Source organism: Camelus dromedarius, chromosome 8 (genome assembly GCF_036321535.1).
Source record: "Camelus dromedarius isolate mCamDro1 chromosome 8, mCamDro1.pat, whole genome shotgun sequence".
In the NCBI taxonomy this organism is placed as follows: domain Eukaryota; kingdom Metazoa; phylum Chordata; class Mammalia; order Artiodactyla; family Camelidae; genus Camelus; species Camelus dromedarius.
The window spans coordinates 65,913,586-66,166,807 of NC_087443.1; the positions used below are offsets into that span (position 1 = coordinate 65,913,586).

The following is a 253,222-nucleotide window of genomic DNA, read 5'->3' on the forward strand; positions in this document are numbered from 1 at the left end:
CGTTAACATTGCTGGAGTATTTCCCTACATCACTTGAATCAAAATCTTTTAAGGGATGGGTCACTGTTAATTTCAAAGTTCCCCAAGGTGATTCTGACCCTCAGTGAGGATTAGAACCCCTGCTTTAACTCAGTGTAACTGTCCTTTAAAAATTATTTTTAATTTAAGATGGCAATTTGTTTAATAGACGTTGGAAAGAGTGTCTTTAAAACTGAGCGATAAAATTTCTTTGTTTTTCTGCATAAGTAGTTTGGAAAACCTTGTTATTGAAACATTGGTCTTTTCCCCAGTTGAGAGCTTTGTTGTTTTTTTATTGTGCTTTTTAAATTGCTTTATTGAGATGATTCACACACCATAAAATTCACCCATTAAAATTGTGTAATTGAGTACTTTATATTATTTTCACAAAATTGTGCAGCCATCTCTACAGTCTAATTTTAGAACATTTCAGTTAACCCCCAAAGTAACAGTACCCATTAGCAGTCTCTACATCTCCCTCTCCCCTCATCATTCCCCTGGCAACCACAGATCTACTTTATGTCTCATACTATGGATTTGCCTATTCTGGACATTGCATATAAATGGAATCTTATAATATGGGATCTTTTGTGAGTGACTTCCTTTATTTAGCATATTTTCAAGGTTCATTTATGTTGTGGCACATACCAGCACTTGGTTCCTTTTTATTGCTGAAAAATACCCCGTTGTATGAATCTACAGTTGATCCTTGAACATGTGTTTGAACTACACAGGTCCACTTATACTTGGATTTTTTTCAGTATAGTACCTGTATTGTCATTTTATAGATCTTTAAGTATGGGGATAAAGTTTGTGTTCATACTATGTGGAGTCAAAAGAACTAGTGTTTTGAGTCTTGATTCTATCCAGACTCTTTCACCTTCCTGCCCTTGGGTGAGTCACTTCTCAGTTCCTTCGCTTTTGAGGCAGAAATGGCAACACGTGAATAGTCACCTTCGAGGGGAGATCAGCACCCTCAAACCCTGTGTTCAAGAGTCAGCTGTAGACCGTGGTTTGTTTATCCATTCATTAGATAAACATTTGGGTTGTTGCCACCTTTTGTCTGTTACAAATAATGCTGCTATGAACATTCATGAACAAGTTTGTGTGTGGATATATTCTCATTTTTCTGGGTATTTACCTCAGATTGGGTCATATGTTTAACATTTTGAAGAACTGCCACACTTTTCCAAAGAAGCTGCACAATTTTACATTTCTACCAGTAATATATGAAGGTTATGATTTTTCCACATCCTCATTAACACTTACTCTTTTTATTACAGTCATTCTTGAGAATGAAGTATCTTGTGGTTTTAATTTGCATTTTCCTGATGACTCATGACGTTGAACATCTTTTTATGTGCTTATTGGTCATTTATGTATCTTTGGCGAGATGTCTCTTCATATCTTTTGCCCATGTTGAAATTCTTTTATTTGTGTTCTATTTATAGAATCATAGTTTGTATTGTAGAATACAAACAAGAGAAGTTGTAAGAGTCCTTTATATATTCTGGATACAAAAAGTCCCCTGTCAGGTATGTGACTTGCAAATACTTTCTCCCAGCCTGTGAATTGTCTTTGTACTCCCATAATGGTATCTTTTGAAGCATAACATTAAAAAAAATAAACACATGTCCAAATTTCCTCCTAAGGATGCCAGTCATGTCAGATTAGGGTCCACTCTCCAGCCTCATTTTAACTTGATCACTTTTTTAAAGGTCCCATCTCCAAATACAGTAGTGGTATTCGGAGGTACTGGGGTTAGAGCTTAAACATACGCATTTGGGAGGAGTGCAGTTCAGCCCATGGCAATTACCATGGTGCATTTGTCACCCAACATGGGTACATTTAGTTTATTAACTGAACTTCGGATTTTATTCAGATTTTGCCAAATTTCCACTAATGCCTTTTTAATTAGCTCCCACAGAGGATATTACATTACATTTGTGTCTCCTCTGGTCTGTGACAGTTTCTTAGTCTGTTTTTCATACCTTGATGGTTTTGAGGGCTGCTTTTCAGATGTCTTACACTTTCCCTCAGTTTGGGCTTGTCTGATTTTTTTTTCCCTCATGGTTAGACTGGAGTTAAATAATACCATGGGGGTGAAGAGTCCTCATCACATCATATCAGCAGTGCCTGTTATTAACATGCTTTATCACTGGTGATATTTACCTTGGTCACCTGCCCAAGATTGTTTGCCAGGTTTTTTTTCATTGTATAATTTTTCCCCCTTTGATACTGTTCTTTGAAAAAACTTAAGTGTAGCTCACACTGGGTTGGATATTCCTGTGTCTTTGGAAATCTGCCTTGTTCTAGTAGGTCTCTTTTATAGATTCCTTGGGATTTTCTACATAAACAATCATGTTGTATGCAAAAAGAGGCAGTTTTATTTCTTCCTTTTCAATGTGTATACTTTTTATTTCTTTTTCTTGCTGACTTTTTCCCCTCATGGGTTATAGTTACAACAAGTTTGGTTTCTTGGGAACCTCCATTGGTAGAAGCCAGAAATCTCTAAAGAGATACTTTTAAAATGAAGAAAAAGTATTGTGACTTTAAATTGAATTAAAAGTGTACATTCACTTTGAGTTTTCATTTGACTAGCTTAATCTATAGAGTTTAGATATTCAACGTATTGTTTGTAGTTCTACCATATAACTGATCTTCCCTCACAAAGAATTTGGTGTAAGAAGTATTCTAAGACCCCATTCAAAGGGTTATTTTATAAGCACAGTATCTTTCTAACATTCCTAAAATATTTCTTAAGCATCTCCCCAAGAATGTTCATTATGAGTCACTACCAGTATATGAAGGTTGAAATGGTTGGTGTATAGTTATGATCTGTAGCTTTGCCCTGATATGACCAACCCTCCATAAGAATTTGGCAAGGAATGTTATAAGCATAGCATCATTCTAGAACTTCCTAATAATGTTCTTAAACATCTCCCCAAAGATACCAGTATAATGAAACTGCAGTGAATTTATAACAGTAAACACCTAAAGAATGAAACAAATATAAAGCCTATATTCTTTGCTATACCTCAGTCAAATTACTAATTTTAATGAAAATGGAAAGTGTGAAAATCCTGGATGTGCTTGGCCAACCCAGAAATTAAGAGGAAGGACAGAAACTCACTGAAGGAATTAGCCATTGATTCATAAGAAAAATCTTTTTAAATAGTGTTTCTCTGTGCTGGATAGACTTGTCCTGATTTTTCCTGACCTTGAGAATTTGTTAATACTGTTAAAAGTATTAGTATATTTGAAGTGTGTATATATGACATGTATATATTAGAAGATTTGAAGAATATACATATTTTTTAACTCATTTTACCAGCCGGGCTGCCACTATTAACATTTTGGGGCATTTCCTTCAAATCTTCATACAAAGTTTTATGGTTACATTTACACTAGGTATATAATTTTATATCCTGAATTTTCACTTAGTAATGCAATATAAAATACTCCTCTGTTTAATCTCTTCAGAAGCAAAATTTTAATAGTGACAAAATTCTGTCAGAAGGAAGTAGGCTAATTTACTTAAATATCTCCTATTTGATGCTTAGATTGTTTACTTTTGACTATAATGCCAGCAAACAAACCCCTAAACCGAGCACTTTTGCACAATACTCTGGAAATTTAGGATTATCTTCCCAAAATAGAAAGCTTCCTGTGTAATTTTTGCACTTTTTAAAAAATGTAAAAAGTACCAGTATAGTGATACTGGAATGATTAGCATAAGTGGGTTAAGCATTTGTTTACTCAAAATCTGTGAAAAAATACTAACTTAGAGAAATCCAATTAATGGAAAGTTTTCCATGTTTAATGGTGTAACATATAGAAGTATAGAAAAGTTGAAAGATGAGTTTTGGAGGATTTCTGTCTTTCCTTTTTTAAAGTACTTAAGCAATAGCAGCCCTGTTTTGAAAACATTCGGTTAATTTTTTTAATAAACTTTTTGCTTTGAAATACTTATAGATACAAAAAAATTACAGAGAGTTCTCATATTACCCACTCTAAGTTTCTCTCATTTATAACATGTTACATATTAGTGTGAAACATTTGCCAAATTCAATGAATAAAGAAAAAGGTTGATAAATTATTACTATTAACTAAAGTCCATACTTTATATTTTCTTAGGTTTTACCTAATGTTCTTTTTTCTGACCCAGTGTACCATACCACATTTAATCATCATATCTCTTTAAACTTCTCTTGGTTGTGATAGTTTCTCAGACTTTTCTTGTTTTTGATGACCTTGACAGTTTTGAGTATTGGTTAGATTTTTTTTGTAGAATGTATCTCAGGATTTGTCTGATAGTTTTCTCATAATTAGAGTTTGTGGGTTTTGAGAGGAAGTCCACAGAGGCAAAATGCCATTCTCATCACATTGTATCAGGGATGTCAGCCCATTATACATGTTACATGATGTACCATCTATCTAATATAACATGACTTCACGTGATGGTGACCTCCTCTCGCTTATCTATAACCTCCCATCCCAACAGTGAGAAACCTGGCTTCCATGGTCTCCCATCCATTTGCCTGTTGTTCAGCTCTAGTAGCATGCATGGCAAAATGAGCATTAACCCATACCCTTGGTTCAAAGCAACTTTATCAACTAGAGTTAATGCTTATGTGCAGTTCCTTTTGCTTTTAGTTTTACAGACTCCACTCAATTTCACTTAATTAGGTTAGCACCTTTCTCTCCCCCGCCTGCTCCCCACAGCCACCTCCTAACGTTTGGTTAATTCTCAGAGTTTCTCTCGTAACAACTCTATATAGAGGACTAACACTTTCATTAGGCTTTCCACAAAGGAAGAATACCAGTGTTAAGGAAAAGAACAATATTAAGATTTCACTGTCACCCTGCCAGTGGTCATATACAGGGAGCAGTGTCATGCTGCTGGGATGCTTGCCACAGAGGTGCAGAAAGTATGTACTGTCTTAAGGATTTCCTATGGTAGAAACTGTGTTCATTCTTTATCTTTCTTCATCTTTTACTCAGGCGTATCTCCTTATTATGGAACACTAATAAATAATACAAGTTTTCATATTTACACTGAGTCTGATGTGTTAAGGAGGGGAAGAGCAAATGGAAAGCATGTGCATTAATGCAGTTAGTATTGGTGACAGCAGAGAGGTAACGTGCTACTACCTAGAAACTAGGAGGGTCTTTCTTATTTGAGAATTTTTCCTATTCTATTTTTAAGTTACATGTTAATTAGGCAGAAATTATCCTTTACTTTTATGTGAAGATTAAACAATAGTGATACCCTTCTCCCCAATGTTTCATACTTTTAGGAGAAACAGTAGCTCTTCCTTTTTTCTGAGAAAAATAGAATCTATTTCAGTTGTCTGCTGTCTAAAAGTGTGTTATAGACTCCATTTTGGTCATGTTAAGTAGTTCTTGATAAAGTGGGTCAATGCAGTTATATTTCTAGAAGGGATCTTAGTTTGGCAGGAGCTCAGATTTTGTAAAGCATTTCCTTTTCTTAAATAGGGCTCCCCCCTCAACACTCTCTAAACTAAAAACATCAGGACCTTTTATGTAGGATATATTTAGATCCAGAGATAAAAGATTTTTAAGTTTAATACTTTAATTTTGTAGATGAGGAAATTTGAAGCCCAGGTAAGTGACCCAAAAGATGTAAGCACACAGCTGAATAACCAACAGAGCCAGAACCAAATACTGCCTAGGCTTTCCTGCCTAGGTAGAGCAGACTTTCCATTGTATTAGCTCTTTTTTTCCTCCTGTCATCTGTGAAAATAGGGGAGATGTACTGTATTTGTGCAGTGTTAATTGGTCATTCACAGTTACACCGAGTAACATTTCAAGGGGGTATCACCACCATCTTTAGTTTTCTTTATGTTTTTCCTCCCCACCCTTCTACCATTTTCTTTAGCCCTCACCTATTTAGGTACACTCTGATCACTTGTCTCATTGGATGTCCTAGGGGACTGGATTACTCCTGGCTGCCAGTCTTTTGCATGAAAGATGCCAGCTCCATAAATCTGCCACTATGTGGCACTCAGTCTCCCCTTTCTAGAGACAGAGTCTCCTGGATGTAAGAGCCTTTGTGACAGCCAGTAACTGCACAGACAAGGATATGAGGCAGCATGGAGATTAGGTTTGCAAGGAGAATGTGGATATATTTACTCTCTCAAGTCATCAGTTGGTAAAAAGTCTGTTGCAAAGAGACCTATTTGTATGTTATCTTTTATGGATTCAGACCAGTGCCTGGCATGTTGGTTATCTAATACATAAACATTCAAGTACACAGTGATACCAAGTCCTGCTTTAGCCTCATAAGTTAAGCCTGAAGTTTTTTGTTCATTAAAAATGATGGTTATAAAGACCGGTAACATGGAAGTACATACAGACAACTGAACTTGAAGGACATGGGTGTAAGGCCAAATCATTTGGAACTAAGGTCACAGAGGCAGTTAATGTGAACATAATAAAGAGCCATGTCACTTCTAAGGCAGAAGCTTCTGCTAGCAAAGGTTTTTCAAACAGGAATCTATCATACCACTTCAGAATTAGAAATGATGACTGCAGAGGCTGATAAAGTTGAGGCTTGCTTCAACTTTGTGCAGCTGTTTTTCCTCCCAATACTGTAAATCCCAAGTTACTTCATTTATTTCTAGATCCACTAGAGGGGGCTCTTGACCCATGCTAACCTCTCCATTTCTTCCGTCTAGTTTTCAAACTTGTTTCCTCTCTAATTCCTTATTAGAGTTCCAGGAGCAGTGAGGTCAAGGTGTGATATTCTTCAGATTTCCCTGTTGCAGGAGTTTATGAGCTAAGTGTTAATTGCTTGCGGCTCAGTCAAAAATTGGATGCTTTTAACCAAGGTGCTTTTAACAGGTTGGATTGCTATTTAGAAAGCTATGCAGCAGCTGTTTAATGGGATCTTGATAACGACACGGCAGCCCTTTCTTGCAACAGCCTACTTGTTCCTTCTCAGAGTAATTTTTTCTGCCTGTGACTTCTGAATCCTTACGTGGACCCAGAAGATACTGCCTTCATTTTCCCTGTTTCCAGTTTCGGACTCTAACCTAGCATCCCTCAATAGAAACAGCTTCACTTACTACGTTGCTTCTCCGTTTGCCATTTCAACGTCATCTCCCCAACACGACCCTGAGTCAGAATTAGGGTCTCTTACATCCTCTCACAGAGTGATGACAACACTTGCTGATTTGTTTTCTTATTAGAAATGTTATTACCCCTGTAGCCTTGAAGAAAGCGCTACGATCCTCATTAGGATTTTCCTGGAAGTCCAGTTTCTGTACTGTGTAAGAATAAAGCGTTCATCCTCTTGGTGAGCAGGTATGTGGAAGCGTGTGTGTGTGTGTGCCTGTGGACACGCACTGCCCTGCCTTCTGTTCCTCAGCTGGGGCCACATAGTGGCCTAAATCTCGTCCTCCCTAATGCTGTATCTGTGACACTGATGTGAACACTGGCATCGAGATGGCCTTTTGATGTACTGGGGTTTGAGGTACAGCAGAGAAATAAGCAACATGGTGTCTCAGTTCTGAGATGAGAGTGTCTGTCTTTCATCTCAGGTGTGAAATTAAAGCTCTGGAATCTCCAAGAAAGAGAAACTACTGAAGCTGCCTGCCAAAGAGTTCTTCCCAGTGCCCCTTTGTACTCTTCTTTTTCTTGTGGACACATTCCTGGGGTGTCTGTCTAAACTCTGCCCTTGGCTGGGTAGAAGGAAGAAACTTTGATTTTGAATGGTCATTTTTGATCCCTTGGGGCAGAAGCATGAGAATTAGTCTTTCAGAGATAGCTTCTTGGCAGTGCTTTGATTTACACAGGTTAACCTTGTGTAAGTGAGTTAATGGTAAATAATTGCCTACTAAATACCAGACAGACCCTTTTATCATCCTACTTAAGGGCAACAACTTTGACGTGGGTGGTGGTAACCAGTGTGCAGAAAAGGAATTTGAGCTTCCGTGAGGGTGAAGTAACTTGCTGAAAGCTGCTTTTAACCAGAATGCCTACAGTCTGGTGGACCCAACATCCCCCCAAAAAAACCATCTCCAAAGATTCTGTTCAGCCATGAAAGGTTTAAAGGGAAATGAGGGAATAATCTCAGTTAATCATTGAGATAGGTGGTCAGAGTTGTGGTCATTGCCATCCCCCAGTGCCTGTAGGCTTGACCTAATCAAGTGTTGAGCCTGCTCTTCTATGACTCAGGGAGGCCTGGGAGACAAACTTTTCTATAAACAAGAGGCAGGGTTTGGAGGAAGAGGGGCACAGGGTCCTGCTTCCTTTCACTTCCACCTGCCCTGTAACACCACAGGCCATCTGTGACACTCCAGGCTAGTTCCCCATTCTGACTTCCCCCACAGACTTTTTGTCATGGCCATGGTTCTCTGACCAGGTTCTCCCCTTAGAGAAGAGGGTGTGAAGGCTAGAGAGAAGCTCTGTGGGGACCACTCTGTCCCACCCTAGGGATGCACCTATGGCTACAAGTTTGGTGAGAAGTGTATGATACCCCATATACTAGAGGGCTTCTAATTGAACCTACATGACCCAAGGCTTTGCCTCATCGTCAAGTTCACTTGGAGTGGTTGTTGAAGGTGCAGTTTCTCCAGACTTTTGCCCCAGAGATTGTAAATCAGCAGGTCTGGGGCAGGGCCCAGGAAGGCCACAGATAATGTCTACTAACCAGGGAAACCTATAGGCCTCAGAGAGTGGGCTCAGGCCTCTTGAAAACTTTGAACAAAGAATGATCTGTGAACCTGGGAGAGAGCCTTTCTGAGAAGTCTGTGCGAAGGAAAGCACCAGGCTTTTTTGCTTATGCTTTTACCAGAGAGGAAAGTGAAATTTTCATCTGAACTGAGGTAAACAGTGAGTGGCAGCTGGATGCAGTGGGGTGGGTGGGAGGGTGGTCCCGGCAATGGGCAGAACTTTAGACAGAAAGACCTCCAAGCCAGAGGGTTAGGATTACAAAGATGAGCAAACCATAGCTGCCTCCGTCTTGGCCAGTCACAGAAACGCACTCCCTTACCCATTTTAATTGGGGACTTTAAGCTAATTCCTGTCTTTAGGAAAGAGTGGCTTTAAACTTAGCAGCTTGGTTCATGGGGCTTCTCAGTAGAAGGGACCTGGAGGCTCCCAGCTGAGGGTTCGTGCCTGCCAGCAGTTCTAAGGGTAAGATTCGGGGGTAATCACAGCCCTGGTGTTACAGTGTACACAGCTCTCCCTGCCGCCCTGATAGCTTCCTTGCACACCTGTGGTTTCTAGGGAGCTTTAGTTGAAGCCCAAGAGCCAGGATCCAAGATGAGTGTGACCATCTCAGGGTCTCCTCTCGCCCAGCCAGTGAGTGAGTCTGGCCACCAGGAAAACCCCTAATGCCTGGTGCCCATCAGCTGGAATCCCCACCTGGATCAACTCTGACCACTGATCTGCCCCAGGCCTTGCTCTGGTGGAAGCCTCAGGTTTGCACAGTCTGTCCCTGGCCTCACTATGACACAGCTTCCTTCCAGACGCTTCCCACCCTCCCGCTGCCCTCATCCCTGGACCTGAGGAGAGGTCCTTACAGCTGGCCATTTTCCATACCTGCTCCACCTCCTCCCCAAACCTTTTATATTCCTAAGGCTTCTGGAACTTTCAGCCTCAATCTCAACACCTGAAGTTTTCCTCTTACCTCCTGATGACTTCCCCTGAGGTCTCTCATCCTTGAGACCTTTTCGATGAAGACCACATTTTCTCATCTACCTCTTCTCTCAGGCTTAGGAGGCGAGCCCAGTGAACTCCTGACTCTCCGTTGCCACCTTGTGTCACCACTATCGTCCAGCAATCACTCTGTAGCTGCATCCACCCCTTCTCCTACTCCCCCCCCCCCGCGTCACACATCACCACCAGTGTCCTAGGCATCACCGTCTCTCAGGACACAGGTGCACTTGGCCTTGAGCTCAGCCTTCCTTTCCATCCCAGGCCCATCATCATCCACAGCAGCTTCATTCTTTCCAGTGTCCACCCTCAGGGGTCCTCCCACCCCAATCCTGGCTTCTTCCTAAAAACCTGAGGTCTCTGGTGAAGCATCATTTTTGAAAAGTTGAAAACATGATTCTCATACACAATATAGTGGGGATGTGTTAAGAGATTTATATATCTCATTAATGAGGCAAGCAGCAGGATGACAAAAGCTCTATAGGTCAATAAAACCATCATCTTTGGGGTTCTTTTTCTAGCCACGAGAATCATTTCCAACTTCTCAATCCTCTGTTTCTTTGTAAGTTAGCATCTAATTTGCAGTCTGCGTTCTAATCAGTAGAACATAGTGTGCAAGACAAAATGACCCTCGGAGTCAGATGTGCAGTAGTGTGATTTGAAAGTATTCAGTAGGCTAGTTAACCTTATTTCCAAGAACTGGATACATTTTCTAAACGTCCGAAGCTTCTCGGACCACCCACTCCAGCCCTCAGACCCTGAGGAAAGTAGCTCACGGACTCGCAGGGTTGGAAGGGGGAGGCCCAGTGAAGAGCAGCGGGTCAAGGCCGGTTGAGTAGATGTGGGGTTTGATGGGAAGGAAGGAAATGTGGAGCAGTATGAGGTCCGGGACCCGCACCACGGGGAATAGAAGGACAGATGTGGATTTTGCTGGGTTTATTTAGCAAGCATTTAGTGAGGACCTGGGATATAAAAACCTATGAGTTAGTTGCTATGATGAACCCATTTTACAGATGAGGAAACTGAAGCTTGGATTAGGAACAGGCCCAGAGTCAACAAATTAATCACTGGTGAAGCCCACAGTTAATCCAGGCCTGGGCCTCCTGAGCTAGTAGTGTGTGGGAGGTCACTGGGTGGGAGGTGGAGGTGGCTTCCTCTGTGTGTCCACGTGTACACTTGCAAGTACCCAGGATGGGAGGTAGGAGGTCGGCAGTGACTTCCTCCGGCAGCAGGTGCAGAGCCTGGGCCTGGTGCAATATCCCATGTCTGAACAAAGCCAACTGCAGGGCCCTCATTCCTGTCCCTCTTCAGCACCAGCCGCCTAATACCCCAGAGAAGGAGCTCCGAGGACGGGGCCACAGGGATGATGGCAACTGGCGGTGCCACTGACAGAGCTTCAGCCCTGTTCCCAGGCAGGATGGGTCTTTGCCTTCCTGCGCACTGGCAGGAGGAGGAGAGGAGGCAGCCGGGGCTCCGGGTCTGTAATCGGATCGGAGGCTGTGATGGTGACAGCTGCGGCAGGGGCCTGAGGAAGGGGCTTGGGCAGGTGGAGAAAAGCTGGGCCTGGGGTTTGTGCTCATTTATCATCCCGGACGCAGCTCTCCTGGGGCACTGGGACCCTCACTCCTGCATCTACCCAGAGTCCCTACTGCCACCAAAGCAGCCTGGCCAGGTGTGTTGTCTCACACATGGGGAGGCCCCAGGGAAGCATCCTCCATCGACAGAGGCGGTACATGTAGACTCTGGAAAAAAAGGGTTTTGAATCCCAGCCCTGGCACTTGCTAGTTGTATGGTCTCAGGTAGGTTTGTTAACCTGTTTCCATTTCCTCTCCAGTAAAATGGAAATACTATGTGAAACTATCTGAAAAGCTGGTTCTAGAATTAAATGAGAACAGAGTGCTTTTGCACACAGTGGTTACTCCTTAAGTATTAGGTTTAATTTTTTTTTTCAACAAGCAGGTATTTACTGAGCGCCTGTTATGTGCCAGGCACTGTTCTAGAACACCCCCTCCCTTAGTTATAATTTTTTTATGCCAGTTGGCATCTAAGTTATGTTTGTAATATTGGGGGCCAAGATTAGCTTTGAGAAAATCTTGAAAGAAATGCATGCTTACATGTATGCAATTCAGGGGCGTGTGTACTCACTTTAGAAAGGACTCAACAGCCAGCTGCTCTATTTTCTGGTATGTTCAAGATGGAAAGTTAACTTACAGTGATCTAGTGCCAGGTAACAAACGACACTAAAACTCAGCAGATTAAAACAACCAGCATTTTATTATATCTCATGGTTTTGTCGGTCAGGAATTCAGGCAGGGCTGAGCTAGGTGATGCTTTGCTCCACGTGGCATCAATGGTAGTCACCTGAGTGGGATTCAGCTGGCAGATTGGCTCACCTGGAGGGCCCAAGGGAGTGTCTTTCTTGTATCTGGTATGATGTTAAAGAAAACTAGCCGTGGAAGTCCCAGAGCATCACTCCCACATCATTCATTTTTCAAGCAAGTCACGAAGCCCAGCCTAGCCCCAAGGTAAGAAGAATTGGGCCCCTTTTCATGGGAGGAATAGCCAAGATATTACAGCCATCTCTAACCTACTGCAGTTACCCTCAAGTAGGGGCTTATAAAATGTTTATTTCTTTGTGTAGAACTTTTCTAGTGGTATCTTGGGGGAGTAGGAAGGGTCCTGGGCCGGCCACCCGGAAACCTGGTTTTGAGTCCAGTCCACCATCACTTTGAGCCACTGTTTCACTCCAGGCTTTAGATCTGATGCTGGGAACACAAGAGTCAGCAAGAGTATTCCCGGGTTCTAGACCTCACCTGCACACACCTACTGTGAGTGACCTCGGGCAAGTCCTGTCCCTTTTTGGCACCCCACTTTCCCACCCAGTGGAATGAGAAGGAGGTTGGACTTGCCCACTGACTCTTTCCCCAGGATCACCCCCACCCCAACCAGGACTAACTGGCATTACTGGGGAAACTGAGAGGCCTGCTGGCTTCACGCTGACCTTCCAGAGCTGTCTATGTGCCTCTCACCTTTAGCAAAGTCACAGGAAAACAGCTTTACAGAGCTCAACAGGGAGCAGGTGGCTGTCTAGTCACAGCAGGAGTCCTTTAAATGGCCACCTCTCCCAAGCTCAAGAACAGGAAGGGGTGCACAACAGCGGGGAATTCCTGGCTCCTCAGAAATGCTGTGGCTAAAGTGCGCCCACCTGCTTTCCAGCCCCCACGTGGGAGGGGCTGGGATCTGCACCCCTGGCTCAGCCAGGGTGGAAGGGAGAAAGGCCCAGCCTGTGCACCCCTCCACTCACTGGTTCTAGAGGGATCTCCTTCCTGAAGAGGTTCCCAGGGCAGGCAAGCAGTCCAGAGGAGGGGTCTCTAAGAACCCCAGTGGACTGCCGGGGTCCTGGCCTCCACACCAGACCCTTCAGGACCACCCTGGAGCCGGGATGCTCTGAGGCCTCCAGGGCCTGGATATCCATGGGCCGAGCTATGTGGGGAGAGAGGAAGGCAGCAGGGCTCTGGCCACCGGCAGAGGAGGTGAGGGAGGGTGGGCAAGAAGTGTTCTGGCTGGGGTCCAGGGCTGTGGGATTTACAATCATCCTGGGGCCTATAAATGCTTGGAGTAGCTTTTTTATTTTGAGGCCATGAGTAATTGAGCCAACTGTGTGCTGTATCCCACAGCCGGCCCTGTCTCCTCCCACTCACAAACACACAAATCTACTTCCACCTGTTACACACACACACCTGCACACACATCATTCGGAGAGACAGGAGGAGAAAGACCTTGTATGGAGGGTTTGTCCTTGGTGCTAGGCGTGTGCCAAGTGCTTTTCATCTGCTCTCTTACTTAATTTGGACAACTCTTTAAGCCGGGCCTCACTTATCCACGTTTTGCAGAAAAGTGAACTGGCTGAGCCAAGGAGAGGTAAGGTGACTTGCCCGAGAATCCACAGCTAATAAGTAGCAGAGAAAGGACTTGAGACCTTTCCCCTCCCCACCAGCCCAAGCCCTTCCCAGGCTCAGTCTAAGGCTGCTCAGTCCAAGACCTTGCCTGAAATCATCTCTTTCTGGTATGAATGGGGAAACCGAACTTAAAAATGACCATATATCATAAAAGGAAATATCGATAAGTTCAACTGCATTTAAAAAAAAAAACAACCCAAAAACTCTACGTGGCCAAAAAACACACCATAAGCAAAGACGAAGACAAATGACGAGCTAGGAGGAAAATTGCTCCAGATATTATGGCAAAAGGTTAATCTCTATAATATATAAAAAGTTACTAGTCGTTTATAAGAAAAGGCCAAAACCTAATTTTAAAATGGGCAAAGATGAAGACTATTCACAAAAGAGGAAATATAAATGGATCTTAAGCATATGAAAAGATGCTCAACCTCACTTATAAAAAAAAATACAAATTTAAGAAATACTGATATTTATGTCCAACAAATGACTCAATTCCAATAGACAAAGAAATCCTATAATATAATCAGACAGATAACCCAATTTTAATATTAAAAATGGGCAAAACACTTCAACAGGCACTTCACAGAAGTCAAGACACATTGAAACATCTTCAGAGACTGTAAATAAAAATCACTTAAAGAGTTACCACTACACACCCACCAGTATGGCTAAAATGAGAACGACTCACAATACCAAGTGTTGGTAAGGATGAAGAGGAACTGAGATCCTCATATATTGCTGATGGCAGTGGAGCTGGCATCACCGCTCTGGAAAAATGCTTGATGGTCTAATATAACTAAAACAGAAACCATCCAGTGATTAGTAATTTTACTTATAACTGATACACCCCTCAGAAACAAATAAATATTACCAAAGAGTTCCCTCATGCTCCTTTGTAGTCTGTCCTCCAAACCTGGATAACAGGAAACCACTAATCTACTTTTTGCCACTATAAATTATATTTGCCTTTTCTAGATTTTTAAGTAGACTGAATCATGCTTTATGTATTCATTGAAGCCTGGTTTCTTTTGATCAGCACAACGTTTCTGAGATTCATCTTTGTCATTGTCATGTGTTCCTTTTTATTGATAAGTAATATTCCATTGTGTGGACATACCAAAATTTATTTACTATTCATGGATATTTGGATTTTTTCCACTTTTTGAATATCATGAATAAAGCTGCTATGAGCATTTATGTACTAATCTTTGGGCAGATATATTTTAAATTCTTCTGGAGAAATTTAATTTCTCTAGGTGAGCAATTGCTGAATTGTATGGATTATAAGCTAAGTATGTTTTTAACTTTTGTTTGTTTTTCTCTTTCAACTTTATAGAGATATAACTGACATACAGTACTGTATAACTTTAAGGAATATAGCATAATGATTTGACTTATATATCATGAAATGATTATCACAATAAGTTCAATGAACACCCATCATCTCATATAGATACTCAAAGAAATAGAAAAATATATTTTTCCTTGTGATGAAAATTCTTAGGATTTATTCTCTTAACAACTTTCATATATAACATACAACAGTGTTAATTTTATTTTCCATGTTGTACATTACATCCCTAGTGGTTAGTTATCTTATAACTGGGAGTTTGTACCTTTTGACTGCCTTCATCCAAATCACTCTCTCTTTACCCTCCTTCTTAGGTAACAACAAATCTGATCTCTTCTTCTGTGAGCTTGTTTGCATGTTTGTTTTTGAAGTATAATTGACCTACAACACTATGCCAATTCCTGTTAGACAACATAGTGATCTGCTATTTCTATCCATTTCAAAATGATCACCACAGTAAGTCTAGTTATGATCTGTCACCATACAAAGATATTATACAGTTATTGCATATATTCCTCACACTGTATATTTCAAACTCATATGTCATAGATTAATTGCCCATATAAGTATGGGTTCCTTTCTGGGCTCTCTATTCTGTTCCATTGATCCATGTATCTATATTTGTGCTAGTACCATACTGTTTTGATTACTGTAGCTTCATAGGATGGTTTGAAATCAGAGAGTCTGATACTTCTAGCTTTGTTCTTCTTAAGATTATTTTGGCTATTCAGGGTCTTTTTTGTTTCCATACACATGTTATAATTATTTATTCTAGTTCTGTGAAAAATACCATTGGTATTTTGATAGGGATTACATTGATTCTGTAGATTGCCTTGGGTAGTACGGTCATTTTAACAATATTAGTTCTTCCATTCTATTAACGTGGTATATCTTTCCATCTGTTTGTATTGTTTTCAATTTCTTTCATCAGAGTCTTATCATTTTCTGAGTACAGGTCTTTAATCTTCTTAGATTTATTCCTAAGTATTTTATTCTTTTTGATGTGATTATAAATGGAATTGTTTTCTGATTTTTTCTTTCTGATAGTTCATTTTACTATGTAGAAATGTAATAGATTTCTGTATATTTTGTATCTTGAAACTTTACCAAATTTCAGTGATAAGTTCTAGTAGTTTTTTGGTGGCATCTTTAGGATTTTCTATGTATACACGTCATCTGCAAACAGTGACAGTTTTAATTCCTCCTTTCCAATTTGGATTCTTTTTATTTTTTCTCTTGTCTGATTGCTGTGTCTAGGACTTCCAATACTATGTTGAATAAAAGTGGCAAGGGTAGGCATCCTTGTTCCTAATCTTGGAGGAAATGCTTTCAGCTTTTCACCTTTGAGTATGATGTTAGCTATAGGCTTTTCATATATGGCCTTTATTATGTTAAGGTATGTTCCCTCTACCCACTTTGTGGTGAGTTTTTATCATAAATGCACATTGAATTTAGTCAAAAGCTTTTTCTGCATCTATTGAGATGATCATATAATTTTTATTCTTCAGTTTGTTAATGTGGTGTATCACATTGTTTGATTTGTGGATAGTGAATCATCCTTGAATCCCTGGGATAAATTTTATTGATTCTTTAAAAGTAGTAGCTTTGGTTTAATTGATTTTTATCCATTTGTCCAGTTTTTATTTCTTTGATTTCTGTTCTTTATTATTTCCTTCCTTCTATTTATTTACCTTGAATTTAATTTGCTCCTTTTTTAGTAGGTTCTTAAGATGGAAGCTGAGATAATTGATATCAGATTTTTCTTCCTTTCCTAATATAAGCATTTAAAGCTATAAATATCCCTCTATGTACCACTTTCACTGCATCCCACAAATTTTAATATGTGGTCCTTTTATTTTCATTCCGTTCCAAATACATTCTAATTTCCCTTGTTATTTCTACTTTGACCTGTGGATTATTTAGAAGTATGTTGTTTAATTTCCAAATATTTTGTTTATTTTTAATATTTTCATAACACATGAATATATTACCTATTCAAAAGTCAAATTTAAATAAATTTAAAATAATGACTCTCAAGTTGGGAGTGAGAAGCTACCCACAGACTGAACTTTCCATCTTCCCCTCACTGCTCTTTCTCTTGTGTGCTCACCTCCATCCATCTACCTGCCTAGACCAGAATACTTCTGCATCATTAGCTTCTCCCTCATTCTTCATACTCAAATAACTACCGTGGCTTGTGACTTCTATTTCCTGAGTTTTGTGAAATATGCCCACCTCCTTTGCTATTCTCTCAGTAGAAGACACCATTGACTCTGGTTTGCACACATGCAACAGCATCCTAATGGCTTCCCCCCAAAATTCTTCTTAGTTACAAAGGAGAAAAGAGTGACTGTACAGGAGATAAGCATGGCAGATGCCATCTTAACTAAGTGGTCAAAATGAATCAGTGCTAAGGGGACAAACTGAAACCATGCATCACTTGTTAAGATGCAATGAGAAAAATGCAACCTAAACATATCATTTAAAATTTTTTGTCAGACAATCCTATTATTTTAATTTAATCTGTATTATAATTTCCTTTTTATTGTTTGATTTTATTAGCTTTCTTAGGGTTAGATTTCTTCATGTGCTTAAAATTTTTGATTTTTCAGGCTCATTTTGAGTAGTCCATGGAGATGTTCAGTGTGCTTTGAAGCAAGAATTAATGTTTTTCATATTTTGTCTATTACTCTTTTGTGCTAGGAGCAGCAGTAGTGCCTCAAAGTATGAACTTACAGACCACTCTTTAAAGCCCAACATTCTGTCTATACTCTGGTGCAATAGAAAGAACAAGGCTCTCAGCAGGCCAGAGCCCTACTTTTGAATCCTGGCTCTGCTGTCTGATCTTGTTCATGTTTCTGCACTTTGAGACCCAGTTCTCTCATCCAACAAATGGACATAATAACACCTACCTTGCAGAGTTTTTTGTGAGGATTAAGTGATAGTGGCTGGCCGAGCTTCCCAGATGTCGTTGACTTTGTAGTTGAAACTATGATTTACTCTTCCATAGAACATGAATGAAATAGAGCAATTTGATATTCTGCCAACAGGTGCAAAGGAGGCTGCTGGACTTTTAAAAACAAAAGGACTCCTTATATGTGACTTTACATTAAGGGAGGGGTCCCTTAATTTGCACTGAGTGGTCCTTTATTCCAATTTCTCTCTGTGTGTTCTCAGAGGAAGTAAGTAGAACACAAAGACATCAGAATGTGTGTCATTTCTGGAGCCAGAAAGTGAAAAATCCAATTGCCGGAATAATCTCTCTGGTACTGATCAGTTTCTGGCACTCTGGTAACTTGCAGAAATTAACTAGGCAGGACCTATGTCTTTCTCAGGAATAGAGTCAAAGAGTCCTGTCGTTCAGCTCCAAACTGCCAGTAGTAATAACAGGCTGGAGGATATTGGAGATTTAGGTATGGGAAGTGGGAAGCTAGAGCTAGTTTTGTGAAGAAATGCCACAGACAGGGCCTGGTGAGGATCTGAGGCTGTCTTCCTTTGGCATTTTTAAAAATTAAATTCCTGATTCTTGATAGCATTTTTCTGGAGCCCTTCCAAACCCAGGACCCAGCATGGGGGATTTGTCTCCACTTCCCAGATGTTCCAAGTTTCTTTTTGTGGGTCCCCTTTCCCCTGGTGGTGCTCATTAGATCCCCTCCAGCCTGGCACCCTAATTCCTGAAGTCATGGCCAGCCATACACAGATTTTCACTTGAATTACTGACTCTCCCTTCTTTTCAGGGTCTGACTCATGGCCAGTACATCCTTCATGAGGACGCCAGAGAGGGAAATTAAGGTAAGAGAGAAAGAACTGAAAAAGGTATGTGACTATATTCAAGGCACCTTCATATTTGGAAATTCATTTAAGTCATTGAAACCTTATAAAGTAAGGAGGACATAATACTTATTTTTACTTTATTAATGAGGTTCAGGGAGCTGGTGATAAACCCTGGTCACTTTTAATCACAAAACTTTTGAAATTATAGAAAAAATAATTATTTTGCTACATTAAAAGAAATGGTTAAAATTGTTGTTTTATTAGTCAAAATCAGCCTAAAAGAATTATTTGCATTCTAGTTTTTTCTTTCACTTACTATTACTGTAAATGATAATGACAACAAAATATCATTTACCAAACACACATTCATAATAGGCACTATGCTAAATATCTTACCCATTTTGTCTTATTTAGTCATCACAACAAGCCCATGTAGTAGATATTAATAGCCCCATTTTCCGGGTGAGGCCAAAAGGAACTTAACTTGTCCATCCCTTAGCATTCTCACATAATTATTTTCCTAAGTCCCCACATAATGTTCATGATTGTTGTTGGTAATTGCTACATGCTAATAATGTTTCCTAATTCACTTAGTTCTTTTTCCCTTGTTAAGTATGATGGTAAAAAGACCTGGGGGGCATTATTCATGTATTTATTGAGCAAATATTTAATTAGCTTCTCCTGTATTGTCAGGGTCCATGTTAGATCCAGGGGGTACAAAGGAAAGACAGAAATGTTTGCCTTCACGCAACAGCTCACAGCTTCCTGCGGAATGTAGCCAGCAAGAGGCAATTACAAGGCAGGGTGGTGATGGGGGAAGTGCTGGTTGCTGTGGGAGCACAGCGCAGGGGGCAAGTGAGAAGAACAGCTGCCAGTTAAGGTCAAGTCACTTCAAGAAGACTAGCGGGAGTTCAGGCGGGGAGGGTATAGGTCAGTGTAAAGTACATGCCTAGTTTGCACGAGGCCCTGGGTTCAATCCCCAGTACCTCCATTAAAAATAAATAAATAAATAAACCTAATTACCCTCTCCCCAAAAAAACAAAACAAAAAAAGAAGACTAGTGTGAGTTGAATGGCCACCAAGTTACCATCTGCCAAACCATTATGGCCACCAGACACGAGCCATCCATGCCCCTTTGATAGAACTTGGAAATTCAGGGATATCGTGGGTTCAGATACTGTAGGATTTGGAGCCCCCAAACTATTTTCATTCCGTGGTAATATGATCAAAGTCTTGTTCGCCATTCCTTCAGCCAAAGGGGCCTAAAACAGCAGTGTTCATGCCTCCTCTGTCCTTGTGGCGGTGATGTTGATGATGACAACAGTGCTGGTGCTGGTGCTGGTGCTGGTGCTGGTTTTGACAGCTTTCAATAACTGAGAATCTATGTGCTCACTTTATAAATGTTATTTCATTGATCTTCACAGTACTCCTATAGGTAGGACCTTTTTTAGGTCAGAAACTAAACCAGAGAGGTAAGGTAACTGCTTAAGCTCAGCTTCCTAATAAACAGAAGGAACCAATTTTCTAACCACGAGAGTTATACCATTCAGATTGTTAAGAGCAGTGAGAATGTGCTGGTTTTACCCTAAAGGTGCTAGTTGTGGGTTGTTGTGTTTAGATTATATACACCCTGCTACTTTTAATAAAGTGCTTGAGGTAGCTTACAATAAAAGCATTACAACATCACTTAAAAATAGATACTATTGAGTAGGAATTAAAGCCAATGTGCTAACTGTTGCTGTGATTGCTCAGACAGGCTGTGAGCTTCCTGGTAGCCATGGTGAAAATGGAAGTATTGTAAGTTGCAAAGCTATTATTGTGGAGATACAGTGCATGTTTTTCCTTGCACTAATTTAGAAAAGTAATTTTTTTATGATGGCACTAAGTTATGTAAAGAATAATATCCTCAATAATTTTTTTTTTGAAAAACCAGATGATTCCCTTTGGCTGTGTTTTTCTACATAGCGTCTACAGAAATCAAAGGCAGAAATGCTCATTTGGGTTTCCCGAAGAGAAGACTCTAAGACTGAGATTTGTGTACAGGAGGAGTGTGCTCAGGAACAACATCTGTGAGGAGTGAGAGAAGCAGGATTGTACTGAGGGGAAGTTAAACTTCAGTGTGCTTGCCACAGAGGCCTCATCCTTCTGATCCTATAGGAAACTCTGGAATTTGTGTGGCCTTTCAGAGACGCTCCACACTAAGTCAAGGGGGCCAGGACTTTACTCCTGCATCCTTCATTTGTTGAATATGGGGTTCTCCAGGGCAGGACACTTCTTTTAGTTAAGGGAAATTTCCAGAAAGGGAATCAATTGTGAGCCATCAGAAGGCAACATCTTGGCAGGTTAGGGAATGCATGACTTGGTCCTGAAAGGGAGATGTGGGTGGTGTACATAGCAACCATCACAGCCCACCCCTTGTCTCTCTCAGTTCCACTTGCTTTGTATAACAAACTTATCCCATCATGGAACAGCTCCTCCAAGTTTCTAGTGGTTTCTCTGGGGTAAAAATTTACAAGAGGAATGTTGGTGAGACAAAGTACAGACCCTGCTGCTGGAATTGGTCTTAAAGCTGAAACCAATACACATCATCTATGGTAGGTAGAATAATGTCCCCACAAAAGATGATTTGCCTGCAGTGATTGTTCTTTTTGAGAGATGGTGCTGTGTCAGGGACTCAGGTTTGGGCTCTGTTGTTGTCAGGTGGGATATTCAGCAACACGGTAGCTAGATCAGCCTTAATGATTAGGAGCCTGTGCTATTGAGTTCGTAAATGACTTCCATTCATGGCACTCTAGATATTTCATTGAAACACTCTTTGAGATAGTACCAGGGTGGCTGATGACAGAGGCTGACTGATACTAACTGGCTAAGTAATTCTGGGTACCTGGATGTTTAGTGCCTCTTCCATGTGAATGCTTTCTGGTGAGCACTTACATGTGACACAATGATCTCTACACTTTATGCCCACTTCCATAGCTCCACCCATCTGCCTCTACCCTATACTTCCTTGTGCCTGATATTCCGATCCTCCTCTTTTCAGGACCCTGTCAAATCAGCCAAGTCACTCCCCACTGCCCCTGAATCTATGCATATTCTTCTCCTGGGCTACTTCTGTTTCTACACAAAGTGGATGACCAAGTATACCACTCAAAGCTCTCCCCATTGGGAGGATTTCCTCTCAGCCCTCTTATAGTGCTACACCAGAGTGGAGCTGCATGGACAGCAGTTCATTTTTAGCTGCATGTGCCAAATGACCCATCTCTGAGGCCTTTTCCTCCTGTCAGCTGGTCATAAAAAACTCCCTTGTGAACATAGAAATGAGCTGAGGGAGAGGCACTGGTAGAGCAGTGATGGATGACGAGGGATCTCAGCCACCTGCTGGTGTGGCTTACTTGTGTGCTCTGGTGTTGCTCATGCCCAAACCTGACATCCTGCTTCCATCGTGCAATGGATTGCTGGTGGAGCTACCTGAGCTTATGACTTAGTAGGTCTAAGATAGTCCAGGTCATGATGGGCGGCTATGGTAGGGACCATTTCTACAATGGCTCCCCCAACAAATGTCCTAAATCCTCAGAACTTGTGAATATGATGAGCAATCCTTGCTGTGATTGTTATGTTATCTGGCACATTTAACCTTAAGATAAGAAGATTAGCCAGGCGGGCCTGATCTAATCACACAAGCCTTTCAAAGTGGCAAGCTTTCTCTGGCTGGTAGCAAAATAGGAAGTCAAGTCAGAGATTTGAAGTGGGAGAAGAATCATTATTATTATTGTTATTATTTACCATTTCTTTTATGGATGTGTAGCTGATTTACAATGTGCAGCAAAGTGATTCAGTTATACATATGCATATGTATATTTTCTTTCTTTTTTTTGAAAATCTTTTATATATATATATTTAAATCTTTCAATGTGACTTTTTGTTTTAGTAAGGCTTTATTTTTTAGAGCAGTTTCAGGTTCACAACAAAATTGAGCAGAAAATACAGAGTTTGCACATAGCCCTCCCCGCCCACGCATATATACTCCCCTACCCTCAACATCCCTCATCAGTGTGGCATATTTGATACAATCCATGAACCAACATGGATACATTATTATCAACCAAAGTCCATAGTTTACGTTAGGGTTTACTCTTGATGTTGTACATTCTATGGGTTTTGACAAATGCATAATGACATATAGCCACCACTATACTATCATCCAGAATAATTTCATCTCCCTGAAAATCCCTTGTGCTCCATCTATTCATTCCTCCCTCCCTCCCTCTCCCCAAAGCCCTGGAAACCTTTTTAGACTGGCTTCTTTCATTTAGTAATATGTCTTTTAATTTTCTTCCATGTCTTTCATGGCTTGATAGCTCATTTCTTTTTTTCTTTTCATTGCACATATACATACATATATTTTCAGTTTCTTTTCCATTACAGCTCATTACAAGAAATTGAATAGAATTCCCTGTGCTGCACAGTAAGTAGGTCCTTGTTGTTTATCTATTTTATATATAGTAGTGTGTATCTGTTAATCCATCTCTCCCTCCCCTTTCCTTCCTCACTCTGGTAACCACAGTTTGTTTTCTATATCTGTGATCTATATCTGGTTTGTATCCTTTCCTTTTTTTTTTTTAACACCTTTATTGTAGTATGATTCCTGTACAGTAAACTACACATATTTCAGATGTACAATTTGATGAATTTTGGTAGATGTATACACCAATGAAACCACTACCACAATCAAGATAGCTAACATTTCTGTCACTCCCCAAGAGGTGCAATTTTTGAATTCCCAATTTACCCCTTCCCACCCGCTTTAACCCCTGACAACCATAAATCTGTTCTCTATGTCTGTGAGTCTGTTTCTGTTTTGTAGGTAAGTTCATTTCACATGTAAGTGATATATGGCATTTTTCTTTCTTCTTCTGGTTTACTTCACTTAGAATGATGATCTCCAGTTCCATCCATGTTGCTGCAAATGGCATTATTTTATTTTTTATGGCTGAGTAGTATTCCATGGTATATATATACCACATCTTCTTTATCCAGTCATCCGTCGATGGACATTTAGGTTGTTTCCATGTCTTGGCTATTGTAAATAGTGCTGCTGTGAACATTGGGGTGCGTGTGTCTTTTCGAATTATAGTTTTCTCCAGATATACACCCAGGAGTGGGATTGCTGGATCATATGGGAACCCTATATTTAGTTTTTTAAGGAACCTCCATACTGTCAACTGTAGTGGCTGCACCAATTTACATTCCCAACAACAGTATAGGAGGGTTCCTTTTTTTTTTTTTTTTGTATTTTTTTTTTTTATTGAAGAATAGTCAGTTTACAATGTTGTGTCAATTTCTGGTGTACAGCACAATGCTTCAGTCATACATGAATATACATATATTTGTTTTCATATTCTTTTTCACCATAAGCTACTACAAGGAATCGAATATAGTTCCCTGTGCTATACAGTATAAACTTGTTTCTCTATTTTAGGAGGGTTCCTTTTTGAAGTGGGAGAATAATTAGGTGTACTATTACTGGCTTGAGGATTATGGGGACCATGTTAGAAGGAATGCAGAAGCCTTAAGGAGCTGAGAAAGACCCTCAGTTGACAGCCAACAAGAGCAGTCCTACAACCACAAGGAACTGAATTTGGCCAACAACCTGAATGAGGTTGGAAGCAGATTCTTACCTACAGCCTCCAGATAAGTGTTCAGCCTGGTCAACACCTGGATTTGGCCTTGTGACGTGCTAAGCTGTTACCTTTGAGGTAATTTGTTACACATCAATAGAAATATAATACAGCGTTCCTGGCCACATAGACACTTGATATTCCATGATCAGCAACATCAGAGAGTCTGTCTCTACCAGGCCACAGCTATTTTTCATGTGTATATAATTCTCTGCTGTACATGTCATGGCTTGTTCTAGAACTCAGGTGTATACACTGTGATTCTTCTACTGGGACTTGTTGTGAATTCTACACAGCATCTTCTCCTCCCAAAAACCCTTCTAGCACCACAGAGTCTTCTGTGTCACGTGGCCCAAGCATCAGGGTGACTGGCACCACTGCAGAATCCATTCCTAGTTGGTGCCTCAGTCAAAGCTGGCAGGCTTCTGAGTCACTTGACAGATGGGTCAAGCAGTATCCCAAGTGTGAAATAAATATGCTGCCTCCCGAACCCAAAGAGGTCAAGCAAGTGTTGTGTTTCCTTTCTGGTGGTGGATGATGCAAGATGCAATAATCTGTCTGTTTGGAGGCAATGTCCTGGAAGGCCCCAGACCACTGGATCCTTATTAATTCACTAATGTGGCAGATCCCTGAATCTTTATAAGTTTAAATATCTTAACATATTTCTTGCTCATCTTCTATTATTAATGTGATACTATCAAAATAGAGGACTATTGTGATATCCCGTAGAATGTCCAGCTTGTCCAAGTCCCTTTGGACTACTTTATGACAGATGATGGGAGAATTAACAAAGTTCTGAGGGCAAGACCACTGATGTACACTGCTGACTGCCCATGTGAATGTAAACTACTTTTAATAGGCTACAGTGGGCTTAGTCCAGCACATCAAAAGTGCAACTATTAAAGGAGAAATTAATGAGTTTAAAAAGTGGAAAGACAGCAGAAATAGTAAACATTCCAAATGCTGGTTCTTTGAAAAAGCTACAAAATACATAAATGTCTAGTTAACCTAATAAAGACAAAAGAGCAAAGCAAAATAAACAACAACAAAAAAATGACAACAATATAACCATAAAAAAGAGGAAAATTTTTAAAATGAGTTCGTTTTGCACAACTCTTTGTGAAAAGACTTGAAGATATAGATGAAATCCATAATTTCGTAGAAAATATAATTTATCAAAATTGTCCACAATAAAGATAGAAAAGTTAAACAATACGATTCCCATAAAATAGCAGGTTTGTATTATTACTGGCTTCAGGATACTTTTTTTTATACTCTTAAAAAAATTTGCAGACACCCAAGAGCTTTTGTTTATGTGGGTGATGTTTATTACTATTATCATATTAGATATTAAAAATGAGAACATTGAAATAATATTTAAGAAACAAGCCCATTATGTGTTAACACAAATAACACTACTTTATGAAAAACAACTATATTTTCCACAAAAAAATTTAGTGAGAATAATGGTATTATTTTACATTTTTGCAAATCTCTTTACTGTTTGGCTTAACAAAGACAGCTGGATCCTCATGTTTGCTTCTGCATTTAATCTCTTCCTATATGTTTGGTTTGAAGAATATAAAGAAAATTTAACCTCACGCAAATATTTAGTTGTAAAATAAGATTTTGCAGTCACCCTGAAAGGCTTATAGGGATCCCTGGGTGTCCTCAGTCCACTTATTTGAGAAGCAGTTCCACAGAAGAAACAGAAAGTTATCAAAGATCTATCCCCCCACAACAGACACACATACATGAAGTATTTAACTTACGTGATTTTTTCCAATCCTTCAGAGACCAGATAATCCTAACGTTAGAGCATAGAAAAAGAAAGAAAACTTCCAAACTCTTCTTCTGAAGTAAATTTAACATTGATACCAAAATGCAATAAACACACAAAAGGAAAATGTATAGATAATTTTTACCTATAAAGAATCATACCTACTGTATAGTACTGGGAACTGTATTCAACATCTTACAGTAACCTATAATGAAAAAGAATATGAAAACAAATATATGTATATACATGTATGACTGAAACATTACACTGTACACCAAAAATTGACACGACATTGTAAACTGACTATACTTCAATAAAAAAGAATCCAAATTAAAAAAAAAGATTTAGGCAAAAATCCCAAATAAAGTGTTAGCAAACAGATATTCTAAGAGAACATTAAAAACAATACACCATGATTAAGTGGGATTTATTCCAGGAACAAAAGGATGGTTTGATATTATTCATTAATATAATTCAGCATAATAATAAATTTGTGAAAAAAATGAGTATGTATATAGATATTGCAAATCTTTGACAAAAGTAAATATCCATTTATGAGCAGAACATTAAATAAAAACAGGAATTAATGAATTAATTTTAACATAATAAATATATATGTATATTATATAATAAATGTGTATATGGGGAATTTATAACTCATTCCTAAAGTCAGCATCTTATTTAATGGATAAATACATGAGGTCAGGAACAAGGCAAGGATGCCTGTTATGCCCACTATTATTTAACAGGATATTGGAGATAGATAGATTATATATACTTTTTTATTAAGGCATAGTTGATTTACAGTATTATATAAGTTTCACGCATACAACATAGTGATTCAAAATTTTTAAAGGTTATACTCCATTTATGGTTCTTGTAAAATATTGGCTGTATTCTCTATGCTGTATAACGTATCCTGTAGCTTATTTATTTTATATGTAGTAGTTTGTACCCCTTATTTTCCTATCCCAATCTTGTCACTCCCCTGCTCCCCTCTCTCCACTTGTAACCACTAGTCTGTTCTCTATATCTGTGAGTCTCTTTCTTTTTTGTTATATTTACTAGTTTGTTTTATTTTTTATTTTTATTTTATTTTTTAGACTCCACGTATAAATGATATCATATAGTATTTGTCTTTCTCTGACTTATTTTACTGAGCATAATATCCTCCCAAGGCCATCCATGTTGTTGCTGACATTGAAGATATTAATCAGTGCAACCAGACAAGGGAAAACTATTAGAGGCATAAGAATTGAAAATGAAAAAATAAAACTGTCTCTATTTGTAGACAAGATGATAGTATAGTTGGAAAACTCAAAAGTTTTAATGATAAAACTAACACAACCAAATGACTCTGTGAGATATACATATAAATGCACAACTTTAGATGGCAAAATATTACATAAATACGCAAATATATTTATATTTATGTAAATAATAACCAGTTACAGGAGATAAGGAAAGAGAAACCCCTATTGACTATAGAAACAAAAAAAGCATAAAATATTAAAGAATAAACTAACAATAACCACGTGTGAACTATGTGGAAATTCTAACATAATCTGTTAGGGACTTTTTAACCTAATATTGTGGCACTAGGAATCTAGAAAATGAGTTACACGGTCATAAACAAGAAAACAGAGTTCATAACAGGCAGTTTATTTGGCTCAAAAGTAGCCACCGATGTGAGTAAGTACGAATCCCTAGGTCGTTACAAGCCCAGGCATCAGGAGGGCGGTGTCCAGCCTCAGGAGGGGTGCACTTTCTGCCTTGGCTGGTTGTCCATCTGGCTCCAGGTCTCTTGTGCCTCTGGGCTACGAGACTGGCAGCTGGTGTCAATGTGGTGATTTTCTTGGCTCAGTCCTCTCTTCTGGTATCACTTTTTCTGTAATAAAAGTTCTGCTTTGATCTGCTGGAGTGTCAAGTGTCTTATATGCTACCACTAAAATCATCAAAACCTCTCTGAGGAAAACTTTAAAATGCTCCCAAAAGACATACAAGGAAACTTGAACAAAGCAAGTGTTCTTTGACAGGAGCACTCAACATCATAAAGATCCAATTCTCCTCAAGTTAATATATAATTTCAATATGATCCTAACAAAAATACCACATATTTTTCTAGGTGAGGTGACTCTGGAAATCATGTAGAAAAATAAACATGCAAGAACAGATTTAAGGGGGGAGGGTATAGCTCAGTGGCAGAGTGCGTGCCTAGCAAGCACGAGGTCTGGGTTCGATCCCAAATACCTCCATTAAAACATAAATAAAAACTCTATTACCTCCTACCCCCAAATAAAATAATAATAAACAAACACATTTTTTTTTAAAAGAATAGATTTAAAAACCTCCCAAAAGAGTGGTGGGAAGAGACTAGGCTTGTTGAATAATAAATGATCTCATAAAAGATCTATAATTAAAATTGATAAATTAATACACATTCTATTAGAATAAAACAGAAAGTTCAGGAATAGACCTAAGTTCATAAGGAAATTTAGCATATGATAAAGCTAATATCTCAACTCACTGAGGAAAAGCTGTGTTCTTTCAGTAAGTGATGTTGGAGCAACTGGATGGCCATTTCGAGAAGGATAAAATTGGACCTATGCTTTATGCTGTACACCAGAATAAACTCCATGGACCAGAGGTCTAAGTGTAAAAAAATAAAATCATACAAATACTAGAAGAAAACAGAATTTAAAAGATAACCTTAGTGTGGGGGAACTTTTCTAACTCTGTCTCAAAACTCAGATACAGCAACAGCAAAAGAAGATTGATAAATTTCTGTCCATAAAAATAAAGCAACACTAGCAGGGCAAAGACTATAATGAAATCAAAAGACAATAACCCAGGAGGAAATATTTGACACCTAGATCAGAGATAAAGATATAATTTCCCTAACATATGAAGAGGACTTAAAACTGAGGGGGAAAAGAGACTGAAAATCCCATATTAAAAAGAGGCAAAAGAGACAGTTTGTCAAAAAGTAGATGATGTTCCTTAAATAAATTTTATGAAAGAAAGGGAAATAAAATGTGTATATCACACACACACAGTTGAAAGAGAAAGGAGGGGGCATGGAGGGAAAGAGAGAAGAAAAGAGGGGAGGAGAAGGGGAGAGAGAAAGAAGAGGGAAAGGAGAGAGGAGAAAGCAGGGTATGTTCTTTACAAAAGAAATCAACCAATAAAGGTAGAAGGATTGATTTAATTAGAAAACCTTCATTTATAACAGGTTCTGGCAAGGATCTTCAGTGGATGCTAAAACTATTGGGTGAATGACTATTGGTGAAGACACTTATAGCCTCAAAGTTTCAGTCCAAAGATGAGTTCTCATTACAATGGGAAAGAGACACTTTCTCCTTTAACCAGTGGAGACAACTTAGTAATGGAACAAGCCAGCAAAATGGGCCTTCTCATGCGAGGAATGGAAAATACACAACATCACACATGTAGTCTTCTTGCTAAAAAGTCTTAACCTAAATCTAGCAATGAGAAAATGATAAGATAAATTCAGAATATAGAATATGAATTCTACAAATCAATTCAGCTGGACTCTTTAAAAATGTCAATGTCAAGAATGCCAAAAAAAAAAAGGTGTGGAAACTCCCAGGATAAAGCAGACTAAGGAGAAAAACAAACAAATACAATGCATAGTCAGGGAGGGTATATATAGCTCAAATGGTAGAGCGCATGCTTAGTAAGTGTGATTGTCCTAGGTTCAATCCCCGGTACCTCCTCCAAAAAAATGAATATATGCAATTTAAAAAAAACCCTAATTATCTCCCCCTGCCAAAAAAAAAAAAAAATCACAAAAGACAACGCATAAAATTTGGTTGAATCTTGTATTTAGACCAAAAAGCAAGCATAAAAGACATTATTTAGACAGTTGGAAAAACTTGTATATGAACCAAAAATTATGTATTATTGTATCAACATATACATTATATTTCTTGGTTGTCTTAATGATACTGTGGTTAAAAAGTAGAATATCCTTGTTCTTTGTGAATATTTGTTATTGAGGAGTAGACTGTCATGGTATCTACCACTTATTTTTAACCAGCTCAGCAACAACAAAATATTAGTTATCTAAATCCTTAAAGCTTTTTAAGATTACTTACTTATTTTTATTTTGGGGGAGAAGTAATTCGACTTTTATTTATTTATCTTTGATGGAGGTACTGGGGATTGAACCCAGGACATTGTGCGTGCTAGGCATACACTCTGCCCCTGAGCTATTCCCTCCCCCTGAATCCTTAAAGCTTAATAGGAAACATTTAAAACACTATTGCTTTAGTAATGATCTTCATGGCACACCCTTAGGCACCTAAATCTTAACCGTCAGAGGTCTGAGGTGAAGGTTGTAGGGACACTCAGTAATTACAAAAATCATCCTGGATGAAATTGTTCTTCAGGGTATGAACACCCAGCAATGGAGAGTTTGTAACCTGTCCAAGATTATGGACAGAAAGAAAAGACTAAAACATGAAGAAAGAATATATCTTATTATCTATGTTGTAGACTGTGTGAGGTTTTTTTCTTTTACTCTCTAAGGAAATTTTTCATTCAAATATAACACATGTATACAGAAAGAGACACAAATCATAAGTGGAGAGCTTGTTGAATTTCTATGTGAATACATCCATGAATCCACCATCCAGATCAGGACACACAACATCCAACAGCTCAGAAGCCTCTCTGGGACTAAGAATTAAAACTCAACTTGAGGATCACTCAACGGATGTTTTTTGCCCCCTATTTACTTGGAATATTTATTTAATTTTTTTCAACAGATTATTTTTTTAGAACCTTCCTCTGTGTCAGACACCCCGCAATGCATGCTGCATTCTACATCATCATGTCCTTCATTTTCAGTGTGCGGCTCCTGTGTTAACATCCTTGGTTAAAGAACAGACGTTGGTCAGGCTTTTGTGGTCCAGCATCCATCCATTCCTGGCACCCTCAGATTTTCCACTAGGGGAGTCACAGGCTCTCCAATTTTCTTTTCTTGTAGGGAGAGGGTTGGATGGTTTTTAGCGGGGAAGGTGGGTGTTTTTTTGTTTTTCGGAGAGGGTCTAATTCATAGGGAATCAGCTGTAGACTTATTTGAGAGTCAATCCTGGGTTTTAAAACATTCAGCAGTGTGGCTATATCCTTCACCTCGGATTAGTCAGGATGGTTGTGGCCGGCTCAAAAGATTTTTGAAGACATCTGAGGTTGGCAGTCTATAGGAAACTGGCTGTGCTAGATGGATAATGGTATCTTTTGTTTGGAGCTCTATCCAGTAATCTTGCCATTTCATATACCCTTAATCTACATTGATATTACTACCCTCATCTTTGAGATTGTTTTTCCCTCCCCACTGCGTCTTAGGGGAATAAAAGTACTATAGACTGAACGTTTTTGTTGGATGTTGTTGTTTTTTTTTTTTAATGGAGGTACTGGGGATTGAACCCAGGACCTCCCGAATGCTAAGCATGTGCTCTACCACTGGGCTCTACCCCTCCCGTCTTCTCCAAATTTCAATATACCTGCTTCATGTGGAGCTGATGTGGCATCTGGCACCAAGGGTGAGCTGTAGATTAGTTCATGAATAGGCACAGGCACCCGGCAGAGCCAAAGAAAAGTAACAAGGATTTTGTTAGGATGACTGGGAGAGGCACCCATTTGCCACTTAGGATGGGTCACTCCAGCCTCAGAATTTCCAAGGGGTTGGCTGAGGTCTCCACTGAGACTTTGTCACAGCCTAACTTAACTTCCTGCCCAACCCTGCTCCCTTCTCTTCCCTTCCACATGCATTGGTCCCACGAGCAGCCCCTAAGAAACCATCTCTGTCTCAGAGCCTGCTTCCCAGGGAACCTTGGCAGGCATGGTGCCAAGCATTTCCATAAATTATTCATTCCACAGATGAGTTGTGAAGGCATACTATGTGCCAAACACGCAGCGTTGTGACTCTCTCAACCTATGAACCTCATTTTAGAGGTGAGGAAATTGAGGCACACAGACATTAGGTAACTTACCCGAGGTCACATAGCTACTAAGTGACAAGAGTCTGATATTAAAGGCCATGTCCCTACTGATACCGCTGTGAACAAGCCAATAGCAGAACTCAGAACTACTCCAGACTTCCAGATCTTCATAGCCAGCGTTCTTGTGCTGAATCAAAGAAACACACACTCTGCTGTTGGCAGATCTCCTTGCTTGAGGATGCAAGGGCTATGAGGGGAGGCACGCCCAGTCCCTCCAGCCCAGGCATTCCTGATAGAGTCAGGAGAGCAAGGCATGACCCAAGAAAAATTAAACCACGAAACAGCCAAAAAAGGATCACATTATCAAATACAAAACACTCACAGTTTACCAGGGAGGACATGATTATCCGTCAAGTGAGATGTGCAGACTAGCAATATGCTCTCCAAGAAGGGAGGCATTCCTGGGCTAGAGGGTGCTCCTGGGGTGGCAGTGGGCTCAGTCAGGCAGGGCGCAGAGGGAAAAGGGCAGACAAGAAGGGGCACGGGGTGGGGAGAGGTGAGGGGGTAATGTGTGTGGTGTTTTCCAGGGAAAGGATTAGACCAGCCTGGCCAGACTTAAGGGTGAAAGGAGCTGAGCCTGGAGGCTGGACCAGGAGGAGGCTGTGAAAGTTTCTGGGTGTCTGAGTCCTTCCTTCTTGGACCATGATTCTTGTCTCCTGGCTCCTCCCCTGCCTCCTCTTCTCACTGGCTTCAAACACCTTGCCTTCCTTGGTGCCTTGGGATTGGATTCAGCTCAAGCCCTCACAGGTTGGGGGGGTCCCCCTGAGTCCTCTCTGGCTGTGCACCCCTTCACCTGCTTTCCTGGGCTCTCGGACCAAGGGAACAAAACCCCTCAGCTCCTCCCTCTCCCCCAGTCCCGTTGCTCCTTGTGTTACTTTCCTCGGGCTGCTGTAACAAAGCACCAGAAGCTAGGTCACTTAAAACAACGGTTTATCCTGCCACAGTTCTGGAGGCCAGAAGTCAGCAATCCGGGTGTGAGCAGGGCCATCTGAGCCTCTGGGGAGAATCCTCCCTTGCGTCTCCCAGCTTCTGGTGGTGGCTGCCAATCTTTGGTGTTCTGAGACTTGCAGCTGCATCATGCCAATCTCTGCCTCTGTCGTCACACGGCGCTCTCCCTGTGTAATCCTTGTCTAAATTTCCCTCTTCTTGTAAGACACCAGTCATACTGGAGTAGGGCCCACTCTAATGACTGCATCTTAACTTGATTACGTCCACAAAAATCCTATTTCCAAATAAGGTCACATTCACAGGTGCCTGGGGTTAGGGCTTCAACAGATCTTTTCAGGGAACACAATTCAACCCACAACACTCCTTTAGACATTCTAAACATGCGTATTTACCCTTCCTTGGGGAAAGGAGAGGAGAGTGAAGCAGACATATGTTAAAACCCTACCCCTCCCCAATCCTAGCAGGCCTTCTTTGGGATTCTTTAAATCATCAGAACTCAAGTTCCTGGGGGAAACATTCCAAGGAACAGGCAGTCCCCCAGAAATCTCCATCCCCAACGAACTGTCACCTCCCCAAGCCAGACCCAAACACACCTTTCACTTTTCACCCCTACACTCTCTAGGGAATCCTGCTTTCAACTGGATTCCAGTTTTCTGAGCTGCCTGCTGTTGTGCTACCAAGCAGGTCATCATTCCAGCCACTTGGACTGAGAGGTGACTCTGGGCCAGCCTTGTGTTCAGTCTCACAAACTAGCAAACTGAGGGCAGAGAGCTCACAAAGCAAGTCCAAGTTCATGAGGCTGGCAGGGCAGAACCGTGACCCCAACTCAGGTCTGTGAGTCTCTTATCCAGTGTTTTCTGACAACACGCTCTTTTCCCTGTTTACCTCCCAGACGGTTCTTACAGTTACATCTTTTCACTCTGGGACTTTTACACGCAGAAGGTGACAGACATCCCGACTCAGAGCCCCTTCCCTTTTCCAAGAGAAGTCTACGTATTATGATTACTGACTCTCCAATGGGAAGTCCTGTAATCACAATATTAAAAACAGCTAACAACAGCTTGCTGAGCCTTAATCATATGCCAGGTGACACTGATTGAAGTGCTTTACATATATTTTTTTAATCAGCTTTCTTGAGGTATAAATGACTTACTTTGTAACACAATACCAGACAGCTCAAAAAACTTGAATTCAGTAAGAACAGCATGCCCAAGAGTGGAGGGGGTGAAAAATTATATGATATTTCGAATGTATCATGGTGATTTGATCAATATACATATATATACATTGTGAAAGAGTTCCCCTATCCGGTAAATGAACACACCATTACCTCACATAGTTATCTTTTGTGTATGTGTGAGATCATGTAAACTCTACTCTCAGCAAATGTCAATTATACAACACAGTATTGTCAACTATGGTCACCATGCTTTACACTGGATCCACAGAACTACTCATCTTCAAGCTGAAAGTTTGTACCTTTTACCAACTTCCTAAGTGCCAATAACCTTATGATGGTGGCACTGTTATTCCCATGTTTCAGATGGGAACACTGAGGTTCCGAGAGATAAAGTAGCCTAACGTCATGCAGCCAACAGATCACGGGGCTGTGTTACTAATCCAGCTATTCTGCCTCCAGACTATGCTGAGAGGGAGCTGGGCAGGGCGTCCTTCATTGGGTGGCCCTGGGAGGACCAAAGTACCATCAGGGAGTGGCACTGGTCTATCCACCCCAGGCCAGCTGCATGGGTGCCCACTTAGTGAGGTCAGCACATCACAGGCTCTCACTTTTCCTGGCGTCACGCTGGCATGCAAAGGCCTCTGGTGTTGCCTTCCATAATGGTCACCTGACCCCTGAGCTGGTGGGCAAACAGCCCGAGATGTTTATTCCCTCATGACCAACTGGCCTGACAGACAGACAGCCCTGGTGATAAGAGAAGACGGAGGAGGCGACTGGGGGGAGGGGCCGGAAAAAGGAATCCCCTGCCTCCAAGAAGTGCTGTTTTGCTTGGCCAGGGCTGAGTCACACTACCGGCCTCTGAATGACAGTGACATTCCCCAGGGATTAAAAAGCAGTATAGGAGCTGGGTCTCCACGGGGGTGCCGAGCCCTATGGAACTTAAATCATGCAATTAGCCACCAGCTGACATTTCTCCCACATTCATTTCGTGCCTCCATCACTTCCCATCCCCCCACCAAGAAAATTCAGCTGTAACTTGTTTTATAACTCCCTGCCCGCCCGTATTGTACCCTGCTGCGTTGCTTGCTGTTGGTAATAGCAAAGAAGATAAAGCCATTTTCTGGCTCCTTCAACGCACAGCTCAAAATTTCCCTTTTCTAGAAGCCAGGCCAAGGTAACCCTGCCCTACCCTACTCTGAGCCTGCTAGGATTCTAACTCAATCCACAGTTGGTTTGTGGCCAGGGACTGAGCAAGGGTGGAAGGGCAGAGCTCAAGTCACCTGGGCTTGGGGCACTAATGCTTTTGGCGGAGGCAAAGATGTTGGTGTCACTCCTGTTTTGGGATAACTGCTTTTCTGTTCAGGAACACTGGATACACCTAATGGTCCAGAACCCAGATTTTCTTACTCCCAACCAACTGTTATTTTGATTATAGCACAACCCCTGTGCGGGTCACAGGGGCCTGGCTGATAGATCGACGACCAGAGAGATGGAGGCTAAGCCTTTTCCTGCAGCCAATGAGGGAAGTTCTCTGTGAGCTGTTAGGCAGAAAAGAACCTCGTGGGTCATGTCCTCACTTTTCCTCAGCTAAAGTTCCCTGACTGTCTCCTTCAAATTCAGATGTGCATCCAGTACCATGAGTAACCATATTATTTTTAAACAGCATCCTTCAGCCACTGCCTCTTCCGGGTTTTCAGAGGCAATGCTTTGTGAAGCTAGCAGAGGATTTTATTCTAAAATTATTTTAAAACACCTGCAGGGATTCCATGGAGTTCAAGTAAAAGATTAGGCTGTAGCTGTGAGAGAGGAGACAACAAACAGGAAAAGCTCACCTCAGGGGGATGGAAAAGAGAAGCCAGGTCTTGTAGAGAAAAGGGAAAACAAAGGATGAGGTACTGGAGGCAGAAGAGAGGGTCAAACCAGCCAGTGCTTACTAGAGGAACTTCTGGTCTCTAAAGCCCCATTGCACCAGGAAACACCAAGCCGTCATGTGGAGCAGTTAAAAGCTTTATCCTAGAAGTAATACAGACTAGGGTTAGATTTGCAGTTCCTCCACTTACTAGGTGGTGAGTGGCTGAACATCTTTCAGCCTTAGTTTTCTTATCTGTAAAATGGGCATAAACACTACCACCTAATAAGATGGTAGTAAGGATTAAATGAGAAATATTATGTTCTCAAGATAGCTTGGTATAGAGTAATACTCAAGAAATGATAACTGTTATTATTAACACCTAGATAACAGTTGATATGTTATGGCTAATGTCAATAGGTTGCTTAATACTTACCCATGATTGTCAAATGAGTAGATTGTAACCATATCAACATGACTGCCGGCAACTTAATGTGTTAATTATTTAATTGTCTCTATTGAGGTCATTAAGGATGAAAAAAAGGCCACTCTGGACAATACATTGTCCAGCATGTTTCTCTTTCATTTTTCCAGATGAATTTTTGCTTTAAAAATAGAATACTGTTTTTGTGCTAAGTGTTGTTAAGAATTACTACTTGAAGAAAGAAATAATTATTTTATTGTTAGTTAATAAAAAATAACACATGTTCATAGGAAAATAATTTCAAACACTACATATACCTCAATAAAATTGTATTTCAAATATTCAAACAACAGAAAAGGTCATAAAAGAAAAAGTTTCCTGCCCCATCTCAATTTCCAGGGTGTAATCAGTGTTAATATTTAATTACTTATATAATATTCCAGAAATGTTTTATACTTTTTGGTTTTATACAAATTTAATCATACTGCAATATTGTTGAGGAACTTGCATTTTCTCCTTAGTAACACGTCTTGGAAATCTCTCTTTAGCCCATCTACCCCTTCTTTTTCAGGGCTACATTGTATTCCTTTGTGCGAAGTGACCATCCTTTTTGTAACCAGTTCCCCTTTGCTTAGCATTCTGGTTGCTGCCAGGTTTTGCTACTATGAACAATGCCACAATATACTTCCTTGCACGTGGAGCTCTGGTTGTTGCTACCAATAATCCCATAGGATAAATTCCTAGCAGGGTAACTGCTGAGTCAGTTTCCTTTGTTGCAACTGTATTAGACAGTGCCAACCCACTTCCAAAGAGGTTGCAGTGGCTACCACTTTCACCCACAGTATATGAGAAAGTCTGTGTCCTGCAGTTTCACCAGCTCTGGGTATTATAAAACTTTACAGTCTACTAAGGAAACAGTTATTTCAAAATTACGGTAATAATATACACGTGTGGAATAGCAGTACAAATGAAATGATCTCATCTGCAGAGATGAATGCTCATAATCACCTAGAACGGAGGGCAGGGAGTTGCATGGAGGCAGTCCAGGGTCTGACCTTTGGCTTCAGTGTTTATTATCTGTGTCACCTTAGACAGGTTCATCAAGCTCCTCTGTCTGCAAAATGGTGATATTAAATGAAATAAGGCATGAGAAACCTCCTAGAACCACTGTCTGGAACTCAGTAAACATTTATTAATATTACAAAATAAACCAGAGTCCCTGGCAAGTTTGAGAATGACTCTAGTAGTAACAGAGACTTGCGTTCTGTTTCCCACTGCTTCCTACTGCTGCTAGGCTGCTTAATTTCTTTGAATTTTCTTGTTTATAAGATGTCAATCTGGATCCCATCTATTAATTTACTGATCTGGATAGATATGAGTGGCAGAGTTGAAACACAATGCAGGTGGCATTTTATACTCACTGGAAGATGCAAGCAGCATTACAGCAAAAGAAGACAGGTGGCATCTCAGGTCTACGTCTGTCACTGAGGAAGTGGAGAGGTTTGGGATCAGATCGACCTAATTGCAGTCTTGTTTCTGCCCCTTAAAACCCAGGTGACCTGGAGCAAGTTCTTGTAGCTACCTGAGCCTCAGTTTCCTCAATTCTAAAACACGGATAACAGTAGCTATCTCAGGGATTATTGTGAGTACAAAGTGTGTAATAATCTATGAAAGCATTTAGCAGCTGACTTCTGTGAAATGTTCAATATAGTCAGAGACAAGCAAAAGCCTCACTGCCTGATCGTAGTTTACTGGTATGTCAGGAGGGACAGGATGCTTCTGAAGAGTGGAACAGAGATGTTACCAGCCCTCCCCCTACCCTAGATATCCTCCTCATTTGTCAAGCCAGGTGACCTCCACAGCCTTTCCCTCACTTCAGTAACTGTGAAGCACACCCTGGTGTGAGGGCTCAGGGCAGGCAAAAGCAAGACTGCTATGCTTTCTTAAATGGCTGCAACGCCAGCCAGGGATCTTTCTCATTCTTCCTGGAAAAGAATGAAAAGATATTAAGTTAATAAGTATTTTTCATGGCAACTGCTTAGTATACTTAATGTTTGACTTGCAAAATGGAAAGGCTTGCTCACTATTATCGTGGACAACATTTTGAGGGGATGTGAGGTAGGACTTGAACTAGCTTTAGGTTTTTTGCTTCAGTGTTCCCCTCTCCCTTCAATTCAAATCTGTTTTTCTATAACAACTAAATTGCAAATGTTAAGCTATAATCATGGAAATGGGGTTTCTGAAAAACATCTTGTGAATTACTAATGTTTACTAATGTTTTTCAACTTGGGGGTGGGGAATTTCAACTTACAGAAAGGATGAAAGAAACGCCCAATGAATACCCAAGATGTACCCACTGTTATTATTTTGTCACATAAGCTAATGCATTATTTTTGAGATATAGAGAGCTACATTTGTACGATATGAATTTCCCTCCCTCCCTCCCTTCCTTCTTTCCTTTCTTCCTTTGTTTTTTGCCAGTAAAAATATTATGTGGATGGATTAAGTTGTATCAATAGTGTGACTTCCAGGTACTCAGCTTCCTGGAGTTTGAGACCCCTTGTTCTATTTGGCTACAGGGTTGGAATATAAGGAATCATGTTTGTGATAACTGCCAGATTGAATACCTCCAGCACCAAATGTGCAAGATACATTATCTCTAATCCTAACAGTGACTGTGCAAATCAGGGTCTCATCATTGCCAGTTTACATATTTGGTAACTGACACTCAGAGAGATTATTGAGTCACTCAACCTCTCTGGTAAAAACTGATCTGTCTTTTTGACTACAAAGCTTTTTTCACAAACATTTTCTGGGATTCTCAGGGGAAATTTTAATGCAAGCATATGGGAAGTTCTAATTTTAGTTTCTGGGAGAGTTGCAATGTTAATTTCAGGTAATTTCCCTCAACCAAAGAGATAGGAGGGCAGTGGAAGGTGGAGTTTTATGGAAACCATAGTTAAGACTTTAGTAATAGAAACTAAAGATGATGAACTAACCACTAACAGAGCCCAAGAAGACGGGTACAGACTCTTAGAAGCTATATGTAGTCGGACAAATTACCCTGACTCGCCTCCTTAATTGTGAAATGAGGAAACAATCTATACCTCTTTACCTGGGTTCTTTTGTGAGGCTCATTTTGCAAATACAAGAAACTGACGTATCGTTTTATCTGTAAGAGGAAGGAGGGAGAGAAAAGGAGGAAGGCAGAGAGTGGACAGGACATTTTATCTGCAGGAGAGGGTGGGGAGGGGAAAGATTTAGGTAAGGATGACAAATCCAGGGGGGCTCACTTTCCTGGGACTGGTGGGCAAGTTGACAGAAACTCACAGTCCAGGGGGAGAAGAAAGCATCATTCAGGGAGTTCAATTAGTTGCCGGGTCCTGGAGAACCCATCTCCAGAACTGCCCTCCGCGCGGCTGCGGGAGGAGCATGGGTTGGCTTGAGACCCTCAGCAAACTTCTCTCCAGGCCGTGGAGCACCCGTGTGCTCTGGCTTCCAAGGCACCCAAGGGACGCTTTTCCTCGCTTCCTGGGGCTGCCCCTGCCACGATTTAGAAAGCCGTGCGCCGGTGCGAATCTTCTGGTAACCACTCTCTGGGGTCTCTGCCCAGCTTCTAGATGTTTCGGCGGCATCAGGCGCCTCCCCAGACCTCTGCCCGCGCGCCAGGACTTCACACCGCACCTTGCGGGAAGGGAAGGCTCCTCAGTGCAGGATGCCCTCCTCCATAGCTGCGATCCGGTGTGTGCAGGTGAACTGGCGCACACTGGCTCCGGGCAACCAACACAGCTTCAGAGGCGGTGATCTAGGCGGTGCGTTGTCCTTTTTATCCTTTACATTTCCACTGAGATTTGCCAATAAATAACAAGAATAAAACGTGCGCATGGTTTTGTCTTTGCACTCGCGGGATCGTGGCAGGTCTTTTAGAGAAGAGAGGAAATAAATGAAGAGAAACCACGGCAGCGCTACCCGTTGCGTCTGGGGACCCCTGAAATCAGGATCTGGAACTGATAATTTGGAGAGCTCTCGGGCCTGGTCATCTAAAAAGACCTGGGGTTATAGGTCCCACCGGCCTGGGGGAGGGTCTGGGCTTTTCCCCCGCGGGGTCGGGTCCCTCAGGCACGAGTGGCGCTGGCCGGGCTCCAGTCGCAGGAAGGTGCCAAGCCCCGCGCACTTTTAGCTGGCGATGCGCGCGGACGCCCGGGGCACGCTCGGTCCGCCCTGCTTGGCAGGAGCGCGCGACGCCGCGCGCGCCGTCCCCAGGGACAACCCGGAGGCGGCCGGGCTTGGGGAGAGGCAAGAGCTCGGCGTCGGGCGGCGGGCTGGCGTGCGTCTCGCCGCCTCGCGCGTTTGCGCTGCGCTGCTGAGCGCCGGGCCCCGGACTCTGAGGGCGCACGGTGGCGGGTGGCGCGCGCCGTTCCCGGGAGCGGCGGACAGAGCTCCGCGGACCACCCCGGCGCCGAGAGGCTCCAGCCGACCGGGAGACGCCCCCTGGCCCCCACCCACTGGGTGGCCCGGCCGGGCAAGCGGGACCGGCGGGAGGAGGAGGCAGAGGCGGCGCTGGCGGGACTGCCTCCTCCCCGCCCCTCGCGTCTCCTCCCCGCGCTGCCGGGAAGGACAAGGGGACTGGGTACGGGGACCCCGGCCAGTGAGCGTCCGTGTCCCGGGGCCGCCCCTCACGCGCGCTTTCCGGCCGCGAGCTTGGGCCGGTCTCGCCTCGCATGGTGCTGGCCTCAGCCATGAGCCAGGACGCCGAGCCCAGCTGCCCCGAGCAACCCGACAGAGATGCCCGCAGCGTGCCCGGTGCCCCAGCGCCCCCAGCACCCCCAGGCCCGCGAGGGATGCAGCCGCCTCCGCCGCCACCGCCTCCGCCCCAAGCCGGCCTACCCCAGATCATCCAAAAGTAAGGGGAGGGGAAAAGGGGAGCGGAGTCCCGGGAGCGCTTGGGGAACACGCCCCGGGCGCCCCGTTTCGTGGCTTCATCTCTCCTGTTCCTGTTCAACTTCGCTCGGCTGCCTTGCGTTTGAAGTTTTCTTGTCCTCCCTCTCGACAGAATCGGTGTCATTCTGGCTGCTTGTGAGGTTGGGGAGAGGAAAGCCAAGCTATTTGGGGAAAATAATTTTGCTCTTCTCACCCCCTTTCTCTTCTTTTCAGGGATGTAACTAGATATTTAGAACTAAAATAGCTCAAATTGGGGGAAATGGCCCAGAGACTATATTTTATCTTTCTGGTCCTAAGAGGCCACTGGAATGTATGGAGAGCCGTGCGTGAGTGTGTACGCGCGTGGGAGGGTATGGAAGTAAAATGCCGCCGGAAGAAGCAACCCTTAATGGTGCCCCTGAAGTCAACCAGTGACACTGGGTGAAAAGGGCGGTGAGGGTTCGCAGACAACATATTTTGCTTTGTCCTGAAAGAAGTGTTTACATTTTCCAAGAAGGCCCTTGCAGAGTTCTCAGCCGCGCAACCGTTTTCCATTAATGTTACCGTCTTGTGACTCCGGCAAACTGTGCGACTTGGGTCGCAAATTTTCTGGATCAGCCGTCCCAATGCGTGAGTAGCTTGGGGGTTGTCAATAGGCTCTCGGAGGCTCTTTCAGCCCATTTGAGGGACATGAAAGGAAAACGGTGAGGTTTCGTTCGTTCTTTAGAGACTTTGTTTGACAGTTTAAGGCCTAGAATGTTGGTTTGTTTGAAGGATCTTTATTAACTCCTGAAGGTTTCCCTCAGCTTGTAATGAAGTCCTCAAAACTAGTTTAAGAAGTATAGGAAAGTCTGAATGATGAGTGCTTGGGCGAGACTGATGAAAACGAGAAATACACACAAGTACAGCAAAATCTATCTCGTGGGACCGAGCAGAGATTTTCCAGCGCTCTTGTATTGATGCTTTCTTTGCGTTATTTAAACTTATTAAAATGTAGTGAGCCAAATAACCACTGATGGGGCATAAATGGAAGTAAATATTGTTTTTAAAGACTGACATGTAATAGAAAGAATAGTGAAATTTTAAGTTTGACATCAAAGAAGGCTGGTATCATATTTCAGAACAAAATGGTTCCCCCTTTTTTTTGACTGGTAGGATACTAAAAGCTCCATTTATGACAACTTTTTGCTGTGGTTTGATTTTATATCACTTGCAACTATTTACAAGTAGCTAACTATTTGAAACTGAAAATATTTTGTATTGTTTTTGTGTTCCTATTGTTCTGCAAATAATTTCAGTGAAGATTTACTAAATAGGATAGACAATTTAAGTACATCATTACTTAAAATTTCTCTTTAGTCCTTAATATGAATTAAACTAACAGAGAAAAAATATTCAAAACCTGAAGTTTATTTAGTAAAAGAGAGAAAAAGAACCCCTAATTGACTGATGATTAATTGGGAAACATCTGATATGCTTATTACCAGCCAGTGTCCTGTGGCTTGAGATCAGGCTGCACATTAAGTTTGTTGAGTTTGCTTTGGTATTGTAATCACCCTGCATTTTCCTATCATTTACTTTCAATTTAGGAAAAAAACTAAGACCTTTATGTTCACAGAAAAACCTTTGTAAATAGATGTCTGATTATGAAATGTTACCAGGTTGAAATAAAGGCCATTTTGTGGGAAATGGATCATTTCAATTGTATTTCAGTTACCTCAAGTAATAAATAATTTATTATTTCCGCATAATAATTTAGAAAATTCCATCTCTGGAATATTTTATTTTAATAGATAAGACTGAGCTATTCAAAGATGGCCCCTTTTGCTAGTAGTCCAGGACGGAGATCTCAGAGAAGTGCCTGATGGCTCTGCCTTGTTTTGCGTTGGTGACGGATCAGTGTTCAGGCGCTAGGTCCAAGGCCAGTGAATGTGCCCATGGGATTTGATGTTTGCGCACTTAAGTTTCAAAGTTTCTCTTTATAAGGATGATTTGGGGTTTGGGCTCCCCTCAGTACCCACTGAAATTCTGCTGGAACCAGGCATAACATGGCAAATGCTTTGCAGGTCTGTCTTTAAAGCGCTGAAACTTGAGCAGGTTATTTTGAAACTGCGTTTGCATAATTTAATCTGAGCGACCATTTTTATGTAGTTATGAGGTGCTGTTTGCATCAGCCATCTTTGAGAAAATATAGTGGGGTGATTGCCCTCAGCCACAAAGTGAGCTGTCCGCCTCTTGATTTGAAAAATTTGTGAGCTTAGAGCTTTGGATGAAATTCTCCTCTAGTGGATGGCATGTTAAATATATTTTATGGGGGAACCTGTATTTTTTTTAGTTATATGAGTAGGGTTATTATATAATTTGATTGCTTTCAAAATGATGAAGATTCAGTCTTCATGTTGCATAGTGTGTAAAGATTACAAGGATTTTTTCACTTCTTATTGTCTACGTTTACTCAGTTTCATTAATGATAGTTTTCATTTTGGGTAAAGTCAGTAACTTTGGTAAAATAACAGTCATGATCATAATAAAAACCGAGTCCTATTCACCTATGTTATATTTGGTCTTAAGAGAATGCAGTGTCACAGTGAATGTGACTGATTTTGGTGTTTGTTTTATGGAAGCCAGTCTCGGTGTTTGTGAAGATTGTGCCAAAAGTTAACTACTGTGGAGTACTTTTGTCTTCTTCAGGCATATTTAGTTTTCTCATTATTGCATTGTTAGCTTCAGTCAGGAATTGTCCATGACCTCTCTGCTCTTATTAACATCTTGTTTTACCTCTGACTCCTGGCCAATTATTCCCCTTACCAATAGAGATTATCAGTTATGTTTAGACACATATAACTAATATCTTGTAAGATTTTTGTTTTAAACATGCATGCTTTAAGCTGGCCAACATGGAGATATTATTGGATAAAATGTGAAGCATTATGTAAGCCATTTGGGCAGCAAGAAATAGGAATAACACCTTAAGAGGAGATTTAGGATGAGTTTAGGAAGTCAGAATAATTTGAGGGCTTAAAAATATATATCTTCATATAAGCAGAAGTAAGACAACATTAATGTATATCATTGAATGTTTTACCAGAATTTGTCTCCTTGAATATTCACAGTATTTTATTTCCAAAAGTATTTTATATTTTAAATTTGTGCTTTGTAACCAAACCTAATTCTTGATTTATAAGAAGTTATTTATTAACCTTGATGAATATCAGAAATTAAAATTTTAGGTGCTAAATTTAAAACTCTTCAGAATGAAAACAGGGCCATTTAGTTCTGCGTGCAGTGTTGAAGCCAGCTGTCAGATGTGGCTACAAAGTGTGACACCAGTCCTGGTGAGAGTGAACCAAACAAGCACACACATCATCTATGAGGTGAGCACGTAAGTGATTTTCCTAAATTATCTGATTTGCAGTGAAATATTCCTAGTTAAGGTGTGATATCAGGTTGAATATTTAATTTGTGTATAGATGACTTATTTTTTCCTTTCCAGATTCTTTTGGTAAGCAATGAATAAAAATAAAATATGAAAATAGAAAAAGTTTTGGTTTAGCATTTGGTAGTTAGTGTCACCAGCATATGTTTGTGACTTATGAAGCAATCAGCTTTGATTGCTAAAGTTTATGGTCTTCTGCATAGTGTTAGGATGCTGGCCGACTGTGTTATCAGAGCAAAGTGCTCCTGGATTCAGCCTAGAAAATGTTACAAGTAGTCACTTGGATTGCAGATAATTTTACAAACATTTTCATTTGGAAGGATCTCCATGTAACTCTCAGAGAGTGGTACATGGGCAAGTTGTGTGTGATGTCCACCCATTTTGATGGGCTTACTGACAATTATATTCAGAATCAGAGAGGAAATAAAAATATGCCAAAAAGGGACATTACATCAACTCATACTTGGTCTTTTCTGGAAAGAGGATGGAATTTCTAACATCTGTGCCAGTTTCTAACATCAGTTTGAATCCATTTTTAGGGGAAACAAGGATACACTTGTAGAAGGAATTTTGAAAATTTTAAACACCAAATTAAACTGCACATAAGACAAGCATTCAGCAGGAGAAAACATCTGAGAGGGTTAATCGTTTACCCAAAACAGGGGAGGAAAGAGGGTGGGTTCTTTTCTTAGCATTCTAAAAAGTTTCTTTGCTTTACTAGAAAGCCTGTTAAGGGAATTTTTTTTTTAAAGAAATTTTGCTTGAGGGTTTGTTGTGGTAAGTATTTTTAGGTAGTAAGTGTAGCCATGCAGTTATGAGTTTTTCTCAAATTGCCAAAGTGATCAGTATTATGAAATGTAGTACATTATTCCCATTAGTCACAGTAAATGACTATACATGTGGTGCACACAGAGCTGTTCTGAGGCCGGTGCTGCAGGGGAAAAAATAAGACAAATTTTATTACCCACTTTATTCTTCTATCCACTTATTCTCTTGCTGCCGCTTTAGCACTTTATCAAATTAATAATTTTAAAAGCTCATGTTTGTCAGTTGGAATGTGGACTCTGATCTGTTAAGATCTCTTTGCTTATGGGAATAGCCACCAGGGAGGGGGAAAAACCCCCACCAGGATTGACTCACAGTGAAATGATCCCACGTTATCCAGTTTATTTCTCTCTCTCTGATTTATTTTTCTTGTGGCTGTAGGTTCTTGACTCCAGTTAAACTAATATTTCTTCCCTGCCAACAATAGCTAATCCTCAAGTAAACAAGCCAATACAACTCAATTCACAGCTTTGATAAACAAGAATCTACAAAATGTTAGGAACTGAGGTCTCACCAAGGGATGGAATTAAAATGGACTGAACTCAACTTGGAAAGCACGAATGGAAGGAGTTTGAGATAGTGGAGTTAAAACTCCAAAGACAAATTCAGAGGCAGGACTCTCCCCACCAGCCCCCATCCTCCCTGGTACCCCTGTCAGGCAAAAGCTTGAAGGAGTCTCCTGTGCCACAAAACCCCACTTAATCCGATTTTTATTTCCTGCTACAGTAATTATCTTGTTTGTGATGGTCTAACTGATACGATTTTGTGTATTTTAACAGGGAAAGTTTCTGTGGATCCACAGCTGGTGTGAGTGACTGGTAGCTGTGTTTAGAATAGCGTGCTGAAAAGTTTTGCAGAGAGTAAAGTGATCCGTATTCCAGAATCAGGGCAAAGATGGTAATTAGTGGCTTGCAGAAGGGAGCACATGGCAATTCCCTTTCTGGTTAATGAGCCTGGCTGGATCTTGGTGATGTGTGTATGTTACCCTGGAAGCCTCATATTGTTTGTTCCCACCAGTGAGAAGACTGGGAAATCTTGACTTTAATTAAGAAGGCACATTTTTGAATCAGGAATGTGAATTTGGTTTCCAACACCACCAAGGGGCTGTTGGCGGTGGGCTGATATTGTGCCTGGCTCAATGGGTGGTCACTGTTTAAATTCCATCCAACTAAGGTTTCAGTTTTCGACATTTACAAGAGAGCAATTTTTGGGGTATTTTGGATTTAATGCGTATATCCATCTAATATGGTAAGTCTTTACAGCGGCAGAAGTTACAGCCAAGTTAATTGACCCTCCCCTTTCCTACAATTCCTCCTGGGTTTTATAAGATGAATAAGTCCCCTGATAGTTTACAAGGCAACTTTTCCAACTCGCTGACAGCATCTCCATCAGGGGGAGGGTACATATTGATGTGAATGTATTTTATGAGCAAAAAGGGAGCTGTTAAGCAAGTTGTATGAGGACGTGTTAATAACTTGTAGCTCAGTTTGCCAAATAAATCTTTCCACGTGTTCAGAAACAAAAGGGTCATGCCTGCATTTGGGGAGTGGTTTTCACTCCATGAAGATAGTTTTCATACCACTTTTCCCTTCTTTATTGTGGGTATTTTCTTTAAGGATGCACCAGGGCCATTTGCTGCTGCCCTTTCTTTGCACCTGCTTTCTCTCGATCATGGTAATGACCTATCAGTTCCCAGTTGCCACTTCCACTCAGGCCCCAACCTGGAAACCTCCATTCATGGCTGTCTGAACATCGTAAATACTTTTCAGTTTTGCAGCTTGCCTATAGATTGTCTTCCAGGTATATTTCTAGTTCTTATTAGATCCATCCTTAAACCTGACCTCTAGCATCATGATGCTGATGGAGTAGACAAGGTGATATATATTTCAAACACATTAATTTCACTAATTTCTCCTTTTGCTTTATTTTGAGTTCATTATTGAATAGAACCATAGATAGTTAGGATGTTCCCAGGGTTGTCAACTGTAAAATGAGAATCTTTGCTCTAAACTAATTATTGGGTTTCTGACAAAGAGGGTCAGAGAGAAAAAGGAAACTCCGGATTGGGAATGGGTGACCTGGACAAGACAATTAACCTTCCTAATTCCAGCTTCTCCAGGGATTGGAAATGATCAATGTCAGTTCCCTCCAAGAATAAAATTACGTGGATCCCCTGAAATATTGCTGAGTGATCATCACTGTAGAATGTCTCCCCTCTCCTCTTGGACATCTGCTGGGGAATATATCCCTTATCAGTTACATTTCAGTCACGGGCACAGCTACCTGTTTGTGAGATCACTCACGGAAACTGCAGTAACCACAAAAAGAGAATTAATTGCTTTCTCCAACACCTGCAAAGTATATTTGGATCAGTGACATAATTTTAAGACAGAAAAGTAGACCGTAATGTCAGTGAAAAGGAGGGTGTTTCATACTGTCTTCTAATTGCCACAAACTTTTAAAAATAAGGGGGGAGGAGGGTATAGCTCAGTGGTAGAGTGCCTGCCTAGCATGCACGAGGTCCTGGGTTCAATCTCCAGAACCTCCATCAATAAATAAACAGACAAACCTAATTACCTCCACCCCGCCCCCCAAAAAAAAGAATTTAGAAAAAAAGAACTTTTAAAAATAAAAACAATCATTTTGGAAGGTTAATTATTTTGAAATGTTGAAGTGAATGTTTGCAAAACGAGTACTGTTCTTAAGTCAGGAGACAGATCCAATCATTTTCATGTGTGTGAATTAGGTTGTATTAAATACAGGCAGGTGGGAGTGTGTTTGGTGACATTATTGTTTTTAGAGGGAGAAAACGTAAGCATGGGCCCGACAGACGCTTCCAGGCGCGAGCCGGCTGCTGGACTCGGACTCGGTGAGCGGTGCCGCGTGTTCAGGCGGCCACAGCGTGGGCTGCAGCTAGTCGCCCGAACGCTTGGCGGAAAAAACATTTTGAGAAGAGATCGCGGTTCTCCAAAAGCTGGGCCTCAGGTTTCCGTGGGGCCTCCTTGAATCAAAGAAACCAAATGTTGTTTCCAGAGCCTTCTAAAGACAGCGTCTCCTTGGGGCCCTGCGTCCTCCTGGGCTCGCGGGGTCACTGATAGCCTGGAGTTACGGAGCGCCTTTATTTAATACTTAAAAAGATATTTTTAAACTTTCTGCAGAAAAGGCATATGGCTTGTGTGATTAAGTCTTGATTTACAGACTTTAAGTTATTTACATAATGAGGATGAACATAAGGATATCTACTGCAGCATTGTCTAGAAGAGCAAAAAATTAGAAACCACTTCTGTGTTTCTCATTGAGAAAATAAATCATGTGCATGTATAATATGTGCCACTCAGCCATTAGAATGATGCCATGTTTTATATTTATTAATATGGGATATAAAGCATACAATACTGTTTAACTAAAAAAAATTACAGTGTGTATAGAGGGATCTCATGTTTTTTTAAAAAAATGTGTATGAGTGTGTATGGGTACCTGCAAGCCTGAAAATCATCTAAAGAACAAATATAAAGATGTTAACAGTTGTTCTAACTGTAGGTGGTGCATTTATAGTGGTTTGTCTTTTTTTTTTCCTTTTCTATGCTGTGGTTTTTTTGGTTTTTTTTTTCTCAATGAGCATGTGTTAGTTTTATAACCAGAGGGAAAAAAACTATTCCCATTTTTAAAAATGAAAATAGGACTAGACTGTTCATGTTGTTATTGCATTGTGAGACTGACTGGGCCATTACCGTCTTAGATTTTAGACCTGGAATGCATCTGAGAGCTGCTATCGCCCAGCCCTCCTGTTTTTCTAGGTAAGGCAAGTAAGGATCAGAGAAATCAAGTGAATTGTTCCGTGTTACACAGCTAGGTAGTGGTCTGGCTGGGATAGGAATCCTCAGCTTTCCATCTGTTGCATTTTCTGCTAGCTGCCCTTTTGTCTGCCTGGTAGTGGAGGAGAAAGAAATGGGGAACATTCGTAAACTAACCACTTTTTTCTGGCTCTAGTCTGCTCAAATCCCCCAAGCGGATTTTGAGGGCATCTTTGGATATGTTACTTCCTCCCACTCTGCCCCCAAAGGTTTTTTTGGCTCGTGGCAGTAGACTGGGTCTCTCCAGGGCATCTCATGCTCTTTTCCATCCTTTTAAATGGAAGCTGAGTGTCACATTTTCTTTCCTGAACTATTGGAAAGTAAACTTCATAACCATAATTCTGTTGTCATATCTAAGAAAATTAGCCTTACTTAAATAATTTTTTCTAATAAACACTTTTTCCAGTTGTCGGAAAAGTGTCTCATATAGCGATTTTTAAACCCCCCTCGTTCAGGTTCACAGTACATTTGTTTATGATGTCTCTTTCAAGTTAGCAAGTGTATATGCCCTTTTCTGTTCTTCATGACTGAAGATTGAGGCTAGTTGTCTTGTAGAATGAGCCATCATCTGGATATGTCTGTTGCTTCCTCATGACCAGATCCAGGTTAAGCATTCTGTCAAGGATGTGCAACGGGTTGATGTATGTTCCACTAAGTTTGATTCTCTTGGTTGACATGGCTACCGCCAGATCTCCATCATAACGGGACATTTTTCTTTTTGTGGTTAGTAAGTTGTCTGTGCAGTGATACCATGAGACTCTCTGAATATCCTGTTTCCCAACAAACTTATGTCTAGTGGTTTTATCTTTTAGTTTGACCTTATTTTTTAAAAAGCCCTTCAGTGAAATATATGGAACTGGAATGATAACTAAATATCACATTAGAATAAATTAGTTTGGATAGGTTGGTTATATCAGACAGCCTTGCAAATACGTTTGCATTGTACCAGCCCTTAGATACTATCTGGAGCCTCCGGATTTTTCTAGTCTTGGCTTGATAGAAATTTGACTGGTGGGCCTGCCACTTCCCATTTAACTCCCCCCCCCCCCACCAGCAAATATTCTCTCCCGGGCTGCAGTACTTTTTAATGTCCATACAAATTGAATATAAATTGCTTTTAATGCTGATGGCAGTGAATGGATGGTAATGTAATTTCTGCTAGCTCGCACAATTTTGGGGGCGTCCTCAAAGCTCTTTTGACGCTTTGAAGAAACCTTTTATCTCCCTTTTCAAAATCACTGTGTGAAGCCAACTTTAAAAATGACCGATGACTTGCCCTGGAGCTGGTCTGTGACTACCGGGTTGTTCATGCTTTTTAGATTTAAGTTACACAGCTATTTTTGCCTCTTCCAGATTGGTACTCTTATTTTCATGTGCAAAATATGTATGAGTGGGGAAAGTGATGTGGGGGCTAGCGAAAAGAATCAGGAGCAGGCATACCCTATGTTCTAGACTCAGCTTTGCCACTACTAACCCTGAGCCTCAGTATTCTCATCTGTAAAACGGAATAGTAATAATGAAGTGAACAACAACTAACATTGAGTGCTTCCCGTGTGTCAGCTACTATCTAAGCACTTTATGTATGTTCAATCCATTTAATCATTTAATTCAACAGTAGTCCTGTGAAGTTATTCTCTTCATTGTATAGATGAGGAAATCAAGTCGCAAACTTAAAAGGACTCAGCAAAAGCTAAGAAAAATAGTGTTTATGAAAGAACTGGCAGGGTGAGGCTGGGATGAGAGAATGTTATGTAAATTCAGGTGGTCATATCATCTCTATGTGAATATCTACATCCTCAAAATAATTTATAGAAAACCCGTCATGTACAGAGAAAATATTATTTAAAAAATTGCTGAAATTTGAAAGTCAGTCAAATTTAATTTGAGACAAACTAAGCAATCCAATTAAAAACACTTTTTTATTCCTTCTGTTTCTTGTAGCTTTAAGTATTCCTTTTGGTTTAAGGTGAAGTCCATATCCCAGTTTAAATTCCCTGAGCAAATCTGACTCTGGCATTTGATTCACTGTCTTATTCTACTTGCTATGCATGTTAGGCTAGATCTGAATTTGATGCTCACAGAGAGTATATAAACACTTATAATCCTCTCAGCATGTGCTAAAATAATAACAGATACTGATTTGCAAAGTGAGCCCCTGCCAAATTCTGCCAGACCGGTTTTGAACCAATTAAAAAAATCAGGATTCAGCAATGATTTAAAAGTGTCGTAGGCTCCTATAAATAGCAGAAAGAATTTCTGACTTGAAATGTGGCCACATCAAGTTCGCTTAGTCTCCACCAGACATACTCTTGAGCGGTTTTAGCAGACATTGTTACAGGTGTTCTTTTGCTTTAAGAAACCATTGAATGTAAAAAGCAGACTTAATAGGATCAATAAATCAGGGCAGGCTGGTTTGCTTTTGACTTTCTAAAGGGTTTACAGTAAAGACCCTTTAAACTGTGAGTTCCTCGGTTTATTTCAAATAGAAATTTAATAAGCCTAAGAATTTAGAGGTCCAGTGGTAATTTTTAAAACATTTTTTGGTCTTTTTTCAATTTTACAGCAGTGTAATTGAAGTATGTCCGCAGCTGCACGTTTAACGTATACATCAAACAATCAAGATAGTAAATGTCTTTATCACCCCCAAGAGTTTCTTCATGCTTTTAATAATTTTTCCTTCTCTCTTTCCCTTAACCCCCTCCCCTTCAGGCTACTAGTGCTCTGTTTTCTATCATTATAGATGAGGTTGCATTTTTTAGAATTTTACAAATGAAATCATAGTACATACTCCTTTTGTTGCCTGACTCACTCAGCATGAGTTTTTGGAAATACTACTTTAAAAAACTGTAATAAAATACAATGTAACATTAACCATTTTAATTATTTTAAAGTGTGATTTAGTGGTATTGAGTACATTCACAATGTTGTTTAACCGCTACTGCTGTCTAGTTCCAGAACATTCGCATCACCCCGAAGGGAAACCCTGTCCCTAGTGAGCAGTTATTCACCATTTTCTTCTCTCCCAGGCCTCTGGCAACCAGCAGTCTGCTTTTTCTGTCTCTATGGACTTACCTGTTCTGGACAGTTCATATAAATGGAATCATACAATATGTGGTTCATCTATGTTGTAATGTGTATCAGTATTTCATTCCTTTTTATTGCCAAATAATATTCCATTGTGTGGATAGACAATGTTTTGTTTTTCCATCCAGTCAGTTGATGGATTTGGGTTGTTTCAGTCTTTTGACTGTTGTGAATAATGCCATTATGAAATTTGTGTGCAGGTTTTTGTTTGAATGTCTGTTTCTGATTCTTTTGGTTATGTATCTTGAAGTGGAATTGCTGAGTCATATGGTAACTCTGTGTTTAATTTCTTGACGATATTTCCACGCTGTTTTCCCAAGTGGCTGCACCATTTCACATTCCCACCAGCGATGAATGAGAGTTCCAGTTTCTCCACAGCCTTGCCAACACTTGTTTTCCTTTTTAAAAAATTATGGCTATCCTAGTGGGTGTGACATGGTATCTCATGGTGGTTTTGATTTGCATTTCCCTAATGACTAATGACTTGAGCATCTTTTCATGTGTTTGTTGTGTTTACGTCTTCTTTAGAGAAATGTCTATCAAGTCCTTTACCTAATTTTTGAGTTGTTTATCTTTTCGATGTGAAATTGTAAAAGTTCTTTACAATTTCTCAATACTAGACCCTTGTCAGACATACAATTTGCAAGTATTTTCTCCCATCCTGTCGGTTTTCTTTCAGCATATGATTTTAAGATTCATCTAGTCTTCTGCATATTTTGAAAGTATGGTCCCTTTTATTGGTGAGTGGTATTCCATTTTATGAATATATCATAAATTGTTCATCTATTCACCTGTTGATGGACATTTAGGTTGCTTCCAATTTTTCTGGCTATTACAAATAAAGCTGTATGAACATTCCTTTGCAAGTTTTAATGTGGACATATCTTTTAGTTTTCTTGGCTAAATATCTAGACCAATGATAATTTAATCTTTTGAAAGCACAGATGTTATGTGTTAGAATCATTGTTCTGGTGAAAACACCTCTGCATTTTTATTACTGTGTCTTTGAATGGAATTTATTAATATGAGTCTTCAAGGCTTTTAAAGAACAAACACTTCTTCATCTTCCTTTTTGGTGCTAGTCACTCATTAGCTTAGTGTTTTGTTTTGTTTTGTTTTCCTTCTATGGTAGACTCTTCCTTCAATAATTTTTCTTTTGGCAAATAATTTTTACCCTGGAAATTGAGGCACAAGATGAACAAGAAAACAAAACTTCAAGCTGAAAGGGACCCTGGGGGTCATCTAATTCAATTTTCTTGTTTTGTAGAAAAGGAAGTCAGGTCCAGAAGGAAGACCAGATTTACCAAATGCCACTCAGCTATCAGAGAATTTAAGTGAGCAGAGAAAGTGTACATGCCCATGAGGGTCATTTTAAGTCTCCTAGCGATGAGGGGACCACAGATGCCACAGTGCAGGGGGGAGTGGCAGCGCTGTATCCCTGCCATGCTGTATGGTTCACAAGGCACTAGGGTTTGTACTCCTAGATTATCCCATTTAATCCGCCAACAACCCTGTGAAGTAGGTAGGGATTAAGTAAGTACTAGTAGCTCAGGGTCCCCTAGCCAATGGTTGGAGAGCTCAGGCTCGGCGCCAGGCCCTCTGACCCGGTCCAGCCTGTGCTGCCTCCTTCCTTCTGCTGCCCCTTCCTACTTTCCGGGCCCACAGCCACTGCCTCAGGCCTCCCAGCTTCTCCCTCCCTTGCCTCCAGCTGGGCCTGTCCTCAGATCTTCTCTCGAGACCAGCGCCACAGCCTTAACCTTGTCACCTGTTGGCTTACAGCCCTCCGGAAGCTTCTCGTTGTCTGTAGGTTGAGATTCCGATGCGTAGAAGCCCCTTCTGGATCTGCCCACGCGTAGCTGTACCGCCCTGGACTTGCCGTCTTGGCTGCCCTCATGCCCCCTCTACCTGTAGCACCTTCTCTCTCCTCAACTCAGACATTCCTTTTGATTCCTGGATTCTGCTTAGGACTCACACCTTCTAGGGAGCTCTCCCTGGCCCCAGGCAGCAAGTGGGAGTTGGTGGCCTCCACTGTAGCGTTTACCCCACACTTACCTCTTGTTGATCTCCCCCAAGGACCCTGCCGAGTCCTTGCAGCCAGGGCCCCTGTTGTTCATCTTGGTGTCCTCAGCATCCGGCAGGGTCCCTGGCACAGAGTTTGTTGAATACATGAAAGAAGGAACAACTTAAGTGCAACCTGACTTTTGATCTCACTGACTTTGTGATGAGGAAAACCACTCAGGAGGGTCCCATGGCTGAGAACTGATATGAGACCCAAGCTTGGTTTTCTCCAACTTACGTTTTGTTTGGGCTGCCTGTCTGAAAGGGCTGGAGAGACACAAATACTCTGCTTTTGTGTTTGGAAAGGTGTGTAAGTGTGGATGGAAGCTTTGGTCTGAGCTCCACCGTCAAGCCACTGGGTGAGCAGAGGTATGGGCTTCTTACAGGATGTGGGGTTGGTTGTAACAATCAGTGACATGACACATGGACTGGAATATAGGAATGAGGTGCTGAATACACGTGTGTCATCATGTAACCTGACCTTTTGTCTCACTCCATCATCTCCAGCCGGGGACCTGATTGTGCCTTTAAAGGTACAGGCAATTTCCAGGCTGAATTTCGTCTGTGAGATTTGGGTCAAATAGGAGAAAAGGTGGACATGACTACTTGGAACATCCCTTCCTTAGGCCCCGTTGCCTCAGAGCTTTTAACAACAGAAATTTCTAGATCACAGAAAAGATTTTTAAGCCCAAAGTGAACACTGCTTATTTCAAGCAATTTCTAAAACAGTACAACTCAAGACAACTGCCACACTAGGATATTTCTTTATTATCTTGACATGGCGATGATGACAATTTAATTGTGGAAATGGTCGTGAGAGTTGACCTGTGGCAGCTGCAAAAAGAGTTGCCCAGGAAATAAGTTATCTGCTGTGATTTCCCACTGAGCTCTACTCCGACCACCCTATTTAAATTGAATCCTGTATTTTCCAGTCCAAACCCCCTTATTTCGTTCTTCTTTTTTTCATAGCACTTGTTATCATCTAACAGATTATACAGCTTACTTATTTTACTTAACTATGTTTTTGTTGTCTATTATATCACCTCCCACCCAGCCTGTGCCGGGGAGTTCTATTCAGTGATTTCCCTCCACTCCCCCCAGCCCCCCGGCACCTAAGAACAATACGTGGCACCTAGAAGCAGCTCACTGTATATTTGTTGAATGACTAGATGACATGACCAGGTTAGTCACAGATACAAGGTGGCATTCGTTTCCTCTCCGAGCCCACCTAAGATATGAACTACATGGGCTGCAGGGTCTGAGTTTTGTGATTCAGGAAACTGCAGTGAAGTGCAGGATGTTAGAGGACCCCAGCGTCTGCTCCTGTGTGATTCTGGGGGGTAAAAGAAGGCATAAAACCTGGGCTGCTCCCCTGGGACCTGGCATCCATGACTTGGTGCTCTTCTTGTGTCCTGGCTTCGGCAGTGGCCAGTCCTGTTGGATTCTCTTTGGCAGAGATCTGACCTGTGCATTTGGTGGGATCTTGATGTTGGATGAAGAGCAGCAGGGCTAGGTCTCACTCAGTCCCTTGAAGGTCCAAAAGACTGGAACAACCTTGTGTCCAGCAACCAGGGATTGGTAAATAAATGTGGCTATATCCTCCCACACTATGAGACCATCTCTGTGTGCTGTAATAGAGAAATCCCAAGGATATAGCAAGGGAAAAAAGCAGAGTGCAGAAAGTGTGTGTAGTTGCCTAGCTTTTGTGCAAGAAAAGGGAAGAATAGGAATATATGTATGTACATTATATGGCATGTATATGTAAAATATATGTGTGTGTTATACATAAGATTTATACGCTTGAATATATATTCACATTTCCCTTTGTTGCATTAAAGTAATGGAAGGATAAACAAAAAGAAAACCTACTAAAATGTTTAGCCATGAGTGCAGGTGGAGAATATGGTTGAGGGGAAGAAGGTGTGAATGTGAGGCCCATGTGATATCAGGTGATGTACCCGTAACGGACGATGGGGCAGGAGGCTCCATGAAGGGCCAGTCCTGCGGTCTGAGGAGGTCATTCTAAGCTGATTCTGAATCTGTGCCTGGGGGCTTGCATGTGGTTGGGGGAGGGGAGGGTCTTGATGGAGGTAGGAGAAGAGATGCATTTGCAGAGGTGAGAAAGACCGTGGTGAACTGGGAGCCTCAGAGTAATTCCACTTGATTGGAGGTCAGAGTGTGTTTCTATAGTTAAGGAGCATGGATATGGGATGAGTTGGCTGGGAATGGTGAGAGCTGAGGATGTTAAAAAGGCAAGATGCTGGTGATGCAGAACCATGTTTCTCAAGGTGAGGGATTTGGCTGGTATCTTTTGAGTAGCCACTTGTAAGCAGCGGTCTGATGTCTTGAGATGGGTGTTCTGGAAAGATTACATGGGTATTGGAGAAGAGAGGATAATTGGCAGAGTTGTGTGCGTGTGTTTGCGTATGTGTAGGCGTGCCCCTGGGGGTGCAGATGTCAGCTGGGAGGCTCCGGCACTAGTCGGATGAGAGGTGATGAGGGTCTGAAACGTGGAAGCACCGCAGCACAACAGTTGAAGGTGGGGATTGCAGCTGGAATAGCTGGATGTGCATCTTGGATCCCTACTTGCTTGCTAGCTGTGTGGCTCTGGACAAGTTACTTAACTTCTGCACTCTTTCATTTCTTCAGGTGTAAAATGGGGCTGATAGGGCATCCGTGTCATACTGTTATTGTGAGGAGTAAATTGGATTATACATGTGAAGGAGCTTAATCTCAGACACTGGGAGGATACTGTGGGGAAAGGGATGCTCAGGGGAGATGCTCTTCAGTGGTGTGTGTGCAGACAGGAGCCAGTACCCGGCTTTGGTACCATCACAACCCACATCAGATCTGTGATTTCTTAAAAGGAGGAAAGGGGACTAGGAGAGGAGAGAGCACTGACAAGTACCACCCCAGCCCCGGCCCCACTTTGACATTTCAATTCAGGGAACCACTTGTTATCACACAGACCTAAACTAACCTATGGTATTTTCAATCTAAATATTTAAAACTGTGCCCAATTTCTCTGACAGAGAAAGAATTATGTGTAAAGTGTGTATTGAAGTCAGAAGAGGCAAAGGATAAAGGCAGTTCCTTGAGCCCATCACTGCCCTTTCTCAAAAAAACTTCCTTTGTCCAGAACATGGAGAATTGAATTAGATGGCTTTCATTAAAATCTTTTTCAGGGATTTTTAATTAAGGCCCCTGAGATCTCAGAGATTTTTTAAAAAAATTAAAGTCAGCATGTAAAACTTATCACTCATGGTGGGAATATAATATACTGCCACTTCTAAAGAGAGGCATTTGGCAATATTTAGCAAAATTAGCTGTGCATTTTCTTTTGACCACACAATCCTATTTATAAGATCCATCCCCAAAATACACAGGCAAAAATAAGAAAAGACATATGCAGGAGACTTTCTGTGGTGGCATTGTTTGTGATAGCAGAAGACTGGACACAGCCCAAATGTCTATCGATAGGGAGTGGGTTGAGTAAGCTATGGGACATTCATACAGTGAGTTTCCTTAGAGCTATAAAAAAGGAAGGAGGGTGATCTCTCTGCATAGCTGTGGGATGATCTCCAGGATATATTGTTAAGTGAAAAAGAGCAGGGTGCCGAAATAATAGATAGCATGTTACCCTTTATCTGAGAAATACATATGTATTTGCTTGTAAATAAGGGAAATGCAAGAGTAAACAAATAACATTTGCTGATTACCTGTACAGGGAGGGAGGAAATGGGTGGATGGATGAGGGATAGAAGCTAGACCTTTTTGAATGTGTTTTGTAGATCTGACTTTGGAACCCTATGGATGTTTTTCTTAACTATAAAAAAAAATTAATTAAAATAGAAAAAATAATCCCCCCAAACCAAGATTAAAATGAAACAAATTTATATATCAAGTTGGTAGCTTAATCACACATAGAATTATTTCACATAACTTTAAAATGCAGTAATTTGATAATACATCTCCAGTGGAATGTATCTTAAGGTCAAAACAAATTCCAAAGAAATCTTAAGCTGTTTTCAGTAATATTGTTAGTAATAATACTTTTTGAAGTTTTTTTCTTAATTGAAGTATAGTCAGTTATAATGTGTCAATTTCTGGTGTACAGCATGTCATACATATACATACATATATTCATTTTCATATTCTTTTTCATTAAAGGTTACTATAAGATATTAAATACAGTTCTCTGTGCTATACAGAAGAAATTTGTTTTTTGTCAGTTTTTATCTATAGTAGTTAACATTTGCAAATCTCAAACTCCCAATTTACCCTTCCTACCACCTTTTCCCTAAGTAACCATTTGATTATTTACTGTGTCTGTGAGTCTGTTTCTGTTTTTTAGATGAGTTCATTAGTGTCTTCTTTTTTCTTTTCCTTCTTTTTGTTTTTTAGATTCAACGTATGAATGATATCACATGGTATTTTTCTTCCTTTTTCTGGCTCACTTCGCTTAGAATGATGACCTCCAGGTCTATCCATGTTGCTGCAAATGACATTATTTTATTCTTTTTTATGTCTGAGTAGTGTTCCATTGTATAAATATACCAGTACTTCTTATCCAGTCATCTGTTGATGGACATTTAGGTTGTTTCCATGTCTTGGCTATTGTATGTAGTGCTTCTGTGAACATTGGGGTGCATGTATCAGTAATAATATGTGTATATATATAAAGTAATTATGTTAAAATCATCAGAAACCAATATTTTTAGTATGATAGAGAAGAGACAGCAATTTTGTAGTCGAAGATTTTGAGTAAAAATCCTGGAATCCTAAATTTGAATTGAAAATATCAGTATGAACTCCTGATAAATTTTTCTTTAACAAATGAAAAAGTGTTTCCTAACTCTGTCCACTGAAAAGCCTAGAAATAATAACCAACTTAGTAGCAATAAGCACCTGTAGCATCCAGATTGTGGCTTCTAAATACGGTTTCCCACCAAAAGGGACTAATAAGAAGGCTCAGAAAAAAATGGCTGATTCCAGGTCTGGGACAGGAAATGTACCAAATGAGTTGGCATATCTTGTATCAGAAAGCAAAGAAGCTATCAAAGGCCGAAAGGACTCAGGAACCAAGTTGAAGGGCCTCTAGTGCCCAAATATGGAATAATTTGAGCATTGAAAAAAATAACTGTAGTGGATCCACATATATCAAATATGTTCCAGTGTATAAAATCCGTGAGTTAAAAATTCAGTGGTTTTCACTGGAGGTGGTTAGGGAACCAACTCATTCTGAACACTGGCCAAGAAAGGGAAAGAATCAGGCATTCATTTTCTCCTTTTTTATTACCGTAGGGAATGCAAATTGAAGATGAGGATAAGTTCTTTTTTGTAGACTTCTATCTAATAAATGCAGAAGGAATTATAGAATTGGAACATTACCATTTTGCAATCCCTAGTGAAATAATGAATTTAGATCACATGGTTATTAAATGGCTGCTGAAACATTAGTTGAAGCCGATGGGAAACTTTATAATGGACGGACCAGGCTGATGACATTCAAACCCACTGATCAATCAGTGTTACAAAAAAGAAGGACTTCCAGGCATCATTTGCCTACTGATGCCATAGGAAGTACACAGCACCATCAAAAATAGAACCTGAATCTATGCCAGGCTCGAGATCGAACTATGAGTTTATAGAAAATATGGGGGATAGAGGAACATGTCAAAACAACACCATGGAGGTAAAAATCCACCAACTGGAATGTGGGACAGTCTTTAGGCCAGAAGATCTTCAACAGATAAATTACAAGAGTAAGAACCTCAGGAGGGGTTATCTATGAATTAAAAGAAGACTAGGAATATTTATCAGCAAAACGCAGTTTATAATCTTTGGATCTGAGCTCAACCAAGCCAACTATTAAAAACAAACTGTGCCCCATGTCTTGAATACCTAACACATAGTAAGCATTTAATAAATATTTTAAAAATCGCTACACTAGGGAAACACAAGATCTAAAAGTAAAAATTCTCAAGTAGTTAGAGTAACCTCTCATGGGAACTGCTCATTAAGCTCGATTAAATAAAGGCCCTTATTTTTACAGGTTGTAGAACTGACTTTGATTTCTGTGGTTCTTAGTTTTGGTTCGTGTTTGCTATGGGGTGGAAATTAAGTCTTTAAGTGCAGTCTACATGTATGAATAAAGTAGTATCCAAAACAAAACAATTTATGAGATGACTTAGGATGTTTGAACAGACTGGACATTGAGGCTAAAGAATTATTTATTTATTTGTAGTTGTGATAATGATACTGAAATTATGTTAAAATTAAAACATTATTATATTTTAGAGATAAATACTAATTTATAGATGAAGTGATGTAGCTGGGATTGGCTTAAAAATAATAGCGTGGAGGGTGAGGTTGGGTAGGCATACAGAGTAATAAACAAGATTGGCTAAAAGTTAATCATTATTGAAACTGGGTGGTGGGTACATGGGACTTCATCATACTGTTCTCTCCACTTTTGTATAGTTAGAAAATTTCCATAATAAAAGTTAAAAAAATAAAACTAACAGCTCAGTCAGTTGACCAATTCTGATTTCAGCTGTTCCTGAATTTAATTTTGAGCTATGGGGTATACTCTTCTTGAAATCAGCTGTCTAGTGTTGAGGGCTAGGATTCAAACTCACATCTGTCTGGCCTCAAAGCTCCAGGTCTCTCCATCTTACCCTGTAATTTATGCCCTTCTATGGCTCAGACTATTGTGGCATTGTTTAGAATGAGGATTTATACGGTTTTACAAGTGGCTGTAATATAAACATGGAAAAATGGGGGGCAAATTGAGAACCAAAAATCAGAACCAAAAAACCAGAGTTGTCTTCCTTTGAGGGAGGGAAATTTACCCAAGTGAAATGCACGAAGATGGAAAAAGATTGCATCGACCACCTTGACCTTGTTGGACTTTTTCTGTTGCACTAACTACCCTGGGGTTTGAATTGAGAGAGACTTAGCTAAAGCAGTGTGGCCCATTCCTTACTGGCCATGTGACCTCACTGTTCTGTGCCTTGGTTTCTCCAGCCAACCTTATATGTTTGTTGGGAGGATTATGTGAGTTTGTAAGTCCTCATATATTTACTAGGAAAGAAAGCAGAAGCACAGTTCATATGAGATCCTACTTAAGAATCCCAAAGCTGGGCTGGGCATTGTGTGCTGGAAGTACCTTGTGACCTGGACACCCCCACCCCCACCCCCCAGCCCTCGTACTTTCTCCAGGACCTGGGGCAGCCTTGCCCAAGTGTGGAAGGACTGTGTAGCCTTGTTGAGGAGGCTCTGTGCTCTAAGGGTGGTAATGTTCCCACCTGGCCATGTTTTATTTTGTTATGTGACTTGATAGCCAAGGGCAGCTGGAGTAGATCCTTCTTAGGTGAGTCCATGGAAAAGTCCAGCTGGATAGCTGGAGGCCAGTTTTAACTTCACCGTCTTTGAGATTGGAAGGAAAAGGTGAAATTGCTTGTCCTTTCTGAAGGAGGTATCACATTGGCTCTCTCATCTACCCTGGGTACCCCCCACAACCACACAACCCGCCCACCTTTCCTCACTAAATCTCATAGCACATGGGTCTCCATCCTGGCAGTGTGGCTCTTTCCATGAGTCCTCTAAGAGCTCCTGGCAAATGCCCTTGGTTGAGTCTCTTGGTCACCTGGGAAGTGTCCAGGAGCCATACCTTGTGGCCTCTGACCCCTGGGCGTCCCGCTCACTTCCCCCCACTGCATGTGACCCGCCCACTTGCCGGGGGCTTGGGTGTGAGGGAGCTGCCGGCCTGGGGAAGCTCAGCCAGAGGGAGCCCTGATTTACGGACTGTCCAGATTTAACTGAGGCTACAGCACTTTTATTAATAGAACATGCTGCATTTCCTTTTTATAAAAATATGAAGATCGCTGCCCTCATGAAAATGCCTGGTGACTTTCTGTCTTTAGGGCATGTTCATCACCGGGCTAAAATTAAAAATGAAGTCAGGCCCTTCTTAAGCCTATTTTTAACCGAGTTTAGCATATGAATGTGAACGTGAAGTCTTTCTTTAGATCTCCCTTAACTCAATTACTTACTTATGCCAAGCATCCCGCCTGGAATTCCTGAGCTGTGGCTGTCTCTACCTACAGTGGGAGGCCCAGAGGGAAGTTAGGGACACCTCGCTGATTCCCTGCTATCTGAGTTTGTGTGTCTTCGCCTATCCCAACTTCAGGAAAGGTTATTCTGGAAGGCGGAGGTGGAGCTAGTCATTATACTGGAAAAAATAAAACAAAGGGACAAACCCACCAGCTGACCTGTGGCCGTTCTGTGATGCTTAGATATCAGGTAGCCCCTAATTGGTCCATATTTTTCTAGGGGCTCCAATTTAGAAGGGGCCACTTGGTGGAAGGGGAGACAGAGGTTGCAGGGGAGACTTTGTCATTCAAGCAGAAAGTGCGAAGGGCCCTGGCATACCACCAGAGACTGGGGACGACAGGTGGAGAGAGGCAGAGGGGAAAAAACTTAACAAGTGTCATTCCTGTCCAGAGGGTTCATGATGAGTGATGAGAGTGCTAGGGAAAACGTTCAGAAACCCTCTTAAATCCTGTCTTTGAAATCTGTTTAATGTCTGCTCTTTGAGGACTGTGAAGGGAGGGGAGGGCAGAGGGCAGAGTTGATCCTAACTCTTAAGATTCTTTGGCCTAAAGTTTCACTTGAAGGCAGGGACTGACAAAGGCCCTTTTTTGGACTTCTTCCTGGGGCAGTTCTCTGTGGATATTTTTTGAGTAAGACACTTTTTTGAAAAGCCTGTTCATCATGATAAATCCTGTCTCTTGCCTTTTTTTTTCTGAAAAGTGATTTTTTTAAATGGTGATTTTATGTGAAAAATAGTTTGTTCAAGTTGTGTCATTTCTCTTTGCACTTTTACATGAATGTGTGTTCAGCACCTGTTGTCCTGAATTCCTTTTTTTAAGGGGTTCATTTTTGAGCAGGGAAGAAACTTCCTTCTCTTTTTTGGGGATGGCAACAAAGCCATTGTTGAGGATAAGTGGAAGATTAATTTAAAATGTCAATTTTTTTTTGCTAATCCGCTGATAGTGAGGTTGTTTATGGCTAGGGAACTTTGAAAATGTTTCCATGGGGAGTCTGAGAGGGGAGTTTGGGAAAGGTGTCTGTGTGTGTGTGGTCATTTTACTTTTTGGGAATAGGAAAGATATTTGAACAATGAGCTCCTTCCATATCTGACTTGCATTTTCTGTTAAAAGCAATCAAAATGAAGTATGATAGGTCACATGATAGTATTTATAGGTCACTACAATCTGTCAAAAAAAAAAATCTCTGGGTTTTTGCCTGCAGTTTGATAAACCACTTGCGTGCTTTAATGATATTTTCGATAAAATTTTGGATTAAATTGCAACACTTTTAGGCCCAGAAGGTTGTTTTCAGTTCTGAAAACTTTGCACCTTCACTTGGTTGCAGTAAATTTTAAGGGACATACTATATATAAAAATAGATAAAAACCAAATTACTTCTGTATAGCACAGGGAGCTATATTCAATGTCTTGCAGTAACCTATAATGAAAAAGAATATGAAAACAAATATATGTATGTACATGTATGACTGAAACATTATACTGTACACCAGAAATTGACAGGTTGTAACTGAGTATACTTTAATTTAAAAAAAATTTTTTAAGGGACAGTCTCTCCTAGCCAGATTGATATTTTGGGGTCTGTTCAGTTAGTAAAAGGAGGTTAAGTGTAGGGGTGGGACAAAGGTATACATTGCCACAGTCCTTAAGCACAGTGACTGAAAGATGCTCTCCTGGTCTGGATAAGGCAGTTGCTTGGGACTTGGTGAAGGGACAAACCCCTCATAAACAGACTGGCTGAACTCAGAGTAATATGCCATTTGTTTGAAACCATTCAATTTTACCCTCTTCAGTTCCAGATATTCTTGTCTTACTTTTGACCTTGACTTAACTTTATTCCTTAGTATATTTAATGATTCATCCTATGAAACCTTTTGGTTGTTTCTCTTAAGGTGAGCATTTTTGTCTTGTTTTTTCCTTGCCTCAACTCGATTCCTTAAAAAAAAATCTAAGGATTTCAGAGGCGGGTCCAAGAAACACTCAAAATCACTCTTATCTGTTTCCCAGGGACTGTCGGGTGGTGCCTGGCATAGGTAGACAGATAAGGAAATGAAGAATCTTTCATATTCTTTCAGGCATATTCTGAAATTGTCCTCTGAGGCGAGATCTGGGCTGAAATTTCTCGTGACTGGACTGTGTTTCTTTAGATCGTGTGCTTGTATGTGAAAAGCCTCTGGCATTAGTTGGTTTTTTCACTGTTATCATGACTTGTGGGATTGAGGCTGGGCCTGGAATCCACAGTGTTGTCTCAGCTGGAGTTCCTAGCACAGCGGCTCAGAGCGGTGCTAATTCCAGCTGCCAGCAGGATCCCCCCTCCTTGTCTGGTGAGGGGGAGCCCAGCTCAGGGAACATTTAAATGCAGTAGAATCAGCCCTTTGCAAGTTTCCTTCTGGATGCTCATGGCTTGTAAAAAATCTGGCTTATTCTCCTAGATACTTGAAGACATACTTCCCTTTCTCCAGATTTTATTTATAACAGCTCTACTGTAACGATATAAAGGGACATTTTTGAAAGAAAAATAATTACCAATGATCTCTTTGTCAGGCTCAGTTATTTGACTGCTTTGTCTTCATTCCTTTAACGGTTGGTCATGTGCATACACTTTGACATATTACATGCGACTTTATGTTGTTTTTTCTGCTTAACGAGATATTGTAAAAATGTTTGTTTTGGCAGCTGCATCATTTTCATAATTTAATTTTCCACAACGGCTTTGTACTTCATTGAGCTGAGCTACCAAAATTTGTCTAATTATTCACCAACTGATTGACAATTATGGTTTCAGTTTTTCACTTTTAATACTATAGTAATGGATATCTTCATGCATGGAGCTTTGGAATATTTCTCAGGAATGGGATTACTAGGTCAGAGGGTATGAATATCTTTCTTGTTCTTGATACATTTGCCCTGTTGCTTTACAATAAAGTTGTACCCAGTTTACAGAGTCAGCAGTAACTTATGAGGGTTTGAGCTGCTCTATGAAACTCATGAGTTTCACGAGAGGATAGGTGAACCACTTTGCCTGGGGTTGAATCCCAGTTTCACCACTTGCCATTCACCAGCTGTGTGTCCTTGGGCAAGTTACTTAACCTCTCTGTGCCTCAGGTACATCCTCTATATAACCATGTATGGGGATAACCATAGTACTTACCTCATGGGGCTATTATTAAGAATAAGTTAATATTTATATAGTACCTAGGAAAGAGTATGCAAATATTATGCACTGTGTTTGTTAAACACATCTCTCCAGTTCAAGATTTAAAAAAAAATTAATAGAAATAAAGTGACACTTTGCTTTTTGTATTTTTATTGTTTATTAACATTCCTGAATTATTCGGAGATCTCAGCGGAAATAACCAGGTCTAAGGAGAGGAAAGCTGATCCAGCCATAAAGTGACAAGTATTTCTAAGTAACTCCCCCTTTAAAGTCTCTCTTTTGAAAAGGTAGATTCGATAATGTTGATTTACAGAACAGATCCTTTCTGGTGGGATTATTCACATTATTTAGGAGTCCTCAGGCTTTTGAAACAGAGAGCAAATATCCCTTTAGGTTCCGGTCTGAAGGTCAGATGTCAGCTGACAATCAGTCATCCATCTCTGAGGAACTGGAGTGCTTAAATAAGGTCTCCCCCCCGTCACGCTGGGGGTGGGGAGGGGTGGACAAGCATGTGGATATTTTAGGGCCTGTGTTAGGGGATCGTCTTCCTCTCTTGTTGTTTGGCTGTTATGTAGCATCCGGGTTTGGGTGTCCGAGAGACTGCGTTCACCTGGGAGAATGCAGGGGACCCTCCTCGTTGCTTCTCGGTCTCTTGGTCTCTTGGCGCACGTGGAGCGCAGGCTCTTAGGCGCCAGGTGTTGGCCGCGATGCTGGGGACTCGGGTGCGGGCAGTGGTGAGGCTTCAGCCCAACCCGGGGGCGGCCGGGTCGGAGGGCGAGAGAGGTGGCAGAACGTGTCACTTTTTGACTCGATCAGCTTTCCTCTCTTTAATCCTAGTTGTTTCTACTGAGCTCGCCGAATAATTCAATCCTTGTGTGTGTTTAAAAACTCTAGAAACCTGAGAAATCTCCGCGAGCCGGTCGAAGGGGAGGCTTCCCGCGCGCCGGGTGTCATCTGCGCGGGGACCCTGCGTCCTCGCTCCGCCGAGACTGCCTCTCCGGGCTGGCCACAGTCCTCTCTCGGACCCGCCGAGCTTTCGGGGGTCGTCGGCCGAAAGCCCCGTGACATCTTCCCGGAAGGGTGCGGGGAGGTGTGCGCGCACGCCCACTTGGTTCGCCAGCGCCCCCAAAACTGCTCCATCCGCAGCTTCCGTCCCCTGCTTGGAGACCTTTCTAGGCCTGGGCGGGCATAGAGGCCCTGGAGAGGTGGTCTTAACTCCTGGATTGGGAAAGCAGCTTCTTTCTTTTGGGATGCCAGTGCCCCCAACATGCTGGGACGTACCATAGATCAGTACCTTACCAGTTTTTCAAATAGGACTTAACACTTTATTATAGAACCGTAGAAAAGTAGGAAAAAACCCTTCTGGGTCCACTTTCCAAAATTAGCTGCTGTTTGGGATAGTCCCTTTGCCTTCTTTTTCTGTCCATAGATTCGTTGTTTCCTTTTTCCTGGTTTTAATTGTACTGCAATGTTCAGTTTTGAAGCCTGCTTTTCTCACATTAGTTTACAAACATGAATACTGGCTGCAAAACAGCCGTTCTCTGGTTGGGTATTTGGATAGTTGGCATTTTCTTATTCTTCAAAAATAAATAATTCTGTGGTAAACATCTTTTTGCATAAAGTTTTCTCTATTTTAGGTTGTAGTCTCATTATTGTAATTTTTGGAAACAAAATGTGGGAATATTTTTAAGTCTTTGTGTGTGTGTGTGTGTGTGTGTGTGTGTGTGTGTGTATTTCAAATAGCTTTCCAAAGAGTTTGTATTAGTGTTTACTCCTGCTAGCTATGTCTGAGTGTATGATCTGTGCTGGCCTCGCCAGCTCTGGGTTTTATGAAAATCCTTAAAGAGACGGAGGCCAAGGCCACAGGTGAAGAGTGTTAGGAGGTACTGACTGTGGAAGCCCGAATTCTGTAACCCACTTATTTCCAGCTCCCTGCATTTTGAGGACATTGGCCTGTAATGAACCCGAGGAAATGAGGTTTAGTTGTGTGTCAGGGATTGAGGTGGTTCTAGAGGTCTTCTTGAGTTGATGTGTTTAAAATAGAGTGCTGTCTGAAATTGTCACGGCTTGAAAATACAGGCGCTTGAGTCACGTATGAAGAGAATATCGTATCCTGCGTGTGACACACTTTTTGGGGGTTGGCTTCCATTTTAAGCAGAATGAGTCCGCAGTGGAGAGGCAATCTGAGAGTGTGTCTTCTTGGGGCAGGGACTAGAGCTGACATTGCTGTGTGTACTTCCCTCCTCCATCTCCGGACACTTGTATTGCAATTGCTTGTTAAGATTGTTGCCTGGAGAGAGAGGGTCTATCTTCAACTGTGCATTCAGTTCTTTTGTGTGTCAGGTGAATGGGAAGAACTGCAGAAGTCACTCATAGCACCTAGTCTGCAGAAGTATTGGAAGGGCTGGGTTTTAATAACAAGTGGACAGTGTAGGACGGTATTCATGTTTGAGTTGTTCATGGTCAGTTCTTATTTTCTGTAAAATCCATTAGGAAACCTGTAACTGTATCACCAGTTCACATATTCGATGCCTAGTTCTCATGTTCCTGGGGCTTTGCTTATAATCGTGAGCTCTTAAATCCAAGACTGCTGTATTTGCCCTGCTTTTGAGTTAGAACAGGAGTTCAAGGTTATGCAGTTTAAACAAGTTTTGAGTATCTGCCTAGAATTATTCTCAGGTCCCAGCTCATGTCCAGATGACGGGCATACTTGAATTACATTACCTATAGCTGGACATCTGTGTCGTGACTACACAAGCTCACTAGGATCTCCCAAGTCTTTGTGGATCACTTAGAAGCTTACTGGATTAATAATGTTGAAGTTTTTTTAATCCAAATGATTTTAATTGCATAAAGGAAGCATGCATATTAACAGGCTCTTAGTAAGTGAGGGTATTAGGACTGATCCTGCTTAGTCTTTGAGGTCAAACATAGGGTCTGGTGTTTTGGAGGCTGTTGATGGACTATATTCTTTTTTTTGTAATTTATTTTTTAAATTGAAGTATAGTTGATTTACAACATTTCAGGTGTCCAGCAAAGTGGTTCAGTTTTATATATATATATGACATATATATATTCTTTTGCAGACTCTTTTCCACTATAGGTTATTACAAAATATTGAATGTAATTCTCTATGCTATACAGTAGGTCCTTGTTGTTTACCTATTTTATGTATAGTAGTGTGTATATGTTAATCCCAAATCCCTAATTTATCCCTCCCCCTACTTTCCCCTTTGCTAACCATAAGTTTGTTTTCTATGTCTATGAGTCTATTTCTGTTTTGTAAATAAGTTCCTTTGTATCATTTTTTTAGATTCCACATATAAGTGATACCGTATATTTGTCTTGCTCTGTCTGATTTACTTCACTTAGTATGATAATCTCTAGGTCCATTCATTGTTGCTGCAAATGGCATCATTTCATTCTTTTTTATGGCTGAGTAGTATTCATTGTGTGTGTATATATATGTACCACAACTTCTTTATCCAGTCATCTGTCAATGGACATTTAGGTTGCTTCCATATCTTGGCTATTGTAAATAGTGCTGCTGTGAACATTGGGGTGCATGTATCTTTTTGAATTCAAGTTTTCATCTTTTCCAGATATATGCCCAGGAGTGGGATTGCTGGATCATATGATAACTCTGTTTTTCCTTTTTTAAGGAACCTCTATACTGTTCTTCACAGTGGCTGTACCAGTTAACATTCCCACCAAGAGGGCAGCGGGGTTCCCTTTTCTGATACATTATATTCTTTAGACTCTTTCTTGAGTTCATTCTCTACTTTTGGAGATAATTTAATTATCTCAAGTAATTATGTTAAGTATCTTAAAATAATTTAAGCCAGTAGTTTTAGGATTCCCCTAGCATGGATGTGACTGTTTTATATGGCTCTGTCTATGTGTACACTAGCTCTGTGTCATTGCTTGTAGAGGATATGAAAGTATCTCACATACTGTCCTCAAGGAGCTTGCAACCAAGTTGTGGGAAACAAAGCTGAAATATTTAATAAATGTTTCAAGACAGGATATGATTCTGTATTCATGGGGTGCTGCTGATTGATGATGATATTCTAGGTGCCAACATTGTGGGGTGCAAATGGTCTGAAAAGAGAAGAACAGTGGGGCCTCAGTGTTTAGGGAAGACTTCCTGGACTGGGAGGGATTATGAGAAGCCTTGAAAGAATGAGCAAGTTTTGGATAGGTGGGAGCAAAGTTATCAAAGTTACATGCAAAGGAGACTGTGGGGAAATAAAGGAGACAAGAGCCTGGTTAGGAGAATAAGATTTCTGTTAGGTGTGGTGGGTGAAAGGTTAGATAGGATGGTGGGTCTAGTTGGGAAGAGCCCAAAGTCAAGAATAGCGACTGATCCCTGAAACCCCCATATAATCATCATCAACAGCATAGTGTTAGCAACTAGCCTTTATTATGAGCTTATTACTACCTGGTTCTAAGGGCTTTCCATATGTTATCTTACTTAATCCTCAAACAACCTTATAAAACAATTAATATGTCCACATTACAGCAAAGGAACTGAGACATAAAGCAGCTAAGTAACCTCCAGCTGGTATGTGGCAGAGTTGGGGTTCAGATGGACTGAATCAGGCAGTCTGGTTTCCGAGGCTATGTTTTTACCACAGTGTATTACTACTTAGTATAGTGGAGAGCTCTTGATGAGGTTAATATGGTGCCCCCACCTGCCTTGGGTTCTGTAGGATCCCAGCCTTTCAAGTCAGGCAGACCTGGGCTCACAGTAGCTAAAACCTTGCAAGTTATTTCTCTGAACCTTGAGTTCGTCATTTATGAAAGAGGGATAATAATAATACTTCAGGGTTTCTGGGAAGATTAAATGAGTTACTACTATACATAAATCACCTAGCAGAATTCCCAGCAGGGAGTAAGCCGGCAGGAAAGTGTAGCTACTATGATCTTTTATTTCTCAGATATACCTATGGCTATAAAGAGGTCTCTAAGAAGGAGAAGGAATGAGGGTAAGACATGATTCAGGTAGAATTTATTTGGTGTCACTTGCAATAATAATTAGCCAGCACAGAGACCAGATGCTGGATTCCTTCTTCTGGAGCATTCCAGGAGTGGACTATAAATTCCAGATGTGGTTCTGCATTGCTCCGTGAACTGACTGCATTCTCTTTGCCCTCCAAAACATGGAGGGTAAAACCAGGACATTGCCATTGTACTGAAATTCAGCACAGGGTCTGGTGCCAATTGTGCATTCCAGGGGCTGAAATTGGGATCTGCTGAAATTATTGGTGTCCTCACTCTGCGGCTTCCTGTTTCCTGATGGTGCTGACCGCAGATAATGACCCTGCATCTTAGAAAGAACAATAGATATTTGAAAGTAGCACATTTAATTGTCTGTAAAGTTAAATGATGATGCATGGAATAATTATAACCAAGACAGAGACATTTAAACAAAATATTTAAAAGAAAGAAAAATTGGAAGAAAAACCATTCACTCAGATGAAACACTATTTAGAAATCTCAGAATTGATGGACAGACAGCATTTAGAGCTTCTCATGCTTGAGTCTCTGCGTATGTCAAACTGTTCACGTGGTAGTTTTTCTCTCTGATATTCTGTGGCTGTACTTTTTCTTAACGTTACTTCCGCTAAGAATTTCAAAAGCGACAGTTCAAGGGTCTACAAAAAACCAATTTCTAGTTTTTTTCTGATTTTCAGTCTCCTTGGTTGTGACAAACCTATTTGTTCTTGTCTCTGTGTCCTTACTCTGTGTCCAGTTGGCTTCTTTGGAACTACCAAATGTTCTTTGTTGCTCTTAATTCACTATTGGTCTTGAAATTTGGGATGCAAGAAGGTATAGAGAAAAATAAATGTTAAAAAATTTAGTGTGTCTGAAAAATGTGAAACTTTTGTTAAAATTCCAGGGTCACTGTAGAATTTTTAAGTTTTTCCGAATAAGGCTAGAGTCAGATTGCTACTTGCTAGATCTGTTTGGTGCTAAGTGGTATTTTGGAAAAACTGGAGTATTGCCAGTTGTTTCATTTTCCAAATTTTCTAATAGATGAATTTTAAGACAGGGGGTCTTAAGCATAGCTACAGAAACAATAAAAAGATCGTGATTTCCAGGGGTTTGGGGAGAGGGAGGGAGGGAGGGGTGAACAGATGGAGCACAAGGGATTTTTAGGGCAATGAAATTATTCTCTATGATACTATAGTGGTAGCTACATATCATTATGCATTTGCCAAAACCCACAGAATGTACAACATCAAGAGTGAACTCTAAAGTAAACCATGGACTTTGGTTGATGTGTGTCCATGTTGGTTCATCGATTGTACCAAATATGCCACACTGATGAGGGATGTTGAGGGTAGGGGAGTATATATGTGTGGGTGGGGAGGGCTATGTGCAAACCCTGTATTTTCTGCTCAGTTCTGTTGTGAACCTGAAACTGCTCTAAAAGAATAAAGTTTATTAAAAATAAAAAAAAAAAAGACAGGGAGTCTTAAATAGTTGGTGATTTTGATGGGTATATCTCATGTTACTTGTCTTCATGCAATGGATGATTATCCAGAGGTAATGCTATCAACCTGGCTGGTAAAATAATGGCTTTCTGAATTGATTTGCTTTAGGTAAAGGGGGTTCACAAACTCCAGAGCCTGCCGCTTGTCTGTCTAACCCATGGAAAACTTAATTCCTAGTTAATTCAACTAAGAGAAGTATTTATCGACCACCTACTATATGCTAGGTGCTGTCATGGGTGCTGAGTGATGAACAGAACGGCTGTGGTCTTTGTGTAGTGGAGACTACAGTCTAATGGAGAAAACAAATATAAACCAAAAAAAAAAAAATACGGATAACTATAAAAACATAAAATGAGATAAATAATATGAAGAAGAAAGGAGTTCTTTCTACCCATGGTGGGAAAATAGAACTATTGGAATACTAAAAAGTTTATTTGTATTAAAAAGTTTCTTATAAAAGCCTAAACAAATAGCAAAGATTAAAAAATGAGTATGCAAAAGATGTGAGTGTCAAGGTGTTTAAATACATCAGGTTGCCATTTATTGGCCATGAACATATCACTAAGTAGAATTCTGTTTCAAGACACGTTTGAGCCCATGGCGATGCTGAGACCATGAGCAGTGAATCTTCCAGAAATCTGGTACACTGTAGTTAAAGCAGCATTGAACCCATTGCAGTGTCACTAAGAAGGGACCCCCTGAGTCAGGGCCACCATGGAAGACGTCTGGCTGGGTGACTTCTCCCACATTGTTCATTTCAGGAAAAGAGGCCGTTTGGTTCTGGAAAGCACCCTGGAGTTTACCAGGCCAGGGAGATGCGGCTTCCCCTTTCCTTTCTGTTACCACCTCCTTTGGTCATGGAGCTTGGCTTCCCTGAGACTGGGAGAATTGGCATATGGAGGGATGGAGCTTGGTGACCTTAAAGGGTTTTTCTAGGTCTAACTTTTATTTTAGAAGAAATGGACAGTAGGAGAATGTTTGGGGTAGAATCACTTTGTGTTTTATCAAGACCTGATGTTTTCACGGTGCGATGCAGTAGAGGGAGCCCTGGACCAGAAGTCTGAAAGTTCCAGGCTCAACAATGACTCCTGAAACGACCTAGTTTATACTCATTCAGGCCCAGAGCACAGCTGAGCTCGTAGTTGGCTGCAGCCCACGTTCAGAGGCAAGGGGGCTCCGTAGTGGGTGAGCATGCAGGCTTCAGATCCCACGAAGTAGCCCTGAGGACTTGGGCAGGAAACTGGGCCTCCTTGAGCCTTGGTTTTTGCATCAGCGAACTGGAGCCTCCATTTCTCATCTATAAATACTCTTCTTCTCCTCATAAATGTTCCTCCCGGTAAATGTCCATTATTGATGTCATTTTTCTTATTAACCGTTATTATGGCTTCAGTTATTGTGGTTCTTCAGCTGGGCACGTCGCATGACCCCCGATGTCTTGTGTCCTACCTGTGGTGCCTGCCTCCCAGGATTGTTTTGAAAGTCAAATGTGAGAGTGTTTTGTGAGCCCTCAGATCCTCTCCAAGGGCCAGGTAGTAGGACCGGGCAGGCGAAAGCAGAAGGCTGGAAGTCTGTCCATCTGCAGCGTGGCTGTTTTCTGAGGGAGGGCTAGGCTGAGGCTGGAAGGCAGGTCTGTCTTCCTCCAGCCCTGACAGACCAGGGCATGTGCAGATGCACTTCCCATCTAGACAGACGGGCTAAGCCCGCAGATGACCACGGAGCTGTTCACTTGGTGACTGTCATTCACAGCTCCTGCCACCTCATGCCAGAGGTAGTCGGAGGGCACCTCCATCTCGGTTTCTTCTCCAGCCTGACCCTGTCCCCTCTAGCCTCTTCGTCTGCAGCTTCCAGAGGACATAGTAGGACAGCACTGTTTTGAAATGATTTTAGGAATGGTTATATAGGCTAGTTAACAACAATAAAATCCAGAAGCTGTGAGTGGTGGCATTGGAGCTGGGCACCTGTTGTCACGCAGGCTGCCCCAGGGGAGAGCAATTTGTTTGGCAAAACCACTGGAATGTTCCCGGTGGGGGCGGAAGCTGGGGAGTGGGTGGTGGGTTTGCTCCTTGGGTGTGTTGCCTCCTTCCGAGCAGATGGGGCTGACTGAAAGAATTTCCAGAGGGAGGAGGGCGGCCCCACCCCGGGAAGGCCCGAGGGCTGCTTTCCTGTCCAGATGGCCCATTCATAAAACGCCTCCTCTTCCTTCTCCAAATGGCACCGGCCGCTGCCTGCTTTTTCCCCACCTCAGGGGTTCATTTCTCTCCAAGGGAGGAGGAGGAGGAACACTGTCAGCTCAAAAGGCAGCCAGAGCCTCGTCTCCAAGCTCCACCGTTTCACCGTCCGCTCGCTGTTGATAGATGGCTCGCCTCGCTGGGTCGCCGGTTCAGCTGCTAACCAGGATCTGCCAAGGGTGCTTGGCTAGCTCTGGGACTAACACACGCGGTTCACCGGCCCGGGCTCCGGGACTCTGTTCCATGGTGCTTGTCACAGCGACAGCTCACCTGGGCGCCTGGGGCGGTGGGCGCTTGGGGGCGGCTGGAGCGACCTGCCCTGGCTTGTCTGGACCTCCCTCTTCACCCGCTTTAGTCCACTTAGGTGCGGGCTGATTGTGGGGAAATAGTGGCTCTTGAAGGTTCATTTTTTCCGTCTGCTTCTTGCAGGGAACAGCTGCACCCACACTTTTCCTTCCCGCTCCTCCTATGTGCCCCCCTGCCCTCCACCCCTCCTCCCCTCTGTTTCTTTCTACATCTTTCTTGCAATCTCTGTCTTTGATTCGCTTTCTCCATTCTGGTATAATTAGAGATATGATTTGTTAAAATTCATGACAAATCTTGACTCTGGGCAGCTTGCTTCTGTCTGGGATCAGTGGCTTGATGGGAGAGTAGCAGGGGTACCTACTCTCACGCTCCTCGCCGACCATGCAGAGATAAGCCCTTGAGTAAACGAAGAAGGGACACTTCTGCTGAAGGCATTTCACTCCCTTGCCAGGGCTGCGTGAGAAGCGGGTGACAGAACTGGCCCTGTATCCTAGGAACACGCTGTCTCCCTCTGCTGTCAGGCCAGTGTCCTCCGCGGTGGGGTCTGCATGGAACCTCCCTGGCAACTCTTCCGAGACAATATTCCCATCCACCTACGTCTTAGGGTTGGTTTAGGCTTCAACAGATGGCATAGGAGAGAGTTAGATGTCAACTTCATCCTTTTATTAAGTACTTTATATTTAAGTACAGGAATCCTCAAGGTGTAGTGTATTTTTAAAGGCAGTGTTAGTTGAAGTAGGGAATATTCTTTGCTAATCCTGTCTACCCTCAGGCCCCTAGCATGAAGTGTCAATGACATTGGAATTATTTTCACAGTTACCTTTGAGCCCCATATAGACAAACTTTGGGAGGTGATGCTGGTCTAGAGACGGCTGCTGCTGCTCCCTCAGCCTCAGGCCAGGTTGAGGAGTTCATCACAATTCTTTCTTAACTTTTTATTTTGAAATAATTTTAGACTTATAGAAAATTTGCAAAAATAGCAAATAGCACAGAGAGTACCTGTGTACATTTCACCTAGCTTCCCCTAGTGTTAACATCTCACGTAAGCCCAAGCCGTTCATCAAAACCAAGGAAGGACTATGGGTACAATATGTGAAGTTAAATTACAGAGGGTTTTGTTTTGCTTTGTTTTGGATTTCAGCATCTTTTCCACGAATGTTTATTTTCTGTTCCAGGATACAGTCCAGGGTCCCACGTGGCATTTAGTTGTGATGCTTTTATCATCTACTCCAGTGTGTGACACATCCTCACTCCTGCCTTGCCTTTTGTGACCTCGACACTTTTGAAGTATCAGTTATTTTTTCAAAAACAGTGATCAGCCAACTTTTTCTGTCACGGGTCAAGTAGTACATGTTTTCTGCTTTGCAGGTTGTATGGGTGCTGTTACAACTCCATAGCTTTCCAGTTGTAACACAAGAACAGCCTTAGACAGCATATAAATGAGCGAGCCCAGACGTGGTCCAGTATCACTTCATTTATGAAAGTAGGCAGAGGTCTCGATTTGGCCCCCACATTGAGGTTTGCAACCCCTGTTGTAAAAGGACCTTAGATTTGATTTTGGTGTGTTCTCATGATCGGATTGGGGTTATGCACTTTTAAGTAGGAAACCCACAGAAGGGACTTGTCCATCTCAGTGCCCCACTGAATCTCTTGGTTAAGGTAGTGTTAACTGTAAAGTTAAAAGTTGTCTCCTCCCCCCCACCCCGTATAATTAAGAGTATCTTGAGGAAGACAGCCTAAGATTATGCAAATATCCTATTTGTCCTCAAACTTGTACCTGCTAACTTTAGCATCCCTTGGTGGCTCTTGCCTGTAACAGTTCTTATTGTGATGTTCTAATGGTGAGTTTCTATTTCACTCATTTCTCCTACATTTGTTCATTGGAATTCTTCTGTAAGGAAGAGCTGTTCCTTTACTTATATCAGTATGGACTCGTAGTTATTTCTTTTATATTTTGGATTATGAGGATCACAGGTTTTGAAGTGACTGCAGATACCACCTCTTTCAGACTTCTTTGGTCTGGTCTAATTCTTGACCACCCTCTTGATTTCATAGTTGGCTTTATTCTATCTAATTTCCACTTTGTGGGCATCTGGTGGCCTCAGAACTAATAGGTTTGCACTTCATTAACTTGTTAATGACAGAGGCAGTTTTATTTTTCAGCCCAAAGCACTGGCCAAGTTTACACCCTGAGTCTATACCACACAGCTGGCTGAGTTGCAGTGGGAGTGTCAGCCTTCGGGCGATTGGAGCCGGTAATTGGTTTTCATTAATCTTGTTGGGTGGAGGAGGAGTTTGTAGTATTTTCTGGTGTATTTTAGATCAGATTTGAATCCTGTGTGTGGTCCAAGTTACTAGTTCCTCCTCCCTTCTTGCTCTTTAAGAGCTTTCTTGTAATTCTATTTGTTGGGAAACTTTAAGGGTGAAAAACCTGGCTTAAGTGCAGAGTTTAAAGTAAACAGTTTCATTGCTTTTGTATGCACATTTCTAGATTAAAGGAAAATGTCATTTTAAATGATTTTTCCTCAGTTAGAAAGCCAAACAGGTTTCCAAAATGTAAACCATCTGATCTGCTTTAATCACAAAATGAGTATGTTGAGTCAGCTTTCTAAAATAGGAGAAACTTCTCTTTCTTTCTATAATTAAAATTTCTCGTTTTGTTAACCATATGGAAGATTAGGTGAACAGCAGTGAGTGTGGCCCTTCTATTTTTGCAGCCCTTTAGATGACTTCAGAAAACGTTCTTTACTTAGGGCTCTTTGGTCAGTGATAATAGAAGGAAGAGAAGAAAATCAGGGCACATCGTGTGACTAGGAACAGGGTTGTATTCCTCACTTTGAAATATTTTTTAATATTTTTTTTTGGGAAAAAGTAAGTAACTCAGCTTTTAAAGACATTTATAGAAAGAATTCTCCTACAGTATCAGTTAAAAAAACAAAAACCAGAAAGAAAAGAATTTTCATTTGCCCCAGACATTGTTAGTCAAGAGAAAGACAAAAATTGGGGAGCTTCTAATATTGTCCTGGACAGAATTCGCTAAAAGCCAAAGCCTCAAAAACTACCACTTAATTTCTGCTTTCTTTAGGGGAGAAAGGTTTGTGTTCCAGAGTCCTGGGGAAATTCAGGGAGGTTCCTACTCGTACTGAGAAAATGCATTCAAAACTCTGGCATGCTGTTTCTCTGTAAGTTGTTCATCTTGCCTGATTGTAGGATTGGTTGAAAAGCCAAGTTATTAATACTTTAAAAAAAATTTACAAAAGGGAATCATAGACCTTGTTTCCGTGTGTTCTTGTCACTGTCTGTGAGGCAGCCTAATAAAGTTACATGCTTGAGTCAGATAGAGATCTCTTGAAGCTTAGGGCCATCAAAAGAATCACTCCCCCCAAATAACGTAAAGGAGACAAAGAGAACGGCGGGTGACATCTGTGGATGATTGTGGTGGATCCTGACATCTTGGGAAGTGAATAGACTCACAGAAGCTCAACCACGGGTTCCCGAATCTGCCTCTTAAAGCCTGAGATGAGATGCTGACTGAGTATGTGCATTTGTAAAATGAGGTGATTGGACCAGCTGTAGGCTTGGGAAAGGCATTGTGTGGGCCCTTCCTGGCTTTTCTGGGGTTTGTGATCCCAGTGGAAGCTCAGCACTTTCACATGCGACCTTCCGGATTCATTGTCCTCTTGTCCTTGGCGGGCCCGTCAAAGGGAGGTGATTTGGAAAGCATATCGCTGATTGTACATTTCATTCCATCAAGCGCTCAGTGCACTTCACCTAACTGCTGGAGGCCGCTGAGATAAGAGTGGAAAAGTGCCTTGTGCCCTTCTGAGCAGTGGGTGATCTATTTTCGACTTGGAGACTGGTGACAAACCTGTCTTCTGTCAGGTCAAACTCGCAGGGACTTTCTTGTTTTCTGTTCTTCTGTTGACAGCTGTGTCCGTGTGCAGAATGGTCATAGGGTAGCTGGAAGATAGCTCTGGAATTTAAACACCTAGATAGGAAGGGGCTGTGGAATGTATTTTCCTTTTTTATTTTGGTTAGCAAGTCCCTAGTCATCCATAATGAGAGGTGAAGAAATGAGAGGAGACCTCTGGGAGGCTGGGCAGGGAAAGACACCCCACCTCTGGTTTGGAAAGCACAGAGAGACATTTCTACCATTGGTGGATTTAGTGCCTGGAGAGGGGATGGCTGAAAGGAAAATGGAAAATAAAGGTTGGATTTGAGGTAGCCTTGGGTAGTGGGAGGGGATGGAGGTGGGATGGAGATGATGAGAAAGGCAGGACTTTTTTTTTTTTTTTTTTTGGCATACTGTATAAAACATGAAACTCCTGCATTGAAAATTACATATCTGTAATACTTTTTACATAATGTAAGATTTTGTTTTAAAAACAATGGTGCAGGCTGATGTGATGGAACACTCTTAAATTCTCAGTTGTACTTTAACATAAATGTGCATGTTGCTTTGATGGGAACCAGTTTAAATGCTGTCTGATTTCCCATCATCTTGCATCCACATTTATTAGCCATATAGCTAATCAAAGTTCTTTATTTTCCTCATCTGCAAAATGGAGCCAGGTCTACCTGCCTGCCTCACAGGGCTGTTAGAGGGTCCACGATATGGTGCTGTACTATGTGGTCAAGACAGTTTAGATATTTTGTAAAACCTGCAATAGAAACTAGGGGTTTCATATCTGGACCTCACTTTCCTCCATTTATTAATAGTAGCCAGTGAGTCTTCCCCTCACCACTTCTTTATTTAAGATCATGGCTCCCTATGAGACTCTGATGTATGGACCTCCTTTCCAGAAACACACACACACACACACACACACACACACAATTTAGCATCAATGTCAGAGGTTCACAGCCTGTAGCCCAACTGAGAATCTGTGATTTGAGTTTGGTTTTCTTTTATGGAAATTATAATTCCATCTGGGAGAACTAGGCTTTTACAGATGCCTGCCGTTTGGAATTTTCTGCATCTGTGCATCTTTCTAGATCGTTTATTTTTCTAAGGGAGGAAATCATTCAGTTGTGTCCTTGGTATAAGCTCAGTGCTTTTTCTAGGGCTGCCCCAGTTCAGGTGCTTACAGCAAGATTGTAAACTGTCAAAAGCCAAGATTGTAAATGCTGCAAAAGGAGAAGCTGAGTCAATGGTACCGACTGGGAAAGTTGTAAGATACATAAATTAAAGGCCCCCAAATCATGTTTCCCTTTCCATCCTTAAAATGTCATTGCTAATCAGAGGATCTTTTTTTTTTTTTTAAGGACGAGCCCAATCAATGTGATTTAAGTCATCCATGATATATTTATAGCCGAATAATTAAGTTGGATGATGTGACAGAACACTTAAATCATATTTATGGTCATTGATGGTTTTACACATTATTAGCGAGAAGCACAGTTACACCAAATTAGATGGGGACATCTGATCCAGACATCAGTTCAGTAATTTCATGGGAAAAAATAAATCTAAATGAGCAAAAAAATGTTTTGGTATTAACTCCAATGTGATGATATTACAAGTCTTCCCAGTTAATTAGTAACACATATTGGAGAACAAATGTTCGAAACAGAAATCTCATGTTTTTGCATAACAGAAAGAACCCTGCACTTGGAGTCAAGCTGAGAGTCTTAGCTCTCCCGCTAGATTGCTGTGTGACCATGGGCAGCTCACTTCACCACTCTTCCTCTGTGGCACACAGGAAATGGGACCACATATATTACATGAGAGAAGATTTCTTGCAGCGTTGACATTTTGTAACTTTGAATTTAATTCTGTGATTGCTGCATTTGAAAAAAAAAGTTCTGTCAATGTTTAACACACACGTAGAAGAGTGGCCAAATTGTACGTGATGGCTCATTAAATTTTCATACTTCTAACCAGCCCTGGATTAAGAGATAAAATGGTAACGTTATCAGCATTCTAGAAGCCACCCTTGTTGTCTCTGGGTCTTGAGTGCTATTCCTAAATGGGGGAGAAACAGAGAAAAGAAAAAAAAATTGAGGTGGTAATTTTTAGAAATTTGGAAGTCTCACATTAATAGTCAAAACTTTATTCATTTGGAATCCTATTAATCCAGTCCGTAGTCCCCTATGTGCTATTTTGAAATCCAAATAGCCTTGAAAACTGAAAGTTTTTAGCAAAATTATTTAGCAGCACAATCTTACCTGAAAGAATGGCAGCTGTTTGCAGTTTTTAGTGACCCTACATGGTATGACTCTTCATGCATCTTGCTGAAGAAATGTTCACGTGTTTGATAATAAACTGCAGCCTGGACCCTGCTGGGGTTTCGTGCACAGCCACTATGTCATGTTTATTCTTTGAAATCAAATAGATTCTAAATTCCAAAACAGATCTGGCCCCAGGGATTTGGATGACAGATTGTGGATTCAAACCACAGCATAATTGTTTACAACAGTGGATACCTCAACTTTCTTACTGCTTAGATTTACATAATTTTTAGCTGAAAAGTAAGCAGGTACAGCTCTAGTTAACTACCTGGTACATTACTGGACATTTCTCTTCCAATGCTACATTTTTTTTTTAAATCAACTTTTATTTTGAAATAGTTTTAGATTTAATAAAAAGTTGCAAAGATAATACAGGGAGTTCCCATTTGTCCCTCATCCAGCTCCCTCTGTTAACCACCTTACATTTGTCAAAACTAAGAAATTAACATTGGGTACCATAGAATTGACTAAATTATAGGCATTAGTCAAATTTCCCCAGTTTTTCCACTAATATCCTTTGTCTGTTCCAGGATCCAATCCAGGATTCCACATGGCATATATTTGTCATGTCTCTCTGATCTCCTACAGTCTGCAACAGTTTCTTAGTCTTTCCTTATTTTTCATAACACCGACAGCTTTGAAGAATACTGGTCAGGTATTTCATAGAATGTCTTCTGGCATTTGTTTATTTATTTGCTTACATTTTTGTAAGCTTAAAATTACACTTTTTATTTTGAAATCACTGTAGATTCACATGCAGTTGTGTGAAATATACAGAGTGACCCTTTACCCAGTTTTCCCTGAAGGTAACATGTTGAAAACTACAGTCTGATCTTACAACCGGGATATTGATGTTGATACAGTCAAGATATAAAACATTCCCACCACAAGGATCTGTCATCCAGCCCAGCTTTTGGACCCTCTTGCTTCAGTGCATGTTGACTGGGGTCTCCTATGGGTCAGACTCTGCTCGAGTCCTGAGGAAACGGGTGAACAAGAGAGACAAACCTGTCCTCTTGGAGCTTAGCTTCCTGGAGACAGACATGAACAGGGAAACACGTGTAGAGATGATAGTATAGCAGCCAATCAGAGCTATGGAGAAAAATCAAGAGACTGGACTCAGAGGGGAAGAAATCCAGAATTCGAGCATCTGTGCACTTTGGGTGGGAACCTCAGAGCAGCTGCTTGCTTTTGACAGGGGAACTGTTTTAATCTGTGTTTCACGTTGAAATCACGTGCGACTATTTTACACCCCACTGATTGGAAATCCATGGTGTTGTTCTGTGCTGGTGGTGGGTCTTTAAACATCGGAGGTGTTTAAAAAGTGACATTCCATGGAGAGCCACTGCTTCTGGTACCTCACTGTAAGGTCTGCCCTCACAGTGATGGCGTTTTGTGCATTTAATGACGACAGACGTAGTGTATAAAGCCTATTACAGTGTTTTTTTTTAAATCTTTTTTTTTTTTTTAATGGAGGTACTAGAGGTTGAACCCAGGACCTAGTGCATGCTAAGCCGGTGCTCTACCACTGAGCTATTACCCTCCCCCTACAGTGTTTTTATTAGTATTCTTGGTATCCTGAAGAAGCTGTGACATGATCAAAGGGAGGGAGGAGGTTTTAGATTGCAAATATTTAGAATGAATGGGCTTTTCATCTGATCGTCAAATTGTGTCACTCATAAAAGGGATTTCGTTACTTTAAGTGCTTCCAGATGACAGATGTTAAAAAATAAATAGGGTTTCAGATCAATATACTGAATGATATCAGTTATTTTAAAACCCTGGACATGAATGATCCCCAATGAACAACTAAGGCCATTTTTTTTTTAATTGTGGTAAAATATGGATAACTGTTTTTAAGTGTATGATTCAGTGGCATTAGATACATTTATAATGTTGTGTAACTATCTATGCTCTACTTCCTGGACTTTTTCATCATCCCTAATAGAAAGTCTGTACTCATTAAACAATAACTCTCTGTTCCTTTCTTCCTCCAACCCCAGTGACCTCTGGTCTACTTTCTGTCTCTGTGAATTTGCCTATTTTAGCTATCTCATGTAAGTGGAATCATAAAATATTTGTCCTTTTGTGTCTGGCTTATTTTATTTCATAATGTTTTCAAGGTTTAGCCATATTGTAGCATGTATCAGAATATCATTCCATTTTATGGCTGAGCGATATTCCATTATATGCACATTGTATGCATTTTGTTTATCTGTTAATCTGTAGGTAGACACATGAGTTGTTTCCACCTTTTGGTTATTGTGAGTAATGCCGCCATGATCATTGTAAAAGCGTCTGTTTGGGTTCCTGCTTTCAGTTCTTTTGAGGGTATACCTAGGAGTGCAATTGCTGGATCATATGATAATTCTATGGATAGGCTTTTGAGGAACTGCACAGCTGTTTTCTGCAGAGGCTGTACCATTTTACATTCCCACCTGCAATGAACTGGGTTCCAGTTTCTCCACATCCTCAAAAATGCTTGTTATTTTGCTTGCTAGTTTTTTTATTCAACTTTTATTCTTTATTTGTTCTTCTTGCCAGCAGGATGAATGAAGTGCCAAGTGGTTAAATTACTTTAGTGTGAACCCACTGAACAGCTTCATTGAAGGTGACAACTGTATTTGCCTAACACAGACAATGCTATAAGTGATTCTTAAAAAGTAGTAAATAAGTCCTGGAACAGAACTTACTAATTACTCTTAAAAAAAGAATTAGCAGTTACAACACAGGGAAACCAGCATTTAATCTTTCTTCTCTAAACCTCAAAGTTGCAAGTGGATCATGACTGGAAATTTAAAATACTGTGGTCTTCAAGAAGCTTCCAAGCAACCTCTCCACCCTGATTTTTATGCTGGAAAGTCAAACCATAGCTGGTTACATTTTATGTATGGCTGCATCAATTATAAGGTTTACTTCCAGACAGATTTTTTTCTTTTCTTTTTTCTTTTTTTGTTTTGTTTTGTTTTTGTTTGTTTGGTTTTTAACTTTAATGTATTTTTATTGAAGTACAGTCAGTTTATAGTGTTGGGTCAATTTCTGGTGTACAGCACATAGAAACATACATACATTTGTTCTCATATTCTTTATCATAGGTTACTACAAGATATTGAATATGGTTCCCTGTGCTATACAGTATAAACTTGTTGTCTATCTATTTTATATATGCTAGTTAGTTTTATATATACTAGTTAGTATCTGCAAATCTCGAACTCCCAGTCTATCCCTTCCCACCCCCCCACCCCACCGCAGTAACCATAAGTTTGTTTTCTATGTCTGTGAGTCTGTTTGTAGTTTGTTTTTATTATGGCCATCCTTGTGAGTGTGAAGTAATATCTCATTATGGTTTGGATTTGCATTTCTCTAGTGACTAATGATGTTGAGCATTTTTTTGTATACTTATTGGCCACCTATATATCTCCTTTGGAGAAATGTCTAATTCAAGTCCTTTTTCCTTTGCCTAGTTTTGAATTGGGTTGTTTGTTTTTTGTTGTTTAATTGTAGGATTTTTTTATGTATTCTGCATATTAATCACTTACCGGATACATGATTTGCATATATTTTCTCCCATTCCTTGGGTTATCTCTTCACTCTTTTGATGATGTCCTTTAATGTGAAAAATTTAAAAATTTTAAAGTCCATTTGTTTTTCTTTTGTTACTTGTGCTTTTTGGTGTCATATCCAAGAAATCATTGCCAAATTCAATGTCATGAAACTTTCACCTATGTTTTCTTCTAAGAGTTTTATAGTTTTAGCTCTTTATAAGAGTTTAGATCTTTGATCCATTTTGAGTTCATTTTTGTATGTTGTATAAGGTGAGGTTCCAGCTTCATTCTTTTGCATGTGAATATCCAGTTTTCCCAGCACCATTTGTTGAAAAGATGACCTTTCCCCCATAGATGAGGGTCTTTTACCCCTGGATTCTCTGTTTTATTCCTTTGGTATATGTGTCCATCCTTATGCCAGTACCACACTGTTTTGATTACTATAGCTTTGTAGTAAGTTTTAAAATCAGTATTAGTCTGCCAACTTTGTTCTTCTTTTTAAAGATTTTTTTCTTTTATTTTCTTTCTTTCTTTCTTTCTTTCTTTCTTTCTTTCTTTCTTTCTTTCTTTCTTTCTTTCTTTCTTTCTTTCTTTCTTTCTTTCTTTCTTTCTTTCTTTCTTTCTTTCTTTCTTTCTTTCTTTCTTTCTTTCTTTTTCTTTCTTCCTTTCTTCCTTTCTTCCTTTCTTCCTTTCCTTTCCTTTTACTATTTAGGGTCACTTGAGATTCCATAAGAATTTTAAGATGGATTTTTCTACTTCTACCAAAAATTTCATTGGGATTTTGCTAGAAATTGCTTTGAATCTATAGACTGCTTTGGGTAGTATTGACATCTTAACAATATTATTAAGTTTTCCAGTCCATGAACATAGAATATCTTTCTATTTATTTACACCTTCTTTAACACGTTGATCACCCACTGTGGATTGGGTGCCCCTGAGGAAACACGACTGTCACCCGTATTTGGGTGATGTGGTGATCAACATGTTAATTTCTTTCAGCAATGCTTTGTACCTTTCAGTATACAAAATTTTCACTTTCTTGGCTAAGTTTATTCTTAAGTGTCTCATTCTTTTTGATACTATTGTGAATTGAATTGTTTTAATAATTTCCTTTATGATTTGTTCATTGCTGCTGTATAGAAATGCAAATGATTTTATGTGTTGGTTTTGTATTTTGCAACTTTGCTGATTTGATGATTAGCACTAACAGTTTTGTTCATGGGTTGTTTGGTGTTTTCTACATGTAAGATCATGCCATCTGCAAACAGAAATAATTTTATTTCTTCCTTTCCAATTTGAATGCCTTTTATTTCTTATTCTTGCCTAATTGTTCAGGCTATAACTTCCACTACTGTGTTAAATAGAAATGGTGAAAGCAGGCGTCCTCATCTTATTCCACAACTTAGGGAAAAAGCTTTCAGTCTTTCACCATTAGCTATGGGTTTTTCATAAATGCTTTATCATGCAGAGGAAGTTTTCTTCTATTCGTAGTTTATTGAGTGTTTTTATCATGAAAGGATGTTGAATTTTGTCAAATTTTTTACATCAGTTGAGATGATCCTTTGATGTGATTTGATGTGATTTTTTCCCTTTATTCTGTTAATGTGATGTATTATATTGATTTTTGTATGAGAAACCAGTTTTGCATTCTGCCACTAAATCCCATTTGGTCATGATGTATAATTTTTTTTTTAATTGTACTACTGAATTCAGTTTGCTTCTGTTTTACTGAGGATTTTACATCAGTATTCATAAGGGATATTGGTCTGTAGTTTTCTTGTAGTATCTTGGTCTTTGGCTTTTGGTATCAGGGTTATGCTTACCTCATAGAATGAGTTAGGAAGTAGTCCTTTCTCATAGTTTGTTGGGAAGAGTTTGAGAAGCATTGGTGTTAATTCTTTAAATATTTGGTAGAATTCACCACTGAAGCCATCTGGTCCTGGGGTTTTCTTTGTTGAAAGGTTTTTGATTAATGATTCAATCTCCTACTTGTTATAGGTCTTCTCAGATTTTTTTGTTTCTTCGTGGGTCAGTTTTGGCAAACTGTGTGTTGCTAGGCATTGGTCCATCTCTTTTATGAACATTAAAAACTGAACTTTTGGGAAATTAGTTACTTGTTTGATTTTATTGCTTTCTTGCCTAACAGTGAAACTCTCATTTTAAATGACATGTTGTTTCTTTACAAAGTACAAAAAGATTATGAGAGTTTTGCTTGTATATATGATTGTTGATGTATATTCTATTTTTGTCAGATATTTAATACAATACTTTCCTGTGTGTTCATGACCTGTTAAAAGTGGGAAAGTAACGATAAGATTATCAGGCTACATAAAAATGCTTCCAACATACTAATTAGTTATAGTTTAGATTACAGGGCTTTTGTGGAGTTTTTGGTAAGATATCATGATTAACTAACGATTATTCTTACTCTTGTAAACCTACTTTGTTTTTATATGATCATTAGCCCATTTAATTGGTACAACAGAATGAACCAGTGATATATTTGGCTCAGGTTTATATTTCTCAAGTTTCTTCTCAGTAATTGGGGCAGACAGAGCCAAGAGAAGCAGCTCCCATCTGTGTGGTGTGAGAGCTTTGTGACTTTCTCCATGTTTCCACCTGGTCCTCAGGCTGGGCGTTTCCTGGTAGAAAAGTCATTTCTTCAACAGTTATTTACCAAGTACCTGCCGTGTGCCAAACACTTGTAACCATAGATCTCGCAATGATGCAAAACACAGAAGCACACAAAAAGGGCAACTTCCTGTGCGTTGGGAGAACCAAGGGATGGAACCAAAACCAAAAGGCAGCATTGGTGTCCTGTTCCTATTAATGGGGTGACTCCATTCCCAGGTGCTGTCATCTTGACTGGTGCTGGGTTGGCCCTTGTGTTGGAAGCTTGAGTAGCCCCTTTGAGGGGAAGGGGACTGTGATGAAGCAGTAGGTAAATTTGTACAGGGCCTTGGAAGCCTTCTACTATTATATGTGAGAAGCAATATTGTTGCCACAGAGGAAGAATGGCAAAGTGAGAGGCTAACCATTTCACTGAAACAGAAGATTGGATTCAGACTGTCAGTGCAGGGAGAGACAGATGGAAAAGAATTGAGGTTTGAATTCTGAGTTACTCAGATTGAAGTGAAGAGCTTATCATGGTTTGGGTTAAAATAGTAATTTCCAAGCCATAGGCCTTTTGACAACAGCAAACTGGATCTTACCATAAGAGGGGAGCTAATTCTGGTAGAACATATCTTCGTTTTGAACTTTAATCACACCCCCATGAGAAGCTGACTGGTGTTTAACTTAAGAATTCTGACAATTTTGAAATATTCCAAGGAGTCGGGGCAAATCTGACCAGTTGGCGCAAATCCTCCCTCAGGTCAGGTGTGTGTCAGGAGAGATGCTAGCAGAGAACCGTGTCCACAGTTCAAAGGCTCTGCCTTTACCTCGGGTTACTTCGTCATTGAGAGGGCAGAGCTGAATTTTTCAGGTGTTGTCGCTTCAAAGCATTCTTAAAACTCTTCCACACACGACTGAATTTCCTTAGGACATCCTTAGCTAGAGAGTGAGATGATATGCCGGGGTGCTGAAATCACTTAAGTTTTCCGGCTGCTGCTGTGTGGTGACCCAAAGTCCCCTGCAGGTTTAATTGAGGTGCTTTATTCATCTGCAGGCTGGAAACCCAGGACTGGAAATTTAATATGAGATAAATAATTAAATCTCGGCTTCCACAAGTACAGAGGGCATAAATAATCTGCCAGCTTGCTGCCCGGGCATTCCATACCATGGGCCATTTCGATTTACTGCCCAGGCACTCACTCGTAATATGAATATGTCAGAATGCGGCTCCTGCCTGGGACAGGGAGAGGGTGCTATTTCAGAGAAGTGTGCTTGCCTGACTGCTGGAAGGCTGCCTCCACCCTCTGACTCCTCTGGAGACCCTTTGCTGGCTTGGTCTCCAGGGAAATTCATCTTTCTTGCGTTTACCCTGAGTACAAAAAACTATAACCGACTTCTCTTCTGGCTAAATGAAGGAGGTGACTTATTGAAAGAAGACCCTGGAAAAGTCGCTCATTTAATTGGAGACACTTGGAGAAACAGATGAGTTTGCTGATGGTAGTGGACCTTGAAAACTTTATTCTCAGAGTCAGGAGTTTGAACTGGAGACCATTTGAGCATTGGAGAGTGGCTGAAAGTTGGTGTCATTTTCAGCTTCAACAGCAAATCTCGTGAAGGGGCACAGAAGAGTAGCAATCCATTTTCTGGTGACCAAAGGTGAGAATACAAGTGCTGGTTCTAATTACGTCAGCATCTTTTATATGGCTCTGCACGTGGTAGAGACTTAATGGAAGTTTCTGAGTTAGCAAAGGGAAGAACACTGATGCATCGTGATGTTTCACACTTCCTAGCTGTGGCCTTGTCTGGTACCACTCCCAGCGAGGTCCCTGGACCAAGCAGTACCAGCTGGGAGTTAATTAGGAATGAACATTCTCAGACCCCGTTCCAGATCTACTGATCCAGTTATCTTGGACTCAGGAATCTGTTCTTAACAAACCGTCCAGTGATTCTGATGCCCACTACAGTTTGAGTGCTTCACCCAGAGAGGTGACTGAAGAATCTTACACTTACTCACTTCCTCTCTCAGTAGGAAGTCACACATTTTAAACCCTTATATATCTAGTCTTCTGGCTTTTTTTTCCAGATCTCATGTTTCCAGATTCTATGCTCAGTCTTCTAGGAAAATAGAGATGGGGTGAACTGGGAGGCATCCTTCTGTTTGCTGATTGCCAGAAGAAGGTTGAGCTATCAGTCAGACACTTCCTGAACGCTCACTTTGTGCTAGGCCTGGACCACAGTGAAGAGCAGACACTCCAGGACCTCGGGAGCTCCGAGGGAGGCAGACAAGGAGGTGACAGGTGTTGGGGGGCAAAGATGACACAGGGTCGTGTCTGGGAGCAGCCGGACAGGCCAGGCTCAGACGTGGGCTCACTTCGGGTTGGAGAGGCGGGTGGGAGAGGCTTCCTGGACAAAGTGCTGCTGGGCGCCTTTCATTGGGTAAGTAGGGTGGCAGCAGGGTGCAAAGAGGGAGGGGCAGAGGGGGATTTCAGATGGCAGGAGCAGCACCACTGAAAGCATACTTTATTCAGCTTTTGGGGACTCTATATTTACTTACCATTTTTGCTAAAATTTTTAAGTTGACTTATAACCTACATGTAATAAAAGGTAAGCTCTTTGGTTTGCAACTCAATGAATTTTCTAAATATGTCCTTCACTCTTTGTAACCCACCAACCCAGATCAAAATATGAACATTGCTAGCCTCCCTGGACTCATGCTAGTCCACAGGCCCCTGTCCCCAAAGGAAACCCCATTCTCACCTCTGTCACCATAGATGAGTTTTCACTGGGGCATATTTTAGACTATAAACTTCTTGAGCAGAAACGTTGATCCTGGATTAGCCAAATGTTACTAACAAGCTGGATGTGGCTCCAAATTATGTTCTGTTTGGCCTGCACAGTATTTTTAAAAATTCATTGCTAACATTTAAAAATTGGGGGATTTCATATAACAATCTAAAAATCTGGCCACACTGGGCTCTTGTACCTTAGCGGCTCTGCTGGGCTGCGGTTGGGTGGGCACTGATGCGCATCCCCTCTTCAGTAGCTCCTACTGCTCCCTGCTGCTCACTTCTAGCCAGCTGTGCTTGTTCCCTGCCTGGTCCTGTGGGCATTTGAATTTGCAGTCCCTGTTGTTAAGTGTTGTTTGGTTTCTTGGTTTGAGGTTCTTTAGCATGGCTGAGGGTACTTAATAATTTTTTATTCGTTGATTCATCAACATTTATTGAGCACAGACGATGAGTCAGGCATATGCCGGGTGTTGGGATTACGGAGGTGTTCTCGGGCAGAAAGGTGGTGCCTTGTTTGTTAGCTTGCCATGTGGCTAAGCAGACACGTGGCATGTCCTGTCTTTGTGAGTTTACTTCTCACTGCCCCTTTGGGTGCCCCCCCATGCTGGCTGTTCCCTGGTCCCCGAGCCTACACTGTCTCTTATAACTGTCAAACTTCTGCCATCACTATCCTCCATCTCTCTTTCCTCCCTGTCCGGCCCTCATCTCTCCCTCAAGCATCTGCTCAAGTCCTATCTCTTCCAAGATGGTCTTTGTTGACCATCCCTTTCTCCTGTGACAACTCCCTTCTCTGAAATCCTATCAGTGTATTTCTCACGCCACCGAACAGTGGGCTCTGTCGTTGATTCTCTCACATTAAAAAAGAAAGGCCTTGTTTCTTAATCTAGAGATGGCATGCCTTGTGGGCAAAGACTTTGCCTTATAGTTCCTGACGTGGCTGCATAATGCTCTGCACAGTTCTGAGCCTACAGCAGGTGCCCTGTAAATCCAGGGGCTGGGCTGGGACAGTAAATGGAGCCCTAAAAGAAGAGGCTGCGGATGGCAGCCCCTGGGTGGGGAAGCGCCTGCCTCTCGCCATAAGTGGCCCTTGCTGGTGGTTGCCCGGGAGGAGTTCGGCCTGTCTGTGAGGATCTGTTGTCCTTGTGAGAGCGTTGATACCCGCATGGAGGGACAGACACTCTGGCCCTCGGGCCTCAGGCATTCCGGGCTGTGTCATGTGAGGTGGCCTTTGAGGTTCTCTCCTTACAGCCTGACAGAGTGTCCCTGGGGGGAGGGGGTGGCAGGAGGAGGTACACTGAAGACGGCCAGTGGCTGGAAAGGGAAGATGTCATTTTAATGGCTGTTCCCTCAGCTGTGCTCCACCGGACCTGGGTACCTTGCTCTGTTCCTAACTGGGTGATACCGATCACTAATGGCAACCTAATTGCACAATAGCCCCTCACCTTGTAACGTTGCCTCCTTGAAAGTACCTTAGAGGTTGGCAAAGGATGAAGACCTTTCTTTGGTGGACTTCTGAGCCCAGCCCAGCTGGCCAGACCACTGCAGTGGAGGTGGGAGAGGTAAGAAGAGCCTTTAATTTAAGGGTGCTTGGCAAAGAGCCATCTCCTTTGCTAAGTTTCTGTTATATGTCACTTGGTGTGCAGGGTTCCAAGAACTACTTGGCCTCTTGACAGGGAACATGATAGAATGTCAGGACCTAAGCTAATGTAAAATATGCTTTGCCCCGCCAAGTCATGCACAGGCAATGCAAGAAGCCCATCGGTCATTCACATGTCTGCACCATGTGGCTGAGGGGCTCCGCTGATGGGATCTGGCCTTTCCAGAGCTCTGTGATGATGGAGATCAGGCACACAGCAGCTTTTTACTCAGAGCTGCTGATTTTGAAAGCCTGAGGGCATCCTTCCAACAAAAATAATGCACATTCTTAAAGGGCACTTGTTTCCCGTCTCTCTTTTTTCTTGTACTTCCTCCTTCCTGGTGTTTTTTTTTTTTTTTTTTTTCCACCCTTCTATTCTCCCTCCTTTCCATGTCTTTGTGTTTATTTGTTGTGTCTTTAGCATTCACCCCCAATGTGCAGGTGACAAGGCTGGCTAGGTTTATAGGTGCTATATTCTGTTACTTGGGAGCTTCAGATTTAGATACAAAGATAAAGAGAGCTACGCCCTTCATCCAAGTTTCAGCCATGGGCCACTTAGGGAATGTCACGCTGGCAGCTACAATAGAGTTGTTGAGCAAAATCATTATGGGAGCGTTGTACCAATTAACAAATGGTACCCGACAAACCCGACAAACAATGGATTAAACCAGACGGACGTTTAATCATCTTCCTAATGAGAAGCCTGGTGGCCCAGAGTTGGTTTAGTGGTTCAGTGGGACCTTCAGGGACCCCACAGTCTTTCCATCCCTCCACCTCGCCACGTGCAGTGATGTTTTTGTTCCCGTGTCTGTGGCCTCCTCTTCTGAGGGTAGATGACAGAGATTCCAAGTATCATGTACTTTCATGCCAGCAACTAAAGCAGGAAGTGGGGGATGGAGGATGGGCCACAGAACAATCTCTTTGTCTACCTCTTATCTGGAAGCAGAAATTTTTGGATCCTTGTTGCAAAGGATCCTGTTTCAGTTTGAAAACTGACACCGGGACCTGAGTCATTTGGGGCTATCTGTGACAGAGTGAGCTGAGATTCTGTTTTTCTGGTGCCCATTTCCAACTCCATCCCCAGTTGTTCTTTCTCAAAATCACAGACTGAGAAGAACTTTATTTCCTCCTTGTTTCTTCCAGCCCTGAGTTCACTGAGTTGGGCTTAATTTTCATCAGCTGAGGAGCCAGGGATCACCTGAGAGTATCTACCAGCTCCCGCCTTAGAAACCAATAAAGTCTGGTCCCCCTGGTACCCTGCTGTCTGGTACCCATTTCCCCCTTTCTGATTGGTACATCGTATCAGCCTGGACCACGGGAAATACGCTGTTCACATCGTTTACGCAGTGGAAACTCTGAGCCGAAGCTCTCACAATTAGTGTTACCGTGCCCTCTGGCTGGGAATCTTGAAGAGTTTGGGTCTAGCTCTCCCTTTGCCCCTTCTAGCATTGAATCTTGGGAAATGATTTCTCTGCTAAAATAATTTTGTTTTGTACACAAGCGTGGATGCCCACACAGACATACACAGGCACATACCCCAGCTCTGCGCCACTCCAGTGGGAAAGGGGGACTGCAGTTTCATGGTAGCTGTCTTTTTGATGAATGCCCCCATGTCTACCCACAGAGGCCGTGACATTCCTGCCTTCCCCATTTGAAAATCTGAAAATCTTCCGAGCCGGATTGCCTTGCTATAGGCCTGCAATGCTGGAATGCCACATAGGTTCTGGGTTTCAGTCCCCAGGGCCCACGTTGGCTTGCATTTGTAAGAGCCGGTGGGTTTGAGGCTGATAAGACAGGGAGCTCATGCAGGCCCAGAGTGCCAGGAAAGACACAGTGCTGGGGACAGGGCAGCAGGCCTGCGGGAGCTGGGGCCATGACGCGATTACATGGTCTCATTTCGGCTTTCCCCTTCCAACTACTCCCAGATGCATTTTGCTTTTTATGGCTCCTCACTCTTTCCCTCTGAAATGTGCCCTAATCTTCTCTCCATTTTCCAGCCTCTACTGGCAAGAGTGACAAAGGGAAGAGTAGACTTTACCCTGTGGCAGGTTTTTCTTGCGTTAAAAGTATTCATCCTCTCACCTGGTGAAAGGTTTTTACACTAGAATCTGTTTACTTCCTTTAAAGTTGACAGCATGTGAAGTTTATGATTGGCTTTAAGGGCAGAGGGATTTTGTCATAGCTTCCACTTGGATTTGGGGAATCTTCTAGAAGAGTTGTCAGGATTCAGGGTCTAGTCTGCTTGGTGGCCCCCAAACTTCAAAGGTGAAATGCAGAGATCCCTGAGGAGAGGGTTCTGGATCTAGATTGCCTCTCTTAGAATCGATTCCATCAGTTAACTTACCTACTGTATGTCCTTTGGACAAGTTATTTCAGTTTTTCCATCTGTAAAATGGAAACAGTAGTACATGCTACATACAGTGGTTAGGGGGAGTCAATGAGTTAACATTTAAGTGCATAAATTGTTACCTGGCAATTAATAAGCACCTTATAAGTGGTAAATGAATAAATCTTATTAGTTTGAGGTTTTTTGTTTGTTTGTTTGTCTGTTTTGGCTTACAACTTTTCCAGCTGAGATGATTGTAGATTCAGATGTAAGAAATAATGCAGAGCTTTTAAGTCTCATGGTCCATTTATCTAGTTTCCCCCTATGGTAACATTTTGCAAAACTGTGGTACAATATTAAAACCTGGATATTAACATTGAAGCAATCCACTTGTCTTATTCAGATTTCCCCAGTGTTATGGGCACTCATTTGTATGTGTGTATGCATTTAGTTCCGTACAGTTTTGTCACACGTGTAGGTTCATGTTTGTACCACCACAGTCAAGCTACTGAATGGCTCCATCATCACAAGGGTTCTTCATGTTGCCCTTTTGTAACCATACCCACATCTCTCCTTTTTCCACAAACCCCTGGCAAAGACTAGTCTGTTCTCTGTTTCTAAAATTTTGTCATTTCAGGAATGTTATGTAAAGGGAATCATATCATTTGCAACCTTTTTGGATTAGTTTTATTCACTCAGCATTAATTTCCTGGAGACTGACCCAAGTTCTTGAGTGCTTCAATAGTTCACCCCTGTTTCTTGCTGAATAGTATTCCATGGGATGGATGTACCACTTTGTTTAACCATTCATCTCATGAAGGACATCTAGGCTTTTCCCAGTTTTTGGCTATTACAAGTAAAGCTGCTATGAACATTTGTGTACAGGTTATTGTGTGAACGTAAGTTTTCATTTCTCTGGGATGAGTGCCTGAGAGTGCAGTTGTTGGGCTGTATAGTAATTGCATGTTTGGGTTCACTGTAATAGATATAACACTTTGTCATTTGAATTTGTACCTGCCAGCAATAAATTTACGTTCAATCCTTTGACTTAGAGTAAGCGCTGTATTAGTATTTGTTAAATAAATTAAAATGAGCCACTGGTTTTTTCAGTGTGTCTAGGACTGTGTAAGAGATAGGCAAGGGAAAGAGATTCAAGTGGATGGTGATGGTTGTTGCCTTCAGGAAATGTTTCATCTTGGGTGTGGGAACTGAGTAGTTGCAAATAAAAGCCTAATATAAAAGTTGTGTGCTATCAGATTATAGATGGCTTAAAAAAGCCCAGTGGATAGGTAGGGAGGTGGGAAGTGCAGGAAAGTGAGAGAGTGGAGGTTTGGGAAAGAGTTGTTAATGTTGGTGCCACCAATGCCTGAGGTTAAGAATTTGATGGTCCTTTGTGTTTGGGAAAATTTTGAGAATATCTGCATTTGGGAAAAAAAACATTCATTTTGCATGAAATATGTGTTTTGGTAAAAGGTAAGGATTATTGTAGAATTAAAAACTCCTTCAGAAGGGCATTCTTTACTTACAAGTAGAGAACAGAAACATGGCATTGCTGGAAAACCAGCTGGATTTAACATTTCACCATTGTGGACAAAGTTGGACTCCTGGCCAGGTCACGCTCTGGTTTCCCCACCCCTAGAAGGTGCTGGTTCTTCCTCTGGAGTGGGCTCAGCTTGATGGAGTGCAGTGAAAGCTCACCTGGCATGTTTGACACCTGGGGCAGATAATTTTTCGCATTCTTATCCTCCGAATGACAAAAGTATTTTCAGTAAAAACCGTGTAATCGGTAGTCAGTATTTGCTTGATTTTTTTCTTTAGTTTGTAAACAATGAAGGACTGAGAAAGAATACATTTAAGGTTTAAAGATACTACTCAAATTTAAGAAAATATTTCACATCTGAATTTAAGTTTCTGCTTACCAAGCAAAATCATTATCTGTTGCAGTTTGCTGTTTTACTCTTTTAAATTTTAAACACAAAAAATAAAAGCTCCACATGGTCCCATAGCATGACTAAAGTAACTCAAGTTCTGTTTCTTTGCTTTTACAGTCACTGTGCTGTCACTGGTTATTTTATTTTATTTTTTATTGAGGTATAGTTGATTTACAATGTTGTATTAATTTCTGGTGTACAGCATAGTGATTTATTTACACATATATATGTATTCCTTTTCATGTTCTTTTTTCAGCATAAGCCATTACAAGGTATTGAATATAGTTCCTTATGCTATACAGTAGGACCTTCCTGTTTATCTATTTTATATTATCGCTGTTTATTTCAAATCTGTTTAATCACAGGAATATATAGTACTGCAGGGATTGGAGACACAGACTGTATCTACAGTGGATTAAAAGATTCTGATGTATTATGAATTATTTTTGAAATTAGTAGAAGTCTGGTTTGCATGGGTGGGGGCCAACTTCAAAGCTAGAAGTGCTCCAGTTACCTTTCATGTACATACAATGTTTATCAAAGGATAACTAATACGAATATGCTAATTTGAAGCTTGCATATATATCACTCAAACTCAACAGTTACTGCAGGGAGATTTTAGAACTTAAGCAAACCAAATATTTGTTTTCCCAGAGGAATGGCTTCTCACTGACATTGTTTAGAATTGCTGATGCCAGCTGGTGAGAAAAAGATGACTTTTAGTGGTTTTTGTTTTAAATTCTGCAGAGGCAAAGCCCTGCCTTACTGCCTGCACTGGGGAAGCCCCACACTGGGTTTCAGCACCGATGAAAAGCTTTGTGAGTTCAATTGACCAGAATTTGACTGTAGCCCTGTGACTTCAAGCAAGTCACCTTACTCACCATATAGTCAGCTTGCTAATCTGCAAAATGGTGAGGTTTTGTGTGGGTTGTGGTATTATCGGCCCTGAACACCTGGAGTAGGTTCTTGAGAAATGTGAGTTGTCTTCCCTCCTGTCTGGAATGGGCAACATCTGTGTGTCTCTGGGACTAGCCCGGGACCCCGAGAAGGGAGCTCAGGCCGACCAGTCGCAGAGCTGCCTCCCTTTACATCCTCTTTCTGACGACCCCTGAAAAAGCCACAGTTCTGGTTAAGCCACGTTTATTGGGTGGCTCTGTTGAAGCCCAGGAGAAGCTTGAACACCCTCCCCGGGGTTCTGAGATGTGTCCGCCAGAACGTGGGCTTGCCTGGAGACAGCTATTCTGGTCTCTCCTGGGCTGAAGGTGGGAACTCTCAGCATGATTTGTCCAGCTTGTCTGTGCGAAAGGTAAAACTTGGGAACAAAGCGATTCTCCGCTGCTGGGGAGAGAAGAGGCTTTACAGCCGTTTGTCCTCATTGAAGAGCCTTGGGTGTGGTCAAGGCCTCTGATAAACCACTTTCCCCCTCTTTCTCTGCCTCCTCTTCATACTGATAGTTGCCAAGGAATGTGGTCCAGGCCTTTGGTTGGCTTTTGTGAGCCTTTTATAGAAGTTTAGAAAGAATTCTTGGTATTCTTATCATGTATTGAAGATCAAGCTATTCTTACTCATGACCGAGCTCATGTTAAACATAGAAATGCCAGGATGACTATTTTATGTAGCAATTTTATTGTTGTTGTAAAGTGAACCTGTTTCACTTGAAAGGGGCTGAAGAGAATTCTTAATTTTATACAGTTTAATCTGCCAAGTAATAAGGTTTTACTTTCTTTTGCTTTTAAGGAAAGCCTATTTAGTGATGGCTTATTGGAATATAGGGAAGGAAGCACATGCCTTGTTATTTAAAAAAATTGAAAGCATATTACAAAATTTATCCTAGAAAACAATCTCATGTTGTAAATAATCTCAGATGTAGATTTTTGGATGTGAAATGGAGCTTGAGATTTTATTTTTGCTAACGTGGTGTTTCACAGTGTTTTGTGTTTCACCAGTATTAGCTGCAGAGCAAATGCATTTCAACTGGAAAATACGTTAGGAAACATAATTTAATCAAGGTCAAGCTAAAAATTTTGTTTTTAAACATCTTCCTGGCTGTATTCTCATCCTGCCAATTTATTCCTTAGAGGATGGTAAACACTTTCGGAAAACAGAATGAATGGCCTTGTGATTAAAGGCAAATGTGATAGATCTGAAGCCTTAAAAATACAAAGTAAACACTCAGTGATCATATGGTTAAATTAACCTACATAGGCAGGACGGGCTTCACTGGCAAGTGACACTTGCAGTCACACAGGGCCCCGTGCTTAGAAGGGTCCTATGTGTGGTTTAATGCTCCTTTGTCATTGTTTTGAAATTCTTAATTTTTGAATAATGGGCCCCACATTTTTATTTTACACTGGGCTCTGCAAATTAGGTAGCTGGTCCCATGAATCAGCCACCTGGTAACTCACTTTAAACTAGCTTTGGGCTTTTGAATTTCCAGCCTAATCCTAATCGGACATTTATCAGCTTTTTCCCTACATGTGAATTTGTGAGGACCAGTCTAATGGCCCTTTATTTAGATATATTTCTTTTCAACTATTTTCTGAGTTCTAAGTAATGGATAATGCTGTGTTTTTGAACATTTTAATATTGTTGCATATGAAATAAAACTAAAATCCCATTTCTTTACTACTATCTATTAAAATATGTAGGTTCCATATATTTTTGCTAGAGAAGAAAAAGTGAAATGAAATTCTTGTTTCTCAAATTATTCATAGTGGCTGTTGCCCGAGGCTGAGATTTCAGAGGATTTTCACTTTTTCTCTTTTATGGCTCTGAATTCAAGTTTCTACAACCAGCAGGAATAATAATAATAATAATGATGATGATGATGATGATAAATAATAATTATTATTTATCATTATTATTTTCTTTTTTGGTGGGGAAGTAATTAGATTTATTTATTTATTTGTTTTTTTTAATGGCGGTACTGGGGATTGAACCCAGACCCCGTGTGTGTTAAGCATTTGCCCTACCACTGAACTGTACCGTCCCCCAGCAGGAATTATTTTTGTAATGGGGGGTGAGGAGGAAGAAACAACAAGGACTGGAAGAAAATGCAACCCTCTTCCTTTGTTGTGGCCTTAGAAAGAGGAACAAGTCCTTTTAACTCTAGCAGTCAGCCTTGCAGAGTTGGGGTCCTGGGGTTCCCATTTCTGCAGGGCAGTCACAGAAATGTCAGCAGGGGTCAAGAAATGACTCGGAGCGAGTGTGGCTGAGAGTGAGTGGCATTATTTTGGCAGAAACGTTCAGTGGGTGTTTGTAAACTTGGGGATAATCTGGGCCTGGTGTCCAGTTTTACATGAGGCACTGATGGAATCTTATTTCATTTTAAGTCCTTGGCTGTCAATGTTGTATTTCGTTGTTTTTCTTTGTGTGGTGTGTTTGTGTATGTATATATATCAACTATAGATTTGTTTATGTTTTCCTTGTTTAAAATGCTCCTCTCACCCTTCAACAGCAGTTCAGAAATGAGTTGCTTTTGGCCAAAGCTGCAGCTGGCCTTTGAACCAGGACAGGGCTGTCCTTCTGATGTGAGGTCAGGTTCAGTGTGAGATAAACAGCTTTGGCCTCAAAACTCTTGTTGACATCTCACCCCGCTGCTGTGCACGGTGGCACCACTAAAGCCCTCCTGCTGCTTGTGAAATAGCCAGGAATTAAATGCCGGGTGGAGAGTAAAGGAACTAGGGGGTGACCCTGGTGTCCTGCTGGACGCCTGCCTCCAAGAGGGCAACCCTGCAGGCGTGCAGGGCGCACTGGACCAGCACCAGGCCAGTCCGGGACAAGCCCCACTCCAGCCAGCCTCTGCCCAGCCTCTGCCCAGTCCCTCTGCTGAAGGGAAGTTCTGCCCTGACGCTGGGCGGGGTAGGGGGGTCACCTTTTATTTTTCTGTCTGTGGGCAGAAATGCTTTGGTCAGAGACTCTGGCAGATCTGAAATATAAATTTAAAGATAAATTATAATTTCAAATATTGTAAGGCTCCAAGTAAAACAGAATGGAAACTCATTTGAGGTTAAGAGAGTGTAATGTTCAATTTATTCAACCAGTTTATTTTTTTAACTTGTGTCCCTTGGAGCCCCAGTGACTGCTGCAAAGGGGCAGGATAGGGTGAGGGTCCCCTCTATGTCCCCCCTACCCTTACGTCTCCCAGAACTCTGTCAGTCATATCCGCATTTTATGTTTTAGTTTTCCACTGTTTCATGTGAAGAAAGAGTTCATTGCTAAAAAGCAGGAAGTGTGAAAACCACGGAATTCAACCCATCTCTTACCACAGTGTTGGACCCTTAGCACCTGCCATGTCTTGCGTTAACATTTGTGCTGATGAGTGAAAACAGATACCAAGAGTTGGGCTGTGACCATGTTGAACATTGCGCTTTGAATGTGAGGTAGTTTTTGGCATGACAGGTTGATGGTCAAACTGAGCGGAATATTCCCCAGTAATCTAGAAACGTAGCCAAGACTCCAGTTATAACAACAGTGATGCAGACACGTCTATCTGGACTGCGTGTGCCCGGCACTGGCCTAGGCAGCCCCCGTGTTCGCTCATTTAATCCTCTCAACAACCCCACAAGGCAAATACTGTTTTTATCCCCTTTTACAGCACCTCCAGCTCTAGGTTTAGAGGATAACTGAATACCGGGGCTGCCCCACTGGGCCTCCTGAGAGCCGTTCTCCTCCTTCAGTCCTCACCCTCCCAATCGGACCCTCAGCCCCACCGGAGCCCCTCACCCCCAACATGGAGAGGGCTGAGGAGAGAGAGAGAAGCTCACATTTGGGGGAGTGCAGTTTTCTTGAAAAGAGGCTGGTCCCTTTTCTCTCCCCGGTTTCTCTTCCCAAAGTCTCTTGTGGAGACTGGACACCCCAGCGACTGGCTTCCCAGTTGGACGTCTGCTTCGTCAGGAACTGCTACCTGCTCTGGGCTCCTGGCACAGGGCGAGAAGTGGGGGTTTCACATTCATCAATTTAATGCTCACAACTGTTCCCTAAGGTAGGGAAAGCAGGTCTAACCCCAGTTTACAGGTCAAGAAACTGAGGCTTAGGGATGTAGTCATTTTTTTCAGGTTTCCCAGCTATTGAGCGGTAAGTGTGGAACCAGAACCTAGGGTTCCTTATTCCTGTGCCAGTGCATTTTCCAAAGGGCTGTCTCTGGGTTGTCGTTGACTGGTTGGGAACAGTAAGAAATACTTGCTCGTGAAGATTGATGATATTTTGCTGTTTTCTTAATCCCTAGAAGATGTGTGTCTTGCAGAACCATAACCCAGGAATATCCTAGGATGAAGCTTACCCATCTGTGGTGAGGTCCTGGGTTGAGCAGGTCTGTGTCTGAGGTTGGTCTCAGAGGTGATCTCATTCCTGCAGATGGGGTGCGGGAAGAAGAATGTAGACTTCAACCAAACCCACTGAGTTGACCCTTGAGCCTTGGCACACTTGGGATTGAGGAATAGTAGGAGATATCTCCTCTTAAGGGAGATAGAGTGTTCCCTGATTCAGAAGGCTCATAAGCCTGGGTCTTGCCCATTTTGGGCAGCTAGAAATGTAACTGTATCTTAAGTCTTTGGAGGGCAGTGGAAAGATTTTGTAAAAGAGGAGCTTGTTGGCAGATGTCTCCTGTACCATTCCTCCAACTAAAAAGGCTGGCTGAGGACAGTCTTGTTTGAAGTTGTGCTTTGCAGTGCTTGTGGGCATGCTGGGCTAGCTGTCCTGGGAGCTGCTGGCTGAGCAAGACATTGAGGACCCCAAGAGGGGCCAACCCAAGGCACACCTAGAAGGTCACTTTCCTTGAGAGCCAGAAGTTTTGCCTCCAGGATAGTTGAGTGACCTGCTGATGAGAGTGGTTGCTGGCCACTGTCAGAAAGACCTGCAACCCCCAGAGAGCGAGAATAGCCACTGGGAGCTGTGGGTGGCCTGTGACCAATGGGAGCCACCAGTGGGAGCAGCACATAGAGTGCCAGGCTGGGGAGTGCTCCCAGTGGTCCCCAGCCCCGTGGAATTCTTGAGGAAGGACGACATGGTCCATCTTCCAACAGACTTCTCAGTGAGAAGGGGGAAGAATTATTCTCCATTAGGTGGCCCAGATGGAGACCCAGCAGCTCAGGGCGGGGCTCCCCAGCTTGGATTATCATGTAGTCCTAAAGTTCTTGGTAGAGGGATGGCTCAGAGGAAAAGTGTTAGTCATCTTGTGGGGATGATGAACTTAAAAATGATGAACTTAAAAAAAAATCCATAATCCAGCAGTTTTTTTCAGTAGTTGTGTTAATATTTACATTTCCTGAGAGGAATTAAATACAATAGAGATTAACAAGACCATAGAAAAAATTAACCAAACCAAAAGCTGGTTTTTTGAAAAAGTAAATAAAATCGACAAACCTCTGGCCAAACTCACAAAGAAGAAAAAAGAGAGAGCACAAATTAGCAAAATAAGAAAGGAAAATGGAGAAATTACAACAAACAAAATAGAAATACAGAATATCATACGAGAATATTATGAAAAACTATATGGAACCAAACTGGATAACCTACAGGAGATGGACAAGTTTCTGGAAACATACTGTCCACCAAAACTGAATCAAGAAGAATCTGAACACTTGAACAATCCGATCACTAGAAAGGAAATAGAAATAGCAATTAAAAACCTCCCTACAAATAAAAGTCCAGGACCGGACGGCTTCACCGGGGAATTCTACCAAACATACAAAGAAGAACTCATACCAGTCCTTCTCAAACTCTTCCAGACGATTGAAAAGGAGGGAATACTCCCAAACTCATTCTATGAAGCCACCATCACCCTGATACCAAAACCAGGCAAAGACACTACAAAAAAAGAGAATTATAGGCCAATATCACTGATGAACATAGACGCCAAAATCCTCACCAAAATTTTAGCAAATAGAATCCAACAACACATAAAAAAGATTATACATCATGACCATGTGGGGTTCATCCCAGGGACACAAGGCTGGTTCAACATACGCAAATCAATCAGTGTAATACATCACATCAACAAGAGAAAGGACAAAAACCACATAATCATCTCAATCGATGCAGAAAAAGCATTTGATAAAATTCAATACCCATTTATGATAAAAACTCTCGCCAAAGTGGGTATAGAGGGAACATATCTCAACATAATAAAAGCTATATATGACAAACCTACAGCCAGCATAGTACTCAACGGTGAAAAACTCAAAAGCTTCCCACTAAAATCTGGGACAAGACAAGGATGCCCACTATCACCACTCCTATTCAACATAGTCCTGGAAGTCCTAGCCACAGCAGTCAGGCAAGAGAAAGAAATAAAAGGGATCCAAATTGGAAAAGAAGAGGTAAAAGTGTCATTATATGCTGATGACATGTTACTACATATAGAAAACCCTAAAAGGTCCACACAAAAGCTACTAGAGCTGATTGAAGAATTCAGCAAGGTAGCAGGTTACAAAATTAACGTTCAAAAATCAGTTGCATTTCTTTACACTAACGATAAATCAACAGAAGAAAGTAAAGAAACAATCCCCTTTAAAATAGCACCCAAAGTAATAAAATATCCGGGAATAAATCTAACCAAGGAGGTGAAAGAATTATACACAGAAAACTATAAACCATTGATGAAGGAAATTAAAGAAGACTTTAAAAAATGGAAAGATATTCCATGCTCTTGGATTGGAAGAATCAATATTGTTAAAATGGTCACACTGCCCAAGGCAATCTACAGATTTAATGCAATCCCTATCCAATTACCCAGGACATATTTCACAGAACTAGAAAAAATCATAATAAAATTCATATGGAACCATCAAAGACCTAGAATTGCCAAAGCATTACTGAAGAGAAAGAAAGAGGCTGCAGAGAAAGAGGCTGCAAAGAGAAAGAATAACTCTCCCAGACTTCAGACAATACTATAGAGCTACAGTCATCAAGACAGCATGGTATTGGTACCAAAACAGACATATAGACCAATGGAACAGAATAGAGAGCCCAGAAGTGAACCCACAAACTTTTGGTCAACTCATCTTTGACAAAGGAGGCAAGAATATACATTGGAATAAAGACAGTCTCTTCAGCAAATGGTGTTGGGAAAACTGGACAGCAGCATGTAAAACAATGAAGCTAGAACACTCCCTTACACCATATACAAAAATCAACTCAAAATGGATTAAAGACTTAAACATAAGACAAGATACAATAAACCTCCTAGAGGAAAACATAGGCAAAACATTATCTGACATACATTTCAAAAATTTTCTCCTAGAAGAAATAAAAGCAAGAATAAACAAATGGGACCTGATGAAACTTACAAGCTTCTGCACAGCAAAGGAAACCAGAAGTAAAACAAGAAGAAAACCTACGGAATGGGAGAAAATTTTTGCAAGTGAAACCGACAAAGGCTTGATCTCCAGAATATATAAGCAGCTCATACGACTCAATAAGAAAAAAGATAAATAACCCAATCCAAAAATGGGCAGAAGACCTAAACAAGCAATTCTCCAAGGAAGACATACAAATGATCAAAAAGCACATGAAAAAATGCTCAATATCACTAATTATCAGAGAAATGCAAATCAAAACTACAATGAGGTATCACCTCACACCAGTCAGAATGGCCGTCATTCAAAAATCCACAAATGACAAATGCTGGAGAGCCTGTGGAGAAAGGGGAACCCTCCTACACTGCTGGTGGGAATGCAGTTTGGTGCAGCCACTATGGAAAACAGTGTGGAGATTCCTCAAAAGACTAGGAATAGACTTACCATATGACCCAGGAATCCCACTCCTGGGCTTGTATCCAGAAGGAAATCTACTTCAGGATGACACCTGCACCCCAATGTTCATAGCAGCACTATTTACAATAGCCAAAACATGGAAACAGCCTAAATGTCCATCAACAGGTGACTGGATAAAGAAGCAGTGGTATATTTATACAATGGAATACTACTCAGCCATAAAAACCGACAACATAATGCCATTTGCAGCAACATGGATGCTCCTGGAGAATGTCATTCTAAGTGAAGTAAGCCAGAAAGAGAAAGAAAAATACCATATGAGATCGCTCATATGTGGAATCTAAAAAAACAAAAACAAAAACAAACAAACAAACAAAAACAAAGCGTAAATACAGGACAGAAATAGACTCACAGACAGAGAATACAGACTTGTGGTTACCAGGGGGGTGGAGGGTGGGAAGGGATAGACTGGGATTTCAAAATTGTAGAATAGACTACACTGTATATATAGCACAGGGAAATATACACAAAATGTTATGATAACTCACAGAGAAAAAAATGTGACAATGAGTGTGTATATGTCCATGAATAACTGAAAAATTGTGCTGAACACTGGAATTTGACACAACATTGTAAAATGATTATAAATCAATAAAAAATGTTAAAAAAATAAATTTACATTTCCTCTGCTCCATCATCTTTACTGGTTAACTCCCAAATAGAAGTGGATGTTTCCTATCTTAGCGTCGCATCATCACTGTCTACACCACTTTTATGTTAGTCATGTATTCACTCCTCCAGACGTCCTTCCAGGACCTTTGATGGGCTGGGCCAGCATCAGCCTTCCTTTCTTGTTATTTCACTTACTTGTGTACATATCTCAGCCTTCCACTAGACTGAGAACTTTTTGTTAAGTCATAATGGACTTATGCTATGGCCACAAAATCCCAGAGGCTATGAAATAATATGAAAATTTACTTTTCACTCATTCCTGTGACCTATGTAGATAGGAGGGATTGCTCCATACTGTCCCTCAGGGTCCCAGGATGACAGAGACTTAGCCGCCTCATAGCTTCACTACCTGGAACATGGTCTTCTTGGTACCTGAGACAGGACGTGAGTACTGAAGGGTCTCACACCAGCAACTAAGTGCTTCTGCTGGAGGTGGCATCACTGCTACTTGCAGCCCATTGGCCAGAACTAATCACATGGACTCACCCACTATAGGGGGAGCCAGAAGTGTCATCCTCCTGTGTGCCTGAGGGAGAGAACCGGATATGGGTGAGCACCAGCTTCTGTATACAGGCTTTCATTACGTTCTCGGTTCTCTCACTGACTTGAAGCAAAGCTGTCTCTGGAAGTCTAACATTTTTCGTTTGCAGAAGGGGTGGGACATAAACAAGAAGAATGAAGTGCATATTGTTGGTTGCCCAGCTTGGAAAAGACCAGTAATAAGTAGTTTAGCATCCTCTGTGTGACTGTATCTGTCTTTTCCTTTCCCACTAACAGAGATGCGGGTGATTAGAGCAGGCCCAGATTCCTCGGTCCAAGGCAAGGTTTGACCTCATTTCCTACCATGGGACAGGAGCAAGCACTGCAGTGGTGACCCCACCCCTGAGCATCAGAATGCTGGCTTCTCTTGCTCTCCAGACCTGGGTGAACACAGTCTTAATTATGCCGCAGCCAACATAATTTAAAACATGCATTGTCTACCATTGAAAGAGTGTGGTTTGGGATTGGGGTAAACTGGTTGATTCGGTAATGCAAGATGTAGATGATACTGTAACATAGAATGAGGCACAAGAGTGATCAGGGTTTCAGAAGGCAGTGGGTACTTGAGTAAGCAAATATTTGTTGTAGAAATGGCTGGAGTGTGGGAGTGAAAGGATTAAACAATATGGAAAATTTGAATTGACAGCTGTGCCTGTTTATTAAATTATCTGTTAACTGAGCTTTCTTCCTTATGCCTCTACCTAAAGAAAAGTTGGCTGTATTGATGTCACGTTTATCTTGTCTGTGTATCCCGTGATGGTCACTTGCATCAGTGTGACCATCTTCAGTGCAAGCTTCCGGGGACACAGCGGTGATATGCCTGTTCTATTTTCTTTACACGGCTGCTTCCACAGTGCAAAACACAGTGTGTATTAAATGATGAAGCTGGTAAAGGTGGTCTGTAGGAACAGTCTTCACGTTTAATTCACTACACCCCCATACTTTCCTATTCTTTTGAATTACTTTTGGGACCCATCTCATCTTTTTTCCTCATAGCTTGTAAATATTCTGCTGCCCTCTCTAGCCCTTTGCTTCCCTTTCTCCAGCAAAATGCTGTGCATATTTCATTTTGTTCTAGGGATGATAATGTCGAGGGGGCTTTAAGGAATGTGATGGGTTTACTTAAGTTCTTGGATGACAGGCCCCCAGCATCCCCTTCACAGACACAAGGCTTATTGAAATTGGCGTCCCCTGGCCATTGACCAGCTGTGCGACACTGGGCGGTAATTTCAGATCTTGTTCATTGCTGGTCTGTGGTGGATTGTGCTGTCTGTTTCTTGGTCTACCTGTCACACTGTCCTCTTCCTCACATTCCCTTGGGGACATTTGTCTCCCATTCCACATGGTCCTAGTGGGGCTGTCAATCACGGACTCTGGAAGGTGGGGGGCCTTCCTTACTCGCTGGCATGGGCAGGTGACCCAGAGTATTCCGCTGTGCTCCAGTGTCAAGTGACCGCCAAGAGTGTTTCCCCTGGGACTGATCAATGGAGAAAAACAGTTCCTTTTGCACTAGGGCTGCTCTGCAGAGAGGATGTGTGTCTGGGGCTTCAGGCAGCACTCTTGTCTGCCATGTGGTGATACCCCTTGAGAAGGATGAGAAACCAAGATGAGCAGAGTGAGAACTGGGGCGGGAGACAGAGGTTTGGCCACATTGTCTCAGCCCCTGCGTGCAGTGGGGCCTGGGGTCAGTGCCACCCCCAGCTGCCCAAGTCTGGGAACCATCACTTCCTTTTTTTTTATTTCAGTGACTTTGGGTTGCATCCCTATTATGTGCAATTAAAAGAGTTTGAATAAGTATCATCATCCTCTAGTTTTTAAAAAAAAAATTTATAAGCAGTATATGAATTCATAACCAGAGACATTCGGACAGCTTAGTGTTTCCTTAGAAGCCCTGAGTAATAAGTGGAAGGCTCGTCCTTACCCACCCCTGTCCAATATAAATCCCCTCCCCAGAGGTCTGACTGCTGGGACAGTTTGGGGTATATACTTACAGCTTTTTTTCTTTGCATTTACATCCACGTCTATGTATAAACACACATATTTATATTTGTGTTTTATTTTTTTAACATCTAGAGTAACATGTATTTTGGTCTGTAATTTTTTTAGTTTTTTTTTTTTTTAAATCTTTAATGCTACTGTCGTATAGTTCTACTTCATTCTTCTTTTAAAGAATTCATTGTATTTGATGGCATGGCCGTGTTGCTGGACATTTGGTTGTCATTGTCATGCCTTTTTCTTGCTGTTGCAGCACTCCTGCAGTGCACGATCTGATGTGTTTTCTTGTAGGCATGTGGAGATATGTCTGTAGGTAGAGCCTTCTAGGATGGCTGAGTTGTAGGGCATACACATGAAACGTTTTGATAGATTCTGCCAAATCATGTTCCGAAAAGGCCGGACTGACAACTCAGAGTAGAGTGTCCCCCCGCTCCCCGGCACCGAGGTGAGGGCCCTTTAGTTTTCCTAGTCCCCAGAGTGAAAACACCAGGTCCCTGTTCATGTGTGTTCCTCTGAACGCCGGTGAGATGAGCGTCCTTTCACAGGGGTCCTGAATTTCTCTTGTGTGTTAGTTGATACTCATAGTTTTTACTTCTTAAAAATGCAGTTCTTTGTCTTTTTCTTATTGATTTGAATAAATTTTTTGTGTGTCACAGATAACCCCATGCTACTGGTGTTATAAATATTTTCTCCTGGGTATTAGGTTTGTTTACCAGTGGGTTTGATTTTATTTTTGTTTCTGTTTCTTGGGTGTATGTAGTTTTAGGTTTTGTCTTTATCTTTTTTAAAATTTAATTTAATTTTTGTTTAGTTTTTTTTTGGGGGGGGGGATAAATAGTTTATTTGTTCATTTATTACTATTTTTGAATGGAGGTTGAGCCCAGGACTTTGTGCATGCTAAGCATGCGCTCTACCACTGAGCTATACCCTCCCCTCATCTTTGTTTATCTTTGATCAGGCAAACATTGTACATTTTTATGAATTCAAATTTGTCACTCTTTTTCTTTATGGCTTCTGGGGTTTGCGTCTTGTTTGGGAAAGCCTTTCCTATCCCAGATCATAAAGGGTTTCTCCTGTGAGTGTTTTTTAAACGTTAGCTTTTTCAGCCAGCATTGTTATCTTCATCTTGTTTTCTCCATCTCTAAATGAAGATATATGTACCTCCTGAGGACTGAGTGAGCTAACGTGTGTGAGGGTCCTGCCTCCCCTCCAGCTGCCTCCCTCTCCAAGCACTGCATCAGAGCCTGCTTCCTCTGAGTTGTGTCGTCAGGGCTGTATCTTTGATGCCAGGGAGTTTGGGCATAGTGTTTGGGAATCTGGTGTCTGTCCTTCCACCAGCAGGTGACTGAATGCTTTCAGGAAGTGCCTTGGACCTCACTTGCTGTCCTGGAAGAGCAAAACTCCTCTCATATCTGCTATCTTAGTCCACAGTTTGCACCGTAACTTTGAGACTCGAACATATTCTCAGACCCAAAGCCTTAAAGTCCTTTGGGACTTTCATCTTTCTCACTGTCCACATCCAATCCATCAGCAGCTCCCATCAGCTTTACCTGAAAACACACTCAGAATCTACCACTTCTCACCACCTCCTCTGCCACTGCCGGGGCCAGGCCACCATGGCCTCTCACTTGGACACTGCAGTGTCCTCCTCACCTTCACCCTCAGCGGTCTGCTCTCCCACACAGCCAAAGTGGCCCTTCGAGATGCAAGTCCAGTCACCTCCTTCTTCTGCTCCAAACCCTCCAGACCCTCCCTGTGTGACTCAGAATAGAACCTGGAGGTCTTGGGTTTTTACCCTTGGGTCCTCTTTCATTCCTGTCCTCTCTCTGACACTTTGCCCCTGGATGTCTTGTTCTTCCTCCACTGCCCCAGGGCCTTTGCACTTGCTGTCCAGAGCCCTGTGTTTCCGGATGCCTGCAGAGCTCCTGCCCCTGCTTTCATGCAGCACCTGCTCAGCTGTTCCCTTCTCCTGAGACCCTTTTTCCTTTTTCAGTTTTTCTCTTAGCTCTTAACAATGCCCAATATGTTACACATTTATCGATTTTTCCGTACTGGTATGTAACGTCCTTGAAAAGAGAGATTTTATTTCCTGTTGAACGAATCTCTAGTACCCAGAGAAATACCTGCCATATTCAAGTCCCTCACCTGTTTGTTGAAGAATGTAGAAATGTCCCACCTGGACTCTTCCTGATGAGGGCTGAGCCTGCTGTTGGAACCCTGGCTGCCTTCTCATCGGTCAGCTTGGGGATGAGGGCTGTGGGAATGCTGTTTCCCATGGGCTCTGGGCTCAGGTAAGCCCAGCCAGGAAAGGAGAGCTCAGTGTTTGCGTGTGTCTACCCATGTTTGGATCCATCCAGGCAGAGTCCTCCCAGCAGTAAATCATCGCTGCACAGACCATGCGTTTGCACATGACCGAAGGGCTTATCAGCCAGCTCTTCAGCAACCTCCCTAATTGGTGTCATCTTCAAAAATGCCCTGTGGCTTCCGACTCCAGTTTTGCTTGTGAAAGCGTCTTCCTGCTTCTCAGGAGACACCTTAATGTAGCCGGCTTTTGGCTCTCCCCACACCAACTCAGTTCACCAAGCTATAAAACAAAGACCTAAAAATAGGTGTGATAAGCAGATCACGGTGATTTATTCCAGAGCTCCCCAACCCATGGCACCTATAGCTCCAGTGCCCTGTACATCCTGAGACCTCAGATGTCGCGGAATGAGGCTTGCCGGGGCAGAGTCTCACCTCCCCTCCCAGTCAGGGAAGGGGGGGCTCCCCATTGGGCCCTGACTCTCCCCCCAACCTCTGACCTTTGGTTAATTTTCTGGGAGAAGGACTGTCAGTTGTAGTTTGGCATAATGAAGTTAATTGTATTAGAAATGATTCTTTTAAAGGCAGCGTTTCTTCTCTTAGTTGCTATTAGTGTTTAAATGGTTGTTTGGTCAGATGATTTGACATGATTAATGGAAAAAGTTATTTCAAGCATGATAGCAAGCATTTGAAAAATTAAGTTTTAATTACACAGGTCATATGTGAATACATTCTGCTTTTAAGATTTTAATTAAAACATTACATACAAAGCTAGTGTCTTTTTTTGGTCACCACCTGCAATCTCAGATCCTGTCCCAGAATCAATCCTGTTATCACCAGAGGAAAGCCACCTCAAGCACTGTTCACAGAGGAGTCCCAGGGCCTGGGTTCCAGGGGCGACACTGCAACAGACTCACATAATAGACCCAGCAACCCTGTGAGGTAGGAGGTGGGTACCCTATGCTTAATAACAACTCTACTGAGGTATGTAAGTCACATGCTGTGAAATTCACCCTCTTGAAGCTTGACATTCTCTCGGTTTTTGTGTGTGTGTGTGTGTGTGCGCGCGTGCGCGCGTGCATGTGTGTCTTCACTGAATTGTACATCTATCACCACTGTCTCATTCTGGAACATTTTCATACCCAGAGGGAAATTGCATATCTGCTGGCAGCCCCTCCCGGTTCCTGCCAGTACAACCTCTGTTCCCACGGGTTGCAGGCTGTTCCAGTTGAAATTGCTCAAAGCTGGGAGCTGCAGCACTGAGGTGGCTTTACAGCCGGTTGCCACCTCTTTGTTGAAGGAGGGAGAGTGTGAAATGCTTCTGGGCTGCCCTGCGGGAGGGCTTCCTCAGGGTGTCCTCAGCTCTGTTTCTGGGGCAGAAGAGGGGGTCACTGGATCACTGACTCACTTTATAGTTGTGAGTGGAGCGAAGGGTCAGTATTCAGACTGCCCAGTGTTCTTCCACTGAATCCTGGGCTTTTCGTCCCAGACAGTTGCGGTGCAATGCCCAGTGACGTCCCTGCAGCTGCCAGTGTGCTGGGTCATTCTCTCGCCCTGCCGGCAGTCTGGCACTTTGAGACCGAGAGAGCTGACATTCTTTTTTTGTAGCCAAAGCAGATATTTTTGCTGCGTGTGAATCATCTGAGGAGTGAGAATAGCAGGCAAGGAAGACAGGATCCTCATTATCACAGAAAAATATTTATCAGGCACTGACTGCGGGCACCGGTTTACGATGGTGGTACCTGGAATCCCACCCCAGGAACCTGACCCATCGGACCTTGATCACACACTTAGCATGTGCTGGGTGTTCAGGGACTGAGGCCCAGTCTCCATCCTCAAGTTTTAAGTCTTTGGGTTGGACAAACATCTGTGGACCATGGCGTTTCTATAAGGTGCACTGTGATAGTGAGCTGCTGATAAAGTGACAGGCACGCCTCGTGAACTTGGCCCCTCACTGCCCTTTCCCTCCTGCTCAGCAGGATAATCATTCTCCCCCAGTTTAATTTACAGGGATGTCTTGAGAGTAAATGAGATTGTGCCAGCCCTGACTGTGCTTGTAGCTCTAACATGTTGGGGTCAGAGATCCCTTTAAAGAGCTGATGAAAGCTTTGGACTTTCACCGCAGAAGAATTACTCTGGGGCGCACACCCATATGATTTTGCAGACAATTTCAATTTCATGGTTTTTATGGACATCCTGAAACCCATCCATGGACTCCCACGGCAGCTGGTCATAACACCTGTTTCAGAGCTTATCACCTAAACGGTGTTTTTAAATTCCCAGATGGTAATTCATATTACTATTATTAAGAATACTGCTTCTCAGTCATTTCTATGTCAAAAACTTTTCTCCTTAAAAAAATCATTTGCTAAATGTTCCTTATGACTAGGGATTATTTAGATTCTTGAACCCCAAGGAGAAAGGAAAAACAAGGTAATGTGGTTGACCAGACTTTTCTCCTGTTCTGGTTTACTTGTATAAAATAAAACAGAAAACAGTGGCATAGGAGCACACCTTTAAAAAATATTCAAACAAAGCACATAAATCTGGATTTCAGGTATGATATCCTGTTTGGTTGTGTATTTTGGGGGCTACAGAGCCCACAGAGCTGTTTTGTGGGTGACAGTGTTAAATCCACTGCTGTTGTAAACCTGATGCTGTGGCACAGAGCTGCGGTGGCATGTGCGTAGGACGGCATTGGCCACGCCAGGCTTCCTGAGAGGCAGAGGCAGGATTGACAGGCACAGCTTGGTCTTGGTGCTGGGGGGAAATCTGCTGCGTGTGCAGCCTCCTTCCTGCCCCTCCCCGTGCTGGCAGGCGGCGGTGCCACCTTTGGCTGCCCCGTCTGCCCCCTCCTGCCGGAGTCCTCTCTCGCGCACCCTCCTCTCTGCTCCCCTGACGCAGCCCCTCGACCGGCCTCCTGGTGGAATGTCCTGTCCTGGGAGACATTGCATCACTGCTGCTGGGGCTCCTAGTCCTCAGGGCTGGTGTGACTCTGACCATGAAAGGGCTGAGGTTTGGGTTTCAGGGCTGCTGTGATATCTCTGTCCTAGGTGGCATGTCTCGAGGTTGGAATGGTAAGGTCACAATACCACCCGGCATCTATATATGGCATAGTATTTTTTTTTCCTACTAAAGCACTTTCTGAGATCTCCCCTTATCCACCCACTGCACAGCCTGCTATTCAAAATGAGGCCCTCTATTCACTGGTCCGCATCTCTCTGGGTGGACTAAGATGTGGTCTGGCAGATGGTGGCAGGACCACGCGTGCCTGGGTGAGAGTTTCACTGGTGCTGTGGCTTAGTGATCAGCCCCAGGTTCCCCACCTGGATATGGGATCATGGGCAAGTGATGGCCTCCCTCGGCTACTCAGTCCCCTTGTCTGTGAGGTGGGAATAATAACACCTACTTCCTTGGTTTATGTGGGGATTAAATGACAAAGCGGAGGGACTGTGAAGTTCAGGGTCCCCGAGACCTTACCCTCACTTGTTGTTGTTGCCTACAACACTTTATTTATTTATGTATTTATTTATTTTTATTGAAGTACATACAGCCAGTTACAATGTGTCAGTTTTTGGTGCACAGCACAATGTCCCAGTCATGCATATACATACATATATTCATTTTCACATTCTTTTTCATTAAAGGTTATTACGAGATGTTGAGTATAGTTCCCTGTGCTATCCTACCCTCACTCTGACACCAGTTGCAAGTCTGAGTGTCCCCAAGACCATCATCACTTCTAATACCGACGGCAAATTCAGTGGTTTCCATGATCACCCTCAGGTGCTATAATTCATTAGGAAAGACTTAAAAAACTTATTGGAAGAAAGAATACAGATTAAAATGAGCCCAGGGAAGAGGTACACAGGGCCGAGTCTAGGAGAATTCTATGCATGGAGCTCCTGATTGTCCTTTCCCACTGCAGACACAGTCAGGTGCCCTGCGCAGCTGACCTCAGTCTCCAGCCCGTCTGGAGGTCAGGCTGATACCACGTGGCTCAGAGCGCCCACATAAATCACATCGTTAGACTGTCCGGTGTGGCCCTAGGCGCCCAGGTAAACAGACACTCTTATCAGGCAGGACAGTCCGAGGGCTTTGGATCACCTCCCAGAACCAAGAGCAAGGCAAAGGCCAGACCTCTTTCTGTGAAGATGGATTTTTTGCTACACAGACCCAGTGCCTGGTATGCAGTAGACTTCAGGGAATTGCTCTTAGCTCTCATTTTTATGCTCCAGGGTCAAGGGGAAAGAGCGTGGCCTCCATTGTCCTTCTTTCTCCCTTCTCTTTAATTATGTTTGTTGTCTTGGGAGGGGATCACTCACCTTGCCTGTTTGAAGTTAATGTGGGGTATGTTTTTGCAGATAATAAGGCCTCTTGTCCATATGGTGCTTTGAACCTCTCAGGTTCGCCTGTGCTTGTTTAAGCCTCACAACAACTTGATAAGATGGGTAGATAGGTGTTATTATTCTGGTTTTACAGGTGAGGCAGTGACGTCATAGGTGGCTTGCTGAGTTGCCAGGACTCAGGACTGATAAGAGTGGCAGTCCTAGGTATCTGTCAGCTCCCTCTGTTGCTCCCCGGGGCCATGCCGCTCTGGTTTATGTTCTCAGCCTTGGACCAGACCCACCTGGGTTCAGATCTGGTCCCCGCCACATCCAGTCTCCGTGATCTTGGGCAGATTCCTTCACTGTTCCCTTTCCCTGTAGGATCGTTGTCAGAATCACGTGAGATCAAGCAGTAAAGGGGGGGCTCATAATACTGGCAGCTGATGTGGAGTATTAGTCCCAACTTTGCACTGTTACTCTGCTACTGTAATATGTAACATGTAAACCGTTTTGCTAGGTGTGTAAGGAATTCAGAATGAGAAAATTCCTCGAATATAAAGAAGGTAGTTCATGGTGAATCATTCCTTCTTTTTAGATAATTGCCAAATAATTAGCTAAATAAATGATAAAACCATACTTGTTGCTTCCAAACCTCCCACCTGCTAGCCTTCAGCTAGTCTCTGCCTTCAGCTTCTGGCACTGGCCTCTCCTCTCTCCTGGGAAGCCCTACATCTCCTTCTCAGCCCAACTCTGCCCCCGTGGATGCTCAGCCCCCACCCCATTTCATGCTTTCCTTTGAAGCCTAATCCAGTCATAGTTTCACCTTTCTTCGACAATTTGATTAATATCTGTCTCTCCTGGGCCCTGAGCCCCTCGAGGGTGGAAACTGGGATGTGATCTCCCAGATCCAGCATGATGCACTACATGCCTTATAATCGTAACAGCGAGTGGGGCTGAGGTCTCTTCCTGCCTCCAGGGCTGGGTTCCCACTTTGGAGACACTGGCCTTGCTGCCCTGGCTGCAGTGCCCACAGCCCCAGGGGGCCTACACACCTCTGTGCCCCGTGTTGGATGTTGGAATGCTCGCCAACCTCCTCTCTCTGGGGAATGTTGTCATTTCCTTTCCTTTTCGAGGAGTGCCAAGTGCCAGGTGCTCGTCTGTGCTGGCTTTTAGCTCTGCGTGCTGCCTGGGAGGAGCGGCGCCCTGGATGGGAGGCAGCAGCTAGGTGGTTGCTTGGACCACGTTGGACATGGTTTCCTAGGACTGGCTGCCTCTCGCTTGTGCATTAACATAGCAGCCTCCAGGCAAAGCCTCTGCGGCTAAGATTTAAGAACATCCACGTGGTAGGCTCCCAGTTTTAACCTCATTAATCCTGTCTTGTCCACCCGATTCCCTTCCCTGGGTGTCTGACTCTGTAACACCCCCACCCCTTCTGCAAGTCCTCTGGCAGAAAGAACACCGTCCCGGTCTTGAGCGGACCTTCTCCAGCCTGGGAGGGGGAGACAGTGCTGGGCAGACTTTGGATTCAGACAGGGTGGGGTTCCCTTCTGGCTGTGCTGGTAATTCTGTGCCTTGAATAAGGTCTAAGCTGTTAGGACTTCATCTGTAAAATGGGCAGATTGCCCCACCCATGCTTGCCCTCGGGCCATGTCAGCATATCCTCCTCTCCAAAGTTTATCAGGTGGGGTGGAGAGCTCCCTCTCCGGTCTTTCCTGAGCCAGGACCAAGAGCTCTGGGACCCTGTGCTCAGTTCCTTCTTTCTCTTTCTTCTCTCCTTTTGCTATTTAACAACAATGCAAGGGCAGAATCGTGCGAAAGAGGCTGGCAGGCAGGCAAACAGGAGGAAAGGAGAAAGAAGGCATCCTTTTTAGTTTCTTCCTTCCTCCCCACACTTGCATTTCAAGTGCTAATCCCCCCGCCCATCCTGCTTCTGGTGGGCGTGTGGGATACTGTCCCGATAAACCAGGATGCTAAAGCTGTTCTTTCTGTTCATGTAACATACATGCTTGATGTTGAGCTGTTTCCAAGTATTCCAGTGTTTCATTCAATGACCAAGGTAGTTTTAGGTGTGAAACTGTTTTGTTTTATCCTTGCTTAGTATGGAAGGTCATCCCTTCGTTACTCTGTGTGAGGCCAGTTCTCATATTCAGGAGCTGGTTATTATCTCTGTTGGAAAACAGCCAGGCTCCTTCCTCCTCTCTTCTCCCCTCCTCCATGCCTGTCCTCAGACTCAAACACAAAACAAACAAGCAAGCAACGAAGCTGCTAATCTCCCTGCTTTATTTCTTTTCCTGGAGGGAATGAAAGAAGGAAGAGGGGGGTATCTCATTTGATTTCTCGGTTAACAACAAAAGGATGGGATGAGTGCAGTGGTGGGGTGGGGAGGGAATTGAAACCATGTTTGGAATTTCAGCCAGAGCAGTGATGGCCTCTCCGTATTACCTTACACTTGTTCCCCAGGCCACAGATTTCCTCTGTCATATCCCATATCTCTGAAAACTCCAGGAATCCACCCTTTTTTACTGAATTCATAAATCTGTTTTAGTTACAATTCTATCATTTTTATATGTGCTGTCACTCTGATCCTTAAAACGATATTTCAGCAGCCCTTTATCTCACACGTTTGCAGATAGTATTTTTCCCCCTTTGTTTTGCTATCTAGGCTGGTTCACCTCAGAATTTGCTGAGAATGTGCTAATGAAGATAGAAATCTTTATGGTAAAAGTGGCTTCCAAAGGCAAAAGTTATCTTTATTTGTCCACCTCACATTACTTCCTTAGGGTTTGGCCCTTCTGCAGGAATTTTTCTCAGTTTTTATACTGAGTAGAGTGTTCTCTTCAGCTGAGTTTGCAGAATGTAAGATTCAGGGTATAAATCTGGCCTTTTCTCACCCGGTGAATTCTCACCCATTACTCTTGGCGTTAGATGCCTATTCATCTCACACGAAGATCGGTTCATCACATCTAGACCCATTTCTTGTCTCCTTAATCTTCCCACCTATTTTTTCCTGAAAGGACAGTATGTCTCAAAATACTGCCACTTTTGATGTGATAATGAGCACACTTTATTTCTGATTCTGATGGTGCCCCCCCCACCACTTCTGCCTTTTCTCCAAGGATTTTCTTTTATGTAGCAGCCTCCAGTATTTCTATATTGCAACTTTGTTTGCTTATTTTTTTATTGGTTGTTATCGCTGCCTTTTCCTCTTCTCTCTGCTCTTCCCTTCACAGTGTTGTTTGAGAAGTTAGCATCACCTTTCTTTCCCTGACCCACTGTTAGTCGTATTTCTTTCCAGATTCCTTTGTGCTTTCTTCTGCAAGAAATATTGCTCATGTTGACAGACATCTCTGCCCTTAATTTCCTCTCTCAGATTTCTTTTAAGAATTTGTGGGAAGCTTTCATTTCTCCATCAGGTATAAGCAGTGTCACTTACCCCACTGACCCTGATTTCTAACAAAGGTAACACCAGGTTTTCAAGGGCACGTTCAGTTCACTTTTGTCCTCAAGAATTGGGGGTCATTCTTTGGTAGGTTCTGAAATCAATCCCGAAATTTCTTTTTTTTCCCAAACTCCAGTTTTTCCATCCTGGGGCTGTGGGGCCTTCTGGGCTGAGTGTGAATCACTGACACTGTCCTTGCTGGTCACTGACACCCCATTGTTGGATTCCAGAGCATAAATCTGTGGGGAAGCTCACTTTTTTTCTTGCCCTGAGAAGACTGAGATGGTATTAAGGGTGAGGACCTGGTTTGGCCTTCTGAGTGTAGGAGAATTGAGAACTTTGCTGAAAACCTCTGACTCTGCTGACCCCTGGAACCACCAGCAGCACTCAGCCCCCAGTGCCTAGTTCCCCATAATAGGCCCCAGGAAACCCTAGGGACACCTTCTCAGGCAGCAGAATTTGGCCTGAAGTCAGTAATGACCAATCTCAGTTACCTGTATTATCAGGGCTGCTCACCAGACTCAGAAAACCTCCTTTCTTTTTTGTCAGTCTTTATGGAATCAATTCTTATGGATACCAAGATCCCTGCTGGACGTCCTACCTTGGTCAAGATTCTTTGCTCCCTTCCTGTCTCTGTCTTTACATCATCAGCACTTAAAAAAAAAGCAAGAGGGAAGCTGATAAGACAGGAGGGAAGGGGGCAGGGCACAAACAGAAGAATGACACAGCAGTTAGCACCTAGATGGCAGAAGATGCAACTTCCAGTAGACCTTGAGCCTCATTATGGGCTCACTGTAATATATTAGCATGACAAATGACACACCTGCAGGGGCCATGAAGGTTCTGAGGCTAACCATAAAAAGTCAGAAAGTGAGTTATGGCCCAATTTCTGGGAATCCCCAGCCCCTTCCCCAAAGTAGTTAGGATAATCCTCCCACTTGTTAGCATATGAAGTTACTGAGCCCATAAAAACTACCACCCCTACACCTCGTGGAGGCTCCCTCTTGCTTTCTGAGACGGCCCATGTTCTGTCTGTGGAGTGTGCATCTACTTTAATTGTAATGCCTTGTGGCCTCTCTGACCTTCGGAGATGGCCTTGTCTGGCCTTGTCTATGGAGTGTGTATCTCTCTGAATAAATCTACCTTCACTCTACTGTGGCTCACTCTTGAATTCTATCCCGCACAAAGCCAAGGACCCTCACTTGACAGGATGCATCCCAGGGGCTTGCCTGAGACCCCCATGTCTCCTGTATCACTGGTAAGGCTCCAAAATGATGCACTGTTGACAAACAATGCCCTGCTGGCAAATGGAGTTCTTTTTGAAGTCACTCATGGGACCTCTTTCCACCCTTCTAGCTCCAGAGCTTGGTTCATGGTGTCTCAGTCCTGACCATCCTTGTCCCACCCTAACATTTCTTCTAGGGCAGAATCAGCGACACCCCCACCTCCCTCGCCCTTTTCTGGGGATGCTTCTTGTGTAGGGACGAGCAGAACTATGGCATGAAACCATGAAGCACAGAGCCAGGTGTACAGATGAGAGGATTGTCCGTATGGCTTCCAAATATCTACCCAAGTGTGTGTCTTTTGGAGGAGGCTACCTCTGGACGAATGCTCTCCAGAGAACACAGAGGAGGCCAATGCTATGATCTGTGGTTACCATGAATAGAGTTGCCTGTGCACGGCAAGTTCTTTGGTGTGTGCGCCTTGATTAATGTCATGGTGCCTTGGTCCCTGGGGGTCTTATCTGGGGTTTCAATTTAGCCCAAGAAATATTGGCTTTGTTCTGGCTACACTTTGCCCAGACTTTCGTGACTCAGCAGTTTCCAGCTCTCTGATGCCCGTGACTTTGCAGAATGAACAAGAGCTGCTCATTCAGCTACCTTCTCTCTCATGTTGAAGATTATTAAGGCAAGGTGATGGCTGTAATTTATACTCAGTAATTTGGTTTTCCCTTCTGGAGTGCTCTATCAAAAGAGTGGTCTCACCTGTGACTTCAACTAATCAGCTTGTGTGGTGTCTTGTCTTTTCAGTATACTTGAGAATATACCACATTCATTAGATTCATTCTTTCCCTTTTTTCATTAACACGCTTCCATTTTGATTGCCACTATCCTCAGGGGTGGCTGGTTCAGCGAGAGGCAGATGGGGAAATGTGGTGATGACCGCTCCCTACGCACTGAGTGCTAACGGTGGGCTAAGCAAGTTTACCTGCAGGACCTCATTTAACCATCACCGTGGACCCTATGAGGAAGTGTTACTCTGCATTTTACAGATGAGGAGACAGAAACGGTTATCTGCCCGATGACACATGGCAAGTAAGTGGCCAAGTCAGGATTTTAACCTGAGCCCATCTGGCTTTAAAGGTGTGATCTTAACTGTCCCTAGAGAAATGTCTATTTAATGAATATAATAATCACACCAAGATATCTGAGGCCAGGAGGGAAAGTGGATTAAACTCTTTCACAGGCTGACCAAAGAGAGAAAACATTTCAGAGATTTAGTATCATTTTTCTGGGAGAAGGGTGTCTCATTTTGTCTTATCTGTCTGGCTCCTCCTCACTGCTGACTTGCTGGTGGAGTCATCCCCAAATAGTTCAAATAACACCACTTGGTTCAAACTTTTGTTTTGATACCTCCTCGTAAGCTGTGTTTCTATGCTGTTACTTGGCTCATATGGATTAGCGAAAAAATTAAGTTTCTGTTTTCTGTATGTATATTTTTTCAGTGAATAAAACTAAATTTATTATTTGAAAAAATTTCATGCACATGATAAAAATGCAAATGGTATAAAGGTATATATAATAATCAGTAAATCTCTCTTCTTTCGGAAACATTCTTTTTTATTTTTTTTTTCCCCTCTTCAGTTTCTTGGGTCTCTTTCCAGAGATATTCCCAACTTAAATAAATCTCTTTTTTTATGCAAAAAGGAACACATGCACACTATTTAGCTGACTTATTGAACTTGTTTTAATAATGTATCTCTGAAGAGATTATTGCCTGTGAACACGTAGAAAACCACCCTTGTGCTCTTGTCTTATTTGAATCTTATTCCACTGTATGAATTACCATGATTTACTTGCACAGTCCCTTTTGATCTGGGTTGTTTCTAATAGTTTGCTGTTACTGACGGTGCCACAGGAGGCATCCTGACACATGTATCGTTACATGCATGTACGAGTCCCCTGGAAAGATGCATCTCTGTAAGTAGGATTGCTGGGTAGAAGGTATATGAGTCTTTGTTTTGATAAAAAAATAACTATTCAGGGCAGGAGAGTGCCTTTCTGCCCCACTAGTCTGCCATCATCTCTAGATTTCATAGCTTTTAGTTAAACACCTGCTACCACTCACAGAACCCAGGACACTGCCCCACAAACAAAACGTATGTAAGCAAAGTTGCTAATTAACATGCATCTTAGTAGTTTAGAATATTTGCCCGACATCGCCAGTTTTATGGCTTGAGCATTCAGCCCAAGGAGTGAAAGGCTTAGGAGTTAACCACAAGCTTAAGATATTAAAGATTCTGCACAATGTGTGTGTGTGTGTGTGTGTGTGGTTCTCTGGCACCAGCTGGGTGTTTTATAATTCAACTCAGTTCTGACACTATGACTTGGAGACAGTGTCAGATACCACCGGTGAAGGGCTTAGTCCCAAAAGACTGTCCCCTCACCCTGCCCCCCACCTTCAGAGGCCAGGTTGTCACCTGTGCTTCTGACTGACCAGCTATAGATGGATGGTTTCACCAACCCCCTCCTTAGGTTCTTTTAATTTCCTAGCATGGCTCACAGAACTGAGAGAAACATCTTACTGTATCACTGGTTTATTATACAAGAAACAACCAGATGGAAGAGATGCATAGTGCAAGTTATGGAGAAAGGGTGAGGGGCTGCCATGCCCTCTCCAGGCTGTGCTCTCCGTGAATCTCCAGCCTGGAAGCTCTCCAAACCCTGTCCTTCTTGGATTTTTAAGGAGGCTTCATAACGTAGGCCTGATTGATTTAATTGTTGGCCGTGGTGATCGATTCAGCCTCCAGCCTCTCTCCCCTCCCGGGAGGTCCCAACCCTCCAATCACATGGCTGGTTCTCCTGGCAACTAGTTTCCATCCGTTTGTGCAGTCCACCAAAAGTCACCTCATTAGTGTAACAAAAGACACCTTTATCACTGTCAGCACGGGAAATTCTCAGAGTTTTAGGAGCTCTGTGCCAGGAACAGGGTGAAGACCAAATAAATATTTGTTATAAATCACAATACCACAGCTATGAAGAAACATTATTTCCTGCCCTTTTGTCCTGACTGCTGATAAATAGGGCAGTGGGCAGACCTGTCCCTTCCCGGTGGCAGCTGGTCTGCCTCAGAGCACAAATGCATTTGCACAAAACATTCACACTTTCAGACCCAGAGACGATGAAACTCAATCTTTTGGCAGCAAATACTAAATAACATGCATTTAGGATTACAAAGTCACAACTTCTTCATAACCATAGGCCTTGGGAAGAAGTTGCTTAAACCAAGAAGATCATAATGCATTTTTTATAAAAATTAACGAGATGAAAGTCCATCTTCCCAAATTACGTTCTGTCACTTGCTTACTTCTCTACAATCTGGTTTGCACAAAATATTCCCAGTTCACACTGAATTCCATTACTTGCTCCTCTCCCAATCACACACTGTGTGTGTTTGTCAACACATTTACAGCTGTGTAGAAGAAAGTGTTGTGTTTTATTCTTTGCATTAAATTTCTTACATTTTTGGATTAGGTTGCTCAACAAATAATCTTGTTTCTAGTCTGTGTTTCTTGGGAGAACAGGTTTAAACATTTACCCCAATCTTTAAAAAGGAAAAAAAAGGAAGAGCCAATCCAGATGACAGAAGCAGAGAGGAGCACGGTGGCTACAAGTGCCTGCGTGAGCTGGGAGCACGGAAACATACCAGCAGCCCTGAGGCTGTGCTCCTAAACCACTGAGACACCCCTCTTGGCTTGTGGAGATCCAGTACCAGCTAATGAAGGAGTTGTCCTTCCTTCTTTTCCAGTAAGCTTTTTACTAAAGTATCACATACCTCCAGAAATAGTAAGTGAACATTCGATGGCTCTACATGCACTGAACACATCCCTAAAAACCCATTTGCAGATCAAGAAACAGAATGTTACCAGCACCCCAGAACCCCTTTGTCCCCTTCCAGTCCATCCTCCTCTCCAAAGGTTGTTAGTTTGTCTGATTTTGAATTTCACAGAATTGAAATTATACAGGGTGTTCTCTTTTGTGTCTTTCTTTTACTCACTGTTATGTCTGTGCCATTCATCTCATTGTAGCAAGTAATGATCCTTTGTTAATTTTCACTGCAATATAGTATTCCATTAAATGAGCATAGCACAGTCTATTTAATTTTACTGTTCATAGATATTTAGGTTGTTGTAGTTTCTGGCTATTATAGGTAATGCTGTCACGACCATTTTTGTACATGCCTTTTGGAGAACATATGTACGCTTTTGTGCCAGGTGGTAGACTTGCTAGGTCTTTGGGAGTCTTAGTAGGGGCTATAGGACCAGATCTTGCCTATTACTAGACTCTCTGTGGTCATGCATGCTTGCATTCATTCATTCATTCATTCATGTGCTGGGCACTGTGCAAGACATTAGAATATGGTAATGAAAAGATGTGGTTTCTGCTCTGGTGCAGACATTAATCAAACACCAAGATGAGGAGGTGTAATTGCAACAGAGAGAAGTGTTAAAGAGGAGAGAAGCAGGGACATGGGAAATGGATCTGGGCTCAGAGAAGGAGTGGTACCTAAGGGAAGGGTTCCCTAAAGAATCGACACTAGCTGAGATTTGAAGGATGAAGAGGAGTAAGCCAGGGGATGGGCAAAGTGTTCCAGGCAGTTGGGGGAGCATGTGGGGCACATTCTTGAAGCTGAAGGGACGCCAGGGTCCCAGAGCACAGAGCTGGGATCAGGGGGCAGAGAGAGTAGTGAGGCGGACACTGGGGCCGAGATGGGGGTTGCGGGCCTTTTCTTAGAACAGTAGGAAGCCATTGAGGTGTTTGAGAATGTGGTCACATGATGCTGTAGGAACCAGGAGGAGCTCTGCCTTAATTCTTCTGTTTGTTCATCCTCCTGTGAAACAAGGTGGGGCTGGGCTGGCAGCACTGAGTGTTAAGAATGACAGCTCTCAGAAGGGACCATCGGCCACGTGGGCAACCTCTTGGGCTGATCTGCTCATCTGGACCAGGCATCGGGTGATGGCCTGTTAAGGTCTGTGTGGGCTTTATGTGCCACCCCGCGGACAAAATCAAGACACCTTTTGTCATTCTTCTGTCTCTTACCTCTCCCACTGGTTTTTGTTTATTTGTGTGTTTTGTTCTGGTACCTTCCCCGTAAAAAAGGCAACTGACTTCCATCCTAAAACCCTCGTGTCACCTGTGACATGAAGCGCTCTTGTAGCTCTCACCCCAATAAAGCCCTTCAACCTTACCTGGCCCCACACCCCCCCTGCAGCATTCCTGCCCGGGCGAGGCTCCTTCCTGGCCCCAGCATTCCCAGAGTCTACCTTCCACCTTCCTTCCCGATGTTCCCCTTGCACAGAAGGTATCCCTGATTATTCACTGAACCTGTTCTTCAAGTTACCTTCACAGGGAGGTAACTTGATTACTTCCCAGTCAATACTTATTTGCCCCTTCCCTGTCTTCACCACTACTGTTGTTCCTGGGGACAGAGCAGTACTGCAACATTTCTTTGCATGGGTGGTTACTTGAATTTCCTAAGGGAGATTTGGGAAAAAAACCTATTTAATATTTTAACATAAATTCTGATGAATGACATAACCCCCACTTTTGTAATAGAGCCTGTAGGAATTCAAAGCAGGCAGGTGTTCTTGTTTAGTGCTTCTCAGTGGGGTGGGCGGTGTTAGCCCCTATGTGTGGGGCATTAAGGGAGCTGGAGGTGGAGAGTGTAGTCTGAAAAGATGCTGAAAATGCAGATGACAGCCATATATGAGATACGACTACACACCCACCAGAATGTCTAAAATTTAGAAAGACTCACAATACCAAACATTGATAAGGATGTGGAGAAATTGGAAGCATCATTCATTGGTGGTGAGATTGTAAAATGGTGCAGCCACTTTGGAAAACAGCCTTGCCAGTTTCTCAAGAGGTTACACACAGGTTTACCATATGGCCCAGCAGTTCTACCCCTAGGTGTGTCCCAAGAGAAAAGAAAACATATGTCCACACAAAGACTCATACATGAGTGTTCACAGTAGCGTTATTCATAATAGCCCTGAAGTAGAAACAGCTCAAATGTATGTCAACTGATGAATGCATGAACACAGTGCAGTCTGTCCGTACACTGGAATATTATTTGGCCATAAAAAGAAATGAAGGATTCATACACATAGCTGAAACTCTCATATGCTGCTTGTGGGATGGTAAAATGTTCCAATTTTGAGACACAGACAGTGTGTACTGAAGTTAAATATGTGTCTCCCCTCTAACCATGCTAGTATACTGTTAGTCATATATCAGGAGCACTGAGTATGTACGTCCACAGAAAGACTGTGCAAGGATGTTTATGGCAACTTTATTCATAATAGTTCCATTCTGGAAGCAACTTAGTGGTTTCCATCAACTGGCAAATGGATAAAGAAATTGTAGTATATTCATATGATGGAATACCACTCAGTAACTTAAAAGAACAGACTACTGGCACACACTTAATATGAATGAATCTCACCAATAGGCTAAATGGAAGAAGCCAGATACAAAAGAATATGTGTGACATAATTCTAGTGATAATGAAGTTCAAAATCAGGCAAAACTAACACTTGATATTAGAAAAATGGTTACCTTGTTGGGGAGGAATAGACTGGGAGGGAGATATATGAGAGAACCTTTTGAGGGGCTGGAAATATTTTATATATCCTGATCTGCATGGTGTTTGGATGGATATATGTGTATGTTAACAAGATTAGCACCCTCTATGCACTTTACTGTACATTTATTTATTTCATGATTAAAAAAAACAAATTTTATTCTATGAAAAATTTTAAATTATCTTTAAATATGTATTTTAAACATTTAATTGAATTTAAAACATTTGAAAACCAATTTAAAAATTGACTTGGCTTACATCCTAGTTGTCAGCTCCTGAAGACAGAGACCTTGTTCATCCCTGTCTGGGGGCCATTCCCAAGCGGACGGAAGGTTCCGCTCCTTGGTTGCGGTTTTCCTTCACGTCAGCAGAAATAAAATGGGGGCCAGGGGACCTTGCCCAGTCTCAGGAGGGCCACTGCAATCAGTCTGCTCTCCTTCCAAAGGAAGTAAATGGTGCCTCAGGATCTTCAGACACAGCCTTCCCTGCAGGGAACCTGGTGAGGGGCTTGGTGCGACATGGAGGGGCTGATCTATGTGTCATTCTTCTGTGGAACTCAGGAGACCTGTGCTGGGAGCCTAGGCTGGCAGCACTGACTGGGTGGGAAGGGCCCATTTGCTGCAGCATTAGTGGCAGGTGTTTGAAATGTTCCCCAACTATTCAGAATCCTTCAGGGAGCTGGTACATAACGGAAGGTGGGTGGGGCTTGTTGGTTTCCTTCCAGGAGGCCGCTGTTGCAGGCGGCTTTCTAGCTGGACAAGGGAAGTCAAAGGGGTGTCTTACTGTTTATTGAGTGTCGGCTGGTCTCCTGGAACTGCTATCTGCACACATCTGAGTTAGCCTGTGTTGGTGTCGCTGCTGTAGACTAGCTGAAGGCGCTCGAAATCTTGCTTTGTTTTTAGGAAGGGGTTCAACTAGGAAACCAAGATATCTTTGCAAGAATCTGCAGTCTGGGAGGGTGTTTGTGTAACACACAGTGATTGGGTGCCTTCTCTGTGTCAGCATATGCCTGGCGCTGTCCTAGACCCTGGACATTCTGAAGTGAACAAAAGAGACAGAATTCCCGTCTTGATGATGCTACATTCATCCGCAGTCTTTTCTCAAAATAGGGTTGTTTCATTGAGCTGCCTGATTTCTTAACACCTCAGAGAATTTTACATTAGGAAAAAGTGCTCGTGTGTAGACATAAGGAAGAAAGAAGTCAGGGAAGAAATTTGGGAAGCCTTCCATATAGAACTCAATCTGAGGACTGATCTGGTTGGGGGAGGCAGAGTGGAGGGTGGAAGAACTTCAACATCAGTTTGAACCTCAGGCAGGGGCGGGGGGGGCGACTTCCTGGAGGGATGACTTTGGGCACCTTTGATCTGTGAAACATTAAAATAATCCCCTCTGGCAGGATTGTTGTGAAGACGAACTGAGATTTCATAGGTCAAGACTGGCCTGAACACCAGTAGGGGGCTGTCTTGGCCATCAAGGTACGAGGCTTCCCAAGCGCACCCCACACAGCAGCAAGAAAGCCTCACGCAGCGGGCCCACCTGTTCTGGGTGTTCTCAGCCCCGGCTGGGCGGTCGCCCCTGCTCCCTGCCCTGGTGCCAGACCTGCTGCAGCCTTCCCTGATCCCCAGCAATGCAGACTTGTCTGGGAACTCAGGCGCTAAAGCAGCTTGGCATTTCCGGCCAACTGCTGAGCCTGAGACAGGTTCATGGTCAATGCCTGGCCAAGGAGGAAGTCTGGTCGGAGGCCCCAGGGCCGCTCGCCTCAGAGTTCTGGAAAGACGGCTGTTCAGGATTTTTATAAAATCGGCTGCTTGGGTGTGTGTTTGGTGGCCTTGGCTGTGGGTTGGGTGGGGTACTGTTGACCCTGGAAAGTTGGGACGCTTTTGTTTCTAATGGACTTGCTTAGTGTAGGTCACCAGGCTTGTGTGGTGGAGAGAAAACGGAATTTTTTTTTGAGGTTGGGTGTTTTGGCACCAGCCAGACCTGAATGGCTCGGCAGACCTGGGCCCCTGCGTTAGTACCAGCTGGTGTGCGTGCTTCATGGATGAGGGAGGGTCTGGGAAGAGAAGGTTGGCCAAGGTCCAGCTGGAGAGGGAGGCCTCAGGGGAGCTGATGGGAGCCCAGGGCAGGGAGCTGCCTTCTGCAGAGTCAGGCTACGGACCCGCCAGAGAGACGAGCCCACTTTCCCTCCTGTGCACCCACAGCTTCCTCTCCCATGGGACTTGGGGCATATCGGGGAGGGGGCACAATTTGTGGCTACCTTGACCTCCACTGGGAATGGGCTGGGGGCGCCTTCCTGGGTTAAGGTGACTTGGTTTCTTCACCTTCCTCAGGAGAATGGTCTCCTGGAAGCAGATCTCGTATCATTATTTCTGTGAAAACATGTAACACACTTCCTCCAGGAGACAGGGCTCAGCAGACACGCAGGACATCCACGAGAGCTCCTGTGAGTCCAGAGAGAGGGCTCAGAAGCCAGCTGCAGCCTCAGCGATCCTGCGTGTTGGGCGCTTCTGCCCAGGGTAATGAGCGGCTCCTGTCTCTGGGGCCCAGGTCCTTCCCTGCCTTACTGCCTGTCTTTGTCTTTTCCTCTGATTCTGTGGGGTTCAGCAGGGCTTCCCTTCACTTCCTGACCATTCAAGATGGCAGACCCCTCCAGGTGGGCCGTGCTCCCCTCGGCAGCTCCCCACACTTCTTGTCTCCCGCCCCGCTCTGCATCTTTGTCTTTGCCTTCCGTTCCATTTTTTGTCTGTGGCCTCATCTCCCCCGCTCCCCATGCCAGAGGCTCCTGTGGATGAGCTGAAAAGCACACATTAAATTTTTTAATTGAAATAAATTTGACATGTAACACTGTGTAAACTTAAGGTGCACAACATGTTAATTTGATGCATTTATATGTTGTGATATCACGACCACAGTAGTGATAGTTAGCACCTCTATCACATTACATAAACTATCCTTTCCTTTTAGTGGTTGGAATCACTAAGTCCTAGTCTCTCAGCAAGTTAATGATTATAATACAGTATTATTGTCTATTTTCACTGTACTGCTTATTAGATCTCTGGAGATTACTTAGCACTCACTGTGAGTTTGTACCGTTGCACAACAGTTGTCCTATCCCCTCAACCCCAGCCACCATTTTACTCTCTGTTTTTATGAGTTTGGATTCTTTAGATTCCACATATAAGTGATATCATATAGTACTTAGTTTCTCTGTCTGACTAGTCTCTCACCTAACGTAATGTGCTCAAGGTCCATCCATGTTGTTGCAAATGGCAGGATGTCCTTTCTTATGGCTGAATAGTATTCACATATGTATATACCACTATATATACCACATCTTTTTCCATTCATCCATTGATGAGTGCTTCTTAAAATTTTTTTTTGTAAAAGCTTTGTTGAAATATAATTCATTTCCGTATGAATTTTAAGTTCAACCTGTCAATTTCTACAAAGAAGCCAACTGGGCTTCTAAAATGATTGTGTTGAATCTGTTCACATTGGTGGGTACTTAGGTTGGTGGATACCTGTTTTTGGCTATTGTGAAAAATGCTGCAGTGAACATGGGAGTGCAGAATCTCTTCACTACCCTGCTTGCATTTCCTTTGAGTATACACCCAGAAGCGGATTGTTGGATCATATAAGCACAGGTATTTAAGATACCTTATAGTGGTTACAAATGAGAAGAAACTGCCTGCAGAGGTACCGCAGGAAGCACAAATATTAAGGAAATACAGGTCTCCGGCTCTGTCATTTTCCCAAGCTTCTGATTTGGGAATCCAGGGACCTCCGGCCATTTTCATACTATATGCCCTGGCGCCAGAAACTCCACGTGTCTGAATCTGAACTCATCCTCCTCTTGCCCCGGCTCCTCCTGTTCTGTACGACACCACCCCCGACTCGGAAAGCCAGAGATCTGCAAGTCATCCTGGATTCTTCCTTTATCTCATCTCTGCCCCTACCCTCCATGTCCAGTCATCAGGTTCTGCCAGCTTTCTGTCTTCAATTTTTATGAATCTATCTCCTCAACAGGACCCCTGGACCTTGGTCTGGAGGGTGGGGCCTGGATCAGTTCCCTCACAGTGTGTGCTCTCCTGGACATTTTCTGGAGCTGTTAAGGCAAGCTCACTGAGTCTCTCAATCTCCAGTGGGGAAAAAGAATCTCCCTTTTACACATCATTAAGTCAAGGCTCAGAGGGGTTCAGTGGCTTGCTGGAAGGCGTGAGGATGTCAATGAACTAACTGGGCTTTAAACTTCTCGTTAGCTTTGCTCCCAGGTTTGTCCCTCTTCCCACCTTCTCGTGGTCTGCAGACCCACAGTCTACACAGAGCCACACAGACACCCCCACACCCCCACCTACGTACACACTCTCAATGCCTGCATTGGCCCTTTGCTGTCTTTTTATTAGGTGTTCCTTATTGGAAGAAATAGCTTCCCTTCACCAGAGAGATTTATCAGTGATCCAGATCTCCAACAATGGAAACTCCAGACCCCTTTCAATATGGAGGAAAATAGAGCAGGATGATTAAGAACACAGGACCACGACAGTGTCACATATCCTGGGTGTGAATTCCAGCTCCTCCACCTGCTAGCTGTGTGACTTTGGGCAAGTTACTTCACCTCTCTGAGCCTCACAGATCTCATCCATAAGGAGGAAATGCTAGGAAAAGTACAAGGAGAATTAAATGGAGTAGCACCTGTCGAGCGCTTAGCCCAGTGCCTGAGACACGGCAGACTTGCAGGATGCCAGTGGTTCCTGTGGGCCTGATGCACTTCACCCAGAGCCCGCGAGGATGGCATTCCAGACCCTTAGATCCTCTTGTGAGGAGGAAGTGGCAGGGAAACTGTAGTCTCCGCAGCCACTAGCCGATGCTTATTATTGGGATGGCAGGGATGGCTACCAATGTGATAAGAATATAAGGGTGATGTGAAATATAAAGAACTTGGTGGAAAGTTATTAACTTTGAACATTATTTTTCAAAACGTGGTCCTAGACCAGCAGCAGCGTCACCTGGGAACCTGGTAGAATGCAAGTTCTCGGACCTTACTCCAGACTTGTGGACACACAAAGTCTAGGGGTGGATGTTGGCAATATCGTGCTTTAACACACCCTCCAGGTGATTCTGAAGCCTGCTGAAGTTTGTCAGCCACGCCTTAGAATTAAAGAGCCAGTCCGTTACTTCATTTCAAATAAGTTTAGATGTACACATAGCAATTGAGGAAGAAATCTAAAGATACTTTTACTTGTACAAAGAAAAGAAAAAGTTTCTGGCAAAGGTGGTGAGTCCATTTGGATCCTTTGCTGGTCTCATGGTGAAACACAGTGGCTGGCACGTGGACCAGAGAAGCCATGGTCGGAATGCTGAACAGTGGCCTCAACCTCGCCTCTTCCCAGTGCCAACAAGAGAAGTTCTTTGTGTTTTGTGGGTGTACCAGCATCCTTCTCCGGCATCCTGTCTGTCATTGTTGTTGTTGTTGGGGTCAGTGTTGTGAGCAGCTGCTCTGTTGTAGTCCCTCTGCCTTCTCATCCTTGTTCCTCCTGAGCATGAGCAAGCCCCAGCGGTGATGCAGAATATCTCAAAATAGTCACATTTTAAAAGTATCTCCCACCCAGTTCAGCAAAATACCCCCATCTAGTGGCAGGGGGCTGTCTGAGCACCCATGAGTGTAGCTTCTTGGCGGACTCAGCCTGCATGTACCTGTTACAAAGCAAATATCACAATGCTGTCTGTGGAAGAAAAGACCCTCCTAATACAGCATCGGCAAGAAAGGGGCCATAAAGGAATGGAACATTATTTCCTCTAACTCCTGTGTTGTTTCTGCTGCTTCCTGCTTCTCTGAAGCCGGCACATCACCCTTTTGTACTTTCTCTGGGTGTCGCGAATCTTAGGCTACTTGTTCTCGTTGTCGTCTTCCTCTTCTGTCAGCGTTCTTCTCCCCCAAACCTCGGAGCTGAGATTTTTCTCTGCCTGGATTTTCTTCTATTTTATTAGAGCTGATTATTTCTTTCTTACTTTCTTTTGTATCTTCTCCCTCTCTTGGAAAGCCTCTCTGTACCTTTTCCCCCTCACCCCATTTGAGATATTCCCAGACTCCTTTGGGATGTGGAAGAACATCTTATCTCGGCAGGATCAGTAGCAGCCCTGGGCAGGCCTGTCAGAGCTGGGGCCCCGGGAGGGGTCTGGGTGCTGGGGCTGGTCTGTGGGGTGACAGGGGGTTAGCCCATAACTCTCACAGTTGGTGTTGGAGCTCAGAGCCTTGGGTGTCCTCACGTTCCAGAGCCTCCTTAATGACTCCAGCTGTTGGTAATAAACGAGGATGTTCCTTTCCCAAAATCATTCCTTAAAGCTGTAAAAACAGCAGTGATAGCTGCTGTATATCGAGGGTCCATTAGGTTCTAGCTAGCTCATGGGTTCTCAGACTTTAGCAGGCATCAGAATCCCTAGAGGGCGTATTCAAAGACAGATTGCTGGGCTTGCCCAGAGTTTCTGACTCAGTAAGTCTTGGGTGGGGCCCCAGAAGTTTCAGTTCTGCCAGGTGCACAGGTGATGATGATGTTCCTGGGCCAGGGACCCCACTCTGAAAGCCACAGCCCTGGCTCATCTGACAGGTGCTCAAGGGGTTAACTGCATCCTCACAGTACTCTCTAAATTAGGAAAAAGCACCCCATTTTACAGACAAGGAAACGAAGGCAATGAGAGAGAACAACTTGCTGCAAGTCATGGATTGCGAGCAGCAGAGCTCAGGTTTGAACCTGCAGCCCTGGTAGCCGCTGCCCACCATCGAGCTGTCCCGGATCTCATGGGCTGCGTGGGCTGTGGAGGTGCTCGGGGTCTCTTCCAGGTTGTTTAAGAACCTGACACCTGGAAGAGCCCTGGGCCCCTCAGCCCAGCCCCCCATGGTTCAGGGAGCGGCCCGCGTTTCTCCAGGGTTTCTCCTGTGGCTGAGATCTTGACTCAGCCAAGTGCTCTGTCCTTTATCCCAAGTAGTTTAATGCTTTTAATTTAACTATTCATTGAGATTCTTCTTTGAGAAGAGTCCATGGAGGCCCACAGGGAATCGTGTCATCTCTGCTTTGATGGCCTTTGGCCATCTTTCATGGCAGAGCTGGAATTGCACAGGATGGAAGAGTCAGAGACCTTGATACTGCTCTGGGGGTGGGAGAGGCAGGAGCACTGTGGTAGAGAAATGTATGGATGGCAGGAAATAATCTGGTCGTCTTCTCAGTTGTAAAGCCTTTTTTCTAGCCCACAGCACCCCCATGGCAAGTCCTAAGCCAGTTTGCTGTCATTCTTCCCATGCTGTGCTCCACATCCCAGGGTGCTGACCCTGCAGGCAGCATCTCCTAGGTGTCTACTGGGTTTGACCAGTGCCAGTTGCCGGTGGGAGATTGGAGGGTGGAGGAAGGGAGGTGCCCGGTCATTTCTGCTCCTCCTTCTCCATGGCTGATGGCATCTTTGGCAGTGACTGACTGTCTCCCAGGGCTCTATCCACTGTCTCCTGTCCCCACCATCTTTTGTTTGCCTTCTCACCTGTATAACAAATTCTCTTTGTTCAAAATACTTGAAGTGGTTTCTCTTTTCCTAATTGGACCCTGACAAACACATGCATCTTGCCACCCCCCAGTCCCTGCCCAGATACTTGCTGCTCTGTTCTGACCGAACACACACCACAACGTTGTGATGTGTTTGCATACATGTCTTCTCCAGTAGCCGGGATCTTCTTAAGGGGATGCATCATATCTAATTCAGTGCCAAGTCTTTAGTGTTTCCCCAGTAGCTATTACTTGTGACATGCTCAGTTAATGTTTGATGAATGAATGAATGATTAACACGTGGCAGGGTCCAAAAATGCATAAAATCAAAGTATGCAACATTCAAAATTTGTACAGTAGTCAAGATTCATCACGTGGAAATATTGATGTATGTTGCTCCCCCCAATTTAAAATCGCAAAATAAGCATTGAACTTGTAGCCCAGAATATATATTTTTAAAACATAAATTTGAGGCTATGTGCTAGTTATCAACTGATATTTTACAAGCTGCCCCACAATTTAGTGTCTTAACACAACAATTTACTGTTTCTCATGATTCCGTGGGTTAGTACCCGAGGATTAAGTTGGCTTCACCCCGTCTTGCCTGGACTCACTACACTTGGTAGCTGTTCGGCTGGGGCTGCCTGGTCTTGGGTGGCCTCACTCACATCTCTGGGGCCTTAGAAGAAATGGCTGGAATAGTTTGTCCTCTCCCTTTCCATGTGGAGCCTCAGCCTCAAGGAGGCTAGCCCAGGCTTGTTCAACAAGCAGCCGTATTCCTAGAGGGGGAAGTGGGAAGCTCTGGGGCCTCTTGAGGCAGAGGCTTAGAAGTCAAGCAGCATCACTTGCTGTGTGGCCTGTTCCAAAGCAAGTCACCAGCCCAGCCCAGATTCAAGAGATAGACTCCACCTCTTTGAAGTCTTGAAAGGGCTTCAAAGAATTTGTGGCCATATTTAATCTACAGTAGAGTAATTCTCATTACAAAACATTCCTTATTAGAATATTCAGTGACTTAAGAACAGCTTCTTGGAGGAGATTTAAAAGACGATTCAGTAACTCAAGGTCCCCAGAGAGCGACCCTTTGTCACTGATTTTTTTAGTTCTTTGTCTGACCACCAGGTGGCAGCATTGCTAAGTCAACCTGGAGTATTTCAAGGTCAGTACCAAATTCCACGTGGGCATGCCCTTAAAGCTGAAGGATTCTTGTGATTCCGCGTTGGGGGATCAGGGCTCAGTGGTGCTGATCATAGAGGAGTCTTGGGATGAGGACTGTAACGGGCATTGGCTGCCCCTCTGGAAAGGGACTTGTCTCTTGTGTTTTCCTTATTCTTACAGAACTGTGATGGGAATAAAGATCAGTGAAGCCTCTTTACCTCCTGGGATGGGAGATTCTGCAAATGTAAACAAATGAAACACTGTAGATACCCCATCACAATAGACACAACCACAAAGAAGTATTGTTTGTAAAGTTTTTGTACTCATGAGCTACCTATCAAAATTACATTGTATTGATTTCATTACAGTGTTGTAAATTATTCTACACCAGTGCCTTCTCTGTCCTCTACCATCATCAAGTTTACCATTTTGTAAACTTAAAAGCAACAGTGTATGCAAAAACCGGGGACATCTGATTGAGTTCTGTAGTCTGGTTCGTCATATTGTGCCAGTGTCAGGTCCTGGTTTTGATAATGCAATACAGTTACATAAGCTGTTACCACTGGGGGAAGCTGAGTAATAGGGACATAGACCTCTCTGTGCTATTTTTGCCGCTTCTTGTGAGCCTATAATTATTTCAGAATAGAAAGTGAAAAATATCCTCTCTATAAATAACCCCCACCTGCTTGTGTATTACTGGTATTTGCATTATTGGTTGAGAGAAGATAGTTGAGCCTTGATTTTAAAAAAAGTTCTTTTTTTTTTGATCGTTCTGCCAGAGTAGCACCCTCTCCTCCCTCTTCAGATCCACCGGCCACTTCCTCAGTGCACAGGCGACCCAGAGCCCCTGCTAGACCAGCTGACCAGCTGTGCAGAGGAGCTGGCGCCAAGGACATGGAGGTGCTGTTACCTCCCTTCCTCCCCGCTGGACTCAGGTCCAGTTCCAGGTGCCTCCTACATCCAGGGCTCTGCCTTTAAATAAGCACTTTCCATTTACGATCATAATGGTGTCTTGCAATGCTCTTCCAGGAGAGGAACTCACAGGAAGGCACTTTTAGACCCAGAGTCAGGAAAACTAACTCTTAGGGATAAGGGACTTGCCCAAGTTCATAAATAACTGATGAACCCAAGGCTAGCATGCGTGTCTTGACCTTTAACCTAGATTTTCCTTGCCAATTTCTAAATAGGGTAAAAAGAGACAAAATTTTTTCAAGTGGAGTAATAAAACTTGTTTTGAAGTTTCCCTGTTTAAACACTAAGCCATTATTTCACATGTTTTTATTTATTGGCTTGCTCTGTAAAAATACACCCTATGATGTTCACACATTGTTTGAAGTAGAGAAATGGAACTTTCTCTTATGAATAAGTGGAGAAAGTGGTGTTAACTTTTTTTTTTTTTCCCACCAACGAGAAGACAATAGGTAGCAACTGGCTTAGTAGTTCTGTGGCAAAAAGGTATTTCCTGAGATTGAATCCATGGCGAAAGGAGACTGTGGTTCTTAGCTGAGCAAAGAACGTGGGAACGATTCTGTTAAAATGTAAGTCAAAGCTTTGAAAAATATAATAGCACCCAGCGTGCTTGTCAGTGGCCGCCACACCAGGGAAGTCAGTAAGCCGGGTGAGAAGGCTGTACCATGGGTCCAGCTCTCAAAGACCTCATGGTCCAGCTGTGGAGACCAGACCAGCGTGCGTGAAGCCGCCAGAGAGTAACACGGAGCAATGATGCTTTTGTGCTGAGATGGGTACCACCGGCGATTCTGGAAATGAGGGCTCCTGAGGCCTGGGTCACCGAGAGGAGGCTTCAGGGAGAATGCCCTGGACTTGGGCTGGATGTGGAGAGTCACCTTAAAATTGACTCTTAAAATTGCAGTGAAAAACTGGGCTCTTAAAAATCAACTCTTCTAATCATACTTACTAACTGTGTGTCCCCAGAATAATCATCTTTTCAGCCTCAGGTTTGTTATTTTTTTTTTTATTGAAGTATAGCTGTTTTATAATATTGTGTTAGTTTAAGGTGTACAGCAAAGTGATTCTACTATGTACATAAATATACACATATATTTTTTTCAGATTCTGTCCCATTAGAGGTTATTACAAGATATTGAATATTGCTCCCTGTGCTATACAGTAAATCCTGTTGTTTATTTTCTATATAGTGGTGTGTATCTGTTGGTTCTACACTCATAATTTATCCCCACTTTCCCCTTTGATAAGTTTCTCCTTCTATGTCTGCGAGTCTGTTTCTGTTTTGTAGATAAATTCATTTGTATTATTTTTTAGATTCCACGTATAAGTAATATCATGTAATACTTGCCTTTCTCTGTCCCACTTACTTCACTTAGTGTGATAATCTCTAGGTCCACCCATGTTGCTGCAAATGGCAATATTTCATTCTTTTTTATGGCTGAGTAATATTCCATTGTGTGTGTGTGCATGTGCGTGTGTGTGTATCACATTTTCTTCATTCATTTGTCTGTTGATGGACATTTAGGTTGCTTCCATGTCTTGGCTATTGTAAATAGTGCTGCTCCAAGCATTGGAGTGCATGTATCTTTTCAAATTAGCATTTCCCTCTTTCAGTCTCAGTTTTGTGTATGTGTGGTAAAATACCCATAGCGTAACATTTACCGTTCTAGGGTATACAATTCAGTGTTATAAGATCATGCAACATCGTCACTGTCCAGTTCCAGAACTTTCTCATCACCCACAAAGGAGACCCTGCACCCATGAAATAGTTACTCCCTCCTCCCCCAGCCCCTGATAACCACTGATCTATTTTCTGTCCCTCCAAGATATTTCATGTAAATGGAGTCATACCGTATGCAGCCTTTTGTGTCTGGCTTCTTCACTCTGCAGTATTTTCAAGGGTCATCCATGTTGTTTAGCCTCAGTTTTACATCCTGAAAAATGACCCAGTAAAAGGCACTGTGGGGCATGGCTAGAAGAATAAAACATAGTTCATGCCTTTAAGGGTGCTTGTCTGCTGGAGAAGAGAAGTATGTGTGTGGCTCATTCTGACACAAGTGATACAGGAGAGAGCAGCCAAGTTCAGGGGTGAAAAGGTGTAGGTGTGTTTGGGTAAATGCCCGTGGTCTTGGTGGCTGACAGGTGGGGCCTGCAGGGAGACAGGATGGGAGATGAACCCAGCTCAGAGCTGAATGCCTTTCTGGGAAGTCTGGACCTACTCAGTGACAGGGAGGAGCCATTGAGGGCTTTGCGCCGAGGTGAAGTCGCCCCCTGCTCTTTAAAAAGACAGCTACAGCGGCATTGTGGAGCATCATTTGGGGTGGGAGTGATGGGAAGGAGTGTTAGAACAATTCAGGCAAGAATACTGACCCATGAATTGGCAGTGGTGAGGGAGGGTATAGCTCAAGTGGTAGAGCGCATGCTTGACATGCACGAGGTCCCAGGTTCAATCCCCACACCTCCTCCAAATAGAAATAAATGAATAAACCCAATTGGCGGTGACAGCGAGGAGTAGATGAATTTGCCATTCTTAGCAGAGTCTGACTCAAAAGCATGTGGCTGTGGGGGCTGAGGGAGGTGAAGGGGTGAAGACGGGCCCAAGGCGGCCCTTGGTCCAGCCAGCCAGTTCAGCCTCTCATTTCTGCTTTGTTCTGCATTGAGCTGGGTGTGTCCTGAGACAGGTCGCTAAGTAATTAAGGAGTTTTAATGACACCGCAAGGGAAGGCTTGATGGGTCCTCCTGACAGAGCCCAGCTACTAACTTATCCCCAGTCTTCTCAGCTTGACCTGGTCCTTCAACCCAACCGTTCAGGGTTTTTAAATCTCTATCCTCAGTTCAAACTTCCGTCAGGGGCTTTGGATGCTTCAGGGACTAAGCAGACTGTCCTTTATCCCAGGCCCATGCTGCAGTGGAACTTGGGACCATCGTGCCTGTCCCCATTTTACAGATGAGGTACTTAGAGTCCCAAAGGTTGCCTCTGGTAATAATGGCAAGTAAGCGGTGGGGCTGAGACCGCAACCCAGGCTGCTGGCTTCCAGAGGAGCACGCTCCTCTCCACCGTCCATGCCTGCCCCAACTCTGTGGCTGAGGGGTGGCCCCGCCTTCAGTCATTCTGATTTTGCCCCAGATGTACAGCATTACTCCACGTCTCCCTTTCCAGCTGTTTGCTTGGACGAGGCTGAGGAGAGTTTGAGGTGGAGGTGACAGATATCACGTCTCCTGACATTCATGTTCCTTCAGGGACCTCAAGCAAGTGAGCTAGGAGTTGGGGGAGATGACTCGGGGACACTGCCAGTGGCTCCGCCAGGGGCAAAGGGAGCAGGAACTTGAGCATGAGAAGAAAGTGTGGACTGCACTTCTGTTTCTGTCTTGCCCACCACAGGCATGTTCTTGTCAGCACTGAATGGAGTTCCTGGTGGTTTTGTGTGCACAGCCTCAGGGGGACTGTGCTGGCCACATTCCCAGGAATTGCATCTTTGCTGGGAAGCCAGAGGTGTGTGGCATTGCTCCAAGTGAACTGTGTGAGCAGCCTCCTCCTCCCTGTGGGGTTGCTGCTTTACAAAAGGAATAGGTCCTGTGTGTCCGAAAAAGTCAGTGACCCATTCAGGGGCTAGTTGGTCTCTCCAGTTAATCCTCATTCATATGGGCTGAATAAGGAGGGAGTGAATAGACAATCTCCAGAGGGTAATCAAATCCCAAATCCTTGAAAGAATTCACTTTTTAAAAACCGGAATATTTTGTTTTCTTCATGAACCCTCAGAGCCTCACTACTTAATCTGTCATCTCCATGAAGTTAAGTATGTACACACATACACACGCTCACTCATCATAAAACCATCTGGCCAAATGTTGCCATAATATCTACCACATTCACTAGGGTTAGAGAAACAGGAAGTGGCAAAATAAACACCAACTAGTAGAGTTTAAAAGTATAAAAGCAACAGCAAGCATGTATTGTGCACCTTACTATGTGATAAGCACTGTGCTAAAGTGGATGGAAAGATGTATGTGATTTATGCCTTGCTCTGAAGGAGCTTACTAGGTTGGGAAAATGCCATCTGAGAACATAAAAAAGGCAGCTGCCATCCTATGGCCAACATCATGCTTACTAGAGTATAGAGTAACCTTGGAAGCATTCCCAACTAGAGTCAGAAATAAGATAAGGATACTAGATATCACCACTGCTCAGCAATGTGTTGGAGGACCTAGCCAATGCAACAAGACAAGAAAAATAAATGAAGCCTAAGAGTGGAAAATAACAGACAAAGTTTTTGAAGATTATATGATTGTGTACCTTCAATATTCAAGAATTCAGAAAAGTATTGTATACAATAAAAGAGGTAAGCATAGTCGCTGAGTACAGTATCAACATACAAACAGCAGTAGCATTTTGGTATAACAGTAAACTATAGAAAATGCTATAGAAAAAAGATACTGTTCATAATAACAAAAATTGTATGACACCTAGGAATCAATTAAATAAGACATGTTTACGGCATTAATGGAGAAATCATAAAACATTACCAAGGTATGTAATAAACAGACAATGATATGTTTATAGACGGGACAACTTATTAGCATAAAAGCATCTCCTTTAAGACACTTCTAATAAAAATCCCAACAGAATTGCTCTTAGAACTTCAAAAACTAATTCTAAAATTTATTTGGAAGAGTAAGGTACATAAATAAGTCTGATGTTTCTGGGAAAAAACCCCAAGGAGATCAATAAAACAGATTAGAGAGCAAAGAAACAGACCCAAGCATCCTTGTGAACTTGGCGTGGGGTAGCGGAGCATTGTAAGTCAGTGGGAAAGGCTGTGTTCTGCAGTGACTCATGCTGAGATAACTGGGTTTCTGTAGAAAATATTAGATCTTTATCATACAATATACACAAAGATACATTTTAGCCAACGCTAAAAGTGAAAATTGAAACTTTAGAAGTCATTGTTAGACACTATTCCCAGGAGAATTTCCTTATTATGACCTCAGGGGTTAAAATAATGTCTTAGAAAAGAACCAAACCACACAACTCCGAAGGGAAACGGTTGATAAGTTTGACTATGTTAAAACTTTATTATTTATGGATGTATAGTGTAAGGATATGGCTTAGAAGTGGGCACATAAATGTTGCCTCTGGACAGTGAGGGAGAGGAGAGAATGAGACAGGGGACTCAACTTTATCCATAATGTAAAAAGCGAGGAAATGTTAACATTAGTTAGGATGGTGGGAACACAAAGCTTGTTACATTTATAAATATTTTTCATGAAGTTTTTAATTTAATTTTCTTTTTCCAGTTTTATCAAGATATAATTGGCATACTGCACTGTATGAGTTTAATGTGTGCCGCATGATGATTTGGCTTACATACATCATGAAATGATTATCACAATGAAGTTAGTAAACTTTAATAATAAACTTTATTATCCATCATCTCATCCAGATGCAAAAATTAATGAAATAGAAAAAATTTTTTTTCCATTTGGTGAGAACTCTTAGAATTTACTCTCTTAACAACTTCCATATATAACGTACAACAGTGTTAATTATATTTATCATGTTGTACATTACATCCCTGGTACTTATTTATCTTATAACTGAAAGTTTGTACCTTTTGACTGCTGTTATCCGGTTCCTCTCCCCCACCTCCATATATAAATATTTCTGTATTTAAAACAGTTTTTGAGAAAACACAAAGCAGCTACCAAACCAAATCATAAAGTAATGTGGAAGCTACAGTTGTATTAGGGAAATTGCCTGGCCTCAAAAGTCCAGTTCCGGTCCCTGTACTGCCATCAGCAGGCTGTGTCCATGGGTAAGAACCTTCCATTTCTGGAAAACAGGAGGAGTGGACTGCCTGCCTGCTAGCGTCCTCTCCCTTGCCAGCTCTCACGTTTTCTCTTCGTGCCCTGGGAGAGGTTACAGCTGCTGGAGGAACTGGGAAGGAAGAATGCAGGGGAGTAGAACATTCTCATAGGCATCAATTTTATAGGAGCGAGCGCAGGGCAGTCATCATCACTGCATTCAGTTCCTGTGTGCCTGACCTCCTAATTCCTGGGCCCTGCCTGTTAAACCCTTGACCTTGCTGTTTTCCTTGACAGGGTGGATTGGGGTGCCCTGTAGTGATAAGTGTGCTCCCTGCCAAGTGGCAGAGATTCTTAATTAGCTGGAACTGGTAGGAGTGGCACGCTGCTGACAATGACGTCCCCATGTAATTGGTCTCCATGATTGCTCTAGAGTCATAGCCTGAACAAGAGCCAAGAAATTCCCCCGGGCATGGCGGGGCGGGGCGAGGAAGAATGTCAGGGGTCTCCAAGGACGTACTAGTGTTTTGATCGAGGCAGTTGTCTGTGGGCTGGTCATTAAGAAGCAGGAGTCTTGGAATCCTACATCTCACTTACGGATCTGCCGGCCTGTCCTGTCTGAGTTTTCTCATCTGTGAAATGGGACTGACCGAATGAGACCAGAGTGATGTAGGGGATCATTTCCTTTTTAACTGCAGTGGGGGGCACTTTGAAAACAAAAAGAAGGGGAGGGGTGGCGGCACAGTTTTCCATGGGCTGAGTATTTACAATTACAGTTATCGCTGCCTTCAATCCCAGCAGGGAGTGTGACAACAGTCTCAGTCATCTTAAATAATTTGTGTGTGTGTGTGGACACGTTCTTTAAACTTTACATGATGTCCTTGTAAAACCGGTCTGGGTGCTTGATGACAAGGAAATCAGAGTGGAGAGGCAGGGCATCCTCTAATGGCCCCTCTTTGCCGCAGGAATGAATGTTGAGACTCAGCTGAGAATCTAAATGGAGAGCTGGTTGTAGCAGGATCAGACTGGCAGTGTAGACACACGGCCTCCCTCCATTCATCTCGATCTTTCCACTGCATGCACTAAAGACATTCATTTCCTTTCTATCACAGCCTAACTCCTTGTCTTTTCCTCTCTCTTCTCTGTTTCTCCCATGCTTCACTTCACTTAGCCATCTCCTCTTTGCATCTTCTGGGTTCTTTCCCTGCAGAGTGGTTTGAGAAATCCTTCAGAGAGGCTCCACTCTGTCATCACAACAGTGTTTTGTTTTGTAGGATGTGCTCTGGAGATGCCCTAACGCGAATCCACCGTGGCTGTCTGTGACCTGACCGATTGGAGTAAAAACGGCCATGCTTTTTGAAACCCAAGGTTCGCAAAGCACTGGCTGTGATTTGACTTTGCAACTTTTAAACGTCATCATTAGCTTGTTGACATCCATGAGGAAAGTGCCCTCCTTTGAGCGAGTTTGTTGAAGTGATGGTGTTTGCAATGCAGAAGCTGAGAGTAAGAGGGATGTGGGAAAGGTGGACATTGCCCAGAGGCAAATGTGAAGTTCCTATTTTTTCAGGGACCAGTGTTGAAAATCTTGGGCGTTATGGCAGTTGTTTTGATCTGTTAGGAGATTATAGTTAAAAACTATCAATGAACTAACTATTTGTATTAAGAGGAAATTGATTTCTTAAAAACTGTGCAGATTTATTTCTTAAGCCACTATTACTATTTGTGCTGCTGCTTCTCCACCAGGCCTGCCCTGCCCCCAGGCTGTGTGATGGTTCCTCTCCGAGCGAGATCCTTGGTCTGGGGTGTTGGTGGCTCCCTCCTAGTATGTGCTGTTTCCTTTCAGTATGATGCATGATTTGTGGTTTTAGCAGCATTGTTTCTGGCAAGCATCTCATTGGGAAGCCACCTCAAGTCCAGGCTTGATTACATGTCCTGTTTTTTTAATCCCTGATCTTGCACCATTTGAATTGTACCATGGCATCTAGACTACAGAAGAGTCTTGCAAAAGCACTGTTAATTACAGGCACTCACACATTTCTGGCCACTAGCATGTCTTTCTTAGATACGCAGAATAGTTAGAGGCGAGAGGATGCAGGCTCAGTTCTGGGGCTCTCTCCGCGCAACACATATAACCCTGGGAAATCTTTCAGATGTATTTGTGACATATGGAGTGTGTGTATGAGGAGAGCAGGTGAAAATTAGAATTTGCTTTTTAAAATTTTTTTGGAAGAGAAGAAGTAAAAGTTACTCTCATTTAACTGGATGAAATCACTATGGCCTTGGATAAATCATTCAACTTCATTAGACTGCAGTTGCATCATCTATAAACTAGACAAAATAGGAATTTTCTTGTCTGTAGACAGAAGGCTGGATGAAATGGCCTCTGGAGAACTCACCTATGGATTTTTGATTTGCTAAGCACTGAGCTGAGATAAAAGAGTCTGGATGTAGAGTGTAGTTGAAAGGGATACAGATGGGATTGTTGCTGTTTTCAGTTATTTTCCATTGTAAAACATTGCGCACACAACCAAAATACTTAAAGCACATAGGCAGAGTTTAATAAATAAGGCAAACACCTGTGTATGTAACTATCACCAGGATGGTGATGAAGGCGGTGCTGTTGGCTCCTAGAGCCTCTGATTGCCCCTGACCCATCCAGCCTCCTCCCTCACTGACACTTTTATGGTAACTTTCTGCTTTTCCCTATAGTCTTACCACCTGTGTTTCCCTCTCCTACTTTGAAAGTTACCTGCTCTTTGTATTCTAAAATGTATAATATTTGTACTTGGAGTATAAAGTTTATCAAAACTTTACTTTCTCACTGGGTAATACCAGCTCCTTGGATCACTCTAAAACATTTACCCTCTCCTTGCTTTTTCCCTCTCATTGCTGTGTGTTCTAATTCTGTATACTTTTAAGAACACCACACAATATATTGTTCTACAGAGTCAGCCTTCATTTAGATTTATTCGTGCATTTATCACTGTTTTGGCTCTTCATTTCTTTTTGTGTTTCCAGTCTTCCATCTGGGATCCCTCTCCTTCTGCCTGACGTACACCTTGTAGAGTTTCCTTTGCTGGTAATGAACGCTCTCAGGTTTTGTAAGCCTGAAAACTCTTGCATTTCACCTTCATTGTGGAAGGATAGTTTTGGAAGTTGTGTTAGTTTCCTATGACTGCTGTAGCAAACTTGGTGACTGAAAACAATAAGAATTTATTCTTATATGGTTCTGGAGGCCAGGTACCCGAACCCGGATTCACTGGGCTAACAGCTAGGTGTCAGCAGAGCTATGCTCTCTCCAGAGGCTCTAGGGGAGAATCAGTTTCCTTGCCTTTTCCAGCTTCTAGAGCTGTATTCCTTGTATACTTTGGCTCCTGACTCCTTCCTCCATCTTCAGAGCCAGCATTGTAGCATCTTCAAATCTCCATCTTCTCCTCTCACATCCCCTTCTCCTCTGTGTCAGATCTCCCTCTGCCTCTCCCTTGTAGTAACACTTGTGATTGCATTGAGGGCCAACCCAGGTAATCCAGGCTAATCCACCCATCTGGAGATCATGTCTGCAAAGTCTTGTTTGCCATATAAGGTAATGTGACAGGTTCCAGGAGCTATGACCTGGATATCTTTGGGGGGACATTATTCATCTTTGCATAGGAGTGTATGAAACTCTAGATTGGTCATTATTTTCTTTCAGCATGTTAAAGATGATTCAGCTGTCTTCTGGCTTCTTCTTCTTCTTCTTCCTCTTCTTCCTCCTTCCTCCTCCTTCCCCCTCCCCCTCCCCCGCCTCCTCCTTCCCCCTCCCCCTCCCCCTTCCTTTTTTGGTGGCAGGGAGAGAGGTAATTAGGTTTATGTATTTATTTTTAAAGGAAGTACTGGGGATTAAACCCAGGACCTTGTGCACGCTAAGCATGTGCTCTACCCTTGAGCTATACCCTCCCAGCCAGCTTCCATTTTTTTAATGTTGAGGCATCATCTTTCAGTCTAACCATCATTTGTTTTAAGGTAATCTGTAATTTTTCTTTAAGATTTTAATCTTGGTTTTGATGACTGTGACTGCTGACCACCATGATGTGTCTACATTTCTTTGTATTTATTCTGTTTGGGATTCTCTGGGTCTCTTGAATCTATGGTGTCTTTCAGTAGTTCTGGAAGATCCTCAGCTGTTATCTCCTCAAAATTATCTCAGCCCCATCCTCACTCTCTTCCTCTTCTGGGACTCCAGTGAAGTGTATGTTGGACTTTTTTACTGTATCCTCCATGTTGTAAATCCACTCTTCTGTGATTTCCATGTTTTTGCTTTTCTCCGCTATCTTCTGGACATTTTCCTCTGATCTAACCTCTGGTTTATAATTCTCTCTTCTACTGTTTTTAATCTGCTGCCAAACACTTCTATTGAAATTTTAATTTGTTACTTAATTTCTCCTTTCCAGAAGTTCTGTTGGACCCTCTTCCAGATCTAAGTCATTTTTTTCAATTTTTTTCTTTGCAAATGTTTGCTTTTTTTATGTGGTAGACTTATATAAACTTAATACATTTGTATCTGAAGCCTGTCCAGGTCTGTTCCTGCTCTCGCTTGTTTATACTGGTTCTCACCCATGTTGCCTTATTTCCCCGTGTGTCTGATTTTCTTTAACTGTTGTGCTGGTTATTGCCCTTAAGAAATTATTAATGGAGATTCTCTGAGGCTTGGAATAAGTGTACTTTCCTCCTTCCGGCTGCCTTTTGGGGGCACTACAAGTTGGTGACCACATCAAACCAAATTCATTGCCCATCTATGCTGTACCTTCCTGGGGTGCAGTGTGCATGAGGGCAGGTCTATGGCCACATCTTCTCAAGATTATTTTATCCCCCTTCCTTTTCCTTCCCTTGCTCTGCTTGGGTGCAGGCCTTGGGGGCCTCTTGGCCTGTGAGGCTGGGGAGGAATAGGAGGTGGCAGATTAGTTCTGGGTCATCCTAACTCTGAGAGTGCAGCCCTCTGGGACCCTGCTTAATGCTGGAAGAAGAATCCTGTAAGTCTTTGCACTGAGTGTGCTCTTTGCCTGGACATCCGTCACCTTTACCCCTCCAGTGACTTCAAGGCGAAAGCAGCTTGGGCACTCAAATAATCTTCTAATCTCTTTGGGTTTAAGCTTCCCCCCAAAATTGGCCTGGCAGGCCTATGCTATCTTTTCAACTCCTGAATGCTTAAAGGTGATTTATCTAGAGTTTGTTTATTTTTGTTCCCCCAGCCAGAGGGTTTATCTCAATAACCCACTGCCTAACTTGCCCTTTGGGGAAATAGCAATTACATTTTTTAAATATAAAAATTATGCATTTGTGTTTAACGATTATGATATTTGCCTTTAGGAAATTTATAGTGCAGAAAAATCAAGGGAATGGAGGCCCACAAGTTTTTATTTGTGTTTAGAGACAAGTAGTCATCATATGGAAAACTGATCTGGTGCAGACTTTGGGGGGAAGATGGTGTGAGACTTCGATGGATTGTCCCAGTGACATCATGAAATTGAAGAACCCATCTTGCTTGATAACACTTATTTTTTTCTCAGGGGGTGACTTCAGTTGGTTGACCAGTAAGTTGCATCCTTGCCTTGGAAAAATAACCACCAAAGGAAGACCACTCTTAGCTGGTTTCCCTGCCACGTTGGCCTGGTCCTGAGCTGCCCTGGAGTGGCCCAGGTCCAGCCTCTTCAAGTTCAGGGTGGCTTTGAGGGCAGCTGGCTGTGGTTCAGATCGATGGTGGAGACAGCATTAGTCAGCAGCTTCCTGTCTCATGCCCCGATGCCTTAGCACTCCAGCGTGTGGCTGTGACAGTGAAGGCGGATTCCTGACTCTGGCCATGGATAAGGGGGTATGCTTGGGCCAGGTTTGTGAGTCCAGTCTCTGGCCCACCCTCAACATCACGCTTTGACCAGTTGGTCTTGGATCAAGCTTTTAAAACTTAAAATCCCAAATGTCAAGAATGAATTTTTGACCCCACGGTCCTCCAGTCCCCAGTTTGGATGGAAGCCTCTGAAATGATAATCAGCATGAGGAAAAGCCTGTAAATCATTTGTTCATTCAGAAAACATTTCATAGACTTCTACTGTTTCTTCTACTAGAAAGCACCGTGCTGGTATTGTGGTGTTCCCTCCCCCAGAATGCTTATCATCTTGCAGAGAACTCAAAGAGAGAAACTGAGATTTAGGGGGACCCTTGAGGCTGATTGTAAGAGTGAGCTGTGATGTTTGTCATCCCATTGATTTGGCTGGTGTGGTGGGCTCATGTTTTTTTCCTTCCCCACACCTCAGTGAGCGTCCCTCGTGAATCCGGGCTCGTATCCATGGGGGAGGAGGGCCAGCCCTTGGTCGAGGTATAGAGGTGGCTGTCCTCTTTCTAAGACACAGCAAAAGGCAGAGTGGGGAAAGCCTGGAGGTGAGGACTGATCTTGCTGCCTATCACCAGGCTTCACACAACCTTGGCCAAAGAAACAAAAATTAATTCATGATTTATGCATCAGAATAGACTCAGTTTCCTGGAAATCGTCTTAGAACAGATATTGGAATTTGATTAATAAAACATGGCTGGAGTGAAAGATGTGTTCTTGTTGCCAGTTTGTTTAAAACTCAGTGTTCTGCATTGTTCTGCGCCAGTAAGTTTGGTGAGCTTATTAATGCCACCAAGAGAGCAGATAGAGCTTCAGCAGACAGTTGCCACGTGTGCCTTGAAGGGGAAAGCAGCTTAAAATGAGGCTTGTTTCCTCAGCAGGAATTAGAGGGTCCACGGCAAACGCTTCTCCAAGCTGCCCCTCTCTTTCTTGGCAAGCAGGCTCTTAGCCTCCAGCCCCTCAACTTCCTTGACTCTGAGGATTCCTTCCTAGTTTGAGTCTGAGCACAGATTCTGCCTGCTTTTATTTTTGCCTTCTTATTACTCTCCTTTCAGTGCTCTTTTTCCATGTCCTGCCCCTCTGACTGCTGAGTGTTTGGATCCCAAACAAGGATGACTTTTGTAGTCAGCTTGTTATGAAATTTCAGTAACGTGTGACACATGATATGTTTTTCAACTTTTATATCTTCATACTCCTCTGGTGTTTGGCTGTGGGGATCAAGTTTTGCTGAATGTGATACTCTTGCCATTCAAATTTTAAGTGAAATAAACAGTAAAACACAACTGTAGTAGACTGATTCCTCCCTCGCCCCCTCCTTCCTCCCCTCCTCCCTCTCTTCTTCCTCTCCTCCTCCCTCTCTTCCTTTCTCCCAGAGAGGGCATCCGAAAGCACACATAGCATATGCAGAGTATTAAAATGCTAACTCCTTAAACTAAGGTTAAGTCCTGTCCTATCACTTGCTTTTGTATATACATGTAGAGGAAAAGTGATCACATGTTGGAGGGTGTCTAATACAATGTTAGAGGTTATTTTGATCTTTTGCAAAAGCAGAGAAGGAAGACAGTGGAAGTGCGGGCACAGCGCTGTTGACTGAGTGACAGAGGTGAGGAAAGTAACCAGTGCTCCTGGAGGAGAATCAGGGCAAGGTTGGGTTCCGGCTACTCTCGTACCGCCTGGGCACTCCTACGACAGTCTCCCCTGGTGCTCCTGATGGGCCATGCTTAGACATTATCTTGGACCACAGGAAAATAAGCTGCAGCCGACTTGGTGGCCGGCGCCCTCTGATCCCAGAGCGCTGGGGCAGACCCTGCTGTGAGTCAGTACTGTGTACTGAGCTGCTGCTTGTGCTGGGTGCGGGCACTGGGCAGGCGGCAACGGACGAGGCAGATAAACTCCCTGTTCTCACAGAGCTGATATTCCAGGGCAGGGGACAGGCGATAAAGCACGAAATAAACAGGATAATTTCAGATATTACAAAGATAGGATACAGGACAGAGAGTGACCATATGTCCTTTAGGTTCCTGGGTCTGAGGTGGCCTCTTTGGGAAGGTGACAGTAACACAGGAACCTGAGGTTGAGAAGGGGCCAGCCACATGAAGATCTGAAGCAGTGCTGTCCTGTAGAACATTCTCAGTGCTGGAGATGTTACATGCTGTGCTGTCCAGCGTGGTAGCCACTAACCCCGTGTGGCTGTTGGACACTTGAACTATGGCTAGTACAACTGAGGAACTGAGTTTTAAGTTGTATGTAATATTAATGACTTATAATAGCTTCATGTGTTAATAGCTACCCTATTGGACAGTGCAGATCTGGAGGAAGGACTTCCAGGGAGAGGGAACAGATTGTGCAAAGGTCCTGAGGACATGGTCCCCCTGGGAACCCAGCATGGGATCTGTGTCTGGAAGCTGGGCTCAGTCTTTAAAAAGCAAATCTGGAAAACATAAAATTGCTTCCTGCCTCTGTTTTGTGGGTCCTTGGAGAACCTACAGAGGAACAACAGTTACCCAGATGAGAATTAAAAACCCCTGCCCATTCCCACATTGTCTGACTCACGATTCTTGCCCAGTTTCCTCTGCTCCCGCGCTGGGGCTGGCCTTTGTCTGTGTAGGATGTGGCCCTTACACAGGCCTCGCCTGTTCATTCTGGGAACGAATCCTGTCTTTGTTCTTTCATTGCATCTTTTTGTAACAAGAGGCTGGAACCTCTACTATTGCACTTTAAGGGGTCCCTCTGCCCTCTTCTCACTGCCTCCCATTCATCCTAGGGCCTGGAACCCCATCTTTTCTGGCTTAGCTTTTCTCCCCATTGCTAAAAATGGCATAGTCAGCCCGGGTTATAAAGAGAACCTGGTGTTTGGGGATAGTTTCATCGTGAGTTGCCGCTTTTGTTGAAAGGGTTAAAAAAGAAAAGAAAAGAGGAGAGGGGAGGAGGGAAAAAGAAAGGCCCCAGGAATGTTTGCAACGGTTTCTTCACATGCCACACGCGCACTGGGATCTCTTAGGCCGTGAAAGCCTCTGTACCTCTTGGCCAAGAATTGGACTTTTCCAAGCAGCTCCTGGCTTATCCCAGCAGAGTGGGGAAGGGAACGGCCGGGGCGGGGACCGGCTCTGCCCCTCCAGCACGGGTAGAGATTTCAACTCCAGCAAAATTCTCAACCAAAAACAGAGATGAGGCGGCCACTCTGGGCTCAGTGTGCTGAAGGTTAGAGGAGGCCCAGCTATTGTCTCTAGTCCAGGACTAGCCTGGATTAGTCACTGGTGACCACTCTTTTTGTCCTTCCATACCCCCAAAGAATTGCAGAATTACTTAGCACCACCCTGATAGGTATATAAGACTGAGACCGAGGACCCAAGCCCAATTCCAGGGGTTGAGCTGTGACCCTGCCTTTTCCCCTTGGTCCAGCCTGTCTGCGGTTAACTCAGAATTCCTCATCCTCGTCCCACGACCAGCAGTGGGAAAGGGAAAGAGACTGCCAACCTTGAACAGCACGGCACCTACCACAAAGCTGTCTTGATGTTAACAACCTTGATCTCTCTGGGGAGAAGTCTGAGGTCATAAAATGCACCTTTTTTGACCCCTGAACAACGTGCTGGCTGCTCCGCCTGCTTTTCCAGGCATACAAGTATGAAAACACACCTGGATCACGCACTTTGACCTTCAAAGTCAAAGGCTTGGATGTCCAGCAAACAGCCCTGGGCTGTGCTGCTCTGGGAACTGCGTCCTCTTAGTGAGGGGATGGTGAGGCTCCCTCCCCATCCCCCTCCCTCTCTGAGCTTTTCCCTCCTTTCAGGACAGGTTTTGTGGGTCTGTGTTCACATAGGGCCCTTTGCTTAGAAGGTTTAATGCTCTTCCGTTGCCATCTTGAAATTCTTAGTGATTGTTGAACAGTGACCCTGCATTTTTATTTTGCAGTGGGCCCCACAGATTATGAGCCAGGCTTGCTCTTATGACACTTGGAACATGCCTTACCCGCAGTATTCATGTCATTTTACTCCGTTATTCACACTTGTGACTTATCTTGCACACTGGGGGGTGTTTTAGTGGAAGCACAAGGTCTTTGGAATCAAGCAGATCTTTTTCAAATGACCACAGACTGACTTTGAGACTTGGGTAAGTTACTCAGTCATTTGGAGCCTCAGTGTTTCTATCTATAAAGTGGGACTAGTGATCTTAGTTTTTTTAAGAGTCTGAAAATCGAGAAAATATGTGGATAGCATAATGCCTTGCACATCCACCCTCAGTATTACCTCTTGTTCCTCCCTCCCTCTTTGCCTGGCACAGTGCTGGTGTACAGCAGGTGTTCAACATACGCTCACTACATTTCAGTTTGTGATGGTCCTCTTCATTTCCAAGTGGGGACAGGGTTTGTGTACTAATCCCTGGGTAAGAGCTGGGACCTTCTAACCACACAATTACAAAAGAATATGAAAACGAACATATGCATGTATATGTGTGATGGAAACATTATGCTTTATACCAGAAATTGACACAACATTGTAAACTGACTATACCTCAATAAAAAGAGAATGAAAAAGAACAAGGGCTTATTCTAGGGACTGACTTTTCTTCTCCTGAGAATTACATTTCAGGCCCTGTATCGGGCATCCTTTTTTCTTAATAATTAAGTTCACCATCAGTGTCTCACTCTGTGGTGCCCATGATAGCAGATCCTCAGCCAGCGCTGACTACGCCGAACTGGGCTACTGGACACACACCTTCTACCATAATCCTGGAGGTAGGCACGGTCCCGCCCCACTTCCCGGGTCTGCCTGGGCTGCCTGGCTCCAGGGCTACACGGGGAAGCGAGGGCAGAGCCTCACATATGAGTCTAGGGGGATGTGTGTGGTGGAGTGCTTTTCAGGAAACTCTTACCCTAGGAAAGTCCTGAGTGTAATGAAATGAGACAGAGACAGAGGAAGGACAAAATGTACTGGTCAGAGCTGAGTCTTGCGCGTTGGGGAGACCTAGTAGACTATGGGAGGGACCCAAGGCCTGAGCAGAAATGTGGCCGTGGCCAGCTTGGCTGGATCCCGTAGGTCAGGATCTGGGACTGGCGCCTTTAGGTGTCTGTGACTGAGTGAGCGGCAGAGAGCCAGGCGAGCCTGGGGCAGCCTGTGGGCTATGACTAAATTAGGAAGAAAGAGCCCTGGAGCTCTCCGGGAGCTCACTGGGCAAGTGGGCGGTGGATGCACCTGGTGGGCGGCTGAAAACGGGCTGTTCAGACAGGCATGAGCGGCCTTTGCATCAACTTTTCAGTGACTGCAGGAACGTCCCATCCTGAGTCCTAGCAGGAGGGGAGTCTCCCCGATGCCTGCGACCACCCCACCGCCCCCCGGGAAGTCTCAGTAAAATAGGAGAACCCAGTGAGCTTTAATCCCTAGTCCTTTCTAAGCTCTTTTAGGAAGGTTTTACCCTATAAAACGTGTGCCATCATGAATAGTTTTGGGAGGGGATTATATTGGATCCTGGGCATCCTGGATGAACATCAGACTGTCCAGACAGGACACACTGGGGTGATGGCTGCTTTATGTAACCTGGCAACGAGGTACCTGCAGACAGCAGATTTTGATTTAGAAAATCACGTGAAGGTTCAATTTGGTTTGATTATTTAAGTATAACAGTGTGAGATTTGGAACGAGAAGAAGAAGAAAAGTGGCAGGAGGATAGTGACTCCTGGGGAGAAAAGTGAACAGGTTCCTAAGTAATCAAACCATAAATCAGGCCAAGCCCGTCACGGGACCAGGGCCTTCAGTCAGTGCCTCTCAGAGGCCCTTCTTGGCTTTGTTGTCTTCCTTCCTTCCTTTTTTTTTTGTGTGTTTTTTTTTTTGTTTGTTTGTTTGTTTGTTTTTTTGGCAAGACTCTTGGAAGTACTTACTTACCTGTAGAGCATTTTCTTAACAGCGGCACTGTTAGTATCTTGGGCTGGTAATCCTTGTGTGTGTGGCTGTCCTGAGCATTGTAGGATTTTAGCAGCATCACTGGTCTCTGCCCAGTAGACGCCAGTAGTGCACCCAGTTCTGAAGCAAAATGTCTCCAGCATACCCTGGGGGAATATCACCCCCCCACCACCCCGTTAAGAGCCTCTGCTTAGGGCAGAGGACAGTCCATTTTTCTGGCTGAAAAGTGTCGTAGTTACTGCTGGACAGGTGAAACGGTGGGTCACCTCACTGCATCTCCTCCCGCTCCACAAAAATTAAAAAAGAGGGGCCAGCTTTCCAGGAAGCTTGTGGGTAGGGGGTCAGTATGACCATGCTGTGTGATGTGGCTACATTGCTAGGGTCCTTATGGGGTCCTTTTGGGGACCTTCAGGACCAGATTGCTCTCCTTGAAAATCCAGACTCAAAACCAAGCAAATCAACCAACCAACCAACCAACCAACCAACCAACCACTGTCACCATTGCCACCAACCACAAAAAATGGGAAAGTAAGTAGGAGTGGAGGCTTTGGAATTTTATTAAAAATGGCCTCAGGATTAGCGCAAGACTCCCTTGTTCAGAGGCGGTCTCAGGGGGCCTGTCTGCAAAGAGCTGGCCTGGGTGTTGATATGTGAAGAGGCTGAGAACATGTGGTATAAACATGGACTGATATTGTTTGCCATTTACACTCAGCGTGTGTAATGCAGCAGGAATGGCTCCTGGCGGCATGTGACTCCCCTTCCAGCCGGGCGCGCGGTGCCTCGGACCGCTCTTTCTCTTTCCCTGGCTCCCTCGCTCGCGTTCCCCCTCCTCTGCCCCTTCCCAGACTCGGGAGAGTTTCCGTGGACGCCTGTCATGATTGGCGTGCAGGAAGCTGGTAGAATGTCATTGGAATTTTCTAGGGAGGCACATGTGCGACACCCAAAATGACTCCCGGCTTTGGTGGCCTCAGGTGAGCGCTCCGTGCCAGGAGCGCTGGTCTTTTTCAGAAAGGTAAGGTTGCATGACGCCATCCTACCTTTCCCCTGCACGAGAGGGAAATCAAGGGTTTCTTTTCTTTCTTTCCTTTTTTTTTTTTTAAATTCTCCAGTCTGGGCAGCACTTCTGACCATGTTCTTGGCGCTAAGCATTTGTGCATGAGTATGCGATTTGTCTGTACCCAACCCCCGCCTGTTTAAAAAAGTTGTAATAAATGATTCATAACGGCAGGGTAACATGTGACCTAAACCAGCTCCTCATGACCCCAGTGAAATCAGCGATCCCGATGTCAAGGAAGTTGAGATGCTCTTTTTACGCTGGTTACCAAACTCTTTTATAAAGTCGTGTGGCTGCGGGAAAACAGATTGCATTATCACCAGATCGGAGGGAATGGAAGGGGAAGTTTCAAAACCCTGAAACCTTTTGAATAATGGGGGTCTTTTAAGGTTGAGGTGTTGTGTGTTAATTGCTCTAATTTGTCAGTGATGGAAGATGAACCTGAAGGCTTTGGAGGTGTCCCGTATCTGCTGAGAGCGGAGTCAGACTCGTGAACTGGAGGGGACTGCTGTGTTAGGATTCGTGAACAGGGATATTTTGGCAGAAAAGAATGCTTGAAAGTTGCTTCTGAGCACCTCTGTCGAAACCGCGATAAGCATTTCAGCAACTATTAGGTGTCTTGAAGTAAATTAAATTTCAAAGCAAAGCTATGTTAATAGTCCGCAAGCAAGCAAATATATAAACTTCTGTTGCAAGGTTCAGGGGACATATTTAGATACGGATGTGATGATCTGTTAGCAGGCTCATGCACAACCAAACATGACTCACCTCGTTTCTTTGTCTGATGCCATTAAAAGTTACTTCACCACGTTCGGGAGAGGAATACCGGTTTTCTGCTCGCCAGCGCGTCAGAGCAAATCCACACACTCGGAAAATGGCGTGCATGACATATCTTATCAGGGGGATTTTTGTAACCTTAAAAAAATCCATATGTAACTTTGCCATTGGTTTCAGCCTTATGTGTTGGAATCCCCTTTTCTCCGCCCTCTTTGTCTTTTGCACGTCTTTGCAAAGATGTCAGAAAACTGAAGGGGAGAGGGTTAATATTTTCACACACTCACCCCCTCCCCCACTTGCATACGCTAACAGCTGCCACGTATGATTTTGTGGAATTTGATATTTTGAACGAAATGACTTCCTTATTTTCCATAGTAATATAATAATCAATTTTACCATAGAGAACTGTGTACATGTCAAGCCTTGGCTGCCCCTAATTAGCAATGGATGGGGTAGCAGGGAGGAGGGCTGGAGAGCAGTTCTGAGTGAAAAGCCAGCTATTGGATTTTAACCATTCTTCCTTGCCTGAGTTCTCAGTCTGCTTGGATCCTGACCACAGGTTTGGTTTGTGGTGATGTGAGAAAAGCTCCACTAGGGCATGTGCACTTGTAACCGAGAGGGGCCTGTCCCCCTGTTGTTGCTTTCCGTCTGTTATATCCTCTTCACGGTAACTTTTGGACGGCCACAGCTTTGTAAACTAGAGGCAAAAGTCCGAAGTCACCTACATAGCATATTCTCTGCTTTGGGTGGCACCTGTATTTTGTTGGCTGTCGTCAGGAAGGTCTGTTTCTTAAGGCACCAGAAACTTCCATCCACTTTCTGAAATAAACAGTTGTATGGTATGTTTATAAAGACCCAACCATAATATTCTCATTTACTCTAAGGAATTGAAAAGAATTAAACAGTGTACATTCCCAGCACACACACGGAAACATATACCTCGTACCACGCAATGAATCACTTAGCGTACTCCGTAAGTTCTCCGTCCCGTAGGCTTAGAGATAGTCGTAAATTCAAGTGAGCTGAATAACTGTTTGTTCGGTGCCTCTCATTTGTCCGGCACCGAGCCAGACAGACACTCAGGAATTTGAAAGATTTTAGGACATGGATGATGTCTGCAAGGTGCTTATAATTTAGAAGACAGGAGTCATCCTCCAGCAAACCTCATCTGGCTTTTTGCAGCAGACACTGTCTATCTGGGGCACGTCTTGCCACAAAAAAATAGTTACTGGACTGTGTGAAAGATGCTTCAGTATAGCTAATACTGATAGATTGCCCGCTGTGTTTGTGACCCCTTGTGGGCTTATCAAAATTTCAGTGTTTATTCTTACGTGCAATTTAAGACAAATGGTCGTGCTGTTTGTAGTGACAAAAATGGCTTGTGGGGATCAAGGTGAAGAATAATAGATTGATTCTGTTTTTCTAGAGATTGGCCAGTCTCAAACTTCACTTCACAATATTTCTCCTGAGTAGCTATTAAAAATTCCAATGCCTTGGGTGAAAAAGAATCTCTGGAAATGGGCCCAAGCGTCAGTATTTTAAAAAAACAACCCGTAATTGCAGTGCCACCAAGTTTGAAATCTAGTGATATAGATGGTTTTATCAAAACTTTTTTTTTTTTTTTAAGCCTGGGGTGAGTTTGGAAGGTGGACTTTCTCATTATGGTGATGTTGCTTGACTAAAGAACTTTTGACATTCTGGAATCTGACTCTTCTGTTCTCTGCGTTAGTGAACTCAGTGTGAACAGAGCTGTGCTTTCTTTTTGTTAAACAAAGATAACATGACACTGAGCCATCAGTCAAACAAATTACCTGAGGTTTCTGAACCTTGAATGTTGATTCCAGGAAGCCAAGTGTTGTTGAATATGTCGACTGAGTCTCTTCAAGGAAGGTAGGTATAAGAATAACCACATTTTTGCAGTGTCTGAAACCACCCCCTCCAGAAAAGGAAGCCCCTTCCTGGGGTACCGTGCGGCTAGCAGAGGTGGCTTGTGAAAAACACGGCTGTTACTAAATTCCTTACAACTTACTGTGATGCTTAGAGTTGGAAGGTAGGTTCAAGATCATCTAGTTCATTACTCACAAAATAGGAACAGACTCACAGACATAGAAAACAAACTTGTGGTTACCAGGGGAAAAGGAGAGGTGGAGGGATAAACTGAGAGTTTGGGATTTGCAGATACTAACTACTATGTATAAAATAGATAAACAGCAAGGCCCTACTATATAGCACAGGGGACTATATTTAGTACCTTGTAATAGCCTATGATGAAAAAGAATATGAAAAGAAATATTTATATGTATAACTGAATCACTATGCTGTCCATCAAGAATCAACACAACGTTAACTGACTGTACTTCAATTTTAAAAAATTTGAAAAAGATTGTCTAGTTTAGTGGTTCTTGAAGTGCAGTATCAGTATCTCCTGGACTCATTAGAAACGCAAATTCTCAGGCCCCAACCCAGACCTCCTAAGACAGAAACTGGGGGTGAGCCCAGCATGCATGGTTTAAAGCTCTCCCGATGCCCACCAGCACTTGAACATCACTGCTCTGGTTTCACCTTGTCATTTTACAGACAGATCTGTTAAGTGGAGATTGAGTGCCTATGAAGTCACTCAGGACTAGAGGAGCAGTAGAGGCTAGAAACTCAGATCTCTCGGGGCTGAAATCTACCTCTACACTGTGACCAGATCATCCTGACTTTTCCATGTGTCATAGATAACAGCTTTAGGAAAATACCCACCATCCTAAAATCACAAGGCATAAAGGAACCTTAAATGTTGTCTCTTCCGACCCTTCCATTTCCCAGATGGGAAAACTAAGGTCTGCAGCATGAACTGACTGCAATAAGATGCACAGGAGAGCCTGTGTAAGAAGTGGATCTACTTACAAACAACACTATCTCTCCTGGCCTCCTCCCCCAGGTACCCCACCCCACCCTTCAGTGTCATATGGCCTCCCAGTGTTTGGCTTAAATCATGTTAGTTAAAATGTCCAGGTAACAGGCAACTCTAAGAAAAGACCAGCTTTACTGATTGAGAATTTAAATTCTTTGAAATGAATCTAAAATTTTATTTTGCTTTAAAATTGGCTTGAGTTTTGTAACCATCCTTATATATTTACCAGAAAAATTTCAGTGATATAAACCACTGAGAAGAAAGTTTAGACAACACAGCGACCATTTCTGGAGCATGTGTTTCATCTCAGAATCATGGAAATTAGACACATATCTGCTCAGATCACACACTGAAATTGCATTTTCTTCAGATTTAGTTAAAAGGAAAAATGTGGCAGCAAGTCTGTTGAATATTTTAGAAACTTACACTTGATGTGTTTGGTGGTATTTACATAACTTTGACAGTGTTCAAAGACTGAATCTAATCCACATTCTCCATAGAGCTTCATCTTCAAAGCCTTGTAGCAACGTACACATAGAACATTTAGCCAGGAAATCACGCTGAGAATGTGATGTACAGCTATTCTCACTGCACACATGCACACGGAGCAGGTGTGTACAGATATGCGTATAGATATGATTTATTGGTTGCACACATCTACCATGTGCCAGCACTGTGACATGAAATGCATGTGTAATTCCTGCCTTCAAAATGATCACGGATGTGAGGATATCAGATGAGTGATGGAGTAGGTAGCTATTAGCAAGAGTGGTAGGAGTTAGAAGAGAGTGTAACTGAGGCTTAATGGAGCAGCGAGGCATCATGGGGGATCACAGAAGGGGCACCAGCACACACTGGCAGGAGTCAGGGAAGGCTGCCTAGAGGAGGTGCCATCTAAGTTGCATGTTGAAGGTTAGTAGTTACCTGAGTGAGGAGGGTAGGGAGGAGGTTGTCTAGGGAGAGGGAACAGTGTATGCAAAGGCATTCATGTTTGTGTGTACATTGTCCTTCACTGGGGCTGTTCTGGCTTATAAACCCCTAAATATTTCATTTGCTTGTATAAACAATAGTATTTGGCTTCCTAGAGAACTTGTATAGCAGTTTTTAAATACACATTTCAAGCAGCTTGTTTTTCCCATCTCAAAAGACCCCAGTGTTCCCCAGAAAAGTTTGTGGGTTGAGAGGTCAGCATATCTTATGTTACTGAGAAAATGGAAAGATCTCTCCTACCCCTAGAAGTCAAACTACCTCCCTCAATTTTAACCTGCACAGAACCAGTGAAACTCTGTAGAGTTGGCAAACCAACTCCAACCCTGCATGGATCTGAGCTGCATTTTACTGTGAATGCTTGGTTCTGCCGTGACATGCCTTTGTAGAGGAGAGCATGGCATTGTGAGGCACTGTTGGTATTTCATTCACTCTGTCCTCTTGGCTGGAATTGGGAGCCTCCTTGTGCTGACTGCCTGTCCAAGAGAACTGGGCTAGAAGAAATTAAATTATTTCATGCCTCCTGGACTGCAACACATCTGTCAGAACCAAGCCATATTTACTACAGTAGTTTCTTTGAAAGCGTTCCCAGGAGCTTAAAAATAGCTTAATTTGTGAGTAATAATAATAACGATTATTATTCAGTATTATTCAGTTATTGTTATTATTATCACTACTCTGCTTTGCAGAACACCTGTGCATGGTGCTTGATCTTTATAACAGCTAACAGGGTGGACATGATTATCTCCATTTGACAGATGAGGAAATTAAACCTTAGACTCATCAGATTTCAAAGGTGGAAGAGGCCTTGGAGATCCTTTCATCCAGCTTTCTCATTTTACCAGAAAAAGGGAAGTTGACTGACATATAGTCCCACAGGGAGTAAACAGTGGCCGTGGGACCAGGCCTGGGTCTTCTGATTCCTAGCTCGTCAAGTTTCACTCCACTACACTGCCTTAAGGCTTCAGTGTGTGAAAGGAAACTTGGGAGGACAGGCATTTGTTTCTTTAAGAGAAAAATTGTTGAAACCAGCCTTAACCTGCTGTTTTATGAGCTCACGCAGGGATAGAAAAAGTCTCTTCTTCTTCTTCTCTAGGTAGATAGGTAAACAGAAATACAGACACACACACACCATCTGTGGATGTTACCGGGGAGATGAAGGTGGAACTAGACTGGGCAGAGTCTCAAAGGGAACTTCAGTTTTATCTGTATAATTTTTTTAATTAAAAAAATAGGCAAAAATGACTTTAATAGTAGCATTTACTAATTTGGAGTGATTTGCAATTAATTCATCAGTATTTGTTATAGTCGTTATATTTTTGTGGTTTTAAAATTCAAAATGGTGGGGGAGGGTATAGCTCAGTGGTGGGTGGGTGCCTAGCATGCACAGGGTCCTGGGTTCAATCCCCAGGACCTCCATTAAAATGAAATAAATAAATAACCTAATCCCTCCCCCATAAATAAATAGATGAATAATTTTAAAGTGTGAAATTGTAAAAAAAAATGCTCAAAAAAGAAAAATAAAAATTCAAAACAAAACAAATGTGAATATGAAAATTAAACTACCACCTACAGTACCATCATTTTATAAAATAAAGGACTTTTAAAGAAAGAAAATTGGTACAGAAGGAAGGAAGAGAACAAACAAAGCTAATACAGAGTTCTTGGTGGTTAGGGTGACATTAATTCTCTCTTTGCTTTAAGTCTTTTCCTGTTATGACACTAGCAGGATGTGTCGTCTTATCTCTGCGTTTGCTGCATTATCAGCTCTCTTTTGAACATTCTGAGCACTTCTAATAACTCCAGCAGGAGGGGCAGGCCCTCTCATGTCAGTTATAAAGTAGCTAGCTGCCGCTTCGTGACTGTATGTCCCCCTGGTTCCGAGAATCTTTCCTGATGGATGAAAGTGATACAGAGTACAATGGACCGACACTGGTGATTTTTTTTATGTCAACTGTGTTATTTAAAATCACGTCCTGGATGTGTTAACTAAACTTATTGTGGTACTCATTTTGCAATATATACATATATCAGATCATTATTCAATGTTAGATCCTAATTATATATCCATAAAGCTGGGGAAGAAAATAAAATAAAACATTATGACAAATTGGAAGAAAAACCACAAAATAAAGGAAATAGCTTTGTATTTTAGTACCTGTAAACAAACAAAAAAAAACCCAAAACAAAATAACTGCACCCAGGAAATAGGTCCAGGAGTGTGGTTTTAGAAGCTCCCTTTAGAGAATGGGTAAACAGAGGATAGAGTACTGGCCTTTCAGTAAAAAGACCCTTATTCAAGTCCCAGTCAAGTCCCTTCTTCTCTGGATGCCCTCAGGTGATGTATCTGACCTTTCCTGGGCTCCCTCAGTCTTCTTAATAGATACTGGAAATGGACACATTTGATTTACTTACGCATGTGGTTGTCCTGGAGGTCAGATGGCTCGTGAGGCGAAAACACTTACTAACACTCCAGCTGAAAAACGTGAAACAAAAGAGAGACGATGGGATTGTCATTGCTGTTACAAATCATTCCAAGAGGTGTCGTGGTGATATGAATCATCATACAGTAATGTCATGGCTAAAACCCACCATGGGATAACGCCAGTGTTGACCCAGTCATCTCAAAAGTAGTCACAGGGGACTGTCTAGTGATAATCCAGGAGCCCTACTCTTACCAGGAAGATAGCCCTACGGAAAAAGCATGTGACCTCACTCCTCTCACAAAGGAGAAGACTCCCCTGGTGAGTGTTGATGGGGTTGTGTCCACTGTAGCAGCTGCATTAGCCCCAGGGAATGAGGATGGGGTCCAGTCCCAGCTCTCCTCTATCTGGCTGTCCGGCTGTGTGATTGGGTTGATTCACACATTATACCAACTTCTTCGGGTTTCGCTTTTTTAAATCTGTAGAATGAGTGGGTTAAACTAAGTGGTCTCTAAGATCTCTTTTTGCTCTTAACATTTGTGATAATCAGCTACAGTTGGACCTTCAGCCCCAGTATTACTGTGGCATCATCATTGTCATCTTCTAACCTGATATTTGGGGACTATTCCCTGTGGTTCACGTCCTGACTTAGCTTCTAAGACTGTTAGAGCAGAGCTGACAATCTATGATTTGAGATTTGGCTCCCAGGAGGCAACAGAGGGCAGGAAAGGCCTGATCCTGACCCCGACCCTTACACTTGATTTGATTTGGTTGCTCTGTAAGGTGACAGCAAACCTGGAAAACATCTTGTTCTCTCGCCGGGATTATATTTCATATCTTAGCAAATGTCATATTCATTGCTTGGCCTGGAAGGGGGACTGACTTGAACTGGAAGTGAATTTAAGTTCCTGACTGGTTATCTTGGAAGGTATGGTGCTTAGTGAAAATGGGGCTGGTCCGGTTGGTGTAGGTACCACTGTGCTCTGGGCTGCAGTTCCTGGCTTCTGCTTCTGGATGGCCAGACATTACCCGGGAAAAGCTTACTGTGAGTCCACACACGTTCATACCACTGAACTTCAGCTGTGTCCCTGTGTTATTCCATGGCCTTTAAGTCTGTTGTTTGTTGATTACTTATCCCATTCACCAAGCAGCAGTTGTAACTCTCTGTCCCCAAGTCCCAGTCCCCACTCCTGCTCCCTCCACTCTCAGCAGATGTCCACCCTTATTTTTTATTTCCCTTCTGTCTGTGTCTACATCTCTTTGAGTTTTCTGTCATCCATCTCTCTCTGTCTCCAAGGGAGATTTGTCTCTCTGCCTTGGCAGAGCTCACCTGCCATTTGCCCCGATGAGAACTACGATGGTGGTGATGATAGTAGTCATAACGGTAATGATACTGGCAAGACCAGGAGCAGTGATGGTCGCTGCTGCCTTTGTTCAGTGAGTGCTGACCGTGCTCGCGGAGCTGTGCGGAACAATTTATGTGGACCCTGTCGTGTAACTCTCAGAACAGACCTATAGCTTAGATACACCATTATTGCTTTATGACGAGAACTCAGGCTGAGAGAAAGTGAGTATTTGCCCACAGTCACCAGGTGATGTGTGACAAGCTGGAATTCACACCCAGGTTGGTACGAACTCTGAAAACTATGCCCTTAGCCTCCGGGCAGCGCTCCTTCCCGTCCCTGTGCCCATCTGCCATGCAGAGCACCGTCACACTGGCACGCTTGGTCCTCCTTTAAATAGGGCTAAGTCAATTTGAGCTCTTTCTACCCTGAATCCTAGTGGCAGTGAGATTATCTCCAAGGATGTGAGTGACGAATACCACTTCCTCTGTAGAAGAGCGTTTTCTGAAAGGGAAGGGTGTATTGTGACCACACAGGAAATGGTCTCTTTCCAATAATCTTCCAGCCAACGTGGCACCCGTACCTCTGTACAGCACCTAAGAGTTCACAGAGTGTCCTGACAGCTCCTTACTCCACCCAGCACCAACCCTTATAGGGTAAATGGGGAAAGACTGTGACTTCTCTTTCAATATATAAAGACACCGAGGCTCAGAGGGGTAAGATGTGTTCACCTTGCTGACCAGCGCGGGGTCACGACTGGCACCTGTTCGTACAGGGCAGCCCACAGCCCAGTGGGTAGACAGTACTCACTGTCTACTCGCCTCCCCTCCAGGTGAAGGAAGACTAAAGTATTATTATCTATAATTAATGAATTTTTTTCTCCTAGGGGGATAACTCATGCCTTGCATAATAAAACCAGTTCTTAGCACAGCAAAAATGGCCTGTTAGGTGCTGAGAAATGAAAGGCTTTGGTTAGAAACTGTCCCCAGGTGAGGTCTGAGGCCTCTGTCCCCTCTCACAGGAGCACCTGTGTGGCCAAGCCAGATCTCCAGACCTGTAAAAAGTTGTGCAGCCTACCCCCTGGCCAGGACTCTCCCCCTGCACCCCATTCACACCCTGGCCTCGTGACCAGGGTGTGGGGCTCTCAGTCCACCTGGCTTGGAGGAGCATTCTGTTGCCCGAACCTCCAGGAAGCAGCCTCTCTGGTCAGCAGAGACTCCCACCAAAGTGCTGCTGGGTCCTACGGTCAGTCTGCTCTGCAGAGGAAGCTGGGGTGTGACAAGGAACATGGGGCCGTGGAAAGAACCATCTGAATTACATGCAGATGGCTGAAGAAGGCTGGCTTTCTTTTTACATTATTATTTTTATTAAGCCAATAAAGGAAATGCATCAGTTCATGTACAGAGAAGTCCAAGCAGACCCGGGGAAAGCCAGCTCCAGGCGTCCCTGTGCAGTCGGCCGGGAGTGGCTGTGCCCCTGTCTCCAGGCCAGTGTCTTTGGGTTGGCTTTATTCAGGCAGACTCTCCTTCAGTGGTGGCTTAAATTCAACCAATGTAACAACCCAGGCCCGGCCTGATGTGATGACAAGTGTCACCCTCCCTATAGCTCCAACAAGGTCAGGGAGTGTCCACTCCTGAGCCAATCGCTGTGGCCAGGAGGCTCTGACGGGCTGGGGCTGGGTCATGTTGGATCGAGATCACTGTTCTATTTTATAGGTGAGAAAATTCTGAGGGTCGAAAAAATTACGTGACTTTCCCCTTCACACAACCCGTAACCTGCAGATGGAAACCGAGTCTCTGACCACAGCTCACCCTCCAGCTGCCTTTCACCAACAGCTGATGCATCTTTGCATCTGTAGGTGGATTAATAAGCCCAGAATGTTTGTAAGTTTTTGTCCAGAGTTCAGGGACGGCCCTTGTCTGGGCCTTTTCTTTCACTTGTTACATTTCTCTGAAACGTCTGAAGCTCAAGCCACTTCCTTGCGTGCCTTGCTGTTTTGAGCTTACTTCCGTCAGAACATTCATCACTCTGTGTTGATGTGTCTCCCAAGCGGTCTCGGGAAGGTTTCTCTTTTTCCATCTCTGTGTTCCTCCCCAACCTAGCCACTTCGCCTGGCACATGGTAGATGCCCAGTGCGTGTGGGCTGAATCAAATGCACAAACGCCTCGTTGGCCCCTTTGGTGGAGTCTGTTTCAAAGCAGACGCCCACGGCCCCTGCCTGTGTCGTTGGTCCCCTCCCTTCCTTTCAGAACGGGATGGATTAGATCACAAAAGGCTTGCCGAATTTCCAGCACCCTGACTCGAACTGAGGAAGGACGGTCCCTCAATTCTTGGGCCCAAATACTAATCCATCATCGCATCTTGGTGGGGGCTCAGGATAAAATGTGAAAGAGCTTTGGAATAAATAGTGAGCGTTGTCAAGCCAGGACAGCTGTTGGCTGTCCCAGTGGATGCAATATGTTGCATACCCTTTCGACACTATGGAATTAAACCATTAGAAACAGTTTTCATCTGGATCTCCTAAATCTCCCGGCATTATAAAGGCAACCCGTTCTCCTTTATGTTGTATTTTATTTTGAAAACTCTTCAGAGAAATGCTGCCTTAATTGAAAAAAAAAAAAAGAAAGAAAAGAAACCTTTCTAAGTGAGTAGGGAACCCAAGTTTTTAATGTAATTATGCACTGTGAATTCTTGGTAACAATTAATACCTTGGAAAGGAAACATCAGCCCTGGGGGCAGTGAGCCTTGTGAGGCCTGGTTGAATCAGAGTGGCTGTGCTGTTTCTTCTGGGAATGCGGACCGGCCCTCCATGGGGCTGTGCGGTGGGTCTTCTAGTTCTGCACCACATGCCCGGGTTCTGTGCCTGACTGTGCTGTTCTCCCTCCTCCCCAGATCTGAGGTTTGACCTCGGCAAACAGGGCTGCCACACAAGATTTAGGAGAAGAGAGGATGTGGCATAGAACTGTGCCGCCTACCTGCTCCCCAGACAAGGGGGCTATCAACACTAGAGCTGACGGGGGTTCCAGAAAGGGCCTGCCTCTTTGCATCGCACCAGTGCTCAGTGATGCCTTGCGTATGGAAGGTGGTCAGTATCTCTCTGAACAGAGGGGAGGACCACAGACAAATGTGGGTAGAAATGATAATTTGATGATGAAATAGGTAGTTCTGGAACTTAGGGCTTTTGGAGGCAGGGCTATTCTGCCAGGCACAAGAAGCTGGTGTGAAAGATGTGGGTTCTCATGAAGGTTTTGCTGTCACCCAACTAGGTGGCTTTGGGGAAGTCACTTTCTTTGTTGATGAGGGGAAGGATGAGATGCTCCCTAAGGGTCTGCAGTCTCAGCTTTCCCAGGTCGCCATTGCTCCAGCTGGTTAGAGAAATCTGACTTGGAAAAGGAAGAAACCTCTGGGGTTTTCTGGATCCTGGCTAAGATCCCAGAGGGTCTTTAGATCCTGGGCCAGATCCAGCTAATGTCCCCACATCCACCGCTGTCTTTCTGAGTGGAAGCCTTTTTTGCGTCTAATTTTCTTGGTAGATTGTATTAGTCTCCTATTGCTTTTGTAACATATTACCACGAATTTAGTAGCTTACAACAACGCAAATTTCTTACTATTCTAGGGATCAGAAGTCCAAAGCCAGTCTCACTGACTGACGGCCAAAGTCAAGGTGTCAGCAGGGTTGGTTCCTTCTGGAGGCTCTGGGGGAAATGTTGCTTCCTTGCCTTTTCCAGTTTCTAGAAACCATTTGCATTTCCTTGGCTCATGGCCCTTTCCTCCATCTTCAAAGCCAACAGCATAGCATCTTCTCTCCTCTCTAACTCTGCTTCCATCCTTGTGTCTTGTCTCTCTGGCTCTGATTCTCCTGCCTCTGTTTTATAAGGACTCTTATGATTACGTTGAGACTACTCAGATAATCCAGGATAATCTCTCCATCTCAAGATCCTTAATTTAATTACATCTGCACAGTCCCCTTTACCATGTTATTTAAGATTTACAGATTCTAGGGATTAAGATGTGGAGATCTTTCAGGGGAAGTCATTATTCAGTCTCCCACAGGGATTATCCATTTGATTTCAAAACCTAGACTTTCTCGGGGAGAGAGTGTATCGAAACTGCTTTGGAATGGGGAATTGTAGACGGTCCCCTAGGCAGTGAGTCTGTGCCTGATTGAAGTTTAAGATGAATTCAACAGCAAAATCCACTTGCTTTCTGGGTATGTTTAGATTTTCCTTCCTATAATTGGTCCATTATCTTCCTTACCTTCCTTCTTCATTCTGTTTGTGGTGGTTACTGCATGCTCACCAAGAGTGAGGCAGAGCGCCAGGAAGATGTGAGAATCTCCAAGACGTGCTCCCTTCCCTGGTGGAGCCTATGTCTAGTGGATGAAGAAAGGCACATGAACAGTTATTTTCAATACGAGGCAGTGATGTAACAGTGACAGACCGAAATGGTGGGAAGACAGAAGGGTGGACGTCAGTTCTATCCTTTAGGGTGTCATGCCTGCCAGTTTTTGGCTGAGAAATATGATTGTTATATGCACCTGAATTTTAAGTTATTAACTCTGATAGGCTAAGAATTTAAGGCCCTTCTACGCAAGGTTGACTCAACTTTGACTCAAGCTGGGGTCAGTAGGAATTTGCGGGGCGGAGCGGACGTTGGGAAGAAAATCTAATCAGTCTGCTCAATTCGTGCTGCATGTGAATGAGTAAATTTCTGTAACCTGGGCCGTCCTCGTTTCCCATAGCTGACCTGCAAACACCCTGTGATGTTGGCTCTCCTCTTTGGAAAAACAGCTTCTTCCTCGCGTGTCCTTTCAGAGGCAAAGGGGACTCTCCTGCAAGAGCTCGCTCATGCCCAGAACACAGTTTTAGAAAATACAGCTGACTTCTCTGGGAAAAACAAACCAACTTTGTCTTACTCGAGTCATGGAAACCAGGTTGGCACCTCGTTATCACCTTGTTAGCAAGGGCAGGCTGAGTAGGGGACAAACCTGGTAGGAGGGGTTGGCCCTGTGTGAGCCGGGTTTTGAATTAAGCTTAATTGTTCTTCTGAAGCTCAGCCACTTAATACTACACGAGTAGGAATCTATCACCAGACTCTTGACCCATCCTCCTCTTTCTTTCCTATTCTCGCCTACATGGACAATTAGCGCCTCCCCCACTCTGCTCCTGCCATGATTTTTGCCTGGGCCACACCGAGGCCACCAAGGCTTGGCTGCAACCAGGGAGAAAAGGTCTGTCTCCACCTTTCACCTTGACCCCCCTCAGTCCCCATCTTAAAATGCAGTCGGCCTGTCTGTCCTTGGAGCACAGCAGGGCTGGGGTGCAAAACCCATCTCTTCAATGACTTATAGCAAATTCTTGATTTCTCACAGAATGAGAAAAAGTAACCCAAAGTTATTTTTGTCTGGCTCTGAAATGTGTTTTGCACTTGTATTTGAACATGGCTCTGCCTCATGTTCTGATAACTAACTTCAGACTAAACCATGAAGAAACCCACAAAGACATCCTCAGAGAGGGCTGAGGAGCTGCGTACGTAGCCACCTGTGCATTTTCTCTGCTTTGTAAAGTCTGGCTGGGGTTTGACTGCTCTGTATAGTGGGTATTTGTTAAGTAGGTCACCTGATCTCTGAGTATTAGATTCTTGCCCTGCAAAATTGGGGTGAATTTACCTACCCCACTGGACTAATGGAGAGATCCAAGGAGTATCATAAGTGAAGCACTGGTCACACAGTGTCACAGTAAATGTGAGACTCTCCCACTCACCTTTCTCCCCACCTGGCTCCCCTCATTCTCTTGGACCAATGCAATACACCAACCAACCTTCCTCCAAGTGTCTCCAGAGTGGGAGAGGTATGACATGCCACACACTTCCCTTTCGTCCTCGCCCATGCCTACCCCCTGGCTTTTCTCCTTTGTCTCATCATCATCAGGCTTTTACTGTACAGAGCCTTGTCAGTGGACACCTCGCCTAAAGTGTCCCAGCCTCGCACTTTCTACCCCACCCTTCTGTCGGCATGGTGAACTTGCAGCCTGGGTTGTCCAAGGTAATCCCAATCGTAATTGCACAGTCCCATCCTTCCCATTACAATGTCCTGGGAACTCCAGTTCACCAACATCCGGAACACATTTCCTGATAGCACCCACTCCCGAGAAGGGGAGTTGAAGATCAGAAAATAGGGGGTCTTACAAAAGAGCCCTGACAATGGTAACCACATATCCTAGATTTTCTGGGAAGGTCTGTCCCCTTTCTAGACCCTGGGTGCTGATTTTTTGTCCAGTAAACGCCATCACCTACCAACAAAGCTCACAGAAAAGGCACGTGGCAGACAGAAGACCCCTGCAGTATGATTCTGTGAGAGCCCACCACTGCCTCCGATCTCAAGTTCAGATTCTTCCTCAATGTTAGTTGGGTTTGAAGATGGACTGAAGGGAGCATGATTCTTGCTTTTGGGTGTGAAATGAGGACAAGGGGGGAAATGTGTTTGGTGTAAATATACACAACTAATTCTGTATGCAGTTTTGAAGCCTACTTCACTTAATATTAGCATATGGATTTTTCTCATATCACTATTCTTTTTCTTTGTAAACAATGGCCTTACCAAATTCAAGGTGGTGTCTACCACTAATGATGAGGGTGGAGTGAGGATGGGGACAACAGATCCCCAAGGGCAATATGGTGTGGTGGAATGTTTTCTACCTTAAGCTTGGTGATGGGTACACTTTTTTGAAGGCCTTAAATATTACATAATAAAGTAGAAACTTATCCACCAGTAGCAAATGGTTACTTAACATTACATTCTGTAAATGTATCATAATTTACTCACTTTCAAACTCCTCTGCTGCTGTTATCAGGTATTTGTGACTTTCAACATCAGACTCTTAAATAATGTAGTATTATTAAACATCTTTGGGGATCAAGTTTTGTCTGCATATGAGCTCAATTTCTTAGGACAGATTTATGGAACTGAATTATTGGGTCAAAGAGTATGGCTGTAATGAGTATGTATTGCTTTTTGACAAAGTTGCATGAGTTCAGACTATCATTGACTTTGTGTCCACTCACTTTAATCTCATCAGCACACAGTGCCGTTATACACGTATATAAATATTTTATATATACTTTATTATATATGTGCATATATCTGCTGCTTTACTATGCAAATATTTGTTTCTAATGGTTTAACTTGTACCTCTTTGGTTACCAGTGAGAGTGAACATTATGTCACATAAGAATTTTTCTGTTCGAGTTTTTAAAAATTGTTTAATTGATATATACGATCACAGGTTTTTGCAGCCTTGATTATCTGTGGGGCCTGTGTTGGAGGGTCTTGTTTGTATGAGGGTGTGGGGTGACCACAGATGGGCACACAAACAGCCCGTTGCCCCTTTTGGTGGAAACCAGCTGTACATCTAGACCTTTGTCTCCCTGCAGTGCCGCCAAGCTGCTGGACAAGACGCCGTTCTCGGTCAGTAACCCGAACCCGCTGCTTCCTTCGCCCGCTAGCCTCCAACTGGCTCAGCTGCAAGCTCAGCTCACCCTCCACCGGCTGAAGCTGGCACAGACAGCTGTCACCAACAACACCGCGGCCGCCACGGTCCTGAACCAGGTCCTCTCCAAAGTGGCCATGTCCCAGCCTCTCTTCAACCAGCTGAGGCATCCGTCCATGATCAGCGCCCCCCACGGCCACACCGGGGTGCCCCAGCACGCCACAACCGTGCCCAGCACCCGGTTTCCCTCTAACGCAATTGCCTTCTCACCCCCCGGGCAGACACGAGGCCCAGGGCCCTCTGTGAGCCTTCCCAGCCAGCCCCCCAATGCTGTGGTGATGCACCCTTTCAGTGGGGTCATGCCTCAGACCCCCGCCCAGCCAGCAGTCATCCTGGGCATTGGCAAGACTGGGCCCGCCACCGCGGCCGCGGGCTTCTATGAGTATGGCAAAGCCAGCTCCGGCCAGGCCTACGGCTCTGAAGCTGACGGGCAGCCCGGCTTCCTGCCGGCCTCGGCCTCTACCTCGGGCAGCGTGACCTATGAAGGGCACTACAGCCACTCAGGGCAAGATGGCCAAGCTGCCTTCCCCAAGGACTTCTACGGACCCAACTCCCAAGGGGCGCAGGTGGCGGGCGGATTTGCCGCTGAGCCAGCCGGGGGCTTGAAGGGCGAGGTAGGTCCGCTGCTGCAGGGTGCAAACAGCCAGTGGGAGAGCCCCCACGGATTCTCTGGCCAAAGCAAGCCTGATCTGACCGCAGCCCCCAGCCTGTGGCCTCCAACCCCCGGCCAGCCCTATGAGCTGTATGACCCCGAGGAGCCCACCCCAGACAGGACCCCTCCTTCCTTTGGGGGTCGGCTCAATAACAGCAAACCGGGTTTCGGCGGAGCCCGGCGGCGGGCCAAGGAGGAGCAGGCGGTGCTGTCCGTGCGGCCCTTGCAGGCGCATGAGCTGAATGACTTGCATGGTGTGGCCCCCCTCCACCTGCCACACATCTGTAGCATCTGCGACAAGAAGGTGTTTGATTTGAAGGTGAGTCATCCAAGACCAGCTGCGAGCCACAGCCACAGCCTGGGCGCGCCCGCCACCTCGACCCAACGCTCGGCAGTTCACACGAGGAACTATTCTGTTTGGGGATTGGGTAACAGAATTTTGTCATCAGTACCTTTGGTTAAAATCCTAGGTATTAGAACCAAAAAGAGGGAGGAGGATATAGGTCAGTGGTAGAGCGCATGCTTATCATGCACGAGGTCCTGGGTTCAACCCCCAGCACCTCCATTAAAAAAAATAAACCTAATTACCTACCCCACCCTCAATTAATTAGAACCCAAAAGAACTTCAGAACTGTATCAGGGCCAGTCCCTTGCTTTAAGGCAAGTAAAAGATTCTTACCCATGTTTATAGATGAGATGGCTGAGGTGAGTGGTGGATTGTGACCCCACCTGGGTTACAGAAGAGGGACTCAGGAATTAGATGCATTTTACAGATGCAAAGACTGAGGCCTAGAGAGATGAAATGGCTTGTCCAGGGCCCCACAGCTAGAAGGTGACAGAGTGGAGATTCACACGTGGATCTGGCCCTCCCAGAGCCTGTGCCTCTCAGACTCTGGGCTGTGCTGCCTCTTGTCTTCCATCCTGTCTGCAGAGTACAGTAATTCCTGTTTAGGGAGCATCACGCCGCAGTGTGTCATTCACCTCTACTTGGGTCATGTTGTGCAAACTCATCCCTGTCACTTGGATGGGACACACCCTCTCACCCTCCTGTCTCAGGAGGGGACTGACTGACATGGGAGATGCTGGAGGATTTAGTCTCTCATAAGCCTTTTCTAAGGCTTTGCAACTCACTGGGAGTCCACCTGCCAGATTAACCTGTGGAAATGGGAATGCATGGAAAGGCAGTGGGACCAAGGGCCCACTGAGACTTGTGAACCAGGGCTCCTGTCCAAGACAGGCCTGGGGTATGCAGGTGGGGGCTGATGGAGTAAGGCTGGACAGGGAGGCAGGAGCCGAGAAGGAGTTTGGGAGGGAGAGGAGGAGCGGAGGGAGATGTGTCTGTAGGGCCGGTCCAGCACCTGGGTGCTCTGAGCTCCCTGCCTCACAGGGAAAGCCTGCACTCACCCCTGCCTTCCTGAGGTTTCAGTTCTACTTCGGTCATTTTTCTTTCCTTCTGGCCTAGGACTGGGAGCTGCATGTAAAAGGGAAACTACATGCTCAGAAATGCCTGCTCTTCTCTGAAAAGTAAGTGCTGTCCAGGAGGACAGGCTCATGCACATGCTCAATAAACATTCATTAAGCACCTACTGTGTGCCCTGCCCTGTTCTCGGTGCTAGGGAAACAGCAGAGAACAAAACAGGCAAATCCCTGTTCTCAAATAGCTTACACTTCATAGTAGGGGGGGTGTCAGATGATAAACCAGTGAATTGTAGAACATCCCTGGTGGTACATGCTAAGCAGAAAACAGCATCAGGGCAGAGGCAGGAAGTGTGTGTGTGTGTGTGTGTGTGTGTGTGTGTGTGTGTGTGTTTGTGTGTGTGAGTGTGTGTTTTCTCACAGGGACTGGTGGCGGGAGGCCTCACTGAGGACACCCAGGAGTGGATGGAGTGAACTGTGACCATCTGGGGCACATGCACTCCTGGCAGAAAAACTGCATGTTTGAAGGCCCTGGCATGGTCCGGGGATGCTCAGGCAGCGACAGTGTGAGCAGCACGAAGTGCTTTGGGGAGGAGCCGGGGAACTGTTGGGGCCCCACGCTGAGCACTCCAGTTTGTTGAGAGGACTTTCACTTTTGATTTGATTGTGGCTGGAGCCTGGAGGGCTGAGCAAAGGGGGATGTTCTCTGGCTTCACTGGTTGGGACTCTGGCTGCTGTGCTGAGAATAGATGAGGGGGGGCGGCAAAGGGAGATACCTGGAGATAGTGAGGAGGGGCTGCAGATACACACACAGAAAAGAGGACCCTTGGCCCAGGGATGTAGAACAGAGGATGGGGTTAAGTGTTTTGAAATGATTGCATTCAAAAGGCTTCCCTTTCTTATTCACAAAAACCAAAATATGGAAACAACTTAAATGTCCAGGCCTGATGAATAGATAAATATATGTGGTCTATACTTACAATGGAATATTATTCAGCCTTAAAGAGGAAGGAATTTCTGACACAGGTTACAACAAGGGTGAATCTTGAGGAGGGTATGCTAAGTGAGATAAGCCAGTCACAAAAGGACAAATGCTGTATGATGCCACTTAGAGGAGATGCAGAGAGTAGTCAGGTTCATGGAGACAAAGCAGAATGGGGGCTGCCAGGGGGAGTGGGGCTGGGGAGTTAGTGTTTAATGGGGACAGAGTTTCAGTTTTACAACATGGAAGAAGTTCTTCTGGAGATGGATGGTGGTGACGGTTGCCAAACAATGTGAATGTACTTAATGCTGTTGGACTGTACAGTTAAAAATGGTTATGATAGCAAAGTTTATGTTATGTGTATTATACCATAATTTAAAAAATGATTTTTAAAAGGTGTTTCTTTTCTGGTTCCCCAGTTTTTTTATTATGGTAAAATTCGCATGACTCACCATACTAATCATTTTAAAGTGTACAATTCAATGGTATTCAGCACATTCACAAAGTTATGCAAATCCTACCACTCTTTCCATCTAGAACATTTTCATCACCCCCAGGGGAAACCCCATAACCATTTATCAGTCACTCCCCACTCCCCCCTTCCCCCAACCCCTGGCAACCACTAATCTGCTTTCTGTCTCCATGGATTTGCTTCTTCTAAACATTTTATACATAAAGAATCAGGTAATATGTGACCTTTTTCAACTGGCTTTTTTCACTTAGCATAGTATTTTCAAGGTTCACTCACATTGTAGCATATAATTTTTTTAAATTGAAGTATAGTTGATTTACAACGTTGTGTTAGTTTTCTGGTGTACAGCATGATGATTCGGTTATATATATATAATATGTGTGTGTGTGTGTGTGTATATATATATATATATATATATATATATATATATATATATATATTCTTTTTCATGTTCTTTTCCACTATGGTTTATTACAGGATATTGAATATAGTTCCCTGTGGTGTACCTTGTTGTTTATGCATTCTTTTTATGGCTGAATAATATTCACGTATATATAAAACATTTTGTTTAGCCATACATCTTTTGATATATTTGGGGCATTTCTACCTCTCAGCTATTGTGAATAGGGCAGCTGTGAACGTCCATATACAAGTGTTTGTTTGAACATTTATTTTCTACTGTTTTGGAGTGGAATTTCAGGGTCACATGGTAATTCTTGGTTTAACTTATTGAGTAACTGGCTCCCCTCTTCCACCTGCTCCAGCGCTGGTGTCCGGTGTGCACTCAGTTCGGCAGAGGGAACGCTATGTGCCTCTCCCAGCAGCACAGCCGTTTACAACCCTGCTGGGAATGAAGGTGAGGAGGGTCCCCCGGGTCAGCAGCTTGAAGCAGAAATCAGCTTCCCAAAGGCTCCTCACACCCCATTTTAATAACCAGACATCCCCGATGTGCCCTTTTAGGCATCTATAAAGCAAACAGATCCCAAGACACTAAAATGCATTGGGCCGGCTAGCTGGGCTCTGTGACATTTTCTACGTGTTTTAGATGTAAAGCTTTGCTGGTTATCAACATGCCCAGAAGTATAATCACCACAGTCACTAATCCATATGTTAAAAGGATTTTCCTTTTTCTTGTCCCACTTCTGTCCTCATAATGACTTTTGAAAGTCAAGGGAATGACTAGGTTTTCACCCAGTTTTGTGTCATTTACCATTTAGATTACACCTCAAATCTCGGGACGTCATATGTGGCCATTCCTGCAAGGTCATTTACTCAATCAAATCCCGCATTCCCTTCTACCTCCCCGGGGACAAATGTGAGTACAGAAGCATTTTCTCCATTGTCCTTTGTTGTCATCAAAGCATTGAACACACCAGCTCTGCCTGAGTGTAGAGTTGCGGGAAAGATTGGGACGAAGAGTGCAGGTGTGGCTCGGGGCGGTGCCGGGAAGCAGAGGCCCAGCGCTGTATAGTTCAGTCCAGCCGCTGTGGAAACACAGGTGGAAAAGCTGACAACTTCTTAACATTGAAAGCACATAAAAACTTTCTGGCATTCGGCACTCATTTAAAATAAAATAAGTTTGTGTGTGTATGTATGTGTTTTCTAAGACTTTGCCATTTTATTGAAGTGGACCATTTCCTCTGAGTGGGTAATTCTGAAACTTGAACAGAAAGAGAAAATGTGTTTGAAAAGTAAGGACCATGCCGTAAGGGTATTGTTGACCCCTTGGGAAAATGGTGACATCTGCAGAATGCTTCCTTTTTAGTTGTGTTGTGTCCTTTCCTGTCTACAGCGTGCACTTTGGTCCCCCAAAGCTCTAAAGTTTTATCCCTCCTTTTCCCACTGATTGTGACCACTTCCTCTCCCCACTCGGTTTTCCCACCGTAGCCTCATCCCCCGGGAGCTACCGCTTCCCCTGGAAACACGTGGAAGGGGGTGAGAGATGCAGAACCAGCTGTCGAGCAAACTGCGTTTGGCCGAACCCTGCTAGAGGGCGCGTGTCTGGGTGTTTCTGTCCGCGCCTGTATTTTGTAAAGTTCGTGAGGTGAGCAGCTGCAGCCTCTTTCTCTCTTCTTGAGCTCAGGAGAGCAGGCCTCCACGTGCCATCCCTTCACTTGTTGGGGCATTCGAGCAAAACTTCAGAAGAGCAAGCCCAGAAGTGTAGGTTTTAGGCCCCGGGGGCCAAGTGAGTAGGGAGGTGAGGAGATGAGAAGGGAGGCCTGCCTGGGGCGAGATTTCTATTTCTTTATGTCTATTTATTTATGTTTAGGGGAGAAGTGCTTCAAGATGGAGCTCCTGTCTGCAAGCCTGTGTGTAAGAGAATTTTGTGGTTTCCTTCTCTGCACACTTCAGGCTGAGAGCCACGCCTGGTCCGTGGCAACTCTGGGTCAGTTCCAGGAGAGCAGAGTGGTTGGTTCAGTGAGCCTGTTGTTTGCTTTTGAGTCAGACGCCTGACCATTACATGACCTGGTGTCTGAGGGGGTGCAGGCGGCTCCAGCCCCACCCCTACCCCAGGGCCTGTTCCCACACTGTGGACCACGGAGGCAGTTCTCTTGCCCACAACCTGCTTTGAGCTCCCAGCATGAACGGGAGGGGGCTGTGACCCAGACAGGGAGGGCAGGGCTGGGTGGCAGGTGGACCAGGGGTCTGGGCACAGGAAAGAGAGCCCTTGTCAACTGAGCCCCTTTATAAAGGAGAGGGGGCTGGAAGGGTGAGGAGAGGCAAGGGTGGGACGACACTACGTCTGTCTGTGCCTCGACCCCGTCCTCCGGCACTGACCAGTGAACCAGAGGCCCTTTCCTTATGGAGGCAAGACACCTACGTTCAAGTCCCAGTTCTGGAGTCCCCCGGCTGTGTGGCCTTGTTCAAGTCACTTTACTTGTCTAAGGCTCCTTTTCCTTAAATGGGGAAAATACTCCCCTAATAATGACTTTTGAAGGTCAGATAAATAACTGGGTTTTCACTTGGCTTGTGATCCTTCTGATGATACCTCTCTGATCTTGGGACATCGTATGTGGCCATTTGAGCACAGCCTCCTGATTTGATGGTCAGAGCTGGAGGGTAGGAGAGGGGCTCAGGCGAGATCAGCATTGTCCTGCCCTTGAGGGGATCAAGTGAGCCGAGTATGTGATAATGACTGTGAGCTTCTTATGCAGTGCATAAGAAGTAATAATAATGGCTGTTATCAGGTAACGAGTCCCTTTTACCTGTTGCAGGGTTTAACTATCCTAAAGTTACCTCTGCCTGCTAGTTGTGTGATTTGGGTGCAGGTCTCAGTATCAGTGTCCCTCGTGTGCAAATCTGTCTAGGAATCTTGTGGTCATATCTGCTCCCCCTAAGAGATGTTGCAGGATTCCCACCACAGCGCTTTACTTAGGCGCAGGGCAGGCACAAGCAATCTGCTGACTCATGATCGTGTGTGAGTACAGATTCCTTCAGATGCCTAGAGATGGGGCTTTCATCTGGCTCGAGCCCGAGAAGCAACATAAGAAACGTTTTTCTTCCTGCACTGGCAGCGGCAGGAGATGATGGAGAGCCCAGACGCTGCTGGATGACGATCATGATCGCTAACATTTATATAGTGCTCAGCACGTGGTTAGCATCTTTGCACGTATTAGCTCATTTAATCCTCCAGACCGCCCTGTGAGGTGGGGAAACTCAGGCATGGGGAGACGAAGTCCCTTGCCTGAGGTCACACAGCGGGTAAAGGGCAGCACTGGATTTGAACCCTTGCAACCCGGCTCTGGAAGCCTCACTTTTAACCACTAGGCCCTCCTGCCCCTCTTTGAGGGTCCCCGAGTTCTCTTCCTTGGGATGATTCTCTCCCTGGTAAGCACCCCGCTCTCCCGACTCCTGCCCCACAAGCTTTTTAGCAGGCTCTGAGGCTGCCTCGAGGTGATGAGGCCTTCTTGGGCCTCGGCCAGCATTGAACATGGAGCAGAAGGTGAAGAGGCCGTCAGCCCGGCAGCCGAATTCTTCGGCTCCGTGACAGTGTCTCCCAAGATGAACTCAGACGTGTGGAGGCAGTTCTGCACACCCGGTGGAGGGGAAGCGGCATCATCTGACTGGTTTTATCGTTGTAAGTTGTGCAAAAAGGTTGGTCACATGAGCTTCCTGAGGGCACTCAGGGGACAAGGACAGAGTTTGCCCCCCGCCAGTCCTTGCATCATCAGTGAGTGGCTGGACGTTCACATCCCTCTGTTGGCGTCTGGTCCTCTTGTTGCCATTCCTGACAAATGGAATCAAATGTAGGCATGTCTTTTTAGCAAAACCTGAAATCCAAAAATACTGACCTTTGGAGACAATTCAAGAAATGAAGGGCTGACTAACCTGCTACTGAAAGTTGCTCTGTGAGGCTCTTTGAGTAGCAGGAGAGTCTCTCAGAAAAATTATTGATTTTTTTTCCCCCTGCCTACAAATACTGACTTCCAAAGACAAGCAGTTACATCAAGGAGTAGTTACTCTGTAATCAAAGGGTGCTTTTCCAGGCTCCAGCGAGTGCTCAGCGAGCTCCTTTTGCATGTACATGTCTAGTGCTCTCCTGCTTACGTGACTTATGCTTTTTGTGAAAATTCAAACGAAAGAAATATTTGATGAGGACAGTAAAATTCTTCCCATTTCCACCCCTTCTCAGCTCCCACAGAGAACTCGTAAAGGCTTTGATGTGTTTTCCTCCAGAAGTGTTTTCCAGTCCAGTGCCAGGGTTTTTTCTGCCTGATTCCACTTACGTGCATCTTTTCAGAAGCACATTTTGTGGAGTAGAAGCAGGAACAGCCAGGACTCCACCATTGTGGTATCATTATTGTTTGTGGAGCAAAGAGCAGTCCTTTTTTCCAAAGCTGCCTCTTTTTAAGCAGGAGAACACAGCCGCATGGGGCTCCGGGAATAAGCCTTCGGAAAGTAACGGAACTGCCACGAGATCCAAAACAGCCACAAGACCCCCCTCCGCCCTCCCCCGCACCCAAGCTTGGCTGAATTTACACTTGTCTCGGCTTGGTGGGAATGTGGGCCTTTCGTGTCCATGTTCATCTCGGACAGAGATGGGGCACTGAAGTGACAGTTGTGTGCTATGTTTGCTGAGGGTGAGTGATTTGTCGTTGTCTCCGGCCCCTCCCCTCCGACCCCAGGGTCCCAGGAGAGGGGTGTTCACTTTCACTTAAGCTTCTGCCATTTGACAGGGCAAAGGCACTTTATCTTTGGCCGCCTGAATCATCATAAACAGAGTAATCAGGTTTCTGGAAGGGGCCAGAGGGGCCTTCTCAGGCTGTAAATAGCTTTCTTGTGCCTGCCCGAGATGCACTTAGCCTGCTGACTGTCCCCATAAAACCGCCTTGCAGTTTTCACAGCCACCTTGGAGTTTATTTAGTGCTGGTGATGGGGCCTCTCTGGCCTGGGACGATACGCATTGTTTTTATAGTTTCTTTCTCACCAGGACCCTCCACACCAGAAAATGTGTATAAGGAAACTGAGGCATGGGAAAATATAAATGTTTGTGGAAGGCCAGAGGTTTAAGTCATAGGTTGCCTCTCAGACTGCTGGTTGTTTCTGGAACATGTGTCTGTCCACCCTGGCCTTCTAAGCCCGTGGCTCAGAGCACTCTGGTCTCCTGACTTCCAAAGAGATGAAGAGTAGTAACTGATGTGGCAGATGAGACCCCTCCCCCACCAGTCCAGCACTGTCATTGCTCTTGTCCCCTCGGCAGGGGTCACCTGGTACGTTTTCGAAGAGAACAGAGTGGAGAAACAGGAGACTTGGGTGGGTTTTGTCTTCTGGGTTTTTTCTTTTTCTTTTACAAACCTGAATTATTTTTTCTTGTTGCAAAAGTGGTAAAATGGTATAAAAAGTTTTCAGTGGTAATAGAAACGTAAAAAAATAGAAAATTCAACCCTGCAGAGAAAACCAAAGGTAAACATCTTTGGCTGTAACTACATCGCTCTAGCCAGCACACAGGTGCATGTTTACTTACTGAAAGTATATATTTTGGGGGAAATCAGGTTAACGCATCTGTTGTGCAACTTGGTTCTTTTTCACTTAACGTAACTCAATACATATTTTAATTGATTTCTGGACATCTGCTCACATCTGAACATAAAACATTATCTTATGTTGTAACACCATCTATTGTATATGTTACCGTAATTTAACAAAACTGCGATTGATTGTTTTTTTCGGTGAGACCTAAGTTGTAATCACAAAACTACTGCTACTTAATTGCCCACAGATTAAGTCCCTTACCTTCTCCCAGACATCAGTGTCTACATACACAGTGCTGAGTGTGGACCAGATGACCTCCCGGTTTTAAGATTCCGTGACTCTAAAGTTTATAGTGATGTTGAAGTTGCTTAGCAGGTGAGCCACCCGAGACCCATAGGCAATCCGGCATGGATAAAAATGGATTTTCTCTAAGTCACAGCTAACATGCTTTATAAAATATTTGAAAGTGCCAATAGAGACATCTGTTTCTATCCTCCCAGTTATACCAAGATCCATAGATCTGGAGCCCAGGCCTGTTCACTATGTGTGTAGTATGTTCAAAATCAACACCATGGAAAAGAAACATTTGCCCTGTGTCCTCAGGTATGTTTAGCCCAAAACCGGCAGAGGCCCACAGACTGTGTGCCAGGTGAAGTTAGGTCCCACCTAAAGGAGATCAGGCCAGAGCAGAGAAAATTGTTTGTTGACGATTGAATCTATGCTTCGTAGCTCTAAGATACACTTTGAGAGACTTCTCTCACCCCACAAGCCTGTTGCCCTAAGCCATTTTTATTGCAACTCTGTGAGTTATTTGAACTGGGTCTGTTCTTTGAACTCATCTGCATCAGAGGGCGTTGAAAGTTCTCAGAATCTTCCTACACAAGTCTGCCCTTTTCACATTTCCACCCATCTATAAAAGATTTGTGGGTGACTTGAGAAGTCTGAGACTCAGCTGCATGAACCATTAGAAGCAGCACCTGGTTTTAAGTGAAGGGCGGGTCCCAGCATGTGAAAAGGTACTGTCCAGGCTCCTTGTCGCATGCGGGGGCATTCCAGGTCATGCTGGCCCCAAGCCAGCTGAAGCTGTGCCCCAGGCTGGTGAAGGATGATTGTCCCGTTAGGTTAGTGATGAGGGCTTTGGTTACAGCCCAAACACCTTAGCCATCTTAGAGACTTGACCTAGGACTGGGAAGCTTCACATGCACCTGTCGCATGTGTGCCTCCTGAGAGGCCAGAGGCCGAGCAGCGGGTGAGATGGTAATGAAGCCTGGCAGCACCATGGCTCGTGAGTCTCTCTAAACCCTATCCTCTTCTGCCTAGAGCATAACTTCTGAACTATTTTGGTAACTTTTAATTTTAATGTAATTTGGACTTACAGAAAAGTTGCAAGAAAAGTATAAGTGGGGAAGGATAGACAGCTCAGTGGTAGAGCACATGCTTAGCATGCAAAAGGTCCTGGGTTCAATCCCCAGTCCCTCCATTAAAAAAAAAAAAAAAGAACTTAAAAAAAGAGAAAGGTATAAGGTACCTCCATATGCCTTTTGCCTGGATACCTGTACCTTTTGGCCCATTTACTTTATTGTTCTCTCTCTGTGTCTCTCTGACTCTCTCTCTTTCTCTTTATTGTCTATCTGTCCATCCATCTCCATCTTTGTCTGTCTGTCCATTCATGTCTATCTTATCTGTCTGTCCATCCATCCATCTAAAGATCCATGCATGTTTTTCCTGAACCGATGGAGACATGTTACCCCTTCACCCCTGACTACATCAGCATGAATTTCCCAAGAACACAAGCTTTCTCTTACACAATCACAGTACAGATACATTTTCCCCCCTAGTCCAGGATCATCACAGCACGTCCTTTAACTGTCAGAGGTGAGGAGACAAATACTTATTTATAGAAACCTGCTGACGCCAGGCCTTGAACGAAGGCACTTTGCATACATCGTGGCATTTTGGTCTTCTAAACAATCCTGTGGAATCAATTTTTATTTACCCTGTTTTATAGACAAGCAAGCTCAGTCTTGGAGAAATTCAGTAACTTGCCCACGGTAGTCACTGGGGAGCAGGGACACAGACCCAGGCCTGTCTGATGTTCCCACTGCCCTGGCACTGGTGCCTGGAGACCACGAGGCACACACTTGGTGTGTCTGTCCTCGGAGGGGCAGCAGGCCGGTTTGTCTTTAGTATATGATGTCAGCTCTTCTTGCTCACTCAGGGAGCAGAGTCATTTCGGGATGGCAGAGCCCATCCGCAAGGTGCTCACTGCTTGGAGCTTATCTTCAGCCCTGTGAAGACGAGACCACCACCAGCACAGACAGGCCTGTCGGTGAACATATGCATGCTGGAACAGCCGATCACACGGAGAGGGAGGGCAGATGTTACATTCATCGGGGCAGGGGGGTGGGAAAGACACAGATTTCCTGTTTATGCCCCATACAGTTGGGGTAAGTTATCATTATCCTGGATCTTAGGGTTTAGCTTGGCAAGGCTTCTGAGAGGAGTGGAATTTTAGGACTGTGAGCCACATAAGCACGGATATTTCACATCTGGAGAGGACTTAAGCTGTATAGACTATCTCCCTCATTCCAGACACTGGGGGACTAAGGCCCAGAAAAGAAAACTAGTTTGTCTTTGTCATGCACCTAATCGGTGGCTGAGCTCGGGCTGGAACCCAGTCCTCTGTCTTCCAGGATTAGGTTCTTTTATTACATCGGCAAGTCCTGCCTTTCTTACAGCCCAAACCCTTTGAAATTATTTACTCCTACCTCAAGCAGTCCCTGTTGTACATTTCAGGTGTGGCAAAGTACTCATGTGAGTAATTAACTAGTTACCCATGTTTCTTAATCAAAAACACAGACACACAGATCAGACTTTCTCATCAGCCTCAGATCTAATGAGGGTTACCGTATTGATAGAGTAAAGAAACTCAAAGCATGATCTCAACTCAGGTTTTTTTAAATGTCAAAAATAATGATCCTTTCTTGATGTATTATTATCTCCAAAGACCCTTAAGAACTTGGACTTCTTGGAGAACCCAGCTTGGGAATTATTGTATGGCATCATGCTGTCTGCTCCAGGCACTCATGGCTGTCTGTGACCCCAGGGAGCAGATTTTATTCTGGGAGTACCACCTGGACTGTGTTCTCCCTTCTTCTCACCCTTCCTCCCGCATCATTTCAGGTCTCCCGTAAGACATCAGGCAAATAATAACCGTATTTATATGAACTGTTTCCAGGAGAGATTAGAGTGATTATACATATAACTCTATACCTTTATGAATCAAATACAACTTTGAACCTAATTGAGTTTAACAAAAAGATATTTCAGATCGGTGACAGAAAGGAACGTAGAATGAACTATCCTAAATCAAATATTTGCACAAGAACACGACACGTAACAAATGTTTCTAACTGGATAGGATTTACCACATGCTCTGAAGCCAGACGTGATTTAGATTGGCCAGATTTTAATTCCCTGGCTCATTCAGAAATGATAAATTGAAGGAAACTGGTTAAAGTGAGGTGGCTACTCGTGGTCACTAGAGATGGTTGGCTTGGGCCAGTATCTTGGCACACCTGTAATCCACCTGCAGTTCACCAGTTAAGAAACTCCAGATTTATATGATTAGCTGGAAGATTACTAAAAATCTCATGGTTATTTTAGATGACAACAACAGTGACAATAAAATCCAACTTCTATTTCTGATTAAAATCTTGGAATGAAATAATGCCATTTGCAGCAACATGGATGGACCTAGAGATTATCATACTAAGTGAAGTTAGGCAGAGAAAGACAAATATTGTATGCTATCACTGATACGTAGAATCTAAAAAATAGTACAACTGAACTTATTTACAAAACAGAAACAAACGCATAGACATAGAAAACAAACTTATGGTTACTGAAGGCGGGGGTGGGGAGGGATAAATTGGGAGTATGGGATTAACATGAAAAAAAATATCTTGGGGAAGAAAGCACTCAGGAATGTATTTTTAAGATTTAAAGGAAAACCGTAATTGAGAGCCGTTCGTTTTCGTGCCTTTCTAACTCATCTGCAGTGTGACCTCATCTTGTTCTTTGGTGACTGGCACCCGTGAAGGTATTTACTCCTTGGGGGACATTTTCTACACTCAGCAGCAGTTGCTGCCCTCATGCTTGGATAAAAGCCTCTTGAGTTGTTCTTTCGGTCTGGAATAGACAATGAGAGAGGCGCTGGCCCTCGTGCCCGGTCACTAGGCAACCGGACAGGCAGGGCGTGATGATCGGCTCAGAACCTCCCTGCCTGTGCGCAGCACTGTGGTCCAAGCACGCATGAGCCTGGACCGACCACAGCAAAGTCACATGGGCAGAAACGTGCCTGGTTAAGACAAACGGAGCAGAGCACCCAGTCTCAGCCCTCCTGTTGATAAACTCGGAGGATCAGCCGCTTTGCCCTGCCTGAATGCCCAGCTGGGTCTGCGTCTCCGTGTGGCCCCCACCCTAATGTGGGGCAGAGAGCCTGCCTCTAAGTCCTCCTCCCATTGTCCCTGGAGAAGGGCACAGTACTCCTTAGCCAGGCTCACGCTCAGTCTCCCAGCTGATGGAGAGCTCTGCTGGCACTTCAGGGAGGCGTGGAGACGCTCTGGGAGCTGCCTGGCCCATACACTGAAGACTGTTCCCCTTTGGAAAAGTGCTTGACCTCTGGACACTGCAGAGGGAGAGGGCCGAGAGGGGCACTTGGGTTTCTCCAATTCAAGGCTGAACCATCCAAGGAAATTCTTATTGACTCTAATTGTCCTCAGTCCAAATGAGACAAATGAGGGCTTTTCGTGGTAGAATTACCCAAGTATTAGCCCTTGTTAGGGATGGGACCTCAGACTTCCCCACTGTATTATTGGAACCACATCAAATGTAATTAGAAGTTGAAGTTCACTTTACCCTAGAAAATGGTGATTATGCAAATGTGAGCTTTGCTATTAGTATGGGTTTGGAAAATTGCATCCTTCTCTTCCCCGTTGGTTGGCTTTCTGGCTACTAATTCTTGAACCTCCTGGAGACTCCAGACTGATTACGGTTTGCACAGACCAAACAGACACACTTCCTTCCTCTAGGAGCTTTGATTAGGCCCAGGTCTTCATTTCCAAACTGTATTCTTTGAGGTGCCTTTGGGACTGCTGGAGGGAGGGTGGCGGCAAGGTGCTGGACTGCAAGGTTTGCCTGGAGCCCTTTATTTGTTGAATGTATTGGGCTGGTGGGCAAGCTTTTGTTTGAAGAAAGGCTTTTAAGGCTAACAAAGCTTTGAAAGCCACTGCCCTAAACCAAAGGTTGTTGCTGTGAATGTCTATGTATATGTATTAGACTCCAACAAAGCTTTCCTATGTTCTTTTTTCTTTATTGGATTTTTAGAAAATTAGAAGTCAAACAATATGAGATATATAAGAAAAAGGTTAAACATCTCTCCCCTTACTCTCTTCCAGTTCTACTCTTTGTTGTTGTTGTTTTTTCTTTGAAGATAACCAGTATTGACAGGTGGATGTGTATCCTCCCACGCTTTTCTCTATCTGTGCTGACATCCTTTAAAATGTTTTTATTGTGGGGTGGGTGGGTATAGCTTAGTGGTAGAGTGAATGCTTAGTACTGGGTTTGTTCCCCAGTACTTCTGTCAAATAAAATAATAATAATAATAATAAATAAATAAACCTAATTACCTCCCCCCCAAAAACCAAAAAAAAAATGTTCTTATTGTGAAAAACTTTAAACATACAGAACAGTAGAGACTAGTATAATTAACTCCTGTGCACCCATCCCTCAATTCCAATAATTATCAAAATTTTACAGCACTTGCTTCATCTGTCTTTTTCCCATTCATTTTTGGGGTTTTGTTTTACAAAAATGGCATCATACTACACCATTGGCAACCTTTTTTTTTTTTTAACTTAAACTACCTTAAAAATTATTCCTGATCAGCTAATTTACCACCTCCTTTTAATGGCTACGTAGTTTTCCATCATTTACTCAATCACTATCCTATTCTTGGACATTTGAGGCTGTTTCCAAAAAATTTTGCCACCTGGTAAGTTACGCAATAAATGTCCTTGCACAGAAGTATTTACATATTGCTGTATTTATTTCTGTATGCTAGATTTCCAAAAGTGGGATGGTGTGATCATGGGCTATATATGTTTTAAGTTTTAGTCAGTGTTGCTAAAGTATGTTCTCCAAATATTGTAGATACACAACCTCCCACCAGCAGCATATGGAAAGGCCTATTTCCTCGTCTCTTCTACAACCCTGGACGTGATTGCTCATTAAAAGTGCTATGAATCTTTTTTTGTAAAGGGATGGCATAAAATCGATGTTTTATTCTTGCCTGCCGATGGATTCTGTTTCTGCATTCATTTTGTAAATTACAATCTTACCGTCGTTATTTGGGGGAAGATAACCATGAGGAACATCTGGAGTAGGGGCAAGAAGGAAACGCCTTTTGATGACCAACCACTGCTCTTTGTCCCCATCAGTTTGCGCAGCGGAAAACGGGTGCTGGCCGCGTGGTACACATCTGCAATCTGCCCGAGGGAAGCTGCACTGAGAATGACGTCATTAACCTGGGGCTGCCCTTTGGAAAGGTCACTAATTACATCCTCATGAAGTCTACCAATCAGGTGGGTCTGGGCACTTTCACACTGGTGTGTACCAGATAGACCACATATTGGTGGAGAGGAACCATATAATTTTTTTTTAAAAGAAGCTGTTCATAACCTAAAGGGGTGGGTACACAGCTGGCCTCCCGCTGGTACCGCACAGAGGCTTTCGTTGGCAGTGGTGTTTTGTTTCCTCTTGTTTCACCTTACCCTTCTTGTGATGGGTGCAGGCCTTTGTGAGTTACCTGGAGGTGAGGAGATGCTCATTGGCATGGAAAAGCTAACTGGCCCTTAAAATATAAATCCGATGGGCATGGGTCTTTTCGTTGTGTTACCAACCCCCTGAGCGAATGCTGCTCTCTCTCACCTTCTAAGCTTGTCATATCTGAGAGTGAGGATTTGGAGCCAGCCAGCAACTGACTGGGAACAGTTATTTTTACTCATGCTTGGTGTTAGCATCTGAGGCTTGTGGCTCTCATAGCAGGAGAGTAGGTAGGAGTTAATGGATGCCTGGTCAATCCAAGGAACTAAGAACCCTTAATCCATGAGGATCGGCTGAGTCTTTGGGGGCTAATATGTTTGTCTTCTAAAGTCAGAGGAGGAGTTTATACAGAGACTCATCAGAAGTAACAATATTTCGTCTTTTATTTTTAATATTTTTACTTTAAGAATCAGAGAAACAGGCATAAGAGAAATGCTTTTCTTAATTAAGGCTTGAACTTTAGAGACTCAAAGCCACCTCATATCATCAGTGGTCTTCCTCCATCAACCCGGGCTTAGAATGCTCACTTAATCTCTTCAGTCCCCCTTCTCAGAATTCTATTTTGGGTAAATTTCCGAAATTCAGCTTGCAACATTAATGCAGTGAGAGTCACTGAATTTGTTTTATACCTATGTGACAGGTGAACTGGAAGTGCTAAGATGTTTGCAGGAAGAAAGAGGCACTTAAAGTCAGACAGAGAAAGATAAATACTGTATGATATCACTTATATTTGGAATCTTAAAAAATACAACAAACTAGTGAATATAATATAAAAGAAGCAGACTCACAGATGTATAGAGAACAAATTGGTGGTTATGAACCAGGAGGAGGGGCAAGATAGGGGTGGGGGAGTGGGACATACAAACTATTGGGTGTAAAATAGGCCCAAGGATGTATTGTACAATACAGAGAGTGGAGCCAATATTTTGTCATAACTGTAAATGGAAAGTAACCTTTAAAAATTGTATAAAAATTAAAAATTAAAAAAAAAAAAAAGAAAGAGCCACTTAGAATGTTGAGTGGCAGAATTTGAAATAAAAGCATAAAGAATCCTGACTTCGTGGTCTCCTATGCTTCTGGAAGAGTGGGACCCACAGTCCTGTGACCTCAGAGAAAGGCACCTGAAATTCAGAAACAAATATGAGGGAAGGAGGGAGGACAAGCTTGTTTGGCCCATCGAGTTCAAGGAAGTGGGAGATGAGGGCTCCCTTGTCACAGGCCGTGTTTCCTTCTTAACCCCGAGGGACCAGGTCCGTGCAGCGTCAGTACGGTACAAACCAAACAAATCTAAGAAGCAATGACAGTGACAAATCCACCCCAGCAGCTTCTGGGGTAAACTGACAGGTCCATCAAAACAGTCTATTTAGAAACTCCCTGTAGACACTGATTGAATGGAAAAGGTTGTTTCCTTGTGTTTTGGTTTTTAAAAAAAATTTCTTTAATCAGAACAGTTAAATAAAGAGGAGAAATGCTGTGGAAACATAACTGAGGGTTTTCCTCTCTCTCTGGCTCACAAAGACCTGGCCTTCCTTCAAGCCTAGGGAACCCCTGAGGTTTTTTTTTTTAGTGTTGTTTCTTTCTTTGCAAAGAAATTGAGAGCTCAGATACCCGGGGCTTGTGTCTCTCTCTGTCTCCTGCCATCGCCACCACCAAATGGCAAGTTTTGCAGGGAACAGCCCAGGGTCACTTGTGCAACAGACTCACTCTCCCCTGCCCCCTTCCCTCGGAGAACTGTGGGTTAATGCACCCTCCCATCCCCAAGGGGCTCCTGTGGCTTGATGTAGCCTGGGATAGACACACATAATTAAGAATAATGTTTGGTAACCATGGGGATCAGGAGAGAGGGCCATCTTATGAGCTCTTTTGCTGAAGTTAACAAATAGGTTTCTGAACAGATGGGATCAAAGAGAGCTCTTCCTCGTACTGAATTTTTTTCTTTTTATTGAACACGTAAAACACGACTCTAAATGTGCTAGTCTTAAGTGTACAACTCCATTAATTTTTTACATGTGTGCGCTCATGTTATTACCACACAGGTCAAGATACAGAACATTTCTAGAACCTCACTCCCCTTCCCAGGCAATACCCCAACCCCATCCCAGAGGGAAGCTCAACTCTAACTTTTATCTACGTCAGTTTGTTTTGCCTATTCGTGAACTTCATATACATAGAATCATACCTTGTATGGAATTTTATTTAAAACCATTCAGGTCAAGTCTAATATCTATCCTTCCTTCCTTTCCAGGCCTTTTTAGAGATGGCTTACACAGAGGCTGCCCAGGCCATGGTCCAGTATTACCAAGAAAAATCTGCTATGATCAATGGTGAGAAGTTGCTCATTCGGATGTCCAAGCGATACAAGGAATTGCAGCTGAAGGTAAAGCATTCTCTCTCATTCAGTTATTCAACAAGCTTCAGCTGAGTGTCTCCACCTTGTCAGCCACTGGCTAAGTGCTGGCGGGAAGGAGAGGACAGGAAAAGATCCAATAATTATCCACTGTCAATGAGGATATCACATGGAAAGGCAGATATCATTAGAACATGGCAAAAAAAGTGCTCACTGAGATACGCTCAGAATGCAAAGGGACCCTTGAGACAGGATGACGAACCACATGGGACCCAATGAGAATTTTAAGGGAAATCTTGAAAGATGCAGCAAGAAGGGAAAGGTGGTTGTTTTTCAGAGTTGAGAGTTTCAGGCATGAACCCCTGAATGTAACCTCCTTCTCTGCCCAGACAGGTCTTCAGTAACTTTTTCTTCCTTCATCGCCCTACTTGATCTCCTGTTCTCTCCTCCATCCTTTATGTCTTAATCCCCCTGCAAATCCTTTTAAGCAGCACATGACTAATTGGCCACTGTCTGAACTCAGGGGTGAATTCAAGTAATTCCAAACAGGACTTTTGTGTTTGTTTTAGCTTGTTCTACATTTCTCTTCTTTTCTTTCTTTCTTTTTTTGCTTTATTGTGAAGTATAACATAGAGACAGAAGAGTGGCTAATTATGTATTGTACAGTTTAAAAAGTAATAATGGGCAAAATCTCATAAATCCTATAAAATCACCACCAGAGTCAAAAAAACAAGACATAGGCAGCAGCCAGAAGCCCCTGTGAGTCCTTTCTTATGCTCAGCCCCTCCACCTCCCCTCTCCTGACTCTGAGAACAAGCATTTCCTTGCTTTTCCTTATTATTCTACCCTCTCTCTCTGCCTTCCTTAACATTATAGTTTAGCTTTGCCTATTTTTGAGATTCATGTGAATGGAATCACACTGTGTTCTTTCATTACTTCTTTCATTCAGCATTGTGCCGCCCATGTTGGGTGTGTCTGTTTATTTTCATTATTATATAGATTTCCATTGCATGACTATAAATTTGTTTATGCGTCCCGCTGTTGATGGACATTTGGGTTGTTTCCAGTTTTAGGGTATGGTGGACAATGCTACTATGGACATTTTGAAGCATGTTAATCCAGTACCCATGGCCAAGAGCATATAACCAGGGGATCGTGCATAACTAGAAATGGAATTGCTGGATCACAAGTCATGCTTACCCTTCACTTTACCAGATAACAGCATTTCTACTAGTGGTGTCTGAGAGTGTGCAGTGGTTCACCTTGCTAACACTTTGTCTTGTCCAACTTTTTCATTTTTGCCTTTCTAGAGAGAGTGTAATGGTTTATCATGGTTTTTTAGTTTTCCATATTACTGGTTGAAGTTGAGCAGTTACTCACATGGTTATTGGTTTATTGGTTATATTCATCTAGATCTTCTCTGCTGAGAAAAATTGTTTTAAGTCATTTGCCCATGTTTTTCTTTTGGATTGTGTCCTCCTGTTGGCTTGTAGGTGTCCTCTTGGCTGGAGCACTTAGTCCATTTGGAATTATTATAATTAATGCCATATTTATGCTTAAATCTAACTTTTTTATTTTGTACTTTCTACTGTCCTGTTTAATAGGGATTTTCCAGCTCACTTCAGCTCATTCCACATTTCTTAGGGTCCATTTAGTTCAAGACCCATAGCCCTTAATCCGCCTACAAGGTTCAAGTCAGAAGATGAAGGCTCCATGGTCGTTTCTAGCTGGGACTAGCATTCTGACAAGTCTACATATGCAGATCCGTAACGTGTCCACCAGTTGCCAAAGTCCTGATTCTGCTTTGCTTGCTTCTTCAGACAGAAACTTGGCAATTTTGTTTTTTTCCTGACTCGTGAAAGCATGTTGCTTTTGTCAGACAAGTGAAAGATCCTGCCCCATTCTGTACCCAAAGTCCTTGTTCTCCTGGATTCTGCCCTGGGGGCTAAAATTGAATTTCTACACTGAATTCCCAGTGGAGCTTTTTGGCCTCCAAATGAGATGCTGTCATAAGTTTCTAATTAGGATTAACAGCAGTCCTCTGCTTCTTAAAGGACCAAGGCACTGCTGTCCCTTACCAAGGGAGGTTGTTTGGGGTGGTGCAAAATTGATGGGTTAAAGAGGTCAGATGGTCAAAGTTTGCGTTCAGCAGATGTTCACTGAGTTCTCACTGTGGGTGGGAACTGGGCCAGGCCCCACGGATATGGAGGTAGCAAGTTTGTAGAAGAGCTGACAGGTTAGTGGGAAGAAGAACACAAACAGAACCGTCACCAACCATGTGACCCACACCAGATTGGAGGGTGCTAACACCAGATTGGAGGGTGCTAGCACCAGCCTAGCCTCCACCCCTTCCTGCTTTGATGACCTTGGACAAATTGCTTAACCTCTGTGAACCTCAGTTTCCAGATCAGTAAAGGACTATACCTTGTGTTCTTTGGTTTTAAACATTTTTTTTCATACATATCTCTTTGAGTCTCACAATCACCCTCCCCTATGAGGTGTGCAGGGTGGATAATAACAGTAATTATAATAGTACAACAATAATAACAAGACTATGTACCTTTAATTGAGTCGAGGTACTCTGGGTCAAGTAACGTGCCAAGCACTTCCATACATGATGTAATGCTGACGTCAGTCCCGTCACACAGGTATTATTATCCCAGTTTTGCAGATAATGAACTGAGGCTCATAGCAATTCAGTAACTTGCCCAAGATTATAGTTACTGGAAGAGCCATGATTAAAATCCAGGACTGTTTTGGTTTTGTACTATATCTGTATCTCTGTATTGTGTTTTTATGATCTCCGTTGTCCACATGAAAAAAAAAAAAAGGAGAGAAATCAGGTAATTTGCTTACAGTCACCCAGTCAGTAAGCAGCAGAGACGGTACCCTAACAGAGCTTCTCCAGCTTTACTGTGCATACAAATCTCTTGTGGATCTTGTTAACATTTCTGATTCCGTAGGTCTGGGGCAGGGCTGTGCCTGCATTTCTCACAAGCTCCCATGAGATGCTGATGTTTCTGTTTCTCAGAGCACACTTTGAGTGGCTAGAACACACTGTCCCTGACTTTTAGTAAGGATTCTCTGCTCCCCAAGCGGTCACACTGCGTCTGTGTGAAAGCATCTCAAAACATATTTCAACTATGTAGTAATGTGTGCGTTATGATCCCTGTGTTGACATGAATTAGCTAGCACTTTCCCTGCAAGGAACAGAAATTTGTCTCAATTAAGCATATCGGCTAAAGCAAAAAAAAAAAAAAAAAGGAAAGTATTTGTGCATGTAACTGAAAAGACCAGGAGGAGCCCTGGCTGCAGGCACAGCTAGATTTGGGGCCCAAGTGATATCATTAGGACTTGCTCTCTCTCCCCTCTGCCTTCTGTTCGCTGGGCATTGTGGTTGGGGTCTCCCTGGGATGGCCCCTGACTGCCTCCGGCTGTCTCCTCTAGGTGGCATGATGGCTTCCGTGACTCCAGCCGCTCTGGCTCCTCAGCCGTCCATTCCCTTCAAGAGAAAGCCAGTGCTTTACCTGGTAGCTCCCACGGAAGTCCCGAGAGTTACTCAGGGCGAGCCTCAAACATGTGCCCTTCCCTGAACCAACCTCTGTGGCCGTGCTGGGACTGGCCAGTCCTGTGTCACCTCTGCATCCTGAGAGCAGGCTGGGAAGGAGGGTATGGTTCCTGGGGGGGTGGGGGGTAGACAGTAGACCACTGTATTCACACATGACTCTGGGCCAAAGGGCTTCCACATGGGGTCCCACCAGGGCTTGCAGAGGTAGGGAAAATTTCCATTGGTCTTTCTCCTTAACTCTATCTTTTGCTCACCAAGCAAGGTGGAGGGAGACAGAGAGATTTGAAGATCTCCCCTCTTGAATATTTCCTCATGCCGGTAATCTTGTCTCCCTATAACTTGATGACAGAGATTCTATTCCTCAGGGCATTTGGGGCAGAAACTTTCACATAACAGGTTTCTAACAAATGTGTGGAATGAACGAGAAAGAGAAAATCTGAAAAAACAATAAAAAGCGAGTGTTTTCCTTCCTGCAGACCTGCATGAGAAGGTCGGTTGCTCTATAGAGACCTCTCCAGAATCACAGCATCTTCCAACCAGAAGGAAATTGGAATAGTTCAAACCTGTGTGTTCCAGTCTCTCCATCCGAGAATTGTCAGTGCAATTTTCAGGTCCTTTTGCCCAGAGATTCTCATTTAGTAGGCTGGGGTGGGACTGAGGCTCCCAGGTGGTCTGGGGGCAGGGGCCTGTTTTAGGGCCACTGTTCTTGCCAGCCTTCTAGCCACAGAGATGGTCTCTGGCCTTGGGAAGCCATCTTGAGAGTGATCCATGATGTTCTTGGTTAGGAATCACAAATGATGCCTGAGGGTCTTCGTGTAAGATGTGGTGCGGAGAGCTACAATGAATATGAGAATGGTCTTCACTTGGGGGAAGTTTGCTGTCTCACTGGGGAGAGAAGCTGTTCTTGTGTGAAATTATACAAGATTTAAACACAAGTGCCTACATGTGGAGCTCCAAGAAGTTCAGGGGCAAAAGGCAGTGCTACTTGGTTGTGTAAAAAAGGGAGCGATTCCTGGGTAGGGCCTTGAGGGATAAGGCAACTTAGCTAAACAGAGAGAGGGGGAGAGAGAGAGAGAGAGGGCTTCCGGGCAGGGATCAGGGAAAAGATGCAGAGCTTGGAAAGCCCCATGTTGTCAGAAGCAGGGCGGCTATGGCAGGATCTGGCTCTGCCAAGTTCAGGGCTCATCTGGAACGTTTCAGAATCTTCCTGGGACTCTTGAGACTTGTAGAGCAGCCACGGAGAGGTCAGAAGGCAGCTCCTTTTATGTTGGCCCAGCATCCTCAGCTTTTATCCGGATAGCCTGCTACGCCCAGAGGCTGTTGGTGGGTGCGCTGCATTATCTCACCTTTACAGGTGGGGAAAGTGAGTCTCCCACAGGCAACAAGCCAGGACCCCCGGTGACCCTGCCAGCTGGAGGCAGAGCTGGGGCTGCTCTTCCTGGTTGAGATTCTCAAGCCGTGGGGCCTCCCTCTGGGAATGTACTTCCCTGGGGGTCTACGGGGCTCAGAATCTCACCCTTGTCTTAAAGCAGCAAGATGTGTAGACTGAGAGCGTGGTGGCTGGTCCCGTGGGAGCTTGTTGACAGTGGAAATGGCTTCAAGGGTGTTCAGTGTACCATTCTCTCTACTTTTGTGTGTGTCTGAGAAGTTCCACAATAAAAAAGTACCCAAAGTGCCTTTGTACGCGTACTCCATTCTCTTTCCATTTCGACTCATCTGCAGTGATTACAGCTTTATTTTACCTGCTTTCTTTACACCTTTAGCCACAAGATAACGAGGCCAGGCCTGAAGAGGAAGTTTGAGAGGATTTTCTTAGAGCTTTGAAAAGTTGATTCTGTTACTTGAAAGCCTTTGACCACTTCAGACCCCTTCTCAGATGGCTGCTGGCAGGGCGTGTGGGCCAGATAGTGCCAACAATTTGGAATTACCATTTAAAATAGAGGAACTGACCTCTGGTCCTCAGAGGGGGTCACAGTGCCTGTGACCGCCAGCCCCAGCATATAGTATTTGCAGATTGTCGTGTCCTCTCTCAGCAGCCCCACCCCTCCATCTCTTCAGCCAATCACCGCGGAGCACCTCTTGTATGCAGTGTGGGCGGGGAGGATATGAGGAGGGGGTGCCCTGTGCTGGTGCTGGCTGTGTGAGGATCAGTAACCCCATTCTCTGCCTCTCCGGGAATGTGGGGCCTGAATAGAAACAATTTCAGGGGGCTCTGGGCTGACAGTGGCCTCAGGAAGCTAGTCTGTGGTTGGGAAGATAGGAGTCAGAGAAATATTTAAGCCAAGAAGCAGCTCTGCTAGCCCCCAGAGAACTCCAGCTGCATCTACTGCATGGGCCACCAGAGGATGTTTTCCTCTGGGGTGCCTGATTGGCCAGCTCTGCCCCTCATCAGGGGGCACCCCAGAGGGGAGGGCCCAAGGGGGTTTGCCATCTGTGGTGATGGAGGTGCGTGTGGAAGGGACCACGAGCTCCTGGAATGCCTCTGGCTCTGACACTGGCCTGACCTGCCCCTCCCTGCAGGTCTCAGCTCCACCCCGCGCTGCCCTTGGGTAACCTGCAAAACCTCAGCGGCTCCCTGACCAGGCCCCCTCCTCTCACCCCAGGCTTTCCTGGGTCTGGACTGGAAGGAAAAATCATGAGGATTTGAGGTTCCAGGGGACAGAAGAAAAGTGTTGGGGACCTGAGGGACTCTTTTTTGCTGCAGGAGTCCCTCATCCAACCCCCTCGGGGAATTCATATGTTCTGAAAAGTTGCCATGGTACCTTTTACCCAATTTGGGGGTGCATTCTCTAGCCTTTGCCTATTCCAGCCTGACGGGACCCAGGATGCCGGCTGATCTCGTCACATGTCCCTGCACTTGGTCCTGACGGCTCCCACCAGCTTTCCCAAGCTCTCTTTGCTCACACATTGGCCCAAGTGGAGGTAGTGCTGCAGTGGGTCTTCTGAGGACCAGCCATCCCGGGCTGGCCTCCCCCGATGATACAGTAGGGAACTTCCTCTTTGTGGCCCAAGGTGGGCAGGCAGGAAGAAGACTCTCTCAGTGGGATCACTTCCAAATGAACTTTCTCGTTCTGCCCCCAGGTGGTGACCCACAGCCCTGGGGGAGGGCACAGGTGGTCTCGGCAGATGTGAGGAAGCATCCTGGGCAGCAAGCAGCTTTCTTCTCAGCCCAGGCCCACAGCCCCAGATCCCTCCCTTGCTGGGCCCCGGGTCTCTGCTTCTGGTCCAGTTTAAGCAGTTGAGGGGCTAGTTGGCGGTGCACAGCCTGTCTGATTTGGTTACTTGTAGGTGACACTTCCATATACTTACAGAGGGTCAACCTTTATGGCTGTAGTGAGGTGAAAGGGACCATTTGCCAAAACTGTGAGGCCTCCTTTCGGGTGGGCGTCCTGACCAGTGCTCAGTTCCCGGGCCTTTCCCTGATCAGGGATTGGCTGGCTTCTTGACCTCCGACTTCTTCACGACCACAAGGGTAGTGATCACTGCCTTCTCTCTTTCCTCTTGCGTTTCCAGTCGACAAGAGACGCCTCCCTGGCTTGAACATTTTCATTTCTTCCCTAAGTCCTAGCTCTGACCTCTTGCCCTGAAACCTTGACTGTTTCCCTAGCCTGACCCTCAGTCTCGACAGTAACACAGATGAGCAGCCAGGCAGCCAGAGGACTCAGAGAATTCCAGTCCCAGCAGATCACAGAGTACCTTTCTTATCTCTGGCCCTGGTTTTCACAGCTATAAAATGACATATTTGATGATACCTAACATTTGTGTAGTTCTAAGATTTCATGAGCCTTTGTTAACTCCATAGGAAAAAAATTGAGGATAAAAAGAGCAGTTGATTAATTTTCTTAATAAAATTCTTTGTCAGAAATTGACCTTATGGACTGAGGGTTTTTAAGTATTTTTTTAAACGTGTTATATTGAGATATAATTAACATACCATAAATTCACCCGTACATTTTCATTGAATGGACAAATTCCGTGTAGTCTTTTGGAAAATACTCCTATCCTTTCATGAATTTCTTTTTTTAATCAACTGTTTTGATTGTTTTGTTACTGGTTGTCTATTCTGGGTTCAGGAAAGGGCTTTGGTTGGGGTTTGCGGGCTGGGTTGTTCCTGTCCTGGCACAGCCACCGTGTAGTGACTTCTGGGAAGGGCAGAGCTTTTGGGTGACTGGCATCCTCAGCTGGGAAGTCTGGCTTGCAGCCTGCACTACCCACCTTGCAGAGTTACGCTGAGCACCATATGTCCCCCGTGCAGGACCGTGCTGGAGTCGGGTGTTGCAGAGCATGGGGCGTGGAAAGGACCTCGGAGCTAACATGCCTTTTGTCAAGTCCTGATTCCCTAATGATCTCTACGACTTTGAATGTATTCCTTAACCCAGCACAACTCCAGGAGCCACCATCGAATACCACATGGCTGGTGACTGGGGCTGTTCCAGGCAGAACTCTGCCTCGACCTCTCTGGGTCTCAGTTTTCTCGTGTATAAAATAAGGAGGCTGCATTCAGTGATCTTCAAGTCTCTTTCCAGGTTGTACTTCCTCCCTCTCTCCCTCCCTCTTTCCCTTCCTTCTTTCACGTTCAGATATTTTCTTTTACTTGGAGAAGAGGGGAGGTGGGTGTTTATTAACAAGCGCTGCTCTTTCCCAGGATGCGGATGGGGAACCTCAGCCCTTCCTCCCCCGCACACTGGATGCCTCGCGCCCGGACCACTCAGCCCCACCGCCACCCAGTGTTATGCTCATACTCCTCAGCCCCTGGTTCAAGCTTTTTCTTCCCCTGAAAAAGCACTTTCCCCCTTGGTGGATGGGGTAGTGAACCCGAGTCCTAGCTGCTTCCCTCTGGTGTTTGCAAGGCCGTTTCTGGTCTGATGGTGACCCCTCTGACTTTGCCTAGAAACCTGGGAAAACCGTGGCCGCCATCATCCAGGACATCCATTCCCAGAGGGAGAGGGACATGTTCCGGGAAGCAGACAGGTGAGACCCCGCCTTAGGGCTCAGGGCAGATCCTGTGTCCTTGGGACATTCTCCCTCTCTCATTCTTTGGGGTATTTGAGTCCCTCTGGGCCCTGCCCTTGCCCCTGCCCCTTCCCTCAGCCTTTCTGGGCCCTACACTTCCACGTACCCCAAGGAGTGCATCAGTCCAGTCCAGTGCTCAGCTTAAAGCTCAGGAAAATGCCAGATGCTAAGCTCCCTCTCAGCTCCTCCTCCTCTGTTGGAAAGGAATGTAGGAGGGGGTCTGTTGATATATGACTCTTAGGGGCAAGGGTACACTCTGCTGAAACAGCCTGAAAGTGTCTGTGTATGTTTGGTGTGTGTTGGTGTGGTTGTGTTTGTATGTATTGTATGTGGTATTTGTGTGTGGTGTGTGTGTGTGTGCTGTGTGTGTGTAGTGTTTGGTGTGTGTATGTAGCTCTTTAGGCTTGGAATTTTTGTTTGCTTCTTTGTTTTAAAAAGTATGGTTATTTGGGTTTTTAAAAGATGCGCGTGAAGCCCCACTGTGCCCCTGCAGTTCTGCGGCAGAGTCGGGGGGCAGGTGACTAGGAGGTCTTGCTCTGAACCTCGACAGGCCAGGGTTCTTTTCTGGGTTTCAGTTTCTTGATCTGAAACACGAGCAGGTCAGAGCTCTAAGATCTCTTCCCACCCCAAAATGCCTTCCTAGAAAAATGGAGGCCAAGAGGTGGCCTTTTTTTTGGTAGTGGCCAGGTGGAGGGGTAGCTTCAGTCTCATAGCCAAGAGGCCAGTTGATTGAATCCCAAGGTTAGGCAGCCTTGCCCACCAGGCTGGGCCAGGGCAACCTTGCCCCCACGTCCACCCTACATCTCCTGCTCCCCAAATGTAGCTCACTTCTAAGAGGAAGAAAGATGAGGCTGGGCCAAACCAGCCCAATTATTCATTTACCGGGAGCAAAATGAGTGAAGGGGCAGAGAGCGGCCAGAACTGTGCCTAGGGAAAATCTCTCCCAGAAACCCGGAAGGAGGAAGACCTCTCCCCTGGACCAGTCTCTGTGTGGTCTGCATGGTTGTGATGAAGAGTCAGTGGCCGGGTGGGGTCATATGCACAGGATGCTGTTGCAGAGATGGGGTGTATCTGGGTTTGGGGGCTGCGGGGGGTGCAGGTTCTAAAATGACTCCTTTGCTCCCTCCCAGATACGGCCCAGAAAGACCGAGATCTCGAAGTCCAATGAGCCGGTCACTGTCCCCGAGGTCCCACACTCCGAGCTTCACCTCCTGCAGCTCTTCCCACAGCCCCCCGGGCCCATCTCGGGCCGACTGGGGCAACGGCCGGGACTCGTGGGAGCCCTCTCCCTACCCCAGGAGGGAGGAGGAGCGAGGCCCGGCCCCCTGGAGGGAGAATGGGGAGGACAAGAGGGACAGGACCGACCCGTGGCCTCACGACCGCAGACACTACCCCCGGCAACTAGACAAAGCGGAGTCAGACGAGCGACTAGACGGAGGGAGGGGCTACCGAGAAAAGCACCTGAGGTCGGGGTCCCCCAACCCACTCCACTCTGCGACATCGTCGTCAGGCTACAAGAGCCGAGAGGACGGCTACTACCGGAAAGAGGCCAAGGGCAAGTCGGACAAGTATGTAAAGCAGCCACAGGATGCCCCCGGGAGGTCCAGGAGGAAGGACGAGGCCAGGCTTCGGGAAAGCAGACACCCCCACCCCGAAGACTCAGGCAGGGAGGACGGGCCAGAGCTGAAGGGCACCAGGCCCCCCGAGAGCACCAAGTCTAAGCAGAGTGAGAGAAACAGAACCAAGAGACCCGAGAGAGACCAAGAAGGAGCAGATGACAGAAAAGAAAGCAGAACAGCAGAGAATGAGGTAATGATGCAATCCCTTCCCCAGGTGGCAGGTAAGGCGAGGCGGGTCCCACGGGAGACTGCTACTCATAGGATGATGCATATTATGTAACGAATGAAACGCTTACCGAATGTTTGCTCTGAGCCAGCCACTGTGCTGACCACCTTAGCTCATCATTTAATCCTTGTAGCAACCCTGTGAGATAATACTAGTCATAATTCTGTTCTTCCTATAGAGGAGGAAACTGAGGCACAGAGATCTTAAGTGAGTTGCCCAAGGATACACAGTCAAGCAATGGCAGAGCTGGAATCATACTTAGGTGATCTGGCTCCAAATCCCACAGCACCCTGCTGCCTTTACTAGAAGTTAGGCAGGGACGTGATGCAAAAGCCTTCGGTGGTCCTGTTTGTCCAGGGTGGAGTGGCCCCGAGGTGTTTGCATCCACACACTCAGCCACGAGAGATTAGATCTTTGGTCCACTGCTTCCTCTCTCCTGCCAAAAGCACCTACCAATCCCGGGGCTTTGATGAGAGGGGGTAAAGGAAAAGCAGCCACCACCTACTAAGTTATCCTGGGTGCCCAGGCCTTGGTGTGTTTCTCTGGACACTGTCCACTGTGTTTTCCTTCCACTGGAATACAAATGCTCGGCAGTTGGCTGGCACCTTTCATCCACGTGCCTCATCCGGGGCTTCCAACCTGCTGCATGACTTCAGTTCACACAGGACTCTGGGTACCAGGTTTATATTCTAGCTTGGCTTACACTCCCTTCTTGCCAGAACCGCCTACATTTAAGTACCAGTGGAACAGTGGAGGTTGGGGGTGGGGGTGGTCTGCGTAAAGAATCCATAAAAACTCCTACATGCATATCTTCTAGTCTGCCCCAGGAGCTGTTGCCAATTACTAAGTCCGAATAAGAATCTCAGGGCTCAACTCCATGAACACTGAAGAGCCACACTTTTGGCCACAACTTTATTTCTACACGCATTACCAGGGACAGGGGACCCGAAGATGAACAAGGCATAGTCATGTTATGGCAGAGACCGAGGTCTAACCAACGGTGGAAGCAGGGCTACACAAGTAATTCCCATAGAGGGGCCTCCGCTGCAGTCACATGGTGGACGGGCTGCTCTGTGGGCAGTCAGCTCTGCGCAGGGAGACGAGGAAAGCTGCACAGAGCGGGTGACATTTGAGCTGAGCATCGAATGTCGGGGGAAAAGCAATTTGGGAAGCAGCAAGGGCAAAAGTGAGAAAGGAAGACTTTTTAAATTGAGGTATAGTTGATTTACAGTATTATGTGAGTTTCAGGTTTACAACATAGTCAATATTATTTAAACACCTTTCTTGTGGTATGATCCCTGTACAGTAAACTACACATATTTCAGATGGACAATTTGATGAACTTACACCAATGAAACCACCACCACCACAATCAAGACAGCCTACATTTCCATCACTCTCCAAGAGGTGAAAATTTCAAATTCCCAGTTTATCCCTTCCCACCCTCTTTACACACTGGTAACCATAACTTTGTTCTCTATGGCTGTGAGTCTGTTTCTGTTTTGTAAATAAGTTCATTTGTGTCCTTTTTTTTTAAGATTCCACATATAAGCAATATCATATGGTATCTTTCTTTCTCTTTCTGACTTACTTCACTTAGAATGACAATCTCCAGGTCCATCCACATTGCTGCAAATGGCATTATTTTATTCTTTTTTTTTTTTTGGCAGTAGTATTCCTTTGTGTATATACATCTATGCTTAGAGGCATCCAAGGGGTGGTGTGGAGTCAGTGCCTGGAGTAGAGGCACAGAGGGATTGAGAGCGAGCATTGGCAGGGCCTCAAGGCTGGACCTCATACACGTACCCCCGGTCTGTAGCCCTCTGTCCCCCATGGCGAGGTTAGGAGAGCTGCCCCTCTGCACTCCTACCCACGCTCCTGAGACTCTTCTTTGGTAACCTCACTTGTTCTGTGATACCCACGCTGCTTTCCTTGGTTTGCACACGTTGCTCATTCAAGGTGATACATACTGGGGATCATCTCATGAGCCCCTGATGCGAAAGAAGTTTCCCAGAAAGGCCCCATGGTTTCCCCACGATTCTGTTCTGGGAGGCTCTACCGTTAATAGCCTTAGAGCGGGATCACTAGGGACTTGTTGGGGTCCCCAACAGATAGTTTCTGTGGGTTTGGAGCTGGGCAGCCCTATGCCATTTGGTGGAATCCCAGCAGAACAACGAGTTTTCTTCCCTGATCTCAAACTCTTATCTCAATCGTGAGAACCACCCAGACCCCATAGGGCTGCCCCCGGAGTCAGAGAACAGGCAGCTGCTGAATTTGGGGAACAAAGGCAGCAGGGCTGAGGAAGGGTCTTTGCATTTGCACGTACCACAGCAGGGCCTTTACACGTGTCCCCCTGCCCAGGAGCCCCTCCCCCCCAAATCCACGCGGCCCTCCTCACCTAACCTTTGTCTTTACTCATTGTCACATTCTCCGAAGTTTATTCCTGGCCACCACATAAAATCACAACATCCCAAACCCGCTTTCCTTGTCTTGGTGGCACCTGTCTCCTTCTAACCTATCCCCTAATGTTTCTATGTTACTTGGTCTCCCCTCCCTCTCAGCCCTCCCCACAATGTAACCTCCATGAGGGCAGGAATTTCTGTCTGCGGTGCTCACTGCCTGCCCCCGGTTCCTAGATGAGTGTATGGAACTGAGTAAGCATTCAGTATGTATTTGCTGAAAGAATAAATGACGGAGCCAATTCTGGAGGCAAAGGCTTGGCTTCTGAGAACCGGGTCACACGCTGTTCTTCTCAGCTCAGTTTTCTCGTTGGTGGAATGGATGTGATCCCAAGGCTGCTGTAGGACTTCCACGAGCTTGTGCTAGTGGGAAGCCCCGGAAAGTACCTGGAGAGGGTGCCTGTGCTGGTGAAGCCAGCATGTGCACCGCTCAGTGTTCATGGGTGGCCACAGCCAGACGGGAGACCCAGCCCCGACCACGAGACCAGAGAAAGAAGAAAGAAATCAAGTCCCTGAATAGGGAGACCTGGGAAAGAGGCGCTCCTCTGCTTTCCCAGACGGGCCATCAGGTCGACAGACCCAGGTGCCTAGAGAAGGGGAGCCAGGCAGGTGACATAGGCCACCAGGTAGCACGGGTGGGGCCAACATGGAGAGCTGGGACCGTGGCAGACCCAGGAGGAGGGGGCTGTCTGCTGGGGCAGCCGCCGTGCTGCTCCCCTCTGTGGCTGCCGTTCAGGGAGGCATGCCCTGTGCAGTCAGCACTCCCATTTCTGGGAGCAAGACCCATGTCCAGATGCAGATATTGGTATGACATTTCCCACATTTTAGAGACCAAAACATGCCTGTGGACCAGATGGAGCCCCAGGGGTCCCCAGGATGCAGCCCACAGTATAAACAAGCCATTGGAGAGAGAAATAGAAAAACCACTTATGCTCAGTTCAAAGCCCAGACCCAAGCTCACTGGGAGGCAGTTGCGAGCCTATTATTCACTCCACCGTTTCCTACCCATCTGCATTCTTGTCTTGACCAGTGTTCATGGAGCATCTAGCACTGGGGCTACAGTTGTGAATCAGAGCTGCAATGACCCCTGATCTCATGAAGCTCATGGTCTAATGGAAAACATATTAATCAAATAATTCCTTAAGTGAGTAGATGAGTGTGAGTGTTAAATGCTAAGGAGATGGAGGTGTATAGGGCTGTTAGTGCCTATGACGAATCAGAGGCTTCCCTGAGTTAGGATGTGGCTGTTGAGACTTGAAGGAATGGTGAGTATTTACTGGATGAAAAGGAAGGAGAGCAGACACAGGAAATATCCTGTGCAAAGGCCCTGTGGCCAGAGGCCAGTGTTTCTGGAGCAGAGAGAGCCAGGGTTAGAATGGTGGGAGGTGAAGCTGATTTATCAACAGGGGCCACATCATGCAGGGCCTTGTAGGCCGGTTATGGAGTTTTGTCTTTATCCTCAGAGCAAGGGGAAGCAAATGAAATGTTCAAGCTAAAAGGTGCAGTGGGGATGTGATAGGTTTGCATTTTGGAGTCACTATTCTCAATCACCTCGGGGAGAATACACTTGGGAGGAGGCTACAGAGCACAAGAGGGAGACCAGTTAAGAAGTGGTTTAGCAGTAGCCCCGGCCCTGCGGTGGCAGCCCTGCCTGGAACTGTCTGGACTTAATACACTGGTCCCTGAGCCGGTAGGGGGAGCCGGGGGCATTGGTTGCATCTGTCTGTTCCCATAAACTGCTGTCACCTGGAAATGATCCCAGGGCCAGGAGTGCACTGAAAGGCCCTGCTCTGTTTCCTTTGCCTGCAGGGAGGAAGAGCAGGGGTCCACCTGGTGGGGGGCTTCCGGTGGCCAGGCAGTCCCTGCCTCTCCCAGCTTGAACTGGAGGGAGTCTGTTTACCATACTGAGCTGGGACTGTGGCGGCAGGAGCTGCCTGGGAAGGGTAAGGGGTATTTATTTTGACAAGGGAGGGCTATGGATTATTCATTCAGGGAGACAGAAATAAAGCGGTCCCCTGCTGGTAGAAGCTAAGTAGGCCTCTGGAGCTGCCTTGAGCTCAGCGGGCTAGAGTAGAGCTTCTGCTCCAGATGCTGGAAAAAGCGAAGACCTGAGGATTTGAATTGTCCTTCCCTGTCCCGTAATAACTGGTTAAACCCGTCAGCCCTGAGCTCCTGCCCCAGCTGGCTCCTCGTCAGCAAAGAGGGGTGTGTCTGGTCATAAGAAGTCAGAGCGGGAGTGGTTTCCTTTGAGCCAACCTCAGCCAAAAATGTCGAGAAAATGCAGCCTTCTCCCAAGAATGCCTGGGAATGGTCATTGACTTGGTGGCCAAAGTTTAAGTCACAGGAGACTCTCCTCCTCAAACTTCTAAACTGGGGGCTGGCAAACTTTTTTCCATAAAGCACCAGATATAACTATTTCAGCTGTATGGGCCAAGAGGCAAGATTGAGGATATTATGTTGGTACTTAGAGAATCATTTAACATGCAACCATTTAGAGGGGTGAAAAGCATTGTTGGTTCCCCGACTGCACAGAAAGAGGCGCTGGATCAGATTTGGCTCAAGGGCGATACTTGGCTGACCTCTGTTGTAATCCTAATTCTTGAACCAGACACATGCTTTCAATTGTTCAGTTTCCCAGACTCGAGCAGTATCATGAGGGGCTTAACTTGAGGGATGGAATAGGAGGAAGGAAGAAGGGGAGGGATCGCTGGTTTGGGCTGTAGCCCCAGGAAAGGAATAAGGCAGAAGAGAGGTGAGTGGCACTGCTTGGTGACAACACCCTTCCTACCCACAAACAGCCTAGATGTGATTTGTTTAATGGCCAAGACTGATCTGTTGGGGAGGTGTCACCATGATGGTTGTTAAATCCAGGGTCACTTCCCCCATGGCCCCTTTGCTCACCCTCACTATCCACAGATTTCACAGCTGCAGAAAGTGCCTGATTTGCCAGGGATTTCTGTCTCCCTCAAGCATTCAGGCCAGCCATGAAGATATTTCTGTGCCTCTGTTTGTCTGTGTGACCTTGAACAAGTGACTTACCCTCTCTGAGCTTCAGTTTCCTCATCTCTATAGTGAAGATGATAATAGCACCTGCCTCCGAGAGCTTTTGTGAGGATAAGGGAAATACTGTGGGTGAAATATGCCCGACAGCTGTTAGCTGTGCTCTGCAGCATTGTTTTCCTCTTGGTGTGCCCTCTTTTCTCCGTCCCTACTCACTGTTGGCTTGGTTTGTTCTGTTCTTTCCTTGGTAAGGCTGGAAAAGAAGAACAGGACAGCATGGAAGATAGCCCCGCATCAGTGGGCAGGCAGGAGAAAGAAACAGAATCCTCTGATGCAGAAAATACAAGGACATGGAAGGTAAGGTTTGTCCCAGATGCTGGCAGTGTAGCCTCATCGGCACAACAGCCATTGGGCACCAAGTCACAGGGGTCCCCAGCCTGCCTAGTGATGCCCTGCTCGCTGTCTGGGACGTGTCCGGGACCCCACCAGTGGGTCTGTGAATGAAGCCAGCACTTCTTGGAGGGATGGCTTTGCCTGGGACCTTTGCACAGTCTTTATTGGGGAGACCTTTACCACCTACCTGCCTGGGCTCTGCCTCAGTCTTCAGTAATTTGGCTGTGCTTATAAGAGAAAACATGGGCTGCCCAAAAAAGAGTCAGGTTTCAGAGCCAGGCTCCCAAAATAGGCAGGTCCCATGGGAGGAGCTGGAGGAGGAAGGGGGCTTTGGGGACTCAAGCTGGGGCCCTGACCTCAGCAGTCCCAGACCCTGGGATTAACAAAACATCTACTGTGCTTGTAAAGATTACTTTACTTAATTGAAATGAAAAACCCAGTTACAGGGCTGAGACCGCCACAGCAGAAAGAAATGTCCCTGGAACATGGCCAGCTTCATGCCTTTCCGGTCAGGAGAGGCGGAGAGATGAGTATCGCTGGCAGGGAAGCTGATCTCTTAAATCTGGCTGCTGGGTCCCTGGGCTGCTGGGTTCATGAAAGTGTCGAGAGGGGCCAAGTGTGAGCCATGGCTGTGGAGGTTGCACCCTTGCTGGGAGAGGGTGTTGGGGGGAGTTTTGTGAAGACTGTGCAGCAGTTACATTTAGTGATGTCCTGCGTGCAAGGAAATAGCTCCAGCAAGTTGATGTGCTTAGAATTTATAACTTAATCATTCATTCATTCAAAAATATTTATTGAGCACATATTATGTACCAGGAGTTGAAATTCTTTGTGCCACGTTAAACATGGTTGGTTAAGCAGTAAGGGCTCATTTCAGATCCTGTGCTGTTTTGAGCCTCATCCTAAGAGATGAATCAGTGATAAGAGACCTGAATGGTTTATAGCTTCTTATTACCTAGTAAATGTTCCCAGTAGGAGTCAGATTGTTGAGGATCTTCCTAGTTTGAGGGGTCCTGTGGTCAAGGTTTGTGCCCCTTTCTGGTTGAATATGAAGAGCCACTCCTCAGCCACCCTCTGACCTCCATTCTGCATTTTTTATTCAGGAGCAAGACTTGGAGAGTGGAAGTGAGGCAGAGGGGGAGAGCTGGTATCCCACCAACATGGAGGAGCTGGTTACAGTAGACGAGGTGGGGGAGGAAGAAGATTTTATTATGGAACCGGACATCCCAGAACTGGAAGAAATTGTGCCCATTGACCAGAAGGACAAAATCTGTCCAGAAATGTGTCCCTGTGTGACGACCACCTTAGACCTGGACTTAGCCAAAGATTTCATCGAGGAGGGAGTCAAGACCATAGGTAATGGGGCCGTGGAAATCGGCCTCAAGTCGCCCAAAGAACTGCCTTCTGCTTCCACTAGCTGTCCTAGTGACATGGAGGTGGAAACGCCTGGCCTAAATCTGGATGCTGAGCGGAAGCCAGCTGAATGTGAGACAGGCCTCTCACTGGAGGGTTCAGATTGCTACGAGAAGCAGGCAAAGGCAGCGGAGAGCTCAGATGTGTGCCTGGCCTCTACACACCAGCAAATGTCTTCCCCCAAGCCAGCAGAGGAGAGGGCCTGGCAGCCTAGCCCCTCTCTCGATGACTGCAAGGCCAGGGAGACCCCCGAAGATGGGGCTGGTGAAGGCAGCCCCCTGGAGGAGAAAGCCAGCCCCACCACCGAAACCGACCTCCAAAGCCAGGCTTGCCAAGGAGTGTCGACCCAGGGTAACTACCTCCCCTTTCTCCTGGGCGGTTGGGTAGATGGGATCACTGCTCCCCTGGAGCAGCATGTGGGCATGAGCAGGCTGGAACGAACCGAAGTAAGGTTTTAACCAGCATTAAAGCTGGTGCAGAAGGCAAGCTTCTAAAAGCCTGGTTAAACTGTTAGGGCTTTTAGGCAAGTGGTGTAAAGGCAATCAGATAGGAGGCGCCGCGTTTTCTGAGAAGCATACTCAGATAGGACGGACTTCTCTGAATTTACAGGAGCCCAGACGGACTCTGATATCTCAATTAGCAAATGTTTTGAGCTATCAAAGGAGCTTTGGTTCCTAGGGATCAACAAGCAGCCTCTCTTACCCTCACAACAGAGGACCACCCAGGCATTATTTCTGTGAGGCCTGAGTGAGGGGGCGGGAGCCTGGGAGGCAGTGAAAGGAGCGGGCAGAGGCAAGAATGAGGGGCCCACAAGGGGTCCGGCCTGTTCCCCTTCTCACTGCCTCAGACCCGCTTTTCTCCAGTGTCTGATGGTGAAACAAGACTTTCCCCGAGATCTCTGTCTCCACTAGAAGTGATGTTGTGTCTGTGCCCGGTACTATGACATCATGAAAGACAGAGTTTAAAATAGGCTAAGCCCTGTCTTCTCTGCCAAGTGGAAACTAAGCTCTATCAAGGGTTATGGCGGGGGCGGGGTGGGGGGAGGACGAGTAGCCCTCAATGTTCTCCCAATGAAAGTAACTAAAATTTCACTTTTTCAGAAGTGTGCAGCATTGCAGAGTTTGAAGTAAGGGACGGGAGGAAAAGAGGCGAGGGCAGAAAATATACATGAAAGGCTTAGAAAGAAACCTTTCAACCCAGTGCTGTGTGCTTGGCGCGAGCTGGTAGATGAGCTGGCGGCTTGGGCTTCCCCGCATGTCAAGCTGACCTGAGCTGTTTTCACCTGCGTGGATCTGAGTTTCCATAGAAACTCTGCCACGAGCTTCCTTCTTGTTGCTAGAGAAACGCCGAGGCCTGGGCTGTGTCTGGAGAAGGCAAGAAGGCAGAAGGAGCGAAGTGTCGTTCACCTTGCTCTGATTGAACCCCGTGCATTTCGCAGTACCAGTCTCAACATGCACTGGTGTTAATGGCCTATTAGCTTACCCAGTGTTTGGAGTTCACATTTAATAACACTGCTCGACAGGCTTGGGGTGAGAATGGCATTGCCTTTTCTGCCTGCCTCAGTGCTCCTGCGGACGTCAGCACAATTTTTGCACTTCCATAATTCTTCTGCCTGCAGAGAGGGTGTGATACTGAATGGGGGGGGGGGGGGCAAAGGAGTGGGCAAGGCATCAGCAGCCCATCCCCCAAGGAGCTAATGCAAAGATTTGCCAAGTTTTCTTGTGTGTGGCATTCTTCTGGCAGCTGAAAAAGCTCTTCATTATGGCACTTTGCTTCTGATTAGCAGCCCTCGCCCTAGTCCCGTGTTATGAAGCAGCCCAAGGGACCATTCGCCATCACGCAGTGCAAGGAATAGAACTGCAGGGATTCTTAGAGGCGTGATGTGTTTTATTAGTTTTGCCCTGGCTCATGTTTTGCAGAAAACTCCAGGTACGTGGAAATGAAATCTTTGGACGTGAGGTCACCAGAATATGCTGAAGTTGAGCTGAAACAGCCTCTTTCTTTGCCTTCCTGGGAACCAGAGGATGTGTTCAGTGAACTCAGCATTCCTCTAGGTGGGTAAAATAAATCCACAGCCCTTCCTGAGAATTCACCTCCAGGAAATGATAGTTCCGTAATAACATCTAAGAGCTTGAGAGGGCTTTTTGGCATCTGGTTGTGGGCTTTTTGGCATCTGGTTGTTGTCTTTTTGTGTCTGATACAGTCACCTAGATTTGTGTGCCACTTTCAGGGTTTTGGCAGTTTCCGTCTCCTGTAGTGGACCAGCCACCTCAAGGGGTCAGACTCTGAACGGCACTGTCCTGGGAGCCAGAGCAAAGAGACTGTTCTCCCCGTCAGGAAATGCTTTATCCATGACCACACAGCCCTTATTCAGCCAGGGAAGCAGAGGCCCAGTGGCCGCCACAAAGTCAACAGAAATGAACCTCTTCTGCCAATGCCTTCCCTGCCCTCTTAGCCCCAGCCCTTCCCAAAACCATTTTTTTCTCTTTGAGGGGCCAGCTTCTCTGAGGCAGTGATGCTGAACAGACTGCACTGGGGGGCAGGCCCTGTATAGTTGATGAAGGGGCACTGAGCAGAGAGAGACCTGGGTCCCTGTCCTCCCAATACTGAGTGACTGCACGTCCTCAAACAAGTCTTCCCCAGGGGGAGGCGCTAGTCAATATGGAGGCTCACCCTTTCTATCGAGTTTCTTTTTTTCCTTTTCTATCTGCTTTTAAATTTTTCTTCCTGTTTCTATCCTCCAAGTGTGCCATTTAGTCAGATTCGAAGAGCAAACTTCCTTTTTTTTTTTTAAGGGTTGAGTTTGCTGCATGCCTCAGGACAAAAACTAAAAAAGGGAAATACATACCGACCTTAGAATGAACTTAGATGACTGCAAGAAAGCCCTGGGTTTTTTTAACGCTGGAAGAGTTGCAAAGGCTGCCTTTCAGGGAAAGGGTGCCAGGCAGTTCGTTTAGGAATTGTTCATGCATTCATTCAGTCAGCAACCCTTCCTAGATAACTGGCACCTTGCGAGGCACTGGGGAGAATCGAGAAATGGAACACAAGTCTCTTGGCATCCAAGAACTTGGAATCTGTATGACACACACAGGCAAAAATTAAGAATAAATTCTGCTACCTTATAATTCTTGTCTTTTCATTATTTTTTATTACAAAAAGTATAAAAGATTATTATAACAAATGTTTAAAACCATATAATGTTGTATCTCTTCCCCCCAGTGTCTGCTCAACTCCAGAAGTAGCCACTGTCATACCCATGGAGTTTTTCTCCCACAAAAATAGGATCACACTATGTATGTAATGCTGTGCAATTTGCTTTTCTAACTTCACAGGGGGTCTTAGCGATCTCTTCACGTCGGTACATAGAGAATGCATTCTTCTTAACCACTATTCCATCTTAAAAGGTGTACCGTAAATGACTGACCTACTCCTTTACTGGTGAATGGTGAACATTTGGGACGTTTTCAGGTTTTTTTTTTTTCCATTATTACAATGCTATAATAGTTATGCTTTTATTTTTATCATTTATCAGGCAGGCACCATTTCTAGTGCATATTTCATTTAACTCTCAAAACACCTGTGAGGTAGCTAGTATTTTTATCCCTATCTTACAGCTAAGAAATCTGAGATGCAGGGTTACAAATTGAATGAAAGGCCCAGGCTGGAGCTGGGATTGAAACCCCAGCCCTTTGACCCCTAGCTCCATGTGACCTCTGTGCTCAGCCTTCCAAACATGCTGTAACCCTAACCTGTGTGCTAGCCAGTGTTTCTGGAGGACAGCGTCCTCGCCAGGGGGTAGTGAGGTTATATATATTTGCATTTCAGATTTTCATAATTGCCACTAAATTGCACATCAGAAAGATTATACCAGTTTTCACTGCTACCTCGAGAGTACTCATTCTCCACATCCTTGCCAACCTCAGATGTTATCAGTTTTTAATCTTTACTAACCTGTTAGGAGAAAAATGGTGGCTCATTGTATTTAAAAAAAAAAAACCCAACTCTGTTGAGTTATAATTGACATTAATGTAGTGCACATATTTAAAGTGCACAGTTGGATCAATTTTGACAAATGTATCCACCTGTGAGACCACCACCACAGTCAAAAGAATGAACATAGTTATCATCCCTCATATTTCCTGCAAATCCTTTTTAATCCCTCCCTCCCAACCTCAGTCCCCAGGTAACCACTGCCCTCCTTCCTGTCGCTGAATATGAGTTTGCATTCTAGAACTTTATATAAAGGGGATCATACAGGATGTACTCTTGTTACCTGGCTTCTTTCACTCACCATCATTATTCTGGGATTCTTTCAAATTGTTGGGTGTATGGATAGTTGGTTTCTGGTTTTTGTTGAGGAGGATCGCCTTGTGGTTGTGGATAGATCACATTTTGTTTATTCATTCAGCTGTTGACGGGCATTTGGGTTGTTTCTGGTTTGGGGCTATTACAGATTGTACTTTCGTGCTTGATTACAGTCTCCGATTAGCTTTCAGACCCATTGCCTGATTGATCTCGGTGAGGGGTAGGGAGTATGGCACTATTTTCTGCATTTGACAGGTAAGGAGACTGGAGCCCAGAGACTTATTACCTAAGGTCTCACAGCAAGCTCAGGTCAGAACTCAGGATTCCTAATCTGAGACCGCCCCGCCCTCCTGTTCCTCCAGTTGAGGCAGCACAGTGGAGGAAAGGCGATTTTTGTGCAGTGATTAAGAGCACAGATTGTGGACTCTGACTCTCTGGGTTCAAATCCCAGCTGTCTGGGGGACAGAGAGCTGCTTAGTTAACCTCCCTACCTGGCTTTCTTCATCTGTAAATCAGGGATGGTAACAGATGCCTCCCCTGTGGGGTGATTTTGAGGATCAGACGAACGAGCACTTGTCAGGCCTCAGTGTCTTCAAGGTAGGAGGTATTAAGTAAGGGTTGTCTATTGTTGTTATTCGTTTATGAAACAGTTATTGAGACCTACTACGTTTCCTCTCACTGGGGCTGCATAACCCTTCGCCCTCCATGGTCTGTCGCTACTGCAGAGAGACTTCTAGGGAGGTGGGGGGCAACTCCGGCTTGGTCCCCATGGAGAGCAGGGAGGCTAAGCCCCGCTGCTCAGGGGCTGGGGAAGGGTACCCCCCCACCGTGCGTTTCAGGCCAGCTCTGGGTGACCCCCGCCAGCCCAAGCCTGCCAAGGCCTGCTCTTATCAGAACCAAAGGGCTCTGCCTGCAAAACACAAGCTCCCCCTCCACCCATCCCAGGCTTTGCTGGGATGACGGGGTTGTAATTACCCGTGCCAGGAGCTATTATTAGAAGGCAAATGCAGCTTTAATTATTATACTTAATAGAGGCTAAAAAACGGGAGGACCAGGTTGCTGCAGAACTCATGGGTTGTGGCAGTTTTGTCTTGGCATGGCCACTTCCCCCAGCCCTCACGTTCCAGAGGTGTCCTGAGGCGGTGTTGGCATCCTGGTGCCCGGCAACTCCCAGCTACTCAGGAGTGAGTTCCCAGGTGTTTGGGGATCCTCCCCCGGCTTCTCCTTCCTCAGTGCTGTCTCTGACCCCCTGGGTACTGCCCAACTAGCCCCCTGGCAGGCCGGGCCGGGCTGGGTCAGGGAAGAGAGTTGCTGCCAAACCATGGAACCTGGGTTCTCCAGGGGGCTCTAGTGAGAGGCTGGAGGGCAGGAAGGCCTCTGTGGAGAAATGTTTAATACATATCTGGAAACTAATATTTTCCGGGGCACCAGACAAAATGATAGGTGCTTCCCTGTGACTCTGTTTGTGATACTATGATTCCTACTTTTCAGGTGAGGAAACTGAGCTCAGAGAGGTTAAGTAACATACCTGAGGTTACACAGTGTTGAATCAAAGAGCTAGGTGTACCTGCCTCTAAATATTCCCATTTTCTCTCCAGTATTCCAGTATACTGTGGCTTCCAAGTTTTGTTTTCAGGTTTTGTTTTTTGTTTTTGGTAGCCGTGCCCCTGGGGTTGAAAGGAGCCACAGCTGCCAGCTCAGGCCCTGCCTCATGCTCTGTGGTGGCTTCTGAGGCAGCTGCACCCCTTCTGAAGGACCCAGAACAGGGGCCGGAAGGCCTCTTGGGAAACCTGGAGAACCCTGGAGGCCTTAGTGGGGTCTCAGTGAAAACCCCAAGACTTCTTTCCTGATTCCACCCAGTTGGCTGATCCTGCAGGGTCTGGACAGGAACCAGGGAGTGGCTCTGATGGCAGGCTCGCCTCTGCTCCTCGTGGCCTCTGGGTGCTGCGTCTCCTTTCCTGGTTGCCCTTCTCTTGTCTAGTGTGGGCCTTGGCTCCCTGCAGAGCAGCAGCAACGGGGAGAATAATTTTGTAGAAGCAGAGGATGAAGGCCAGCCTTACTTAATGCTCGTTTGCCAGCACAGCCAGGAGCCAGGGCCTGTTGTGAGGTGGCGGGGCGGGCGGGCCACACACAGGCAAAGCCAGGCTGCTTGCCCATCCTTTGCAGTGAGGGTGGGAGGAGGGTGGGGAGGGGAAGGCCGCTCAGCCTTCCCCTGGGCAGCTGGGTCTGAGCGAGGCCCCTTGGCTCTGGAGACTGCTGGAAACGGCTGAGGGCTCGGCGGTGGGCTTGCTGCGTGGCAGTTAGAACTGCCCAGGCCCCAGACCACAGAGGAGCAATCAGTCAGGGCAGGCCTCCCTGGCCCCCTCCGCCCTCGAGACCTGCCCCTCCACACTGATAAGTGGCTCTTTTGAAATGGAAAAAAAAATGCTGTAATTACAAGTCTAAGCTGCTTCTCTCTGACAGGGTCTCCTGTGTGCTTAGCTCTGTCTCTCGGGAGGCGGGAGGAGGCAAGTGAAGGGAGGCCCAGCCTCGTGGTCACACGCACGCAGCGCCTCGGTGGAGACCCGGCCTGCCCCCCTCTCTGCAGGAAGCTGCTGTTGGCCTGGTGTGCGGCCCCCAGCCCCTCTCTCCCTTCCAGTGGGCGGCCAGCTCTCCCACATCTCCCACCCCCAGCAGAACTAACCAGTTGGACCTCAGCAGAGCCCAGCTGAAGTGTGTCAGCTCACACAGGGGGTGGCCCCAATCTGAAAGCGGGGTCCAGGCATCCCTCATGACCAGCCCCTCTCCTTTACTTCCGCAGGGAGTCCGGGCTTCACAGCCCTTATTACACCCTGCTCTTTAGCTGGGGCTTCACAATCGGGTGCCCAGGAAACTGAGGCCCAGGAGGGGCTCCGCTGACTCTCCCCGGGCTCCACTGATTCTTAGTGTCTGGTCTGAGCCTTCTCAGTCCTGGGCTCTTTCCACTCTGCTGACTGTCTTCCAGAGGAGACCGTGACCCCCAGAACACCTTGGTGGAGGCGGGCCTTCAGAGATGAATCCCCGGGGCTGCGACAGTGTTACTTCCCTGGCTGTTGGGCCACTATTTCCTTTCCTTACAATCAAAAGGCCTCCCAGAATCCTGGGACTTTTATTTAACAAATCATAAATAAAATGCTATTAATTGGTGGTTCCGATGTAAAGACTGGAGAAAGATGGGGAAATATTTATGACAGACCATCACACGAAAGAGGGAGGAGACAGAAATACACTTAGGGAATGATTAAAACTGCCCCCTCCCCGCCCAGAAAGGCTCTCTCTGTAAATAGTGTGGAAGGAAGTATTTTGATTGGAATGAATCTGGGTGAATTTTCTTCACTTTTGTTTTTAAAATTTTCTTTAATGGACATAATTCTAGAATAAACAAACAAAAATGAGTGCATCCTTCCAGAGTCCTGGTCACAACAGCTGCAGGGACGGGTACAGTGTGGAGAAACAAAATCCACCCACTGAAATGTAAGAAAGCTCCTTCCTCCTTTCCCTGGAAGCAGTCTGGTCATGGTAGAGCCTGGACCTACTTCCCGAAGTGGGTTGCAGGGCGTATAATTGCTGAGCATGCCGTCTCACTTCAGGGGGGACACCCCTCATGCTCACAGCCGCCTGTGACGGAAGCTGATGCTGTCTTCTCTGCCCTGTTTTGCAAATGGGGAAACTGAGGCCCGGAGAAGCTGGGTAACCAGCCAAAGTCAACAGCAAACGAGGGCTGGAGGGCATGGCTCCTCTGTCCACCAGACTGCTGTCTGGACCCCAGGGGCCTCCCTCCACCTTCCTAACTGCCTCCCTGTCCACCCCCCATCCTGCTGCAGGGGTGGAGTTCGTGGTGCCCAGGACCGGCTTCTACTGCAAGCTGTGTGGGCTGTTCTACACAAGCGAGGAGATGGCGAAGATGAGCCACTGTCGCAGTGCTGTCCACTACAGGAACTTACAGGTAGCCATTGGCCCTCACTGCCTAGGCCTAGGGGGCTGCCCGGGCTCTGTTTCTGTGTGTTTCATCTCCTTCCACTGCATGGAAAACTCCTGCTGTTCTCTCAGACCTGACTCCAGCAGGCTGCTCCTCGTGGTGGCTGCCTCCCATGTGCTCTCAGAGCATCCATCTCCACCTTCGTACAAAACATTGTATTTGGGTTACGTTTACTTTGTTTTTGCATCTGCCTGTCCATCTAGACTGAGTGACTCGAGCTAGTATTCACCTGGCCCGTGGCTGGGGCTGACCCCTTTTCACAAAATCTGGATGTTCCAGGTATTTCTCTATATGTTCTTTCCCTGTGCAGTATCCATGTTTGCTAGAAGAAAAACCCCTATTCTGTTCTATGTAAATGTTCGTCCATACTGCAACTATTCATCACAGGCACACCGTGGATTAGACAGTATTCTAGGCACTGGAGATACAACAACAAAAAAAGAGACAAAAATTCCTTTCCTCTTAGACCTTTCATTCTAGCATAGGAGATAAGTAATAAATAAAATAAGTATGTTTCATAGTATATTAACAGGTGACATATAAAAATACTCTGTGTACCGTATTTCATCCAACCTAAGGTGCCATTAGTTGTAAGGCACACCACTATTTTGTGATACCAAAAGGGAAAAAAATGTTGCAAATTAAATGGTGAATTGCATCAACTGTAAAATGCATCTCAATTTCAGAGATGTTAATGTGTGGAAAAAACACTTTTTAAAATCAATGGGATATAGTAATATATTCTATAACATGTACCTAACTAGAATATAGTGTGTTGGAATGTGATTTTCCTAATTAACTTCTGGTATAAGCTGGGGACTCGTGATGTAATAGAAAGCATGGGAGACAGACGCCCTGGGGTGAGTCTATCAAGGCACCTCCTGTTTTTACTACGGTGAATCAGACTAGCTTTTTGAGGCACAAGGCCTTGACTCCGGAAGACCCTTGTGGTAGAGCGTGCCCTAACTCCAGAGCAGGCATTACTGTCAGTTAAATTGTTAAAGAACAGCTGCTCTGGTGGTTCTTAACCAGCGATGTGAACCAGAATCCTCTAGACAGTGTTTTAAAAGTGTATGTACTACTTAGGTCAGATATTTAGTAGAATTTAGTGGGGGAGGGACCTAGGAATATGTGATTTGGGAAAGTTCTCCACATAACTTGAATGTGTACCCCTAGTTAAGAAAATTCATATATGGGCCAACTCTCTTGTTTTATAATTGAGGAAACCGAGGCCCAGAGAAGCCATGTGATTTGTCCAAGGCCATGCACATGCTGAGTTACCTGGCCAGGGACCAGGGTGCCTGATTCTTAATCACTTTTCTCTTTTCACTCTACTGAGCTGGACTTGCAAACTGAGACCCATGCCCTGGCCTGCATTACCATCTGCAAGGGACTACCATTGGTTGTGCGCAAACTCAGATCATTTAAGCCCCTTGATTTTCCTCTGGAAAGCAGCTGCTCTGTGACTGAGAGCCACGGGGGGTGTCTGGGGCCCAGGTCCCAGGTACTCCTGGGAGAGGGCAGTGAGACCCCGACTTGGCCAGACCAAGGAAGGGTTCAGATTGTGCTCCGCAGAGCCAGCTGAGGGCAGCCATCTGCCTTGAAGACACCATCGTCCTCTACCTCCAACAAGATGAAACCTCTAGAATGGCAGGGCTGGAAGGAGTCTTAGAGATAATCATCTTGTCCTGATTTTCCCAAACCTTGGTCTTCATACCAGCTGGAATCTTTTAAAAATGTAGCTTCCTGGACCTACCCTATACTTGCTGTCCATTCTCTCTAGGGCAGGGCCTGAGAATCTGCATTTTTAAGTCTTTGTAGCAGATTCTGACACCTTAGCATGAGAAACTTTGATCTCATCCGGCATTCTCAGCTGGATCGTGTAGCCCCCAAGGAGGCCACACAGCTCAAGGTCACCCAGGAAGGTAGGAAGAGTGCAGACTTGCCAGGGCCTTTCATTCTAAACTCTGTGTTTTTGCAGGGCAGCGGACTGCACCGTGTTCCCAGCCTCTGGGCCAAACCCCCAGGAAGGCTCACCTCCCCACAGCAGGCCAGGGCCATTCCTGTGGGCCCAGGCACGTCAGGTCCAGACACTGGCTAAGCCCCTCACACCCACCAGCTTCAGTTCAGGTTTCCCTGGGGCACCTGTCCGGGAGCTGGGAGCCTCATGGCGAGCCTCCCAGATAGGGTTTCTGCCAGTGGCTTTGACAGAATGTCTCTGTCCACACAGACGTGCCCATCCCACTCCACATTACACGTGTGAAAAGGGAAGAATTCAGACCCAAGTAACAGGTGCTGGCTGACACCCAAGTCAGGCCACTTGTAAACTTAACACCCCCAGGAGGCCTTGAGGTGGGGGTTGGAATTGTTCTTTGAGGCAGGGTAGAAGGAAGCTTCGTTCTCTCTCTGCAACCCCGGCTGTGCCCCACTGATGGTCATGTTCCAAGAGAACCCACCAGAGTGATCCAGAACAGCAGGTGGGGTCGGTGCTAGGTGGGAAGGTAGACGTCTGCTTGGCCCCCGGCCCAGGGAGGATCAGGCCTATACCACTCGCCTTCCTGAGCACGTTTCCTTCCCTGAGACAAGGTGGAGGAGAGACCCGCCCTCCATTAGCAGCCTGGCCCGCAGGGATTCACGGTCTGCCCCTCGCCCCAGCAGGCTCACCCACCTCTCAAAGCCAACCACAGTCTCCTAGAGAGAGCAGGTGGACCACGTCATCTCATAACATCATCTTGTCTGACCCTCAAAATCACCCCAGAGGAGGAAGAAGGAAGATACGGTTTCTCCCATTTAACAGTTTACAGGCTGGAGAAGGAGTGACTTTCCCAAAATCCAATGGGCTGGTGCCACTGAAGATAAAGGGCAACATTGCTGGGTGTTTATTCCGTGCCAGGCTCCAGGCTCCGTGCTCAATGCTTTATAGTACCTCTCTTGGACTTCACGGCAACCTTACACAGTAGTTACCATTATTACCTTACTATACAGATGTCGGAGTTGGTGGGGAATTTGTCTGTTGAGAGCTAGCATTTGAACCCAAGTTGTCTGATGGCAGAGCCCACACACTTGACCACTGCGGGGGACTTAACCTTGATAACTCCTAGTCCAGTGCTCTTTGCATTGCTCCTTGGAGCCCTAGCAATCAGAGGACAGAGCCTGAGGGCTTTTCTAGTTCCATCTTACCGCATTGAATCCAGAATTCCAGGAGCAGCCCTACAGACTTGCCGAGTTGGGCTGGGGGCCAGTGGGAGCAGGAAGTGCTCTGGGGCCGGGCGGAGGAACGCCTCCCCCCTACTATGGGACCTCCAGGACACTCAGCCGGCCAGCCTGCCTGAGTCTCCAATGTCAGGCTGCAGTTTTGTCTTTCACAATCGCTATAGGACAGAGCTGCTCCCCTCCCCGCCCATCCAGTCTCCTCTCCTCCCTCTGCCTCTTACACGTGGATGTGGACATGCTGCCTGGATACTGGGGCTCTTTCTGGAAAACAAGTAGAGTTGTTGTGAGGATTAAATTAGTTTGTGTAAGGAAAGCAGTTAGAACAGGGCTTGGCACAGGATGAGAGCCCTGGAAGTGTTCGCTATTGTTTGGGTCCATGCTTTCATGCATTGTTTGTAAATGGACAGAACGGGGTGGTGGGGGAGCTGGAGCTCATTGCTCAGCTTGAGTCCAGGAGCCTCAGAAGGCTCTGGGGAGGGAGAAGAGGGGATCTCACCCACCGGGCCAGGCACACACCCCCTTCCCCTCCCACCAGCCCACCACTGACCCTCTCCCTCCCTTTGTCCCTCTTCCCACCACAGAAGTACCTGTCCCAGCTGGCCGAGGAGGGCCTCAAGGAGACCGAGGGAGCAGGCAGCCCGAGGCCCGAGGACAGTGGAATCGTGCCGCACTTTGAAAGGAAAAAGCTCTGACACCTCTGCCGCTGCTGGAAGCGGGGAGAGGAGGGCCTGCCGAGGTGGGGCCTTCTTGACCTCTGGGACAGGAACCGAGGCCAGAGAGGAAGGAAGACCAGGCAGGCCACTTGCCTGGTTTTCTCAGACGCTCATGAAGCGCTGCCTCTGGAGCTGGAGCATTCCAGTGCCAGCACCCTGGTGTGCCCAGTCTGCTGAGGGTCACCCGCTCTCCCCCTGTTGACTCCTGTTTCCTTCAGACAGCCTTTCAATTCCCTTCTCTCTCTTCCTCCCTGTCCCCCTCTCCCTCCTTCTGTGCCCAGGGTCATTTCCTTTTCATAAAAATCCAACTTCTCAGGGATTTCCACAGTGTTCAAATTCTTGATGGAATAGGATAGGCCATGCCAGGCTGAGTCTTCCAAGGAGAAGATTTCGTGGAGACTCCTGGGTCCAGAACCACATCAGTGAGCCCAGAGCACCAAGACAGTTTCTCTGCCCGGCTTCTTGTGCGGGAAGGTGGGTGGGGCGAGCAGGGTGCCTACAGCCCTGGAGGGGGGCACCCTAGACGGTCAGTGAGCAGAGGCTGGGAGTTCCTTCAGCTGGACCACCTTTTTGAAAAGCCCTGATTGTCATACCTCTTTCATCCTCTCAGATTCATGCCTTAAAGTTTAATGAATTTTACAGAGAGAAGAGCCCTTCATTTTGGAAGCTCTGATAAGTTTCCCTCCTCTTGATTGCAGGAGATGCCAGGGTTTGTTCTACTCTGGACATTAAATTGGTCTCAATTCACTTTAACTAAAAATGAAAACAGAAACATCTTCCCCCTCCAGCTAAAACAGCAGTCTGGTCAGGGCTTAGGCCGAATGTTGGCCTCACGTGGTTGGCTTGAGAGACCCCAAAACAAGGAAACAGTATCTGTCCTTGACTCACCCTTGGTGTCTGCACTCTGGGCTCCAGCAGCCCCACAGTGGATGCTTTCAAATGGTCTCTTAGAGGCCGGAGAAGCTAAGGAGAAGGCTGCAGGACTGAGGAGCACCTAAGGATTGCCGGGAGTTTGTAGGTGGGCCCTTTTCAATTTGGCAGAAGGTCAGGGTAGCTCAGAGCTGACCCCAGGTGCAGACATTGATGTTAAATGTTAGGAAGCACAGAGCACTTATTCTGGTCGGGCTGTACGATACTGAGGTCAGGGCCTCGGGCCCCGGAAGTCCATTGTAAGGGTTTGGGAGAAGGTGCTGGGGAAATGAGGCTCAGCTGCAGCCCTGGAGAAGCCCTGGAGAAGGTCGGAGGGGAGCCTGGTGCTGCTTCCTCAAGCTGAGACACCTGCCTGGAGGTGGCCTCCCTGGCTCAGCCCCTGGAAGACGGTCCCTGTTATTTCTGTTCCTGGCCACAGGCAGGTAGATTCGGACAAGATTGTTTGTTTTACTTAAGTTCTTTGCTTTTTTTCTTTTCATGGTAAATAAGACTACACTGCTCATTTTGTTCTCCACACTCATGGCAGAAGTGTAGAGAGATTGTCTGAGTTTGACACTGACATTTCATCAGTGAGGAAACTGAGGCATAGCAAAGAAAGATAGAACAGAAAATGACCAGGTGTTAAGCCTTGGGGCAAGTGGTCACCGGCAAGGAGAGAACTGCCGGGAACCTGTGAGAGAGAAGCGAGAAGCACCAGAGGCAGACAGACCAGCTTGGACAGGTGTGGGGTGGAGAGGCTGAAGGTAGCGGGAAGCCTGAACTTGGCTTCAGGCCAGAGGGGGAGCCTCAGGAGGATTAGTGTCTCAAAGAGAGCAGACATTGAAAAGGGTGACTCAGCCCAGACCTGATCCCCTGGCCCACTCCTTCGGTTTTTTCACCTGGTGTTCTGAAAACCAGCCTCCTCCATTTCTCGGAAAACCTTTAACCCTCTGTGTCTCTCCTCCCATGAGAGGGAAGTCAAGGGCCAGCTCTCTGGCCTCTTTACTGAATCTTGCTGGGAAAAGCCTGCTGCCTCCTGTTTTAGAGGGTAAAACTGCATTTTCAGAGAGGCTGGCAGTCTTTTTCTCCCAGCAAAGTGGAACCTGACCCCGCCAGCTTGTCCCCCACCAGCAGAGTTTCCATGGAAACCAGGATGGCTGTTCAAACAACAGCATTTCCTAGTAGTGTAATGGCTCCGTTGCTGATGGATTGATCTTCTCCATATTTTAAAGCTGGAGAAGGGCCCTGGGAAGGCGAGAAAAGAGGCTCTTTGCGTTCAATCAGAACCTTCAGTTTAAAAAATCATCTAAGATCCCATATTTGTGTGTATATATATATATTTATTTTTATTTATTTTTATACAATTCCATTGGCATAATTTCATCCACTCCATAATTTGCGCTTCTTCTTCCTACGTGTGTCATACACAATGCAATATTAAAAGCAACCAGGAAAATATTGATTTATTTTTTAAAGCTTTTCTTCAGTGTGTGTTAACCATTTCAAAGTGTCTCCCCGAAAATGTTGTTTAAGAGCAGCTGCTACCTTGAGCAACAGATTGATTTGTACCCTGGGTTAACATAACAAAAGGCCTGGGTAATGTTCTTTTTATTGTAAACACCTGAAATAAAGTGTATCCAGAGAGTATTTCCAAAGAATTTGGTAAATTTGATGTTGGTGTGAGCGGCCGCCATTAGTGTCAGGGTTTCCCTTGACAGTCTGAGGCTGTGATCTGTTAGATTATACTTGAACTGGACCAGAGTTTGATTTTTGAGCTTATGAGAAAAAGAAAAACATTAGTTCATATAAGTTTGAACTTGTAAAGTATTGGAATTTGTCGAGTGTCCTATAAATTGTCACTTTTCCTGATCTGTATAATTGACCGCAAGTGTTTGTTTTTACAAAAGGGTGGGGGAAAGATTTTTAATAAAGACAATTTGAGAGCCTGTGCATGAGTAGCCGTCTGTCACGCAGGGATCCCGCGACGTTGGGCTGGGGGATGTCCCCAAGCACAGACGTTGGGATTTGTTTCCCTCTCTGAATCTAGAATGTTTCTAAAGAATTGAAAAAAGAGGACACGAGCTTCCACTCAGGCCTCTGAGGGGATCAGAGCTTCTCAGGGGTGACCCTCCAGAAGAGCTGGGCTCAGGAATGTGGGGGGCCACTGCTCCTTTTGTAGGGTCAGATAGAAAAATCTCTTGGCCTTTTTAAACCCCTAGCCCACCTACCCAGTGCTCCCGGGGCTTCTGGTAGCTGAACCCTGTTGTCCTGCCCCAGGGTCAGGCTGGTTCTGGTGGTTGCACCCCTTGTAAGGTGGTCAGCGCGTCGCTTGGTCACTTGTTAGCCCTGTGACTTCCGAAGTCCTGCTTCCTTGGGCGCAGAGTGGGTGATGCTATTGGCCTCCTCGGTTGTTCCAGGGTGAATTGCTGGTGAAAGTACTTGCTATGCTGCTCAGCTCTGAACCTTTTTTTGGTGTTTTTGGAATCTGTGCTCAGGCCAAAGACCCTCCAATTTTCAGTGGTTCTTAAATTCTTTCTCAACCGTTTCTTCTGGCAAAACAATGCCAGTCTCCTGGGACCAGTTGGCAAGTCCTTTGACTGGCCTGGAACCTGCTCTGGGCCCTCCCCGCCTGTTGGCAATGCTCCTGAGTCAACCAGGAGGGGCTGGGCAGTCTGGCCCCAGAGGGCAAAGTGAGTGGGGCTGCCTGTAATTAGTGGGAGCAGATTTGTAGATCTGAGGAAAGTTCCCGTCAAGCCTGTTGCCGCTCCCCTCACCGCACCCCACCCCCGCCTATTGTGGCCATCGAGGGCTGAGCTCAGGCCTCCAGCTGCCAAGCAGGAGGGGTGGAGAAACATCCTTCCCTACCAGTGTGGGCTGTGCCCTAGCTGGCCAAAGCAGGGAGTGGGCCTAGAGCGTGTCCTGCTGCCCTGAGTTCAGGATCCAGGATGGCTGGGGGTGGCCCTAAGTGCCTAGTCCCAGCATGTCCTGCCATGTGGCACAACTCCAGGAGTCACCATGCACATTGTATTCTGTAAGATGGAACCCCTGAAACTGTGCAGTAGAGGCATCCTACTGGGGCCCCCTGACTTACAGTCCCCTGCCATGCCTGGGGACTCCCATTTCTCTCTGATGTTCCTAAGAGCCCTAGAACCTGGTTCTGAGCCGGAGCCCTGACACTCAGACCCACTCTCTAGGCTCCTTCCTCTCCCCGGGGGTCAGTGCCAGATTGCCCCGGCCTGACTCTGCCATGGCTTAGACACTTGTGTTGCTCCTCACAGTCCCCCTCAGGTGGGGCCACTTAGATACCGACCTTGGCCCCCACCTGGCCTGAGATCTCTGTGCCCTTCTGAACATCAGTAGCAACTGTTGGCTGTCCACCTGGGTGGTAATGGGACATCTGGGCTCTCCCCCAACAGCTCCTTCCCAGCCCTTCCTGTCCTACAAAGAAGCCTATCCCAAGTGGCTTTCCAAGCATATTAGAGCAAGATGGCCCCCCAAACTCTCAAATCCTGGGTCTTCTTTTACAGATGAGAAAACGGAGGCCCAGAGAGAGGAAGTGACTTGCCTAAGGCAACACACCTTATTGGCATTAGGTAAGAACAGGTTCCAGGTCTCTTGGGTGGTCCTACTGAGAACACATGGGGAGTTTAGATTCTTTCAGTTAAATTATTTCATGAATTTTCCAGGTCTAGCCCGAGCTGGACTTCAGCAATCAGCAAAGACACAAGACAAATCATTGGTTTTTGTGCTTTGTGTGGATCCGAGTGACCTGGGGAGCTTGTCAGAACTTGAGATTCCCAGCCCCCTCCGTGGAGATCGTGTCTCAGTAGGTCACGGGAGGCATTTGCATTTTAGCAGACCTCGTGAGTGACTCAGTGCAGGTGGAGTTCACTGCTCACAGTTTGAAAAATGCTGCTCTAGATGTCAAATCAACCAGGGACTTCCCCAGCAGCTCCTGGAATAGAAGGGACATTTATTTTTACTGGGGGGAAGGGCAGGACAGATGTGAATGGAGACTATTCAAGGTAGGGGAGACTCCAGTGTGGAAAAGGCTTAAAGATAGGAGACAGTCTGGCCATGGCACATGGAGATGGGGGAGCTTGTAGGGGGGTGGTCATCAGACTGGGTTTGGGGCACGTGTCAGGATTTTTTTAGTTGAATTCAGATTTACTGTGCTTAGGCAAAAGTCTTCCAATGGTCTCTTTATGCTCATTAATGGCTGAATGCATTGTGATTATTAAGCAGTCTCCTGCAGATCCAGTGGTAGGCTGGTCCCTCGGGGCAGAATGCTGTGCAGTCAGCATGTCTTCTGGAGGGACTGGAGTCACAGGGAACAGGGGCATTCCCCAGGGGCATGTCACTGCCAGCAGGGAACCATGGGGTTCACACATATTCTCTCTCCCGCTCTCCATGAGCCACCATGAATACCAGGATTAACCCTGCGGATTATTAAACCCATCTGCACGCCACACTCAGTGTGCACTCTATGGGGACAGTCTCTTGGCCTCTTTACACCCTGAGAGACAGGCACTGTTATTCTCCCATTTCACAGATGGGGAAAACGGGGCTCAGAGACACAAAGTGGCTTGCCCAGGATGAAACGGGCTAGTAAGTGGCAGAGTTGGGATTCAAACCCAGGTCCCTGTGACACTCAAACCACGCTTATAACAACTGTGCTCTACTGTCTGTCTCAGGGCTGGGGTCTTCCTGCTTCTTCCTAAAACCTCTAGACCCTGGGTCTGCCAGGAACAGCGGGCTTGGGAGGATTGGAGAGCCTAATTTAGCCAGACTCAGGTGCTTTTGACTGACTCTCCTGATTGTTAAATTCCTGAAAGGGATCTCAACATTTCGCCTCCTTAGAATACAGCTGGAGAAAGGCCTCCACCTTCCTTCTCCTTCTCCTTCTCCTTCTCCTCACTCAGGAGCAGTTCACCAGGGGAGCTGGATCTAGTGGGTGAGAGGATGGTGGGGGCCTGGGGTTGAGGGGCTGCCTCTGCTTCCAGGAGGGGGAGGGCAACACCCTGTTTTCTGTTCTTGGGGAATTTCGAGGTGTAAGGACGTGATCAAAAGGAGCTTTCCCACGGCCTCAAAATGCCGGCCAGACGTTGCACTTTTAATGCCTCCTTCCAGAGTGAAACCTCATCGTTTATTGACCTGTCGCCGCTTAACAAGTTGAGATAATGCAATACAGGGCATGTGTGACCAGATTAAGGCAACAGACAAATTTTAAGTGAGGGGTGAGGAAGGCTGGAGGCAACAAGTCTGTGAGCAGTAAGGGCTGATGCAGTGGTGGTGAGTAAGAATGAGATATGACCAGGAGCCTCCTGGTAGCCAAGGCAAAAATAGGAAGCTTGTTCTGTTACTTGGCTCTCCTTGTTAGAAGAGAGAGAGCATTCAAGTATATCTGGGGAAGTCGTTCTACTTGACTCCATATTCTAGAAGAGTTATCCTGTGGTATGGGCAGGGGCACTGAGAGACTTGGAGAAAATCCTTGGGTAGCTGACAGCCCAATATTGGAGAGGAACATAGCGGAGACCCCTGTGGAGAGGACGTTAGGATGGTTCCTGGTCTGTGTGAAAGTGGTTCCTGATGTCAGGGTGACACTACCAGTGTCCAAAGGCCCAGCCTGTGTTCGTGCCTGCCTAGCCCACCTGAGCTGGTGTACTGGCTTGAGTTGGTGGGGTTTTCATTAGTTTTTTTTTTCAAACTTTTAAAATTGTCTCTGGTTATTTGGCTGAGCTTCCAGGAGCCATGTCCATAAAGATAAGGAGGCTGCTGTCAGCACTATCACCTGACTGCTTGGCACATCCACCTGAGAATAGAGCACTCTGGGTGGGGGCCCTGCTAATCTGGGTTCTAGGAAAATCTCGAGGGCATTTACTCTTTGGGGTTCCCCCACGGGCCAACCGCAGCCAGAAGGGATCCCAGCCAGATGGGGCAGCACTGTCTCCCTCAGGCTGAGCCGGGAAAGCACCTCGAACCTGTCTGATAAGGACCAGCCCTGGGGAGGAGGGGAGCAGAGGACCCGCCCTTGAGATCTCTTACCCTCGCCTGCAGTCTGCCAGGCCAGGAGAGACAGAACTTTCTTGTTTAGGGGCAGGTCCCTGTGCTGGGCCTCACGACCCCTGAGTCCCTGTGTCAAATCCACAATGAACTCACTCAAGCTTGGGCAAATGTCCACCTCCTCCACCTCAGTTTCTCCCTCTGTACTTGACCTGTCCTTGTGCTTGCCGGAGGCTGTTGGAGGAAAGTGGGACGTGAGCCGGGACTCTAGGTCAGTCACAGTCGGGGGTGGTGGCTTCTGTCCCCGCACTTCCGACAGCCCCAGTGCTCATGCCTCAGGCCTGCAGGGCAGACTGATCCTGTTTCCACCCTCCCACCCTGGCTGGGGCCCGTCTGTGGAGGACAAGCCCTACTCAGGAGCAAAAATGGGTACGTCCGTGGAGCAGGCTTACTCATGTGCCATCCTGGCCTCTATGGTCCCACTTCTGGTGTGGGTGCCTTAACTTGGCATCAGCTGCACCTTCTCAACGCCGGGCTCTTCTCCACCCACCTCAGCACCCCCACGGCTTCCACTTGTGGTCGGGCCACGTGTTGATCCCCAAAGAGGCCCCTTCTCTGCGCCTAGGTTTTGCCCATGGTCTTCCCACTGCCTGGGACACCCTTCTCTTTTCTACTTGGAAACTATCACTTTTTTTTTTTTTTTAAACATTCATTCTCGGTGAGTGTTACCGTCTCTATGAAGCCTTCTTTGACCCTCTTTGTTCTCCCCCCAGAGGTGTGCTACTGCTCCCACGCTGCTCCCAGGACACAGTTCCCCAGCCCATACACACACACAGAGGCCTCTCTTTTATGGCCCTTATCAGGTTGCCTTGTTGTGGTCTGTTCATAGGTGTGTCTCTGCACTAGCCATTGAGTCTACAAAGACAGGGAGTGTGTCCTGCTGCCCTGTGCCCATCACAGAACAGAGACCAGTGAGTGACTATTAGTTGAAGGACTAAGCAGCCCCCTGGGCCATCCCTGGGCAGGCTGTAGCAACAGAGGCCTGAGCCCCAGGTGTCTGTCCAGGCACCAGCTGGCTGTAGGAGGCGGGTGTGTCCTTGGGGTAGAGCCAGGGAGAACTTCCCCCAACCCCCTACCACACTTTTGGCCCTGTCCATCTTTTCTTTCCAGGTCCCTGCCCACCCGGGACTGGGAGGTGGCTCTGAGAGTTGGTGACACAAACTGCTTGTGTTGCCCAAAGCTCACCCTTTTAACAGTCGGATTCTTCTACAGCCACAGAGTGGGGCTTCCTATGCCAGCCTCATCTCTCTGTGTCCCCAGGGGCATCCCCTCTCCAAACCGATCTGTCCTTACTCTGCATCCCCACCTAGCCAGGCCCACCCAGTTCTCAGGGACCTTCCCAGGCAGAGCTGGGAACAAAGCACGATTTATGATGGTTGTGTCAACACTGGGTGGATGGCCTCGGTTCACCCTGCATCTGGGCAACCACACCTGCCTGCCTGGTGCCCACACCTAGTCAATGCCTGCTAAAGACCCAGGGGCGGCAGGAAGCCTCCTGACACCCCTCTCTCCTAGCGTCCAGAAAGCACAGGGGGCTCGGGCCAGTGGGTGGGGATTTCACAGCCCTGGAAGAGAGAGGCCTTGATCTAGGTTGATTAGGCTGGTCAGATGATTAATAATTAAACCTGACCTGTTCCCAGCCACACACACACCCTGCAGCCAGGAATCAGCAGAGATCAGGGGCAGAGAAGGAGGCTTGGAAACAGTATGGGCCCAGCTCCCATCCCTTGGGGTTTGGGAGGTTCTCAGGGCTCCTCCTTCTCACCTACCTAAGGTCCTGCAAGTCCACTCCTAAATAAAGCCTCCCTGACTTTTCCCACAGGCTCCGAGCTCTGAGCAGGACTTGGGCCATTCCTAGGCTGCAGCTGTGTCTCGGGGTTTGCAGATCAGATTGGACTTTGGCTCCACCTGTGTTGACACTTGATTTCCTCAATTCTATCTTGCCTTCTGCTGCCTCTCCCCTTTCTTATTTGCACTCCCACTGCCCAGAGCTCTGCGAAGGGCAGGGCACACTCAGCACCTTGTCTGATCCTGGCACAGAAGCAGCATCCAGCTCCGGGAGGTGGGAGCCAGTCACCAGGTTGCATTCTGCCCTCATCATCAGGGCCTCCTAAAGTCTCTCGAGTGGTCCTTGTCTGGCCACAAGAACCCTGAGGGTGGCTGCTGGACAACTTGGAAGCTGAGGACCCATATACCAGAGCTTAGCCAGGTGGCCAAAGCGGTGCCCGTTCATTCTCTCCCCCCACTCCTCGTGCAAATCATCCTAGCTGGTCCCTTATTTTTCCCAAGGTCCTAAGGAAGCATCGTCTCCTCCCCAGAGGTCACCTTCCTGCCCATCCTTCCTCCTTCCAGCTCCACATCTCCCCAGAACTAAGAGGCCTTTCCCACCTAGTGGAGGCCACTCTTTTAGTGCATTGTTCAGCCTTTTGTGGTTAGTTTTTGTTTGGGAAGAGGTGGGGAGGAGTCAGGGCTCTTGCCCCTGGGGTGCCCTGGCCTCAGGCCAGCCAGCCTAACCTCCTTCCCCAGGCCTCTTCATCCCAGGAAAACAGGCAGCAATCCTGGCCCCACCTTCCTCCCTCCTGGTGCTTTGTGAGGGGGGACAGAAAGGCCTTGGGCAGTTATTTGAGCCCACGTGCGTATGTGCACGTGTTTGTGCCGGTCTGCCTGCGTGTGTACATGAAGCTTCTGGATAACAGCACTCACAGTTGGAGGTTTTAAAATCTGAGCCCTCCCAGGATGCTCCGTCTTGGGCGACACTCCAGTCCTGCCCTTTGCTGCAGCCCAGGACACCAGCTCTGCTTTAACTCACACTGGGATTAACTGCCTATGCTCTCGCCCCTGCCTCAAGAATGATTTCTGTGGGATTATTCAAAGCCTCTTTGCCTTTCCCCTTCCTTGCTAAAGAAAATCCTAACTTCCAGGCATTTGCCCTCCTTATTAGAAAAAAACGGGTCAGTAGGCAGGGTTGGGGAAGAACTAGTGGAGTGGGGCTGGGGCCATGTGAGACTGACTCCCAGAGAGGAGGGGAGGGAGGGAGAGACAGCAGGAGCGAGAGGAAGAGAATACACTTTCTCTGGGGAAGATGTCAGGGAAGTTTCATCATGTTTTGATGGAGAGTAGAGCGTTCAGGATGGAGAAAGAGAGGCTTCTGGGCGGCTATAGGGTATTAGAGAGTTGGAAACCAAAAGCAGTAGAAACAGGCATTTAAAGACACATTGCTGTGGATTACAAATTTGTTCTCAAATTTCTTTGACTCAAATAATATTTTTCATCTAATCTAAGACAGCATCAATTATAAATTTTATCTTTATTTTCCATACAACTAGGAAAGAAAAAACACTGCCAATTAAATCCTAACACATAAATTGTTACCAAATCGTTTGTTAGATGCAGCTTGATTTCAGGAATGTTAAAGTGTGAAAAATTGTGCCTATTAAAATTATGAATACAGTACTTTTAGATTCTTTAAATTTCACCAACATGCTGGGACTGGAGAGTGAGGCTCTTAAATTTATTCTGATTTATTCTGACTACAGTCATGTATGTGTTTGTGCCCCCACCCTAACCCATCCCAGGGAGGGACACTGACTTTTTCATCCTTATAACCTTCACAACATCTACTGTGTGTGCCTGGCACATCATAGGAACTCATGTATTTACTCAATTAAATTTTATACAGCAATCACATTCTCAAGGGGCTGGCTGCAGTTGGGTCCTCTCCAAATGTCTTTATACTTTTTTTTTTTTTACTTAAACAACAATCTGAAAGATGAATAGGCAGGCAGACAGTCCCTTTCTCTCTCTCTCTCTCTCTCTCTCTCTCTCTCTCTCTCTCTCTCTCTCTCTCTCACTCTCTCACTCTCTCACTCTCTCACTCTCTCACTCTCTCACTCTCTCACTCTCTCACTCACACACACTCCCTCCCTCCCACACGCTGGACATCTGGTTGACCAGATGACCTGCTTTCAGTCCTCCTGTATATGTGTGGGTTTATGATGGCTTTGGTGCCAGCAGCCTACCAATTGCTCTGATTATCCTAGGCTCTTGAAGAAACTATAAATGAGGATTTAGCACACAAAGAATGTGTTTGTGCATGCTGAAGGGAGGAGGGTTTTAAGAAAGAAATGTGGCAGGAATGGAGAGCACGAGGACAGATCATACTGCCTACTGAGAAGAAAGAAAGTTTTATGGCTGAGTCCTCAAAGATTACTGTCACTGAAGAGATGTGCAAAGCAGTCTGAGAAAAAGCAGCCAGAGAATCAGGAGGAAACCTGAGACAGTGTGACATAGAGGAGACCCAAGCAAGAGTCTTTCCAAAGGGAAGAGTTGGTCACTAGAGTTGAATACTTGAATTGATCATCTGTTATCTTGATAGATTATATTAGTTGAGTGCTTCAGTAATTCTGAGCATAAACAAGTAGAAGAGGTAGAGTGTTAAATGGTAAATGTGAAAAAACCAAGACAGGTAGAATTGCATTTGAGCAAATGCCATCTTAGAACTGCAGTGTCTGATGCGATATGTTTTCCTTTAACTTGTAGGCAGTCTACACAGTCATTCTCCATCCTCAGCTTCCAACTTCTGAATCCCCTCTGCTTTGCTTCATCCCTTACCCCTGAGGGCCCACTGGGTTCTAATTCCTGAGTCAAGCCTGACCAAGATAGGAGACATATAAACAGTTACAGCTCCACTGTCATTGGAGGCAGCCACAGAATGAATGAAGCAACCACCCTGGTAAACACACACACAGTTTGACCAAACCTGAAGTTCCTTGGTCCTGCCTGTTGGGCTGAATTAATGTGCTGCCAAACTGGCTGCAGGAGCTGGTGCCCTCAGGGGCAGGGCTCTTCCTTCTCTGGGAACCTCCTCCTCAGCTTTGATCCATCCTCCTGCCTGATGCTGGCCTCAGGCTCCCTCAGGAACAGGCCTAGTCCCATAGCCCACACGATTATTGTCAACTTCTCTTACCCCGATTACTGTACAGTGGGCTGTATTTGCCTGTGTAGAATCTCTTCCCTCATCTTCCTTCAAGAGAAACACTTCTTCTTATGGGAACCCATCCTCCGTGATTTGGACAAATCTGTCCCATCCTTCTCAGAGAAGTGATCACATGATCCAGGCCTGGCCAATCAGAGTGCCTCATCCTCCCCTTCACAATAATTGATTCAGGGAGAGAAATATGGTTGACATGGGACCATCAAAATCTTCCCTGTGACTTTTGCCAGAACTATCAACAACAATAAAAAGAAACCACTCTAATTCTGAGGTTGATACTGTAAGTCAGTGGTTCTTTCCAAGTGTGGCATGTAGCTCCCTGGGGCACCTGAGTTCTTTTCAGGGGATCCATGAGGGCAAAACTGTTTTTACAATAATATTGAGATTTCATGTGTCTTTTTCACTATGTTGATGTTTGCATGCATAGTGCAAAAGCAATGGTGGGTAAAAATGATTACCACCTTGGTATGAATCAAGGCAGTGGCACCAAGTTGAACTTGTATATGTTCTTCACTGCCACACACTTGCAGGAAAAAAAAAACAAAGCCTGTTTCACTTAAGAAATGTCTTGATGAGGCAGTAAAAATGATTAATTTTTGTTAAACCTCAACCCTTGGGTATATATCTGTATAAAACTGTGATGTGATGAAATGGAAAGTGTCTATAATGCATGTGGTAGCCATGAAAATGCGCCACTCAGATCTGCTGGGGGAGCATCTGCTGTCCTCTGGACCCACCGCCACACTTGTGCTGAGGCCATGCTTCCCTCAGTCTGCTCCCTGCCAGTGATTGATCGTGGTGTGAGTACTAACGCAGGTTCATTCTTGAGAGACATGGGACTCCTACCTTGGGTGACTTTGGCTTGAGGACTCCTCACTGGCCTGGCTGAGCCTTTATTGAACTCTTCTGCAGTCCAAGACTTTTCTTACCGGATCCTCTTTCTTTACCTCTCTTTGCCCCTGGGGTTAGACCAGCATCATGGTCTGAAGGATCTCCTTACATCTCTAGCTGTTTTCCCCTTTTCCTTCACAGGTGTTTCCCCATCATGCACATCTCATCTTGTCTTGGAATCTGTTTCTGGGAGGTACATAAAGCACTTCTATATGTACACAAAGCACATCTACTGCATAACAAAATCTCATGGTTGTCTCAAGAAAAACACTCGTGATTGTTTGAGCCATGAGCTGAGCTAGCTACTTTTTCTCATGGAATCCCATTTTGACTGCAAAGAGTGACTGACTGGCAACCTGTGGTTATTCATATTTGGTATTTGACAGACATTTCCTCAGAAGTGAATGAAGTGAGCTTGCCATCTCAAGGAAAACAAGTGATGGTTTTGTTGTCGATGATAAAATATGAGCTTTGAAGCAAAAATTGGAATTTTGGACTCATATTCTCTACCTTGAGCTTGCCAGCTTCCCAATGCCTAAAGGCTTCTGATGAGACTGGTGGTGACATTAAAGCATGTGATCTGGAGATATTTTATAATGAAAGGAGTTAATAATAGAAGATCTGCAAAACTCAGTGAACCAATACTTTCCTAATGACCAATCCATGATGTTTTAAAATCACGCATAGGTAAAAGATCCATTCAAAATGCAGGACAGATGAATGGATTTTAATGTAATAGCATGGGAAAAGTTCATTGATATGGTTTGAGATTCCACATTGAAACAAACTTTTAAGAAATTACCAGTTTTGAATTTTGGTGTAGTATCAAAGAAGCAGAACCACAATTATCTGAAAAAGTTATTAAAATGTTCCTCCCTTTTCTACCTACAAGTCTTCATGAGGCCAGATTTTCTTCAAATACTTCAACAAAAACAATATATTGCAACAAATTGAATTCAGAAGTAGATAATGCAACTCCAGCTATCTTCTGTTAAGCCTAAGATTAAGGAGATTTACAAAAAATGTAAAACAAGGACATTCTTCTTATAATCTTTGTTCTGGAAAATACAATTTTCTCATATAAACACGTTATTTATGTTAACATGTAACAGGTTTATTACTGTTATTTGAAATGAATTAATTATACATATTTAAAAAAAATTCTCAGTTTTATTTTCTATAGTTAAATACTGGTAGCTATAGTGCACATTAAAAAAAAAAAAGTCCTTTAGGGTCCTCAATTATTTTTAAGAGCTGTTAGAGGACTACTGCTTAAAAGCTTAGGTGGCTAGCTGTCACCTTGTCATTATGTGGCAAGAAGCTGTTTGAAAAGGAAGCCAAGCAGAACTGAGAAACAGAGAGAGTCATAGTCCAGATATATACAAACATTTGGATTAAATTCCTAGGTGCCCGCAACCCTGAAGAAGACTTTCCAGTTATGAAAGACAATAAATTATTTTCTTTGCTTCAGCCTAATTGAGTTGGGTTTCTGTCACTTGCAACAAGGGTACTGACAATAGCCTCATCTGCCTGATGAGCTGGCCGTGTTCTCTGCCTGTGCCTATACCAGACAGCCTCTGGACAGCCTCTGGACATTGTACTTGCTGACTGTAATCAATAAATGTTTATTTTTTAAATGCCTACAAAATGTGTCATATGTCAACTAGTCTCCTATAATTCATCCCATCTCGTATGTAGATATACACACTTTATTTCAGTGTGCGAATGTTATAATGTGGATTAGGACCTGTAAAGCAGGGGGCCCTTAAAACATCCCCCAAATTATCCTCTTGATCACCACTGACTTTGTCATGGTCTATATACTTGCCCCCAGTCCATTTACTCTGCTACCATCCATCATTCCCAGGGCAAAATTTAATGTGCACATGAATCCCTTGGGGATCTTTCAAAATGCAACAGGTCTGGGATGGTACCTGAGATTGTTCATTTTTAACAAGTTCCCAGGTGATACCCACACTTCTGGTCCGTGGGTAGCACTTGAAGTATTGGGGCAATAAACACTTACTATTTTGGGGTGTGACATTCACAGATTGTACTCTTCCCTAGGAGTCCCAAAGGTCCACAACATGCATTGGTTTGTCATTTTATTAATCCATGAACTTTAATTGGGCAAGCTTTGAAACTGACAAACAGTGTAAGCTGCTTATCCAGTGACAGCCTGGTTAATAGCCTACCAACCCCATTTTGAAAATCAAAGTCATGTATTTGCTTAACACAAAAAATCAAATAGCACTAAGAGGTTTATTTTAAAAATGGTGGTTTTGCATGTTCCCTGCTTACTCTTCCATAACCTACAATCAGCTTCTAACCCTTCCCCACTGTTTCAGCTATTCCTTCTAGTATTTTCCTCCACATTTCTCAATAATATGCATACAATGCATTCATTCTTTGTTTTTAATTTAAAAATATTTTACTGGAAGTACTGGGGATTGAACCCAGAACCTCACGCATGTTAAGCACATGCTTTATCACTGGGCTATACCTCCCCCAATATGCATTCATTCTTGATGAATGGATTTTAGACACTCTCCATTGACTTCTTGGTATAGTAGAGGAGAATTTTAGCTTGTTTATACTTCCCTTTCCCAACCTCCCTTCCTCCCATTCTCAATCAATATTTGTGTTTTTATTATTAAAGCTAAATAGATATGAATCACTCCCGAGCCAAATAGTAAGCTATGATCACATTGTCTTGCTTTACACCTTATTTTTTAGTTAATAATTACCTCTTTTTGTTGTTGTTGGTTTCCTTTGAACCCAGTTCTGTAAGTAGAATTTTTCACAGGGTCAGATAATCTCTTGGTTCCTTTATTTTTTTCATTCATTCATTCATTTATTTATTTATTTATTTATTTATTTATTTATTTATTTATTTATTTATTTATTTATTTATTTATGCCTGGACCTTCTTCCCCACTTCTGCTTGTCACTCAGTTTCAGTCAGAACCAGTTACCCTCCAGACTTACACACAGCTGTGGTCCTTAGACTGTTACCGCCATCATCCCAGATGCCCCTGCATCTTTCCTGTGTCGTGTCTCCTACATCCTGGAGCCCAGACCTTCCTCTTTCTTTGTTTATTTACTTTTGTTTTCAGTAGAGCATATATTCAAATAATTCCTGAAAAGCACGGGAAGTAATAGTTTTGAGACTTGCAAGTCTTGAAATGCCTTTATTCTACTCAAAATTGATTGGGAGTCTGGTCAGGTAGAGATTGCTGGGTGGAAAATCATTTTCATTCAGAATATTGAAAGCATTGCTGCATTGTCTTCTAGTTTCCAGTGTTGCTTTTAAGAACTCCTGTATCGTTCTTATAAATGTTCCTTTGTTTGTGACCTGTTTTTTCCTCCCCTGTGTAAGTTTTTAGGGTCTTCTTTTATACATAACTGCATTGTAACTTTGTGTGTGTGTGTGTGGTTTTTTTTAAATTTATTCTGCTGTTTGCTTTCTACTCAAAGACTCACATGAATGCTATACTTTGACCTTCCCTAAGGCTACCTCTGTAGCTAGGTCAGTTTTCCCAGCTGCTGAGTGCTGTCTCTGGCCTATTCTGTGCGAAACAGCTAAATGGCAGGCAGCTAAGTGATAGCCATGTGAACCCTGTTATCCATGCTTTGCCTTGTAGTTCCAGAGATCAGGTCCATTGTCATAAAACTCCAGGGCACCATGGACTGATAGTCTATGTGAGTGGTCCCACTAAAGCTGTTCAGTGAACAACCTACATGGTTATAACCCAGTTGTCCTAAGAGCCATACTCTCCAAACTATATTCCATGTGACTTTGGTGCCACAACATGCAACTCACAAAATGATGCCATAGTCAAAATAAGGCTTGGAAGGCTGCATTCCGTATATCCTTCACTCAGAGATTCTCTACGGAAAGCTGCATACTAAAGATTCTTGCAATAAAGTAGCCTAGTTGGCTTGAATTAATCAGTTTTTTCCACAACTATTTTACTATGTAATCACTTTAATTCAAGGAATACTTAGTAATATACCACGAAATCCTGGACTTTAGCAAAGGCCACTGAACAATATGGCAAACTCCATCGAGAGCAGAAACTGTCAAGTCTTATTTTCTGCAGTGTGCCAGGGCCTCCTAATACAGTGCCTGGCACATAGTAGACCCTAGAAAATTATTTGTGGAATAAATCAATGAGTCAGTGAATGATGGATGCTTTCACGAGTTCCTGATCTCTTTGGTACTCTTTATATTTACAAAAAGTGAGATCCTTTGAGTGCCTTAGCTATGTTATTTTGCTAGCTATGTCATTTTGAATTCTGTGCTGTGGTCAGTTGCCTTTTTCAAATGATATGTTTTTCAGGATGCAAAGAGCTTTAGGCATTTAAATTTGTTCCCTGTGTGCACAGGGCTGGGCAAGCACAACTGTTTCCCATTAACCCAGCCGCTCTGGGGCCTCCCCTCCCTCTGTGGTTTGAGCTGGAGAAGAAGCACAGGCAAGCCCTTCCCCGCGGTTTCAGGCGGTTGGTAAAGAGCTAACGCCAGGCTTGGAAAAGGAAGGGCCCGCAGCCGCTCCGACTTCACTGCGATTCTGGGGCCCTTGGGTAATAACGAAGCTCATAGATCCCCTTCTTGGGAGTTGCCAGGCTCAGTCTACGTGCTCTTTGAAAAGGAAAGGGATGAAAGTGTCTTAGAAACCCCAAGGTTTAGAAAATGTAAGGTTTGGGGGCTGAGGTAAGAAAAAGAATGAAAATCTCCATATTATCCTCCTGTGCAGGAGTTAATCAGCTACAGCCTGAAGCTAAACCCAGCCCCCTGTCTCTTTTTGTTCTGCCTGTAAGCTGAGCTTCATTGAACAAAAAGTGAAATGAATAGTATTTTATGACATGTGAAAATTATACGGAATTCAACTTTCATTTTCAAAGATGAAATCCATAAAATCTCATTACACATCAGCATTGACAGATGAATATTTGCTATAGCTTTTGATAATAGAGGGCGTAACTCTGAACCCCAATTAAGTGAAAGTCAAAAAGGAATTTTATTCTTCTTATCAGGAGACCTGTGTTATTTTAAAAATGTGTATTATTATTATTAATTATTATTATTATATTTTGAATTTCATCAAGAAATATCTCATAGAAATTTGTTTTCTCTTTGCTTTTTAAGAGAGATGTAATAGCCTTGATTTTGCCTTTTCCCTGCAAAGCCTGAACTGTTTACTCTCTGACCCTTTATAGGAAAAGTTTTCTGATCCCTGCTCAAGTGGATTATCCACTGTGTTGGAATGACTAAAACTGTCACATGTGGCAGGGGAGAAGGGAATGTAAGTAGATTCACCCAGTATTCATTTAATCAACAAGTCCTCATGGGGACCTTTGGGGACCTTGTACGTACTAAGTCCTGAGTGTACCGAATTGGTGTACAAAGCTTGGTACACTCCAAAGTCAGGTCACTGGAAATTCACCAGCCTTTGTGTGCCTGTCTGTAGGATGACAAGTGAAAGTGACAACTCACAACTCTGGAGTTTTAAATGTGTCAGCTTGTCAGTGGGTCACCTTGGCCAGGGCACAGCTGCATAGAAATGCTCTGAGAAGTTCTGGAAGGGTGTTTGAGGAAGGCAGGATCAGGTGAGCACCATGAGACCTGCGGGGAGAAGCCAAGTCCAGGAAAGTCAACCAGGATAGGGATGCTCTGTCCTATTGGTTCAGGCAAGAGGCCAGAGAGGTTAGTCAAAAGCAGCACTGGTGGATGAAAAACAAGGTGAGCAGTGCCTGGAGCTAAGCGGCCTGTGCTGAGGGCTCTTAAACATTCTCTGCAGAGCATAGCTGAGGGGGTGCTTAGCTTTTATGGGCTCAGGGTTCCAGAGCACAGCAAGGACACAGGGATTGTCCTCTTGGGAGGCTGGGCAATTCACAGATTCACCCCTTCCTTTACATCCAGAATTTCTCTTTTCTTATGGCTGTGAGGCCCTTGCTGGGTTAAGTGCACACATTGGAAGTACTTGCATTACTCTTCAGCAAACAGTGTTCAGAAAAATGAACAGCTGCATGTAAATCAATGAAGTTAGAACACTCCCTCACATCATACACAAAAATAAACTCAAAATGGCTTAAAGACTTAAACATAAGACAATACATTATAAAACTCTTAGAAGAAAACATAGGCAAACATTATCTGACATAAACCTTAGCAATGTTCTCCTAGGGAAGTCTACCCAGGCAATAAAAATAAAAGCAAAAATAAACAAATGGGACCTAATTAAACTTACAAGCTTTTGCACAGCAAAGGAAACCATAAGCAAAACAAAAAGACAACCTATAGAATGGGAGAAAATATTTGCAAAAGATGAGACTGACAAGGGCTTAATTTCCAGAATATATAAGCAGCTCATACAACTTAATAATAATAAAAAAAAAACCCAATCCAAAAATGGGAGATCTAAACAAGCAATTCTCCAATGAAGACAGACAAATGGCCAATAGGCACATGAAAAGATGCTCAATATCACTAATTATCAGAGAAATGCAAATCAAAACTGCAATGAGTATCACCTCACACCAGTCTGAATGGCCATCATTAAAAAGTCCATGAACCATAAGTGCTGGAGAGGGTGTGGAGAAAAGGGAACCCTCCCACCGTTGGTGCAGCCACTATGGAAAACAGTATGGAGATTCCTCAAAAAACTAAAAACAGACTTACCATATGATCCAACAATCCCACTCCTAAGCATATATCCAGAGGGAACTTTAATTTGAAAATATACATGCACCCCAATATTCACAGCAGCACTATTTACAATAGCCAAGACATGGAAACAACCTAAATGTCCACTGACAGATGACTGGATAAAGAAATTGTGGTATATTTACACAATGGAATATTACTCAGCCATAAAAATAATAAAATAATGCCATTTGCAGCAAAATGGATGGACCTGGAGATTGTCATTCTAAGTGCAATAAGCCAGAAAGAGAAAGAAAAATACCATATGATATTTCTTATATGTGAATCTAAAAAAAAGACAAATGAACTTATTTATAAAATAGAAACAGACTTACAGACATAGAAAACAAACTTATGGTTACTAGAGGGGAAAGGGGGTGGGAAGGGATAAATTGAGAGTTTGAGATTTGCAGATACTAACTACTATATGTAAAATAGATAAACAACAAGTTTATACTGTATAGCACAGGGTACTATATTCAATATCTTGTAGTAACCTATAATGAAAAAGTATGAAAATGAATATATGTGTGTATGTGTATGACTGAACTATTATGCTGTACACCAGAAATTGACACAACATTGTAAACTGACTATACTTCAATGTAAAGAACAGAAAAAGTAATTGCATTAGGTTCTACCAAATGACCTTCCTCTCAAAGTTGTGCCAATTTATACTTGAACTTGTGGTGTACGAAAATACTCACTTCTACATATCTTTGCAAGCATTAGGTTCTATTAATTTAAAAAAAAAATTGCAATTCTTTGACAACAGTGAAGTTGAACATCTTTTTATGTTTATTGGCCATCTGCCTTTCTCCTGTGAATTCTTTGTTTATACTCCTTGCCCATTTTTCTGTTTGGATGTTTGAGTTGTTCTGATTTATAGGCACTCTTTGTACATTCAACATGGACATCTGTTTGTATTAAAAAAAACCCACTATATTTTTAAGCATCTAAGGATGGGGATAGGGTGTCTGGTATGGGGTGCCAGAAGTCTTTGACATTAGGGATATGAATTCTCTGTTTGTTAAATGCTGCAAATATTTCACCCAAGTCTACCATTTGCTTTTAAACTTTATGCTGTCTTTCATCATGCAGGTGTTTTAAATGTTTTGGTATTCAAATCTGTTATCTTTTCTTTCTGGCTTCTGGGTTTCCTGTCTCAAGATGTCTTCCCCATTCTGATGTTACATAATTAGTCTACTCTGTTTCCTCATAATGCTTTTATGGCTTATTTACATTTATATCATTAATATTTCAGAAATTTCTATTTGGAGTAGATGAGGAGTTTATGTTCTCAGCATAGATACTGTATTTCAGAAGTTTTCTTCTTTCAACACTCTGAATGCACTAAGGGAGCCATAATTTTTTGAGCAAAAAGCCCCAGGTGCACTGTGCTCTTATTAATGCACTCATTCATATGGACAATTCTACGACTTCTTAACACTGGTTATTAGCACAAAAGTTAATATTGATTATTTCTGTGTGATAGGAGTGAAGATGCTTTTTTCTTTTTTCTTTTCTCATCTGTATTTTCTTGTTTTTCTACATAAACAACTGTTATTTGTGCACTGAAAGTATTTAAAGAAACAAGCATCAGGAAAAGTGCTGTTAACGCAGTACCTCACATTGATCTAGGCCCTATCCACGGAAGGCAACAAGACTGTAGGCTTCTTGAGGGCAACACCAGGCTTCTTGGGTGTCCCCCCCAACCCCATATCTGGCACTGGGCCTGATCTGCTGCGGAAGGTGCAGCTCAATGGGTTAAATTTCTCTACAAGCCCACAGTGTCCGCAAAGATGTGAAGACAACAGCTTGGCTCATTGAAAAGGATATTCCTTCCGGTCAGAAAGGTTATTTCCTGTTTCCCTCATCCCTCCTCCCATCATGGGCATGCCATACGTCTTGGGAAAAGTTCACAGTCTAAACAAGAGCAAAGGCAAAGCAAACTTACTTTCCAGGCCAGCTCATCAACATGCATGCTCAATAAGATCATTCCTCAACAGTCTCCAAAAACAATTAGAAGCCAAGGGATCATCCCTCACTATCCCCAAAATTAATTTGGATAGTACCTTACCTTTTCAGTAGTTTCTCCATTCTTATTTTCTGGTTTGCTTCTCAGGCCAAACACTGATATGCAGAGACCATATATGACTCCTTCCTGCAGAGCACTTGTGGAATATGCATGTCTTTTCTGACGTCTGATTGTTCAGGATTTTGGAGAATTACCCCTTTAAGTACACTTGCAAGGAAATTTTTCTAAAATAATATTCTGTAAAGCCCTCCCTTTTTAAACAGTATAAATAGAGTGCAGGCATTAGAAATTTCCTTGGGATGTCCTTGAAGGATTAAAGGTGTGATGGCCTTTGGAGCCATTAACATGTGTAAACTCATTTGCCCTGGTACTACATGGCTTGTGTTGCTTTTAAAGACCTTGTTTCTGCCTAACAATTTTTTCTTTCTCCTTCCTTGCTCCCTCACCTGCCCTTTGTGTTCTGTCAGTCATCAGTATGCCTATCTCTAACAGACCAACCCCCTGCTAATCAATAGCTTATCGTCTGTGGTAGGCCAGGGAGCCAGAAAACCAAGCATATGTGAACTAAGGAAACACAGACTCCAAGAGAAGAGCTAAGGAGCTTTTCTCTGAGTAACGAATGAAATAGACTGACAGATGGATTAATTTCTTTTGATTACTCAGAAGCCATTGGGATTTTCTTCCTGGTTTTCGCATTGATGAAAGCATTAGTTCCACTTTACAAATGAGGAAACAAATGCCACTGAGACAAGGTTTCTGGGTCAAGGTCACAACAGTAGCTGAGTGGCAGAACAAGCAATAAAAGCTGGATGTCGTCCTCAGCCCCATGGCCCTAGCAGGCCCAGCCTTGCACATGCTTTCTTTGATGAGCCAAGGGGCCGAAGCTTGGCTGGGGCAGAATTCATCGTGGCCTCTTCTGTTTCCTGCCAGAAGAGTGGGCCTGCTGCAGACTCTGGCCTCTCTGGGAGGTTTAAGCAAACCTGTGATCCACCTGGAACCCTTTTGGTAATGAAGCAGGCCCCTTCATCATTTGAAATTAGAGCCTGGAAAACAGCTGTGTTTACATCCAGAGGGCTAGCTGATTGCTGCTCGGTCCCGGAGAGGATTGTTCCAGCTTATTGTCTCTAGATAGGGACGTGCTGAGGGCCGCACAGTTCTGACCCAGATTGAAATCAGCTGCGAAACACAGTCCTGAACACACGCACACACGTGAGCAGGGAACTTAAGCCAACAGCAACTCACTGACACATCCTTTCCTCAACAGGCCAGCTCCTTCCCAGAAGGCTGTGAGCTGAGCCAAGGCAAACTGGCAGGGTGGCAAAGGTCCCAGGGCCCTTCTCTGTTGAGCCAGGACCATTTCCCTGAGCTGGGTGCTGGCCTCCTGCCCCATATGCCTCATTCTCATGTCTTTCATGCAGGGAGGTGCCTGGGTAAGTGGGCACAGAGGAGAGAGAGAGAGTGGACATTGGGCTGTGGAACACTCAGGACCAGGGACAAAGGGCAGCTTTTGAGCCTGCACAGCTTATGCAAATCCTGAACTATTTCATTCAAGGAATAAAGCCCTTGTAAAAATGGTGGAACTTGAGTCTTTCCCTTTTAGAAATTCCATAGACTGGCTGCTCCAGGTGGCAGAGGACTAAGAAAAGGCTCCAGTCGCCACGGCTTTGATTTGCCACCTGCCCTGGACAGCAGCCTTTAATGACTTCCAACCATCTGGCCCCATAACATCCAAACTATCATTCAAGACCCTTCCTGGACTGTCCACAGCTTTATCTCCCGCCCAGCCTAGAATCACCCTCTTCCTGCTCTCAGCCTTCATAGTCTTTTATCTGTACCCCTCCTAGTACACTTATCACTTTCCATAACATATTATACTTATTTTTATGGGTCTTATCACCCCTACTGGTCTCGTCTGTGAGCCCCTAAAGGGCAGGGCCTATGCTTATCTTTGTACCCCGAGTCCCTAAAACGGTACAGGATGTTGTGGGGGTGCTCGGTAAAAATGGTTGAATTAAACCGAAAACTCTCCCACAGGGCTGAGTTCACCCTGAGAGAGGCAAACAAGACATCGAAGCCCCTACTGTCCCATGAGCAGGAAGGACACCTTCAACCCAGCCTGATGGAGAGCATTTTAGACAGAAACCTCGAAGTCATGGGGCCCAGCCCTTCCCTTGCATTTCAGAGGCAGGAAGATGGACCCAAGCACTGGGCTAGGATGGTGGATACTATTCATTTCATTTATAGCTAAGAGACCTGAGGTTCAGCCAGCAGAAGCCCCTGTCCTAAAGTCAGGCAGAAGATGGGAGAGCTGGGATTTACACCTGGGTCTGCCTGACTCCAAAATCATTTTCTGTTGTGAAAGGGCCCCCAGACTCTGCCCCTGAAAATCCAGCTGATATGCTGGTTTCCCAGAAAAGGGCTTGGGCTGATCAAGGCCAGGGAGGGTGAAGGCACTGAGGGTAGCACCTGGCTGTAGACCCGTCTGAGCTTTGGCTGGAGAAGCTGTTTATGAACTCTGCTTGTCCCAGGCCTGGCAGCCCAGCTATCCTAGATGGGTCTTTTCACAGAAGACCCATCAGGCAGGTATTAGAACATCACACAGAGCCTTTGTCCGGAGGGCGCTGTGTTTCTTTCCAGTGAGAAGTTTGCATTGGCCATGCTCATGGGGGCAAGAGAAGTGGAGGCCTCCGGCTTGCTGCCCGCAGGGCACTGCTCCAAGAAGGAAGAGGGAAGAGAGGAGGAGAGGGAACTTGGGCCAAGAGGAACCCAAGTAGAAACTTAGGCAAGAAACAGCCTGGGTGGTATTTAGGGCCATGGAGTAGGAAGTCCTCGAGGGCTCCAATTGGGTTTTGTGTTGCCAGGCTACAGTGGGTGGGAGCAACAGCTCAGACTAATGGGTCTTTAGGTTCAAATCTGGCCCCTTACTGCTTAGAAGGCCTTGGACCATTTAAAAAATCTTTCTGAGCCTCAATTTTCTTATCTGCCATGAGAGAGGACACTAGAAGTATCTTGCTGGCCGGGGGGAGGCTCAGACACCGTGAAGTATGCCCAGGCACACAGTAGTCATTCAGTAAATGGGGGAGTCTGTGAGTTTTTGTAAGCATTCCCTCAGTTCCAAGGTTTCTAAACTAATCAAAGGACAAAGCTGTGGAGAACACCTGGGTAGTGGTGTCGAATGACTGTTGACTGAGGAAAGGAAACAAATCACCAGGAGGAGACCCACATTTAGAGGAACTCTGCCCCAGAAACAGCTGGGGGGAAGACAGTCTGTTTCCAATTAGGGAGCAACCACCGGAAGAGCTGCGAAATTTACAGTTGTTGATTCATAAATGTTTTAAACTTAGCAGGAGTATGGTGGTACATAAAAATGTGTATGTGTGTGGTGTGCACACATGGTTTGTGTGTATGCGGGGTGTGTGTTAGCTGTACAGTAGGTTTTCACCTTTTTACTGAGGCCTTGTCTTTCACCTTCAATTGTGCTCAATGGCGAAGGAAGGAAATATTTATTATGTAAATGCTTAATCCTTTCGTATGGGTTTTTGGCTTAAGTCTCCCAAAGGGTCCCAGACAAGGAACATGAGGCTCAGAGAGGCCACCTGACTAAGCTGAGCCCTCTGGTTAGTGGCAGAGGCCCACCCTACATCCAGATCTGCCTGACAACAGTGGGTGTTGTCGACTTGACTACTGAAAGAAGAAACACCCAGATGCAAATCGAATCGGGGTTTGGTTGTAAGGTCTGATCTTTGGGTAGCTTTCTTGTGGTGTGTCACCCAAATACCTGTGCTCTGCTCTGGCTCCCAGACCTGCAACTTCCTGCATGGGACTTCAGCACTCTGGTTTTATTTTTGTCAGTTCTTCCTCTGCGTTGCCCTCTCCCTGGTGAAGCAGCCTCAATGAGAGCAGAAATAGCTCAGGGGCTGTTAGGCTGGGCCCCTGGGCTGAGGCAGAAACATCAATCCTGCCTCAGCCCATCGGGTCAGCGTGTTCCTGGGACAGCTGGAGTGTTCTTCGGCACGTTCTGCCTGGATCCGGCATGCCTGGGCTCCTGGGAGAGCTCCGGCTTCCTGCCATTCCTGGAGGCCCCTACAAATTGCCACAGTTCCCCTTCTTGGCATGTTCTCAGCAAAGCCAGGCTTCAGCTGCAAGCACTGAAGGCTGCCTGTTACAGTTTATTCTCCCAGGCAACTCCCTGCAGACCCAGCGAATGACAGCCAGGCATCTGCTCGGCTAAACCGGGAAGTGAAACTCCCCCTGACAGCCTCAGATGGGCTCTTACACAGAAGATCGAAATTGTATTTGTTCCTTTATTCTTTCACCAAACATCTATTGACAAGCACCTATTCCGTGCCTGGTGCAGGAGGAGGGTTTTGGCCCCTCAGGAGCCTGCAGTCCAGTGGGAAGCCAACGTGAAAACAAAAAGCCGAGCCTCAGAGACCAGCACGAAACCAGACAGGACTATCGTGGGAGTGATGGAGAAAGAAACAGTTTGCTCTGCCCTGGCCTGGGCAAAATGTTTCACAGGAGGTTTGTTTTACCTTAGTCTTGAAGGATGGGTCAGAATTCAATATGTAAAAATAATATCAACAGCAACCAAAGTATTATTATTAACTAGGTACTTACAATATGTCAGGCATCCTTTACAAACACTGGTTTTTGCCAGAGGCTTATTCTTTTTTTTTTTTTGTCTAATTATTTTTTTTTTAATTTTTTTTTTGGGAGGCGGAGGTAATTAGGTTGCTTTATTTATTGGTTTATTTGTTTTTTTTTAATGGAGGTACTGGAGATTAAGCCCAGGACCTTGTGCATGCTAAGCATACACTCCACCCCTAAGCTATACCCTCCGCCATAAACATTATTTTTGAATAGCGACCCTAATGCAGTAGGCAGTGTAATGATCCAGGTGATTTTACAGATGAGAAAACTGAGGGTCAGAGAAGATGAGGTAACTTGCTCAAAACTAGGATACACAAGAGCCAGCATTTGAACCCAGTGCTACTGATTCCAGAGCCTTGGCTGATAGACTTTTAAATACATCCAAAAATTACAGGAATACAAACAGGTATATGCTGAGAAATCTTATCCGCATCCTGGTTCCCTGTTTACCCCATCTCCCCACTGCCCTTATAGTTGTAAATAGTTACATTCGTTTCTTATATATCCTTGCAGTGTTTCTTCATGGAAATTTATACAAGTCAATAAAGATTCTTATTTCTCTCTTCTTTCTTGTCACATATGGTGGCATATATTAACACTGATCAGCATTTGGTGCAGTCTTGGAGAATTCTCCACTGGAGCATACAGAGATCTTTTCTACAGCTGTAGAGTTCTCCATTTGTTGATCCTAACCTTTCAAAGACAAGGCAGTGTGTTCCCAGCTGGGAAGATGTGGGTGTGCTTTGCTAAGTTGTTTAAATTTCCAGGGGCACCAAGGAGCAAAGGGATGATGAGATAGGTTTATTTTTGAAAGATTCCGTACATGAGGCAAGAGGAACAGTGCAGCGTGCCGGAACACGTGGCCCTATCTGGATACAAGGACACATACACTGCCACGGTGGTGGCTGGGGAAAGCCCTTCTGTGGAACACGTTCCAACTGATCTCTGGCCCTGTTCCCTGCAGCCCTGGGCCCCTGCTTTTTATGACATCTTCCCTATGTTATGCATGCAAAATTTTTATAGAGCTTCCTGTGCCTCGGATGCAGAAAGCACATGTAGTCTTAATGCGTCACCCTGGGCTAATTCCCCACTGATTGTGCAAGAGCCCAAGACCTTCACAGGTGGTACTTAGTGTTCCCAGGCCTCTGGAAGTCCCTGGGAAAGCTTGCCATCAAGGTTGTTACTGACTCAAACACCTTTGAAAGTGAGCTAGAGTCAGCACTCCTTTTCTCTGAGATAGAGCATTCTCCCAGAGGATAATAACGCCTGTGGGAATAACTTCGGTTCTTTGAAAAGAGGCATTCATTTTTAAGGCCATGTGATCATGCTTGGCAAGACCTTGCTGCCTTCAAAGAGGTGGTACAGTTTAAAAAAAAACAGCCCCATCAAACGCACATGGCCTCCTGTCAGTGGCCTTCTTGTTTACTGAGGTCTATGGCTTTGAGCTTCCCACAAGCACTCATCACAGTGATAAAACCACCCCAACTTTGCAGTGTTGTTTCATCCTGTTCTAGTGCTTAGATATTTACCTTATCTCTCCAAATGATTCTTAAGAGACTGTGGCTTATAAAGGTAGCAGGTGCCATATAGTACCGTATTGATGAAAATATGCATAATCATAGAAAATGGTCATGAGCAGAATCCAAGACATCATATTGGATAGATCACAGCCCCAGAAAGAATCTGGGAGACTTTTTAAAGTTCCACATCTTTATAGCAGTCAAATGGCCTAAGATCACACATCCAATTAGTAGCAGAACTAGGATTGGCATCCAGGCCTCTTGCCTTCTAGCCCAGGTCCCATTCTACTGTACCAGTGCTTTCCTGTGTGTAGGCCATAAGAGTGAATAGATATGTGAAAAAAGAGTGTCATGGTCAAGTAAGGTCAGCAAACATTGGGTTAAAGAAAATTAAATGGGTTGACTTTTGCTAGGATTTCCCTGAACCTTTAAAATACCACTGTTTATTGTGATCCTACAAGACAGGAGATGATCAGTTTTCTCCAATTTACTTCATCCTAGAACCCTTTTGTGGTAGAACATCTGTGGAGCATATTTTGAGAGACAAGATGTACTGCTTCCTCTCTTAAATAAGTTCAAGAGTTTTTAAGAGATAAATTCATGGGTATTGGAACTATGTCCTTAATTTAGGAAATACTAGGAGGTTCAGTCTATATATCTGACCTGTTGAGGTCAACATCATGGAAGGTAGCTGCCTACTGGACTGGAATGACCATTGGGATGTTCCCAAATGTCATTCCAGCTCTTTTTAGGACCACTGCTATCTTAAAAAAACAATTTTGTTTTGATTTGTTTCCCTGTTGTGGTTACTTTTTTTTTTTAACATTTTTTTTTGATTTATAATCACTTTACAATGTGTCAAATTCCAGTGTTCAGCACAATTTTTCAGTCATTCATGGACATATACACACTCATTGTCACATTTTTTTCTCTGTGAGTTATCATAACATTTTGTGTATATTTCCCTGTGCTATACAGTGTAATCTTGTTTATCTATTCTACAATTTTGAAATCCCAGGCTATCCCTTCCCACCCTCCACCCCCCTGTTGTGGTTACTTTGAAGGCACTTTGATTCTGCATTTTTTTTAACATTTTTTATTGATTTATAATCATTTTACAATGTTGTGTCAAATTCCAGTGTTCAGCACAATTTTTCAGTCATACATGGACATATACACACTCATTGTCACATCTTTTTCTCTGTGAGCTACCATAACGTTTTGTGACTTTGATTCTGCATTTGGTTTGACATACAGAGGAAGGTCTGCTGGCATTTCTTTGGTGGAACATCTACTCTGAAGATGAGGCTAAACGTAAAAGCATGCTGTATTCCAGAAGCTCTTGATCCTCCTGGGATGTGACTCCTTTGGGGATCTTATTTTAATAAGTTACAGACCCTTTGGGCCAGAAAATACATATCCATAATAAAATTTGCATAAAATTTTAGAATGTTCTTGCAACCTTTGAAGCTCATTAATACATCACTGACATAGATTCATCCCCCTCAATCAGACCTTTCTAAAAACAAATGCACATGCATGCACATATGCATAACACAACACAAGAAATGGTAAGATTTTAAGTGGCCCCCTTAGGAGTTATTTTTTTCTTTCTTTTGAATTCTTGGTTCTTAGTGCCTTGTTGCCTGCTAGTTCCTATTTCGATGCTGGCTTTGTCATTTGTGCTGGAGGGCTGCCAATCATGCTGTGTTAAATGTGGAGTTTGGGGATTTCCTGGAGCTGCTTTAAAATGTCAGTCCTTGTTTTTCTTTCTGGAAGCTGCCCTTTTTGGAAAGAGAATGAAGGAAAGAGGAAAGAAAGAGAGAAAGAAAGAGAGAGAGAGAGGGAGGGAGGGTAGGTGGGAGGAAGAGGGGAGGGAGGAATGGAGGGGAGGAAAGGAAAGGGAGGAAGGAAGAAAGAGTATGGGCTAAAGGACAAGACAATGCAGAGACCCAAGTGGATAAAGGAGGGCAGCTGCATGCAGCGGGGAGGGGGGCTATGGCTGTCTATAACTTGCCTGGACCCAGACCATTTCCTCTTTCAGGACCTTAGTTTTTTCATTTGTATTCTGAACAAGCTGGCCATCTTCTAGGACTTTCTGTTTCTGACCTTCCGTGCAGCTAATTCATTTTATTATAAACAGTTCATAATAAAAAGCAATCTCTCTCTTGGCTTACCCCTGTTCTTACTTTCCACTTCTTTTATTTCTTTTTTCCCAAAATAAACAGAGGTTGGATTAGTTCCCTCCATCAACTTCCTTTTCTTAGTGTGTCTCCTTCTGCCCAGCAATGACCTCCTGAGCCTGCTCTCCAGCCTTCTCCAGCCTTCCCTGGTTGGGTTTCTTTGCAGATTAGGCTCTCTTGATCACAACCCATGACCATTCATTCCTCTTCTTTTCTAGCACAAAGAGTCCACCATTTCCATACCAGGCTGCTTGGGCTCCACTGCCTCATTTGGGAAGCAGGCAGAAACTGTGGGGACACAGACTGGAGTGGGGCATAATGGCACCTTATGTGCACTCAGGGCTTATTGGAGAAAAGGAGATGAATTCTGGGAAGTGTGAAGCCTAACTGAGAACCCAGTGTTCTAGAAGAATGCAAAAAAAAAAAAAAAAAAAAGCTCCAGAGATACATCTAGAGGAGTTCTTCTCTACCCTGACCCAACACAATTAATTTGATGCAGGGAGTGGCAGTTGTCATAAGCACTGGTACACACTGGGCTGAACGGTCCCGTGATTGCACAATTCTAAAGAGTTGGAGTTTTCACAGGCTTAGAACTCAGGCCAGATATAGGAGATGTGTTAAAATTTATGGGCTCTTTGGGAAAAGATGATTGGCTGGAGTTCCTAAACCCTAATTGAGCTAGGTTCTAAATCCTCAGGTAGCAGGAGCCATTTGGTGGTGGGGGAAGCCCAATGATGAATGCACCAAGAAAACCCCTCAAAACTTGAATTGGGGAAGTAAAACCTTATTAGCCTTTCTTGGTACACCCTGGGACACACTATTTTTAAACACTGCATCTACTTCTTTGTGCTATGCTTCATATTACTTTATGCTCTTTACTCTAGGAAAGACATTCTTGAAAATACCCTGTCAACAGCTTCTAAACATCATACAAAGCCTCCCCAGGCCCTATTCCCGCTCCTTTCTCACTTCCAGGACCTTAAAATGGACTCATCTCATGGCAGGAGGCTCTGAGGACCAGAAATGGGTTCATATATTTAATTTTTATCCAGAAGACTCAAAGTTAAGTGGCAGAGAGAATTCAGCCCACTCCTGGGTGCCAGAAGATCTTGGACTCTCCCTGTCAACATGCTCCCTAGCCTGTGCAAGGCTGAGACACTGGGACCTCATTTGTACTCTGGCTTTGCTTCTAACTCGCTGTGTCACTTCAGGAGACTCACTTAACTTCTCTGAGTCTCTGTTTCTCTGTTTGTAAAATGAAGGGTTTGGACCAGAGATCTCCAAATTTCCCTTTAGTATAAAAATCCCCTGGCTACCAGTGATTTTCTCGTCTCATTTTCCTTATCCTTAAAGCAGAGAGAGTGATATCTGCTTGTTTACTTCATAGGGAAGGGTGAAAGCGTATGTGAAAGTGATCAGTAAGTGTCAGAACAACACAAATGTCAGTGATTGTCATTAATATTAGAATTCTTTATGCAGTTCTCTCTTTCTTCAGAGCATGTTTCATGTCTTTTACCATTTGTGCTAAAGAGCAATTCAGTGCCTTACAAGAATTCCTAAAATTCAGTCCTTGGTTTGACTGACGAGGAGGCAAGACATCAGTGCAGACAGATAAAGCTGTTGCAAGTGACAAGCATCTGATAGTTCTTCGGAAGGAAGTGGGCTAAGGCCTCCCTCAGTCCCCAGAGGTGGCCCCTTCTTGATCTCATTCAAAGGCACAAACCGTGCTTACTAAGAAACTCACGTTCTCAAATGGGTCTTTGCCCAAAGAACGAAAAGACTTTAGAGAAATGCACAGGCAATAGCAGTAATTTGAGGTGCTTATCCTTTGCCTAAACTCTGTGCATTTTCTACATTACCCCATTAACTCACTAGCACTCCCAACCCTACACCAGCCTTTGGGCTAGAGGAAGGTGATATTATCTGAGCTTTGCATTCAGAGGAAGCCCCTGGGTTGAGAGTGACAGTCCCTCTGATCACACCTGGTAGAATTCTCCCCTGCTACCAGTGGCAACCCCCCTCATCTCTTGTCCTCCACTACCAGGACCACAGGCTGTCATTTCAGTGCCTTGTCCAGCATCAACGGCTGTCAGAAGAGAAATAGCTCCTTAAAGGCTCCCTGCTGGGGCCAAACTCCTTTGCAGTGCAAGAAATCAAGACATTTGATCAACTCAGAGGGGAAGTGAAACGCCCAAAGCAACACAGCTAATTAGGGACACAGTCAATAACTTGTCTCAAGAGGCAAAGACTAGAAACCATCCTCCACCCTCAGCCCCCATACACCCTAACAAATTAAACACTCCTTGTGCCTCTCTAGGTATCAACAGTGCTTAAACCTGAGGGTTCCAGGGAAGACGAGGAACATAATGTCTATCTGACCACACAGCACAGAGCTTCTGTTGCCACTTCTGAACAGCTGTCTCATCCCAGGCCACAGTGGTGGCCTTCATCTCCTAAGCTCCTGGCATGGGTCACTCTTAAAGAAAATGGAAGTTGTAATTCCATCATTCTGGATAGAATGAATTAAGGGGAAGTACTTTCTCCTTTTCTCTCATCCAACAGCTAAATTAACATAACCCATAGGTACAGGGCTTTAAGAAGTGAACAAGTCAGTTTGTGAGCAGTTCTAATGTGAAATATAACGGTACATTACAGCCCAGAAGCCTGGGCAGCTCTACACTTCAAATGTTACCTACCCTGAGGTAGAATACAGTGCCTTTTGCCAAGAACACAGCTGGATCAGCTCTATTTTTTTCATGGCATTAGCACACAATAAATATTTGTGGATTGATTTGGTGGGCAAAAATTCTTTGCGCTTGGATACTTTTCCATCTTTCAGCTTATTTTGATTTTTCATTCTTTTAAAATGTTTAGCAAAGGCACAGGTGGTCATTTTTCAATACTTCTGGACAGAAGGTACAGCAGCTGTCATCTGTATTTCCTGAACTGGTTTCTAAGTAACACTGATTCTCCTACTTAGGTTCTGTGTTTAAATAAATTGGGAAAGCGTTACTGAGCTTCCTACTCTGGTCTCTCCAGATTCTCAAGGCACATCAGCTTATTATTATTATTATTATTTTGAGGATGGGAAGGTCATTTTGTCGGTCTGTCTGTCTGTCTGTCTGTCTGTCTATTTTAATGGAAGTAACTGGGGCTTGAATTCAGGACCTTGTGCATGCTTCCCACCCCACATCAGCTTATTAAATATACTGATGAGTTGGGGCAACAAAACAAAACAAAACAGAAAACCAGCTTTAACTTTGTTTAAACAATGGATTTCCAAGTCAATTTGATTATGGAGCCATCCCTCTCCCATTTAAAAAAGTCATAGTCACTAAAGTTCCACAAAATTCATGTTCTTTGGAAAATATCCTGGGAACTTTTATCAGAGCCCAATTTCTGAATTTTACTAGTGTTAAAATAGAGGTCCTAAGAGGGGCTGAAGTTCTTAAAGGTAGTTAGTGAGGGAGCTAGGACTAGAACTGCATTTCCTGACTGCAAACTGGTCAACCACATCCAACTAGAGGGGCCTTCCCTAAGGTGGGTCCTGGGATGCCAGGGATCATGGGTAGTCCTTGAGATAAAAGGTAGAAAGAATGTAAACATTTTACTTCATAAGAGGTCCTTTTGGAGGTAATTTGCTTAAAGATAGAGGTTGTTTTAGATGCTTTTAAAAATGGGTAAACTTATCTTACTCTTTTGTTATCTCATAGTTCTTGGAGTGTCTGCCCATTGCAGCCTGGGTGTGCCACAGGAGCTTGTGTGTTAAATGGGTAAATGAAAGAAACTAGATGGAGTCAGAGGAAGCAGGAAAGGGCCAGGAACTGAAAAGGAGTGAGAAAAGAAAAAATGTGGAGAGAGGGATGGATGAAAAAAGGGAGCCAGCAGTCAGTGACCAGTGGAGGATACTGGAGCTCTGGCAGAGAAGGGAAAGGAGACAGTTGCAGGAGATGGGGAAAAAACAAACAAACAAACAAAAAACCAAAAACAAAAACAAAGCAAAACTAGGTTTTGATCAGAAAGTTTTGCTTTTAAAAAGTAAGTGACTCATGGGGCTAATTCAGATGCCAGCCACGCCAGAAGGCCCTACCCAGGAGATGCGGATCAGCACCAACTGCTGAGAGGCTCTTTATGAACTCAAATCAGGTTGTATTTATTGCACTGGTACAATAAATGTGCAAGACATTTTCTTAAGCACTACAACAATAACAGATGAGTAAGACACAGGTCTTGCTCTCAACA

The 253,222-nt window shown here is 44.3% G+C and overlaps 1 protein-coding gene across 1 annotated transcript; it reads left to right on the forward strand.

Moving 5' to 3' along the window:
• Window positions 1-41,306: 41,306 nt before the first annotated feature.
• RBM20 (RNA binding motif protein 20) lies at window positions 41,307-221,875 on the forward strand. Its single transcript, XM_010983270.3, has 14 exons — window positions 41,307-41,577; window positions 170,266-171,352; window positions 172,496-172,557; window positions 174,668-174,759; window positions 175,121-175,218; window positions 186,377-186,520; window positions 189,007-189,138; window positions 197,568-197,647; window positions 198,820-199,498; window positions 205,246-205,350; window positions 206,487-207,147; window positions 208,716-208,850; window positions 214,944-215,065; window positions 218,893-221,875. The coding sequence occupies exons 1-14, from the start codon at window positions 41,396-41,398 to the stop codon at window positions 219,001-219,003; spliced, it is 3,690 nt and encodes a 1,229-aa protein (XP_010981572.3). The 5' UTR covers window positions 41,307-41,395; the 3' UTR covers window positions 219,004-221,875.
• Window positions 221,876-253,222: the final 31,347 nt, after the last annotated feature.

Excerpts from the sequence above, each read along its gene's own strand:
- RBM20 (XM_010983270.3), top strand. The coding sequence starts at position 41,396 with ATGGTGCTGGCCTCAGCCATGAGCCAGGACGCCGAGCCCAGCTGCCCC. Across the intron at positions 172,558-174,667 it reads TGCCTGCTCTTCTCTGAAAA|CGCTGGTGTCCGGTGTGCAC; the intron begins GTAAGTGCTGTC and ends CACCTGCTCCAG. Across the intron at positions 174,760-175,120 it reads CAACCCTGCTGGGAATGAAG|ATTACACCTCAAATCTCGGG; the intron begins GTGAGGAGGGTC and ends TTTACCATTTAG.